We start from the raw sequence: 288,358 nt of genomic DNA, 5'->3' as shown, positions 1-288,358 counted from the left end.
ACAAAAGTTTCTGCAAATTTACTCTTGGAGCAAGTGTGGATTCAAATCCTAATTATCTTGACCACAGACAGTTCTCATTTACCAGTGTAATCACTATGCTTACTTTTTTCCCCCTATCCCAGAGATGGAAATAGTTATTTTTTTCCAAGGGAGTTCAATGGAATTTTGGTAAGGAAATTAGTTGAAAGAATTACAAGGAATCAGAGCTTTCTGTTCCAACTTTTAAACATTCTTTTTATTTTTTTCTGAAGTACTAAATGCACTGAAATTGTTCACTTGGTGGTCCATATATGTCTGTTCAATGACTTTTTTTCAAAAACCAAATGCCACTGCCTTTGCAAACTCATCTATAGTGTACTGTGCATTTATGTGGGAATCAAAAGGAGCAGAGGACAAACTTCTGAAATGCCTGAAATTTAAAATATCAGAAAGATGTCAGATTGGAATATCATTTTTCCCCTTCACAAAAGTGAGGAAGAATTTGTACTGTATATTTGAGAAACAAAAATAAACACAGTAATTGATTTCAGTGATAGGGTGTGATTTTAGCTGGAACAGTTATCTATCCAAATCTCCATTTGTTTCAGGGTTAGTGCCTGCTTTCTTCAACAGTGGATGTTACCTTTCCCTTCCCACTGGTCTGTCCATCATACAGTTTGTCCAATCAAGTTCCAATTCAAATACTCGTGGTGATATTCTTGTATGAAATGTCTATGGATTTCCTTTCTAAAGTATTCCCATTTTCTTCCTTGAATTTCCAAAGAGATTAAGCTAGGAAAATGCCCATTAAAATGAAAAGTATTTATAATTTCCTGAACTGGAATGAATACAGCTCAGATTTATCTTGATAGCTATAATCAGAATGTAGTCCAAATTCCATTCTTATCTCTAGGATTTTTGGCAGACCAGAGTGAATCAGAGACAAAAAGCAGCATGCCATTAGACACACAAATGTTTTTCTTTCTTTGAATGTGTTCATTTAGCCACAGATACCCAATCAGCACAGTATATCTGGCTAAATGCATGTTTACATAACAGAAATGACACAAATTACAGTTATTGTAGTGCAGTTATACAAAGAAATGGAAAAGAAGGAAGTAATTTCTTCTTTGCCTCCTGTTTGAGGAATTCCTGGATGCTGTTCCTGGATGTACCATTGACATAGCACAGGGGGAAAAACAAAACAAAGCAAAAACAAACAAAGAATAACAACACAAGCAAACAACAACAACAAAAAACACTAGTTGTTGTTTTTGCCTACCCAGGCAAAATAGAATATATAAAATCATTTTGAATAAAAACATCTAGACGTCTCAAATCTGCAGTTCTATAATAAGACCTGAGATGGGTGTGTTAACCTCTATCAGACCTGAGTATTTGTTAAGGTACTTCATGTAATACAGAGAAGTTTGTAAATAATTTTGGATTTTAAGTGTTATACCAGGTAAATAAATGCTGTTAAATTAAAAGTCAAAATCCTTAGAAGCTGCATGAAATTATAGCATCAATTTTTATAACAGACAGAACAGATACCATCTACCTTGGCATTTGTAAAGCATTTGATACTGTCCTGCACAACATTCTTGTCTCTAAAACGTAGAAATATGGATTTGATGGGTGGGCCACTTGGTAGATAAGGAATTGGCTAGATGGGCACAATCAAAGGGTTGACGTTGATGGCTCAATGTCCAGGTAGAGACCAGTGACAAGTGGTGGCCTTTAGGGGTCTGTATTGTAACTGGTACTATTTAACATTTTTGTCATCAATATGGGCAGTGGGATTGAATGTACCCTCAGCAAGTTTGCTGATAACACTAGGCTGTGTGGTGCAGTTGACACACTGGAGGGATCCAGGTGGACCTCGACAGGCCAGAGAGGTGGGCCTATGCAAACCTCATGAGGTTCAACAAGGCCAAGTGCAAGGTCCTACATCTGGGTCAGGGCAGTCCCTAGTGTTGGGACTGCCCTGACCTATACCCTACACAGACTGGGTGGAGAATGGATTGAGAGCAGCTGCAAGGAGAACTTAGGGGTACTGCTTGACAAGAAGCACAACGTGAATCAGTAGTGTGTGCTTCCAACACAGAGAACCAACTGTAACTTACGCTGAATCAAAAGAGGAGTGGCCAGCAGGTCAAGGGAGGTGATTGTACTCTGGAGGAGAAGAGAGATACTCTGCTCTCATGAGACTTGACCAGTAGTACTGCATTCAACTCTGGGTCTCATAGCATAAGAAAGATGTGGACCTGTTAGAGCAGATCCAGAGGAGGGCTATGAAGATAATCTAAGGGCTGGAGCACCTTTCTTGTGAACAGACTGAGGGAGTTAGGGTTGTTCAGCCTGGAGAAGAGAAGGCCCCAGGCAGACCTTATAGCTGCCTTCCAGTACCTAAAGGAGGCCTACAGAAAAGATAACGAAGGCCTTTTGATCAGAGAGTGTAGCAATAGGACGAGAAGTAATGGTTTTAATCTAAAAGAGGGTAGGTTTAGATTAGATATAAGGATGAAATTCCTTACTCTGAGGGTGGTGAGGCACTGGACCAAGTTGCCCAGAGAAGCTGTGGATTCCTGGAAGTGTTCAAGGCCAGGTTGGATGGGGCTTGGGGCAACCTCGTCTAGTGGGGTGTCCCTGCCTATGACAAGCAGGTTGGATCTTTAAGGTCACTTCTAGCCCAAGCTTATCTATGCTTTTATGATTCTATGAAATCTACTATTGGACATAACAAAGTGCATAAAAATTATACCAGTCTCAAAGATAAATATTTTTTACATCTAAGAATGGTTGAACAAAATGTAAAGCCAAGCTCAGGTTTGATTCATTACAGTGAAAAATGTCATTAACATTTTGTTTTTGCAATTATATTTAGTTAAATGGCTACTGTAATTATCCTTGAATATGGCTTTGCGAAAATCTAGCTATCTGAAATAGCTATCTGAAATTCTTGTGAAAAAAAATAGCATTATTTAAGTATGACTAGTCATACTCTGAAACCTGAATACGTTTAGAAGAGTTGAACTAATCAGATGCATACCTAGGGCCTACAAGAGAGGTAGAATACACCTACAGGCAGGTGTTGAACATACCTTTCTTTTGAGAATTTTTTTTGTTATTTGAAAATAAACCCTTATCGTACTTCTTGCTTCTTTCAAAAGTGAATCAAAAATTTAGACAATTTAATTTATTTGTTTCATGTTTTTCATGTTTTCTTACTTTTTAAAGGGCAAACTATCAAAACTATCCTAGCAATATTTGGCAACACTAACAAACTGCAAGTTGTAAACTGCCATCAGTAACTACTCCTCCCTTGACCTTTCCAATGGCATAACCACCCTTGCTGGAAATTGTGTGGATACTTATGGCAGCTTTGTGTAAAAGTAAGGGAAATTTCTGTGCTACAGTAGGGACAGAAACAGTTAACTGATTTCCAGTAAGTCTCCTAAACAGACATTATATATTAAATATATACATGTCATTATTACCAACTTGGAACTGATTCAAACAAATAACCTATATTCAATTAATAAACATCTGAAGCATCCAGTCCTCAGACTCTATAACTTTTCCATGTGTAATCTAAAATATTGAGAACATATTTATAATTTAACACAGTTATTGTGATCCTGTGCCAACTATTAGCTCATGGATATAACTTGAACACAAGGTTATAGGATAATCAGAATCTACAGAAATGTTTGTTTTTTTACCCACAAAATCTCTACAAATTACAGTTTTGTGCTTTAAACATATTAATTTCTATTTTTGTTCTTACTGTAAAATGATAGAAAGAAGATTTGTATGAAAGCAGTACAATATGCAAGAAACACTGCCATCATGTGAGTATGTGTGTTCAAACAGTACATTTAGCATAACATCAATCAATAGGCTTTTCCTGCCTACAACCTACAAAGTACCTAAGGGTACTTTGTAAGGATGTGCTAGTTTGATAAAATGCACATTGCACTTTAATTTGTGGAGCTAATTATTAAGAACTAAAATGCTGAATCAAATGTGAATGTTAAGAAAAACTGGATTCATTTTCAGAATGAGAGAAACCTGGGCCCATTTCAGGTCTATAGTAACTTTAATTTTGACTTGACTTTACTAGAGTCAAGACTTTATCCAGTAGTTTTAAAAGAAACCAAAGAATGTGGCCTGGCTTACGGTACTATGGATTGTCATATAAGGATTATGGCCACAGCAGCACCATTTTGTTGCTGACTGTTCAAAAGAATCCCAGCCATCTAGTCACGTATAAAATGTCACAGCTGTTGCATCTGTCTTTATCCAAATATTTTTTCACAACATAGAATGCACATAGCATTGTGTGAATTGCCTTTAAATTAGTAGTTCGAAAAGGCACTGCAACTCATTTATGACACATTTTTCATTAAGTACAGATCTCAATATCATTTATTTTAGTTTCCATATCAAAATAGTACTTGATCTATCTTCAGGAAAACTACAGACCAGGAAGCCAGAGAAAGGAGTATTCACTCACTAGAATGTTTTCTTTCTGCTGTAACTGTAATAGAGCTTATTAAAAACAGAATTGCTTCAGTATCGAGCATATATAATTATTTGAAACTAATTTGTACTTGTTTTATTTCTAAATAAGGTCTTGAAATGCAGAAATATACAGCTTCTCTAAAAAGCAATTTTTAAAGGTTGGAACAAAAGGATCAGAAATCATATTGATATTCAGAAGATAGTTTAATTTTGAACTGTTTTCCTAATAATATGCCTATAGCCTGCAATTTTGTTTCATAATGTATGTCATGATTTTTCATTTGTCAGCCAGAAATTAGTCATATTCCATGATATTTTGTCATTACTCCCAAATTTACAGATATCCTATTTTGATTCTGAAAACTTATTATTTTTATTGTTTGGATTTACATAATAGTTGTAAAGCATTTTCATTTATGTTAAATACTTTTTTTTTTCTTAGTACAGATCTTTTTCCTCATTTCACCTCTTAGAAAGTCATTTTTTAACAACATTTATGATTCAACACAGGAAGGTAAGTGGCCTGATAGAGTGGGCTTGTCATTAAATACTAGAAAGAAGGATAATAAGTAGTTGCATAGCAAATTGGAATGGGTAATTTAATTTTCTCTCTCATTTTTTTCCTTTCCTCTTTTTGCTGACAGTATTGTCTGATTATTGTGTTTTCATATGAAAAATAGCTGATAGTAGTCATCTCAGTCCTTCTTATCATCATCTGAGTTTGGAGATCCTGTTTTTATTTCTAGTGTACTCATCTACCAAATACATTTCTCTTCAAATTTGGAATCAGAAAAATTTATTCCTTCTTGTTTACAGTTTGTGTATAACTTCTTTTTATCTCTTTCAGTTCTGAATTTACAAAACAGACCTTCATTTAATGACTTAAAAAAAGAAAAAAAAAAAAAGAAACAACATCAAGCATGCTGTTGCATACCTGAAGAATGTGGGATTTAGAAAAAAATTAAGAATTATAAGATCAAACTGAAGTTTGAAATCAATGTAACATTTTTATTCCTCATCCTTTAATTTTATTTAATATCCGTTACAATATTTCATTTCAATCTAAGCCTATTCTGGAACTGTATCATATCATTAAATTTTACAGATACTACCATTTCAAACATCTCTTTAGGACTGCAGTAGAAGAGGTGAAGAACAATGTGTCCTTGGGTGCCTGTGATGTGCAGAAGCCTTGGAATACATTACTTCAGTGCAGCTGGACATCTGCTACACAGAATGTAGCACATCCACAAAGAAAAACCTTCTGGGATTCATTTTGAAGGAACATGTTCAGGCTTTGAGAGAGGCTGATGCAGAACAGGCTGAAGAACTGGATCTAAGATCATGAATTGAAGCTTAGGAAGGATCCAAGTAGAAATATATTGCCAAGGAGAGAATGGAGAGAGACCAGGTTTGGTCAAAGATTTGGTGCAATACACCACTTCTTCCAAAACTTTATTGATTTCCAGGCATTTGAGGTTCAGGACATTGCTCACTTATGAGATGCCCTGTGACATCTTTGTTGAACTTCAGCTGCTATTCTGAAATGAATATTTCCCACAGACTAAATTACATGGATGTCTCAGGCTTACATAGATATCTCAAACAGCATTAGATGTCTGTGTGTAAGCACTTGAAAAAATCCTTCGCAGATATGTTCAGGTCCAGATTCAGGCACATAAAGGTGCCTGCAATGTCTTTATTTACACGTGAATTTGGTATTTAAGCTTCCGTTGTCTGCCCGCTATGGAGGCTAAAGATCTACTCAGTTCCCCCAAAAACAGTCCTGCATCTGACTGGCTGTAGCTCTTTAGACTTGACTGACTGTGTTGACAAGGGGTTTAACTCACTTGTCTGGACACAGGTAGCCAGTGGAATTTCGCTCATTCTTGATGTTCAGTATACCTACACAGGTGGAGCATGGAGGAGCCCTACAGCAGCCCATGTTCCTCTGGAGCAGCAACTGGAGTCCAGGCACAAAAAAAAAAAAAAAAAAAGGTTGGGTCACCTCAGGTGACGGGAGCTGTCTGTGTGCTGACGACTGAGTCATCCATGTGGATATCTCTGCTGTCTGTAACAGGAGCTGAGATATCTAATTTGCACGTTAACATCTATACTTAGGCTTTTAAATTTAGCTATTTTTCTTTTCATGGTGAATCCCACCATTGATGTTTCTCCTTTATTATTTGTCAGTATTGCAGTTAAATTTGTCATTTAACCTTGTTAGCTAGTGTGAGCCTAGACTCCCATTGGACTACTTTATTCTCCAAAGCTGCTGTCTCCTGCTTGCATTGTGCTACTAGAGACCTGCAGTTGCAGCAAGTATCATTTCATATCTTCCTTAGAGGAAAACAGAACAAGCTCCTCTCTTCTCACAGAATCACAGAATCATCTAGGTTGGAAGAGACCTCAAAGATCTCAAAAGTAGCTATGACTCTGAATACATTGATACCTATTGCTTGTAGAAAGGATAACACATCATCATAAAGTTATAGAATCAGAGTGGTTTGGGTTGAAAAGGACCTTAAAAACTATCTAGTTCCAACCCACTGCCATAGGCAGAAATGCCACCCACTAGATCAGGTTGCCTAGGGCCTAATCCATCCTGACCTTGAACACCTCCAGGGATGAGGCATCCACAGTATCTCTGGGAAACCTGTTCCAGTGACTCACCACCCTCTGAGTGAAGTATTTCCTCCTAATCTCTAATCTAAATTTGCCTTCTTTTACTTTAAATTTTACTTTAAAACTATTCCTCCTTGTACTGTCATTATCTGCCTGAGCAAAAACTTGTTCTCCATCTTTTTTATAACTCCTCTCCCTCCTTTAAATATTGAAAAGCTGCTATGAGGTCACCCCAGAGCCTTCTCTTTAGGCTAAACATCCCCAACTCCCTTAGCCTTTCTTCATAGGAGAGGTACTCCGGACCTTTGTTCATCTTAGTGGCCCTCCTCTGGACTCATTCTAATACTTCCATGTCCTTCTGAAGCATAAAACTCTGTTATACATCATGAATTATTTGAGAGTTACATTTATGCTAAAATAGTAAACAGGGCAAGACTCAAAGTTCAAACACTGGTATATGGTACTGTGTAGTGGCCAACATGTCTTTTGGTGTGTTTTTGGCTTGTGACAACTTTTCCCAGATAATACTAAGAACAGATCAATCTCCAACAGACAGCATGTATAAGGGTGTTGCTGCAGGAGAGATTTTTACAATATAGACATGTATTACAGACACTTGGTGCCTGTGGGCTGAAGAACAAACCCTGTGCTCTCTTACTTTTAAATACTGATGGAGTATAAAGGAAAATCAATAAGCTAACTGAGGCTGAAAGTTATTACAAATAAACTGCAGAATCAGTATTTGTGTCTTTGTGTCAATTGCAAGTTTAAAAGAATCATTTGAGGGAAACTCATGAACAGATTAAAAGAGCTGTGCTTGTCAGACAAATCTTTCTCAGTCATAATTGAGCCAAGTTAAGTTTGGTCCTTTGCTTCTTTAGGAGCTAAGATTTGTTTATCTGAAGACTGAAGATTGTAAATGTTCCAAAGAATTTACTAGGGGGGAAATTATACTGCAGAAATGTTAAACATGATATACTTCCATCATTATGATAAAGGAATGCTGTGTACATCAGTAAATTTTACATAAAGGAAGTGATTCTAGGGCTTAAAATTTCTTTTTGCTATGAAATTTAATAGAAATAAGAGACATCATTAAAGCAAGTTCTTGATAATTTGAGCATGATTTATTGTGGTATCTTCAGATATGCTAAATGCCTCAAGGACTAAAGGAAATGAAAATAAGAAATGTGTTTAAAAAATAAAACTCCTCAGTGTACTTAAAACATTCATGGGTGGTGGATGCACTTTGGGCTGTAATGATTCTAGCAGCTGGTTACAATAGCTTCTTACTAAACAGAGACTTTCTTTTGTCTGAGAAGTTTTCTCTTTCAGACAAAGATAACGATCTTCCAAACTACTGCTTAAAATTTGGGTGACTTGAACACGTCAATTGAACAAAATAATAATAATTTTTAAAAGTTTCAAATGTTGCTCAGGCTTGCTTGTAGACTGTTTATTATGATAACAGGTTAATCTTAATTGAAACATAAAAATGGTGTGTATGGATTTTTTTTTTTTTTTTGAGTAAGCATATACTGAATGAGAACAATGTATTCCCTTTTCCTGAAAACATGAAGTAAGGTAATAACAACAAAATTATCAGACATCATAGTATCCTAATAAAAGGTACTTTTAACAAGATAAGTAAATAAATTAGGTTACTAATTGCTTTGAGATATTAGGGGGTACAAATATCTAACTTGATTCCAAGAGATATTGGACAAATTCACAGAGGATCAAGGACTCAGGACTGTCCAACATGGGGCAAATTTAACTTGAAGAAGTGTCCAAACCAGCAACTTCCAGAGGCTTGATGGTAAGGGGAAGTGGCAGCCTGTACTTTTACTGCTTTTATTTTTTCTTAATTTTTGATAGCGGCTCTGTTAAACATAAAATGTTGGATAAAATTGATATTTCATTGGACAGAATAAAGTGGATTTATGCCTGTAAAGATGCTCATCACTCTATCTTGTTATGCCATCTAATATAGGTTAAAGGGGGTTGGACCCAATGATCTTTTGTGTCCCTTCCAACCCCTACAATTCTGTGATTCTGTGAAAGTTTGTATGCATAGTCTTTTTGAGGGGTGAGAAAAATATATACTAAATATAGTAGAAGATACTCATAAGCCACTTCATATTCAATGTATATCTGAGTTTAAACATATAATGACTGTAAATGGAAATTTAAAATCAGATATTAAATTTAGAAGGAAATAACTGGTGCTCTATTTTGGTATCTTGTCTTACATTAGGATAATGTTGAAAATTATATAGAATCATAGAATCATAGCATGGTTTAGGTTGGAAGAGACCTTAAAAATCATCTAATTTCAACCTCCTGCCATGGGCTGGGATAGCTTCTGCTAGACCAGGTTACCTCAAGCCCCATCTGACCTGGCCTTGAACACTTCCAGGGATGGGGCAACCACAGCTTCTCTGGACAACTTGTTCCAGTGCCTCACCACCCTTAAAGAATTTCTCCCTTGTGTCTAATCTAAATCTACCCTCTTTTACTTTAAAAATTACTGCTTGTCCTATCACTAGAGTTCCTCACAGAGTCCCTCCCCAGCTTTCCTGTAGATCCTATTTGGTATTTGAAGGTTGTTATAAGGTCTTCCTGGAACCTTCTCTTTTTCAGGCTGAACAACCCCAACTCTCTCTGCCCCTTTCCATTAAGAGAGGTGCTACAGCTCCTTGATCATCTTTGTGGCCGTTCTCTGGAATTATTCTAATATTTCTATGTCCTTCTTGTGCTTGGGGTACCAGAGTTAAATGCAGTGCAGCAGTACACAGCAGTCCCCACAGTACAGATGGGGTCTCATGGGAAGAGAGAAGAGGGGGAGAATAACTTCCGTCAATTTGCTGGCTGTTTCTTTTGATGCAGCACAGGGCACAGAAAAAATAAGTTTCTTCTAATATCCAACCTAAACCTCCCCTGGCTCAACTTTAGGCCATTTCCCCTTGTCCTATCACTGGGACCATGGAAGAATAGACTAACCTTCGTCTCTCTACAGACTCATTTAAGGTACCTGTAGAAAGCAATAACATCGCCCCTGAGCCTCCTCTTCTCCAGGCTAGACAAGCAAAGTTCCCTCAGCTGCTCCTCGTAACACTTGTTCTCCAGACCCCTCACCAGCTTTGTTGCCCTTCTCTGGACTCTCTCGAGCACATCGATGTCCTTTTTGTAGCAAGGAGCCCAAAACTGAACACAGAACTCAAGGTGCAGCCTCACCAGAGCTGAGTACAGGGAGACAATTACTTCCCTAGACCTGCTGGTCACACTGCTTTTCATGCAGGCCAGGATGCTGTTGGCCTTCTTGGCCACCTGAGCACACTGCTGGCTCATATTCAGCTAACAACTAATACTCCCAGCTCCCTCTCTGCCAGGTAGCATTCCAGCCACTCTTTCCCCAGCCTGTAGTGCTTCTTGGGGTTGTGCCCCAAGTGCAGGACACAGCACCTGGCCTTGTTGAACTTCATACAGTTGACCTCAGCCCATCAGTCCAGCCTTTCTACACCCTCTTGCAGAGCCTTCATACCCTTGAGCAGATCAACTTGCTGTCGTCTACAAAATTACTAAGGGTGCTCTCTATCCCCTCATCTGGACCACTGATAAAGATATTGAAGAGAACTGGCCCTAATACTGAGCCCTGGGGGACACCAACAGTGACCAGCCTCCAACTTGATCCAACTCCATTTACCACAACTCTTTGGGCCTAGCTACCAAGCCAATTTTTAACCTGACAAAGCATATGCCAGTTCATGCCAATAGCAGCCAGTTTCTTCAGGATAACACTGTGGGAAATGGTGTCAAAAACCTTACAGAAGTTGATAGACCACATCCACAGCATTTCCCTCATCCACTAAAAGCATCACTTTGTCATAGAAGGAGATTGAGTTCGTCAACCCATGCTGACTGGGCCTGATCGCCTGGTAAATGAGATGTCAGGAGTGGGATTTGAACCCACGCCTCCAGGGGAGACTGCGACCTGAACGCAGCGCCTTAGACCGCTCGGCCATCCTGACAACTTATTATATTCTTGTCCCACTAGCCATTATTATTTTTGCCTGATAAACAAGCACCTTGATAGCAGTGAGCTTAAAAAGACAATTAATTGAATCATACATAAAGTTTCAATGTCTTGGGTATTTTTCTTCATTTTCTTCCCTGACAGTCTAGGCAGTTCAGCCACTTAGAATATAAGACAGTAAACAATGGATTGGACATCAAAATTTTGTATTAAAATAAGATCAAAAAGGATAGACATATGAAGTCTTAGTTGAAAACCCTCCACAATTTCATAATGTATTTTAAATATATTTTGTTTCCATTTTTCTCATTTAGAGGGTCACTTGGTTTCTGTCTCCAATAGTAAATGAATAAATAGATAAATAAATAAATGAAACTCAAGTCAGTGTCAATTTATTTATTATTATTATTGCAATATATTATATATTTATTACATATATTATCATGATATATTTTATTATACTATAATGTATATAATTGCACATATATTATGATTTATTTATATATTTTATTGCAATAACAATAAATGAATTATTATTAAATAAATATATTTTTTTCTTAATAAAAGTGCCATAAACATTAATTCTATATTAAAATTTATTCCTTACCCTTTAGGAATTCTGTCCCTTGTTTTTAAAATGAGATATGGAAGACATCTGTGTGCATGTGTTCTCACTGGTCTCCTTTAAAAAACAAATCCAAAAAAAAAAAAAAAAGTGGAAAAGTGGAGTCTTTTTGCCATGTTTATTACTACTTCAGAAATATAGGTAAGTTTTTGGAAAAAGCAGACTCCATAATTTGTTGTTAACAAAGCATTAATTTTGTGCTTTTGTTTTCAACTTTGTTTTCAATTAGTATTCCGGGGATAGAGAACTACGAGTGACAATACTACCAATGTATATTTTCATAGCCATAAAAAGTGTTTTCCTTAGTTATTTTGTAGTAAATATAACAGTAATATGATGCTATTTCTAAAACCAAGGATAACTTCAGGTCTGATCAAAATTAACAATTTATTATTAGTATTTTAAGCTCTGGCAATTGGACCTTTTTATGGGGATTTATGATTATCTGACTCTTTTTGGATAACTTACTTATACAGTGGACTAACTGGTCTAATGCTAAATGTCAGAAAACAGCTATGAAATCTGTGGAGTAGAATTGAGGCGTAACTATGTCTCTGGAGTATGAGTAATTATGTCACATATATTAGAAAAAAAATGTATATGTATCAGAGTGTAAGCATCCAAATGGCTGCCTTGTTGCTTCCCTTGACTCATACAAACTGGACTGTGTTACCAACTCACTAAAGAGCATTGCTATATAGGACTGTGCAACTTATCCTGCTTTCAGCATGTGCTGCAAAAAAGGGTAAAGCTCCTTTAGTTTATATAGCTACCTTTTTCATTTGAAAAAATAATTTGAGACTGAGTAGTTTTCAGAAAGATATATATGTGTGAAAAAAACATGTGTGAGCTTGATACCTAAGTTGCAGGGAAAGATTCTGTAGCCTGTATCATGCTGGATGTGAGATTACAGCTTTGTGAAAGGTACAAACCAACCAGACAAGATCTCCTGTCTTATATGCAGACTTCCTCCAACTAAACGTACAGAGCTACTTAGAAAAAAGTTTGCAGATGTCAGGTCCTTAATTCTAATCTGTGTTTTTAGTGTTATATGAAGAAACTTTTAACTGTCATTCTATTTGCTTTTTTGTTGTTGTGCTTGCGGTTATTGTTGGTTTGTTTGATTGATTGATTGTTTTTTAATGAAAATAATCTATCTGCATCTTGCTATTAATTTTTATAGTGATTCTTCATCATTAGGAAAGATTTAGAATTGTTTTGCTGTTCAAACATCATTTTACATTTTTTTTCTGGATAAGATACTTTTATCTTCTTCTCATGCAGTCTCTCAGAGGATATTCAAGGGTTTGAAACATCTTTATTTTGGTTTATTGGATTGCAAATTTGATCTGATGTTATTTTTAGCTAAATATTGAAAAGAAAAAAAAAAAAAAAACACAATAGTAACACACACACACACACACACACACAAAAAAAAAAAAAAAAAAAAAAAAAGCTGTTGAGATTAGTACTGAAACTAAATATCTATAAACTGTAACCTATTTATCAATACCGATATAACAGAATATACATTGGAGTCACAAGACAGATTCTTCTAAGTGTCTCTAAGATTGTAAGAAAAACTACAGTACTAGAATCCAAGGACTTTTGGAAAAAAATAAATACCATTGAATAAGTATAGATTTAAATGTTTGCATAGTTTCAGAAAAAGCGTGTATAAATATTCACTACAACATGCAAAATAGTATCCATTCTACACACAATTACTTTTTCTATATATTGTTAAACTGTGCTCAGACTTATCTAAATGGAACAGGTTCAAGAAAAAAAAATTAAACTCTGTTATAGAATTCTCCATAAAATGTAGGATATATTTTCTACCAGTTAGCTGGGCTTTTTTCCATTAGAAATGAACATAGAGAGGGAGATGCACTCCAGAAAGTGATTCATCCTCTCTCTAAAGTAAGACAAATTTTCTGGACACAGTTTTCTCTTTCTGTTGACTAAAGGGGGTGCGGTGTACATGGAAAATACTAAAATGTCCTGCTTTTTTCTTCTCAAGTGCCTCACTGCTACATTTTCCTCATTCTAATGATTATCCTGCATACAAATTGTAGCCAGTATACATTAAAGTCTGCCTCTGCTGCATTCACCGTGCATAGCTTTTGTCAGTTATTTTAATTATTGATTGGCTCTTGAAGACCTCACAAGCAGCTGAAATTACAGTCTGTGATTCCTTTCCTGAATCCTTTTAATAAGCATTTAGTATACAACCAATTTGCCAGCTTCTCTGCAACTATGCAGAGAAGCTCAAGCACATACCAATAATTTATTTGGAGATGTGTTCAAAGAAAAACAGACTAGTCTAATTTAGCTAACAGAGCAATGTGAATCTACAACACAGCATGTTTCTAAACTAAGTTACCAATGCCTTGCGACTTTTTGAGCTTGGAGGATAATTTTCTCTCATGCTTAGCATGCTGTTTTTTCTCCCATCCCTAAAGCTAACCATTCCCATTCACCATTTCAGAGGTAGCTCTTTTCCCTGGGATACTTATCTTAATTCATTCTACACAAGAAGAAATACATATAAATACATATAAAAGGAATATATATTGTACAGAAACATGCAGAATTACACCTTTATAAAGTGCAGCTTACTTTCTTTTATAGCAGTTATCTGTATATCTGTGTGAACATCTGGATGAGTTCTTGAGTAGAATGAGCATATTAACTTTTTATTTATACTTGTAATCAATGTAGAATATGAAATAAAGGAATTCATAATGTATGTATTACTTACATATTATACATATTACATTATATTTATGCCCTCAGAGACCTTCATTTTCTCTCTTCCAACTCCTTTACTAATATCAGCTTTATTTTGTGAGGCTTCCTTAAGTACCATAGATACCCAGTGGTTTTGAGGGTTGATTAGCAAAAATGTATAAACCACAAATGCTTGTGAGACTTCCTTCTAAATGCACCAGGGAATATTCAGCTTTGCCTGGGGAAGTAATTTGAAAGGATAACTGATCAGGTCAAGTTCAAGAGATCTTTTTCTAGTCTGTTGATATAAATTAGGTGACCTTGGAGAGATCCTGGCCTGAGTATAAAGTCTGTGGGTCTTGTGAGGCTTTGGGGGAGAAGACAAGGATGAAGTCATCAAACAAGCTCTTATTTCTGACTAAGCTGCGGAAAATTGATTTTAAGTATACAGCTTATTTTTCAAGATCTAATCCTGATAATGATAGCTTAAAAAAACAACAAAATCCATTTGCCATCTCTTTGATAACAGTAGCACATTCGCAATAGAGAAATTGTTCATTATAGGTGTCATCTAAAGGTCTCGTCTAAATTTTGCTTTTGGCGAATTAGGTAGCTGAAGAAAACCGAAGAGGAAAGAAAAAACAATCATAGCTCTGACCTCATTCCTGATATTCTCTTCCCACTTCTGCCCCTTTCCCATCCCAAAGGTGGAGAACAGATTTGCCTCTATTGTTGGAAATTTCTAACTATTCCACTCTGCTGTCAGCACTAGCGTGGTGTGTGCTTTGACCCTGAAACAGTCAGGGTATTTCTGATCTGGCAACAGCTCTGTTAAGTTGTGCAGCATCCTGGTGAAGAAGACTGATGCTAGCCTGGGGATAACTGTGTCGTATAAACACACACTTATATTTCCATATGTCTGCCGAGAGCATAACTCTAATTGTTGTATGAAATCATCTCACTTCATAACTTCACAAGCATTGAAATGAAATGCCAATATGTTTATAATTTAAATTCCCTTCATTGTATTAGGCAATGTCTAGACAGAAAAAAACTGAATCTTCTTTTACAGTGGCTAGTTTTAAGTTATAAGTTCCTTAATAGTTTTAACAAAAGTGTAGGATCTCATAGCTTTTTTGAGGGTTAATATCCTATTATAATAATAATGTTATAGCACTAATAGTGTAATAATGTTAGCTTCCACTAGCTGATGGCAAGTTGTGCTATTGCAGTTTTTAAAAATATTAATTTCTGTATTGTTGTTATTGGTTTGCACTCAGCAAATTTAAAATTAGGCACATAAATATACTTGCTATAACTCCCATGTAATATCTAGAAGAGAATTAAAAAAGCAGAACACCTGACTGAAGCAATATTATAAGATGTTCTATGTGGAGAGAGGGTGAAGATACAGGATAATAAAAATGCATTTGAAATTTAATATTATAGGGGAAATACATATATATCACATATTACTAATGCATGCATATCAGTACTGGGGGAACAAAACTTGAACAGAAAAGAGATCCTTGATAAATAACTATTCTCTATTATGACCATGGGAAATTTGAGATTCAAAGTGTGGAATAAGGTTACAAATCTAGTATCCAGTATCCAGTATATCCATAATCAAAGTGTGTTGGCTCTGATATTATTAATATCTAAATAATGATGAGCCCACTGGAGAAAATCACAATTTTCTGGTAGCCCAGGTTTCAACTTTTGATGCATGTCAGAAAAAAAGAAAGTCTGTAACAGAAAAACAGCATTAGCAAAATCAAACAGGATTATTTAGTTAGAAGAGTGCTTCCATCTGCAACACTGACATTTGTACCAATGCTGTAAAGATTCGATATTCCCATAGATTCATATTAAAGCCCAAAGTAATGCAACTGTAGGAAAAAAAAAAAAAAAAAAAAAAAAAAAAAAGCATTTGTGGTGCTCTTCTGTACAAAACTCAGTATCTGATGAAATATTTGATGCTTGTGAACAGTACAACATAGAAGGAACAAACCTGTCATAAAAAATTAATTCATACGAAATTCACTTTTTCTTTTCCCTGATCATCAAGATTTTGAAAAGAAGATGGATCAGTCAGGATCTCCTTAGATCCATCTGCTTTTCTGTTAGTACAACCCAGAGACTGCTCTAGACCTACCCTCTAGACCTACCTTCTACCCTACCCTTCTGTTCTCTAAGGAAGTGGGAATCAGCTGTGAGATAACAAACAGGTCCAGGTCTATCCCAATATAGAGAGTGAGGAATTGGCAGTCTACCTAAAATATCTTCACAGAGAAAAGAGCATGAAGAATTTTGCTTGTAGATTTGGCTATGGTAAATAAATAATCTCTGAAATAAGAAGGGAGTAGAAGAACATACTTTATGCTGCTGCAGTTTAGACAATAGAATCTGTTTAATATTCATTGAAGTAGCATCAGATAGTCAACATTCTTTATTTTCAACAGTCTAGAATAATAAAGAATGCATAACCTACCCCTTAATCAATCAACCTCACCTTCACTGTGTATTTGCTGATACTTGCAAAGATTTAGGATAAACTGGAGGAGATTTGTAAAAACATCTTCAATTCTTTTATTTATTTATTTATTTATTTATTTATTGTGAAACATTTGGTTCACACTTTTGAAAACCAGAATGTTTTGTAGTGAGGCAAAATCTTCTGTACAAGGACTGGCATTGGTCTTTGCCATTTCTTCAAACTAAAGATGATTCTGAAACATTTACTTATGTTTATTACTGTTTTTCCCCATAAATGGTCCCTTTGAGCAAATATATTTCTTTAGCCTTTCCTGAGCACAGTATACATGTGGCCATGTATAACGCAGCACTGTTTGCCTAACCTCTCCTTGTCTGCTTCTGTTGCATTTTTACTGGAAAGCTTCCAAAAATTTTGTTAAAAGCTGTTCACAATTAGATCAACAGAACACTTGAGCTTTGTTGGAGTACTGCTTAGGAAACATGCATGAATAGTATTGCCTGTATAAAAACATGTTAAATACAAAACTGAATAAAACAAAATTCACGATTATAGAAGAACATATAGAAGAACTACTCATCTGAAGTCCCAAAGGTAACATAATCACACAGGCTATGAAGCCAACTATAACCCCAGTACAAATGAAACTACACTGTAGTATCAATGAGTAACTGTTGGGTCACAATTTTCTAAGGAATATTCAGAAAATAGACAGCAAATTATGAGTGGAGAAGTATGTGAAATACATCAATATTCAGAGAAAAAACTGAAACAAGAATTAATTAACATGTCTGCTCTACAGATTCTGACTAATCATTTAGTACAATGCTAGAGAACAAGATACTGAAACAAAGGTTGTACTAGGATTATTGAATTTTATAGTAAAATTGATCAAGCTCAGATTGGAAAAAAAAAAAAAAAAAAAAAAAAAAAAAACAGATAATGGTTTATTAACCACTTAACAACCTGTTCAGCTACTCTGAGAATATCCATACTTACCACAGACTGTACAGCTATCACCAGTCACAACCGTTCTTAGATATCCATCAGATGTTACAAGGTATCCAGCAGAAAATAAGAGATGGGATTCTTCTAATCTAATTTAACTATCAAAAAGATAAGCATCCAATGTCTAAGCCCAGAGACTCTCAGTACACTGCAACAGATATCACGAAGAAGCTGTTTATGGTGTATTAAGACAGGCATCTAAGACAATTCAGATAAATAACTACCTGGAGATCCTAGCACCGTTTTTATGACCACAAAGGAGATGATGTAGTTAGTTTAGACTGAGAAACTCTAGTATGGTCAGAACAGTGAATGAAACCCACCTGAATATTTGACCTCCCAGTGTCTCTACTGACTCGCTGAATGCAGGGTGCTGTCATCTTTCATTTGTGTGCAATAAATGGGATACTACAGAGGCCATTGTTGCAAGCTTGCCATTACCTAAAGTAGATTCTTTTGTAGATTAACCTACAGAATAAGTTCCTGCTTTCTCATGTAATCACAATTCAAGTATAAATAAAGGATTGATTCCTCACTAGGGATATAGTCTTCTAATACTTTGAGCCAAGAAAGCAAGGCCATCATCTTCTTGAGAGCTTAAAAAAGTAAGAAACAAGCTATAGAGTTTTGTACATTTTGGTTTGAAAACAATGGAAAAAGCAGGAAATCCATCCAAAAGACCAATATAGTAGTCTAGACAGGAAATAGCTAGGGCATGAACCATTATTTTGGCCCTTGATAAAGCAAAAAAAAAAAATCTGAATTGTTGCTATAGTAAGCACGTTTAATGTGAGTGATCTGGCAGTTGTACCAGTAAGAGTAGCAACATTTAGTGCAGTGTGAAATCACTGATTCTTAAAGATGAAACATGAATTAGGTGTGAAGAAATGAGTCTGAGAAGCTTTCTTTGACATTGCTGGAGCCAGGATTTCCCCTGTGAGTGGAAGCCATACCACATTATAACAGAAGCATTATACATCTGCTTACACTCATTTTGCCCAGGTGTGACCTGATTAGAGTCAGATACGTAAATCTTTTATAGGAAAAATATATATATATATATTCCCAGCATTGTGGAATTGCTTTATAAATACATATTCATCTTGTTAAGAAAAAAATTAACATTTAAATACTTTAAAAACAGAGCCCTTTGAAATAGCTTCCTATCTGACAATTACTCTTTAGTTTCTTAGAAATGTAGGATGTTTTTAAAAGCTTGAGAATGAAACAAAATATTTGGTTTTCACAAAACAGAATGTTTTAAATAATTTAAACCATATCTTTTACAATTTTGTTTTATAGAAATCTCAAAAATCCTGCCTTTTCCATAAAAGAAAAAGTTTGAAAAGTTTGAAATTGACAACAAACTTCCAAACACACACACACATATATATATATATTGCCAAAGTTGTACTATGTATTAAGTATCTGAAATGTATGGGTGATTAGAGAGACCTAAAATTTGTTTATTTTTTAAATCATCCTACTTTTATGAACTGAATGAAATTGCAGCTAGAAATATATAGATATTTTTTGCATACATGGAAGAGATACAACAGTAAACAGTAAACCCCTTTGAAAATATTTTAGCTTAAGACTGTAAACAGTTATGCACCACTTATTTAATATTTAATAAATCCTAATTATGTAGGACCAATGTACATTTTCTGCAGAAAGGTCATTGTAAAAACAGTTTCCAAAAACACATTTTGCAGCTAAAGATTAATTGGACATTAGCCTGAAAGATCTAAGAAAATACCAGTGTCTGTCCTGTGTGCACATGCACGTGTGTGCACATCCTGTGTGCAAACATCTTCGCAATGGCAACTGAAAGATGTTGTTTAACTGAAGGCCCAGAAAGTGGGCATTCTTTTCATTCTTTTTGATGGCCAGCTAAGCTATCCCTTAGCTAAGTCCTCCCTAACACAGTGTGTTCCTTAGTCCTTCTGCTATTCCTGTGCTCACAAGCAGCCCAAATGACAATGCAGCCATATTAGGTAGGAGAGTAAGATTCTCAATACTTGTTACTGATAGGGGTGAGCATTTCTTTTAAAACAATAGTAAACATTTAGTGGTTCATGTTCATTGATACCTGATTTATGCACTAAAAAGCAATAGGAGTCTGAACTCTGTCTGGTGTGACCGGTGTGATCATGTTTCTGTTGTGGCATGTGTGCTGTGCCAGATCATAGCTTGGGCTTGGGCTGCCTTTGTGTAGTTGCACGAGAACAGATGATACTTGATCTGATCCCGAGGCTGCCAGGACAAAATTACCCTATCAAAATATTTAGAAAAAAAAATGAAGCAGCAGTATGAACATGTACCAGATCTGTATTTAGTGGTGTGTGGCTTCAGCTCTTTTGATCAATTACTAGAAGTTTTAAAATTGTTTTAATCTTCTTTGAGTGCCTATTTAATTATATGGAAAAAAAAAAAAAAAAAAAGGAAGGAAGGAAGGAAGGAAGGAAGGAAGGAAGGAAGGAAGGAAGGAAGGAAGGAAGGAAGAGAAAGAAAGAAAGAAAGAAAGAAAGAAAGAAAGAAAGAAAGAAAGAAAGAAAGAAAGAAAGAAAGAAAGAAAGAAAGAAAGAAAGAAAGAAAGAAAGAAAGAAAGAAAGAAAGAAAGAAAGAAAGAAAGAAAGAAAGAAAGAAAGAAAGAAAGAGAGAGAGAAGATTTTCTAATGCTGAGTTTCATACAGCAAAAGCACAAAGTAGTAAGACCTGTTCTTAGAAGAATGTCAGGCTTTTGGCTGGGATAGAGCTAATTTTCTTCCTAGTAGCTGACTTGCTGCTGTGCTTTGGATTTAGGAGAATAACACTGATAACATGCTGATGTTTTAGTTGTTGCAGAGCAGTGCTTCCATAAAGCCAAGAACTTTTCAACTTCTCATGCTGTCCTGCCAGGTGCACAAGGAGCTGGGAGGGGAAAGATGAAGACAGATGACCCCGACTGGCCAAAGAGAGGTTCACAAAGAGCCTCATTCATGATGACATCATTCACATATGATGTCATCTCAACTATAAAACTGTGTGAAGTTGGCCATGGGGGCTTCTGTTACACAGGGACTCTGGGCATCAGTTGGCTAGTGGTGAGCAATTATTAAGTATTGTGCATGACATACTTTGTTTATAATAATTGTTATTTATTATTATTATCATTTTCTTTACTGTTTTCTTTACTAAACTGAAATTATCTCAACCCATGAGGCCTTCCATATTTCTCTTTAATTTTCTCCCCTGTTCCTCGGGGGGGGAGCAAGCAAATGGCTCTGTGTTTTTTTTTCTTCCTACCATGTTAAACCACAACAAGGGGGAAAGGAAAAAAATTTCCTCGATCCAGCTGATTTTCATTTTCATCCAAGGCAAAAATAAAATGTTGACTATGAACTACATGCATGTCTAAAATAAAATAAAATAAAATAGATTTGGAACCTAGACCTCATTTGTTAAATGTGAAAGCTTTCATAACCACACCCACATTTCCCAGAGATTAAGAGGTTAGGGAAAAAAAATAGATTTTTTACTTGGACTATCTCATTCTTTTAGAGCCTTTAATAAAAAAGGGATATACTTTTTTTTTTTTTGTCTTCTCTCTTTTTTATTTTTTATTTTATTTATTGTTTTGCTTTGTTTTGTTTTATTTTATGTGTCTGCATTTTTGGCATCTGTCTATGTGCAGAAAATAATGTCCTCAAATTTTATAGAAAGTCTGTGCTTTATCTTTATTCAACTACTTTATTATTCTGCTTTGGGTGAGTTAAGATTTGCTTAAGTAAGGACATGAGAACATGGAGACCTGGAATCACACCTGCAGCTGGTGCATGCAATCTCATTTCCTGGGATTTCCAGACCAAAGAAGTTCTAATTTTGTTTAACTGACCCCTCAAACCTGTTAAATTTTAGCTTAATTAATTTCATATCATTTCAGTCAGTTCTCAAAAGAGAATGAAAAAAACATGATTGAATTGTTTGATTGAAAACATGATCTTGCATTGCAGAAGAACACGGGGATAGATCACAGCCAGGAAGACCAGGAAATTAAAAAACGGGTGAAATTTCCACAAAATGTCTATTTTAACCACATCCAAAGTATTTTTATTTTTTCCCCTCAAACATGTACACTAATTCTCTTTGCTTTTTTTTTTTTTTTTTTTTTTTTTGGGGGGGGGGGGATGGGGTGGAGTGGGGTGGGGAGGTGTTGATTGTTTTATGATCAAGCCCCTTTTAAAAGATGGAAACATCAAGCCCAGCTTCTGTTAGCTGCTGCTCATTTGTTTCCACTTTTTCCTCGCATCAGTTTTGTTTATTTGAATGTTTTAATGAACTTGATTTGGGGATCTACATATAGCCATATGTGGTGGCAAGCTAAAATTACTCCTCAGGTCACACACTAAAGAGTTTGGTCCATTGAATTTGAGGTCTCTGAAATCTAATCCTGCTTTTGCACTGTCAAGTCTTGCATGGCTGACAGCAAATCAGCAGTAACGAAAGGTCAGCTTGGAAGTCAAAGACTTACAACCTCTAAGTCTCTTTGTCTGGAGATCATGAAGTCTTATTTCTTTCCCAGTATTTAAAAATAAGAAGGTGTATTCAAGAAACCACCTGCTTTAAAAAAGGTCCTTATTCATTTCCTTGTAAATTACAATTTGGGTTTAAAATAGATATAAATTAAATGTAAACAAAATGCAAGTTAAAAATAACAATCAGAACTTTTGCCACTAGTCTTCCAGGATGAAACTCAGTGGATTAAAAGTCAGTGCTCTGTTATCTCCCTTGTGGCTTCTGCTGCAGTCCTTGACTCTAGTGTTTCACAAATTGCACTGCACTAGTGGTAGCCTGTGTGTCTCTTTTTCTTTAGAGAAATAAGCTTGCTGTTTCATTCCTGCTCTGAACTTCATCAACGGGAAGTTACAGCACTCTTAGTTGTTGGCTTCATTTTGCTAGCAAATGTCTTTTGAGATGGAATTGAGGATCCTCTCATTCCCCATATTTTGTGTCCATTTGCTTGAGGAGAAATTGTAAGGTCAGAGAAACCTAAAAAAAAAAAAAAAAATGTATCTTGGGATAGGCACGTGCAGGACTTTATTTGACTTTATACCCATGTATAGTCATATAAATCAACTCCCTATAATTTAGCACAATATTAGATCCAAGAATAAATCTAAATGACGATGAGATCTTCGTCATGAGACCAGAGGTAAAGCTGAGGATTTTAAAAGTTTTAGACTTTGTTCTTTAATCCTGATGATTCATAAATTTTTGTAGAGATCCAAAGAGCTAAAAGAAGGGATGAGAAGGGATGCACATATTCCTTCTGCTATTTCCCTGAAAGCAGTATACACACGTGAGGATTGTTACTTCTTTCTCCACAGGTTTATTTTCTCTACAGTATATGGAAGTTGGCTTTAATTTCCAATATTTATTACAAAAGGTTTTATATGTGTATTCAGGGTTTTGGAATAACAACATATTTCTAAGTAGCTTGAAATAAATAGATAAAATGAATGGCCTTGTATTTTACTGTTACTCTTTGGTTTATGCAGAATACTCAGAGCAATATATCCTTTCCCATTCTCTTTTCATTTTTATTTCATTCATGCTACATTTCAAACCATGAGGGAGGAAAAGAATAGAAATTTGAAAACTGTAACAGCTGTACCAGAATCAGAATAATGCCATGGTTCATTTCAGTACTTCTTTCAGAAAATAAATAAATAAATAAAATAAATTAACAGTCTTTCTCTCCTCCTATGGCTGCTTAATATGGAAATTATTTAATTTAATTATTATAAATGATCCTGTCAAATAAAGAAAATCACCATGGCCCAAACAAGTCATGACAGTATTACAGCTTCCTAATTAGAACAAATCACTAGTCTCAATTAAAAATGAATGTCTGTATCAAGAATCAAAGAAGCTTTTATTCCTCACTCATATTTATATTTGGGAACACATCTGGTCTGTTTTAAATGTTTTCTTCAGTGCTAAAAAGGGTAGAATCTTATAGCTAAGTTATACAAGCTCTGACCCTGAAGGTCTTTCCCTACAAGGCTCTGAGATGAGCCATGATCCTGTTATGAACTTCAAGGGAAAAGACCCTGCAGCTCATCCTCAGCTTGCTAGATTTGGTCTTAGGTTTGCATGTTGCAAAACCACATATTAAAAACAAACAAACAAACAACAACAACAAAACTGTTTTCTGTCAGCTCAGTGCAGGGTATGCTTTATGGCTCAGCAGGGTACGCATGAAGCAGAAAGGGTTTTTTTTAGCATAGTACATCCTGGTTTCAGCTGGGATAGAGTTAATTTTCTTCTTAGTAAGATATGGCACTGTTCTTTGGATTTAGGATGAAAACAATGCTGATAACACGGCAATGTTTTAGTTGTTGCAGTCAAGGACTTTTCAGCTTCTCATACTGCCCTGCTAACAAGGAGTCTGGGGGTACACAAGGAGCTGGGAGGGGACAGAACCAAGACAGCTGACCCAGACTGGACACAAGGAGGTTCTATACCATATGGTGTTATGCTGAACAGTAAAAATGGGGAGGCTTGGCCCTGGGGAGGCTGCCACTGCTCAGGGTTGGGCTGGGCATTGGTCAGCAAGTGGTAAGCAATTGCATTGTACATCACTTGCTTTGTATTATTGTTATTATTACTATTATTAGTAGTATTCTCCCTTCATTTTCTGACCTATTAAACTGTCTTTATCTGAACCAATGAACTTCTTACTCTTTTATTTTGATTCTTTTCCCCATCACACTGGGGGGGCTGGGTAGAGAGGGAGTGAAAGTCTGTGTGGTGTTTAGACTGCTGGGTTAAACCATAACAAACAGCAAGTGAAAAAAAAAAAAAAAAAAGAATAAAGAAAGAAAAAAAAGGAAATAAAATAATATATATATATAAAAAAAAAAACTTTGGATAAGAAACAGATTGATAAAAGGCTTTAAAATATCAGAATAGATAGGCAGGATCAAAAATACAAGGATAGATGGACAGATTTCCACTCGCACTGGCATTGTTCTTTTATTTTAATCACTAGGAATACAGCTTCAATGAGCTTCAATGAAGTAGTCTTAGTTACTTTTGTTCATGGGAAACTCTGTTTGTAAAGTGAATACTGAATACTAAAAAAAAAAAAAAAAAAAAAAAAAAAAAGAGGTAAGAATGTTTATTTAATGAAAGTAGATTAAATATGTGGTTTCATTCTTCCTGCTAGTACTAAAACTTTACTGAATAAAATTGCTTGGAAAACTTTCATTGGTGTAATCAACTTCAAGTCCCCATATAAAATCATAAATGTTTATCACAAATCATTCCCCTCAAATATTTTAAATGAAATGGTTCTTCCACTAGAAACACACATTCATCTATCCTAGTTGGATCCTAAACTTCAGCATCAGAAGACTTTATTTTTGAAAGTAAAGAATTTTCTTGGTTAAATAGGAAAGTGGTACTGTATCTATGCTGTATTCAGAGTAACCGGAAAAAAATGTTCTGTATAATGTAATCAATGGGCAAGAAATATGCAAGACCACACACATGAATAAAACGAACAGAATATTCTCTAATATTATACAAGATATACTTTTTTTTTTTTTTTTTTTTTTTTTTTTTTTTTTCCCTAGGCCACACAACTTGATCACTCATCTTTTTGTAGTTTCTCTGATCATCCAAAGCAGTCCTGGACCAACTACTTGGAAGGCTCATTGCAACCAAGAAGGTAAGGTAAAAGGAAAGATAAGTAAGAAACGCTTATCCCAAAATGTTATGTTGCTCATTCAGGACTTGTGTATATGCATACAGTCTAGCCTAATAGCAGAGTCAAAGCTACAGACTTCGTTCGGATGGAAAAAAATGTGTCTTTCCATTTTTGTTACTTTTTATCAAGAGGTGAAAATTGGGATGTCATCATAAACAGAGGAAAGAAACATCAACAATTGCAAAATAAGAATTTAAACTACAGAAAAAGATTCTTCTTTTTTTTTTTTTTATTGGGGGACAGGGAGTGGGGGTGGCTAAGGATGTTTCTAACAATTCTTTGTATATAAAACTCTCTTGCCTTTTTTAATCTGTACCTTTCTTTAACTAGTAAAAATATTATGTATTTATTGCATCAATTATGTTTATGTTGATGGCTAAACTTTATCTTACCCTGAGGATAACAAGATTTTTGAGATGTTTTGGAAAGCACTGAACATTCAGTGGAACTAATTTATGTGTGTATTTATAGCTATATTTACACTTCACATCAGAGTCCTATTATATCTATAAATTCCAAATCATAGAATGTCTTAAAGATCATCTGTTTCCAATCCACCTCTCACTAGAGCAGGTTACCCAAAGCCCCATCTTGCCTGGGCCTGGTCTTGAACACTTCCTGGGATGAGGCATCTGCAGTTTCTCTGGGCAACCTGGTCCAATGCCTTACCATCAGACTAAAAAAAAACTTCTTTCTAATGTCTAATCTAACTATGTTATGTTATGTTGTGTTGTGTTGTGTTGTGTTAAGTTATGTTATATGTTTTTTATGTTATGTTATGTTATGTTACGTTACGTTACGTTATGTTATGTTATGTTATGTTATGTTATGTTATGTTATGTTATTATTTTTGTGTGTGTGTAAATCCATTCTCCTTTGTCCTATCCCTAAAATCCTGACAAAGAATCCCTCCCCAGCTTTCCTGTAGGCCCTGTTAAGGTATTGGAAGGTGTCTATAAGGTGTACCTGGAGCCTTCTCTTTTCCAGGCTGAACAACCTCACCTCCCTCAGCCTTTCTTCATTGTAGATGTGCTCCAGCCCTTTGATCATCCTCATGGCTCTCCTCTGGACTTGTTCTAATAGGTCCATGTCCTTCTTTTGCTCAGTGACAAAACAAATTGTGTGGATACTGCATGTCCAAAGAAGGGCAATGAAGCTGGTGAAAGGTCTAGAGAACAAGTCTTATGAGGAGCAGCTGAGGGAGCTGGGGTGGTTTAGCTTGGAGAAAAGAAGACCTAGGGCCTTCTTGTACTTCACAGTTAAAGGAAATTGTAACGAGGTGATGATTGGCTTCTTCTTCCAAGCACCAGGTGATAAAAGTACAAATGGCCTCAAGTTGCACTAGGGGAAGTCTAGGTTGGATTTTAGGAAAAAATATTTTTGAAAGGATTGTGCAGCATTGGAATAAACTGCCCATGGACATGGTTGAGTCACTTTCCCTGAAAGTCTTCAAGAAATGTGTAGATGTGGTGCTTAGGGACATGGTTTAGTGGTGGACTCATTGGTACTAGGTTAAAGGTTGGATTAAATGATCTTAGAGGTCTTTTCAAACCTGAATAATTATATGATTCTATGATAAAAACAGTATATACTACCTTCTCTATGGAGACAATTTCTGACAGTTTATGTAGGTAATAGAAGAAAATATATATCAACTTTGATGTATGATGACTAGGAGAAAAAAAATGTTTCTCATTGTCTGACATATTTTGGAATTATAATTTGATCCAGATTTAGAAATTACCAGCTTTATTAAAATCTTTAATTAATTCTTTAGTGATATAAATACCTAGATCTTATTTTAATGTTTTATATTTCTATATGAATTCTAACAACAAAAAAAATCTCCTTTACAATTATTTCTACCATAATTAGGTCCATCTTCCTTAAACATTTTGTGGGCTCATATTTGAGGAAGGAAAAATTACTTTCTGTGCTTCTTACCATGGAGGCTGAGAGGTATTCTGGTATATGCCTACTACATATATAAATATATATATATATATATATATATATATATATATATATATATATATGCTGCTCATGGCTTGAACTGGTGTACGCTTCGTTGAGTTAAAAACTGGCTGTATAGCCAGGCCCAAGGAGTTGTGGTGAATGGAGTCAAATCCATCTGGAGGCTGGTCACTATTGGCATCCCCCGGGACTCAGCACTGGGGCCAGTCCTCTTTAATATCTTTATTGATGATCTGGATGAGGGCATTGAGTGCACCCTCAGTGACTTTGCAGATGACAACTAGTTAGGTGCATGTGTCGATCTGCTCAAGGGTAGGAAGTGTCTGGAGGTTCAGGAGGATCTGGAAAGGCTGGACCAATGGGCTGAGATCAACTGTATGAAGTTCAACAAGGCCAAATGCTGGGTCCTGCACATAGGGCACAACAACCCCAAACAGAGCTGCAGGCTGGGAGATGAGTGGTTGGAAAACTGCCTGATGGAGAAGGACCTGGGAGTATTGGTTGATAGTTGGCTGACTATGACCCAGCAGTGTGCTCAGGTGGCCAAGAAGGCCAACAGCATCCTGGCTTGTATAAGAAGCAGTGTGGCCAGCAGGTCTAGGGAAGTGATTGTCCCGCTATACTTGGCTCTGGTGAGGCCACACCTCGAGTACGGTGTTCATTTTTGGGCCCCTTGCTACAAGAAGGACATCAAGGTGCTCGAGCGAGTCCAGAGAAGGGCGATGAAGCTGTTGAGGGGTCTGGAGAACATGTCCCACAAGGAGCAGCTGAGGAAGCTGGGTTTGTTCAGCCTGGAGAAGAGGAGGCTCAGGGGCAACCTTATTGCTCTCTACAGGTACCTTAAAAGAGTCTCTAGCGAGGTGGGGATTGGTCTATTCTCATACATGCCTGGCGACAGGATGAAGGGGAATGGGCTAAAGATGCGACAGGGGAGGTTTAGGTTGGATATTAGAAATAACTTCTTTACTGAAAGGGATGTTTGGCATTGGAGTGGTTTGCCCAGGGAAGTGGTGGAGTCACCATCCCTGGAGATCTTTAAAAGATGTTTAGATGTAGAGCTTAAGGATATGGTTTAGTGGAGGACTTGTTAGTGTTAGGTCAGAGGTTGGACAAGGTGATCTTGGAGGTCTCTTCCAACGTAGATGATTCTGTGTGATTTTGTGATTCTATTATAATATTAGTTATGGAATGCCTGAACCATTTTCCAGTCTGTCAGATCCAGAATCCTTCTGAGCAAGCTGAGGAAGGAGGTGATTTTGGACCATGTACTGTGTGCAGCTGAGGCCCCTCTCTCTCAGAAGTAAAGCTCTGGAAACCTTATGAAGCATCTGAAACATGCTCAAATTTGGTGGCATTATATGTGAATATGACACAAGATGTATTTGGACTTAGATCTCATCTTTGCAACCACTGTATAGGGATTGACCTGGCATACGTCTGCAAAACAGGCAGAAAATTTTGAGATAGGCATTACTGTGGGAAGACCCATTGAAAAGAAAACAGGCTGCACAGTAGACGATAGGAAATTCATGCACTGGCCTTGAAACTGTAGCAGTCCTTCTCTGCACTTTGACTCTTCCTGTCCCCTATTTTTTCTGGTAGGTAATGATGGCTGCCTTAATAACATCAGCCAATAGCCATAAGATCAGGGAGATCAACAGGTGTGTTATAACTTTCTGTATCTTCCTCTTATGTGCTCATAAACATTTACAATACATTGCTTGCATTGTGTCACAGACAATAATCATCTATTAACCCTTCATATACATATGAAAATAATAGAAAGCATAATTTCATTTTTTTAATGATAATAAACATAACCTAAAACAGAATAAGATCAGAACTCTGATCAGAATAATAATAAATTATAAGAATAAAAAAATAAGATCAGAACAGTGGAGATATGTGATTTCCCCCATTCAGGGTAAGGATTGAGGCATATCTCTGAAGTTTTCCAATAAAGAAACACTCCAACTGAACCACCAAGAGAAGCAAACTAAGCACTACTGGTTCAGATGGTCGCTTTGATCAAATCAGTCTCTGTTATTTCACTGTCCTGAAATTATCCCTCATCCTGAGCTTCACTTGAAGTAATTGGTTGAGGTTTATTGATTTCTTTATATAAATACTTTAATTTAGGCACTGCAGATCTCAGCATATCACTTGTCAGACCCACTTAGATAAAACTCACACATCGTACTAAACGGGGGGTTGAGACCAGCATTTGCTTTGACATGAGGATTTGGAGTCAGTGCTGCCATGTATGTGGTGAACCACAAAGCTTAGCTCTGTTATTCTTGCCTTCTTTTCAATGTTTGATTACACAGTGCAAGACACATTGTGGTAGGTCTATGTGAGGAAGATTGGCAATATGGAAAGAATGAAAAAAACATCTTTACCCATGGTTCGGAATGTGCTCAGGAACCGTTTCTAAGCATGGCAGAGCATAATCTAAAGGGATACAGCTACAAACAAAGAATACAAAAAAGCTTTTAAAAAACAATGAGAATCCTTAAAATCTAGTTCACCCCAGTACCCGGACCCTAACTGTGCAGGTCAAATCATAGACACATTTGTCTTTAGCCCTGGGGTTGAAGCTTCCATAAAGGTGGAGCAGTCCCTGCTGCCTTTGCAGCACAGGAACTCAGATACCACTGGAAGGGAGGCTGTAAAGTCTCACATTGGCCATTTAAGCCTTTGTTCATGCTTTCTGGCAGTATGACACACTTTCATGGCAGGGTTAATCTTTTTCTGTCACTCACGAGCTCAAGTGTAATAAAGGCTCTTGGTCTTACAGTCTCCAAGTCATATAGATAAGATATATTAGATTAGAAAGTAAAATGAGTTTGTAGCTTCCTCCACCAAAGGCTGTGCTGAGGGCAGGCTCCATATCCAGTTCCTCTGTCTGTATGGCTCCCAGCTGTATCCATCACATGAAGAGTCAAAACATAAGTGTTGCACAATTTATGGCCTTTTTACTGGGAAAGAAGATACCTGTGAAAGGCACATTGTACCTGAGTTGCTCCCGAAAGGCTGAAAGTCAAGAGACAGATCTGTATCAGTCCTCATAATGACTACACAACCAGCTGAACAGGGGAGCACAGTTTTGGTACATTGATGCCAATAGGCCCTAGTCCCCACACACACAAGAGTCTTGGCACCTTTATCACTTCTGTTCCAGCCTCCCAGCAGGAGAGGGAGCAGCTCCATTGTAGTAGCCCCTGGAAGGGATGCCCAGAGGCTGATGGCAGGTCTTTGGAAGCACAGCTCCTAATAAACAAGAACCCCCCCCCATGTTTGGGGCAGGAGGGTGGAGGAGAAAAAGTTTTCTTCAAGCTAAATCTCATTCTGGTTCTGAAAAGATGTAAATTCTCCAGGAAGTTACACTTTTAAAATTTAGTTTGAGGAATGGGTGGGAAAAAAATGGACACGGAGGATAAAAAATTATCTGGAGAAAGAAAAGAACAGACAAGCAGTAGTGAAGAAATCCTTATGAAAGGTCATTTATTAGAGAGAAAAGGAAGGGCTGAGATCAGAATCGTGATCTTAACAAGATCCAGTCCAGGGTGGTATTTCTTAATGTAAAACTTCTGACAGATCGCAGGGGGAAACAGTCTGAAAACTCTGCTTCCCAAAGGCCCTCATGTGATTTTGATTTGAGAGCATGAACGGTACTGGACCCAAATGGCAGGACATCTGCTGACTAAACCCTAAGAGAGTGCTTTCAATTTCCAGTCATTTCTCAGTTACAGTGAATTTCCCCATACTTTATAATGTCTGTTAACTGTTTCTCCTCCATATTCTAAAATACATGTTAATGTGAAGTTTTAAGGAAAAAAATTAATTAATATATATAAATATGTATTACCTCAGTTGTTTATTTTTTCCCAAGATAACTGTAGGTTTTGCACTATCTTACATCCAGGTTAGTAGCGTTGTGAAGTAATATCTATGTTCATTTAGCTTACATGCAACTTGCTTCACATTTCTGTGACAGTCGCGATTTTGTTACATTACCTATGGCATAAAATTATCTGCTGACAAGTGACAAGGCATTCAATTTTTATTTTGTATTTTGGTTCTAAAAGTGATAAAAAGAAGTAGTTTTTCACATTCATTTCAATATTTAACTTGTGCCTTAGCTCTAGTATATGCACCTGCATACATTATATGCTGATATCTTTATGCTCTAGATGATATACATATGGCAAAGTTTGTAAGAAAATTGTGAAACATGTTGGCTATAAGTGTTAATAGCATCTCCAGGTTACTAGATGCATCTAATATCATAAATATGCTGAAGTACTCAGCAGTTTCTGTTTCATGGGACACTGATAGTTGCAACTTAAATGAAGGAAACCAAATATTAATCTTCAACTTTGGTGTCTTCTGGTGGGCTTAAAACTGAGCAACTGCAGCATTCTTGTTTGCTGCAGACTTGGTCTGATCTGACACTTCCAACAGGTGTTTTTGCTCTGCAGATGGGGGGTGCTGGCACAGACCCTCCCCTCCATTCCTGCCTCCATACCCCTGCTTTCACAGCTTTGGGACCAGATGCCTACAGAAATGACAATTCTCAAAGGTATCATTTACCAAGAGAAACAAACAGTGTGAGTCTGTGAAGCCAACAGATGGATCCTATTTACAGTGGTGTAAATCAGTGGTATGCCTCTAGGTGAATGGAGTAAGCAGGAAGATAGGAAGAGACAGGAGAATCCAGATCAGTTTATCCATGTCTGTGTTTACTTAACAACCAATAAGTGGCAACGAGGAGGGACTGTATATTTTCTGAGACAAGCTACTTATGGCCAAGCCTGAATAATGTCCATTGGAGAAAAAAAAAAAAAAAAGGAGAGGGGGAGGGGGGGAGGGAGGGAGAAAGGGGGAGGGGGGGTCCAAGAGGAGGATCAAGAGAATGAAAAAGAATAAGAATTGTTGACTATCCATCTCTAAGGAAAGTCCATAAGCTTCTTCAGGACTACATGCTGAGACTGATTCTGAGTGATACGAGCCCACACTGGTCTTTCTGAAAGGGCAAAAGCATCTTTTACAGCATATATTTTGATTTCCTTGAATCCAGCAAAAGTGTACTCATTTAGTAGTTGTGTAAATATAGTAACTAGTAGGAAGGAGGGCCCCGGGACCTGCTTGGTGACTTAGGGAATTACTGCAACTGCAACTTAACTCAAAAATACACAGTTGACATATGTCAACTGTTATCAAAGCATTTAGCCTAATTTATTCTAAACCATCAACTCATAAGAAAGCATCTGTTTACCAGCTGGCTTGGTAGCTACCCAAACTAATCTGAATGACCTTAGCTGGAACAGGGCTGACCTCCATCAAGTTGAAGAGTTGATTCCTCCAGTGCGTACGGATTCAGCAGTGATTTTGAACTACAGCCTTAGAAACCCATCTTCTGCCCTCTCTACCATATTACATTACTTAGGAATGCTGTTACTTCTCCCTTCTTCTATTTTCATCGCTTCTCTTGAAACTCTTTTATGCACAATAAAATTGGACAATTTTCTCATTTGGAAACCCATATTCCTATAATGTTCGTCTGCAAAGAGAAAAAAAAAAAAAAAAAAAAAGCATCTAACCTTATCCTTCATTTAGTATTGCCACATTATATAGATTTTTTTATTATACTAAAACATGATACTAGTGGCAAGACAGAAAGACGCTTTCATAACGTCTGCCTTGGGATTTATAACAGTTGGATTTTGTTCTTACTGCTCTTTGTAGAACAGGGGAGGTTTGTCTTCCAGGTGCAGGTTATTTCCTCCTTGACAGAAAAATGAATGTCCACCTTTGTGCAAATGTGTAAGTCCTTACATCCTTTTACACCAGTAATAAATGGGAAAGTAGTGACTGGTAAATTTAGAGATTTTAAGCATGTCTAAGACTCTCACATCAGCTTGCATTCAGGCACCTTCTTCATGGTGGCTGCTCCTAGACACTAATCCAATTACATTTTTTCATTTACTTTTGTGAAAACTTTCAGCCTTAAAGACCTGTTAGCATAAGGCCCTTTATCCTGAAAATGCTGCTCAAATACTTTATTAGGTTCTGGGGGCCTATCCAGCTATGACTAAGTGCATAACTCCCTCTATCCCCATGTTGCACATGTGATTAGATGTTTTGCAATGGTAAATGACCTCAAAAGTCATAGAATGAAAATTTCTCTTCATACACGCAAAGTATACAGAAAGTTACAAACAAACAAACAAAAAAAACCCTTACAATTCAGAATTAAAATATTGGCAATTCATTTTAGACAGGCATACAAGGTGCAAAAGAGGAAGTGGTCCCACAGTGTGCTCATTTCTGTAACCACCACAATCTAGTAATTTCTGAAATATGTAAGACTCATATGCAGATCACTTGGGGTAGTTTTTGTTTTGTTTCATATGTTAGTTTGTTTGCTTTTGTTTTGGTTTTGGTTGGTTGGTTTTGTTGACATTGTAATATTCTTCCTCTTTCTTCTTTTTTCATTTTGATCCAGAAAAACTTATTTACACAAAAGAGATAGTAAAAGGGAGGGAGGGAAGGATAGAGGGAGGGACTGAGACAAAGATAAGAAAGGGAGGAAGGGAGGAAGAAAGGACGGGGGAGAGAAAAAGGGAGTCAATGAAGAAGGCAAGGAAAGGAGAGGCAAAGCTGATTCCAACATGTCCTGTTTATAACAATGCCTACTTTTATTAACCAGAAACACACTACAAAAGTTAAAATGATCCTGCAAAATCAGATTCAAAGAAGATAAATAACTCAAAATGCAGAAAATTAAAACCAGAAGAAAGTTCAGTATGAAAATCATTGTTGGCTTTAGCTGGACATGAAGTGATCTCTTACATTTGTTCTTTTTGCTTATCCGGACTCCCCAAAGGTTCAGCAGGCTTCACTGGATAGAGGTTCAGCCATTCAATGACTTAATACTGAATCCTACAATATGTTGTCATGGTTAGAAAATCTCCACTAGTGGAAAACACTTCTAAACAAGGACAACTCCTTCTTTATTTATTGTTTGAATCTAATCATATGGTTTCCTGCCTTGCACATCTGGTCTTAGATAGTCAGATCTGGACACGATAGCTTTTTACATTGTTAACCCCACCCTGCAATGTCAGTAAGGAGTTGATCCAAATCCCAGCTGGAGTATTTTCTACTGACTACAGTGGAACTGGATGGGGCCCCCACTGATTTGCTTTCTGTGGTGCACTAGAGATTAAGAAAAGTTTTGAGGAAAACCTCTGTTCTGTCTTGTGCTGGTAAGGAACCAGGGATTCTTTACTTGAAGCAACTAGTACAAATTCTGTATAAGAGAAATCTTCATTTGTCCCTTGGTATTCGTTAAACTATCTCACTGTACTGAGATGTTAAAATATGATTTATTTAGGAAATTAACAATAGAGTTGATGCTTTTATTATGTGTCATTCCATATTTAACTTATTTGTCTCAAATACAGATTTATCTTATCACCATATTCTTCTTTAAAAGACTCCTAAGTCTCATCACAGTTAATTAAAATGAGTTTCTTGAAGAAGAAGAAGAAGAAAAAAAAATGTTTATTGATGCTACTGGTGATAAAACACGACTGTAATAACACATTATGAATGCACAATACATTTAGATTGAACCTGAGTCAGTTATTTTCACTCAGAAGAGTAAGATCTGGAGAGGGCAGAGTACAATTTCCATTTGCTCCTCTGTCATAATGACATTTTTAAGAATAAAAAGTAGTCTGCTTTTAAGACCATGTAAAGTAATAGTAACAGCAGCCCACTGTGAATAAGGATTCAGATTTGGTTGGGTTTCTGGATAGTTTCTTTTCCTAGAACCACTATTCAGAGTTAAGGTAAAGAGAAAGTGCTGTCATCCTTCTGGAATTCTGCCCATGAAGAACAGATATAGGCCCTAAAAGACTACAACCACAGGACAAAGAGCATGAGGTCAGCAATATTCCCTAGTTACCTAACTAGAAATAAAAAGAAAAATACTACTTTTCTTGCACAATAATTTGTCCCTATTTTAAATAAAAATGTTGTGTTTCTCTATTACAGGGACCACATATGTCCCTTTTGTAAACCATTCAACATGGCAGAATCTGTTACTATGGAACAAAAATTATTTTTATGTTTACCTGGGCTATGGTTCAACAAGACAGAAAACTTGGCTCTGGGGCTCTTCCTATCAAATCCAAAACTCCTTGGCTGCATGTCACAAAGCACCGATCCAGTGTAAACCCATTCTTGCTGGTTAAGATTTGTTCAAAATATTTTGAAGTATTAACCAGTGGCCTATGTGTTGACCAGGTCTATGTGCTATCTGTTCTCACATAGCCACTAAAAATCTGTCATAAAATCACAAAAGCCAGCTAATACAGTTCTAATGAGTTTGGTTTGCACATGTTCTGGATTATATCTGTGCTGCTGAGTGATCTACCATTGTCCAACATTGAAATCAGGGCTAATGGAACTGTAGCAGTGAGTAGGCTGCTCACTGTTACTGCAAAGGTATCTCTGAACTGCTTTGCTTTTGCACCACTGCTTCCAAGTTACATCCTTTATTCCCTTCCCAGTAAATATCCAAGCAGAAAAAGTGTGCCAGAAGTAGGACAGATAGTTAACAATAGCATTTGACCAACCCCTCCCCAGAATGTTACCTAAAGAGATATGTTAAAACAAAAGATAACCTTGAGTTTTCTGAGATTTGCGACTTGATAAATTTGTTTATGTTCAGCTTTAAAAGTGTCTATCACTCAATCCTAAGAACGAAACTGTAAATATTTGAAGTCATAATGCTTCCTGTTCCATATTAAAAGAATTAGTCACATCATTTACTACTCTCCTGTTATCTCTGGCTTGAATGTAGAGGTGCAATTTTCTTCTATATTAAGAAGACCATAAATAAGGCTTTTCAAAGCTCGCTTAAATTATAGACCATCTTACTACTTATGTCAGTGATCCTATAGACTAGAGCCTATAGCCTATTCAATGAGTGAACTGAGCTGAATACCCAATGCCTTGTTCACACAGATCTCAAAAAGTGTGATTGATAGTAAATATAACCTCTAACAACTGTTCCTGTGAAACTGCTGTTGTAGGAGAAACTAATTTGATTGTATGAGGTTTGTTTGATCTTCTGAGCATTTGTTTTTTCTTTGAAACTCTTAGGATCAAAAGGGTTTGCTTGAAACTCCTTCTTGGGAGCCCAGAAACAACGTTCACCTAGTTTTGTAACAGTATACCCAAGACTTCACAGAAACTACTGACTCACATTTATACCAGTAAAATGTTTTTAAATATTTCACCAGGGGCTAAGCAGGAAAATGATGTAGTTCTGGTGGTTCAACCTAGGATTTCATAGCTACACATCATTAACTCTATAAAATGATCTGTTTCATTTATTTTTTTCATTTATATTTCTCTCACTTCTCCTTTATCAGATCTCCAGAGATTTTTCTTACCATTCCCTTGTATTCTTAAAGCTGGAAAAAGAAGATTTTATAATTATTACTTACTCACCTGAATGAAAGATTTAGTGCTTCAGAAGGTGAAAAATCTCAAGTGATCTTTTCCTTCTCAGTGCTCATCTCTGTCTTTTCTCTGACAAAATTTTAGTATTTATTTATTTACTTATTTATAAATTCCACCTGTTCTGAAAAGAAGACTGCTTTGGAGGAAAACTGAGCAATTCTGAAGCAACATAGTATAGAATTGATGGATTAAAAATAGAAAGGACAGTTTAACATGCCCAAATGTTACTTCAGTGCTCAGGTCTTGGTGTTTTACTGGATTTCCTTACTCTTGTATTCCCAGTACAAGAGGCACACAGAACCACTGGAGTGAATCCAGAGGAGGGCTATGAAGATGATTAGAGGATTGGAGCACCTGTCATGTGAGGACAGGCTAAGAAAACTGGGCCTTTTTAACCAGACATTCTATTATTCTATGAAATATCTGTGGGGAGGGTGTTGAGAGGATGGAGCTGGTCCATTTCAGTTGTGCCCAGTGCAATGGGCACAAACTGAAGCACAGGAGGCTCCTGCTGAATATGAGGGAGCACTTCTTTTCTGTGAAGGTGACAGAGCACTGGGACAGATTTCCCAGAGAGGTAGTGGACTCTCCTTCTCTGGAGATATTCAAAACCTGCCTGGATGCCATCCTATGCAATGTGCTCTTGGTGATCCTGCTCAGCAGTGGGGTTGGACTAGATGATCTTCAGAGGTCCCTTTTAACCTCAGCCATTCTGTGGTTCCACATAATTTTTTGATTCTTACAATTCATATGTGTATTTACAACACCGAATCATGTATAACAGAAAAAGCCATCCAGAAATGATTACATGAACTCTCAAACAAGGAGTAATATACATGTGGCACTGTATCTATGATAACAGTCATAGTTTATTCATTTAGCAACAACATTGCTCTCATGTGGTACTACTATTTTGAAACTAAGCTGATACTGTTCTGGGATGCAGAGTGTAGTGCACTGTGTCCTTTGCCCTACTGACTTGATTTGCTTGGACGTTTCTGGACCACACTACAGGTGCCCATAGCAGAAACAAAGTTACATCAGAAAGCAAACTGAGTTTTTTTCAATGTTTTACCCAGAAGGAAATAACTCACGTTACACAGAACCCTATGTAAACATTTTCCCTATATTCTTATTCTCTTTTAAGAGAAAAAAATGTTTTCCACTTTTTTTTTTTTTCCTATGTTAATCACAAAGGTTCCTATTTTCTGGTTTCATGCTCTGTTACAGTTTTGTCCTTAACAATTCCTTTGTGTTGTTTTCAAAGGAAATTCTTGAAAGTTGGAAGATTCCAAGTTGTGCCCTTAGGTTCACAGCTGTACTAGTAATGCAGAAGTCTGTACTCTGTTCAACACTTGAAGGACAAAGAAGATCAATGTAACACCACTCTCCTTGCAAAGCATTTTATTTTATTTATTGTCACATTTCTCCTCTATGAATATTTTGCACTTGAACCTTGACCTTTAGGAGACAAGCACCAATCTGTGGAATTACTCTGCATAAATAGGAGTTGCAGATTAGTCCTGTAATGAAATCAACCCGTCTGGTCAAATCCGCTCAAGAATAATTTTCAAAAGTTTAAATTATAGCTGCTTTAAATTTGGGAACCAAGCACATTCTATGAACAGACTGTAGCAGTACTTGTGTAGTAAGTTCAAACGTCTATATGTGAAGCAATCCCGTCTATTTCATTTTAAATAGAGATCCATTTAATAATCTCTGGTTATTGTTTCATGATAGTTTTGGAGGCAAAATCAATCTAAGGCCCTCTCCTTTCCACCTTCAGATGATTGCTCCCATTTTCATATTACATGCTTCTATTTGATCCAGCTGATACCACTGTTCTTATAGCTGTGCTTTAATTTGGATAACTTAAATGATCAAGGTTAAAAATAACTCCAATCTGAAAATAAAGAAACAAAAAAAATATTTTAAACTCCCTTTGCTGAAGTCAGTCCACTATGTCTGTACATCTTTTGTGAGCAATAAACTGACCTCTGCTTTTGACAGAGGCCACATGAAGTCCAACATATTCCTGAGTGATTTTGGAGAGATATAATTTAGCTTGTATTGATACCAATGTAAACCACATGCCAATCAGTGAGATCATGCCAGATATATGCCAGAGTGAACATGCCCTTTGGGACATAGTGATGAAGTTTTAGTCACTGCATGTGGTACTGTGAGGATGGTAACCAACATCTTGGATGGCATAATTGAGACTGCACAGGCCAAGCAGAAGATCCTTACAAGGAGGCCAGAGACCCAGCACTTAGGATGTTAGAAACATTATTAAGGATGGTATGCTGTTTTTCTAGCTGTTTAGAAGGTTAGAGTTGAAAAATCAGTGTCAGAAACCTTTATGAACTTCTAAACTGACTAACAAATGGAGAGCAATGGCTCCTGATCACTTTGTTCCTCGAGTTTGCAATCTGCTGCTTGAATTCAGCCAAATGACTGATTTTGTGCATGTTATATGCAGCACCTGCTGCTCTCTGTAGTAATGTGGAGAAAGCCAGGCAATCTGAATACACATTTTTTCCTCATGACTTCATGCTAACTAAAAGCCTGTGACATACAGAACTTCACATTTTTACAAGAACTGCTCCAGAGTAAGGACCTCTCCCTCTCTCGGGGGGGGGACAAAAGTTTGAGCTGGAAACCTGGGCTCCAAATATCTCTTAATCTGTTTTTTTTTTCATTTGTTTGTTTGGTTTTGGTTTTGTTTTTCAAAGAATCCTGAAGAAAATCCTCTGTTTGCAGTATACCAGAGTTGCTACATTAATGAATGGGGCTTTCCTTTCCTTTCCTTTCCTTTCCTTTCCTTTCCTTTCCTTTCCTTTCCTTTCCTTTCCTTTCCTTTCCTTTCCTTTCCTTTCCTTTCCTTTCCTTTCCTTTCCTTTCCTTTCCTTTCCTTTCCTTTCCTTTCCTTTCCTTTCCTTTCCTTTCCTTTCCTTTCCTTTCCTTTCCTTTCCTTTCCTTTCCTTTCCTTTCCCTTCCCTTCCCTTCCCTTCCTTTCCCTTTCCCTTCCCTTCCCTTCCTTTCCTTTCCTTCCCTTCCCTTCCCTTCCCTTCCCTTCCCTTCCCTTCCCTTCCTTTCCTTTCCTTCCTTTCCTTCTTTCTTTCCTTTCTTTCCTTTCCTTTCCTTTCCTTTCCTTTCTTTCCTTTCCTTTCCTTTCTTTCCTTTCCTTCCTTCCCTTCCTTCCCTTCCCTTCCCTTCCTTCCCTTCCCTTCCCTTCCCTTCCCTTCCCTTCCCTTCCCTTCCCTTCCTTCCCTTCCCTTCCCTTCCCTTCCTTCCCTTCCCTTCCCTTCCCTTCCCTTCCCTCCCCTCCCCTCCCCTCCCCTCCCCTCCCCTCCCCTCCCCTCCCCTCCCCTCCCCTCCCCTCCCCTCCCCTCCCCTCTCCTTTCTTACTATGCATTGCTCAACACTTATGGTAGGAGCTAGAAGTAGCGGCTGGACATACTCCTCATAACAGAAATCATTTTGACAATCTCTGAGTGTTTTCTATATAATAATACTATTTATTTTTTATTTTGTTTATACCAATAAGAATTGATAATAACAGGAAATATATAAAGCAATAAATTGTGCCTTTGTTATACAGACAAGAAAGAACATCACAGTTTTATTATTGTGTATTTCTAAGACAATCCTAATACTGTTTGCAATCAGAAACATCTCATCAGCATCCCTGCAGCCACATTAGAAAAGCTGTGATGTCCAAATTGTAAGGCCCTAGATCAGGATGCATAAAATCTCTACTGGAGGAAAAAAAATAAAAAATCTTCATGAATCTCCACTGAGATTGACTCATGGAGATTCATGAAGCTTGTGTGGAGTGCTATTTGTTGCCATTCTTCTTATACATGTATAACAACTAGTTTTCATCAAAAGAGGTCAAATTTCATCATAAGGCTAAGCTGCTATGGTCTTCTGGATAAAGAGAAAAAAGTTTTTGTTTCCCTACTCTTCCTTGCTGGCCTGAGCAAACAGCTTCTCTTTCTGATCTTTGTAGCTGTGCATGTACGGTTTTGTATCACAGAATCACAGAATTTCTAGGTTGGAAGAGACCTCAAGGTCATCGAGTCCAACCTCTGACCTAACGCTAACAGTCCCCACTAAACCATTTCCCTAAGCTCTACATCTAAACGTCTTTTGAAGACCTCCAGGGATGGTGACTCCACCACTTCCCTGGGCAGCCTGTTCCAGTGCCTCACAACCCTTTCAGTGAAGAAGTTCTTCCTAACATCTAACCTAAAACTCCCCTGGCTCAACTTAAGCCCATTCCCCCTCGTCCTGTCACCAGGCACGTGGGAGAACAGGCCAACCCCCACCAACCCCCACCTCGCTACAGCCTCCCTTGAGGTACCTGTAAAGAGCGATAAGGTCGCCCCTGAGCCTCCTCTTCTCCAGGCTGAACAAGCCCAGCTCCCTCAGCCGCTCCTCTTAGGACTTGTTCTCCAGGCCCCTCACCAGCTTCGTCGCCCTTCTCTGCACCCGCTCAAGCACCTCGATGTCCTTCTTGTAGCGAGGGGCCCAAAACTGAACACAGTACTTGAGGTGCGGCCTCACCAGAGCCGAGTACAGGGGGACGATCACCTCCCTAGCCCTGCTGGTCACACTGTTCCTGATACAAGCCAGGATGCTGTTGGCCTTCTTGGCCACCTGAGCACACTGCTGGCTCATATTCAGCTGGCTATCCACCATCACTCCCAGGTCCTTCTCTGCCTGGCAGCTCTTCAACCGCTCATCTCCTAGCCTATAGCTCTTCTTGGGGTTATTGCGCCCCAGGTGCAGGACCCGGCACTTGGCCTTGTTGAACTTCATGCAGTTTACCTCAGCCCATCGGTGCAGCCTATCCAGATCCTCCTGCAGAGCTTTCCTACCCTCAAGCAGATCAACACACGCACCTAACTTGGTGTCATCTGCAAACTTACTGAGGGTGCACTCAATGCCCTCGTCCAGATCATCGATGAAGATATTAAAGAGGACCGGCCCCAGCACCGAGCCCTGGGGGACGCCACTAGTGACTGGCCTCCAACTGGACTTGGCTCCATTCACCACGACTCTTTGGGCCCGGCTCTCCAGCCAGTTTCTAACCCAACGAAGCGTGCGCCAGTCCAAGCCAAGAGCAGCCAGTTTCTTGAGGAGAATGCTGTGGGAGACAGTGTCAAAAGCCTTGCTGAAGTCAAGGTAGACCACATCCACAGCCTTTCCCTCGTCCACCCAGCGCGTCACTTTGTCATAGAAGGAGATCAGGTTCGTCAAGCAGGACCTGCCTTTCATAAACCCATGCTGACTGGGCCTGATTGCCTGGTTGCCCTGCAAGTGCTGCATGATGACTCTCAGGAGGATCTGCTCCATGAGCTTCCCTGGCACTGAGGTCAAACTGACAGGCCTGTAGTTTCCCGGGTCTGCCCTCTGGCCCTTCTTGTAGATGGGCGTCACATTTGCTAGCCGCCAGTCAACTGGGACCTCCCCCGATTGCCAGGACTGCTGATAAATGATGGACAAATGATCTCAAGTATACATGATCTCAAGTTTTGAAGATACAGTGTTTTAAATGAGCATATGAATATGATGAGGGAGAAAGACAGATGAATAACCATCAGTTCACTACAAGTGCAAATTTATAGGTGTACTAGGTGTAAGATCAGCATTGTACTCCACTGTACCTTTGCAAGAATGTCATCACGAAGTCAGCATTTCTCAGCAATGCCACCCTAGATTATCTGATAGATTGTCTTTGTGTCTCTGAGTAGGATAATTGCTGAATTAGAGTAGGGACTCTGAAAGGGTTTTTTTTTGTTTTGTTTTGTTTTTTGTTTGTTTGTTTGTTTGTTTGTTTGTTTGTTTTTTTAATGGCAGCTACTATAATATGATCTCTGTCCTTAATGTGGTTTAAAAGGCCTAGTACAGACAGCTATTTTATGTGGTCAACAAATTTTTTAATTTATTGAGTTAATAATAAGCCTAATTTATAGAAGATATAAATGAAGTATTGCATCCAAGAGGCTAATAAAATCTCTTAATTTGTTTCCTAAATGAAAATGTTTGTTCCAAAATACCCTTCAATGGAAACAGATGACTGTAGATTAAAATGTGTTTCTGTGTATATAGATACCCAGCACATTCCTTTAGAAAGTTGTTCCATACTGTACTAACTATAATGCAGATTCTTTGTGCCTTCAACATGAATATTTGATTCACATGGGCTTCTCAATACTGTTTTATGCCTAGGCAATTTCACTTTTTAAAAGATAGTTTCACTCATATGAGAAATGCTTTGGAGGTCATGATCACATCCAAAACTATATTCAAAGTATGCCTTGTAACAGACATATGTTGGAAATTCAGATCTTACATGCATGTTCAGTTTCCAAAAGTTTCTGAATTTTAACAACAGGTTTGTATTTCAAAATATTTAAGGAAGCAACATATTTATATTTATTGGAAAATCTTTTCTTTCCAGAATTTCCTGTCTTCTTCTGGTTATACAGTCCACATTAACATGAAAACAACTTTTTCAAATAAATATATATAAACTATTGCTTTGATTTGTCAGAGTAGATGAATTTAAAGCTGCGGAAGCTGAAACCTGCAAGGCATCATTTTTCTACCTCTATAATAAGTGACACTGGACCTTTAATGTAACATCAACATCAGGAGAAAGAAAAACATAGCAAAACCAAACCCTACAAATCTACATAGAAAGCCCCTACATTTGCATGAAAAGTCCTTACAAATTGGTGAAGATGTGCCAAGATGATATGATTCATTGCAGAATAATGTAAAAATAGATTACAGGCAGATAAACTGATAGTTTACCCAAAAAAGGCCTGCTCTCCAGGGAAATAATTTTGTCTGTTCAGTGTCACTTTATATTACCCATTCATCATCTGGTCATCAAATTCAACTATTCCTTTAGGGCCAAGTCTATTTTCAAGTTTCTGCATTCCTTATGTGTCATTGCTTCTTCCTTTTCTTCCACAGTGTGCTGGCTCTCCAGACTGGGTCGAATGTCAGGTGTCTTTGGTGTCTTGAGTTTGCTTTTTTTTTTTTTTTTCCCAAATCTTTCTGCCTTTGGTGCAAGCACAACTGTTCCATTAGTTCACCCAAGAAAGGGTCATGTTATTGAACACCATATGATGTGGTGAAGCAGCTATGCAGTCCTTTGGCCACTTGTGTGGGATGGTACTAACCAACATTACCTTCCTGGGGTGCTAATTCTTCCTTGTTCATTTCCTTACAGTAGGAAACAAATGTTGTTTATTTTATTAATATTATTATTGTTAAAATGGAATAATGTCTTCCTTAGAGTTGCTGAGAACCTCTGGCCAAAATTCTGTTCCAAATTGCTGTCATATGAATCTGGATTATTTGCATTGAGTTCAAGCAGTGCTGTCGTGGTTCCGCTCGAGTGGGCAGCCGAGCTCCACCACAGCCACTCTCTCACTCCCCCTCCTCAAAGAGGAATGGGGAGAAAATATGTGAAAAGGGCTCAAGGGTTGAGATAAGGACGAGAAAATCATGCAATAATTATTGTAACGGGCAAAACAGACCCGGCATAAGGAGATAGTAAGATTTATTGCCTACAACTAACAAGTGAGAGAAGTGAGAAAACAAAGGAAAAAAAAAACAAAAGCACCTTCCCCCCATCCACCCTCTTCCACCTCCTCCCCCCGAGCGGCGCAGGGGAACGGGGGAATGGGGGTTATGGTCAGTCTACAGCACTTCTTCTCTGCCGCTCCTTCTCGGTCACTCTCGTCCCCTGTGCTGTGGGGTCCCACCCACGGGATGCAGTCCTTGATGAACTGATCCGGCGTGGGCTTCCCACAGGCAGCAGCTCTTTCAGAACTGCTCCAGATATTGGTCCATACCACGGGGTCCATCCCTCAGGAGAAAACTGCTCCAACCTGGCTCCCCTACGGGCAGCAGCTCCTGCCGGGTCACCTGCTCCTGCGTGGGCTCCTCTCCACGGGCTACAGGTCCGGCCCGGAATCTGCTCCGGCAGGGGTCTTCCACAGGCGGCAGCCTCCATCGGTGCAGGGCCACCTGCTCCACCGTGGTCTCCTCCACGGGCTGCAGCGTGGAACCCTGCTCCACCGTGGTACTCCATGGGCTGCAGGGGGACATCCTGCTTCACCATGGTCCTCACCACAGGCCGCAGGGCACTTCAGCTCCGGCGCCTGGAGCACCTCTCCCCCTCCTTCTACACTGACCTTGGTGCAAGGCTGTTCTCTCACTCCCTTGACTCTCCTGGCTGCTGCCTGGAGCAGCGTTTTTTCCCTGTCTTAAATATGCTCTCACAGAGGCGCAAAACAACATCGCTTATTGGCTCGGATCTGGAAAACAATGGGGCCCTTCCCAAACATGGGGCAGCTTCTAGATCTTTCTCACAGAAACCACCCCTATGGCTCCCTGCTACCAAAACCTTGCCACGTAAACCCACTACAAGTGCAAATTCAAAATAAATAAATAAATAAATAAATAAATAAATAAATTCTAAAAATAACTTCCTGTTCTGCTCCCCTCAAAAAAATCCTTTGCAAAATTCAGTGTAATATTATTGTGACTGAGGCAGCATTTTCAGGGAAAGCAATTTGTGTTGTATTACATGCAATAGAAGCACAACTTAAAAAAGACTTTTGCAAATGGAGCATCCAGTACCATATCTTCATCTTTTTCCTTGACTAGCTATACCCATTTCAAAGAGTTCTCTAGTAGATTTTTCTTATGGAATTGGGGAACACACACTTTCTGCTTCACTGAGTATATCTTTCCACTTTTCATTGCTTTGGTGTACTAACAAAACAGGTCTAGCTCAACCAAAAATGAGGTAGTACTAAAAATATTTTCAAAATGTTCTCCCCATTCAGTTGTTCTTCAAAAAGGTTTTTAAAACTCAGATAAGTGCCAGGACACATATCTCAGCATTACATTCTTACCCTAGCTGAGCCTACAGTACATGTCTTTATAGTTTCAGTCATCACCATAACCTTGGTTGAAAAAAAAACACAACAGTAAAATAGAAGACTGATGGAAAGGGGAAAAACATTTTTTTCCCTTCTGTTTTTTTCCTTTTTTTTTTTTTTTTTCCCCTTTTCTTTTCTTTTCTTTTCTTTTCTTTTCTTTTCTTTTCTTTTCTTTTCTTTTCTTTTCTTTTCTTTTCTTTTCTTTTCTTTTCTTTTCTTTTCTTTTCTTCTCTTCTCTTTTCTCTTCTTTTCTTTTTTTCTTTTCTTTTCTTTTCTTTTCTTTTCTTTTCTTTTCTTTTCTTTTCTTTTCTTTTCTTTTCTTTTCTTTTCTCTTTTCTTTTCTTTTCTTTTCTTTTCTTTTCTTTTCTTTTCTTTTCTTTTCTTTTCTTTTCTTTTCTTTTCTTTTCTTTTCTTTTCTTTTCTTTTCTTTTCCCTGTCTTTTTTTTTTTTTTCTTTCTCTAATACATCCAGCTCTTCATTAGCTATATTCAATGTAGTGATCAATCTTTTAAAAATAGAAGTTAATTATTCCCCACTAACAGATACTTCGAAAAGCAATATTCTCCAGAGGAGCTGAGACACAGGGCAAAAAAGTTGTTTAGACTGGGTAAGAAAGATATACCTATGTCAGAAAATTAACTCTTAAAAGTTAAAAAATTAGAAGTTAAAAGTTAAAAAATTAAAAGTAACTGATGCTTAAACACTTCCTTCTCTTTTCCCAAGTCCTTGTCAGCAAGATGACCTTTAGCTGTCAGAAAAGGCAATTTATTTGCATTGCTCGCTTAGTATCCTTGTTGGTGATTCTTATCTCTAACCTTCATGAAAATAAAGGGCATTTTGGCTTCAGATAGTAAAAATAATTTAGTGTGAAAGCACAGATCAGTTGACATGTTAGCATTTTCCCTGACTTGCCTTTGGCCTGGACAAGCTAGCATAAAGATTTACACTGTATAGGCAAGTGTCAGATATTAATTTGTTACAATGATTTTTGACCAAAAAGTAAGCTAGATGAAGCCACCATGGCAGTAAGAGCAGTTGAATTCAGTCCGTGTCATGCCAATTGGTCTCATAGAGAAAGAACAGTCATTAATTCGCTTAATTTATTATTAGACGAACTACCAAAACCAACTAGAAGTTGCCAAAGACAACAATGTTCCATTTTTCATCACAGAATTTGGAAACTTTTCTTCAGACTTTGGCTACACAACTATCACAGAATCACAAAATTGAAGGAGTTGGAAGGGACTTCGAAAGATCATTGGGTCCAACCCCACTGCCAAAGCAGGTTCCTTAGAGCAGGATACTTTTACTAATATTATTGATGCCTGTATTTTTGTAAAACAGATCTCTCAGGACTTTTATACCCAGATAAAATAAATCCTTTCAGTTTTACTTGGCTAATTAAGATTTTTACTGTCTTTGTTTCCTGCAATGTTCCGTATAAACTCTGCTTCCACATACAACCCTTCCCTTATTTTATCTTGCATGAAAAAAATAAGTCAGACATAACAAAGAACCCACAATAGAACCATGGGAAAGAGGACCTCATAGAAAAGTCATCTTTACTTCTTGAAACTCATGTAATTGTCTTCTGGAGGTAGAGTCAAGAAGAAGTGAAAGCAAATGCCTCCTTTATCTAATTTCACTATCTTATGTATAGCAGAAAAGATCAGATAATTGCTGAAAATCTCAAAAGGATGTGTCTTTGAAATTGAATGCTTCTTCTCTATCTGTTTAGGGCAAAATGAATCCAGCACATTTCCTCTTTTGCCAAGATACTTACGCAAAACTTGATACATTTTTTTCCTCTTTTCTGTACCAAGATTTTTTTATTTTCATTTTTTTTTGGTAGTCATATAACAATTTATTTCTGAGCCCACTTCCTGCTGGCTTTTTAAAAGATACACATTTGGCAACTGTGTTGTGACATTTTGTTATTATTAGACTTTGGAGAAAAACAAATTTAAAGCACTTCCCACAACGAAGCTTCAGCAGTGACATTTTCATTATTGTTTCCACTGACAGCAGTAACATAAAATTTCAACTGTTAGATACAGTCCTGACTCAGTGTTTCTCTCACCAACAGCAGTAAAATTGTACTGCTGCCCAACAGGATTTTTTTTTAATCCTTGAGGCATTAATGTTCAATTATGTGGCATTGGCATTGGTGAGATGAGTAAGAGAATTAAATGGATAGCTGCAGCAACAGGTGGTTGAGTCCATGCTGCCTGTGTGACTGGCTTAGTTCATTTCTTCTTTGTCTCTTCCCTTTTTCCCAGATATGAATGGAAGAAACCAAACCCATTGTGATAACATAGCTACAGCTACGCTAACAGAGCTCCGGCCTTAGTACTCAGAAAAGAGGTTCTGAGAAGAAAACAGGATGCTTTCACTTTACTCATAGCTTTTTCCTTGTGTCTGGGATAGTCCTAGAGAGCCTCTTCTCCCAAAGACCAGAAACATACAGTCTTCTCACCTCTGCCTTTCTCTGGAACTACCTGCTTTCCTGGCTGCTCTGGTTATATTTTTCTATTTGAATACAGACCTATAAACACAGGCAAACATATGTGTGTGTTTTACATTTTTCTTAAACTGAAGAGAAGTAATATGTTTTATTGTTAATTAAACTTCTGTAAAGTTGTTTTAATTGCTCAGTTACCAGCTCGCTATGAACATGGACTTCCACCTCCCAAAATGCCAAATCTACATTCCTTTTTTCTATCTGCATCCTTTCATCCTTTCATCCTCTTTCCTTTTTTTTTTTTTTTTTTTTGTTAGGTGAGGTTGTTAAATATATTAAATACAAAATACTAACTTATTTGTCATGTTTTACTTGAGTCATTATACAAAGACACCACCTGATTGATATCTTTCATCCTTAATTTGGACAATGGCGAATAACCCCCGAGCGGTTGCTCCATACAACTAGAATAACTAGCCCTGATCTGATTTATAATTTGCCAACACTTTCTGCTATGTTTATCAAGTATGGGTCAGAGGCATTGATAGTCAGCAAAAGTGAAGAGAGCTATTAAAAGTATTAGACCTAATCCATGGAATCATATGACCTAGTAATAACAACAACAACAACAACAACAATAATAATAATAATAAATAAATCAGTCTCAGCAGATAATAATTGCTTTTTATCATATGTGGTCTGATAAAGCCTTTATTGGTCTTAGAGAATAGGAGAAAACTTTTGATTTCCAGACCTTTCTCACTAACTACACATAGTACAACCCTACTTCTTGACTAAATTGATTTTAGACAAAAGTCGAGTTTGAAGCAGAGATTAAGACCTTAATGCTCCGTAGCTTGCCTAAAACTCTTTTTTTTTTTTTTTTTTTTTTTTTTTGATAGCCAATTTTAAAATGTTCCAGTTTGAGTTTTAAAATTTGTGGCCTATATAAATTCAGTGTAGGGCTTATAGAACTTACCTTAATGCCCAAATACTACATCAGGTGTGGCAGGAATAGGAATAACCACCACCAGGGCAAAACTGCCCAAAATGGAGAAGTGACCCAACATTAATTTCAGACTTTCTGTCCAGTATTTTTGTTGAGTATTAATTTATTTTTTACTTCTTAATGGTTATTGTCTGCCCTCTCTTTACCTTACCTCTATATCTTTAAGATTTGAAGGGGAAGAAGCCACATAATGTGTTTTAAATGTATTTTTTTTTCTGTATTTTTGCCATGCTGGTCCAGAATTCATGCTGTGATCCTAGGAATTTGTGTTGATTTTTACAATTTTTCCTCTGGACTCGTGGTATAGAATCTGGAAATTTTGTATGCAAATATGTTTTCACAAGACAGTTGGCATTAGAACTATTTTTGACACATCCCAGAGAAAAAATAATGGAGCAGAATACCTTTTTTGAAATATGAACCATTGAAACATCACTGAGAAAGCAGAGTGCAGCAACATTGGAAGCAGATACCATGCAGGCCAAAATTATGATTTGTTAGCCTCTAATTCAGGAAGAAGACAAAGAAAGAAACTAAATATTTGTTTTATGGTCTGTCTAGGTCAAGAGGTAATTAAGAATGTGCTTACGCAATAAAAGTTTTACTTCCTAATTCTTTGTAGGTAAAAGACTTTTTTCCTCCTTTATTATTTCCCCTCTAGTAGGAGACTTCAATAAGCACAAGCAGATCATTGCTAGTGAATCTATTGCTTCTTCTGAATATCTATAACATGTCTATTCTAACCTTCACAGTTGTATTTATTGTTTAGTATAACATGATCTGTACACAGGGAAATATCACTTTCTCATATATACCTCACTGGGAAACCTCATCCACTTAAAGCTATTTCCAATGTAAATAGGGAAAGTATTGTATTAGAAATCCATATCTTTTTACTCTCTTTCAAAAGTACATGAACATTAAATTTGAAATCAGTCTGTTTATTTTCCATTTGGTAGTTTAGAAGAAATTATATTTTCAAATACTTTTCTAATGAAATAATCAACCCGGAGGCAAGAGATTCTGCATGCCACAGCAGGGAGGATAATGAGATTAATTTTAACTGTAGGCTTAGGAGTGGAACTTTAGAATGCAACCCTTTTTATTATATACATATATATATATATATATATTTTTTTTTTTTAACTAGGTTAATATATCAAAATTGCATTGTAAGGGTATACAAATGTATCATATGAATTAGTTCCACTACCTGGGAAAAAGTCCAAAGGCCTATTATCAGGAACGCAAATTCTTTCATAGACCAACCCACACCTCAGGGGAAATGTTGCTCAAACAGAGATCATCTGCCTAAATACCATCTCTAGAGATTCCTTAATCCTCTTTGTAAAAATATTTTTTCTGTGGCATTCATCCATCTTTGGAAAAAAAAAAAAAAAAAAAAAAAAAAAAGGTATTACAGCCACATCTTTTATTATACAAAATACAAGTAATGTGTTTTTATCTATTTTCTGACTAAATAAGGGAATATCAGACAATCAAGGAGTGACCATCAATATTTAACTTAACAACGAACTAATGAACCCCTCAAATCAGGCAACAGAAAATGACTAAGGAAGCTCCAAGACAGAAAGACAGAAAGGAATGTGGAATAACATAATATTAAGCTAATAAAATTTTACTGAATGCAGAGCAGAGAAGGTAATGTCTGTGGTGCTCCTATTACATTTTCAGACTCAAAACAAAACAAAACAAAAAAACACCTTATTTCTCTTAGTCTTATATTTTGTTCTTTTCATTCCTACATTTTGATGTGGTAATGAATAAACAATGAATAAATAATGAATAAACAATAAACAATGAATTTTTGAATGATTAGAATCACTCGATATTTTTCTTGGTGTTTCAGCTTTTAGAAACAAATGATTATATTAGGGTGATCTTTCCTTCTTTCCTTCTTTCTTTCTTTCTTTCCTTCTTTCTTTCCTTCTTTCTTTCTCTCTCTCTCTCTGTCTTTCTCTTCCTTCCTTCCTTCCTTCCTTCCTTCCTTCCTTCCTTCCTTCCTTCCTTCCTTCCTTCCTTCCTTCCTTCCTTCCAGGGAATATATCTCAAACTTTAAAACCTGGGAGGAAATAAAAGTATCTCAGAGGGACTTGTTTTGTTTATTTGTTTGTTTTTGCCTGCATTTCTTAACTAATGGGTCAATCTTATGTTTTTGGAAGAGGAATCTGATTTTTGTACAACTGAAAATGACAAAACTGGTTAAATTTGTAAACACAAAATTGGATCAGTCTGCGTCAATTTAATTGCAGGATTATAATAACAGGTTCGTCTACAGAGAAAATTTAAAGTAGAATACCTGGTCCTTATTAACCCCCTATTTAAATGAACTGATTATTTGACAAAGTTGTTGTGTTTTGAGCTAGCTTAATCCACTGAGATAGCCATTACAAGAAAAACTATAAGCAAATCTCTTTTCTCAGATTAGGAGATAGATCGTTCTTGAATCCCTTGCCCTCAGTGGCAATTCAGTTGCCTTGACACAATATAAACTAATTGAATTAATTTAGTTTCAATTATTTGTTTCAATAAATGTTGTTTTGGTTCTTTGTTCTTCTGGCCCATAAACAACTGAAAAAAGTAACAGTTGTCATTACTTTTACTATTCATGATGATCATATTGTATATGAAATTTGTTTCTAATTTATGCTTAGGGATTTGGGAGACATGCTAATAAGTCCTTAAGAAAATTATTTTTAAATAAGCTTTCTCAATCTTCCAAGCAAATACCATGATTATAGAAAAATAAATACACTAGGCAACCAAAAGAATACAGCTAAAACAGTCTTTTTCAAAAAAAAAAAAAATCGGGATTTGTCACTTCAAGGCCTCTTCTTAAAATACCATTGGCTAAACTTTCAGTTGAGTAAACCAATGAAAATAAATATTTGAACAGTAAATGTCTATATGAACAATACTATACCATCTTTTAACAAAGCCAATTTAAACAATTCTAAAATTGTAGGACAAAATCCATATTTCTACATTTATCTGTATTAAATCTAACATTTAAGAAAGACAATTTGCATACTAAAGCTCTTCATGCTATGCATATATTTCAGACCATGAAATCAGAATTTTAGTTTTCAAGATACAGAATACAGATAGTATTAGCACCTGATTTTTCTCCTTCCCTGTAAGCATTATGCAAGTTTTCTCACTGAAGAAAATATGCATTGGTGGGCGTAGGAATATTACAACAGAACCATTTAGGTCCCACAGTACCAAAAATGTGTTATTCCAAAGACACTTGCAGCGTAACCCTCAAATATAAATGGGTCACTGTATCTGAGAAGGCAAATGTAGCCAGCTCTATTCACCTCAGAAAATGGTCTGCTGATGAAGTTAGGGTTGAGTGGACCTTTGGCCCTTGCTTTGATGGACTTGAATCAGACCAAAGATCAGCAGTTAATAACTGTTATCACATAGCTGTTTGATGTGCATCCATTTATGGAGCATATATAATCAGCTTATTCCAAGTCATTGCTGTAGGCAGGCAGACTTTCTCTTGAAGAGAGAAACTTGTAACTAACTTGTAAAATCATGGAAGAGGAGTTTTGGCCTTCATCTGTGTAGGTGTCCTCTGCTGAACTGCGCAGGTTGCACTTGCCAGCCATTGTACATCTCAAGTAAATGTTTTGTTTGCTACAGGGTGTATTATATTATAGTTGTTACAGCTATCCAACGTTTTTCTAGTGGTTATTATAATAAAAGATAACATTTTCACTGAAAATACTTCCTTGCCTTTTAGAAACATTTTTAAACAAGGAAACAATATGGTAGTTTAAAGATAAAAATGCTTTCCATTTATAGTTTATTTTCCCTCCTTCCTTCCTTCCTTCCTTCCTTCCTTCCTTCCTTCCTTCCTTCCTTCCTTCCTGTATTTTAATGAGATTTAAAATTATTTTTTGGACATTAAAACAAACAAACAAAACCCACAATTTATCATTAAAAAAAATATATATATCATTACAGTCTCTATATTTTTTCCTTTCCCTAATCAGTTAACCTTGGAAGTCCCTATTGGAGAGACTGTTACAGGTCTTTTCCCTACTGAATTGCATTACTTGCCCCTGCCTTCTGTTCACCTGTCATGCCATAAATTACTCACAGATGTCCTGGTAAGGTCTAAGCACTGATATTTGTTAAGAAATTGAAGGCTATATCAGGTTATCTAGCTCTGCAGAATGTGTTTCCCCACAGGCCAAAATTTCTACTCATAAACTGTATTAGTGGAAAAATATAGAAACCAAAAAACAAACAAACAAACAAAAACAGATCAAGCCCAGACAGGACTCCAGTACCCTCAGACGGAGTAACAAACCTTATATTAGATGCCCAGAATCCCTCTGTCCTGGGTACAAGGCCTGAAGTCTGTCCTACACAAGGAAGGGGATTTTATTTCTTTCCTAGCCCTTCTCTTCTCTTTCTTCCTTCCCTTCATCTTTTTCTATACAAAATAATTTGGAGATGTTAGTTTGTGAATAGCACTTAAGTGACTTAAAACTTATTTTACAGCAAATTACCATCAGGGTGACAAAATTTACTCAACTCTTGAGAATAATCTTGTTACACTTAAGTCAGTTGGTAACAAATGAAAATTCTGTTCTAGCATGTGTACCCAATATAAGCACAGTATTGTACTGCTCTTAGATTCTACCTTCATTTTGCATGTAGAAATATTCTTACTTATTGTTTATAGCTCATTGCATCTTTGTTTTCTTGCCATTTATTGGCATGTTCACAGAGCCACAACTTCAAATAAAACAATGATGATTCGTTTTGGTGAGGTTCCAAGTAGGTGAATTTGAATGTCGTGTTTTTGTTCAACATAAACTATAGTAAGACAGAGAGAAATATTAAAGTATTTAATCACACTGCACTGTCATGCTGCTGAGGAAAGTATAAACAGTCGATTCTAGGCTGGAAGCACTGTGCCAAACATTTGTATCTGGGACAGGACTGTACGTTCCACCAGCATGCTGCAAGAGGGCAAGTATTAACACAGGGAGTTAGTACAAGTAGAAAAATCTTTCAAAATGAAAGATGTTAGACACGGAGGAAGCCTGGAGGGTGCTGTGTGTTCAGAAAAGAAGGAATGATTATTTCTTCTAATCTGGAAAAAAAATAAAATTATTTCCTATACAATCCATTCAGAAAAGAAGCAAGGCAAAAAAATCCTGAGAGATGACCTTTTTTTTTTTTTTTTTTTTTTTTTCATCGTACTGGAAATAAGGTATTTTGTGTAGGTATTGAGTGACAGATAACTGAATTAGTTATAATTAGAATACATATTCCACTGGCAACAAGATCAGACTGAATGCTATACAGGTTTGTATACCTGTCATGTTACTAAAAGTTTTGCTAAGCACAGGAAGGAAATGATACTGCTTTGATGTTATTTTTGGCTTTCAATCCTAGGACAGGGATGGAAAAGGACTGTAATAATATTCTAACCTGCTTATAGGGATTCAAACCCATATGTCTCAGCAGAGTACCCCAATCACTCCAGGAAGGAAGCATACTTCACATGCCTACTGATGAAATTGTTCCAGGATTCACTGGTGGAGGCAGAAGAGGTCAGGGAGGCAGATGGGAAACAGATTGTGTTCCAGTGGTAAAGCATTAACCTCAGAGAAGCATAGTCCCTCTGGTAATGCTTGCACTATCACAGTGTGGGGACGGAATGCACATCTCCTTCCAGGCTGCAGTCCCAACATCTGGGATCATGGCCATAAGTTCAGCAACATAACTACCGAAGTTTTGCACTGAGTTAAACTACCACCTTAAGTCTAACACCTTAAACACTAAATATGGAGTCACACTTTCCCTCTCCTAGGCTGTCTGGATTTGGTGATGTTCTGATATTTCACTTCTTTCAGCAGGTGGGATGAAGTCTGTTCTAAACATGGCTTTTACCACATAAATTGTGAGAGGAGTTGGGCCTCTGTGCTGAGCAGATGGAGAAGTTTGTACCTGGGACATTCAAAAGATGAACCAAGAGCCCAGATGCAGCTCTGTGATAAATTTCTGCTGAAGTGCAAGTTCTAAGTCATCTTCCTAAGATTTCCAATTCCATCCATGCAGTAACTGGAGAGCCAGTAAGCTTCGTTCAGGATTTTAGAAGCATGACCAGCAGATCGCGGGACGTGAGTCTCCCCCTCTACTCTACTCTAATGAGATACCACCTGGAGCACTGTGTTCAGTTCTGGGTCCCCCAGCATAAGAAGGCATTGAATTATTAGAATGAGTCTAGATGAGGGCCATGATCAAGGGGCTGTAGCACCTCTCTTGTGAAGACAGGCTGAGGGAGTTAGGGATGTTCAGCCTGAAGAAGAGAAGGCTCTGGGGAGACCTTATAATGGACTTTCAGTGTCTAAAGGGGACCTACAGGAAAGCCAGGGAGGGACTCTTAGTCAGGGAGAGTAGTGACAGGACAAGAAGTAATGGTTTTAAACTAAAAGAAGGTAAGTTTACGTTAGATACAAGGGAGAAATTCTTTACCCTGAGGGTGGTGAGGCACTGGACCAAGTTTCCCAAGGAAGCTGTAGATTCCCCATCCCTGTAAGTGTTCAAGATCAGGTTGGATGTGGCTTGGAGCAACCTGGTCTAGAGGAAGGTGTCCTTGCTCATGTCAGGGAGGGCTGGAATTAGATGACATTTAAGGTCCCTTTAAACCCTAAGCATTCCATAGATCTATGATGATGCCATGATTTTAGCTTTAATTTGGGGCCCAGGTTGACACTTTTTAAAATATCATGCTGCCTAATTCATAAATGCCTGTGTCTGTAATCTAAGACTTTAATTCCATACAGCACTCATGTATAACATTTGATTAAACAGTTGCTAATATGAACTTTGTTTCTCTTAGTTTGCAGGTCTTCATGGGTTTCTTTGTACTGTGAAAGTTCTTTATATTTCTAGCTTTGCAACAGGACTTGCACTCTCATGAGCTGCTTCTGCTGCTATCCTGGTCTTTGGCCAACTCTTGGTCAAATATAGCCAAACTGATGCAGGTGGCTTAAAATCTATTTAATTTGGTAAATGAATGAAAATGAAGGCAAAATCAACAGACACTTCCCCTTAACATGCAGTATGTTTTCTGTTATCAGTCTGTTTAATTTATAGAATGTCTGGTCTATGTCTTCTTCTATTTCTTGAGCAGCACTTAGTACAAGTAAACAGGGATATTCAGCAAAACCTAATCTAAACAGAGCTCTCCTTGATTTACTCCAAATCTACAAATTAGAATAAAGACAAGGCAGCATTTTCTTAAATCTCTATTCTGACTGGTAAACAATAACTTTGTGGGCCAAATTCCCCTTCCTTCATTTACAGTTGTATATCATTCTTGCATTCAGATGACCACACACAAATTGCTCATCTAGTGCCCAGATTTTACACACATTTCTTGTAGCCGTATCTTAAAGAAATTTGATTTTTGCATTTTCTATTTAACTTATTATTTATAAGTATAATAATTATAATATCTTTTATTTACTTACATTACTATAATCAGTTAAGCCATTTTTTTTTCTATGAAAACTGTATTTTTTTCTAAGGAGATATTCTTAGTTCAAACTTGTACAGAAAAAGACCTTTTTTTCACTTTTGCTTTCCTTAAAAGCTATTTAATATAACGCAAATTTACATTAAGGCTGTTGTTGTTGTGGTGTGGTTTTTGTTATTACTGTTGTTTTTCTTTTGTTTGTTTTTTGTTTGTTTGTTTTGTTTGTTGTTTGTTTTCTTTTTTTCCCCCAAAGCTCTCCCTTCTCATGATACCAAGCCTTTGAGTAACTGGAAACCATTATTTATCAGCATGAACAGGAAAAGGTATCCTAAATTTAATTTCAAATTAGATATTTTTTATGATTACTTCATATTTATGTGGTCAGAAAACTGACAACTAAATACTGTATGTACATTAAAAATCCCACATATTTTAACTTCAGCTAATCTATCTGATTTGAATTTAAAATCAAATATTTTGCTTTGGAAAAATAGCACCATTTCACAAGTAATGCATAGATTACTGTTGTATAAGACTTCAAGTTACTGAATATTAACATCTGAGCATGTTCTAGGTCACTTTGTGGGTTTTAGGCACATTTCTTTGTCTCTCTTTCCTCCTCTGCTCCATATCTGGTTCAGCAGCCAGTACTTACAGTCTCCATTCTTCTTTAGCATAAATGACACATTAAGTATAATCTTCCAAATAAATGAAAAAATAAACCTTACAGTTTACAGGTACTTTTCTACATAAACATCTCATGCTGATCTCATTTGAGTTTCATTTTGTTAGTTCTGAGAAATCCTGTATCACTTACATCTAGCTCTAAAAACTAGGACTGTTGCCTAGGATTTGCAGGGTAAACAATTCTTAGTGTATACAGTGTTTTCCCCAGTTATACACACCCTGTAATTTAGCTATATCCCAAACAAGTTACAAGTCACTTAGAGAACATGTGTGTCAGCTTTCATTCCAAAAAAAAAAAAAACAAAAAAAAAACAAAGGGGGGGGGGGGGGGGCTTGGAAACAATGCATCTGTAAATCTTATTTAGAACTATCTTTTGACTTTTTTATTAAGACAATAGAGAAGAGAGTATAGTGACAGTTATCTAATGTTACCCTTCCTGACCTCAGCAGAGTCAGTGGGAGTTTTCTCACTGACTTCATGGACACAAAATTTTGATCTGGATTAAGTCCAGCCTTTGGAAACAGGGAGAGCAGCACCTTCAGTCCCTTACATGGCTAATTTCACTAAGATTTAGGGAAAATAAACAAAATTCTAAACAAGAATTATAATAAGTTATATCAGATCTCTTTCTTTAGGCATGCTTAATATTCAGCTAGAAAAAGATACTGCAACTATCAGAAAGGAATGAAAGGCATTATGTACAGAAATAGTCATATCAGTTTAGAGTGTTTTATTTCATTTAATTTTACTCACAACTCAACCACAATGAGAAATGACACTCATTGTTCATGGAGTCCTCAGCTCCCAAAACAAGGTGATGTGGAGGACCTTCCCCCCGACCCCCCCCCCCCCCCTTCATATTTTGCTGCAAGATTTTCAGATTTTCACATAATCACACGGTTAAACAATGGCTGATATTGGAAGAGATCTCTGAAGGCCACATGGTCTTCTGCTCAAGTCCCCACTCAAGTAGGGCCACCTAGAACAAGTGGCTAGTTGCCCAGGACCATCTCTAGGTGGCCATTGTTATTTTGTTTGTTTGTTAAGTATCTCCAATACTCCTTATGTTTTCTGTGCATTACTTTCTTCCTGAAAGAAATTACCATGATGTGGATAACAAAATGATATAATTTTGCTAAAAAAGGCCACTTAAATTTGTGGCTGTGATTTTAAAGATTTCAGCTCATTCCCACAGGTTCTAGCACACACTGCTGTGAATGGTGGTTTATGACCAAGAACAAATATTAGAGGATCAAATGTAAGATAAAATTACATTGAAGTTAAAAGTAATGAAAAGTAAAATACTTTTTCCTCTGTCACCCTTTCTCTCAGCAGAGCTAGGTTAACAGCTGGGCTTTATAATCTTAGAAGTATCTTCCAACCTTTGATTCTGTGATTATTCTCTCTTTCTGTACCATGAGACAAGTCAACGATTTTGTCATCTTTTTGTCATCTTTGTCTCTGTTCTACAGGTGATAGTTACCTTGTCACTCCATAGAATAAAGCAATTAAATAAAACTCAAAGAAATCATCCTCAACTTGAAATTTGTTGCTTCTGTTTCATGTCTGGAAAAAAAAAAAAAAAAAAAAAAAAGCTCCTAAAATCTTAAACATAACAATGTTTTGTTAATCATTGTTACTTTGTCTGTTTGTTTGTTTTCAGTGATGACAGCTTTCCTAGTACAAACTTATATTTGACCTTGTTCTGCTTAATAACATTTATAGTTGTATTCAAAGGCAACTCCTGTCATACAAATGTCAGCACTTGACTGATTTTGTGCTTGGTGAGTGTTTAAAGATTTGTGGTGCAACTATTTCTCTTAGATTCAGTACTGTGTTTTTGCTCTCTTCTCTCCAAAAACAAATGTGTTATAATTAAAAATATTTTATACCATAGGTGTATTTCAACTATTGTGAAAACAGTGCTCATCAAACTACTGAAACATCAAGATTACCTCTGCAGTGTCTTCTTCCTGTCATGCTGGAATAAGCCAGCAAAAATGTTCTAATATTGAGAATATTTGAGCTTTAGTGATTATAGACAATGAAGGTAGATAGAAATTTTGTGAAGGACCCTTTTCTGATTTGTTGAAGCTGGGCCAGTAAATAAAAAGTGATGTGAAACTTAGGGATACAGAAGAAAGCCAAAACAACCTTTGCATCCTGGCAATTTACTTGCAGGTAAAGACATATATGGACCACGACCCGATCGTCAAACTGTCTATTTCTCTTTATAGCTTTTTAAAGTGAAATAGTCTTCACACATGAAACTGTGCAGGAGAAAAGATGTTTAACAAAAAGTGGAAGAGGAAGTTCAGAAAAAAATCTGTGTCACGTATGGTAAAGTATGACTAGCTCAGTAAGTGGCATTCAGAGATGCTTTCCTCTTAACCAAATCTGTTATTTTGAATTTCCTTGCTGGGAATAGGTGCTAGTTTCAAGATCTGTATATACTAGTTGTGCTGCTTGAGCAATTACTCTAGGACTTGACCTCAGAGTTTGCCATTGAAATTATTTAGAAAGCCTATCTTTCAACACTGTGTGAACACTAAGTGATATTTTAGAGCTACAGCTATGGTAAGTAGGAACTGATTAAAAGAAATGCCTTGTATTTCTTTTAAAATAAAAGTATTTTCTTCTTGTCTGAGAATGGAGACAAACTGCCTTTCTGTAGTTCTGTTAAATGACATGTTCGCTCATTTTAATAATTTGTTTATATCTCAGTGACTCATATAAATGGTGGCATTGAAACCTTTGTGGCTTGAGAATTTTGTACAGCTATGGATGGAAGACAGACAATAATGATATCTTGTTTTGAAACCGCTTTATGTGGAAGGCCTCTAGGTTTGTCAAGCTGCATATGTTTAATTAAAAAAGCTACATGTACCAGTTGACATGATGTATGTCAGGTACCGTAGTTATAGCCCATTATATCAGATATAAAGCTAGTAGTCAAACAGTAGAGCCTTGTTCAGAAATAAGCTGTGTTTGGCCTCAGTCTTTGGGAGGGAACACCTTCCCTTAATAAAATACTCATTAGATTTTACAATTATGACATAAAGGAAATAAACAGTATGGGAATGAATTCTAGTGTAAACAATTGTGGTTCTGATACAAATTTCAGTTTAATTAGTAATTGATGCAAATATACCAGACACATTAATCAGTAATATAAAAATGACAACAGTTTATGAAAAATCTCTTTGGAAAAACATATGCTAAAGCACATTACCACTGATGGGAAATTTCAGAGGAATCTAATAGAACTGAATATGCACTAGGATAAAATTTTAGCAGTAATTAATTTTATTCGATGATTCCTAAGACTATTTGCCAGTGTAATTGAAAGTGCAATAATGTTTACAATAATTATAATCAGAAGAAAAATAATTCATCAAATATTCCTTTCATCTGTAGCTTTGTTTACCAATAGATATAGTTGGTTTTTTTTGTTGTTGTTTTGTTTTTTACAAAGAAGGTATCACTTTGTTCCATTTAAATGAAGTGAAACTGAAGCAAAGCATATCTACATGTCCAACATCCTTCAACAAAGTCTGAAGAGAGCCATCAAACTCTCACATTAATTTCCATCTAATGCAGCATTAAAACTATTGCCTCAAACTCAGACAAAACATCTCAACTGTCTAAAGCAGAAATTTTACTTGCATAAAAGTCTCTGAGATTTTATCATTTGGTATGCATTATAAAGTTCTGATACAGGAAGAGAACTGAAAGTTGTGAAATAACAAACAAATGAAAATGATATTTGTGAAATGATATTTGTGAATCATTTCCAAACAGGACTGAGAAACGCTCTTGGAAATCTCCTTCTTCAGTATCAAAGTATCATTTTACTGAAGCCAGAATGTAAGAATTATATCAATGATATCAATGTATTTTATTTCTAATACATTCTGGCAAAAAGTAAACACATAAGAATTTAATAACAGCAGTTTAGCGCTATTGAGCACCAAGTACTTCAAAACAGGAATACACTACCTTATCTCACATTACCTTAAGATGTAATTCCTATGTAAATTATGCTGTTGAACTATGACAAGTTTTTAATAATGTGGATGGATCTGTTTATAAAATAAGTAAAGACATGGAACAAACAAACAAAAAAAAAAATAAAAATAATTAAAAAAAAAAAAAAGATGCTTATTTTAAAATGGAAGTTAGTTTTGATGTATACAAGAACAAATCTGAAAAAATAACTGTCACAAATAGTATTATTTACTGGATCCCCTCTTGTTGATTTATTCTGCTCATTCTGTTCTAAGTAGAGTAACTGTTTTGAACAGCTGCTCTTGCTTTACTTCCAGCTCAGTCAGAATGCAGAAGTTCAAGAAGTTTGAAACAATCCATCCTTTGTGAAGATCCAACAGGTATAGCTAACCAAGACTTACCCATTGTATTCTATTGGTTTACATGTCAAGGTTTACGTAATAGGTGGCTGCCAGGGTGGCCTCTGTGAGAAGAGTCCAGAAGCTGCCCCATGTTAGATGAGGGTCAGTTTCAGCTAACTCTAAAGGGACCTGCTGCTGCCCAGAGCAAAGCCAATAAGCAATGTTGTTTATATCTTTGTGAGTGCATATTAGAGGGGGTGGGAGGGCCGGGGGGGGGGGGGGGGGGGAGAGAGAAAAACAAAACAAAACAAAACAAAAAAAAACTGCTTCACAACAGCAGCTGGGAGAGACAAGAGTGAGAACCAGCCCTGCAGACACCAAGGTGAATGCAGAAGAAGGGAAGTGCTCCAGATATGGAGCAGAAGTTCCCTTGCAGCCTGTGGAGAGGCCCCTGGTGGAGGAGGCTGTCCCCCTGCAGCCCATGGGTCCCACATGTTGGAGCAGTTCTTGAAGAGCTGCTGCCTGTGGGAAGCCCATGCAGCATTAGTTTGGGAAGGATGGCATCCCATGGGAGGGACCCCATGCATAGGAGCAGCAGAGAATGACCCTGCAGGTGTGGCAGAGACAAAGTGTTAGGGTCTGACCACAGCTTCCATTTCCTGGTAGCCTGAGACTCTCAGGGGAAGAACGTAGAAGAGGGTGGATGGCGGGAAGATGTTTTTTGTTTGCTTTTAGTTTCTCATTGCTTTGATCTGTTAGTAATAGGAAATAAATTAATTTAATCACCCTATGCTGACTCTGTTTTACCCATGATGATAATTGTTGTTTGATCTCCCTGTCCTTATCTCAAGCCTTGAGCCCTTTTCATTGTATTTTCTCCCCCTTTCCCTTTTAGGAGTAAGGGGAGTGGGAGAGTGGTTGTGGTGGGATTCAGCTGCCCAGTTGAGTAAAACCACCACACCCATCTCCAACAATTACATAGACAATTGTTAGACATAAATTTTGAGAAACAGACCAAAGGCAGCATTCATTAGACATTCAGTCTACTGTTACTACTTTTAACTATATGGAAAAATCCCCTTAATAATTTTGTCCAGCCCCATACTAAAATCATTTATAATCCTAATTTTTCTATTGACTGGATGTTCCAAAGCATCTTTTTAATTAGATAGAAACCTTTTGCTTTCCATGTTATTTGAATTAATTTATAGATTATAGTCATCTATTTTTTTTATCTATTTGCATTGATTGGCCTAGTATTTAATAACTTTTAGTTAATTCAAGTAATCCAATTTGCATAGTAATGACATGTTGATTCATGTCCATCTTCTCTTTTTATTGCTAAACAAACTAGGCTCTTTTATTCACCTCATGGAATGAGATATCCATTCTGGCAATTATCTTAGCTGCTCTTTCTTCAGTTGTTCTTGGATATAGATAGTTGCCTTTTCATAGATTGCAAATGAGGTCACAGAAGCCATGATCATATTGCCTTAAAGTTACCTTCATTCTACTAGGAATACTTGATCAGATATATGTTGGGATCACATTTAAATTTTCCACAGTTTCAGGAAATTAGTGATGAATAGTGTTGCTCTGTTTTTCTTTTATGTACAGGAATTACACATTTACAACTAAACAGTCTTTTCTCTGTAACATAATTGCTCTTATCTAATTCTTAACATTCTAATTCGAATTTCAGTTTATTATTATCGCACTTATCATCAATCCCCCAAATTCAGTTTTGGTTCTTTCTGGATATCATGACCTTTCTCTGTGATGACATCTAACAAAGTTGTCATCAGATTTCTTTAAACATATGCTTGATCTCATGCCAATGTTACTAATGAAAATATTGTTAGATCAGTCTCAGGACAAATCATTTAAAATTATAGATGCATGTATAGGTTATTTCATCACGTTGTTTTTGGTCACTTCACTTCTTGAAAAGATTTTGCATAAATTACTACTTTATCTAGTTTTGCTCCAAAATTCCCATGCAGAACTACACAAAATACTTTACAGAAGTCCAGACAGATCATGCCTGCTGCATTTGCTGAACTTAGAAAACCAGTTAATTAAGGAAATGACAAATAATATCAGGTTGATCTATCTTTTTTGAAAATACATGTATGTTGCATTTACCCATTGCCTGTTGTTTAAAAGCAAACAAACAAACATTGAGAGTAAAGGTAAAGATTTTTTTAAATCTTGAATAAACATACATGTAATGTATTTCCTTTTCTTAAACTACATAGAGCATTTGCTGCTTTTCTATAAGGTGGCATCTTTCTCTGTCACAATTTAACTGAAATCCTTGCTCCCCTAGCAAGTCCTACAAATTGAAATACAGGAAGTTCCATTTCTATATTAAATAAAATCTTTGGGGCTGTGAGGGTAGTCAAAGGCTTCTCAGAGGGGTTGTGAATTTCCCATTCTTGAGGAGATTCAAAACTCAGCTGGACATGGGTCTGAGCAACCTAATCTGCATTGACTTTGATTTAGGCATGGAACTGGACCACAGTTGCCTTCCACTTTGGGGAGTACTGAATTTGTAAACAAACACAAAATATTGAAAAATATTACCAACATTTAGATTATCCAGAAAATTAGACACCATGTTAGTAATATTTAAACTAGTAATAACTAGTAATGCTAAATTTATAGCTGTTTATCTTTCTAATTTGAAATAATGTACTGTATAATAAATGTGGCAATTGTTTTTCATCAGTGTCATTAGACTTTCAATGACAGCTTCATGTCCACACCTGCCCCACATAAATTCAAGTAAATTAATGGAAACAGGATTGGATTTATAAATAAATAATAAATAAAGCTACTTATTACTTAGTTACAGCACTCTGTTTTTTTCCAAATATAGTAGTTTTGTAAACTGTGAAGTAGATTTGTCATTATGGAAATGCAAAAAAAAAAAAAAAAAAAAAAGCAAAAGCAAAATATCATTTAAATACGTGTGTGCACATATACATATATAAAATATATGTGTGTGCATATATATGCATACGTGTATATATACATACATATTCAAAATATTTACATATATATGTGAGTATATGTGCTTATGTGGGAAAGTGCCATTACTGTTGTATGGAACAATATAAAAGATGTAAATACTCTTCTGCTGATCAGGAAAACATGTTTTTTTGCAAAGGAGAAAAAGACCTGGGTATATTGTCTTTCTTCCTTTATCATATATTATATTACAATTGTATCTGTTTGCAAATGCAATTTTGTAGCTTGAACTCAGAATGTCATTGAAGGTTTGACAAACAAGTCAAACCACAGACTGGAGATGGAATTTATTTTTTCTAAGCAAACATACAAAAACAAATTATCTCAATTTTAGTATTTATTTTATTTCCCCTTTTCATTGCTTAACACTCTTATCTGTACTCTGACCCATGAAACTGCATGTTTTAGTTATGCAGTATGAGTTAGACATAGAAACTCCAGTAACTCATTTGAAATTTTGAATTTAAACACTCCAGGGTACAAAGCTATTTCAACCATATTGGCATCACTTTATTTTTCCCTTATATTCTTAAAGACATGTATGCATGTCCACTCCCTAACACAATAAAAAGGAGCCTCTAGCACAGCTTGCTTATATTCTGGCTGTGTGAACCAGCCACCTTTCTAGGCAATGGACTTTTACAGCTCTGATGCTGTGGAAAGTATATTCTTTTCCTCTCTTCTCACTTGCACAGAATCTATTAGTGTATTACTTTCACATGTTTCTGTACAGGGAAAAAACATGAGATGTGTAGTTTGTATTGGTATCCCATTTTTGTTTCTCAAATGGACAAAAGGTGCTTGCATGGTTTACAATAATCTGCTATGGATGTGAATGAAAATCTTCTGCTAAATCATTCTCACTGTGAAACATCAGTGTCTGTATACAGGAAGCTGGAAGAAAGCCGCTGTTTTACTATAACATCGCATATAATCTTGAAAACATTGAATCGTTGAACTCTGCTCATTACAAGGTCCTCCAGCCTGAGGCCTTGATTGAGCAGAGTTTCAAATAGGGTTTCTATATTACACAGGCATGAATGAAAACCCTATAACTCCTCCTGAGCTGTGCCAAATATTTATTGCTGCACATCCTGGCTTTTGGTTATTATGAATACTTATTTATTTATTTATTTATTTATTTATTTATTTAAGGTCCCTGTTGTTTCATCTCATATAAGCATAACACAGAACTTGTGTTAGTCTTCTCCACTACCAAATCTATAGGTGGTTCCTGCAGTATTGCATGAACCTCTGAATAAAGACTTAGTATAAAATGATCTATACTTTTCCCTTTAGCAACAGATTCTTTTACTTCTCTTCACCGTCTTAATTCTATCATCTCCTGGTGCACACATACAGATTTTGAGGTCTGTCTCAAACTCTGGTTGCTCAGACAGAATTTGGAAGATCTTTTGTCTGGCATTGAGCCTATAGGTTTCCCAACTGCTTTTATATTCAGCTCAGCATGAATCCTCTTCTCCTTTACTGTATTTCCATATGCCTTTCATTAATTTTATTGGAAGTCAAAAATCTAAGAATTTGGAATCAAGATACTTTTCTCGAAAAAAAAAAAAAAAAAAAAAAAAAAGGCGTTTGGTTCGTTCTGGATTTATATCCAAAGTTCAAATGGTTCAGTATTTGAATCTACATTAAAAATGAGGATCTGCTGCAGCTTTTATTTATATTAGTAAATTTATTATACCCATTCAAGTAAATTCTTATATTTGATGGAAAAAGGAAAAATCATTCTTGCTTCTTGAACTCTTTGAGTAAAGCTGGTTTTCTGAAATTATGCAGTCAACAAAGAAACTGAAAATCTTGAACCCAGACTTCAAGGTTTGATTCTTTGTTCCACTCCTAAAGCATTTGTTATTATGATTCTTTGATTTAACATAAAACTTATAGTCCAGGAGACCATGGGGATATAAGCCACAAATGGTGTTCCTAATTAACTGCTTCTGAGATTTAGAAATCCCCAGGAGTAAAATATTTTACATTAACATTTTCAGACTGGATTATGAGACAGTCTAGCTTGGATTCACTATACCAAGTAGTACTGTCATCATGCTCATCAGTCATCATAGTTTTCAGCAGAAAACATTATAGCTATAGTCTCTACTTTTTGAAGTAAGGGAGTCCCTGAAGTCTGGGTTGGGCCCGTGAGAGCCAGCTGGGTCTCCTGGTTAGATCTCACTTTTAAATTCTACAACATACAGTTTTGCAAAACTTATGATATTTGTTGCTGTTGTATGTTATTGTTCAAGTTCAAAATGAACACAGGGATCAAAACAGAGGAAATTACAGAATTTCAGAATTCTGCAATGTGGTATCTCCTCAAGTCTGGATTCAAATCAGGACCTAAACTTGAATTGCATGGAAACTATTGATGCAAGGTAACTTACCTGGTAGTATTAAAAAATAAAAAATATATAAAAAATACAAGAAATAACCTCAAGGAATTGAAAGTAAAAATAGTCACTGGAAATCCAACAGCATAAATAGAGTAATGGAAATTTAATAATTTAAAATGATATTTAGCTTATTACTTGGCCAATCTAAACCTGAACTACATTTTGAAAAAATCATGGCATTTCTGGTTTTGATTTGCATCTGCTTCATTGCTAGACAAAAGGTATAGTATAGTAATCCTTTCTAAGTCTTAGAAAATGCATGACACAGTGCTCTCTTTGGAAATTTCTAAAAGGCTTTAGGAGACACAAAAGGTCCTTGGAGTTCTTATAAAGCACTAAAAGCCATCTGAACCTTGAGATTCTTTTTTCTGAAAATGGAAAAACTTTGAAGTTTGGTTTGCTACCAATCATAATGGAAAGAACTGTACTAACTACAAAGAAACTTTTTTTTTTTTTTTTTTTTTTTTTTTTTTTGAGAGAGAGAGAAAGATATGTCACTGTCTGGCTATACTGTGTTGAACTGACGTTCCTATTCTGCATGCCAGTTCATTAGGAATGGTAAGGAATCTTGAAAGAAAACAAACAAACAAGAATTCGTGTACTAACTATGCCCCTTCCTTTTGCATTTTCTAACCAAACCAGGGAAACTACAAAAGCCTGTAATGTCCTTAACTTCCTTTAAATGTGTGTGTGTGTGTATACATATATGTATACATATATGTGTGTATAATTTTGCTTAACTCTGCTTCTGAAAAATCCCTAAGAAAAGAGTTGGCAAACCAGACTGAATAAAGACATGCTTGAGGTAGTTTTGGCTCAGCTATAAGCAACGGAGTTCTAAAAACCTCACATATTTATGGGACACAAGAACAAAGTCAGGGACAAGGTCAAGGACAGTGACCTTCATTCTGTGTGTCTTTGCAGGTTTGTAATGGTTTTCTACATCTCTAGTTACCTTTTCTATGTAGTCAATAGTAATAAACAGGTAGGGGACAGATCATCTGTCTCACATTAGTTTTTTACTTTTTGGGGTAATTAATAGTTCTCTATTCTTCTTTAAGGATTACCAGCAAACCTTAGGTCACTAGCTCAGGTGTATGGTAGGAAGGAACAGCTGTTAAGATAAATCCTGTTCAGGTTATTTACATTACTCTCTCAGACACCAGACCATTGGTCTCTGTGTTGCTGAAGCACACCTGAGCCTACTAACTTATTAACAGTTTTGAAATCTCTACTTTGTTCTTCAATGTGTGTATATATACACATTTTCCAGCCAATCTTTATAGTTTCAAACAGCTTAACTTTGAATATTCTGTTTTAAATGGATAAAACCTTATTGAGGTGAGGATGACAACCATTGCTCTCCTGGGGGAATTTTCAAACTATTCCAATTGAACAATAGCTTTCTTATGTAACTGGGGGGGGGGGAAGGAGGAATCAGGTATGTTAATTCTAAATTCTAAATATTTCACTTGGATCTCCATTATGTCTATAAGGATGACTCAGATTAATTTTTCCTTTGAGTGTTGAGCTATGTTGCCTACCTTCCAAAAAAGTGTTATAACTGCTAGATCATGGGTATTTTGTCATTCAGTGTTATTAATGTATTCTTCTGACACATTTTATCTTGTACAACTTATGAAATAATAAGAAAGAGAAACCATTCTTAGGGACTATAGAGATGTGTAAATCAACAAATAATTGGTTTTGTATTTTTTTAAAACTGAAACAGGTGAAACATAAGAGGCATAAGAAGAACCAGCTCAAGGAAGCCAACAGCATAAAGGATAAGAGATTTTTTTTTATTTTTTTTTTTCTGAAAGACTGAAAATCCCTGTTCAAATTCTTTGTAGGGGAGTATCAATACCTTGGAGTTGTGGATGAACGGCTGGATATATCCAGACTATAAAAAAGAAAGCATGCAAAGCACTATCTCCATCAGCCTACTTCTAAATCTGGCCTCAACTTTTCTCAGAAGAAAAGTTTGTAAACCTGGGATATGAAGAGCTTTGGGACTAATGGCATTACATTTTTCAAGAAGTATAGTATTTACAGGTCCACAGATCTGTGTTCACACTTCTACATACTGTTTCCAGCCTTCATTTGACATTCAGTTGCTGAAATGTTCTACTTCTTAGACAGATGTTTGACATCCAAAGATTCTCTTGGGACCTTTATTTCATAGTACATCACTTCTTGGCTGGGCCAAATGATATTTCAGGGATTCAGTTCTTCTGAAGTTCAGAGTTCCCTTTCTAAGTACAGGTTGCCAGGAAAGAGTAACCTGAATAAAAAAAAAAAAACATATATACATATATTTATATTTAACTCCATCTTAAATATATTACTGCTTTACTTACTGTGCTAAATGTGTCTGTCAGGCAGTGGTCCCTGATTCTCCAAGCTAACTCATGCTTGTGAACATACTAGCACTTTGCTTTAAAGCACATTGGTGAAACCACACTATGCAGCATTGGAGAGATGCTCATCTCTGTCTCCATATGTTCTCGAGAGAGCTCCTGTTCTCTCAATACATCATTATAATATATGTGATTTCTTCAGTGAAAAGTGCATGAAATGACATTAGACATGTATTTCTTAAAACATATAGGGATGGAAGCTTGCTGGGATAGTATGGAAAAAACATAGCATAAAGGAGGCTCTAGTCCAGTTTCATCTCTGCTGTCTACTGGAGTAGCTCTGGACCATGTTCTGTTCAGAATGAAGAAGGAAAATTAACTGGGAGCTTTACAGACTTGCCTCCTGTCCCAAATCATAATTTGGGGGAATTCCTAAGGTTTTGGCTGGCACAGTGGATCAAAATAGATCATTCTCTCAAATTTATTTAGGATGATACATAGAGGATGCACTTTTATTTTTTTTCTTAACATTTTAGTGTATAGAAGTGCATGACTTAATTAATCTCATACAAATATACATTGTTCCCAATATTAACCCATATCTTTAAATAAGATATCATCTGACTGTTATCTGGCACTCCCAAGTGCTATTGATAAAATTACAATACAATCGGTCCCCCTTTCTAACAGTATACTTTTGTCTGACATGCATTCTTTAAAGCTCTATTAATCTCAGAAGTCAGAGGCTTAATTCCAGCATTAGATACCACAGTGTAGACAACTACCAGTATAGCTGTTGACATATGCACTAAATAGCTAAACTGCCATTATGGAGCTTATGGAGGCTCCAACAATATGATCAGTAAAGTCTAGGAAGTGATCTAGTTCTCTATAACATGCATACCCATACCCAGTCTTCTGAATCTTTAGACTTTGGTGACAATGTTGAGTGAACATTGAATACAAAGAGCTTGGATGAGTAACTCACATAAATTCAACACCTAAATTCAAGCTTCTAAATCTAAACGTTAAGCTCACTCAAGACACCCTCCATCTACATAATAAAAACAAAATAATTTTATTTTGATATTTCTCTCAATTGCACTGTCCTTCAGACAGTACTTCAGACTTCATTACATAAAAATCCCTGAGTTTTGAATAGGTATTTTTAATTATTGGAAAGCAAACTTTTGAGCATCTTTTTTTCTTCCCCTGTTTGAATCTGGTTCCTTTTAGTTTTCCTATTAAAGATTCTTCTTGTGAATTATTGCATGCTTGAATAACCCGTATCATCTGATTTGATCATCTTATGACAAAACTATTAGGCAAGTATTCTATTTAAATCTTAATTCTAGCCATCTTTAACTTGCATTTCTTGTATATTTTCCCCTTTATATCCATAAGACACATCTTGAATAATCCAAAGGAACTTGATTATACTTGTATATTGTAAATTATTATCAATTAAAGGCTAAAGTAATGTCAAATGAATTCAAACATATATATATATATATATATAATCTATTAAATGAGCACAAATAGTCCTTAATTTCTCTTATAGGCATTTTACATTTAGCTTGACCCCCTAATGCTTGAAGTTTAAAAATAAAGGAAGTGAAGGTATGCTTAAGAGGCATATTTCCATTATTTTTTTTATATATTATCCACTTTGTGATGAAGTAGTAGACAAAGACCAGCAGTCATCCATACACACTCTATGAAGATTTTGATCTGGCCAGACCCAGCCCTCATCCAATCTCTAAGTTATGAAGATGCATGAATGTGTCATTGCACTTCAGCGATAACTGCACAGTCTCAGCAGAGCTCAGCAGGTTTGGTACACTGCAATGCTAATATAGCCAACTCACTGACAGATTGGAGCTGGCTCACATCCACATACCCTGGAGTACAGACAAAATAAGTTCAAGTCTATCTGCACGTGTTCACAAAAGCAAATGCACAGCTGCACAGCCTAAAAGAGGAAGGGAGTGGCTCAGGCCAGAAGCTCACCCTACTTCCTACACATTCACTGCCTAAAAAAGGAAAGGAAACTGAATATTCTCAGGGTGGGGGTGAAATTTGCCTGGTTTGATGACACAGTACATAGAGAGTTCTGTAAGTATTTTGCCTTTAAGAGAGGTATGGAGCTGTACTTTCCCCAGCACAGAGCTAATGCTAAATGTTACAGTTAATCCTTTGGGGTATGATTCCTGTGTCAGCTTTGAGCCTCCATTAGATCAACCAGCTGTAGGAAGGAGAAATACTTGGCAGGAAAGAAAGGAAAGCAAGGCAATGTGCATATGTATTTGGCTCTGTCTTTCTCCCAGATGAACACTACAATTTTATTTCTTTCAGGTAGGAAGGAAAATCTCTTAACAATTTAGCTTTGTGTGTCTTGTCTTTGCAAATTCATTTTTATTCCAAGTAATGGCAGGATTTATAATAACCAGATTATATATAAATTTATAAGAATTTCAGGTTAACTTCTTGATTTTGAATTAAATATTCCACCCAATTTAAACAAAGTTCAAAGAGAAAGTGTTATCTCTATAACCAAGAGAAAGACAAACAAAAACATGCCTTTGGAAGAAAAACATGCTAATTCATTCTTGCTTGGCTTGTGTAAAAGCTATGCTAGCTTTTGTAAGTGCGAATGCATAGAAATTTTATTAAGATCAGCTTACGAAAGACAGAAAGTAATTTGAAGAGCCTATGTCTTGTCAGAGTCCAAAAGTTTGTCAAACATCATTCTGAAAAAGAAAAATAAAAAAAAAGAAAAAAAAAGATAGAATTTGAATTGTATTAGATTCTGTTTGAATTGTAGACAGATGATATGGAGTGTTTTCATTTCTGTCTTTGTGTTTTCAGTCTGATTTTGCATTTCTTATGTTCTGTAACAGCAGTGCACATGAATAGTTATCTCTTCTAGAACCTGCCTGAGTGAAATGCCAAACCCATGCTAGGTATCACTTGCTTTTCTAAGCAGATGAGATATGATACACATGCAGGAGAATGGAAGTAAGACTTACCTTACATGACATTTGTGACTGGAAAAAATAAAGGAAACCCTTTATCATATTTTTCTTAGTATTATCATTAGACTTTGCATATTTAGTCTTAACCAAATTAGCCTTAAAAACACTTAATTCTTTAACTATGTATGATATGAAGTGCAAGTTACTTGGTCAAATTTCTTTTAATTTCCAACTATCTTTCTTCTTTGCTTCAACAAATGGTTGCACTTAACCCTCATCTCTGAAATTTCCTTTGTTCAACAAAGCATTTTTTTCCTCCTAGTGGCAGACAATGATCTCCCCCACTGTCTCTCAGGTCAAGAAAAAATTTTAAGCTATAAGAAAACAGAGAAGGAAAGGGTAAACACAGTGATCAAAAAAATAGTGCAAGACATTCCCAAAAGTCTTTCAACTCTAAGAGCAGGCACTCTAAGATGCCTATGAACATCCTTGTGGATGTGGGCAAGGGGCAGTCTGACACACAGCCAAATAATATTAATAAAAATTGCCAAGAGCAGGGTCCAAGAGGGGCAAGGACGTCCCAATTCTCAAGAGCCAAAGAGATATTTTAAAGTGCTAATAAGCAAGAAAAATTTTGAGTCATTAAGGCAAATATGTTAAAATGCACATTTATTGTCCCTTGCATGTTATTTTACATCACCAAAATTAGTATTTTAGAAAACAAAAATTGTACTTAGCAACAGAACTAAGGGCTAATTTCTCCTGCATGTGTATTTATAATTTCTCAGTAATACAAATTAGATTTGTATTTCTCAGCTGGATTTGAATTGGTCATTTTTAAAATTACCAATTCAGTAATTCTTTCTTCCTCAGAGTATTCATTTAAAACAAAAATGTGACCATAGTCAAACTCTTTTTATTTATTTATTTATTTTAAGTAAAATGCTATTTGGAAAAAAAATGCTCTTACAACTAATGTGTCGTCCCATCTCTCTCTGACTAAAGTTTCACAAAGATTAAAACAAAAAACAACAACAACAAAATCCTGCAGCTGAGAAAAGTTGTATGGCCTACAAAATTGTAATGAAAACCATATCACCTTTTTCTAAGTTCAGCCCTAAAAAGATCTGTGCGGAAATATCAGGATTGGCAGAATCAAAAGTCACCTCAGATGATCAGAGAAAGCACTTATTTTCAAAGGCAGAGTGGATAAATAGAGAATAGTTCCTCTTCCACTCTGAATAGTAAAATGAATATCTATTATTACCTAAAATTCAGAAACTAAAAGATCCCCTAAGTAGCTGGCTTTCCTTTTGGAAGTGTCACTGGACAAAAAATGCTACCTGAGATGATTGAAAAAGACTCATCTTAACATTGAGCTATGAAGTTTGGAAATCATTTAGAAAAGATTCTGTTATTTATCCCAGAGGCAGATGTAACTTTATGTTACATGGGGGCCTAACTCAACCAAGTAATTATCATCAGTGCAGCTTTTGGTTTCAGGAACTAGCAATTAAAATAAGTGCAATAGCTGGATACAAGAGTTTTACTGCAGGCATTGATCATTTTATTATCCACATCTTTACATTAATTAAAAAGAGAATTATGGGTTCAAAAGTTAGTGATTGGACTGGTTCATAATATGATAAAAGTTGTTTGAAATAACCATTTGATGTCTAATAATGACAGACCAATTTTCTCATCAAGTTGAAGGGGTAACATACAAATAAACTTTCCAAATTTTATAGAAAGTATATCAAGATTTATCAATGATAGTTTCAAGCAAAATGGAATTCCATTTTGTACATTTTGACACTTATTTTTCTATGATGAATTCAGCTTTGCAAAGATTAAGGATTAACTTACATTAGTCTACTATTGGACATAATTCATTATCCACAGAGATCTGCAAACATTAAAGAAAAATCTTAAAAATAAAAAATACAGTTTTTCAAACTCAGAAATTATGAGGAACAAGGTCAAATCAAGAACAATTAGAGGGTTTTTAAAAAGCTTAATCAAATTTATTTTCCCACACATTCTTAAATTGTTCTCTCTCTGTTTCTGTTAAATCTTTTTTGTTGTTTTTATTTTTGTTTACTTATTTATTTATTAGAAAAACCTGTGATTTTGGGACATGTTTTATAAATGTGTTACTTTAGTTGTCTTACCAAGTATGTATCTATACTAGAACTGTTTATACTACATATTGTATAATATGTAGCAACACTATTTCTTTTTTTTTTTTTGTCACTCCTGAAGGAAAAAGCTAAAATATCCTTTGAAAGCATAGGGCATATCTGAAAGACTTCTTTGTCAAAACAATGACTGTTTTTAAAGGCAATTTCTTAAGAAAAAAAATTAACAACTCACAGCCATGTGTACGATGGTAATGATAAATATAAAAAGTCATTTTTCAAAGACACTGCTTACACAAAGAGTTGCTTGTTATTTCTTGTTATGTCTGTGACCAATGAGACTTTTTTTTGCTTCTAGTTTTTGGTTAAGATTTCAATCAGCTTATTTTATTTTATTTTTATTGTATATATCATGCACATAATTATAATAAGCTCCAGATCTCTGACTTGGCAATAATTTTCTAAACAACACAAACAAAGCACTATTGCAGACACTCAGTAAGTCTGGAATGATTTAGATCTAGCTACTCTACTGAAATACAGAGTTGTCTTTAACCTAACTGGAGACCAACTAATTTATTTTCTACCATGTATTCTTCATAATTAAGAATTCTTCTTTGGGCACTACTGTACTTTAGCATTAGTTATCCTTTGTAATATGTTCTAACAACAATTCTGCATGTTAACATTCACAGGCTTTGGTTAGTGCATCTCTTCAAAATTAGGCCATCTTGTACTTAGTCTTAATGCTAAAGAAAATGAGCATATCATTAACAAATATTGAGAATAAAAGAGCACTGGAGAGTATTTCCTCTGCTACAAAAAGGTAAAAGCCAACTAGGAATGAGGTTTAGAAAGCTATTGGGTCAAAAAGAAAAGATGATTTTTTATATTCTGTTGTGAGGGATTTTCTTTTCTGTCATCATGTTATAACTTACAGACATCTCAGGGTTGTTTCTTTTATTTTTTGTTGTAGCTTATTCCACTTAAATAATAATGCACAAAGCAAGACAGTTACGTCTTAATGCAATGATGTACTGAGCTCACTACTGAAGATGATGAAAGGCAGAGAGACCTTTTCTGGTATTTATTAAAAATGAGCTGAGGGAGGACTTCAGATTTTGAATTCCAGTTAAAATATTGGGTCTTTAACATCTTAATAAAAGTACTTACAATCTTCAGGATTTAATCCTAAGGTTATACTGTGAAATACTTCTTGTAACAAAACATGATTTATAGTTTTTTGTTATTGGTTTTGCTTCTTTGCTTTCCGTAGTACATTTGAGCCACTAAGCTCAGAGTAGACTAGCAGCAATTAGTACACATTGCATGTGTGACAGATATGCCACATTCCAGTTCTTATGATTTCTGAGACATGGCCATGAGAAAGAAAATATGCCCAGAACACTGCTGAGCAAATCTGAACTGGATGGTATTTCAAAAGAGACAGAAAAACCCCTGCTATCAGGTCAGCTGCTTTAGAATAAGATAGAAAATTCCATATCAGCACCCTTTCCTTGCCCTCACATCACACTACCAACATCTGTGAAGGAGGTGACAGAGTAGTCCAAGTAAATGTTGTACATTTTGGCACATATTTGCTTGTGATGAATTCAGCATTGCTAAGATTATGGATTAGTTTTCATTGGAGCAATCAGTATGGTTGCATAAGCATATATCCAAATGAAAACATAAAGAAAATTTCTCCAACACACACACACACACAAAGCTATTGCACATTAATGGTAACACTTTCCCAGTAAAGCTGCAAATGCTGGATGGAAAGCACAGCATACCTCAGTGGGAGAATGAAGCATTGCATAATCTTCTGGGGAGCAACAAGAGTTTACAAGCACACCCCTGGATACAACTGTGGGGAGAGAAGAGCTAGAAGTCCATGCATCTCTTTTAAAGAAGATTCTTTCCCTTTTGCAATCTGCTTAGAGATGGATATACTAAGTACGAGTAGTATAGGTGAAGGGAGTCTGTGGGGAGGCAGGCAGGAAGGCCCAGTCTTGGATTCTGCTATGGAGTGAGTGCATGATCACCAGATATGATCTGAGGCAGTTCCTTCAATGACAGAACGTTTCTTGACTTGGTCTTCTGAAGAATGCCCACATGCTCCTCAATGATCTCTTTTCTCTTTGATGAGGCTAAGGTGACTTAACTTAGCTTTTGGACTTCTTTTCTGGGAAGGACCCAGGTGGATCATTCTTATCACCCTCCCTTATCATATCTGTAGGAAGGCTAAGGGAAAAGGTCAAGTAAAATCAGAGAAAGGAGGAGATATTTTTACAGGATTTGACTTGTTCGCAGTCACAGTATTCACTAGTGACCCATGAAAGTCATGCTGAACAAAAATATAGAAGTATGCAAAATACATGAAATAGGTCCCCAAGAGAGGCAGCTGATCCAGGCATCCTGCACAATAGTGTATAAATATAATGAGATTAAATATTTACAGTAGTAAGGACCAAAGGCTAGGTTTATGATACATTTTTAGCAGGGATATGCAGAAGCAAATCAGTTTCTAGTGGCCTACAGGTGCCTAGTTGGATGGTTGTTTCCCAGTGAAATCAGGATAGATCATAATTTGAGTGTCATCACGCGGCACTTGCAGGGCAAGCAGGCAATCAGGCCCAGTCAGCATGGGTTTATGAAAGGCAGGTCCTGCTTGATGAACCTGATCTCTTTCTATGACAAAGTGACGTGCTTGGTGGATGAGGGAGAGGCTGTGGATGTGGTCTACCTTGACTTCAGCAAGGTTTTTGACACTGTTTCCCACAGCATTCTCCTCAAGAAACTGGCTGCTCTTGGCTTGGACTGGCGTACGTTCCTTGTATTAAAAACTGGCTGGTAGCCGGGCCCAAAGAGTCGTGGTGAATGGAGTCAAATCTATCTGGAGGCTGGTCACTAGTGGCATTCCCCAGGGCTTGGTGCTGGGGCCGTTCCTCTTTAATATCTTCATCGATGATCTGGACAGGGGCATTGAGTGCACCCTCAGTAAGTTCACAGATGACACCAAGTTAGGTGCGTGTGTCGATCTGCTTGAGGGTAGGAAGGCTCTGCAGGAGGATCTGGATAGGCTGGACTGGTGGGCTGAGGTCAACTGTATGAAGTTCAACAAGGCCAAATGCTGGGTCCTGCACCTGGGGTGCAATAACCCCAAGCAGAGCTATGGACTGGGAGAGGATTGGTTGGAGAGCTGCCTGGCGGAGAAGGACCTGGGAGTATTGGTGGATAGCCAGCTGAATATGAGCCAGCAGTGTGCTCAGGTGGCCAAGAAGGCCAACAGCATCCTGGCTTGTATATGAAGCAGTGTGGCCAGCAGGGCTAGGGAAGTGATTTGTCCTCCTGTACTCAGCTCTGGTGAGGCCGCACCTCGAGTACTGTGTTCAGTTTTGGGCCCCTCGCTACAAGAAGGACATCAAGGTGCTCGAGCAAGTCCAGAGAAGGGCGATGAAGCTGGTGAGGGGCCTGGAGAACAAGTCCTACGAGGAGCGGCTGAGGGAGCTGGGCTTGTTCAGCCTGGAGAAGAGGAGGCTCAGGGGCGACCTTATTGCTCTTTACAGATACCTTAAAGGAGGCTGTAGTGAGGTGGGGGTTGGTCTGTTCTCCCACGTGCGTGGTGACAGGACAAGGGGGAATGGGCTAAAGTTGCACCAGGGGAGGTTTAGGTTAGATATTAGGAAGAACTTCTTTACCGAAATGGTTGTTAGGCATTGGAACGGGCTGCCCAGGGAGTCACCATCCCTGGAGGTCTTTAAAAGACGTTTAGATGTAGAGCTTAGTGATTTGGTTTAGTGGAGGACTGTTAGCGTTAGGTCAGAGGTTGGACTCGATGATCTTGAAGTCTCTTCAAACCTAGAAATTCTGTGATTCTGTGATAAACATCTAAAAATTTCATTATGTGCCTTGAAAGCAGCTCTGCATGTCTACATATTTTCTGAAAATCTGCCAGCTAAATCACCAAAACAAAAATGAAGACAGCACCAGACAAAGGATTACAGTTCTCATCACAGCTGACCCAATAAAAAAATTAGAAAACGGGAAGATATATTAAAAAATATAATTTTAAGAATTTCACGTTTGTATTTTGGATACAAGTTTATGTATTATATAATGATAAAATCCAAAATAGGCATACCTAAGAATCAAAGTACTTTTTGTTTTGTTTGTTGTTTGTTTGTTTGTTTATTTATTTATTTATTTTACGACTCAGATTAAAATGAATTAAACTTAGATGACCTGATAAAGCCCAACACAGTAACAAAAAACCTATCGGGATCCTATCAGAAAAAAAAAAAAAAAAAAAAAAAAGCATGACATTTTTCAAATTTGGATTATCTGTGGAAAGTTTCAGTATATATGTCACTGGTCTTTCCCATGTGCCATGGCCAGAAACATCATATGTTTACTGGTTACACAGTTTGACGTTGTGCTAATTCATTTATCCTTCAAAATTCCCATCCCAACCAAAAAGACACCACTTGCATCATAAACTTGATGACTCATACCACAAAATCAGGCTTCCTCTTTATATGGACCTTGAACAACAGGCTTGACCCAAGATGTAACAACTGTTTGCAGAGGGAAAAAAAGCTGCAATTTCCCTTAAGCATAAGCAGAGTTGGTAATAACAAACGTCAGCTTAAGAAGGTTAACAGGGTCATGGAACCATTTACATTTTGTTTGGCATATGAGTTTTTTTAATTTCTGTTTAGCTTTTAAACATGCAAGTCTTGTACTAGGGAACGAAGGAAGGTCCTAACAACCTTTATACAAAGAATAGGTCTCATAGCTAAGACAGTTAAAAAATTTCACTCCTGTATCTTGGAAACTGTGTTGCTGACTACAAATAAATGTGCTGTCAAAAGCACAGGGAAGAAACAATTAAGAATTCAGTGTAGACATAGCAATCAGTACTCTTTTTAATCTGAGAAAATACTAATGATTCAGATACTTGGTTATATTTTTAACTACTACTTTTACTTAAAAACTCTATTTTATTTTAACTTTTGAAGGTCTACAATTTTGCCAAATCAAATTTTCCAGCTGTTTCTCTTTCTCTAATCCCCAGACCAAATTAATACTCTTCTTTTTTTTTTTTTTTTTTTTTTTTTTTTTTTTTTTTTTAATTAGAAATATTAATAAATATTTTGCAGGAACATTTTCCTCCCTCTATTACCCTTCCAGTCTTCCTCTCCTCTCACATGTACAACTACAACTTCATGTTGAACAGGTTACTTAGGTAGGTTTCACAGGAATTACTACCTGATGTCTGGACGAGAAAGGGATCAGTGGGAGTTAAATTCTTAGTAAGATAAAACTCAAGAAGTATCAATACCTTATCAAGGTATCAGTGCAATTTGTCACAGTGAACCAAATGCAACTGCCAAGCAGACACAAAACTTACACAATACACATCTTTCTGCTGAACATTTTGGAGAATTCATATGGTCATGCACACAGGTTTATGAAAAAGCACCTTGAAATCTTTTGCCCCTTTGCCATCATTGTATTCCCTGTTTCTCTCTCTCTCTCTCTCTCTCTCTTTTTTTTTTTTTTCCTTTTTTTTTTTTTTCCTTTTTTTTTTTTTTTCCTAAAAGCTGCCTGTTTTTTTTTGTTAATAAAAACAACTCAAGCTTGAAAGTCCAAATCTATATCAATACTGGCTGCCAATTCACAGAAGTGAAGAATGCAAGTGCTAGTCACAGCAGTGGAGTCACAGGGTAATGCAAAAACGCTCCTTTTTGTTCACACCCCAGCATTCCTTGCATTCAAGCTCAGACTGCTATGGAAACAAGTGCTGAGTCAGTCAGACAGGAAAGAAGGAGAGCAGGCTGCTCTCATGGCCCACATGGGGCAAGCCCTCTTGTCCTGCACCAGCAGAAATCCACATCCATCCCTCTGTCTTTGATGCAATGATGAGTCCCATTTTTTATTTATTTATTTATTTTTTTAAGAACTCCTTCCATCTCCTAACATTTTACTGTAACAAGGCAGGGTTTTATCCAGAAGAGCTTTTTAAGTTATCCAGATGTCATGTGAACTATATGGTTGTGTCTATGGTCCAGACAGATTACAAAGGCTCCAAAAATCATACCCAGACCTCATCAGGGGTAAACTGACATCATCCTATTGAATTTGCTGACTGCACCGTCTACAGTCAATATACTAATAGCTGGCAACATAGGAGATACATCCCATCATCTGCAAAATTTATATATCCTTTTATCAGCATATAGGAAAAGTCTGCCAGTACTCGGAGGAAAAATGTGATTTAATTTCTTTTCTCCTTGAAATGTTGGAAGGTTCAATAAGTGATCTTCATTTTTCCTGTGAGGATCCCTTCTCCATCAGAAATGCTCTTCGTTCCAACATTTCCTCCCTGAAACTCATGAAGCATTTTATGAGCTCTAAGAAAATATTGTTCTTATTCTTCTATACTCAAAATATCCAGTATCTATTGTCATAGGCTATGATTTTAGCCATTCAGTGGAGTCTGTTTATCTGTCTGCATATTAGATACAAGAGAAAAAATTACTTTATGTCTGGATCCCTTATACAAAGCTAGTGCATTACACTTGATAGTTATCTAGTATAGCTCAGTTCTGCAGAACTGCAGTCATTCTTAGGATTTCTGTTTTATTGGAATACATCCACATAAAGGGTATGAAGCATGAATCATTCTGACTTACTCAGCATGTTACTTTTCTGGGAGGAGACTTGAAAAATGGTGTATCTGTATAAAACCAGAGGAAAATGTAGGCACCACTATAAACAGTACTTTCATTTAGTTGGAATTTGCCAAGGACCATAGAGCTAACATCTCTATGCTTGCTAATCACCAATTTGGATAAGTGCTAAGCCCCACAATTCTGCAAGTCTTCATATGTTAAAAGGAGTGGTTTCACTTCTCAAGATCAGACCTTAAATAAATTATGGGGTACTTAATAATGGCAAATGATCATCTTTATGTCTCATCTAGCTTTATGGGTCATCATCAAACTACCAGAGGAGAGTAAGATCAATTTAATTACAAAGTTTGAAGAAGACTTACTTATTATTCTTCATTTTCAGAGCCTCCTGTATGTCTGTCTGCTGTGAGTCAATATCCCCAGGCACATTACACTAGACTTCTGTATTAAACTGACTCTCTTAAGACAACAAAATAAAATGCAAGAAAAGGGATCCTCTTACAGACATTCCATGTGGAACACTCCCTGGTCAGATGTTGTGTTGAAACACAAAATTGTATTCCCAGTTTGCAACTATTTTTTTTTTTTTCTAAACTCCATACAACTGGAAAATCCATATTCTCTGATGGATTCACAACAGGTAAGTAAATCCAAGATTCATCTAGTTTTCATCACATATAAAAACAACCATACTTGTTTAAGAGTCCATATAACCCAGCAATGTCTCCAAAAGTGGCCACACGTGAACATATAAGGAAAAAGAGGATCAGGGAAAACATGTATGATATTTCACCCATAATACTCTGTCTGCCTCCAGCTACTTTTAAATTTGTTTTCTAAGCGCTTGTCCAAACTGTCTGTAAACCCACATAAATACTTTGCAAACAATGTTTTTTTGGCAAAAAACTCCACAGTCATAAAACCTTTTCCATGAAGAATCACCACTTTTAGTTTGTTTTGAAATTCTCTACTACTATACAGTAGTAGAGGGAGAACATCTGATGTGTCTCTCTTGTACTGTGGGGGAAAAAAAAAAAAAGAAAAAAAAAAAGAACAGGAATAGGTCCCTATCTCCTCTTTCTATGGCTTTTTTTTTTTTTTTTTTTCTCTTTCATAGGTTGAGGAAGTCCAACCTACTCAGTAGTTGTTTCTGTGTGAAAGCTGCTCCATACCTTTGTTCAACCTTAATGCCTATGAATACAGAGATTATGAAATACAGTAAATGAATTATGTTTTTGTTTGTTTGTTTGTTTGTTTTCTCTTTTTACCCCTTTCCAACCAATTTCTGATATATATATTATTTATTTATTTATTTTCCCCCACCCTGCTTATGTTTCCATGGAACTGTTGTATCTGTGGAAGAAAATAATTAGTTCACAGAATAATAGAATAATAGAATGGATTGGTTTGGAAGGGACCATTTAATTACAACCCCCCTGCCATGGACAGGGACACCTCCCACTAGACCAGGTTGCTCAAAGCCCCATCCAACCTGGCCTTGAACACTTCCAGGGATAGGACATCCACAACTTCTCTGGACAACCTGGTCCAGTGCCTCATCACCCTCAGAATAAAGAACTTCCTAATGTTTAATCTAAACCTACCCTCTTTTAGTTTAAAGCCATTCCCCCTTGTGCTGTCACTATACTTCCTGACAAAGAGTGCCTCCCCAGCTTTCCTGTAGGCCCCCTTTAGGAAGGCCTCTAAAAGCTGTACCTGGAGCCTTCTCTTCTCCAAGCTGAACAACCTCAATTCCTTCAGCCTGTCTACACAGGAGGGTGCTCCATCTCTTTGATCATCCTCATGGTCCTCCTTTGGACTCACCCTAAAAGGTACAGTTCAGCATCCTTTAAACCTGTGGGAATTCACTCAAAGTAGTGATGTGTTAAGTATTTCTGATAATAACTATATGGCTGCACAGTAGAGCTTTCACTGTTGAACTGAGTTGTCATATTTCAGTGATGACAGACAGCCATTCAGCTGAAAAAGAAGTTACCATTTACATGCCTAGATATTTTCAGGTGTAGTACTATGAAGAGGATAGTACAGCATTAGGCTTCTCTATAAATGGCATATGGTGCATTTCTACAACTATGTGGCATCCTCATTTGAAACTGGTATAGCTGTATTTTCTACAAAAAGTCTCAAGGGCTAATTTCTACCTCATTGTTTTGAGACATCTGAGATAAACAACTTTACCCTCAGTATTCTGAAATTATTGCAGGTTCACTGTTGAATCAAAAGCTTATTCAAAAAATGTGACAGAGGCTTAGGAATTTAATATAAAAGTTTCAAATTTGTGCTAAAAACTGTAGTAAAACAGCCATACTGCCACATTAAGGAGGCACAGGATGTTTTGTTATGATTAATTTTCTGGGTGTTGCAGAACCACTCTGATAACATCAATGGCTTTGTATGTGCTGTACTGGTTTCTGTGTTAGTTAAAAATGTTTTTATTCCAGAAACTATTTCACCCACCACTGAAACACTATATATGAATTCAACATTACATTGCACCAAATAGCAGCCACAGTGACAGTGCCTTCCATTTGGTATTCACATATTTTTTAGATAACGGATGCATAATTTTATGCTGTTTTCCAGAGACATTGATCTTGTTCTTTCTTATGAATCAGAATTGAGGAGAAAGGGTAAACGCTTGCTCAAGGCTTGGACTTGCTGTAAGAGAGAATGAAGATAATACCCCAAATGAATATCTGAATATTTCACCAGCTTGCTTTTAGCTCTTCTTGACATTGCTCCTCCAAAGCCCCAACAAGAGCATTTGTCAGGGATTCCTGTTCCTGTGTATAGTGTATGCAATGCCATCACTCTTCATTAGATCGTATTGATTCACTTTGCTTTTAAAGGAACTCAGGATGGACACCTGACAGGTTAAAGGAAGATAAGTGACACACTTTCTGTTTTCAGAAATAATTGTATAACTATTATAATACACAGTGTAAAGACTTTTATTCAGGGACAGAGAATGTAGTCCTGAGAATATGAAATGTGAACAGGCAAAATGTAGATGAAGGAGGAAAAGGTTCACAGCACTATTAAAATAAAGCTGCTGCAAAGAGTAATTGACATGTTCCTTGTAAAAGCCAACATGTAAGTTGTGAGAGACTGCTTTTAAAATGTTGTAAGAAAGAGCAGGGATGCCAGGTTGGACAGCTACCTTTAGATGAAAAGCCAGAATAAGGTGTACTGTGAGCCAAAGATCAAAGAGAGGGATTTATAGCAATTGTGTGGTGTTCTGGCTACCAGCACAGGAAGCTACAGTCAAGGCAACCAAGTCAAAGACACAGAGCAATTATTTAAGAATAGGAATGAATACAGCATGTCCCTGCTTGGCATTCAGATCTGTCTGTAACTCTGTAACTTAGGCTGGAAATGAACTCCTATTAGTGGGAAAAGTAGAGGGAGAAACCATAAAATTCTTTGCAGATCTGGTTGTCTTTATCTTCATCAGTAAATCCAGCCAACCCAGTGAATCCATTCCAGTGTGTAAATGCTTCAGCAAACCATACAGGAAATGGAGGAGAAGGCAGAAAGAGAAGTACATGACATTTTGGAAAAAATTGCTGACTGCTTAAGACATATTCCCCCCCTCACCCTCTCCTCCCGCCCCCATTTGTGTTAAAATGTCACTGTCAAGGTCTCTTGCAATGCAAAACAATTATTTTGTCTCAAAAAAAAAAAAAAAAAAGAGAGAGAAAAGAAGAAAAGAAAAAGGTCAGTTCAGTACATCCATATAAGTTCAGAAGGATTCACTCTGCCAAGCAACTCAAACTGACTGCAGGACACAGGCCTTAAGATTTCTCTGAATTGACCTTTAATCACTCTATGCAGAAATAAAACCACGACTACAATTTCAATCTCACAATTCATTAAAACAAAGCTGGTTTTTAATTCTATATGAGCTTTATGATTGAGTTGATTGTATATAGAGATATTCCTGATAAATAAACATGAGAAATAAATGGCAGAGAATGAGTCATACAATCTTTCAGAAATGATACTATACTGATCAGCATATATGTGATGGTAAAGATACTGGCTGCATCTTCACGTACATGTCTCCTGATGTTACAGCAAGTCCTGGGATCTGGATACATCAGTCATTCCAGCTGGCACATAGGCAGGCAGACGCCGTCTGCCTTCTGTGTCAAGTGCCCAGCTTTCCTTGGTATGGAAATGAGAAACCATTTGTGGGTGCTACAGTACAGAGGTAGCTACAGCAACTTTTGTATCTGTTAGTTTGTATCAAAACACATTTGCCTGGTAAGATTGTAGTCAGCAGTATCATGCATTTTCAGTTTATCCCAGAAGATTTGTTTGCAAACACTGTTGAAAAAGTCAGCCAAGTTTAATATACTGTATATTCACCTAATGAACTGAAATACATCATCACGACAACTATTTCCCTCATGCCTAATTAGCACACCCTCCTGGGCTTTAAACTCTTACCAGTGCTGTTAAGTAACTAAAAGTTTAGTTCTTGCAACCCTTTCCTTGCTGGGTAACACCTCATTATGTGAGCCCGCCCATGGACTTCAGGGAAACTGCTGGTCAAAAACGATGATTTTGTCACAGGCTTCTCTCATTAGATAATGTCAATATTTTCAGGAAGCCCGGTATTTTCAGTGATGGGTGTAAATATACTGAAGAAACATGAAGAAAAAAAATATTTTGGGTAGACTAGTACATCCTTAAGATGCCTATGCTATAGTTAGTGCATTTATTTGTGTGTGTTTTGGAAAAGGCAGATAGATAGGCAGGGCATGAAGTTGCAGGTATTCAAATTATTCTGTCATATTTCACTCCAGTGTTTCAGATTCCAGATTTTCTCCTTTTTTTCTCTCCTTTTTTTTTTTTTTTTTTTTTTTTTCGTTTTCTGTTTTTCTCTGCTTTGCAAGACTTTTTGTACAGTTAAGATATATGAGCATTTTTATTTTATGCTTTCCAAAGGCTCAGAATGCCATGTTCACTTCCAAACCTATGTCTCTTCTCAGACAGCAGTGCGGTTCAATGCTGCCAAATCTCAACTTGTGGGCTAGATGCCTCGTTTAACAAAAGTAACCTGAAACTCTGTAAGCTTTGTATAATGCTAACATCTGCATTTATTCAGCTGCAGATTATATGCACAAGGCTAGCCCCTAGCTGGTGTAAACAAGGATGGCTTCTCTGAAGTCAGTGAGGATTGCCTCCACTTACACAAGCTAAACACATGGTACATATTCATTAGTTCACTTCCCTTACACAAAGTTGGTCAGGCTGCCAGTGAGGTATTCATTCATAGACTACTCGTACATACTTTCTCTATAAATCACAGCCCTCAATTACAAATTCAAATACATATCATTGCTCAGATCAGGGATGTGCTGAAACAGTTTCATCTGGTACAAACAGTTCTTGAAACCAAAACTGATTCTTAAACTTTCCATTTAAAAATGATTTTTGGAAAGTTTAACCCTGCTGCAACCATCCTTGTGCACAAATTGGGCAAATATGTTCACTCCTCCTCCCCTGCTCCATGCCCACTGAGGGAGAGCAAACAACTAGAAAATGGAAGAGATGAAGAAGGACAAAGCAGCAGACTTTACTACATAGATGGTAGTTTTGAAGACAGGCAAATTTGCTTCTCAAGAGCACAGTGAAAGGACAGGCTGTGATCAAGGAAAGGACAGTCCAATGATGATGTCAGGAAACTCCACTTATACATGAGTTAAAACACTCTGCTATGAGAGAGAAAATGCTCAGGAGCAGGCTGCTCAGAGATGGCAGTCACAAACTTCAGAGATTTTCAAGATTTGACAGAATATGGAGTGATGTCGCCTCTCTTGGAGGTTAGATTTGACTTCAGAGTTGGTCCTGCTTTGAGAGAGGGTTGAACAAGATGAAATCCCTCTAAACCTAAGTCACGCTGTGATTCTGGGATCTAGTTCAATTCACTTCTCAGGTGCCAAAAGTGTTGACAAGAAACAGTTCTAGTGACTGCAAATGAGTAACACTGCACTAACATGAATGTAATTTGCAACATAACCATTGCACTCCTTTATGATAGGAATTATATATTATATATTTTAATATGATATGGTATAATATGATATGATATGACGCTATGATATGATGCTATGCTATAATATATAGTATAATTTATTTCATTGAAACTCCCCCCTCCTCAGCAGATAACAACATAATTTTTCTGATGTTCTGATATAATCTATAGTTTAGGCAGACACAAGGAATGAGAAAATACTTTCATATATTTGCTATAGAATACAGCTTTCCTGATCTAGTGCACCAGTTTTAATAAGTTGGAAGATTTTTTTTCCTCCTCAGAGAGAAATTTCCAAAGAAAATGCAGATTCTAAATAACAGGGACCTGAAACAGTATCTTAAGAATGGAACATTTTTTGTTTCTGTAAATATTAAATACCAAAGGATTTGAATTTATTTTGAAAAATAAAAATTAATAATATATTAATTTAAAAACATATAGGTTATTTTTCTTGATGCACTATTTAAGTGTGTAAGTGCTAGTAAAACATTTTATTTATTACTTCTTTAGCATGCGTGATGATAACAAGATGTTTTGCCTGTTTTTGTTTTGTTTGTTTGTTTGTTTGTTTTTGTGTGTTTTTTTTTGTTTTTTTTTTTTTTCAGAAAGTAAACTTTTTTAACCAGAATTCCCTTCAATGTTATTTCTGGCTGTTTGTTTTAAATATTATTAGTCAAGAAGATATACTGCTCCAGGAGGAACTTATGTAGTAAAAACAAATAGAACTTTTTGTTCTTTTATTTCCCTCAGGTTTGCACATCCCATATAAAAATTACTTCTATTTGAGCTGTGTACAGAAGGACATCTGCTCACTGTGTACAGCTGCTGATCCGTGTACAAATTCTGTGCTCTCTGTCATAAGAATCTGCTCACCCTATATATGGTAATAATGTCTTTCACTTATTGCAATTATGCAAAGAGAACATAAACATAAAATTAAAAAATAAATCGTTCTCTTTTGATTGCAATTTACATCACCTTGCACCTGTGCAAACCACAAAACAAGGTGTGAAGTAGTCAGCAGATAGGGGCAGAATACTTTTACACTAAGAAAGATGCTTTAAAAAGATTATTGCCCAAAATTAGTTTCTACCACAGAAGAAGAAAATTAACATCTTTAAATATTTACAAAGTGAATATGTATTTTAAAACCAACTAGGAAATCAAAATCCTCTCTTAGATGTAAAGAGTCTGACAGACTATTCAGAATGGAAGATCTATTTAACAACTTGAGCCCCTTTTTCTTCTTATGCATCTTATGTGAATAGACTTGATTTTTGATAATGTTCTCATTATTCAAAAGTTATTTTAACCAGTCATTACCCAAATAAGAAGATAAGTAGGAGCGAGTCCTGAGGTTGTTTGAGGTGGCTCACAAATATTCATTTGCACTTTAAAAGACTTTTTTTTGGCATATCAGAACTGTTCTTTGAATGCACAGAGAGAGAGTTTGAAATATGATAGAAAATACTCTTGGTAAAAGTTCCTTTTTCTATGGTAACTCCTTTCAAATGTAACCAGGTTGTTAAATTCAAGTCTTTTCTTCATTTGAAAGGATGTCTCACAGATATGCAGTAAATGTGCGACACTATCTCACACAAAGTAGATTTGTAAAACATAAAAACACAGTTATGTTCTCATGTTATTGGAAATTGTTGAGGGCTTCTTAAAAACTCTTCAATGTTTGCTTGAGTCATAATGGATTAGTTTTAAGAATTTACCTAAAGGCAATGTAGCACTAGGTGAGGTACATATTGAGAAACAAATTTTCTGTGAAAAATTTCCTTTTCCTATTTCTTTTCTTGTAGAAAAGGTGGAAAAAGGGTGTGCTGAGGGAGTATTCTTGCCTCATTTTCTGTGGGAGGTAAAGGCACATAGGAATGAAGGTTAAATTGTGACACACAGGAATTAATGATCAAAGTCACAGAAGAAAATTGAAGTAGAGTTTGATATTCATGTTTGGTTTTAAATGAAGAAAAAAAATTCCTCCCTCCTCTCCTCTCCTCTCCTCTCCTCTCCTCTCCTCTCCTCTCCTCTCCTCTCCTCTCCTCTCCTCTCCTCTCCTCTCCTCTCCTCTCCTCTCCTCTCCTCTCCTCTCCTCTCCTCTCCTCTCCTCTCCTCTCCTCTCCTCTCCTCTCCTCTCCTCTCCTCTCCTCTCCTCTCCTCTCCTCTCCTCTCCTCTCCTCTCCTCTCCTCTCCTCTCCTCTCCTCTCCTCTCCTCTCCTCTCCTCTCCTCTCCTCTCCTCTCCTCTCCTCTCCTCTCCTCTCCTCTCCTCTCCTCTCCTCTCCTCTCCTCCCCTCCCCTCCCCTCTCCTCCCCTCCCCTCCCCTCCCCTCCCCTCCCCTCCCCTCCCCTGCCCTTACTGAATATAAAATAATTCCATCTAATCTCATTTGTTTTTTGACTTGCTTCCACCTGAATAGAGCTATTGTCCTAAGGACAAGCAGAAATAGGAGAATGGGTCACCTGAGTACAAGTATGAAGCATATAGAAGGCTGTATATTTTCTTCAGAGCAGTTCCCCAAAAGAGCCTAAAGGAGAGTGTTTCTGTTGGCCAATTGAAACCAATGACTCTTGAAGTGATAACTGTTATTTCTTCTAAGAGAAAAAAAAATAATTTAAAAAAAATATCATGAAGTAGTTCTGTGTTTAAAGGTACTATCAAACTGCTGGAAAACCTGAAAACCTGTACCTAATATCTGTTCATGTGTTCTCAGGATGTGTAATATGTGTGCTAAAGAGAGAACTAAACAGAAGGGAAACATTGTCTTTTTACTATTACCACTATTATTAAAAGATGATGTGAGCCTGCTCCTAATACAAAGGCTGTCAGAGGGCTCCTTGCTTACAAGTAGATACAGACACCATTTCATACCCACATTCAATTGAATCTTAAATTTGTGTTAGATGCTCTGGATGGAATTGTTTGACCTTCAAGCCAGCCATCGAACTTTGCTGTACTAGAAAGTCACAGCAGCCATCAGTGTAATTCCACGTAATAATGACTATTACTACCCAATTATTTATTTGTAACTGAAAATTTCCATTTGCCATATATTGCTTGAGATCTCCAAGTAGGTAGTTAATAATTATAATCACAGCAATAATGATGAGGGGGGGGGGAGGGGGCAGAAGGGAGATCCATTAACTGTTATGTTTGAAAAATGAACATTTTATGATTTTATTCAGGCACAGAGGCATATAACTGAATCCATTCAAGTAGGACTACAGGTCATTCCATAAGTGGAGCAAATGCAGTGCTCATGAAAGATGCCAGTCATGGAGATTTCTACTTCCCACCTATTCCCAATAAATATGCCAAATACATTGCTCATGACTCAGTTTGTGCATTGGAGTTTAGTTCAGCTGTATCATTTCAAATATTTGAAATTTGATTAATTTAACAAAAATCTTGGTATTCTTTCTAAAGCAGAAGAAAGGTGAAAAATGTGAGGTTGCAGATGCAGAATTTCATTTATATGATTTCCATTATTTCAATTTCTATTGGCAGGATTTCCAGAACAGATAATGACATATAATTGTCTTGGGGAAGGTATCTAGTTCTTCTAAATACATGCAAGTATTAACTTAAATTATTTGTCAGCTCGTAACTCAGTGGAATTACTGATTCACCATAACATATACACGTATATATTTATATATGTTTAGTGCCAACTGCAGCATTGCCTTTTCAGTTCTTAACACACTGGGCCTGCAATGAAGTGGCTTGAAATTCAAAGATCCTAAACATTTCCCCTACATAATTCATTAAAAATAATTATAATTCCTCATAAACTAACTAGATGACAAAAAGACCAAATTGAACATTTAAGTTCAGCTACCAGTTTTTGCAAAGAATAGTTTACTTTTGGATTTTAGTGCTTTTCCATCGTATGCCAATAGGAAAAAAAAAAAAATCTGACAAGTTGGAGAATATCCAAACCTTATCCAAAAGTGATTTGTATTCTTCTTGTCAAATTGTTTTTTTCTCTACATTTTTAGCAAAAGTGATTTAGAAGTAGATTTCATGTATTTTTCATAAAATCCATGTATATTTAATAGATTACATAATTTTGGGAAACAGGGAAATGAAATGCGTCCTTGGTATATAGTAAACAGTATGAAGTCAAAAAAATAACTTAGACACTCTGAATTGAAAGAATCCATAAAACAAGGATAATTCAATCAAATATTATGTTTAGAGACAGTGTGACCAGCAGGGCTAGGGAGGTGATCGTCCCCCTGTACTCAGCTCTGGTGAGGCCGCACCTCGAGTACTGTGTTCAGTTTTGGGCCCCTCGCTACAAGAAGGACATGGAGGTGCTTGAGCGGGTGCAGAGAAGGGAGACAAAGCTGGTGAGGGGCCTGGAGAACAAGTCCTACGAGGAGCGGCTGAGGGAGCTGGGCTTGTTCAGCCTGGAGAAGAGGAGGCTCAGGGGCGACCTTATCGCTCTTTATAGGTACCTCAAGGGAGGCTGTAGCGAGGTGGGGGTTGGCCTGTTCTCCCACGTGCCTGGTGACAGGACGAGGGGGAATGGGCTTAAGTTGAGCCAGGGGAGTTTTAGGTTAGATGTTAGGAAGAACTTCTTCACTGAAAGGGTTGTGAGGCATTGGAACAGGCTGCCCAGGGAAGTGGTGGAGTCACCATCCCTGGAAGTCTTCAAAAGACGTTTAGATGTAGAGCTTAGGGATATGGTTTAGTGGGGACTGTTAGCGTTAGGTCAGAGGTTGGACTTGATGATCTTGAGGTCTCTTCCAACCTAGAAATTCTGTGATTCTGTGATTCTATAATGCTAAACATTTGTAATACCTGACAGAACAGGCTAAAACAGACAGTCACTGCCTGAGACACCCAAAAGGTGTGGTCATGAATCTGTCTTGTTCATGAAGTGCAGAACTGAGGCTTCCAGTCTTTCAGGGCTCTGAAAACCCTACATAGTGCACATTTGTTTATTAAGAACTTTTGTTGTTCCAGACTGAAGAATTTCTGTCTTTCTGGGAAACATTCCAGCATTCACCAACACTAGCAGAAGTCATTACAACATGTTTTGGGATCCAAATTCTACTCTATTTTTTTTGATGGGGAGGGGAGAAGAGACAAGTCTTTTACATCCCAAATTTTTCTCATGTCTGCATTTTGATACAGCATATCTCTGTATTCCTCCCATTCTGACAACCTATATCACTCATCCAAAATGTTAGAGGCTTAGGTTTTAGTGCCTTTTTTTTTTTTTTTTTTTTTTAATTCATATCAGGAATTTAAGAATTAATACCCTCTGTCCCACACATCCTCTCTGTTTCAATTAGTCCTTTGTTTTTTTTTTTTTCCTAATAAAGGTTTAAAAGTCTTGGTTTTGCTCTCTTGCTGCTTGTTTCAAGAGAAGCATTTGAATGTATCTTTAACTTCCACTCACATGGAGAACATAAACAAGTGCTTAATGTCAACTCTGCCTAGGCATACTTTCTCAATTGCATCCATAGGTCAAACCACCAGCTTTTGGCTGTGTCTTCTGTGGTAATTTCTAAACTGCAAAAATAGTACTTTGCCTCTTCTTTGGTCTTGTATTTTAAGACTAATCAGAAAGAAAACACAAGATAGAGAACAATGCCAGTCCACGTAACTCATTTAATGTATTCCTAATTACAGAGGTATTCATATTTTTTTCTTCTTTGCTACGTGACTGTAAGGAATTACCATTTCTTAAAACATATGTGTTTATGTTGAAATACATTTTCTGTTCTAAGTGCATAAATAATGCCCTCTTATGGCAAAATTTAGAGATTCCCTCAAATTTATCTTACCTAAGGTCATTTATATTATGACCTAATGTTATATATATATATACATTTTTTTTAAAAAAAAAAAAGCACTTAACGTGGAATTAAAAAAAATAAAAAGAAAATATGCTGTACATGATATTATGATCAAAACCAACATACTTTCTGTTTTTCCTTATAATTCTTTCACTTCATTTTGCTGGCATTTGAGAGAAAATTCCACCCTTAGAAGCATTTTTTGAATAATTTGTATAAGATAAATTATTAGTATATTTCGATGAATCTTTTTAGCCAATTGCTACATTAAAATGAGTGCATATAAAGCAAGAGAATGCATATATATTATGTATATATTTATTGATATTGACAAGAAAGGATTTAAATGATTTCTGGAAATGTTTGTAATATAAGTAAACTGTAAAAAATAAACAGGCAACATTGTAGTGAAACATTACTGAAAATGTTTATCTCCAATTTCCCAATTCTTTGGAAGTACATTAAGATAAATTTGTATGAAGTAATACAAGTTAAGTGTTTTAAATGTCAGCAATAGTAAATAGAAAAGCTGTTCAGAAACATTTTGTATCTATTCTCTGTTTTTCCTTTGCCTTTTTTTCTTTTACTGTCTAATTGACTTTGAATAATTGACTTTGAATAAATTGGTTTCAAGTCATAAAGGTATAATTGTGTAGAAGATATTGTGTTCTGGCTGCCACCCAAGCTATAGATTTTTATTTTTTTTTTGGTCCTCTGGCTTAAAACAAACTACTGCTAATAGATTCAAATAAAGATTCAATTAACAGCTGTTCTGGAGGGAGCCAAATATTAAAAAAAAAAAAAAAAAAAAAAAAAAAAAGATAAATATTTAATGGAATGTTTATGCTGTGAGAGAAAAAAAATAAATGTAGACTCACTTTAAATTGTGATTTTTTCAATGAGAAGCCAAGAACTAAATTAAAGCAACAGAAGCTTTAGTATGATAGAAAATCCTGAGATCTAATTCACATTAGATTATCTGATGCTGTTTTTATTCTGCATTATGAGATTCCATAAAGCCTGTGCTAACTTTGAGTGGGCAGTTAATAAAATAATAAGCAGAAAGCAAATTTTAATCCATAAAGACCAATAAACAGGCAGGTCAGATTCTCTGACTTTCTATGATTCTTCTGAATCTTTTTTCTTTTAACTAATAAAATTTGTTTTTAACCTGATGACTTAATATTGTTTTAAATTAGCCCATATCCTGATTGTTCTGGGGTCTAAAAATGTACAAAAACGTCAGCAGACTCTTAAATTCCATTGAACACGTATTGCCTGCCTAGAAGTTCGCTATCCAAGCCAAGAGTTTGCTCACACTTCTTATGCCACGTATTCTAATGAATAAAATAGGGTGGCCTTCAAGAAAGGATTTGATGACTAAAACATGATAGCTCATTATACTGGTAAACAAAGAAAAAAGAAAATTAAAAAGCATTTTTGTGGAGCCTTTCAAAACTGTGTTGACAGTGAAAAAAAAAAAAAAGGAAAATAGACTCCTGTCCCCATGAATCACTAGCATCTGGAGGTATGGTATGAATACTCATGACAAAGGAAGAAGAGAGTTCACACAATCAAGAATACAGCACAAACACAGCAAAAACCAGAGCTTCCATTTTATCTTCTTTCATACTTTAGGAGAATGCAGTAGTATCTCTATAACAAAGCAATATATTAATCATTATTACAGCTAAAATATCAATACAACACCAACAGCCTCATGCTGATTCCTGAGACAAACCTTCATTCACAGCAGACAATATGACAGCCTCTTCAAGAATGGAGAAGAGGCTTCCACTTTGCTGGAAGTATGAATGTCTTCCTTAACACTGAGATAATACTATGGTAAAGAAGCAGAACTCAAATCCTATGGCATCTCAATCTTTTCCACATTTTTCATTATGGGGAACTTTGGATTTGCATGAAAATTACCACGGTTTATTTCTGTTTTGGTTTGGTTTGGTTTTCTTTTTTAAAGGAAAGATAAGAACTGTCATAGTGGGCCACTTAAGAGTAAAATCCTGACTCTATTAATAGCTAGGATGTAATGCAAAAGGATCAACCTTGATGAGCTGGAGAAGGAACATCTCTGGGGCCTGTTCTGTTCCTCTGTGTCCTGATCCATACACACATATGCATGACATTTCCACGGAACAGTAGGTAATATTCAAATTGCTCCAGTCAATGCAGTTTGGCGTGGTTTAACTTATGACCTTTTTCAATAGCTTTGCTTTTCTTTTATCTGAAGACATGGTCTTTTCTTCTTCTTCTTCTTATTATTATTATTTTGCATGAGAAAAACTTCCTTAGGGAAGGTAACAGGGACGGTGGTCAACAGGACATGTTTGGGAAAGGACAAGGCATATGCAGAGTGCCCTGCAGGCTCCACTTCAAAAGTAATTGTTTGCAGTACCCAGCTTGCAGACAAGATGCAGTGATCAATTAGCTAACAAATACCATCAATACAGCTTAGGCTGTACTTACAGAGAACAAAATAAACTGAAGACTGCAAGGTATGTAGTCATTACTTTTCATTTGAAGATGAAGGGTAGTGAGAAATAGGACTGCACTGTTATATTATTATCTGGGACCAGACTGGCAGTGGGCAGTTTTATATATCCAGGCTTCTAAGATACCTTTTATATAACTGGGCTTTGTGTTTCTAACCTAAGATGAATGGAAAATCACACACACTAGTTTTTGGCCAACTAGTGATTCACATAATGCATTATAAACAATGAAATAGCTGAATAATCGGCAAAAAGTTACCTTTCCAAAACCTCCTTCCAACAAAGCGAGAGGAAGTGATGTGAGCCCTTAGGCATGTAGCAACAGATCAAGCACCAAGCTGGAAAGAGGCATCTCATACTGGAATCTACTATGATGTCCAGGGTTAAGTCACTGTCCCCATCTATCCTGAAGTAATCTTCTCCCCATCTTTCCAATTTTCCTGTTTGAATTAAAAAGTTCTCCATAACAGCTCCTCTTTTACTTCCCTCTTTGTACAGCTCCTTGCACCACAGGATCTTAATTAAATACTTCCAGAACACAGATAACACATTATTGCATCCTCTATGCACTTGCAGTTTTTGTATTTATAGCTTCTTTGGCCTGAAGCCATTCTTGATGCGTCAAGGACCTATCCCTTTCCATTCAAGTCTTCCTAATACATATTCTTATTAATCCACTTGCAAAATAATGATGTCTTGTTTTATTTACTAAAAGCTCAAACCCAGCTTTGTCTAAGCATAGTGGCTCTGGTTATATCACTGACCTCATTTAGTCATACTGGCTAAAAGGTGGAAAAACTGACCAAAATACTGTGCTTCTCCTAGGAACAGCAGTAATGTACTTGCCTCACTGAAGGGGGGCGGGGGTGGGGATGAAATGGCATGAAGGCCTGGTAGCATACCAGAATCAGCTTACATCTTTTGTACAGACACTGAAGTACTTATTTGATGATGACCTTACAGAAATCACAATCTGTTTAATGACAGAGCTTACTGTGAAGTACTGGCACACTTACTTCCAGGGAAGCCATTCAGAGCTGGGTCTATTTGACTGGAGACAACTGGAGTTTTATCAAACTAAGAGCATGTTTTCCTCCTTCCCCATACTCATAATAGTACTTCATTAATGTGGCTTCACTGATCCTGTTCCACATTTTTCCTAAGCTATGAAAAGACAACTTATCTCCTGCAAATTGACTTTCATGAACATAAAGTAGTAAAAAGAAAACTGTTTGGTGAATTCAGTTTAATGGCTTATTATTAGTTACATTCCAGTGGTTTTCTAAGGCTTTGACCTTTGTGATGAAGCCTTGCTGTTCATGAGAAGTCCTAGTTTGACCCATGTGAATAAGCCCATTGACCAGTTAGGACACACTATGCCCAAGGACCCTCCACCATCTCCGATGATACAGAGGTATCATCAGCTGTCTTGAGTGTCTCTTGCAATCTCTGGACTATTTATTGTGAATAAGAATATAAGTTGTTATTTGTATTAGCTCAAAACAACAGCAGCAAAAACAAAACTCATGGTTTTCCCACAGTAAGCTCCTGGTATGTTTCACAGTTTCTCCAGTTCTCATAACAGTGGAAGAAACAAAGGGGGACTGATTGGATTACCTAATAACCTTGTAATTTCTGTAAGGAGATTTGACACTCATGCATGAGGAGAGAGGAAAGAGAAGTTAATACCATTGTGTATTATAATTTAGAATCTGTGCATCACCGCATATGCAATTCCTTTGATATTTAAGCAAGGACTGGATTACATTTGATGGTCACTTTAACATCTTTACTACATTTTTCTTTATAATACCTAGCATCTGACCTTGCTTGAATAGTAAGTTTCAGCTTGTATTCAAAACAGAAACTGTTGATCTTTTTAATGACCAGTTGTTGCCAATCCAGAGGAATTTGCCTGATTCTATTTCACCACTGTCTCCAATAATCTTTTCACTTTTTCAGGAGCTTAAAATCTAAGTGGGGAAGAAAAACACAAAAGAAAACAAAACCCAAAAGCCAAACCCCAAACCAAAATGTTAAGTAGAAGCTCAGATCCACCCTTGTCTTTTTCCTTCCTGGCTTCAGTTAGTGTTTAGGCCTGGGTCCATTAGGATGATTTGTTTGGGTAAGAAGCAAACACCATGCACAGATAGGACAAAATCAACATCTGTTTGTTTTGGCCATGAGGGTTTTGCCTGCTCGAATCACATTGTGGGGTCAGAACTGCTCTGACTCTGAAGCTGAAAGCAAAGGCTCTGACTTTCTCCTGTCGCTTGTGATGCCACCTGGCATAACTGCACAAGTTATAAATCACACATACACCAAGTTGCTAGAAACAAATTGTGTATACAACAAACCTTGTATGCTTTGTGTAATACACAAATAATTAAAAATCACCGGCATAGCTGAGTCAAACTTATTTGTCCTCATCCCTGTGTTAGCCTGTAAAACGCACAGCCTGGAAAGCAAGTGTCTTGCATATTTTTCATTTCACTCATAGGGCTGATTCATGCCAGTAAATACTGAAACCCCACCTCCTAGTTTGGAAAAGTAATTTCCATTCCATGAGTTTTGCTTGAAGCTAATACATGCTATTACAAAACATCTAAAGTAAAACTTTAACCATTTCACTCAGCCCAGCTGTGAAGTTCAAACTGCTTTTAAAAGTTAATTATCTTGCTCTGACCTGCACATATGCACATGTTAAAAACAAATAAATCAATATGGCATGCTTATTCATGTCTCAATTTGCTTTTTGTTTTTAAAATTAGCATACTCTTGATTTGCTTAACAGATATACAAGTATGATGGTATCTCACAGATTAAAGTTTTGTGTTTGTCTCTTTGTAGTTCATTTACTATTTTATAAACCCCAAGTCCTTGAGGGAGTGTTGGAAATCCCCATCATTTTCTTCAGTATTTCATTTTACCTTTTTATCTCTGATGAAGTTAGCACATATGAAAAAGAAATGCAGATAGCCAGATGGCTCTCTACTGTCCATATATACCAAATCACACACAAACACAAGTGACTTGAACTCATACTGAAGTTGATTCATGCTCAAGTATATTCCTTTTGTTGTCCTTTCCTAATAGTGCATTATTAGGAGCATGTGTTTGTGATCTTAACTAGATTTTCTTCTGAACTTGAAAAAGCAGAACCATCTTTTTTTTTTTTTTCCTAAGGCAAAAAATATTTGAGAAGGTCAGTTAGAATCAACATCATTTTCACTGTTAGTTGTTTTGTGATACCATTGTTCTTTCTCTTTGACTAGCATTGCCACCTATTACACTTCTCCCAGAAATCTCCTAAACGAGAGGTTATTTCATACTTGCTTTGTGGTTTTCTGTGTGCTCTCCTCTGAATCAGCCTGCACAGACCACAGCAAGAGAGAGAATATTGAGTTAGCTGATTCACTTGGTGTGGTGATCTCTAATTGCGCTTAGTTGTGGGGATTTTCCGAAGCAAACAAGTGACTTCTCCTCTTGCCAGGGTGCTGCTGTCAGACTCTGTGGCATTTGGACATAACCACATTTCAAGGATGAGCAGCATCATGTTCACAGTCACACTGCCTGGCCATTGAATGAACAAGCTCTCTGATGGCTTAGTTTAACTGCTATGACAGTAAACGTTCATGCATTTCTGCAGTTTATTTGTGTTGAGCAGAACTGGAACAGCATCAGTACTTTTAAGGACTCATGATCTGGAGTGTTCAGTTCATCTGGTGGCAGCAATTAGTCTGTCTTAAAGCTATGATCTGAAGTGAGTAAAGCTTTTCAAAATTCTGGACTTCTTTTTTGGCATCAGATGAAAACATGATGCTTCGCTTCAGAGAAGCACTTCACCCCTTACTTTTTGTGTTCTCTGGGATTATAGGTGTCTTATAATGCAGTAATTTCTTGCTTGAAGAAAACATTTACTTTGCTATGCTGACACTGAGGCCTGGGTAAGTAACTGTCTTTGAAATACATGTGATCATAATTCTTGCAGGTGAACTTTTGCAAACTGGCCTGTAGACCAGCCATAAGGACATCCACGTGTATGGACAAAATCTGTTCAGTAATGGCTACTCCCTGCTCCCAGGCTACAATGCATTAGTGTTATTGATTGCTTTGGTTAGTATGGCCAGAGCATGTAATAGCTGGAAACAAAACTGTAACTTGAGCGTGTGCACTGATTCATTGTGGGTACTTGTTTACGTGTTAATGTACTTCTTCCTGTGGGACATGGCTGCATAAGTACTGAGAGATGTGCTCCTTTGAAGGAGTGCTGCAACAGTACCCGGCTATGCAACCCTTGGCTGGCTCACAGACCATCTTTCCCTGCAAGAGTGGAAATCTTGATTCAGAAGTACTCATTCAGCAGGTCAAACCAGAACAGAACATACTCAAAAAACAACTTAGGAAAACCTTTCCACAGGCCTTGTCTACCAAATGGCCCAGAACCCAAATAACATTGTTTGGAACATCCTAGTGGCTTTAATAGGGCTGTGATGCACTTCACATTTTCAAGATGAAATTCACCATTTTGGGTAAAATTTTCAAAGCTGTCTGACTGCCACGAGAGCGCTAATCTCATGAAAAACAAAGAAACAATGAAAACCTTTTGAACAACTAATAGCTCAGTAACTCAGTCAAAGCTGAACTTGAACAAACGCTGCTCCAGGCCTCCTGAACTACAAAAAAAAGAGTCAAAAAGCATGTAGAAAAAACTCCTGGAGCAGTCAAGAGACTAAGCTACAAATCTTACTATGTATATAATGCTGCTTTTTTCGCTAGCTTTCTTTTAGGTTTCAAATAAGGGAAATAATTCAGGAAAAAAAAAAAAAAAAAAAAAAAAAAAAAACACGTAAAAGAAAGAAAAGAAAGAAATCCCTGTGTCCGGGGCTGGATATGACCGGCTTTCCTCCTTCACCACAACCCTGCCTCTTTCCCTCTCGTCACAGTGACATCTACCGGCCTCCCCCGAAAGCTCCCCCGGCACCCCCCCGCTCCGGTCGGCTCCCAGCTCGAGGCCCGGCTCCCCTCGGGGCCGCTCTCCGCCGGTGCCCCGCTCCCCTCTAGGTCCTCGCCGCCCCCCTCCTCCGGGCTCCTGGCCTCCGTCCCCGGCCGGGATCTCGCAGCGGCATCCGCGGCGCTGCCGTCGAGGCGCTCCGGGAGCCCTGGGCCGGCAACTTTGGCCGCGACTTTCCCTCCGCGCCCGCGCTAGCAGCGCGGGTGAAGCTTGGAGAGCAACCTGCCGCTGTCTCCCCTTTAGATCCCCTTCCCCCCAAACCCTCTTACTGCATTATGAACCTCCCCGCCCCAGGAGGAACGAAACGCCGCGCAAATAGCCTGCGCGCCCGCGGGCGCTCCGCGCAGCTGAGTGGAACCGGCGGCCCCGCGGTGCCTGGGGCGGGCCGGGCCGGCGGCCGCTGAGCCCGGCGGGGTGTGGCCTCGGCGTTATTTATGAGCTCCAGCCCCTATTTGCTCAGCTAATGATGCACCGGAGGCCGCCGTGCCTCGCCTCGCTAGCGCGGCAGCGCCGAGGGCAGGGCAGCGCCCGTAACTGGAAACCAAAGGCTTCACCCTCAGCGCCCGGCCACTTTCCATTCACTCCTAGGTGCTTAATTGAGCGCAGGAGAGAAGCGCTCCCGGTGCCTTAGGAGTCCAGCTGGAAGGACTGTTTTACAAAGGAACCAGGAGTACCTTTGCAACCACCACGACGAGAGAGTTTTCCTTTCCTTTTTTTTTTTTTTTTTAACTGTTATTATTATTTTATCCCCCCCCCCCAATGAGCCAAGTTTGGAATTAAAGCGTTCTGGTAACATCAGAAGAGTCCATAAACTGATAAAAAAGCAGATAGGAAGCTGTATTACGGGTTCCTCCAATAGCTGGGTAAGCATAATTGAAAGTTCTCTTTCTCTGCTCTGATAGATGTGAAATGTGTTTGATGACTGAATTTTCCTATTGTTCACAGATAGTTAAAGCAATATTTTCTAGATTAGCATAGTCTGGGTTTTGGGGTTTTCTTTCACTTATTTCTTTCTTTATTTTCTTCTGCTGAACAATTTTATTTACAGGATTTGAGGGTAGGACTGAGCCTGGAGCAGATGACACCTGCACAGCGCTTCACAGCAAAGCTGTATGATACTTTCCAAAGCAATGCAGCATGCTGGAAGTGACCTCTGTGGCAGGAAAACTTCAGCACTTTAATTCAGTAGTGGTTTGCCACCTTGTTTACAGCTAGTATAGGGTGTAAGAGCAGAAATGGAATTAGATACTGCTTTTTTGTCTGTCCAAAAAAATTCTTTAAGAGGACTTGAAAAAGATTTTAGGTCTGTGGGTTGTCAGTGCAGATCATGTGCACAGGACATGCTGAATATAGTATCATGACTTACTGAGATAAATTCAGAACTGGGATATAAGCCCAGGGATTCAAAACTCCAATGAGTTTGTGTTCAGTTACCAGGTATGTAAATCTCTGAAATTAAACTTATTTCCATTAGGTAACTCACATGTCAGACACCCTGTGATACCTTTGTGGCACCGTATGCATGTATTATTTATGTGTCTAACAGCTGGGTAGGAACCATATAGCTTACAATTTGAATCTTACATTTGCCTGTCACTTCTGTGTTAATGGTGAAAATATGCAATTTTAGCAATGAAATGTAGCAGTGTGTCACTCCTGTAGCTGATTGTACTAGAATTGGCAGGAGGCATGAGAGTGGGAGGGAAAGAGTGCTGAAAGGGTTGATTTTATTTTTTTTTTCTTTTTGGTTCTTTTCTGTTGTTTTAATTATTATTTCTTACAGTGTCATTTAAGTGGAGAGGGAAAGCCACATGCTTGTTCCTCTGGCTTTTCATCTCTATTGCAAAGAAAGCATAGTGCTACTACTGTAAAGTACTAATCCCATTGCATCTGTTAAATCACATGTTCAGTATGATTGGCTATTTGTTTTGGCCTGACAAAGCTATCTTATCAGGATTTAATGGCACTTCTTTCTTAGAAGAGGGCTAAGTTAAAGGATATCCCATGGGCTAGTCTCAAGGTTTTGAATTTAAAGCCCACAAAGCAGTATTAATATTGAAGTTCGCGCAGCTTGTTTAAAAATTATTCTTGGCAAAAACTCTTCAACTATAATTCTATTAGTTAACAGACCCTTACTAATAATTTTGAACTGGGCCAGAATGGATATGTTTCTTCTGTAGACCAGATCTGTATCTGGAAAATCTCTGACACCGGTGTTTTTGTCAATTAGCAGGGTGGTAGCATTACTTGATCTGCATGCACTTCTCAGTACCCCAGAGCACACTGGGCAGGGTAGTTTACTGCTTGTGCTACAGAGCTGTGTGCTGTCTTGCATGCTCTCCATCCCACCCCCAACTTAGTATGAAAGTCTAATGCAGAGAGAAGCCTTTAAAAATGATTTACACTGAGTGGATAGGGAAGTGACAGACCTAGTAATGAGATATGGAGCTTTTACCTCTTAGTCACTGAAGTGGATACAACCCAAATTGGTGCTGACCTAAAGTCATCCCTGTCTAACAGCTGGTTCCTGCCATGATGGGGTGGTTGCAGCCAGTTCTCTTAGGGCAGGTGTGAATCTAAGGGACCAAATGAACAAGGTTGTAGAAATACTGTCTTCCACTGGAGGGACTGCAGTGCTAGAGCAGATCTGAGGTAAAGTGTAAACTGATTGCACAGGCAAGAGAACTCTTCATGAAAAAAAATATACATTTTGTATAATACATAAACGCTATTTTTAATGCTATCTTCTGGCCTTAGGAACTGTGTCCTTCAAAGTGGTGTCATTTACCATAGAATCCAGTATTCCACCTGATCAACCAATAAGTGGTGTCTAGTACAAAGGCTGTTGATGTCAAAATGGAAAAAAAATATATAAGCAGGGAAGAAGAATGTGGCTGAAATGAGACTCTTTTATTAAGAGTCAGCTTAAGCTGACTGATTAAGAGTCAGCTTAAGCAGCTGAACTGAAGAACACCACTGATACCATTAAGACCAAAGCTGTTCTCATAGGTAAAATGAAATCTAGACTTCAGAGTTTTTGGAGAGATGCAGTTGAGGAACATCAAAGATATGCAGTATTCAGCTTCTAATGTCTGCTGGATTTTGTGGGTCTGGTCCAAAATCCATTGGCATTGATAGAAAAGTGACCCTGACTTCAGAGAGCTCAAGTCCACTGCGAGTCTTCCTGACCTAAGAAATGATGCAGATTTATTTTGTTGTGTCTTCTGGCTCTCTCAAGAGCTCAGTCTTCTCAACAGTTTACACACTGTCCAATGCAGGGTAACTGCAGTGCTCTGTAGAAGTCTAAGACAGTAGGTAAGCACACTGTAAGTAGCTATCCCAAAAAGCAAATGTCATTAATAGTTTCAAGCATGTTGAAATACTTTTGATTTCAATGTTTTTGAAATTAGTGACGCGCATATTCAGGGTTTCATCTTAAAAGAGGATGTAGATGGCTGTTAGAGCACTCAACTTACAAAAACTCATAGCTCATTTCCAAGCACTGCTGATTTCAAATGTTTAAAAAAAAAAAAAAAGGGAGGGGGGGAGATCAAGTATGATGTAAACTAAGGAGAGAGGTCTAAAAATATCAGCCAGCTTTTTATTCATGAAACTTTATCTCCTGTCCTTGCTTTGCTCTGCTTTGACATTTGGTATAATTATTTTTCCAGCAGGTGGAATTGTCCTTATTCAAATAAACTGAATTTCATGTCGTAGTCTTCTGTAGCCAAAACTAAGGCTCTGTAGGTTCATACTAACAGGCAGAGAGCTCTTTTTCCATCATGGAACACAGCTAGAGAAAACCATTTTCAGATCTATAAAGTAAAAAAACAGAAGTGCTGTGTCTCCTTCACACTATCATATATTATGGCTTCAGATGGAAGAGCTTTCTAGCACAGATTGTTCTGTTGTTTTTCCTCCACCAAACTGTGTAACAGTAATGTTATCTCTTTCTTTCAGGTTTCATTTCTTGGATATTAAGCTGCAAATCTGAAGAGATGGCATTTCTTGCACTGCACCTGGTGATTGGGATATTTATTTATTTTAACAGTGTAAAAGGATCTTCCCAGCCTCAAGCAAGGGTGTTTTTATCATTCAATGGTAAGACAGAAGATAAGCATTCTTAAGCATATGTTATGACTGAACACTTTCGTCTCTGCCTTCCATTCAGTAACTGAGTAGAAATTATTTTTATTTTGTGTTCACAACTGTTTTTTGGTTTTTTTTTTTTTTTTTTTGGTTTATGTTGCTGAGGTACCTGTTTAAATTTGATTATCACCTGAAGTTCATTCCTACTATAGTTATGGGTACATAAGTAATAATCCCTTCTCTTCATTTAGAAAATTATTATGACTTAATAGCAACAAAAAGGTTTTATTTCTTGATTTTTTTTCATTGGAAAGATAATAGTATGTGAAGTACATGTCATGTAGTGAAAGTTATTGGTAAGTCTAGTTGCTTTTACTTGGTAACCAGCTGAGAACTTTATACTTTGAAAATCAGGGTGCTTGAAGGTTTTACCAAGGTAGATGGGAAGATACAGAGTTGTTTGGCAAAATAGCAGTCCTTGTGTGTTTCTTACAATAGGTCAGGTGTACTTAGCATTTTATAATCACTGATGCCTACGTACTGTAAACAAGCAATCAAAATAATGTACCTTTCTCTTGAAAACAATTTACTTCTGAAGTGATGAGCAATACTGTATTAATCCAATTACTTCAATATTACTTTAATAGCAAGGTAGCTTATTCTTCTAGTTTTAATCCCCATCTTAAATGTAGTATTTTAGTTATCATGTTTAACCACCACTTGGGAACATGTGAGAAGCCCCTTCTTTGGGCTTACCTTAAATTCTTTTAAATTTGAGCAGAAATTGTCTGTCACTAAATACAAGGGCATTTACTTTCTTCAACTCTCTCATTTTTCTGGGATTGTCTGTGAGGCATGAAGGCTTCCTGCACCCTGTATCAATAATGTCTGTGTTAGGATGGTTTGTATGGTTTGAGTGCAAGGTTTTCTTGACACTGCCATGTCCTGCCATGGGGATAGTCTGCATGGTCTGATCAATCTTTAAAGTGTCATTTTTAAGAATAACTATAGCTAGGATGTAACTCAAACTGCTATTCACAGCAATGACTATAACTTTGTACTCTTGAGTCTGAGAGACATTCAGAAGGAAGCCTGCCAAGTTAGATCTTCTGAAAATATCAGACTGAACAACTGCAAGGTATTGTATATTGTACAGTTTAGGGCCCTAAACTTATGAGTTCTGGTACAAAATGGCATAGTTCCAGTAAAAGCAATGACAAAAATGGTGTTCCAAGTGGTAGCTGCCAAATGAAGAAGTGGGTGGGAATTTCTTTTCCTTGTGTAAGTAATGCTGATATAACATAGATGGTACTGATTGTGTATAACACTTGCAGGTGTGCCACAGTTACACAACACAGGCTGTGTCAGATTTGCACATTGTGTTCCCAGAGGCCTTGACTGTAACTTAGGTTTCCCCTGACCTACTATGTGAGCATGAGGTAGGAAGAACTCAGGTTTTACAGTATTCAACATTGTTAACGGGAGAGAATTGTAATAAGGGCAAGTGGTTTTAACTTGGACTCAAGAGAGTTGTCTTTCATTCTTTGGTTTGTCACAGTGGTCATCCTGTGAGTCTGAAACATAAGGCCACCCATAGGAGGGGAGGGTAAAAAAAAATAGGTTAGGGATTTAGTGGAGGAAAAAAAAATGTGTCAGTTGAAGCCTTAGTTTCTCTGTCGTTCTTTAAAAGGAATTTATTTCCCCTTCCTTTGCAAGAAACTATGACATTTCTGTGTCACAATGAGCTAAATCAATTACAGCTTGATCTTGCCAGGATATAGGAGTTGTCTGTTCTGTACCATGTCCTTTATAAATAAAGTAATGGCTTGCATAGGTAAAACTGACAGCCTCTTTTTCAGTAAAAGTTAGTGGAAAGTAAGTGCTACCTATTCTGTGTGATGTTATCTTTAAAAGGACATTTTAATTTCCTTAATATTTCTCAACATTCAGCCTTTCTAAAAGTATATATGTGTATATATAAAATATTTGATTTTAATGGGTCTTTCAAAGGTGTAAAAGTAAGAAACTAAATATGCATTTTATAATATGTCTAGTAATGTCTGATATACAGGGCTGAACTTTTCATACAATGTAAAAACAGTAAGTTTATTTTTAATCCAGATAGTAAGAAACAGTCTTCATTATGTGAGAAGAGTTTGCAGGTTGTTGTGTGTAGCAAGATAATGGTCCTACCAATAAAACTAACTTCTGTTCTATAAATCTTCACTTATTTACATGGGTACTGAAATAAGAGGAAAACGGTGAAACTTTGTATTGTTCTCTTGACAAGTATGATAACATACTCTTTCTGCATAAGCTGTTTCATAGTTTGTTGTTTTTTAAATCATGTGGAAATATCAAGTAATTTGCTGTCTTCATGTCCTGAGAAGTTGTCAGTTAGAGAATTGTCACTCTTAAAGTGCATCATTTGAAAATAAAACTATAATTAGGACTCCTTATGTTTTAAATGACATTAGACAATAAAGACAAGTCATTTAAGCTTAGGATACTTACATGATATTTTTCAAGTTCTGAATTGGATTTGGCTTAGTATCTGTAATTACATTGTCTAAGTTTTGGGGGTGGAATGTGTACAGGAAGAGAAAATGAGTGATGCTTTTCAAAGCTAACCTGCTCCTTCAGGATCAAGTCAATTGAGCTTATTCACATCACAGCATTTCTCATGGGAAAATCCAGCAAGTATCTTGACCTATTCTGTTGTTCATCAGTAAAGATAAAAATGTGAATTGTTTGAATCATGGGCTGCTTTTCTCTTTGCCATCTACTTCATTAAGAATCAAATGTAATTAAAAAGTAAGCCTGTGTAATACCTCAAGAGCCTGATAATAGGCATTTTGCAATTAACTTCAATGGGTGAAGGACTGCTACCCTAATTTCTATTTTTGAAATTAAAAGCCTGGCCTCTTGACTAATTAAAATGTAGTTCATGACTTAGCTGAGGTAGTTAAATGTGCATCTGATGTGAGTGTGGAACTTACTGCTGTCTGCACCCTGAGTGTCTTGACAATTCCCATTTCACACAGAGCTCCTAGGCCTGATTTTTGTTTGCTTTCCACCTTGCATAGCCATTCATAAAAGAAAAAGGTCAGCCTGGAGGTGAGCTGCTTGCTTTGCACAGGTATACTTAGTTATAAATGACATCAGGCCTATAGTGAATGTGGTGAGGGGGTTCTCAATTCGCGTGGAGTGATTTATCATAATTTAGTTGTCTTGTGTAAGTGTAATGGCTAAGGTTGTCAACTTTGCATAACATCTGCACTTGAAGAGCTGCTGCAGTTGAAGAAAGGTGGCCCTAGCTTTTCCTGATTCTAAAATAAAGATGTGAAGTCTGTCATGCAGCAGATGGGGGATAGCAGATTGTCTACCGTGATTACCATTGAGAATGTGGGAGCTGAGTAACCTGGGAAGGAAGAAGGACTTAACGCATCTCCCTACACCATTCCCCTTCCTCTTACCTCTTCTGGCTCCTTGACCTTTAATAGATCTTCCTTAATCTACTTAAATCACCCATCATAATTTAAAGACCCATAATTTATTTTTGCCTCATAGCATAAGACTTACCTTATCTGTTTATGAACTATTAAGCACAGTGCCTGTTCTTTCTCAGACTGCATGCATTCCTCCTTGTTACTGCATGTTCCTGAACAGATAATTGGGAGCTGTATCTTTCAGTCTCTATAGGGGCAAAGCCTTTTTCAAAGCCAGTGGGAGTATTATCATAATAAGAGGAGTTATGAGACTACAGGATAGTGTCAAACTTTCCATTTTCCATTTACATTTTGGGTTTTAATACAATCCTAAAATGAGCTGAGCCAAGCTATTTTAATACCAGGTTCTGAATTGGTCAAAGAAGTTTCAGTTCTTATTTTTGAAAATATATACAAACACATCTTCTTTGAATTTTGAATTTATATGGAAACACGCAAACAAGTGTTAATTTCACAATTTACCAGGAACATTTCATGCGTTCCTACCTAAAAATGTCTGGCCAAGCAGATATTTCCCATACAGATTCTCCCATTGTCTCCAGTGAAAATTCCATATGAGAAGTGGATCAAGGCTAATTTGCAGACTGTTTTGTTTCTCTTTTTGTCATAAAATTACTAGAACATGTAAAGCACTTTTAAGAAAGTATCAGTCAGCTTCATTAATGACAATTAAATAGCATAAAATGTCACCAGAGCAACAGCAGCACACATTCAACTGTCAACATATTTTAAAAGATTTAATGCAACCCCTGTGGTTACCCTAAAGGAGAAATAAAGGAACTAAGAACCATTTTCTTTGAGCTCTTGAGCAACAGCAGTACAACTTGTTTTTAAACAATCCCTCATTGTAATGTTAATGTTACCACAGTTAATAAGAAGTCCATTTATTATTTGGGAGACATTGTGCTGACGACAATCTAGTAGGCAATGGTTTATGCTCAAATAGTTGATTGAATCCATGGTGGTGTCCATGCAATGAAAACTACTTTCAAAATGAAGTTGCAGTAAAGGAGTATTTGAGATGGGGGGAGGGAGAGGGGAGGGAAACATCGAAACATTGTATTTATTTATTTATTTTTAATGCAGAACTATTCCAGAAATCTCTTGTAGGCTTAATATTTAGAAAATCGTGGGTCACTTTTTCTCAAAAGTGACTGACTTGTGGCTTTCACAGCTCCATGGACCTTAAATGATGCTGATTTACAAAGCTCTGAGCAACAACCATGTAAAATTTCTTTCCCTCAGTTGTCTCACTGTGGAAGATCTAAGAAGTTAACTCATTCTTGACTATTGTCAACTACAAATAAATTATTTCTTATCTTTAGTAGTGAAATTGATATTATTACATTTGGAGTTACATTTAGATAACTAAATCTTTGGTTGTTATTAAAGACAAACACCTAATATACAAATTACAGTCTGGGAGTAGCTTTTAGATTTGTCTTCTCTGTATACAGTGCTTGTTTTTTTTTTCTTGTTTTGCCTATATTTCTGTTGTTGAAAATCAACAGATAAAGACATAATGCAATAAATCTTACTCTTATATAAATTGAATTACTTGAATAAGCTATGAGTTAAATGTAACAAAATATTTTCTAAGAGATTAAAGGAAGCACAATCTAAAAAGCTCAGTGTTCTTTCTAGAGTTTCATGGGTAGAGATACTACTGCTAGACGATATGGAGCCTGATTATTTTCACACAAACTCTTTTCCAGTGTCATTGACTTTGCTTCTATGTCACTGTTGAAAGAGTGTGAAAGGAGAATTTATTGTATTGTTTCTGTATCCAAAGTTAGATTGTATGTACTGTGACTTCAGTTATGAAAAATACCATGTGATAAAGCTGAAGTCACAGGAAACATTTGGTCCAGTTGATCATGGGTTCTCTGAAGTCAGTACACGAGAAAATGAATAAATAAATAGTCTTAAAGGTGGTTACTTATCAGGCCCCAGATTTAGGACAAAAATTTATGAATGTAACCCTGTTGTTGGATGAAATAGTCATCCAAATTTCACAAAGATTGAGAAGACTTTCATGCTAGAAAGTAGATATTGTCTAAGAAATTACTTACTTCCTTTGGTCTCTTTCTGTTCCCCAACTCAGTCAGTTTGACCCCTATATGAACCATGTCTTTGATTTTTAGTGTGGAAAAATCAAACTTTATCTTAGAACACTTCTACAGATTCAACACATCTTATGCTGTCTCAATTGTCGCAGAAGAAATCAGCTTATCTTGGCCAATTACACTGCTCTCTTGTTACAAGCCTTCCTTGTGTTTCCTGAAGTTCCTACACAGACAATTATATTGTGATCATTATACCAGACATCAGTTCTTTTATGTTTAAAAAAATGCAATGAGAAAAGTGTCATAGACATTTCTAATACCCTATATTTTTCAGAATTATCAGTGTATCAGTAACAATAACTCCTCTGTGAGCCATTTCCATACTGGATGAGTTCACAGTACACTATGTGGTGCTGCACAAGCCTTTTTGTGTATGAGATATAATTACTGACATGACTCACAATAATTACTTGTTTTATTGAAGTGCATTGACTGAGATTCTGTCATGAATAAATACATAGACCAAGACCTTATTCTGTCAGTTGAACTGACTGTTTCTTCAACAGGTGTATTTTGTTCCTTTTGGTGCTGCTGTTTCAGTGTTCTCAATAACACTCCTTAATAAAAAACCTAGGCACTCTTTCTCAGGGGAGAGGCCTTTGATAAGGGCAAAATTTTCTGATTCACAGTGTGACATCTCATCTTACGTTCAGACTGCTGTGGTTGCGTCAGACATCAATTTAAAAGAAGGTTATCTGTTTTTCCTTCTTCCAATTTTTGGGGGGTCTCAGGATGCACCTGAGGAGCAAACAGTTTTCCATTACTTGCATGAATCAATGAGATGTCAGATCTCCTCTCTTACTTTGAAGCGTGCATTTCCAGTAAATGAAATAGGAGACAGTGATTGATGGAGGGCTTACACCTCTCTGTTATTCCTCTGTTCCCTTCATACCTCCATCCTTATTCAGTTCAGACTTGGTACAGTTAAGAGTTTGTTTGAATAAGCATTTTACACTTGCATCAGAATTTTATCCACCAGCGATGTGGCTTCTTCCTGGAAGCAAAATCCTGCTTAATGATATCCTGGAGCTAAGACTCTAGTACCATAGCAGAAGGAAGATACAGAGTAATAGCTTTGTCTCTACCATGAAACCACCCTTTGTCTTGAGGTAGGACCATCGTGCCATTCAGAGAAATAAATTTTTCTCCTTGTCCATATGAATATAAGGCTTTTTTTTTTTTTTTTTTTTTTTCTTGTTGAGGAAAATACCTTGCAGCTTGTGTGGGTAAGGTTGGTGGAGGTCACTTCCTCTCCATTTGAACAGCAGATAGTATATTGGATATTCCTAACTACTGCTCTCACTCAGCAAATCAGTTATACATACAAAAGTGTGTGTTACAAAAGTTCCCCCATTACCACAAGTTATACCCCAGTTTATGTTTAGGTTATTCTCAGAGTTACCGTATAAATATTTTTAACTAAAGACCTTAAAATAATTATATATTCCAAGACAGTGATGCAAAAAAAAGATGACATTTTGAAAAAAAAAAAATAAAGTTTCCTTCTATCATCATGTATCTTATCCACAAGAAACTGTAATCCATGGTATTTCATTGTTATCTGAAACAAATATTTTTCTGTCTCACACCTCTCCTTCACCCAACCAACTTAATAGAAAAATCTCAGAAACAGCATTTCAGCAGTGCTTAACTCCAACAAGCCCTCAAATCACTGTAAGCTAAGAGATTGTAAGAATCCTTCAGGGCTGATCTCTTAATTCTCTCCCAAATAGAACCACCATCTAAGGATATAACACTTCTTTGCTTTTCTGGAGCATGATATGACATTTTTAATGAGCTCAGTTAGCTTGAGGAAGGATGGAGATATTTTTATTATAATTATTTGTGGGCTGTAAGTAGATACTTCATATAAAAACACACCCTATCTTTATGAGAAGCTTTTAGTTTTAGTACAAATTTCAAGTGCAAATATGATTTCATGAATTGCAATATGTAGAAATAGTTTGGAATGAATAACCAGACTTTTGAACTGTCTCCTTAATCTTGCATACTGCTCTGGGATAAATGATTGCTTCACAAAAATTATCTTCTAGCATTTGGATGAGGAGACATCTCCTTCATCCTGGGTTGCCAAGTTGCCTAATGGAAAATCAAAATGTATTCTGACAATTATTAAAAAAATAAAAAGTCAAAGGCATTTTTAAAAGGCTTTATTTAAAAAAAAAAAAAAAAAAAAAGGCATCATTTTCAGCCATTAATAGGGTCAGGCTGGCAATGAAGAAAAAGGACTTTTATTTAGAGTCACACTATAAATGTATTAAAACTATTAAACTTATTAAAACTAACTTTCAGCAGTATTTGCTATCATCTCCTTTTTAGTATTTCCTTTGCAATTTCATAGTTCCTTTATGTGACATCATTGCTTTACAAATCCGACTGGAAAAACAACAAAGAGGTCTAGTATATCTTTTAATGGATTTTCTCTGTCACCTGCTTTTCTGATCATTTGTTGTAGTCACATATATATATTTTATTTTGCTTAATAATACAATTTCCCTTTACATTTCTTAATGAAAAACACAAATAAATTTGTTCTTAGAAGCTTCAAGTTATGCAGAATAAATCAATTTATGTCAGCTTAGAATCACTTCAATTGGGCAAATATTTTCCCTCTTTTGACATCTGTGTAAATCAGCCTATGCATCTCAGACACCCAGCTTGAAGGAGCTGCAGCATTAGATTTACAGGGATAAAGGAAACATGTGAGGCAAATGTCTGATTGCTCCTTCGCTTCAATGGGTGGGAATGATGAGGTTCGTTTTCTTTCCTTCTCATGTAGCAGACCAAGAATGTAAAGTATTGAACAGCAGTGGAAGATAAATTTCACGGTATATATGCACACAAAAATTATTAGTGCAATAGAAAACAAAGGGGGAAAAGGATAGATGTACAATCCTGAAGGAATTTGTTGATAGATGTATAATCCTGAAGGAATTTGTTTTTAAAGCAAAAAGGCATGTGCATTCAAAGTAGTGTATATATACGTACCTCAGTACACACAATGGTGTTTTCTGATTTTTGACCTCAAACATTTTACAAGCTGTGATCCTAAAGCTGATACGAAAACTCCTTGAAAACAACTGTTGGTCTCAGAAGAGAACAAGACTGGAGTTTACTTGTACTCTACTGAACCATAGCCATTTTGGAATGAAACACAGTGTTTTCTTCGGGGCAGACAGTTACACACTGACTATTCTGGTGCATTTCAGTGGCACAAGGTAGTTCATAACACATTTGGTTTCTACAATTCTTAGAAATTCCTCTTCATTTGAAATAATCAGCTTGCATACCTGCCATTGCAGTTTGTTGATAGTCTCTGTGTTAATAAGTTGAGTGTTCTTACAAACCAAGAGATCAAACTAGTGTACAAAATAGTGAACACTTATATCTTCAGAATGGCACTTTCCATTTTTTAAATATCAGCCATTAAGATGTTATTTTCAGGGAGAGGCCTGGCATTTTTTCAAAAATGTACTTTTTGAGGCCTGAAAGAATTTAGTTGGCATGTGTTGCTGATTCTGAACTTAAACTTTTTGATGGATTCAATGTGAACACAGCTGGAATATTTTAAGTTTATTCTGTTAAAATCCCACTTTCTGCCACTGTTAAAAATAAAGCACTATTCCTTTGTTTTGTTTTGTTTTCTTCCCTAAAGCAGATACTCATAGCAAAGACAAAAGAACTTGGGAAGTCCTTATGAGATGTTTTGTGTTAAGGAAATAAAGCTGTGCATTCATAGCAATAAAACACGAAAAGGAATATACCTATAAAGCTATTACTTCAGATTAAATATCTTATAATCTTTATAGTAATTCCCGTAACAATGAGAAGGATGCCAGCCATTCTTTTCTCCTGTAGCAACCTTGTTTTCCTTTGCAAGTATCCACTTGCAAACTTGAGACTTCTTCCAACATAATTTTTATAAGCACAGTAGGAGAAGAATCAAATGTCAGTGAGTTTTATTTCAGTGGATATTTTTCAGACTCCTCTCTACCATTTCCTGAGCTCAGGTCTCCAAATGTGTTCTTAAGCTCAGAAAGGAAGATGAAAAAGGCTGTTCCTGAAGTGGTAAAACTGCATAAAATTGCAAAAGTCGTTTGAAACTTTCAGGTGTGGTAGGGTATGTCACTATCTGCACTGACATGGTTTGTGAATGATATGAAACAAAGATAAGACTTACAAATTTGGCCACCATGGTTTGGCCCACCAGGCAGGTCCAACAAACAATGGGCTTTTATCTGGACCCATCTTTTCCTCTAACATTTGGGAGCATCTCTGCTTGGACACCATGTGCTTTCTTTGCAGATGAATTCTTCCTCCCACCCTGACATCCTGACAGTGTCCAGTGAGTTTATGAAGCACTTGCATGGGTGCCTATTGAAGGGAAAGGACATAAGTCTGACGTTATTGTATGTATGTATGCAACTAGAAAATGCTGTTGCTGTGTCCACTTCAATAACAACAGATGATGGGGGAGAGGGGCAAGTGCAGGAATTCAGCATTTTACCCAGCAGCTGGAGAGAACAGACCACCCTGATGCAGGGGCTCTGAAGAGGGTTTTATAGAAGAAGGTTGTGCCAGCTGAATCAATACTGAGGCAGGATTCATAGCTAGAGTGGTAATTTACTTAGGTGTGTTTGGGGATCTTCTGACAGAATTAAATAATAAAGATTAATTTATTTATTTTTTCAAGTTGGATTTGTTTGCAGATAAAGGACTGTGCCACAGATATAGATGTTGAATTAAATTATTATTTGCTTCTTTTTTTTTTTAAAAAAAAAAGGGGGGGAGGTCAGGGGAAGGAGACACATTTCATTCTAGATTCTCAGGGTGTCATTGCCAATGCACTCTCTCTTTTAAGAGCACTCCAGCACTGCTGTATAGTGATGAGATTCCCCTCCATTAAAAATTATTATATTCATGCTTCTACTGAGTGGTTTTTAATCGGTATTGGTGTTGGAGCCAGACACTGAATACTGATTATGAGGCAGTCTGTCCTTCTTACAACATATATTCCCTCCAGGCCACCAAAGCAACACTTAGAGATGTTCACCTGATTTTTCTCTGTGGTTGCTCTGCTTGCAGACCACAAAGTTATAGAAAACAAAATATAAAACTGTGACCTGTTGGAACTAAGTTACCATCTAATATTTTTCTCCAGTAATAGATTCATTTGTATACTCAGTTTCTCACTTATCTTTTCCCTATAGAAGTGAAAAAATGTCTACCTGTACTTATCCAAAAGGCAAACAAAGTGTTTATTTATTTATTTTTATTATTTTCAGTCAGACTCTGCATGGTAAACCTTTGCTTTAAGGTTATTCTCTTTCTTCATACCTTGCTTGTGGCTGTTGAAAGCTTCCCCAACCAGTAGGAGAAAACTCCCTTTTGAAATCAGGGCACATATGAGAAAAAACATCTAAGTTCAACTAAACTTGAGAGTGTGTGTGACATCAACAAACTTCAGCACTCTGAATAAACAAGGTGGCCATTCACTGTTTACCATTCCTTTTGCTTATTTTTACTGCTCTGTGTCTGTGATAGCCCCAACCAGTTTGCTGAGCAGCTGAAAGTATGTTTTGTTCAAAGTGGATCTAATTCTTGGCTGATAGGTATGATTCCTATGTGGAAATGGGTGAGAGAGAAACAGCAGACTGGGGGATACTTTTGCTTTAAAACGTTCTTTTGAGAAAGCAACTATTTCTCTATGGAGAAGGAAAGGCTGATGTAGCTGTCACCAAGAGGTTAGGGACCTTATGGAGATTACTCACAAACACAGGAGTTGCGATGAATTTACTCCACCTAAGCCCATGTTGTACAAGAGCATCCACCCATAACGTCTGCTGCAGAGGTAGTCTCCAGCTCCTTAGAAGATGACTTCAGCTATCTAGAGATACCTGATCTTCCCATGCTGGGGAATGTACAGATGTGTATCTCTCCATTCTCAGTTACAAGGCAAAATATTATTTTCTACACAGAAGTAGATCATCATTCTGACCTATTAATTACATTCTTATATTATTTTTTTTTTTTTCTGCAGTCATTCCAATTTGTTTGTTTTAATTTTCAGAGAGGAGAGATCATAGAAAGAGACAGTTGTGTTTTCCAGTCCCCAGCATGAGAGAGACTGACAACATGTAAGAAACCCAATGAGAGAGCACTAATCTGTTACAGGTGCTAGTGCGTGTGATGGACAAGGAGAGGTTGAGGCAGCTATATTCAGCCTGGCGAAGAGAAGGCTAAGGGGCATTTCAAAGCTGTCTTGAACCATCTGATGGGGTATTATCGAGAGTACAGAGCCAGGTACTTCTTAGATGTGCACAGTGACAGGACAAGGCACAAAAGTCACAAGTTTTAGAAAAATAAATTCTGATTAGATAATAAAATATTATTATTATTTATTTATATATTTTTTAAAACCATGGGGTAGTTAGACATTGAAAGAGGATTTCCAGGTGCCTGCCTGGACTCTACAGATATTCCAAATTCAGCTAGATGAGTTCCTGTGCAACCCCATCTCACTGCAGTAGTTAGTCCTGTTTTGAGAAAATGTTTGGGCAACATAACCTTCAGATGTCCTTTCTAATCTGCATGCTTTGTGGTTCTGAGATTTTATCACTGTTCAGCAGGTGTGAGACATTGGTATCAACTTTGGCAGTGTTTCCCAGGACAGCTTATCAAGAAATTCAGAAGAAGAAAGTTAACTTTCCTAAGTAAGTTCAGAAATCTGACCCAAATGACCTGGCAGCTTGTGTGCCCACAACGGAAACATCATGAGTTTTTATCTATCTATCTATTTATTTATTTATTTGTTTGTTTATTTTATGTCTACTGCACCTTATTGTGCCTGAAGTGTGGTTTTCCAAGTCTGAAAGCTCGTGTGTTTTATGAATTGAATAGTAGAACTCATAGATATGCTGTATTGCATGAAATAATATGAAAGCAATCTGTTAGATGATTCTGCTTGTATTTTCTGAATACAATCTTTGCTGTCACAGAATCACAGAATTATCTAGGTTGGAAGAGACCTCAAAATCATCGAATCCAACCTCTGACCTAACACTAACAAGTCCTCCACTAAACCATATCACTAAGTCCAACATCTAAACGTCTTTTAAAGACCTCCAGGAATGGTGACTCCACCACTTCCCTGGGCAGCCCATTCCAATGGCTCACAACCCTCTCAGTAAAGTTCTTCTTAATATCCAACCTAAAACACCCCTGGTGCAACTTTAGCCCGTTCCCCCTTGTCCTGTCACCAGGCATGTGGGAGAATAAACCAACCCCCAGCTCTCTACAGCCTCCTTTAATGTACTTTAAAAGAACCGTAAGGTTGCCCCTGAGCCTCCTCTTCTCCAGGCTGAACAAGCCCAGCTCCCTCAGCTGCTCCTCATAGGATTTGTTCTCCAGGCCCCTCATCAGCTTCGTCGCTCTTCCTTTTAAACTAACAACAACAAAAAAGATTGTCTTCTTTTTGTTAAATTGAGCTCATGAATAAATCACTACATATGAATGTGTAGAATGTAGGTAGATTTGCAGATACAGAATTTGATGAAATTTAATGAAATCCTTTAATATCAAGTTAAAACTAATGCTAAATTAAATAAGTAATATTTATGACAAAATTTCACAGCATACCTTTGGTCTCAGAAACGGTCTTAACATGACATCTGGTCTCTGTTTATTCTCAGACTTTGCATGTGTACATGTGTATAATATTGCATATAGCAGATAAAGCAGATTCAGTTTGTGGAGGTAAATGTGTCTACTTCTGGGCAAGTTTTATATTACCTGATGTATGGCGGAGGTATGTAGCAAAAAGTATGGAAAAATAATACTAAAACTGTGAAGTCCAGAGTAAAAAAAAAATCTAAACTACCTGGCCACATCCTATTTTGTGTGCATATCATCCTAAATTTGCTTAAGCAATTTTATTTTTAAATAAATATTTTAAAAAAATATTTAATTTTTAAGGAGATTAAATAAAATATTAAGAAAATAATTCTTAATTTTTAAATTAAATAATTTTTAAAATTATTTTATTTCTTTTCGATGGCTTACGATCTTAAGCTCTGTTATTTAACAAATACACACACACACACAGAATCCACATATAAAAATATATTAATATGGTATGTGTTTCTGAGCTTATTCTTTTCAGTCATGTGAATGCTGCTGAATTATTTTGAATATTTGAAAAGCTATAAAAAGTGTATCAATTGTTAGGTTGTACAGACTTGTTCAGGGAAACTTGCCTTAGTTTCTCAGAAAAGCTGTAATGGTCTTTTACTGAGAATTATTTAACAAAAACAAAACTAAACAACAACAACAAAATACATTTTCCATATCTTTCATAGAATCGCAGATTTATGTGGGCTGAAAGGGGCCTCCGGCCAACCTTCTTCTCAAAGTAGGTGTGATTAGATCTGGATGTTCTGAGATGTTTCCACTTCAGTTTTGAATAAATTCAAGGTTGTAGATTCCACAGCCTGTTTGAACAACGCGTGCTTACCCACTTTGATAGCATTTTTCTGGTATTAAGATGCCTTTTTCTTCACTTGTTAAATCTGAACAAACCCAGTTCTCTCAATTCTCCTTGCATGTTACGTGCCCTAGAAACTTTATTTACTCTTTTATTTGATTTTAGTCTTAGAAAATGATTCTTTCATTCAAATGTTAACCTGCTCCTTTCCAGAGCTGCTCACCATCTCTTCAGTTCTCTCCAGGTGCATCTCCACATATCATGTCAACAGTCTGACTTCATCATATTATAATACTTCAGCTTCACTCAGCCACTTTCAAATTGAGTAGGATCAGAGTCAGGACCTATATATGTCTGTGTACGCGTTTAGTGACTATTAAGTTGTACAGTGTTCAGCGGGAGAAGAAAAAGGAGGCTTTCATTGGCTTTAGTGAGTTAGACAACTATTGAGGGTTTTTTTTGGAGAGTGTGGACATATGCAGGTGTTGAGTCCTGTGGTAGTTTCTGAGTATTTCTTGAGACTGGGTATTATGAAGAAGTTCCCTGCCAGCCATTTTTACAGAAGTTTTCTTGTAAATTTCTGAGTATACTTTTCAATCCCTGCCCAATACTCAATCCATATAAGCAATTAAATATGAAAAGCCTATGTATCCATTACCAGTCCCTATTAATTTATTATGTTGGGCATTAAGTCTTGTCATTGGAGTACCCACAGCAGTACATCACTTTGGTAATATCAAAGAAAAACAAAAGATCAAAAGAAGTTTTATATGAATAGTAAACTAGAAAGTATTTCAATTCAATAGTTTACACTCTACTTCGTGCAAACAGATTTGTTCACCGTGTCGTAAAAGACAGGTGGATTGTCTCTGAAAAGAGGTATTAATTTTTATTTGATCTTCCTTAATCCTGCAGATATCTGTTCAGATCCCAGAGCCTTTTGAAAATATTAGCTAGATGCTTCCATCAGCCTTCAAAAGCTCTGTGATTTAAATCTCTCAGCAGCTGTTATCTACTATCTAACAAATATTGATGATATAGAAGAAGCAATTAAGATATGTTGAAGAACATACAAAACAATTTTCTTTCAAAATTGTCAGAAAAAGGAAATCCTTTGATGATTTCCTTACTGATACAAAGTACCAATAAGATTGCTCTTGGATAGAATAATTGATTTTTTCTTCAGATAATGCTCAGATAATGGGATCTAGGGGTCACAGTTCATAGCAGAATATGCTACCTCTGTTTGCCCAGCTGCTGCACCTTCTCTGCCTTGTCTCCTGCACATGAATAAAGAGACTGAAAGAAAGGTAGAAGAAATAACAGTCTTAGTGCTGCTCTACTTGTAGACCATAATTAATGTAAACAGTTTTATAGGATTAAGACTTTTTGCTTCCACATGCATATCCCACCCAGACAGTAATTCTAACCTATTTACGGTGCATCAATATTCAGCATGGAAAAGAGGGCACAGTCCCCTGGTGTGGTCATAGACAGTGACATGTAATAGTGATCCAGAGTGCAAGAGTAAGTCTTGGAAGTTTCTATTATTATTACTGTTATTTTCACAGTTAATTCAGGGCTGCAAAAACTGAAAACTGCTGCTCCAGTACAACCCGAGCAGTCTTGATACAACAGGACTCCAGAAACAGGCAAGCCAAAAATGTCAAAACCAAGTAAATTCTTGAGGAGAAAAGACAGAGAAAGGCTGCTTCTTCTAGCTTTCATTCTTAGTTCAATTTTATGGATATTGCACACAAATGAAACTAAGGTTGTCTTACAGAACTTTGTGTTACAAAATCTTATGGTACAAAATGTGAAAAACAAACAAACACAGTATTCATGTCTGTGTCTCCATACACTTTGAACTGATGCATTTTAATTTTAAAATGTCCCACAGAGGTTTATCCACAGCATATAGTGTGAACCGATGCAGTCTTTCTCTGCCTTATATGTTTCCATTGGGTTTTGGCAAAACACAAGGAAACAACAACTAAAAAGACATTTAATTTAGCAAAAAAGCAAATTATAAATCCTTCTGAAGTCCACTCATGTTAATAAGCTTTAGATCATGATCATATTTTCCAATGGTTTCAGTATTTCACCTACATTTAATCACTCTCTAGTCTAACAGAAGGTGTGTTGTTATGAGCACAGTGATGCATAACGCTTTTCAGTGTTTTTCTTTTTTCGTTGTAAGAGAGTATTCAACTTTCTAGCGAAAGTCAGAGTGAAAATAAATTAAATAGAACAAGTTTCTGTATATACATATATTTATTTTTTTTCTTACATCCCAAGTTCATCATGAAGCATTCATCCTGTTCAGAGATTTCAAAGCCTGTGGAAGTGGGGCTGCATTAACAGGGTGGCACTTGAAGATCTGAGAACAGCCCTGTCTGTTCCCTTGGGAGTGACGGAAAGGGTACACGTTTCCTGCTGTCCTTTCTTCACTGCCCATGCCAGTAATTGCCATGTATTATTTATAGAGACAGAGTTGGTTTGTAGGTTTGTTTTCTCCTTTTCCTATTTAGCCACTACCCGACACAACTTCACCCAGGGTTTTTGTTGAGGTTTGTCTGGTGGAGGCAGAATTAAAGATTTTTGTGTACTTTGCTATCTTATGACAACTGGCAGTAACTACAGTGAGGCATGTCAAGCAGCTACCACAAAAAGAAATAAGTAATTTACAAGTTCAGACAAAGGTTAAAAAAACAGCACTTCTGTGTAATTGTATTGTCTCATAGTTAGTTAATATCTTCATGTTTGAGAATATTTAATTTTCCTGATTGAGAGAATGTTACACTACAGTTCAGAAGACAGGGTGAAATTAAAAGCAGAATACTATCTCTTTCAGCAGAGCAGTGCTAATGCTTTTGTTAGTCAGTGGGAAGAATATGGGGGTGGATGGGAAGCAATAATTCATTACTGTCTCTCCTGCAGTCAATTAAATATGTCTCATACCTAACTGATTAAACCTGCCCTTTTTTCCATTATGGTAAGAATAAGATTCTTCTGAAATGGACTAAGAGTAAGAGCATTTCTTCCAGCATCTTTAGTACAAAGGAGAAAGTAAAAGCCAAATTCCAGCCTTACTGGTTTAATTACGTAAAGTCAAAATCAAATAACAATTTTTCAAAATAAAAAAGAGTAAGAAAACTCAGCTACAGAGATATTTAAAGAAAAGAAACTCAATACTTCAGTATTTCAGAAGAAACATTAGATACCTAGAATTTTTATAAACTTTTTAATAGTGTTATTATATATCTGGCCATTCGTGCTTATGCTGCCTCCTTATATATGAAGGTGTTGGAACAATAAAATTATTAGTGATGGAAGCTTGCAAATACCTGAGTAATGAGGACCATAGAAGTACTGAAGGGGTTGACTGTATCCTCTACAAATATGAATTAGAATATGAATTCTACAGCTGCATATTTTTTTCTGAAGTTTTTCTTCCTACTTTGATTTTGACTCCTGTTAATAGCTAGACCTATTGAATTTCTTCAGCAGCATGTTGAATAAATGTTCACACTTTATAGACCCATGGATAAGAAACCTGATGTTCTGCTCTGTAGGTACAAATTTAACAGAAGATCCTATGTGAAATCATAGATCATCTCACCTAGTGGAGTTCCTATTTTCTGCACCCTTTCCAACTCCATTTTGACTGTCTTTTGAATAGTATGATTATAAAGGTATTTTGTAGTGCTGGTCTCTTTAATGTCTTTCTCTTTATATAAAACCTATTGTTGTTTTTCTAAGCTCTTTAAGAGACTGCATACTATTTTGCCAAGCTAAAATGTGCATTGCCTTGACAATTCTTCACACTTAACTGTCTCCTCCAGTTTGATTCATTGATTCACAGTTATTCCCTTCTATATCTAGTTCTCTGCCCCACTCCCCATCCCACTCCCCCCAGAAAAGGTAAAATAAAGTAGAAGAGATGTTTGGGCCTCTGAACACATTGCTGAAAGGTTCCTTTTTCTACACACAAGCATTCAGGGTATTTCTCACAGAATAATAGCATAAATTATGGAGATGGTGTTCACAGAACAGTGAATGGTATTGTCAGTTTGCTTAGGAAAAACTAATGGGGTTGTAAAGAAATACTATCTACTTTATTAGAGTAAAATTTGACAGCTGGAAAAACAAGGGCAATAGGCTGGCTTCCATTTTCCATTGATTTTAGCCCCTAACATTCAGAAGACTTCCTTTTCTGCAAAACCACATTCACACTGTATACACACGAACACACAATGCTCTTTTGCTTTAAACCTGAGGCAGATTAAACTTCATTAGGAGAGTAAAGCTTAAGGAAAGTTCAAACTGTAACAGATAGCAATTTGACAAATAAAGAATTCAGGTTTGTTTTACTAAAGCCAGAAATAAAGGCTGAAGCAAGGTTCCCATGGTTCTTTTGTGCCTTTAACCATTGAGTAGGAATACAGTCACTGTTCACTGTGTGGTTTATATACTTTATACGCCTGGTAGCCACATACCATGGATTTTTTAACGCACTTAAGCACCTAGTGGAAGCTCACATACCTCTCATTAAATAATCAAAAATATGTCCATAAAGTTTACCTTAGAGCAAGAAATAAGAACAAGAATGAGAACAAGAATGTGTACTTAGACTACTCTAAGTACAATAGTAAATGCACTAGTAGCTTAGCAGAAAAGAACAAGAATGAATGCATTTAATGTCTGGATAGATGGGATTAGCTTTCTGTAGCAACAACAAAATTCTCACCAAACCATCCTTATAGCTGCTTACTTTTCCAAGCCTTGCTAGCTAGGATAAAGGAGGGACATTTTAGCTGAGTGTTAGATACCTGTGGTAACTGGAGCTGTGATTTGAGGACTTCAGATATATTTTTCACTCCCTGGTGAACTGTAAAATGGTTCAAATGCTGTGGTCCAGTCCAGTACAAAAGTCTGTAATAGCAATACCTGAAAACTTTTTGTTAAGTTATAGCGGATGGTGTTCAAAAAACAATTTAGTGAACGATGCTGTTTGCTATATGTTATATGCACAACATACTAGAACACACAGCACAGTAGAATACACAACGTACTAGATAGTAACTGTGCAAATAATATTTCAAAATGAGGGCTAATACAACAAAGTAATGCTGTGTCAAATTGTATAACAACAACAGTTTTTATATGGCTGGCTCCTATAGTGGGATTCAAACCCAGTGTTAAGTGTCTGTTGTTTGCACTTGAGCCCCTGGGGAGAGTTAAGAACCTCAGACTGGGAGCTGAAGCAACCCTGTCAAATAAACAAATGTTGCCAAAACCCATCATACTTCTTTAAACATTACACGGAATTAGCCAATGGAGAATTGTTGAGGACATGAATATGACACAAGTCTTGGTATTTAGTAGTTTTATTCAGGTCTGCAGGTACCTCCATCAGCCTGGAATCCAGATAAAGGGTTATAGCCTGAAGTGAAATGTTTGCATAGTTTACATATAAAGAACTGAGCAGACATTACTTTACTTTCTGTATTGTATATAGTAAAAAGTGAGGGGAAAAAAAAAAAAAAAGGATTAATTTCATCTTTGTTTTGTAGCAAAGAGGCAGAAGTTACAGTTCCAGACCATGTTCAGACCATGTTTCCTAAATAACTGTCAATAAGTTGGAGATGTGAGGTAACCAGAGAAGAGACCTTTTCATTCCTTTTTTTAAGCTCTGTCTCTACAATACATACACATACACACAAAGACAAACAAACAGAAGACAACATCAGAATAAATTCAGCTAGGCTGTGGAGCAGTAGGTGAGATCTGAGTCCTGGCTGCAGTTTCTTGTTTTCATACTTGCAATTTTATTATATACCTACTAGTAGCTAAACTGTACATGAGGAGCAGCCTTTTGGGTGGTGGAGGACCAGAGCTGTGGGCCAGCCACAGCTCTCTGCATGTCTGCCAGACGATTCTCGTAGTCCACTGAAGATGGAGGAACATTAAACGCTTGCCCCCAAAATCTTTTTTACTGTTGTCTGCAGAGATTAAGTGTCAGAGAACAAATGGATGTGGGAAAACATCTAATTTGGGAAGGTTACTAGCATTTCCTCCTGACTTTAGGACAGTTAACTCATGGCAAAATTTAATTTTGTGTGTCTCCCTAAAAAATTCTCCCATGCTTGGATGTTTTAAGTTCTTGCAGTTATGAATGAAGAGATCTTGTAATTTCTATATTCTAGTCATCCCCAAATGCATACAGACATACAGAGATGTCTATGTTCTATAATGGATTTGACCCCTAGTGCATATTGCCTTTAAAACTTTGGTAAGGTTAATAAAGTTACTGTTTGGTGCTTTTTAAGAACAATCTACTTTTTGACTTGGAGGAAACTACTACCCCCCAAAGCAACTATAAAATGTTGAAGACTGTGAATTTTGTTGTTTTATACATTATTTTTACACAAAAAAGGGGGGGGAGGGGAGGAAGGTAATGAGTAAGGGAGAAAACTGTACATTTCTTCAATATAAGGCATACTTTGCAGTGAATATGGATATCAGAACAATCCTGAAGATATTCATTCTAAACTGCGAAATGCAGGAAAATATACATACATATAAGCTAATTCTGAAATGTTTAATTAGTAAAAATTGCCCTATGTTGCAATCACAATTTGTGCTGACAATGAAAAACACAATTTGAAACCACGCATTTAGGCTGACTCCCTCTCCTATCTTCGTCATTCAAATAGCCTCCTCAGCTATGTATGTGGGGGCAGCTGCGATTACCTCTAATGAAGTTATGGCAGCAGAGAATTTGGCTCCGCTTCATTAACTTTGCTTGGTTCTTGGAGCTTTTATGTGTCATTCCCTCAAGCAACAGTGTAGATATCTATTCAAGATACATGTGAATTCAGAACACTTTATAATTTTTGCCCCAGGTAAGAAAGGTATCAAAATATCTCTTTTTCCTGATATGTATACATGTATGCACACTTCTCTGTCCTCTTGTGTACATGTGCACACACATAGACAAATGTATAAAATACCATGAGACCTTTGTCTTAAGAAGTAGTCAACAGTCAACAGCTAAATTCAAACCTAATAAAAAATGTGTCTTATAAGTGTAGGAATAATGAAATCAGAGATATTAGAAATTTTTAACTCCTCTAATCCACCTCATTGTAGTTAAAAAGTGTTTGCTCCAGCACATTTTTGTAGTGCTTTCTCTTGTTCAGTAATGAATGTTCTAAGCACAGAAACTTTTTCTGAGCTGTTATTTCGGGAAGAAGAATTATTTTCTAACTATGAGCCTTTGTTTTATATTTTGGAACTTTGTAACAGTGAATTATACTTTTGTGCACTATCCTAATCCTCTTCCATCTGAACATAGGGCACTCACACAGAACTGTTGTTATGTTTCTTTACAATCATTTTTTGGCCTTGCTGACCATGCTCTGGCTTGTTTGTTTGTTCATGTTTTCTCAGTCTTCCTTCATAATTCAATCTCTTCAGTCTCTTGAATAGTTTAGTATTCCAACTTGTGCCAGTTTTCCTTCACATTACTAATACTGAAGAGCTCAGCAAGCTCAGTTCATTATTCCATGGATAATCTAGGGGTGGTAAAACTTTATAACATGATGGGTTTCCTCCAGGTAGGGTTCAAAGTAATGCTAAATACAATTTAGTGCATGCTAAAGTTATTTCTTGCAGGTGTATATGCATGCATTGTTATAATGCTAATTTAATGTGTGCAAATCCAGATTAACTCCTTTGAAGTCAGTGAATATGTACCACCCTCCTAATTGTGTAGTAAGGTATTAGATTTGAAATAATAAAGATACAGTTAGGCAAGTCCTTAGACATCGTAATGTATTATCAGCGACACAGTATGATCCAAGTGATAATGAGGTAATAGAACCAAGACTTTGGACCACTCTCTTTACATGCCCGCATGCATGCTGTTTTCTGAAGCCTGTCATTTTAACATTGACTCACCAGCTGTACAAATACATCGGGCTGCTCTCTCAGTTTTTTAATGTATTCAGGCACATGTCTATTCTTGCCCTCTAAAGACCACATATGCAGTAGGACAGAAGCGTGAATTAGAGAGTATGTTGTTCTAGAGGTTTTCAGACTACTTCATTCTGGGTTTTGTCATTCCGTTTGACTGAAGAAAAAAAATTCAAGCTTAGCCTACAAAGGGAAACAATACCTAAAGGCCATTCAAGTAATTTCCTTCCTGATGCCTGAGACAAAATTACTTTAGCAGGTGTAATGGGGCAGAGCCACACTATGTTGGGTTGCTGGTAAGAGGTGCACTGGGCTGCTCTCATCTCAGGGTCTCATCTCCCCACTTCCTCTTGCAGCACTTTGTGACTCCATTCTTAGGCACTGAGGGTACGTTTAATGAATGAAGGCAAACAGCAGAGAGTTCCCAACATGGAATACAGGAATATTCCTAACATTACTGTACGGGGATAGGGGCCTCACAGTGTAGGAACCAGTTACGTGTTTCTTACTCCATGAATGATATTTTCAATATTGTTACCAGTGTTGGAATAGTCCAGTGAAAGCAGATTTCATCAGATTTTATTATAAGAGACTTGCTGCCTACTCTGAAACCCATCTCCATACATTTCCCAATTGTATGAATCTGTCTCCTCTTCTGAGGGCTTCCTTCAAAAGCAGGGTTTTGACTTGGCCCTGTAGTCTAGAGATCTGATCAGTCTCATACATAACCAACATAGTAGACATTTAGGTCTAAACTTTGGTGTGAGCCTCAGGCTTCATGTAATATTGTTTACTCAGATGACTGTCACCTGTGCTGACACTCCTTATCCTACAACTTAGAAGTCTTCTGCTTCTTTGGCCCTTCTTATGGCATGAAGGCACATTCTGCGGAAAGGAGGCAAGAATACAGGATAACCAGCCTCAACATTTATTCATCTCCTTCACAAATGCCAGAAGAAGACAACAGTGAAAAGGAAATGAAAACGTAGTTCAGCAATGGAGTCTTTACTACTGTTGTGCAAATATGTGTGTAAATTTATCTCTTTATTCCTGTTGTTTACTATGTAACAACAACAACAAAAAAAAGTTGCACTGCAGAGGAATTTGCAGTCTTATGAAGAAAAAGTTCAGTTGATCCTTCAGTTCTTTGAGCTGGAGTTAAAAGGGGCAAAGAGAAACAAGCACTTGGTGGGAGTGAATAGGCCTTTGTTAAAGAACAACAGAAACCAAGAAAGCCTCTCTCCATGAGGATCAAGAAAAACTTGTGTATTTTCTAATGTTTTAGATACATTTCTAGCAAATGTATCCTTACAAAATATGATCCAGCTAACAAACAAACAAATAAATAAATAAATAAGATTTATATATATATATATATATATATATATATATATATATTTATTCATTCTAAGTTTATAAGACGCCTGAAGGCTGTTTTAATTTGCAGAGGTTTCAAAGGATTGTAAGATCAGTAATAAGTATATGCAAAATAAGAAGATTTTCTGGTTTGTTCTTTTCCTTTCTTTATGGTTAAATGTTTGTGTGCAATGCACCTGGCAGGTTTAAATTGCAGTAGTGTTTAGGTATGCAATAGGGAATGGTGTTTAATTAATGGTGTTTAATTAATTTGATGTTGCTGTTTTTTAAGTAAATTGATGTAGGTTGTACCTTTTGAGCCCATTAACTTCATCATTCCCTTGAAGGTATGAAAATTTTGGAAGAAATTGGAATAAGTATTAAATAAAACCAAAAATGCTTATATTTTCATTTGAATCATTAGAATTTGTCCTTGGATTGTAAAGCAGATTTTCAGATTTTCATTACCTACTGTGAAGAGTTTTTGCATAAAAGCCAAAAAAGCAGGATGAGAACATTGTGCAATATTAAGCATATCAGGAGGCTGTACAAAAGAGAGACATGGAGTCATCTGCAGAAATGTCGTCAGGATCTGTAAGACTTGCAGGAAAAGAGTAGCAGAAAGCTTTCTTTGCTATCACATTGAAATGTGGATTAGACACCAGAACTGAAAATAAGACAGAGGAAATCAATCCTTCTAATCTTCAGTTGCATTTTATTTCATTTTTTTCTCCTGTCTCTTTCCATTATTGACTTCCAAAAATACATTTATTTTTTTGTAAGAATGCTTCAGCCGCAACTTTTCTCCTACAGGCTGGTTTGATCCTGTGCTTACACATCCCAACAGGGGATTTGATTTCAGGGGGCAGTGAAAGTGTGGGTAAATCTAGCTGCCCCTTCTCACCCTATGCAGCAGGGCAGGGATCCCAGCAGGGTTCCCTGCTGTCATTGCCAATGCTGCTGTCAATCTCACAACTTCTCACCCAGATGGCATTGCAGGTACAGGCTCATGGACATCCCCACAGCTAAGGAGTGGCATGGAGCAGCTGCTCTGGGCAGAGGATCTGCTGCCAGCCAGCCGCTGCAGCTCCCCTGGGGTATTTTTAGAAGTCTCTGAACTTTAGAGTTCAAGATGTGCCAGAAGCAGTTAGGAAAAGTTCAGGCAGCAATGAGCATTTGAGTGCTTGCTATCTAACCTGCTGGTCTGACAGTGTCAATAAAACTAGCATGACTGTCTTTAACCAAATTTAAGTGGATCAAACTTACAAATGCAGGTCAGTCTGATTCGGTTTTCTTGTCTCCATCCAGAAATGAATTCTGCTCAATGGAAAATCTCACCATTTGTTAAAAGTGATTAAATTGTATTTTTAACAGGAGAGATTTTTAAGAACAAAATCTTTTTTCCAGGAATTAGAGATTTGTAATTTATTCCAGAGTAGTTTGGGCTGAGCAAGTATTTAACACCACTGGTGAGCATGCTGCAGTGGCAGGCTTTGAGAGGAAGAGTGGGGAATGACAGTGGGATAAAGGAAGAAGTGGACTGTGCTGCTGAATGAGCAGAACAGCCAGGAAGATGCTGGAATGAATTAAACTGGGAAATATATGTTTGTTTCAGAGTAAGGAGTGAGGAAAAACTTTGCTTAGTCTTTCATAGAGTTAACCTCAGTGGACCACTTACTGGATTCCAAGGAATGAAGAACTGTGTTTCCATTAAATCATGTTTAAGATGAATAAAAATTTCCTGCTGCTTCAAGTGTTCCACCTTTTATTTCTGTAATGCTCCTAAGAAAGAGATTTATTAGGGAAACAAGTTGTGAGGAACACCTTCAGTAGGAAACTTACTCCATAGCTAGCTGGAGTACGCTTGGCAGGTTTCTCTCTCCCCTGAGGTGTATTGAGGCTGTTGGTACCTGGGCTGGCAGCCAACATGGTGACTTCAGTGTTCGAAGGCTGGGATCACAAAAAGGTTACTTGGGATGTATGTGTGGGGTTAGAGGGAAGAAAATCGCTGCCTCTAACTCTGTTCCTCATTCCCTGGTCCTAATAAGAGCTGAAAAAAATAAGGCAACTAGATTTAGTGTCTGCTGTTCCCTCGCAGTGGGTTGCAGGACGTCTTTCCTTCTTCTCTGTATTTCGGTACCTACAAAACTCTGAATGTACACTGCTGTTTCACTGTACCTGTTCCTGCTTTGCCTCTCACATTTGTGCACACGCTCCAGGGCTGGGTATTGCTTTCACTGCCTGCATTTCTCTGTGCCTGTGGGGTGGAAGCTCAGAAATCATTAAATCACTAAGAAAATATAATGAAATGTTTCATTTTTGCTACTGTTGAGTCTCTCAGCTGAGCACTTGTAATGAGCTCTTCCTGGAGCGGAACTTCCTAAAGCATATTGATTTGTGACCAGCGATTTGTCACTGGTCTACTTATACATATACACATCCAATAGATGTATTTTTAATTTATATCTATTATTTAGATCCATAAGACAAGGCCACAGTTTTTCTTCTGTTAGTTTATTCCATTTTCCAGTATAAGCTGCTGTAAACAAGTAAAAAGATTTGGATGAGTCTTTGGGTGAAAAATGGACTTCTGTCTAAATACTGATGTATTAGTATTAGTATTAGTATTAGTATTAGTATTAGTATTAGTATTAGTATTAGTATTAGTATTAGTATTAGTATTAGTATTAGTATTAGTATTAGTATTAGTGGGAACAGATTGGATTGCATGTGGTCCAGGCAGATTTGTGAAGAAAGATGAGTACAGAAGCAAAGTAGTTGAGTGTAAGAATCTTCTGTGCTGTAGATCTAAATGAAGGGTCGGAAAAAGGAACAATTCCATATAGTCATATGTAAGCTACTGCTCCTTTCAGGGGTCACTTTACCCATTTAGCTGTCCTTAATCATTACTGAAACAAAACTTCTTAACATTTTCTAAAGGTTATCTGATAACATGGTTTTCTGAGCTAGGACTATGTGGCACTTAGCCACTACAGAATACAGCCAGCCCATGGATGTGTACAATAAAGGAACAGGTCTTTCATATTTTCTGCTTGAAGCTATATTTCTGCTTCCTTTCTTTGGCTCCCTTTGTATATAGTTGTCTAAACTGTTTTTAAAACCTGTAGAAAACCGCTGTTTTCAGTAAGTAATAAAGATCCAATAAACTTATATCTTGAAAGATTGGAGCTTGCATTCATGGAGCCAATGAAAGGTTGTCAGTTTGAATTATATTATCTTTGCCTTTAGGCTACAATTTTAAAATACTGTTTTCTGAGCATTCACTCAATTCTTTTAATTTTTTTTTCTTGTGTTTCTGCCATGAACAGAACGCTACTTACTGTTCAGCATAGGAGTTTATGAGTGTGTTCAGTGAGGCAGTTGTGTCTCATCAATGTGTTAAGAAGCTGGGAGGTAAAAAGAGTTTGGCACACCCCTTCTAAGTGCCTCAGTTGAAATCTTCTTCAAAGTGTTTAAATTTTCCACTTACTATAATTTATTTCACATGTTCAGCCAAAAAAGTTTCAGTGTCTGTCTTGTTACACTGCTAAAGATAGAAATTGAGATACACCAAATAATGATCTATACATGCGTGGAAACATTTTGTGGGGAAAAGATGGAATCTCATTTGAAAAATCATTTCCGTCATATTCTTCCCTTACAGCTATTTTGGGAGTAGACACCGTATAGACCTTTGGTGTGAGCTAAAACAGCTTTCTTTATGTTCTAACATAAAGCTCATTAAATATTTCACAAGACTCCTACAGCTTGCATGGCTGTCCAGCTGTCTGGCCAGGCTCTGCACAACAGGTGTTTAATTATGATCTTAGTCACAAACACCAAAAGTCCCTGGTGCTGCCTTTCAGTACTTTCTAGTAGCTCAAAATCTAATAGTTTTAACATAGTATCACTATTGATTATAGCTCCAGTGTTTACTATACTAGCTGTGTAATAAATCCAGTCAACATCATTTGGTCTAAAAAGGCAGCTACTAAGACTGAATTATTATTGTTTTCAGAACTGTAATAATAATAATAATAATAATAATAATTACACTCACACCTACTTTTTCCATCTTTTGCCTTTTTAAACATCAACGTGTTTTACCCAACAGGTCTAACAAACTGCCATATGCTTTCTAGTCTCAAGGGAAGTAGTTCCAGCTTGAAAATCAATATGTCACAACCAGTCAGTGGTAATGGATGCTTACAGCAGCAAGTTTATATAAACTAATGGGACACTGTGCAACAGCAACTCATTTAGATGAAAGGGTTGCCTAATCTCATTCAAATGTTTCGGACAGTAAAAGATGAATGTTTGTAAAAGCTAATCAAAATGGTAATTTGTTCACTGATGAGCAAGCTGCCTGCAATTGGTACACTGGAGATCCTACCAAGGAATACTTACAGCGTGCATTAATTTGAGCTTTCTTTTTTTCTGAAAAATAGTTTCATATTTATGGAATGCAAAATGACACACCCTTATTAATCAGTGTAAAAAGCCTAATTTATAGTGGAGCTTTTACATGCATGAACATCAGCCCTTCTGGATGAGCTGAAATAAATCTGCAGAAAAACAAAGTTTTCACTATGCCTATGAAATTCAGATGGATTTCACAAAAATGCCCAGAAATAATCAAGACCTGGATTTGAGTAGACTTTGAAAAGAGAAAGTTTAAGTGATAGGCCTTAAATAAAGGGGAGTTTAAAAAGAATCCTATCTTCATATATATGGTGTGGTTTGTCGCCTCAATTATGATATGTATGGATCAAAGTCTGCAGAAACATATTATTTCTATTCTGCGTGCCATTGACAGGCCATTCTTGGTGATGCTGGTGACATCTTGCTTATTTCCACAGAAGGATTATTTCAGTCACTGCTGCTAATACATCATACCCTGGTGTCTCTCAGAGGAATTAAAAAACTCTTCTATTATAGCGTGGAGTGGAAAGTGGTCTTCAGTGTGAAGTACAAAAGCTGTAGATATGCACATGGTTTAAAGACCATACAGTTTTCCTTTCTTTTCATATGCTATATGGTAATGCACAGAATCTCATTGTTTCTGTTGCTTGGGACAACCATAAAATATTTTTCACCTAAAGTATCTGTTCGAGTTAGCAAGGATGAGATTGGCTCGAGATTACATGCTTATCATGTCAAGCAAGCTTTCTGCCCTCTAATTATGAATGGTTACCAACAAGATATCCAGACTTCCCAGTTAAGCTGGCATCTATTCCAGTTCTCACTTAACATGTAGCACATAGCCTGTTCTACAAAACCAACTCTTATTTTCAATAAATACCATGTCAAGATGATTCCTCTCTAGATTTGTTTCCATTTAGAGCATATAATACCAAAAGATGTCTTGAGACACTCCTTTCTCATTGTTTAGGATAAAATAATCTGAACATTTCAGATCCACATGTTAAAGTCTGTTTGAGTTCTGCTCTAGAAATGAGAGAAATTGTATGCAGAAGAAAGGGCAATCATTCCTAATTGTGTGTGTTTAATTCTAACGTGGATAGCTTGTAGGGGTTTGTTTAAAAAGTGCTGAAACACACAGCCAGTGTATATCTTAATCTCCAGTTGAGATGTGGTGTTCTCAGTTTAAATAACTAGTTAAGAAGAGCTATTTAAACAACCCTTTGTAACATGGAGCCAAAACTTGCACTGTTGATCTTTTAAAATGTAGCTAAGCCATGTTTTGGTAATGTATGTGTAACTCTTTCTGTTTGTTTATTTCAAACTCTTCCAAACTCTTCCAGCAGCTTGTTTTACATATATTTAAAACTGTAGTTTCATTGAGAGGTCCTGTGGCCTCTTGTTTGCAAATATACAGGGAGCATCAAAGGACATTATAAATACACTGAAAATTTCCTCTAGCAAGAAACAGAACCACCGTGTTATTTGTGCACTACGTACATTTACAGTCTATTTCAAAGGTCTCGGTTACCTTAGCTCTGAGGCATGGAATCTCTCTTGAGAAGTGTGAATAGGTCCTATATATAAACATCAGCCTTGCAGATGAAACTCAGTGTTGTCACCAGTCAGTGTACACACCAATGTGTTGCATGTTGTCTGAACAGTGATCTGAAGCATTTGTAGCCCTGTGAAATTCAGAGAAACACCGGTTTTGGCATTGTTTTAAAATCTGCTCCACAGTCTCTTGAAGTCAGTGAAAAGATTCCCATGACCTAAATGTTGCTGTGGAAGGTCTGGTCTCAGAGGGAGCTTACCAGCATTTTCTGATAGGACCCCAGGTTGGATAAAAAGTGAAAGACTGACAAACTATATTATTAAAGATCAGAAAGCATAAGAGCTTGTGAAATGTGGCGCCTTTTAGTATAGCAGGTCATCTATTCACAGAGCTCCCCCTTCACATCAGCCTGGAAATAGAACTGTTGAGTGAGCGTGGGTAACACGCTCATTACAAAACTCTTCCAAAACAGCCATGTGAAGAGAACATTGTTGAAGGATCAAGTTGAAGGATCACTGAAAGGCTAGATAATATCCATCTCAGATTTAACTCTGCTTCTTTGTGATCTTGTATTGTGAAATTATCATGTCATTTCTTTGCAGGCTTACCTCCATCTTTGGAATTAACCAGGAATTGAAATACGATCCTTGGCTGTAGATCAATACTGTCTTTTTTTTTTTTTTTTTTTTTTTTTTTTTTTTTTTTACTGCCTCGGAAGGCAGTAAAATTTCAGCTCAATGTTTCTGAGGGAACTGAGTCTCTCCTTTTCTGTGTTACAGTTTTCTTTGACAATGCTGAACCAGCCAATTAAATAATATTTTCAGCTGGTCACAAGGTTCTTTCATCAGATATGAGATGCCTCAGTTTGATTGCAGAGGTGCCAAATCTTTAAACTTGAGGCTTGATAATAAGCAAAATGCAAATGTGCATACAAAGTGCTACACAATATTAGTCTAAAAATATTTTTCTTTGTTTCTTCAATTGCTTACCCCAATTTTTATTAAACTCAATTCTTTGTCCATTAATTCATACATGTTATAATACACACTCAATTAACATTTCTAAAGGCACTCACATACTACCAAGCAGCACTGAAAGCCCCCAGAGGAATTTAAAATATTGTGTTCAGATGCGGTTGCATAATTCCTATCCTCAAGGAATGAAGATGAAAAAAATATTGAATTACTTCAAGGTTATTCAATATTCTACGTACTGAATAAGTTAATTGGAGTTCTTTGGAAAAATATGCTGATGTAATTAAGAAAAGTGTTATAATTCATAATACTATAATTCACAATAACGTAGAGGTTAAATTGCATTTTATTCAGGTAGTTTTCTGAGTGCTTACATTTGCAGTGTTAGTAAAGCTTTCAAAGTAAAGCTGAACAAACCTCACAATAGTGAAGCACTCTGAGTGCCTCCTTTGTCTGCCATCTTACTACTCATAAAAAATCATGTTATATTCAATTTTTGAGGTCTTTGAGTCATCTTCCATTCAAGAATAAAAGCAGTAAGATGACCCTTGCTGATTAAACTTGGAGAAGGCACTTGTTACCATAGGCCAACTTCCTTCCTGGTGTTCCCAGTTGTATTGAACGGGTGTCCTCTATATCCTGCCTAGCCTCATATCAGAAGAGCAGAAAGGATATAAGACTGAGGTTGTGGGAAGGGTTCATTTCAAAAGAGTTCCTTTCTTTTTAGTCTGATGTCTTGGCCTGATAGTCGTTCCAGGTTGGAATATGCCCTCTCTGTGTTTGCTGGACAAAGGCAGAGTCATTTCTCAAAGGTGTTCATTTTGTGCATAAATTGATGGTTTTTTTCCACAGGACAGAAAAGGACACTTATAAAATTTTGAGTCTATCATTTAAGGTAGGCTCAAGCCTTTTTTTTTATGAAAATTCATTGACATTAACATGGTCAAAATAATACATTTTTCCTAGACTCTTTTTTTTTTTTTTTTTAGAATAATAAAAATGTGTAGCTGAATATTTCCAGGGTTTCAGCCCAAGGCAGACAGCCAGAATGGAAAATTTTAGCCCAAACAATTTCATTCAAGCAATTGAAAACAAAAGTATTGGGTAACCTTTGTAAAATCTATGGACCACATGAGACTGATAGAGTAGTCATTTTTGGCATTAAACTACTAGAAAAATTTGATTATCTACTTACTTTAGGAAAGATCTACAAATCAATTGACCAAGAGTGCAAATAAATACTAGTTCAGAGACCATTGCATCTTTTATGTGTGTGTGTATGTTGCAGTGCTTTTAAGCAAACTGAAATAGAAACTTTTATAATCATGCAAAAAAAACATTTCAAATTGTGTGTTTTTAATAATCAACCCACTAAAGCTTAACTTTTGCCTAGAAACTTTTCTTGTTAGTTAAAGAGTCAGTGAAGAAGGAAAGAAGTACACTTTCTGAATGTGCAGAAGTGCATCTGTTAAATTTTCACTTAACACTACCCCGTTTCAAATTTATAAAAGTAAAATATGGAACTGAAGCCCTAGATTAATATGTTAGGTGGGTAGAAAATACTTTTTAAACAATTGTTTTGCTGTCAAACTGAATAAAGACTTCTTTAGAGTGATTGCAGATTGTCTGCCTGGAATCTCTTTTTATTAAATATTTTCAGCAGCAAACTGGATGTCAGAAAATTTCCACATTTGAACATGACACCAAGCTATGAGGACTTACAAGATTTTTGGAAGATAAGGTCAGAGTGCAAAATAATCTCACTGAATTGACAAGTGATCTGAAATCAATAAATTCAATAAGGAGAACTGCAAAGTCTCTGTGTGCAATTAGGGAGAGGAAATGAAATGGCCAAATGAAAAATGGGAGATAATTGGGCAGCAGCATTGCAGAATTGGAGGTAGGCATAATAATTTGCAAACTGAATCAGTATCAACATAAGTGTGTCAGATAAATTCATGGAAATGTCCATTTCATGGCAGGAGGCAATTTTACTCCAGACTGACGTGTGCAGTTTTATTCAACACACTTAGCAAAGATGTAAGCAAAGTGAAGGAAGTCTGGAGGACAGCAACAGGAGTGATAAGAGGTATGAAAGGAAATAAGACCTGCAAGGAAAGCTAGAAATGACATGGTTTGTTTAGTCTGGAAAGGAGAAGGCCTCAGAGTGAGAGAACTTGATAATAGTCTTCAAACTGTTATTTCCATAGTAATTATCACTTGTTCCCCACATCCTCTAAGGACAAGGCTGGAAGTTACTGACATAATTTGCTATGGGGATACATAGGAGAAACTTTTACTGGGCAAGCAGTTGATGACTGAAACAGATTGTTTTGGAAGAATGAAAGTAATGGTCCCCAGATAATTACACATTTATCAGAAAAACAAAAACAAAACAAAACAAACAAAAAACATAGAAAGCATATATTGATCCTTCTTCAGCTCAGCAGGATGGTATAATGACATTCAGATCCTTCCCAATTCTACTTCTCCACTTTGATTTGGTCCATTACATTAGCTTCTGTGTGAATGGTATAATAAATAAAGCATGCATTTCTTGCCTTTTAGCAGCAATCTATAACCTGTAACATTTTGTTATGAAAACTGTTCTATCTCCACTAGTTCTGTTGGAGGACACGGTGTTGTTTTTTGATGCTGATGAATTATATATTTTCCATAGATTAGAAACAAATAATATAAATATATTCTATAAATTTCTGCATATGCCATGTATTGCGTATATTTTTATATTATATGTGCTATAACAGTTAACCCATTTTTATGGTATCTCCATACAGTCTATGCTAGGTCTGTGTGGAATGTTCATTCAAAAATGGAAAGTTTAGATAAGTATCTTTACAATCTTACAAATTAAACCTTTCCTATGAAATGTACAAACAGTCATAATTTTTGACTCTAATATGAATCCTATTTCAAAGTGAAAATGAGCAAATCTAAAAACTGCCATCTTAGATTCATAAAATCAGAAAAATCAGAAGTGTTTTGCCACCAACTTAAGTGGAAATATGACAGAGATACTTAATGAGCAAACTGTGGCACCAAAATTCACTTTTTAGTTGCTTGTACAAAAATGCATATTTCCTGATACAGGTCTGGGATGTGTGCCATCTATGAGTGATGCCATCATTTTGTGTTGTGGTGCATAGCATTACAAGCCTGGCATTTTCCACTTTTTTCATTCAGCTTTTTTTTTTTTTTTTTTTTTTTTTCCCAATATCTCCTACTGTGCTGAGTTCAGTTTCCTGTCTACTTAAATTTCTGGAATCCCTCTAGTGATGTCCCATGTTCTTACCCTGACTTTAGCTGAGCCAGAAATTTAAACAGAGTAACACGGTATGCCCAAAGAAAATACAACTTGAACTATTGGAATGAACTCTATAAACCATAAAGGAAAAATGCAAATTGAAATATAACTTCATAGTTACTTCCATTAAGTTTTGCCAGGATAATTCTATTGGTTCCATGGTTTTATAACTTGATTTTGTGCATTAGGACATTTTCTGTGAATTAGGACATTCTCCAGTGTCTGGTCACCTTTAATTTCTGCTTGCTGTAGCTTGAGCTGTTGTGGTCATTAATATTAAATGAACATGAAAATTGAACTCCTGCACAGACATTTGTAAAAGTGTGCCAGTTCATTTTCAATATTGGAAGAGGGGCATACTGTGAAACAGGGTCCAGACTTGTAAGCTCTCTGGGAGCATTAGGCAAGGGCTTTGAGTGCAGCTGCAGCTAACAGCAGCACCTCAAAGGAAAAGGAAGAAAGCAGAGGATGGTGTGGATGCAGCAGCAGGGCTTTGAGGATGAAGAAAGATGCAGTTGACACAAGGCAGGAGAGGGCAGCATATTTAAAGAACAGTTGCTAATAGGTTAAGAAAAAATGTACTAAAGGAAGAAATAGAAATTTTGCACCCTAGCTTAAACTGGAGTTCATTAAATCCTATGGATTTCATAATCCTTCCTGAAATGAGAAGGATTATCTTTCTTTTTTTTTTTTTTTTTATTAATCCTACCCAGTGTATTTACATTATTCAGTTAATAAGTAGGCTCACTTCGCTTCATATTGAATAAGTTCTTCTGTACCATGTACAATAAATTAAGAAAATCTATCACATTTTCAGCTTGAGAAATATAAATAGAAATAACATGATTTTGTGTTATTTGTCCTTGTCAACCGTAAACATGGTTATCAAAAGTAATTTGTCTAGAACTAGAAAACTCTCCTACAGCCAGCGTGGTCTATACATACAAAAGAAAGTTACTTCCTCCAGTTACCAGGTCAACAAGAAAAAAAAAAAGTATTATGAACAACAGAATTCATGAAAATAATTATTTCTGATTATAACAGCTGTAGTTTTGGTACTTTGGTATTATCTCAAAGGCCTTCATTTTTACAAAAAGCCACTAATAACTAAGTAATGCTACCACGCAACAAGATTCTGGAATAAGCTATATCTCTAATATTTATCGTTTCTAAAATTAGATTACACATTGCATAAAACTTACGGACATATAACAAGAAATAAATAACTTGGTTAGGTGAATTTATCTTAAAAGGGCTTGTATTTACCAACTGCTTGAATATGGCTTCTTCATCTCTGAAAATAGCGCATTGGTTGCCTCCTCACCAAGAACTGAGCCAACTCACATCTGCCAGGATTTGAAGATAAATACTACAAGGTGCATTTAGCCAACCTAATTCACATATACACAAAATATATATATGTGAAAGTAAATGTTACTGCACCTGTAAGTAACATTTTAGGCAAGCATTGTTCTGAATTAATGCTATCACCACAGAGATGCAGAGGAATGATTAAACAACTGATGATGATGAAGGATTTTGAAAGAACAAGCCAGTATGAGCCTCATCACCTATTGAGCAGTGATAATTCTTTGGCAGAAGGACAGGAAGGATGTGAGAGATTCTGGCTAAGGCAAGGACCTTTTTTTGGCAGTTTGTAGTTGGGTTTTATGTTTTTATTTGAGATTCAACATTAACATTTTACTTGGACTCACCCCTCCATGCTGTCAGTCCTGGGGTAACCACAGCAGAACCAGAAGCTGGGTGCATTTGTCATGCTGAATTGGTGTGATTTCTTATGCTGATAAGGAACAATAAAGGCCACAGAGAACTAATAATAATGAGGTGAGTTTGGCTAGTAGAGGTGTAAGGTAGTGAGTCTGGTTGAAACATTAGTGATGTAGAAAGGCTGCCGGATCTGCATTCCCAGTGCAGGTTGTAAACACACTAGCTTTTTTTCCATCAAACACATTTTTTTCGTGAAGGTCAGCCTTTCCCTCACACATATGCCAAATCCACTTGCCTGTTAGCATTTCTTATCAGTTACTCCTATAAGGAATGATGAATACTTAATGTGTTGAGTGTATACAGTATTTGCTTTCTGGTGAGATTCCAGCTGTAAAATCACTTAATATTTCCATGATTAAAATATTAGGAACCTAGGAGAAACATATTTATCTGGCTGTCCGAAACCACCATAGTTACTCTAAAAGCCTTAGTTCAGATAACATTGTGTGTCTTCTATACAGTTTAGTTCTTTAGAAATGGACAGGTCCCCAGAACCCAGAATCAAGTGCACCTCTAAAAAGCACTGTAACAAGAGGAAACGCCAAATTAGGCCTGCAATTCTGAATTTGGTTGTTAGACTTGAAGTTACTCATAGGAAGGTAGGAAAGGGGAGAGACTACTACCCAGGGCTTCCATGTGAAGAGTGTTCAGACATTTAAGCAGCACTGTTTTTGTTAACTCAATCTTCTCTTGTACTCTGGGAAAACACCAAGTTTTCCCTCCAATAATCAAACGCTTCTAGGTCAAGAAGGGCCGTTACACTAGAAATACAACAAGGTACACATGTTGCATTTTCAGATGGGCTAATGCTTTTAAAAATAACAAGCATCAGAACATAATGACATAAAACTATACTCTTAGAAGGTATCTCCTGTCATATCCCTATCTTGTTGACTGGTAAGTGCAGAGATATATAGAAAATATTATCAACATGATATTTAGAATATCAACATAACCTTTTGTAAGGATAAACTACTCAACAGTAATGCAAAGTGTGGAAGGAGAAGATGGTACAAACAGGCACCTACTGACACAGAGCTAATCTCATTGTGCATGTATTTGAAGTTGATTTAGTGGATGGCTGCAGTAGTCTGAAGGATTCATAGTTGCTTTAATTAAAGGATTAGAGTCAAATACAACTTAAGCACTTATGTGCATAATGTTCTGTTCTCTAGGAGGAAATTTTCAATAGATACAGCTATAAGTGTAGATGTACTCCTGCTCTGTCATACTGATCCCCTGCTGTCTAAATGTCTTGATATAGTTCTTAAACTGTACAGAATGTTTTTCAGACCATTTAACAGAAAATTGCCCCTTTAAAAAAAGAAAAAAATGTGTCATGTCTGGATTGTAAGTGAAAATGCTGGTATCTAGGAGGTAGCTAACCCCCCACCTGCTGGGACAATAAAATCTTTGACAATACAATGTCTCTAGACTACTGGTGAGGGAGAAAGGTTTGCTGCACTTGAGAGACTATGGCTTTCTTTACAGCCTGCTGGTTTGGATTAGAATCAGATATGAGTTTCCAAGTCAGCATGTACAGCACCCTGCCAGAGAGTTCTTGGAGCTGCTGCTTCTTCTTTGTAAAATGCAGAGGAAAAAAATAAAATAAAAATGGAATGGCTACTGGCAGCTTTTCACTCCTGTGTTTGGGATATTGTAGAGACAGCAACCAGTGCTGTCTGGACTTTGCTGAAATGAGTGCTGGGTGGGCAGTGTGGTTTCTCACTCTTGGTAGATTTTGTTAGTAGTACAGCAGTATTAGAAAAGAAAGGAGGGCTTTCACTGAGGGGAACACTAACAACATGCTTTTAATATTTGAATGAAGCAATAGTTCTAGCTTTTGTGAAAAATATAGTGAAGAGTTTATTATATGTTTAACAATTTCATAGTTACCTTCAAAAGGAAAACACAGTTTTGGAAAATATAAAATGTATTTTCCCCCAATAAACTTTTTTTTTTTTTTCATTTTCTAGAAAGAAGGTTGATCCAAGTCATTATATTTAATGTGATTTACCCAAGATGCACTACAAAAGTTTGTAAAGAATTTCTACACAGTTGTTGTTTGTAAGATATTCAGAGTCTCTGCTGACTCCAAAGCTTAGATGGTAACAACAACAATACTTAGCATTTTAGTAATATTTGTAGAGAAAGAAGTATCAAAAGCTTTACAGGGGATATTATCAGCTAGGTAAACTAAAGCACAGAGAAGTCATCCCAATTGTCCAAGTTCAAGAGAGCCTACATTATTCCTTTGGACACCCTCATAAACATGATACAGTACCCTCTCTGCTTTTCTAAATTTATTACACACCCTGGTCCAGGTTTTAATGATTAAGGAAGCAAAATTATATTTCTGCCAGTTCTGCCAGGATATGTTTTGGCAGAAGGCTCACCGAGCAGTTGTGATGCCTCCTGCAGATGGAGGTTCACCTCCCTATTGCTTAACAGTTTCTGTGATGCTTTGAGAAAGTACCTTAGTCCTCTGTAATTTTCCATCAAGGGAGCTACACCACAGATATACTAAGAAAATAAAGACATTTATAAATTTGCCAAGTATTATGGTAACTATAAATGTTGTTTAAACACAAGTTGTTTAAACAGAGTATTTGGGGAGAGAGATTACAATTTACTCAATTAAATTTCATATAATTCTACCAAAAATAACTTTTAGAGAAAGCATTCTAAAAAATGAATGACTGCAGAACAAGTCTTTTGATACTGTCCTTGTATTCCATTATTTAAAATCTTTTCTTTATAAAAGAGAAAACACATGAAAGGAAGACATTACTCATCCAGCTTCTTTACTAGCTACACTCTTTATGAGTTCTGCATCTTCATTTTGTAACCTTAAATGGAATTACTGCGTTTGCTAATTATAAACTAACTACATGATTAAAACAAAGTTCCTTTTCAGCATTCAGTATTGCTGCCTATGTTTTGTTGTTGTTGTTGTTGTTTTTTCTTACGAGTTTTGGCAGAGACTGCAAAACATACATATCTATGAAATATAATATACCATATGCCTATATTATGAAATGACATTGTCTTTTTTCCTAAAAGTTAATAGAGGGTGAGGCTCTCAAACACTTGTGGCTTGACAGAACAAATCTTACTCAAAGTGAGTTGTATTGCTAAACTTTTTAGATGCAGGATTCCACTCATACTTTGAATGTTATAGCAATGAAATCTATATAATTTATCCCAATCAGCAGACATCCAAAGTGAATCACAAAGAAAACAAGATTGTGGTAATGTAAGACCATAAACACATTAAAAGGTATACTTCAGCATCTTTTTGCTTACAACAACATTTATTTTTTTCTTGGAAGCAACAGAAGGAAAAGCAGTGGGCTTCTTAACATTAGCTAACTGTGCTCTTTGAAGTCCTTGGAGGTGTTACCACTTTCCTTAATAGCCAGTGATGAAGAAACTCAAAGCCTGTTCAACAATAAAACTGAAAAAGCTGATGTTTCAGAAACCAACACAAAATTTTCCTTGCTCACCTGTGTGAAGAAAGCAGCTATTTTCTCTTGCATTTTAGGGGGAGAGCTTTTCGCCTTTAGAATTAACTTTGCCCCATGGGCTAAATCCAGAGGTCTTGGCTGGCAGGGATCCAGTCGCCTTACTCAGAGGTCCAAGGTAGGCTCCTGCATCTCCTTATCATCCTGGGGAACAGGATGATAAAGCTTAGAGGCCAGACCTGATTTGTTTATAAGAACAAATTATTCTGGCAGAGAATGCCAGCAGCCTCACAGCAGACGCTGTCAGATCTTTTAGCATTTAGTTAGCTTTTATCTTCTGTATGGTGGATTGTACTGCCTTCTGCTGTGCCATAGTATGAATACTATTTCCACCAGGCTTCATTGTTAATCTGTAGAAAGGATTCTGCTAATTGTAGCATTGGATTGTTTTAATTTTTATTTTTTTACTTGGTTAACTAACCTGGTAATGAAGCTTTTTGTGCCATCTGCATCATGTCAGCAAAGTAATCTTCAGATTAGAAAGCAGCTGGGCATGGTTTTCCTGACAGATGGTATCCTGTCATCTCTTTAGCAGCTGTTTGGACATGGCTGCATGTCAACGCCACCATGATATAATCACTGCAGTCCTGTGCAGTAAACCCAGTGTGACCCTTAAGACACTTGGCATCATGCTGTTGGTGGCATATTTTGCAAGAATATTTTGAGGAAAGGGTATGGAAACAAGAAATCTGAGCATGTGTCACATATGTCCTTCCTCCACACACTTTTATGTGGAGAGACAAATGTGTTCAAGCATTTTAACAGTAAGTCTTTTGCTGGTTGCAAACCTAAATTTTGAATTTAAGAAACTGTATAGAGTTGCTATGAAACCATACCAGTTTTACTGTACTAGTTTTACTGTTACTTCATTCTGGTTTTATTCCACTATTGTTGGAGACAGAGTCTTTTATATTTAGGATTTAAAGTTCTAGGCCTTGTCAAACAGACTTTTTTTATATCATTGAGAGAATATTACTGGAAATAGTGGAAATCTGCTTTGAGTGCTTACATAAATTTTTTCTCTCACTCGATACATGCTATCATGGTAATTTCTACTGAGTCAGAATGGTGATAGAAGAGTTAACAGAACTCCAAACACTGAGGAAAACTAGAAACAGAATCATTTTCTATGTCGGAATTTAAATGTTTAACCTGGTATAATGAGATTCTTTACATTTTTAGACTCTTGTACTGAACATTACAAGTCTTAGCTGTGTGTTGTACATCAAAGAGCTTAGTACTCTTTACCATTTAATGTGCCCTCAAAGATAGCATCTTTTTTCTTCTTTTCCATGTATGCATCTTCCACTTAATCTTGTTATTTGTTTTTTCTCTGCTTATGGTTGAAGTACTGAGTGTAACATTAACAGATGTGACACAGATAAGCATATGTCTTGGTGACCAGCCCTATGGAAAACTTAGTCGGAAGTATTTTTGAGTCTTGTGTGTGTTTATATATACACATACATGTATTTGCATCCAAGCCACTTTGGCCACTATCTCAGAGTTCAAAGAATCTGCAGTATGAGTGCTAATTTTGTCCAGATGTAAGTTGTTTTGGTCAAACTGAGTTGTACGTAGGACTTCACCACAGGAATCTCATTTCCGGTGCCTCCTTCCTTGACCTTTTCTGTATAGCTAATTAGCAAGTATTGTGACTATCAGTGAGAATTGGCAGGTGATGATTAGATTCTGTCTTTCTATGGGGGATATTATATTGATTATATCACCAGGCAACACAGCTTGGGTCAGTAATATGTGCTTGACAGAGCAAACTCACATGGCCATTAAATCATTCAGTGTTGGTTAAGATTTAAACAAGTTCCTCACATAGATACAGAACATATTTGCAATGCAGTTAAGTGTGCAACTATAGACTTCCTAGCTTCTTTTGGATTTTTATCTTTGTTTGTTAGTCTTTTTCTTTTTTTTCCCTACCCTGTCATGGAGAAATTACAAACATACTTCACGATTTTTGTAGGTTCTCAGTGCTTAGTAGTTATGGAGATTTACCATGCTATTTTTGGTCTAATTCTCACTTACAAAGGAGCAGTGAACAATAACAAATATTCTATGTCTCTGACATTATTGTTTCCATAGGATGGTTAAAAAGGGCTCTTAAGGGTATGACATTTTTTCAGGGGTGATGAATGGGCTTTGCTTTACTAGAATACAATATTAAAAGACTAAAAGACACTTTCCAAATAACAACAGCTCTAACTTTCTGAGGATTCCACTTTTCATTTGCGTTTTAGAAGCATGAGATATTCTTTAATGGTTACAGATCATGCCAGTGAAATATAAGTCCGTGTCCACATACTTAGGTTAAAACATTTTAAACTCGTCTGTCTGCGGTTATGCTTGTTGATAATCTTTTGCATTGTCAGCATACAGATAAACATTTTGGCCTTCATGTTACACACCCATTGAAACTCTTATAATGCCAGACAATAAAAGAGAACAAATAAGTAAATTTCTAGATGTCAAAACATTAGCTAAAATTGATCCATTAACAGAAAGAATTTTCCTTTTAACATGTTGTTTTTAAAAGTTGATTTTGCTTATTTGTAGCATACATGATTTCCTAAACATTTTGCCATCTAATCAGTGTTCATCACAAAGACGTATCTTTTTTATATTTTTAACTGTAAATATTGCACAGTATATTTTTCCACATTTAACAAATTAATGTTCATTACAAGCAGCTTAAGACACCACTCCACCTAGGTTTTGCAGCTGCTCTGGTTTGCACAAGATCCTGCCAAATCTCAGGGCTGTGGAGTTAATTGGAGCTGGATCATCACCCAGGCACACCCAGCTGCTGCTGCAGTTTGGCTGATGATTCAGAGGGTGACCCTCTCCTAAGTCAGTACAGCCAGAAAAAAAGGTCTTATTGTTTTGTGCTGTTGGAAGTATTATCTTTTAGGTGAAAAGTTAAACAGAGGTCAGGTCACTAGAGTTTGAAGATTCAGACTGCTTTGGAGCCTGTACATAGGGGTGTAAAACCTAAACCTATGACTTTGGTGCTTGACCTACCATCTGCACCTTTGTTTGGTTTGAGCATTCACTTTTATTCTTATCCCCAAGATTGAGAAACCACAAATGTGCTATGTGGTGTGAAACAGCTACTCTCTTTTAACCTGGAGATGCTTATTGAATGATGTGTTCTCTGTGCTGTTTGTTCTTCTGCAGGCCATGTACTAAGATGAAATTCAAGTTTTGTAAGAGGTCTGGGATCTTCTGTCAGTGTTACCGCATGTTATAATTTTATTACCCACTGCATTCATAACTGCTGTTTACTATTTAAAATAATGTTTTGTATACATGATCTAAACTTGTACATCTAATATTCAAATTGACATACAGTGAAGAGCACTAACCTACTAACCTGACTCTTTGAAGACAATAGTCCAATTTCTTCCCTTCCAACAAATTTCTTTGTGGAACCTACTAAACAATAAATAAATAATATGCATATGGATAGTGCACATTCCTTGCAAGTGAAATACAAAAGAAAAGATGTTAAAGTTCATGCCAAAACAGCTGGTCTGGTCACAGAGATGGAATGCAGTCTGGTCAAGTACGCCATTTCTCCTACTTAAGATGAAAACCTCCAAAAACTAAAGTCAATTCCATTGTTAGTTTCCTGGAAAAGTGTAGAGAGCAGACTTAGAGCTCTTCCTGGATACCAGCTATTAGGCTATGTGTTGTTCTGGAGGGAGAAAGAAGTTGTTTTGAGAGACAAAATGTTTATTTATCAAGTGGAATTATACATATCTTTTATTATTTTAATATACTGCTTTCTATCACTTTTTTTTTCATTTTCTTTTCATGCTGTGAACACTTGCTTTATTAGCTTTACCATATTAACTAATTGCTACACCTAATTTTTGCTATTTGAATGCTTTCATTGTCTCACAGCTAAATTTGCTGTTAGGCAATTATTGCTATTCAGTCAACAGAGATGAATAGATTGTTGTACTTAGAAAGCTGAATACTTTATATGGCTTTAACAAATTAATTAAACCTGCTATTATTTAGCCTGCAGGTCTAACTCTATACAGCTTAATCCTAGTTGTGATAGTAACAAATACATTATGAGTCCATAAAGACCTATATATTTCTAACTAGTATTTATGACTTCCCTTGTAGTGTTAGGCAGCAAATGAAGCTACTGTGAAACATTTGTGCTGAAAAACATTATCAAAAAATTCATTATTATGTGGCCTATTCTTACAGCTCAGTCTGTTATTATACTAATAGGGAAAGCCTCAATAAAGTCAAGATTTTGTTTGCTGCTGGTAAACATGCCAACTTTCATTCCTTCTGTACTAAGACCTTTCTCATAATTACTTCTGTGTGGCTTTAGGATTGCCTTGTTTGACAAAGTGTGCATCAGTGTACTATCTCCCTGCCCTATTAAAAACTTTCTATATTTTCTATGACATTTCTATTAACCTTTTTGATAAGGTTTCCTATTGCCACTAGTACTGTACCTGATAAGTCACATGCTTTATACAGAAACTTACTCATATGGCCACCCTTATATCCAACCCTTCCATGTCATGGCTTCCTGTTGCCTCTGGAGCAACGCATGCCACACCCAGCTAAATGGCCTGTTGCACTGGGACATGAGCTTGCAGAGATCAGTGGCCAGGACTTTGCACCACAGGAAGAAGTAAGTAAGAAGTGCATTCTGGAAGGCATGCTCCCTCGCAGAAGTCCTTGGCTTCAGAGTCTTACCAGCATGCCTAGCACGCCCTTTGCAAATGCCCCGGTGTGGGGATGTAACCGTTCACATGACCCTGCGTGTGGAGCCTGGTGTGTTAAGTAACAAAAAACTTGGGAGGTCTCTAATGGGCTTGGACTGAGCCCTGTGTGAATCTCAGCATTGCTAATTGACTATCTTTGTTTGAAATCATGTTTCAGATTGTGTCAGAGGAATAACTCTGAAAGTTACAGGACTTTAGGAAATATCAAACCACTACTTATGAAGAAACTGGAGCTACTGCCATATGTCCCGTGATATTTTAGCTCTTCTTCCAGGCCAGCTGAGCCTTAGAAGAATAGTGGGAATCAACATTCACAGTAAGATTTCAAGGAATAAATTAACAAATTTCTTTGATTTTGGCCTCATTTTGGAGGGATAGCGAAAGTTTTATTGTTTTATTTCATAGAGATTGAGTCATCTTCTGTTCTTACTATGAGACAGATCTGATTTGCAATTTTCCATGACTGCTTTATGATTTTTTTCTAGTACCAGAAACTTTGTTTTCTTAAATGTTCAACTCTTGATCTTCTTTAGCAGAAATAGTCTTGAATTAGGTTTCGTCATTCTTCTGTTCATTCCTGTTGGTATAGGCCAATGTTTCACAAAAGTGACTGTATTTGTCTCTCTATTGAGATTGGTATGAACCTATGAACCTTATTCTCTGCCAAGTGTTTGTTTGTTTTAAGGAGATTAAAAAAAAAAAAAAAAAAAGAGACAAAAGGACATTTTCTGAACTTTTGACTTGTGTGATATTCCACATAGGAAGTGATATTTATAAGGATAATGAAAATTTTGTGCTGCACTTGGATTACATTAAAGAAGATGGCAGGTTTAACTGGGTATCAGTATGTTCTGCTGCTTTCTCCTGAGCACAGCGGGGCAAATGTTCATTTTTTTTCACTCTGGATTTTCTTTGAAGCGCATCTCTGCTATTGGAAATGTCAGTGGCTCTTTCAATAATTCTGCTCTTTTGGGCCAAAGTCGTTACATTTTGCACTTGGGACACTGAGTAGCCAAGAAATACATACATGGCCAAAATATACTCTTTTTTTTTTTTTTTTTTTTTTTTTTTTTTTTTTTTTAAGGAACCTTTAGAACTTTTCTCTCTCTGAATATGCATCTGGATTTTCTTTTCCTTTTCTTCCTATTCTTCCTGTTGTTTTGTTTTTAGGGTGGTGATAAGTTTACTCATTGCAATAGCATTCTAACACAGTGACATAAATCCTCCACTACTAGGAAACAGAGATAACAAATGACTTTGTATACATTCACTGCACAGCATATTAAGTGTAATAAGAACACCAAATGTTACATAAGACAAATCAGAAAACCAGAGAGTGGTCAGTGGCCTTCTGTGTGGCTGAAAATGGGTATATATTTCAGTGACAAGGTGCTGAAGTAATAAACCTTTGCCACATCACATGCTGTTCTTAGAGGGTGTTGAGTACTGAAAATTGTATTACTAGAATGCATGCTTCTTTCTTTATAGTATGTCTGTATTGAGTGCTTTTTTTTTGGTTTTATTTATTTATTTGTTGTTGGTTTTGGTTTTTGTATTCTTTAAATTTTACAAAAACAAATCCTCTTTTTTTCCTTTTTCCCCTTTTTTCCCTTGTTCATTAAAGTTGTTTAGCTGTTAACCAAATGAAATATGTACTGTTAAAACACAAGGGAAGGATGTTTAAGAGGTAGAGGAAGGCAGATGGGCTGAGTGATGTCTTAGTTCTTTTTTCTGTTATGTGGGAGTCTGGGAGTGAAGTGTATTGACGTGGGCTTTATAAAAGCCAACTTCCTTCTAACAGGTTTCCCCAGGATATATAACCAAGCTCTCCTCCCCAGACAGTGAAATTTGAACCTCTTTGGACTGAATCTCATGAAATGTCTTGGTCACTGAACAACATAATCTGAACCCATAAAGAAAAACAAATTCACATTGTCTTTCCAGCCATTGTTATTTTTAGTTAAGCCACAAACCATTAATGGCTGTTTAAAGAAGAGGTTTCCACATTTTTCTCCGCATGCATCTGCTGTTTATTTGTTACCCATGCAAGTAGGCAGCCAGAGTACTTGGTTCCTCCAAAGACATCGGAAAAGATTCAGAAGCTTTCACTGGGGCTCTGAGAAGGGATCCTGTCTCTGCTGCATGCAGACTCCTTGGGGATGACTATTCCCAAAACGTTTTTTCCCTTTGCTTAAGGAAAGGCCAAGATTTTATCCTTGATCTCACAGGATGTGTCAGTGGGCTTGGCAGAAACTCGTGGTCTTGAATGAATTCTGGCAGGTCACTTTCCCTCCTTATATTTCTGATTTCTCTTCTTTGACTTACTTACAAAGGTGCAACAATTTCAGAAAGAGATTTCCTTATATTTGTGTTGCACAGAGCTATGATTTTTATTTGAGCCTCATGTAAATTAAGAATGGCAGAAAAAATGTACTATCAGATAGATATATAAGCATCTTGAGTGTATGAAGAGTATCCTTCCACCATCATTATATGTTTCCTTTACCCCGAAGGAATCTTGAAAATCTGTCCTCTGCCTGGCAGAGAAGGACCTGGGAGTATTGGTTGATAGTCGGCTGAATATGAGCCAGCAGTGTGCTCAGGTGGCCAAGAAGGCCAACAGCATCCTGGCTTGTATAAGAAGCAGTGTGGCCAGCAGGTCTAGGGAAGTGATTGCCCCCCTGTACTTGACTCTGGTGAGGCTGCACCTCGAGTACTGTGTTCAGTTTTGGGCCCCTTGCTACAAGAAGGACATCAAGGTGCTCGAGCGAGTCCAGAGAAGGGCAACGAAGCTGGTGAGGAGTCTGGAGAACAAGTCCTACGAGGAGCAGTTGAGGGAGTTTGTTCAGCCTGGAGAAGAGGAGGCTCAGGGGCAACCTGAGTACATTAAACGAGTCTGTAGTGAGGTGGGGATTGGTCTATTCTCCCACATGCCTGGTGACAGGATGAGGGGGAAAGGGCTAAAGTTGCACCAGGGGTATTTTAGGTTGGATATTAGGAAGAACTTCTTTACTGAGAGGGTTGTGAGGCATTGGAACAGGCTGCCCAGGGAAGTGGTTGAGTCACCATCCCTGGAGGTCTTTAAAAGATGTTTAGATGTTGAACTTAGTGATATGGTTTAGTGGAGGACTTGTTAGTGTTAGGTCAGAAGTTGGACTTGATGATCTTGAGGTCTCTTTCAATGTAGACAATTCTGTGACTCTGTGAAATGCCTGCAGACAAGATTTCATAGAGACAGGAGGAGGAAAAAGTATGTGAACCAATTTTCTGCTGTATTGACAGTCTTATTTCTAAAATGGTATTTTTCCCTTCTCCCCCTCTCTTCTCATGACGCTCATGTTTCTTGTTGATTGTTTCCTCTGCTGGGATAGTAATACATAATAGTGGCAGCCCAGGATTTATTTACAATATTCAGCTAAAATTTAGCTTCCTATCTTTCTGTAAGACACTGCAATACATTTTTAATCACTGCCATCACTATTTCCACTTGTAGTAACTAAGCCAGTATTTTTATTTCCTTGCTTGTTTTCCTTCTATTTTCTATCTATTCCTTTCTTCACCTTCCTTTTTACCTGAAATTAAAGGTTGGTCAAACAGTTCATTTAAAGATGTTTAACTTGCATTTTTACAAAGTCCCAGTTAAACTCCTCCTAAGTTAAACTGTAAGTTAAGTACCTTAGTGAAGTAGACCATATTACAACTGTAGCAAATGAAAATCTGTCCCTATTTTCTTCTTGTATCCTGCTTGAATTCTTAAAAGTTCTTGTTTTATTTCAATGTTTTAACCTTGTCTTGCTGAAAATACAGCCACCAGTCTTATGGTAGAATCTTGTGAGGCCCATTGATTGCAATACAAGGGAGCACTGGTATAAATATCTACAATGGGTGGATAAACTCCGAAAATGTATAATCACTTTTGAAGGACATAAAAGGAAGGTGAAAGTTTTATTAATTAAGGCTACAGTTTTTTACTCTTGTGTTGCTAATGGCTCTTGAAAGTTGTTAAAAGGTCAAGCTGTAAAACTTCATGTAACAAGAGAGAGGCATGCCATTGCATCTTTTTAACACACTTGCAAGGGAAAAAAAAAAAAATAGAAACACTTTCACATAGAGACTGGCGTTTTTAAAAAATGCCCATGATCTTTTGTACTTTCCACCTGCTCTGATATCTGATGGGGAATTGACACCATTATATGTGCCCTTATGCAGATCAAGTAAACTGTGAAAATTATTTGCAAATTGGAGTTGGATCAAGGCAGATTCCTTCAGAGAATCAAAGCTACCTCCCTGCTCTTTTTAACCCTCTAATTTTCCTCTCTCATTTAAAATATAAAAAGCTTATAGAGTCAGGTCTCCCAAATTCAGTACTTCAAACCAGATGCCTGCAGCAGACTATATGACTTCCTGCAGACTACTTCATCTATGTAAGGACAAATTCATATCTTCTTGGGATTTCAGTTTGTTGACAGAAAACAAAAACTAGTGCAAGCCATGTTCCTAGCTTTAGATAACGTAGAAGTCTTAAAATGGACCTGCTGAACCCTCTCTTAATTGCTTATGTGTTGTCTGAGTCAGAAAGGATGATGGAACTACCAGTTTTTGAAAGAATGCACTTGCCTTTCCTCCTCCTGTAATCTTTGCAGGCCTCCTTTAACTTAATGGCAATCCTGATTTTGAGTCTGTGGTTTTTGCTTCCGTCTAAAAGATTTTTGACCTTCTACTGACCTGCCTTGTTTAATATTCAAAGACAATTGTTACGTATCACTTTCCTGTGTGTTCCTTGCCTGTTTAGTTGCTCCAGAGGATGATGCTTAGATTGTTTGTAATCCTAACTACCACAGAAGATTTGGCTTTGGCTTGAGTAATTAATGTGGCTCAGTGACTCAATAGCAATGATAAAGTATTTATGTTGGATCTCCCAACTGAATGCAGAATGAAGGCAACCTGAAGGGAAGTTCTTAATGAGAATATTGCTCCTGATACATATTGGGAACCTAAAATCTTTCAGCCAAAAGCACTGTTTAGAAACTAACTTAAAAAGAATAGCATTTGTATGAACACTTTTAAAAGTAAAACCATTTTTTACTGTAAAACCCTTTTGCATTGATATTGCAATAAACTGAAATGATGTACTATGTTGTCCCTGCCATTCTGCACAGAAGTTCAGAAGCTGTCTGTGGTCCTGTCTTGAGGAGGTTATAATCTAAATTAAAAGAAGAGATCAAAGTCAGAAGGAAAAATAGAGAAGTAGAGTGATACACATAGAATTACACAATCAGTTAGTAGTTGAGCTCATGTTAATCTAAAAGATCCTGTTACCAGAAATGTGTTTTTTTTTTTTTTTCAATAAGAAAAACCAAGTAAGATCACCTAAAAGCCAAGCTTTGAAAAACTAGATGCTATCACTTTAGTGGAAAGACATGGGAAAAAATATGATGGCTTAATATATTCACCAACAGAAAAGATGTAAGAACATTGTCTCCCATGTCATGAAATGGAATCAGAAATATCCTGTCTCTTGTCACAGTATGGTATTCTGACATACATATCCATGATAATTAAGTGCTTTTTAGCTTGACATATAATAGAAGAGATGGGATTCTCAGAATATTTTAAACTTTCAGTATTCCAGAATGATAATGTATTTTATTTTTTTTATGTCTTCATCTGACATCAACAGTTATTTTATGCCTTTTCTCCTTTTTTTTTTTTTCTTTTTTCTTTTTTTTTTTTTTCTCAGTACATAGACAAGCTTGTTAAAATGCTTGCTTATTTCTGATTAGAAGGTTTTTTTTCCCAAAGCTATTGACATAGTTTCCTATGTTCAGTTAAATCAAGCCAACTACTAATGTCCTCCAAGTAACAATATCATTCCATCAGAAAAAACAGTTCAAACAAATTACACTCTATATTCACTATAGGCATACACACACAAAATACTGTTATTAATTAATGTAATTGTTAGGGTTTATTTTAATTAGAGCAATACAAGAGCTATAAATAACCTTTCTGGATATTTTAAATATCATATTTGAACAACTGAATAGATAGTCAGCTACTTTAAGCAGATTTTTTGCAGGATATAAATAATTAGTGGGATGACGCACAGCACAAAAATGATCTTTTAACAAATGCATCTTATAATTTTGTAGAAGAATTGCTACCCAAATTTTGGAAGCATACTATAGGTCATGCTTGTACCTGGCCTGTCTGTCATTTCAATTGATACCCACAAATTCATACTAGCTAAAAGAATCACCTTTGCCTTATTAGAGAGCTGGAGAAGGAAATGGAGAAAATATTAAACATAAGATCTGCACAGTGCTCTTTGTGAACAGCTTGTAAATATAAGTGACACATGGTCTGACTGAACTTGCAAACATTTATTCACGTGACTAGTTTTTGCTTCTATGAAAAGATTCTGACTGCTTCTATAAATAGGGTTTCTAGGACCTTTGGTTTTAATTGGCTTAGTGTGTAAGGCCGAGGGATATTAGACAGCATTTAATGTTATCAGGAAATAAATGCAAATGTATTCAAATTGCAGATATTTTATTGTCTTCACTTCCTTCCTATCCTCATGTGTCACTTGCTTCAAAGTTTATAAATCCAGCAAGTTAATGTATAATGGTAGTCACACTCCTGTCTGTGCAGGTGTTTGTTTGTTTGTTGTTTATTTGTGTTTTTTTCCTGTTTGGAGGTTTTTGGTGAAATGTTGTATTCAATATATTTATAACTGATTAAATCTTTTTAATTTTGATTGCCAAGCTCAACCATTAAATGATCAAACAAAATCCCTAGTCACCTGTTATCTTTTTTTTTCTTTTTTTTTAATTTTATTTTACTATTTTACTCTCACAATTGTCTTAGGATTCACATCCTTCTAGTGTTGTCATCTAATATTAGATATCTTGTCTGAGTTAATCATCCAGGTTTCTTTTCTAATTGTTAGACAGAAAAAGAAAGTGAGGAGGAAACAGGAGCCTACTGAAGAAGACTGAAATAAATGACCAAGGACAAACTGATGTCAGTGTGGACTAATGTGTTAGGTTCTTGTGTCACTGTTCTTCATTTCAGAAAACACCTGAAAATAATGACTTTACTTCTTCAGTAATTTTTTTCTCTCCCAAATATTCACTTATTCTTAAGGTTTTATTTTTCTCAAATTGAAGCCTAAAATACACTGCCTTAATTTTCTTCTTATTTCTTAAGCCTGCAGAAGGTGATGGATTTTCTAACAATGCAGAACTTGTGACTATTATATTCAATACTGGAACACTAATGGATGAACTTCTTTGTGTGTGCTTTATCTTACGAGTTGTAAATCCTGAATCATTTGTTTTATGTTATTCAGTTTCTGGAATGTCATGCACTGATTTTACATGATTGACAGACAGGCCATCTGATAGGCAGTGAGGAGTCTGGGATAGGCCACTTTGTGTCTTGTGATTTGGACCAGGCACTAGACTTCTGAACATAGCCATACCATATCTGTATGACTGTTTGAGTATGGAACATGCAGAAGTGGATAAAGTACAGAAGGGAAAACACATTTCAACAGACTCTGGGGTATTTTCTTTGTAATGAAATCTACAACTATTGGTGAATCTTTTTGTAGATAATCTGTCATTGCTGTACTATTTAATGATAGAAGAGATTACAGTAGTTGAGACATTCCCAATTTAGAGTAAAGAAAGTGTAGTATAAGAAGGAGGTGTATTATGGAATGTATTCAATACACCAGTTTTGCATCTCAACTGACATCTAGGTGGGAATTAAGACATTAAATTTATTATATTAATTAAAGAAAATCCATCCTAACTCTTAATCAGAAATTTTCACAGATGAAAGCTGTACAACTTGGTGTGCTCAGCACAGTGTTTGTCTTTGGATTGGGATAGCTAAAAGGGTGGTATATTAGCAGGCAGAACAAAAGCATTTCTTTGCCTAAATCCTTTGGTGATACTAGTATGCATGGTCAGGCCTTACCAGCATGCTCTGAAGGGTCTGTGGTAGCCATAAAAAAAAAAAAAAAAAAAAAAAAAAAAAAAAAAAAAAAGCAGAAGGCTAATGCCTGAAAAAATTCCCCTAAGAAGCTGAACACTTGCACTCTCCTCAGTTCTGCCCTGGGGCTGCAGTACCCCAAATAAGAGTCTCAGAGGCATTGCAAAGCTGAGAATTACATTTCTAGGATTATCCGCTCTCCTGCTTGGTCGCAATATCCTGAGTAGAGCCCACTGGTCTGTACTTCTAGGCCATTTCTCATCATGAGCTTATATTTCAACATTTTTTGAATTTTTGCTTGCAGCCAACTTGTAAATTTGCTAATTTTTGAGACTGCACTTCTAATAGCTTGCTCAGAGACTTAAGAACTAATTCCTAATGTTTTAATCATATTTTATGCCAGTGGATCTCTGTTAATTTTAGTGGAGTCAGGACTGGAAATTTGGAGCAATGTAGTGGAAAATGAAGTCAGCACTGGCCAGTTACAATAAAACCCAGGGTTGCGTAAAGAGCTGTAATTCTCAGGTTGATGATATTCCCAAAGGAACAGATTTGATAACTTCTGTAGCACAAATCAGAAAGACAGATATCTTTAGACTGCAGTGTCTTTAGCTGTTAATATTTAGTCTTTAGGATTTTTTTACTTTTTACTTTTACTGCCAAAAATATGTAAAAATAAGCTGAAAAAATATTTATTCTACTCTCAATAGGTAACTGATGCAAAAAAATTCCTGCTTCTTGAAAGTTTCATTGCTAGTAAACCACCAAATAATCCAGCATTGAATACTAAATAAAAGGCAAGGTAAAGAAACAGCTGTGAAGAATTAGTTAGGATTAGTTTAAGGAAAGTAAAAGTTTTTAGAATTGCTGCTTTTTTGTTTTTGGTTTTTGTTTGTTTGGTTGTTTAACTGATGAACAGTTGAGGTATATAGTAAAATGCCATGAAGTGAAGCTATACAGATACAGCAGTGAAAGCCCAAAACACCAACTAAAGGATTTAACCTGTTAGAAATATTTTTCATTCAAGCTAAGGGTTCAAAAGGTTTCAAAAGAATGCCTAGTATTCTTCCATATGGGCCAATCTAGTGGAGTTAACATGCCTAGTAATTCTGATTAAAAGCTATTTAGAACTCTATTTATTCTGTCATAATCACATGATTCTCTCTTGTGGAGATTTCCTTTCTACTGCAATAGAACTCATGACACTATATGTTTAATGGAGCTGAAATGGATTGTGCATTAAGCAGCATTACTTTATATGACATGTAAACACTAAAGCATGTGTACCTGTAAAATGGAGTGATTTAAATATATTATGCAATAATCTTAAACGGTTAGTAGGAACATGAGTTGGAATAGCACTTTGAACATAAAAATGCCTTTACTTGTATTTTTTTTTTAACATGCATTAGCTGAAACTGGTAGTGATTCTGAAAAATAGGTAAGTGTAGTTATAAACATACAACAGATGGTTAAACTGACATAAATGGAGGGTGAGAGATTTGTTCAAGGTCAGGGAGCAAATGCCCAGGAGTTCTGACTTATAGTTCTCTGTTCTGATCACGAAACAAATCTCCTTTGTTTAGATATTTGTATACTATGCTTTAAAAGAATAGTCGTATTTTGTTACTTATGCTCCCAAAATATGAGTACAATTTAGTAGTCAACTTTTAGTACAGCCAATTTTTAGTACAAGTAATAGTTTGCTACAGACCTAAGTGGCTGACCATGGTTGACTTCTATTCCATACTATTGTCTGCCTCTTATCCTATACCTGCAGTGTGCCAATTTTAGCCTGCTAAGAATCTAAATACCCTTCATTTTTGGATTTCCGACAGAGAACTGCCTTCCTTGAACTTGCTCTTTCTGTGCTGAACCTGCGAGTGATCCATGCAGTACTTTAGCAGAGTATGTTACTCTTCTTGACTCTTTTATTCTTTTACCTGAAGCAACCATTTATATTTCTTTTCCTCTTTGTTGATGTTCAGCATATCCAAATGAATTAATAGCTTGCTCCCATCGGAGGCTAAAAATAAATGTCTAAAACTGATAGAGTTGTACTTATGAGACTCTTCACAACTCAAAGCTGAATATAAACATATAGCTTTTATTTAATTAACTTTATATATATATATATATATATATATATATATATATACAGCTTTTATTTAAATATATATATGTGTGTGTGTGGACAAGCAAGATGGGGGGTTCGCATAATTTTTCCAAAATTATTTTGGCCCACTACTGGATAGTTGTCCTGCTGAATAAATATGGCAGATCTAGTTTAAACACAGAGTGAGTGACTGCAGAAGGTTTATTTATTTAAATGGCTTCCCGTTCAGATGAAATCTAAACAGAAAAGTATAAAAGTTATCTCTTAAATCCAAACCAGAGTTTTGGCTGAGCTTATTAAGTCTTAAGAGTCTGGACTTAAAACAAACAAACAAAAAATCTCTTTTTGCATGTGAAATACACTTGAAAGAACTTCCTGCAGCTATTTCATTTTTAATTTCAAAGGCTCTTTGGTACATTACCAAATGAAACCCCAAAACAAGTCAGTCAGGTATATTACAAATTGTTACCGCCTATTTACATATGTAACTCAGATAGTTTATGTGACATGTCTTAAGTAAAAAGCAGAATACCATCAGAATAGGATTTAAAGTCGAGTGGACCCTAATCCACCAGGCTATGTTCAGCCCACTAAACATGACTTTTATTGTGCAGCCAAATACCAGCTGGTGATCACTTGAAGATTGATGGTAGCATGCAGCTCTGGAATGTGCTCCTAAATTCACTCTTTGTGTCAGTCTTTATGGTGTAAAAAATGGTTATGTTCTGTGTGTTTAAAAAGCAAGCATACTACCTCCTGAACACATCTCTCTGCAGGGTTTGGGCACAGAACTCTTGTACTCCCACATAGCCACCAGTAGGGACTGCCACATCTTGTAAAAGACACCTAACAGTTACAGACCCACCTCCAGCTTCCAAATCCATACAGACATATGTATATGTAAGCATAAATAAAATAATATTAATTGCACATTTGGAAGCATTTTGTTTTTAGAGATGACATTAAGAAAAAATATATATATATAAGTCCTGATGAATTTACAATTGAAAATACTCATAAACAATCTGAAGGTGTTCAGCAACACAATGAACATTGATGATACAATTACTAACTTCCAGTTGTGTCCAGCCTCTGAAATCCTCTGAGACATGACCAAGTCCTGTGTCCAGTGAAGCAGGTTGTGGCATCATAGTCATTTTGAAAAAAGAAATCCTAATGTGCAATCTTATGGATCTTCCTCTGATGCAAGTAGATGGATATTAATATGCAAATATATATATATATATATTTCAAGGTGGAAAAAAAAAATTAAGAACTTAAGGATAGGCTTGATCTTTTCTCACAAACTAAAATTTTCTTGACTGTAGGAAACATTGCAAACACCCACATCCAGAAAACAGCTTATTTCCTGTCAATACAGAATGCTGGGTGGCCTCTTGGCTGCAAAATCAAGTCTAATCAAACAGCCCAAATTAGACAACAAAAGATATTTTAACCATGCAGAACACAGTAGGAAATAGAATGAAGAATATCAATCTTCTACTATTCTAATATTTCTGTTCAAGAGATAGAAATATCAAGAGGAGATTGGGATAAATACAGTTGTGAAAAAAACTGTGGAATTGAGCGTGGCTTTGTCTTGGTAAAGTTTGTTATCTTCAGTGTAATGATCATTCTGGCATCATGTTGGAATCGGGGTTCATTGAAGGTTCACTGGTGGCGGGATGCTATTTGTTGACCTCCAGCTGCTTTGTTTTCTCACATAGTGGAGAGAGAATATGTGCTTCTTTCATCCTTCTCAGATGTAAAGTGTAGCTTGATAACTTTCTTAACTTAGTATATAGAGACAATTGTCTGACACCAGATAAATAAATGCCATCTACTGACATACAAATGCTTATAGGAAATAAGAAAACACTCTAAATTAGGAAGCAGTAATTTACCTAGTTGTATGTGACATCCACCATTCCACATATCTGTTTCTGTATTTTTTCTATAGACAATTTAGCTTCTTTTACAAAGCATCCCTCTATATTCAGAATTGTTAAAGTCTAAAATACAACCCTTTAATTCACTAGTCCATTGAAATTAAATCAATAATGAAATTGTGAAATGATAAAATAATGAAAACCTGAAATACTATCCTCCACATCTTCTTCAGCTCATGGCTGAGTAAATTTTACATTATTTTATTGAAGAGTGAAAAAAAGGAAAGCACTTGGGATTTAGCTGGATCTGATGTTTGCCTGATGGCTAATCCTAATTTGATTAAAATTATTATAATAATAATGAAACTGTAACCAAGCCTGCATAAAATAAGCTTTTTTTTTTTTTTTTTTTTTTTTTTTTTCTCAGAGTAAGGACAAGGGGTGACTGCTGAAGAAAAGAGCAGTATATTTTAAGATTTGTGAATAAAGTGACATGGATAAAAAACACAGCTAAAGTTGATTGGATCAATAAAGACAGGGATTACTGCAGCATGGGCAGTAATGCCAATCCTAGATATGGAGAGATTGGCTGAATCTCTAGAGAGGTTGCTCTTTGGAGGAGAAAAATGTATATAATAAAAAGATTCTTCTACCTCACAGTGAAGGGGATTCATACTGTATTAGAACCCATAATGAAATATTTCAGTGATTTAGCTGTTCTTTCTCAACAAATTTTCCTTAGCTCTGGCCACGAGAGTAATTCTGCAGCTTAGCAGCAATATACTCATAAAGAAAAGGAAAGACTGTGCATGTGAGTTGAAGTGGAAAATCTTCTCAGTCTGAAAAGAGGTTAACAGACCACTATCATCACTAAAGGTATTGGATATTTTGTAATATTTGATAATTCTCCATTCCAATTATCTGTGCATAGAGCTCGCATGTCGATGAAAATGTATTAACACCTCAAAATTGTACGTATGGTTAGTAGCTGCCACTGTCAACTTCGTAAAGGACAAAACATATCTTCGTTATACACAAGATACCTTAGTGAAAATGCAAAGTACAATTTTAAAGTGAAGCAAAATATAAACTTGCAAGGAAAGACAATTCTAGCAGTAAAATGTCCTACCTGTCATTCAACCTCACATATACTCTCCCTGCTCCTCTCCCTTTCTCGCTCACAGATATTCAAAAATATCCCAGCTGACATCAGCTGTTTTGAGTTTATGGAGAGTAAATAAGTACTCAAACCTATGCCTAAAGAAGTTTGCCTTTTTCACAAAACCAGCAGCCTGAATGAGATGCAAAACTAGTAAGTCCATTCAGACCTCATTCTCCTCACAGAATTCAAGCTACTGGCAGTAAAAGGGATGAAGATGAATGAACTGGGAGAACAGCTCGCATGTGTCTCATGTTGCTGACAGTTCTGAGTTGGAGAATAGCTTAAGTTTTAACTCATTTTTCAGAGAGACAATTGTAATAATTCATTTTCTTCATTTTCTCACATCTTTTTTAAATATGCATCAAAGAGTTTTGGTGTCTGCAAGCTGTAAGGGCTTCAGCTGGTCACTTAGTGTGATAGCTACTTGGAACATTTTTCTGTGTGAATGAGCATCAGAGGAGGAAGTGCAACCATTCCTCCAATGACGTGATTGCTGGTCCAATTAAAAAAAAATAAATAAAGCAAGAAAACACAAGAGATTACAATGAAAAGATATACTGCTCCCAGTAGAAGTAAAATAATGTGGAATTTGTCTGACTTCCCCATGGATGTGTTGTTTTTGTTTCCTCAATTCATGTCAAAAATAATGTTATATTTGGCAACCAACAGCTTCTCACTTCTGAATCTGGAAAACAAAAACATCTCAAGTGCCAGTGGCAAAACCGCTATGTGCACACAGGCTAGTGGGTGAGACTGGTTCAGCCAGTGGAGCCCCAGGCAACGTGGCAAAGCCTCTTCTCCATTTCTTTCAAAAAGAAGTAAAGAAAGCAGCTCTGCATGACTATGTGCAGACTCTGAAGTATGCAGCTCTTGGACAGTGGTTAACTTTGTGCATGAGACATGGAGAAGACTGGCTTCCATCTCACATGCCTAACTCAGCTGCAGTAATCTTAAACACAGTTTGCTTCTTCATACAAATCTCCACATTTGCCAAAGTTGTCTCTTTGGTTTGGAGACCAAAAATGAGAATAAGTCCTGGACAGAATAATAGCGGGCAGAAATGGCTGAGGTAATACTTGAAAAGTTAGATAACTTCTGGAAAGTTCTGTATTGTGGCAGTATTACTGACATCTCTCTTGCTTTCTCTTTCTCACACACACAAATTACAGTTATACTGAGGGATGAAGTTGATGACCAATAAAATTATAACTGTACTGAACTTACGAAAAAAGTAAGAAGGCCACTTTTCAGCATTTTTGTTGAAATGTCTACAGAGATTTTAGAACAGTTATTCCAGGTTTACTGCAAGGTAAGTGGAGGAATAATCTGAAAATTATTCCTAGAAGTGTCTATAGCCAAATAAGACTGTGTGGCTGAAGGGTGTTTGTGGTCTTGCGTAGTTGTTAGTGAAGGAATCTCAATACTGGAATCTTTGGAAGGTCTTGGAATGGCTGTGGAGCTGCAGTTTGGAAAATGTTGACATATTTTTCCTCTTTGTTTCAGAGTACAGCTTCTGTTGTGGAATGTGGTATGATTTCATCATGACAATATCTCTGTAAATCAAAAAAAAAAAAAAAAAAAAAAAAAAAAGCAGTATTTTAGTAGTGTCTTTTCTTCACAATGTAAAGCTGCAATAAAAGTGCACTTAACCTGATGGAGTATGCTAGGTTGAATGTGCCACACCGCCATGCTACTACGATTTGCCACACACATGCAAATGACTTTCTTTAATTGTGTCTTTGCTTAGAGAGCACATTCCTCCTGCACAAAACTGGCAGCTGCCTACACCTCAGAGGATCTGCCTGCCCTTCTTCATTCTTCAAAGCAATAAATCAAAGGTGAAAAAAATCTGATAGCTGTTGAAACAGTATTAAGAAAAGCAATAAAACTCTTTTAGGAGTGTCTTCTAGAACAGCATTCGAAGATTCCCAACAGAAGCTGGTTAATAATCCATTGTGATTTATTATTATTATTATTATCATCGTAATTATCATTATTATTATTTTAATCCTACAAGTTACTGGGATTTTAGGACTTCTGTGTGTCTTGTGAATTGTAAAAGATGAGTCATATACTGACATATGTGAATGCTCTGCTTAAGGTTAACTATTAACTGGTATGTCTTTTCCTATCAACAAATGGGCTGCCTTCACAAAGAGCTATTGAGCATTTTACTGCTCCTAATGTGTATGTAAAGCTGTCCAAGGTGACAGATTGCTCTTCAAACATGTTACAACTACCTCTAGGCCTGATTCTTCAAAGATTACACCTTGGCACTTTTATTTCTATTTATAAAAGACTTCCCTATCTTAAACCAGTAATATGTATATTCCACTTTCAACTCATTTAGCAAATACACCAACAAGTATTCAAGGTTTATAGTGAAACCAAATCACATTTAGATATTGTTGACATTTTCGTGTTATTTACACTCATTCCAAATACAGCAATTAAGTTTCCTTCTAGTAAATTATACGTTTTAGCTCTGGGCGATGAGGGCTTCTGTTTCAGCCTGCACTGTATGAAACCCCTTCCTCCTTATCCTCTAGGTGATGCTGTTAATTAGTTAGTCTGTAATTTTATGAGCACTTGTAAATCTATTTTCTCCCCTCACATTAACTCTTTTCTTTTTTTTTTTTTTTTTAAGAAAAAAATGTAATCAAAACCCTTTCAGACAGATTCAGAAGCTAACAGTTCTTCTAAGCCTATTGCCTCTTCATAGAAAAGGACAAATTTCGTTCTAACAATGTTAGAAAAAAAATATATATATCAAGATTTCTCATGCGTGAAGAAGAGATAAAGAGATAAATAAAAGGTCAAAGGTCCACCTGAGCTTTTTGGGCCCTGAGTGGTTAAGGCACACAGGGGACTGACAAGTAGCACATCTAGCTGCTTATGGCTCTTTGACCAAATTACTATGTACCCATTTATAGTCAGCTTCACTTGGGAGCTGGCTGAGATTTTTTTTCATAGTTTGAAAACTGCAGGAACAGTAGCAAAAATGCGTTAACAGCTCTCTTTTTTTTTTTTTTTAAGGAATAGGAATATCAACAGAGAAAAGGTGACATGTTCTGAAGATTTTGAAAGGAAATATGCGGACTCACCTTCTTCTCTTTGCAAATATAAACAGTCACAATGTATCTCTTGTAGCTGAAAAGCAATAATATAAATGAGGAATATAAATAAGGTTCTTTTCCACAGTTACTATGTGAACTGTAAAAGTAATACATCTCTTCTAAGTCTTTACATTTAAAGAAGAATCAGAAATAAGTCCAAGAAAACAATAGTTAATATGATTAGATTTTTATGAAATCTGATATTTTTTAACCAGATCTTTTCCAGTCATTTCTGTTAGTAAGGTACAAAACAGATAAGTTACTCAATAAAAAGTACAAATGAAAATAATGAAAATAAAATAAGAGCTTTTCTTGTGGCTTTAATCTTTTTAAAACGATCTTCTTGTAACTTTACAAATACTTCTGATTCCAGTTGCATTTTTAAAATACATGGCTATTCCTTTCAGTGCTAGCAATAAAATGGTCCTATTTCCATCAGGTATTATAAGCAAAACCATCATTCTACTTCTGTTCCTAGAAGCTGAGATTTTACATTGCAATTTCACATTTGGCATGGGGCTGGCATATTTGTTGGCACAAACTGACAGTTTAATGAGGCTTAAGAGACTCTTACAGTTTCATTAACAAGGGGCTAATGTTGTCAAGCCTACTGCGGGATGCACACAAGGCCAGTCAATGGTGAACCCCATAGCTTGTAAGAGTATAAAGAAAACAGAGTAGCTTTGCTGACTTCCAAGTCACTAAGGCTACATAAAATCTGTGCCAATTTGGGCAGCAGAGGTTCACTATTGTGAACCTCTTTCCAGAAAGCTAGTTCTCTCCCCTCCACTGTCATTCTGTGCATAAAACTGCATTTCTTCCTCTTTTTTTTTTTTTTTGTTTTGGTCTCTAAATCTGTGCTTCTGCTCTGAGCTTCCCATAAACAAGCCTTCTGAAGCTGAATCCCTATGCCAGCAGGAAAGAGGAAGAAGACATATTATTTCTTGTACTTTACCACAGGGGATCCTAAATTAAAAGCTTGACAGATCATCCTAGATTTGCTCAAAGAAGCCCTGCCAGGCTGGAAGCCCAAGGGCGATTTAGTGCAGAGATGTCTGCGTGCACTCATATCGTATATCACAGTTTGTCCACATCTTATCTGTGGATAAGTTCAGTGCATTGAATTTGGGCTGGGGATGCTTGCACCCCATGATTGTAGCTTACTAAAATCTGCAATGTAAAGATATCTACAGATTATACTGAAGTTTTTATGGGCAGGTGGGTCTGCAAATAGGGTGGTTTTTATTTTCTTTTCATTTTAGGAAGTTACCACTAATTACCGCAGTAGTTTCGGTATTTATAGAATCATAGAATCATAGAATCATAGAATATCCTGAGTTTGAAGGGACCCTTAAGGATCATCAAGTCCAACTCTTGACACCGCACAGGTCTACCCAAAAGTTCAGACCATGTGACTAAGTGCACAGTCCAATCTCTTCTTAAATTCAGACAGGCTCGGTGCAGTGACCACTTCCCTGGGGAGCCTGTTCCAGTGTGCAACCACCCTCTCTGTGAAGAACCCCCTCCTGATGTCAAGCCTAAATTTCCCCTGCCTCAGCTTAACCCTGTTCCCGTGGGTCCTGTCACTGACGTTAATGGAGAAAAGGTCTCCTGCCTCTCGACTCCCCCTTACGAGAATGTATCAAGCATCCATATTAGCATAACATTTATACTGACAAAGTCACTTACATTAAGGTTTTATCTTACATATTGGGGATTATTATATCCCTTATATTGAGAAAGTCAGGTTGTGTTTTCAAACACCAGTGAATGTAAAATAAGGAGTGTCATCATGTCAAGTGATGAAACAAGATATTCAGAGAACTACCTGATGTAGGATGTAGCTCATACATACATGCACTGGTGGCTTGGACAGTTCATGTATAACAGGCTGTGTTTATCAGCGGGGGAGGTATCTCCACATTCCTCAGTTTCCAGATTCTGATAACGGTAGTTTGCTTTGTTCTGGCCAATGGTGTTTTTTTAAGCATTACAAAGGCTTTTGTGATGTTAATAATAGATATTATACAAATATATATATTTTTTTTCTTGTGAGAGCACAATATTTTCTCTGTAACACTTGTATTAACTTTTATGTGGTGGATTAGAAAGATAATTAAAGAGTAAGTTGTAAATTAATTTTCAGTAAGCTCTACATGGTGTTCACGGAAAACTCCTAGTCACTGGGATCTCCAAAACATGCAGGTCAATAATAATAATAGCTGTGGCAAGAGAGTTCTTTGAAGTTTTTGTTTTTCATTAAAAGGGAAGAGAGCTATTTGACCTGACAGATTTCTAGCACTAGAAATTAAATTGGTATTGCCTTTATCACTCTAAGAAAGCCAAAACTAAGTTCACTGACCTATAAAGAATGCTGGACAAAGGTTTTTCTTGTATTATTAGTGATGACAATTATTGGCATATGGAATATATTCTAATCTTTATTTTGATTGCCAAAGAAAAATAAACTTATTCATGGAGAGCTGTCCATGACATTATTCTCCACACAGGCTTTACTGCCTTGAAAGTTTGGTTAAATTCCCAAAGCATGGAATAAAATGTGCTTTAAAAATCAGTAAATATTTGCCTTACTTTTTCCAAAACTTTTAGAGATGAAAGGGAATGTGGAAGACCTTTAAGCATCTTTTTAAGTAACAGCATCCAGCTAGTGAATCTTTAAGAAAATTAATTTTTCCTGATTTTGTGATAAATTTTGTTAATTGAAAAGAAAATGTGATCAATTATAAATTCTCTCCCCACTTGCTTGAGTGGCCCTGTTAAGCCAATACACTGCATGCTTCAGCCTTGAAAGAAATAAAGGTGATAAATCTATATAGGAATCCTTGTTATAGGGCAGTGTTCTTCTGTATTCAAGGGCTTTCCTTCCCTCATATGAATGTCATTGAGTTTCTGTAAGCTAGTGGCATGTGATAAGGTCCTGATTCTCCTAATCAGCACCCTGATGGAGACAGATTACCATTCACGTGCCTTAGGAAGAAAAAATACCATTACAAAGTTTAAAAATCCAGGAAAATAATGTATTTCTATGAATAATGGTTATGGAAATCAGATATATGTAGTTATTTTTGTCTCTTCCTTAAAAACAATCATTAGCATCTTTATCATCTTTTATGTCCATCATAGTTTATTTATTATCATGTTTACTCTAAAAACACTGAAGCTATAAGGAGGGATATTATATAATGCAAAATAAATAAGCTCACCTTTACCCAATCTTGTGCGGGAAACTGCTGCCTCTCCCAGTTTATCTGTGCTTTTCTAGTATATTAAATATACAGTTATGAGATGGTTCAGTTTCATCTTACAGCTGCAAAATATTACAGTAAAGTTAATAAGGCCACCAGGAAAGGGGATGAGCACTAGCTTCTCAGGCTTGTTATGAAAGGTCAATCTGAAAATTTCAGCAAGAGCAAAGGGACTGAATTTTAATGGCACTGTGCTGGTGAGTCTCCCAGGTGTCTTTGGAACTCCCAGCTGAAAACTTACAGGGAGAATTTTTAAATGAAGTAAAGCAATTGATTTTTCAAGGACTGAACAAAGACTTCTGAAAATGATGTGGACAATTTTTATAAATATTCAAGGAGTACTGTTTCAGTTTAAGCTCTTAAGCACAGTTTGTATGTGTAAATTTTCTTGAGAAAAATATTATAGAAATATTATTTGTTGATCTTTTTAATATTAACATTAATAAAGACATATAGAAAACACTTTGCTCCTGAAAGCTGTCACATGCCTAAGTTATTCAAAATGTCATCTCTTTAATTAATCAAAGGTATTTTTCATCTTTCTATTAGCTGTTTAAAAATCAATATAAAAATAAGTGGTTGTGTATCATATTTACCAATGCAAATCATGTTATGTCAAGCATTCTTTGAATCAATAGATCTGTAGTAGACAGAAATCTAAATCCCAAAATACTAGGTGACTATTTTGGCTAAGATATCTACCATTTTCTATAGAAGAATATTGAGCAAAGACCTTTCTTTTAGCAGAAAAACAGGCTTTAGCAACAATGACAAGCCATATTGTCCCAGACACCCAGTTTGAAAAAGAGATATGGACTCAGTTCTTATGACTTTAAGAGGGCTTCATTTTCATATTTACTCTGTATTAGCAACCCTGTTTGAATCACGGGAAACACAATCCAATAATAATGTTCATAAGTTAAGAAAACTATTTTATGTTAAATACTTGAATATGGAGAAATTGATTATTAAAGTTTAGTTTAGTTTGTTTTGTTTTTCCATTCTCAAATCTTGAGAAATATTCCTTCTGTTATTACTGAAAGGAAAAATAATCTGTTTTGAGGCCAAAATGTATTGGCCAAGCAAAGACAGGAAGGCTCATCTTTCTCAAAGGCAACAAGTAATATTATTACAAATGTTTGTGCTATTCCTGTAACAGGCTTGATCCTGCACTACTGAGATCAAAGGATGTTTTTCACTTCATTTCACTGAAGAAAATTTTAAGTGTGAAAAAAAAAAAAAAAAAAAAGCCAGTTATACAGTTCTGATAGTTTATTCCAAATCCCATAAACAAATAACTGAATAAATAGACACACAATGAGGCAATAAGGCTTGATTGAATTACCTTGATTCTATTACCTTTGTGGTTTTTTTTGGTTTTTTTTTTTTAATAAGCCATGTATAGTCATGAAGGACTGAAAAAAATTTACTTTGGAAACAATAAACTCCTATTGTTGGTGATGCCCCCTGTCAAGAAAAGCAAGTGAACTGTTCTATGTAATTTGTATTGATTTTGTGGATTTTGTGCTGTCATAAACTTCAAAATATATTGAACACATTGATTAATTTAATTTCCTTAAAAGCCAAAGCTGTAAATAATCACATCCATTAAAATAACAATTCATTACATGACTGAACAAAAGTAATGCCAGATTTTTATGGGCTGTGAATAGTTACTTAGGGTATAAAAAGGTTGCATTCAAACTGAGAAAAAAAAGTTTGTTTCAACTCAGCTATTGCAAGTGTCTAATAGGGGTTCTTCATCTTTTATTGGTCCCAGTTATGTTTAAAGATTCATTTATTTAAAAAGAAGCAGTTTACTAATTTCTTGTATTTACTATTTCAGAGCTGCAAGAAACTAAGACCTCTGAATATCACAGAATATCACACAGTCCTCTGGATTACAGGATATTATTAATGGATGAAGATCAGGATCGGATCTATGTCGGCAGCAAAGATCATATTCTGTCTTTGAATATTAATAATATAAGCCAAGACCCTCTCAGTGTAAGTTCAGGATTTATTTTGAGAATCCAAGGTTGCTTTACTGAATGCATTTATTTTTAAGACAAAAAAAAAAAAGTATTTCATTATTTTGCAGGTCCACACCTTATTGAACTGTTAGTACTTGTTTTATATGTAAAGCAAGATCAACAAACTATTAGCATGACTGTGACTCAGACATTCAGTTTGAGCTGTTTACTTGTTTTGAAGTGACATACAGCATGGCTTGGCCTCATAGGGAGAATTTCTATGAAAAAAAAAAAAAAAAGTTATATGTTTGATGGTTTCCAATTCTATTGAAGATTTAAGATAATTCAGAGATGCACTTTGAAAAACAGATTGTAAGGAAGAATATGATATGTGCTATCATTCTCAGACCAAAAGCAAAAAATAAAAAAAATCTACAGGGACAAATCTGACTTTAACCTTTGACTATATTTATTTTTGTTTAGTACTCTGAATCCTAGTCTCTGATCTGTTTGTCAAGCTTTGTTATGGCTGCATCAGCCCTTGCCCTTCAGTTAGATAGCTAAGACACAACTAGCTTTTGGTTTTTTTGGACACCGTGACCCTCATCTCACTCTTTTTGTGGCTGCTCCTCTGAAGATACTGAGATGTCATTTTCCAAGGTCTCTCTATGTTCCAACTACCCAACTTGTAGTAGGCACCCTGTATATGAAACGGGTCAAATTAGTGAATATTTAAACTTTTTTAGATTCCTCTTTTTTTCCAGAGCCAATTGAAATCCAGGTGCTCTGATTTTAAAATAAGTGGCCTGCAGAAATACTGAGCCCGGAAGCTTGACTATTAAGATGTTACATGTATGGACCTTGCCTTGCCTAACTTTAGATTATTACACCTACACCAACACCTTAAAATGTATCCTAAGTGCCTTGTTATACCAAATTCATCTGACCCTTTAATCTATGGGCTTTATTACTGTAACGCAGGCATGTCAAGGGGCAGGGAGATCCAGCTTGTGGCAGCAAAGTTCAATGCTTTACTTAAGAGTCAATGCTTTTAATGTGTCAGCAGAGAGAGAGTGAGATCCCACTGGAGGGTGATTAAGAGTACTTAAATTAAGCTTTGCTCTGAATCACCCTCTGGACATGTCTGTCTACCTGAATTGATCTTGTGGTGAGTGTGAGCAGACTAACTCTCTAACTTACACGTTTAAATTAAATGTTTCTTGTGTGCATGAACACCTCCTTTCTCCTCCTAATGGTTTGGGAGTCATGATCTGTAATGGGGCTGCCTACTTTGATCTGAAATGGCTGGTGTGACCTTCTTGCTAATTCAGATCTCACAGTGATTCTGCTAACCTGGTCTAGAAGTGGTGGTGTCCCTGCACTGCACACCTTTACTTAACAGATTTTTTTTAGTTCTGTGCAGAGTTAGCTAGGTACAACAACTTCTGTGGCATGAAATACTTTCTGCAGTATAAAGTATAAAGGTGTTTCAGTAGTCTATTTAGGCATGGAAAGCCCCATATAAAATTAAAATCAACAGAAATCAAATTACCCTAAGTTTTCTGGCAGCTATTGTAATCACCCAATATTATGCTCAGAATTACTTTCTGCAGTTTCATGTATTCTTTCTTTAGTTTATTTACTTTTATAACAGATCTACTTTGCTAATTTTATGCTATATTCATATGAACCTGCAACTCTCTGCATATGAGTATGTATATATATATATATAAACAAAGATCTTTTAACACTATTATTTATATTATCTTGAGACTAAATATTATCAATTTATGTCACTTATTAAATTTCCAGTAAGAGATTTCTATTTTTTTTTCTATTTCAAAATCAAGATAAATCAGAGTTTAATTATATTTCAGGTAATGTAGTATTGTATATTTCAGGTCTGTAGTGCAAGAAGTCTTGGAAATAAATCAAGAAATCAGCCCAAAATCTTAAGGTTTGAGCAGGTTTTATTATAACACATTCAAACCTTAAAAATGCAAATTTGTTACAAGAAGTCTTCTTGCTATATTTTAGTCTTCAAGTTTCCAGTGTGAACAATTTCTAGGAGTTTGGTAAAGGTGGTAAAGGTTAAAAAATAAATAAAGGTGGATGGTAATTTAGACAATGATGAAAATCTCATTTGGAAGAAACAAAATTAAATAAATTGATTAACTTATCTTCAAAATATATGATAATTTATATCAACCACAAGTGTTGTCCTTTCCTTAATTTATTGCTCTCTAAGACAAAAATTTTTCTCATTTATCAATGAAAATCCTTTTGGTCCTTATAATCAAGGTATAAAATCTATCAAAATATTAACTTATTAGTGTAAGTTATACAATACAATGATATTTAAAAGTAAATTATGTGATAAATGTGTTAGTGAAAAGATATTTCTTTCTTCACAGATTTTCTGGCCAGCATCTGCAAACAAGGTAGAGGAGTGCAAAATGGCTGGCAAAGATCCTACAGTAAGTCGTACTCCACATGCACATCCACACGCATACCCAAATTACATACTTGGCAGTAAAGTCAGGACACCTTGAGTGCAGCCAGAAACAAAATGAAAGAAGTGTTTTGCTTTTTAAATGCTCTGCAGGCCAAACGATAAAGTGAAGAAAAAAAAAAAAAAAAAGACTATGTAAAGAGAGTGCACCTTCAGACTGACAAAATAGGGAGGAAAAAAAAAAAAAGGAAAGGAAAGAAAAAGAATTGCCCGGTTCCTTGCCTCACTCTTTCTTGTTACTGGTGATAATAATTTTCCAGATTTTATGTTCTGGAAATGATGCCAAACAGTCTACTAAGCTTTTGTTCAGTGTAGGGATGCACTCTGGTGGCCCCCAGAAAGAAGGTTACCCACTGTCTACAGATGAAAATCTTAGACTCACAAAAATTCTTTTTTATCATCTCTTTAAGTTGCGTAAAGCAATGCACTAATGAGTATCTGGAAACTAGTATACTTTGCTAGGCAAGGTAAAGATGGCTTCTGGGGTCATGTGAAACCCAGACTTCAAAGAGGTCATACTGAGTCATTTTGCACCCTGATTGATTTGATCCCATCTAAATGCAGCTACCTAAGGACCTAAATCAGATGATAATTTCCTAATGTTCTCTTTATAGACAATAGGTAGAAATTAGCTATTTTGAAAGATGTAGAATACAATACAACAGATCCTGTCTTTGGCAGAATTGTGTATGAACACAGTTATCTTCCTGAAGTTATTTGATCTTACAGTCTGTATATGCCCAAATTTTATTCAAGAAAGAATGTTAAAGTGTAAGAAAAATACAGAAAGTCACATTTCTATTCTATTCTGTTATCTTTTTGTCTGTTTCTCTCTTCAGCCACACCTAGGTATCTGGTTTTCTTTCTAGTTTTTTAGCTTCTTTTTTTTTATTATTATCTGATTTCCAATTGATATTTAAATATTAGAATTCATAATCTATTCTGAGCTAGAAATTTGAAATTTCTCAATGTTAAATTCATGAAGAAAATAATTTGATTTTACTTATACTTTCACTTGAGCAAGAAACTATGGAAATCAGAAACCCTCACATTAGATAGGTCTTTGGAACATCTTCCTCTGCATAAATCTAGGAACAAAAGTGTGGTTGGTCTCTTGGAGCTTAGCCAAACCTTTTCCAAAACTGTGGAGAGTAATTCATTACAGGTCTCCAAAGCAACAGAAGGAGTCCTTATGAATAATTATTCTATGTTTAGTATGGCAGCTTACCTACTTTCTTTGCTGATAGCTACGGTAGTGAAAAAAAAAAAAAAAAAAAATTAATAATAATAAGTATTCTGCTGTTGAATATCACATTTCTATGCATCTTTGCATCATTGTGATTACTGAAGTGAGCAGTAAACTCTATAGCTAATAACTCGCTGAGTCATACAAAGTGTGAAAATAAAACATATAGTTTTATTCATGATAATTAACGTTTACGCTGGTTAGTGACAACGTCGACTGCAACAGCTCCCGATAGACTGGTTAAGAAACTTTCTTTTATATGAAATACAAATGTTCACTGGTCTTATTCATGTTTCCAACATAACACTCTTCTAAGGCAAAACAGAAAAAGGTACATGCAGAAAGCAGTATACAAAATGTGATTCATGGGAAAATACTTAGGACACTATTAAGTCCTGAGTGCCCCAGAGAACTTTTAATCTTGGGTGTTTAGTGGTGAGACTTTCCTAACTTTTAATCATATTAAAGTAGTTAAATGTTGATGCTTTAGTTAACAGGTTTCTGGATAGAACCTCTGTTTTTACAATAACAGTTTAGTTGTGGGTACTGGTAATGCCCTGTAATGCAGTTAATTAAGAATGTCCAGCTTATCATATGCACCAAATTTATTTTTTCTTTTTTTTTTTTCTAGTTGCTTGCTTGCCTTTTTTTTTTTTTTTTTTTTTTTTAATTCCTGGCTGTGCAAACAGAAGAAAAATGAAGTTCCAAAACACATGTTTATGTGAGGTTTCTTAATGTTTGTCCTCTAAGTTCAGAAGATACACATATATATGATCCTGATTAACAGCTGTTGCTCTCAAATCAGTGTTGTACCTTATTGAAAATTCACTGAAATGATGAGAAAAAGAGAACCCAGAGATAAATCAGTGTTTGCAACCTGAAATGTATAGACCAATTTGAAGAGCAATTGAACAGTGCTTGTGAGTTTCATTCATCATGATAAGAACAGGATAAGCAGAGAATGAATTCAGAGGAATTGTTTCAAATGAATTAGAATTTTCACCTCAATAATAGTAATAATGGTAGATGTATGGTAACATTTGGCCTATCTGAGAATAGTGATTATCACAAGACAGAAGAAAAACAGGCAGCAAAAGACACAACCAGTAACTTATTTTCAAAGGTGATTAGGGAAGGGCTCATTTGCCCAATCGTTAGACAAACATTGGTGCCTGAATTTGTCATTTTTGGCTACCTTTTTCATTACTGAAAAGAAATTGTCACCTCCAAATAGTGAGTTCACCAACATAACTTGGATGCTTATATTAGGCTGACATCTATTTCTTTCAATGTACTGTGATGAGATTTTAGGACATAATGTCAGGAAGGCAGTTTCTGAGACTGCTATAGAATGCATGTTGGTATCAGTTCCAAGAGGACCATCAGTAATATACAATTATCTAGAGCTTAATCATCAGCTCTGACAAACAGCCATCCTAAAGACAATTTCATGTCACCTGAGACCTCCCTGATTTAGAATACTACAGGAATACTACAGTAGAGAGAAATAAATGGAAGCTTTAAAAAGCAATCCTCTAGAATATTTTGAAAAATAAATAACAATTTCTTGTTAGACTGTGGAGTCACAGTGCAGTACCCAGATTAATCAGATTTCATTAAACTGAAAATGGCATGCAGTGGTTCAGCACTGGAGAGATGGGCAAAAGCTCAGAGAACATAAAATGGTTTTCTTGACAGTGAGCATTAAAATATGATAATGTTGGTGTTAAGCCAACTTGTGTTACTTGTCCGTAAATTATCAAAGAGACATGAAGATACAGTATGTGTCAGATGATAATCTCAGAGGGCTGTCCCTAAAGAAAAGAATCATTCATCTAACCACCCTTGCATTCTTGCTATGCACTTTAGAAAGTGCATGACATAGTATTGAAGCAGAATAGTAAGTGTACTGTTCATCTAGCCATTGGCTCATTGCCTTTATCCTTGAGGACTTTTTCTTCTGAAATTTATCAGAATGTAGTGTTTTATCTAGAGTTCTTCTGGAAAAGCTTTTTGCAAAAAGCAAGAAAGCATCAGTTTACACACTGGCTTACATAAGCTAGTGCTATACCTTTACAGCTGTGGAAAAGAAAAAATGAGAGGTAATGTGGAAATCGGTAGTACTGCTAAGAAAAATAAATAAATAAATAAATAAAACTGTTTTCTACAGCAAGATATTGCTAAAACCACTTTTGAGCCAAACTAAGATGGCCAGATAAGAGAAAATAGAAACTTTTAGTAACAGTCCTTAGCTTTAGAAAAACAATATATTTCGACTGAGTTAAAAGATTTTTCTGGTATAGATTGAGCTAACACTTCACAGAGAACATGCAGTGTTCCCTGCAGAGAAAGTTTATGAACACTGAATTACCTACAATTATACACTAGTTTTCAGATGTTGTACTAGAGTACCAGCTCCTGCTGAATCAAAAAATGTGAAATACTTTAAATATAAATGAACTGTGTAGTCTGGTGAACAAGAATTAACTCTACAGATTTTCATGAAGATGACTGATGACACAGTTTCCCATCCTGTGCTCAAAAAACACATGCAATTCTCACTCTCATGTCTTTGGTGAAGGTTTGGATGAGTGAATATGAAAGCAGATCTGGGATCTCAGTAAGAAAAATGTTCAAGAAAAAAAGTCTATTTTTAACCTAAAGTGCATTAACAGTTGATGATAGTGAAAAGGGAAGAGAAAGAGAAGAAAAGAGTATGTTGGAAGGAGAAAACTGTAGAACCGATGGTGTGAAACTCTGAGCTACTTAACATTCTGTTTCAATTTTCATTCTTATTTGAAGATGTTACCATTGATTTTCAATATGAAGCAACAATTCTCTGCAAACTTTGTTATGTAATGTGTTGTTCAGAGTTTTAATTATTTGGCAAGAAATTGTTTACACAAGAAATGGGATCTGAGATTTGGGCTTTGTTTTTTAATTATATCCAGCTGTATTGGGTAATATGAAAAAGGGGGGGAGGAGGGAGTAGAGAGAGAGAGAAGGGAGGGACTGTTTTAGAGGTTTCCTTGAGGAAGCTTCATAAGGTTACTTCTTGCTTTTCTGTGGAGGCAGCTGCTTCTTCCTGTGAAAGATACAGTGAAGTCTATAGATAAAAATAAGATTACTGTGTAGAGATGGGTGAATTACACACAATCCTCTAATTATTGTACCCTACCTATGTCTGATGCCCAGCTGAGAGAAAATGAAAATAAAGCAGAAGTCTACAGCTGTTCAAATCCAGAGACTCAGTACTCAGTAGCTGTTCTCATGATACTGCTGAAAATATGAATTGTGTCTATTCCCTGAAGTTCCCAATGTCTAATAACAGTTGCCAATGTGATTTGTTTTTGCTTCTGTAATCCCTCCAGCATGGCTGTGGAAATTTTGTGCGTGTGATACAGTCATACAATCGCACGCACCTATACGTTTGTGGCAGTGGAGCCTTCAGCCCAGTGTGTGTGTATGTCAACAGGGGACGCAGGTCTGAGGTAAATCTCTTTCTATCTATTCATTTTGTGCTGGATCTTACTAGTATTATGCAAACCTCACAAATTTAAAAATGGAAAGAAAGATTAATGAACCAAGTAGGTTTCTTCACCTGTGTAATACAGAAAAAGAACAAATATTCATGGTTTTCTGACAGTCCTGTTGCCAGCAAATAGCAAAGCCATGGTCAAAAACCACACACAAATATGACATTTGTCTAAAATTCCAGTTTTATCAAATGTTGGGCTAAATCTGATGTTACTTTTTATTTGATTTTGTTTGTTTTGTTTTTCTGGTGAATTCATTCCTACTTGTAGCTGGAATTGTCAATAAATACTTGAAAGGAAATAGTTTTTTAGAAAAAAAGTAAATCTTGCAGTCCAACAGCTTTTTATAATTCCCGGGTGATACTGATTGCTGGGAGAAGCACTTTTGTGGACTAAGTGTGCAGGTATGTGAGGATTCACTGAACTTCAGTTTAATATCCATTAGATGCAATCCAAGTGTAGATAACTTTCATCTAACACACAATTTCTGTCCCAGTAGATCCTGTCAGGATGAAACCAGTAAGTTTACTCATCACTGAGAGATCTTTCAGGGTATAAATCCCATTTTCTGTAGGTAGCTCTCCATTTTTTCTATATTCAGTTTCACTATTAATACACTTAAGTATATGAAGTACCAGAAGTCTCATAAATATATTGTCCAGGTTTCATCATTTGCAAGTGAAATGATTGTTTATGTGCAAATGTAATAGGTAATAAATTAAACAACCAGAAGAAAAAAAAAAAAAAAAAAAAGAGTACTTAACCAAGACCCAGAACCTCTGGAGCCTTTGGGTCAGATTCATGTCTGCAGGCACAAGGGTGTGCAGTATATTTTCCAGTAGAATGGGAAGCAGATGTGTTGGGAAGACAGATCAGAGAGTCCTACCTGGAGTTTTGCCATGTAAGGGCAGCTTTAAAAGCTGGGCTTGCTTTTAGGGAAGACACTGGGAAATTCATCACTGATTTCACTGTGAGTAGGATAGGAATTCTGGCCAGGACCCAGGTCTACTACAGAGGTTGCTGGTGGGTGATAAATCGTTGTTTTTCCAGGTAGGTTTGCATGTATCTCAGTGATTTTTGGTAGATCACCTGGCTCCAACCTCCTTGGCAGATGATGTAGTCTGAATCACTACACTTTCATTCCTAATGGATTATCTGAGAGGTTCATAGGCCTGGATTTAAAAGTACAAGCAAGCAGAATGGGGTGAATAAATCCATCCTCCTAGCTAATAGTCTGGAATAGCTTTGTTTTGAAACTGAGGTCTGCTTCCTCAGGTAATAGCACTAACCCAATTATTTCTTGAAAAATTATTTAAAACATGGAAAATGATCTTTTATTAATTAATGAAAAGTCATTTATGAGCTTAAGTAGTAGTGCTGCAGAGAACTTTGAATCTCTTTATGTGAGGAATTTTGTAAACTCTATTTGGAAAAAAAAAAAAGCAAACAACAACAACAAAACACCAACACCAAAAAACAAAGATATGAGTTCTTTATGTGCATGAGCTCCCCATAATATAAGATGTTAAATTTTGTAAGTTAAAAATAAAGATACATGTCTTGGAAGACCAGAATTGGCTTAATTTTGCCTGTCTGTATAGCTACATGCCTATGATCAATTGATTAAATAAACTGCTGTTTCAGATGTCTGGAGTCTGTCAGACACTTGACTGTAGTCATTGCATGCTCAAAGTCCTTACTTGTACAGGCCAACAATAGCATAACGGTTTAAAATCAAGCATTTCCTTCTGAACCAATTGTATACGTAAGTACATGTCTAGTTAATACAACAGAATAAGAAACTATGTAATGCTGATGGGACTAGAGATAATTCTTTTTTTTTTTCTTTTCTTTTATCATTTCACCTTGAATTTAGTACAGTTTTAAATGTACGGAAGGCTGTTTTTACAGGTGTAAAACTGCTGTTTTAGAATGCACATCTGTTTTTCTCTAGAAGCTACAAAGACTGACATTAAGAGAAATATCCAACCATCATAAGAGCTAGGCCTGTTTTCCTCTTTTGTCTCCACATAATCCCATGGAAAAAGTGGTTTCATTGATTATGCAGAGTGTTGCCCTTTTCCCTGAAACAGAGCTTAAAAAGTAATTCATTTTCTTGCTTGGCACACTTGATACTTTGGTCTTTCATAATGACTCTCTTAGTCACCAAAATATATTTTAATGGCAAAGTAGATGCAAATAGAAGCAAATGTAATCACTATGTGAATTAATTATATACTAAAAAGTAGTTTAATATATATGAAAATCAAGTGCAATCCTAGAGCTAGTTTAATACTGCAGTAATGGACATTTTGAATTGGTAAATAGTGTTATAATGTAGTAGAGATTAACATCAAGCTGCATATTAATCTAGGAGTAAGCCAACAACAGAAAAAAATCCACCCAAGATTATATTAGAAACTTCATACTTACATTTTTAACATTGTTTTAGAGGGCTTATTACAGAAGTTATAGATAAGATCTCTGTGATTAAATTAGGAAAACAGAAGAGGGAAAAAGGAGATAGGTGATAAAGGATATGAAAACTTCCTGCTGTAGGTTAGCATATCAGGTTGGTAGTATTCAATTTGCTGTTGCCAGGTGGCTGTACAGTGATCTGTGTGGTTTCCCCATTCCACTGCAATTTACTTTAATTGTTAAAGAGAATATAAGGAGTTTCTGCCCTCAGTCAAATACTTAAAACATTGGCATCTATATCATAGAAACCTTTCTTTGGAGGTTTTTCTTCAGCTAATAGATATATTTTAAGTTTGGTTGTTGTTGTTTGTTTTTTGTTTGTTTGTTTGTTTTCCTTTAAATTTTATCTTTTAACATTTTATTAGAGATTGTAAGATTGTTATAGGATGCTAGGAACAAGTTGTTTGTTGTAGTATATAATGACAGTAACACAAATAGATGTGCTATGTGTGTCTATCTCTGCTATTACTGACTGCAGTTTTTAAGGAATGGAGTCAGGCAAAAGTCCTTTCTTGCTTAGCATACAACATTCTTCAGGGTTACCAGGACCTGGGAAGGGAAGAAGTGCACTGAGATGGGAGAATCTTCTAAAGACTGTTCATATTTCAAGCTGTAGTCCAGATTTCCTTGACTTTGCCAAATATATTTCTTATTTATGAATCACATGAAATATAAACAAGATTCCTTACCAAGATTCTTAAAGAGCAAAAGAACCTGAAAGATTTAAGGCTACAGCAATAGATATTAATAAATCATCTGTCACTATGTAACTGGAGATGTCACTGAAGAAAATGTGTGATTTTGTGTGTTGTTTTTTGTTGTTGTTGTTGTTTGTTTGTTTTTTCTGTTTGTTGTTGCTGTTTTTGTGGTTTTGGGAGTTTGATAACTCAGTAAAGAGTAAAAGATTTATATTATTACCAAATCACAGAATTATAGTTATCATAAGATAATTGTATTTAATATATACTATTGTTCTAGTACTTTTATGAAAAATGTTTTAGCCTAGTATAATTATCACCAAAGATTTGGCAAATAAATTATAAATAACTTCAGAAATACAGAAATTCAGATGTAATCTTCACAGCTATTATTGTAGACATCAGTTAACCTTTGAAAAGCATACCTGAGCTAAGGAAAAAAATCTTTGTTTCAGTGTCTTAAGTGTATAACTAGAAAATAGCTTGGTGTCAATTAAAAAAAAATCTAAAAAAATGATGTGAATCTGCATAAGAAATATAAATTGCTGATAGTACAAAAAAAAAAAAAAAAAGTAAAAAAAGTGCCCAGCAACCTTAAGCGTTGTTAATGCAGGAAAAATCTCTTTACATCTGATGGTTTCTAAAATGAGAAGTGACATACAAATTTACGTTGCAGGAACAAATCTTCAAGATCGACTCCAAGTGTGAATCAGGGAAGGGACGCTGTTCTTTCAACCCAAATGTGAACACAGTGTCTGTTATGATCAGTAAGTAAAAGTACTCCAAGTCTAAATCTGTATGATCATGGATAGTGGGGAATGGTGGGATGACTGGATGAGCAGGGCACAGAATTCAGCCTCCAAGATGAATCCCTTATGCCTATGCTGATGAGCAGAAAAGTTGTGCCCATTCTCATTACAAGTATTACATGAAATAAGGATGGACATACAAATGAAACACAGAAATAAGTTGTTGAGAGGGAGAGAAAAACAGAAAAGGAAAGATTGTTCCTTTTCCAGCTTGTACATATTTTCCCAGGGTCAGTTTCAACTTTCTATTACGCTGCCTAACATTTTATGTTTAAACAATTTCTGACCTTGTTCATCCTAGACAACACTTGTGTCTCATTTAATCATTTGTTATTCTCAGAACAGCCAGGCAAAAATAAATAAATAAATAAAATAAAAAAGTCCAAAGACTTTAGTTAGTTTGATTTTCATTTTTGCTAGCATCTCTGCTGTAGAGCCCACCAGCTCTTGCGAGGCTTTTCACTCTGCAGTTGGCTTTCTACCCCCCAGATTTTGCAATTTTCTCCCATATGAAAAGTCAGAAACTGACACACATCAAATATTCTTGTGAATTGGTTATGGGTGTACTCAGCAACTGTGAGATATCTTACACACACATAATTACTGCATTGCCTAACCGACCACCTAAATGAAACCTCAAGGGAGGATAGACTTTGTGCAACTCAAGTCGAGGCTCACTGTATATGGAAGGAAAAGTGTGTATAAAAGAGTACAATCCGTCCTTCGGTTTATACTGGGTGCTTTGCACTATTCAGGCAGTGTGAAACACCTGTAGGAGGAGTCAGGAAATAAAACAGTTATTAAGACAGGATCAGGTCCCCTTGGTCCCATTTTACTGCCGTTGCAGGGGAGCCCTGCAACAAGTACTTTCTACTTGGCATGCCACCTTTCACGTTTGTAATATGTTCAAAGACCTCTAGTTCCAAAACCTTGATATTTTAATATGTGTCTGATCCTTGCTACATTTTTGGCTATGAATAGAAGTTACACAGATTTTTCAGGCATTTTTTAGAAAAGACAACTTTGTGCACACAAATACTGGATTTTTCACCCAAGGTTTATGAAGGAACAACAAATGATGTTTGTACCATTTGGCTTCCACTGAAATTAAAGCCTAATATAAACATATTGAGGCAGATATTTCCTTTTGGGATATATTGGGTCTCCTAAACCTTAAAAAAAAATATCATATAGTTTATCCTACATAGCATGTTCAAAGTATAAATTGATGATTTTTTTTATTCCTTGTTACAAATACATTTAATACAAAAGAGAAATAATTTCCTTCACTGAGCTATGAACTTAAGAACCTTTAAAAGACAGAAAAGTGCTACCTAGGTACCTTAGGTACCTCCCTGAACCTTGGCTGCACTTACATCTTTATATCCTCAGTGATCTTTGTTCAGTGTTTACAGACACTTGCTGTGTAAAGAAAATATATGTTCAAAGCCAGCGATGGATTAATCTGCTACAATTTATTGCTGGTTTGGTATTGTCAAGTGAATTTTTAATGTCATTAAAGAATAAATATAAATTCCTACGGTATTTTATGAAAGCTTATTAAAGTACATTGTTTCTGAATTTCTGAATTACTGTATATACAGAATGCTGGGTTTTTTTTGGTTGTTGGTTTGGTTTGGTTTGGTTCTGTTTGTTTTAGTTTGGTTTGGTTTGCTTGTTTGTTTGTTTACAATAGATCTGTGGCAGCTTTGTTCATCCAAGTAGAATTTACAGTTTCTTACTTGATCTCTCAGTTATGTGACTGAAGAGACCTTCCCTAGGGTTTGAGTTATCTTTCATGACATAATTCATCTGCAATGTTTAAATTATTCTGCAAAGGTCACATTCTTTTTCAAAACTGTCCCATAGACTGTTTTATTCTTGCTCTCGGAAATCCCTGTTACTGCAAAGTTCTGTTACTTCTTAAGCTTCAGGCTTTAATGAATTTTGCCTCAATGTCCATGGAAGATGGAAAAATGGAAGATTTTGGAAGTCACAGTTTGAATTATGTGGAACTGAGCCTGTGTACTGGGCTCTGAGCGTTCTTCTGAAGGAGGAATTCCTTCCCCTTGCTGCAAAAGATAGAAAATACTGGCAGACTGGTTAAATTTTCCACAACAAAAGAACCATTTTTAAATATAGCTGCAATTTCTTTACAATTTGGGGTATTACCAGCCTGCTGCCATAACACAAAGTATGACCCTAGAATACAGCAGGAAAACTGATTCACCCTTCAGAGGAAAGTGATACTATAACAACAAATTTGAACTTGCTACAGTTTGCCATTGTACAGAGACACTTCTGCATCAAAGTGGTGGAAAAAGTGCTTTGAATAAGCCTGGCAAAACTAATGTGCGTGATTCAAGTCTCTCTCCACTCCAAGGTTCTTACATTCATAAAAGCAGACATACCTCATCGATTCAGTTATTCCCCCAATAACAAAGAGAAGTAGTGTGAACTACTGTGCAGACTTAGTGCTGTGTGGAATTTAAGAATTCAACCAAAAGGAAGTGGAGCTGGCCGATACCTGATACGTGATTAGCAAGTAGATGCTAGGAATGCTTAAGACATAACTAATAGTGTTGCTTTGTAATAGGATTAAAATTTCATTGTGTAGTACTATTATTAATCTGTGTATGTGGAAATTCATAGGCCTGGATTTAGTGAGTAGCATAAGCCCAATCTCCTTCAGACAATTTATTTTGTAATAAAAATAAAGTGTTGATGGTTTGAGGCCATGAGGCCAATATACAAATCAGCTATAAACCACTATAGTTCTACGATCATTCTGTCAATATATGGTCAGGAGCTAAATGCTTCACAAACATGCAGCAAATGTATTTTTTAAATCCCATGTGTATAACTCCTGTCTTCACTGGGAGAGAGGAGAGCAGAAGAGTAGCTGCAATATCTGTTGGCAGCTCTGCAGGGAAGCAGTTATGGCTCTAGCCAGCAATATAAAAATGAAATCTCCAGAGTTTTAATTCTCTCATGAGCCAATATTCTTCCATACTGATGCACATACACACACATACACACACACACAAGCATATAAATAGCTCAAGTGCTTCTGAACCTGTGATTCTTGCCAGTTTGACCACACTCTCTGGGTAGTCCAAGAATTCAGACAAAAACATCAATCAGAGGACCCAGCTGTACTGGAATATATTCAGCCACCACTCCCACTCTGAGACTAGAGTTTATTTTAGCTACTGTTTTCTACTCTGGGGTTTCATTGTCATTAGTCAGTGGAAATTACTTGGTTATTCACAGAGTAGAAAATGATAGTATATGTAATTATAAGTATAATTATACATATATATATTTATGCACACACACACAAACACAGATATGCATTCTGACAGATGAACAGTTTTCTGCTATTCACAGGGAGCAGAAGTTCATAGCTCTGCTAATGTAGGAAGTTGCATGCCTAATTCTGTTCATGCATAGTGACCCTATATTTAGAACGGAGCACATAAAAGGAGACAACGGTTGCTCCATATTGCTCTGCATAAATTTCAATAATACAATTGTCTAGTCTCTGCAATACTGAAGTCAGCTTGAGGCTGCCTATGGCAGCCTCGATAATAGTGTTGGTCAGTATTGACACCAATCCGTTAACTGCAGTAGACGATGTACAGTCTAACTACAGACAATTGCAGTTTACACCAGCAATAAGTCCAGCCCAGTCATTTTGTCTACTCCCATAACAAAGCTTTTTAAAGTATTTATTTAAAAACATGAATGTGATGCTTTTTGATAACATTAGCCTAATTTTCCAGTGATCCTTAGCAATGAATATTTAGTAACTAAATTTTCTATCAAAGAAAGGTTCACCACATATGTGGTTCATCTGTGGCATTAATTATGCAGTACTCTAAAGTCCTTGATCAAAATCTGATGATTCTCTCTCATTGAGATTGTTTCTTCATAAATCAAGGGAAACATCACTCTCATGGCCTAATACTTATGAGCGTAGACTCCTGCGTGAATAAAAAGCTGATGAGGTTAAAATAAAAATAGGTTAGTAAATACGTATTTTCCCAAAGCCACAACAATGCTTCCTCTCCATTTCAATTCTTTGCAGATGAAGAGCTTTTTTCAGGAATGTATATTGATTTCATGGGGACGGATGCAGCCATTTTTCGGAGCCTCACCAGGCGGAATGCAGTGCGAACAGACCAACACAACTCCAAGTGGCTAAGTGGTAAGAGGCCTTTGTTTTACTAGGGCTTTTCATGTATGTCACAGAGATTTTGCTTTGTTTTACTTAAAAATAAAGAGTTTGTTTTTTAAAGAGCTCTTCTCTGAATTAAACTTATGAAGTTGGACCATGAAGAAATATGTGCAAGTACATACTATAGACAATGCACAACTCTAGGTGACTCTCTGAAGGAACCAACCTCATGGGCCACCCTACCTGATGCTCTATTTTGCATTATGGATAAACAAAATCTTCAAGGAAAAGTGTGTGAAAACCTTTAAACAGCAAGTTATCAGAAAATCTGTGATCTAGGGATTTGCCTTCTTCACTTCTAAATACATAAGACTCTGACTTAGATTAAAAAGTCCCCTGAGGTCTCCCTTCACTTTCCATTCACTTCACTGAGGTCTCCCTTCACTCTCCATTGTACTTTAACATAGGAAATTCCCCAGAACAAGTGTTCTGCAGGTACTAATGCCAATAGAAGTGTTTGACAAACAAAGCATTGCAATAACCTAGTGCACAGCCATGCATGTCCTAATATACATTTTAAAGCAGAATACTGGTAGAAGCACTAGTGTGCTTTGTATTTTTAAGTATATACATATTTCAGAAATCATATGCTTCCTATTACACATTTCTATTTTTTTTCTCACTAGCTCTCTTTTGCAGTGTTTCATGTACTCTTGACTGTTTACCAGCCACTGATATGAGCTCAAATGCCGTTAAAGTATTTGCATACCCTACTCTCCATCTCAGTGTTACAAGAGCTGTTTTCCTATTATTTATTTATTTTTAAGGTACCTTATTTATTCCTCTCCTAATTATTATTATTATTATTATTATTATTTAGCTTGCTTTATTTTTTTTACCTCACTGAGTCTTTCCTGAAGTACCTGTGATAGCACACTGATTCTTCCCTCTTTGGCCTCCCAGTCTTTGAATTGCTGTAGAAAACTAACACTCCTGATTCTGTATTTGAATTGCATTTTTAGAAATTCACTGTGGGATAAAATCTGAGGCAGCAGAACCTTAAGGCTGCCGGCTTGAAACAATTTACCTAGTGATATATGAAACATACAGACACAGGTTTAGAGCATATCCCTTAACCGACCACAGCAGTACCTCTATATACAATGTTTCCTTGAAACACTCATTAACTGTTAAATCATTAACTACTTATACTGCTTATGCTGATACACCTTTTGGTTTCATCTTTTTGGTACACTTTCATTTCAGAGCCTATTTTTGTGGATGCTCATGTTATCCCAGATGGTACTGACCCCAATGATGCCAAAATCTACTTCTTCTTCAAAGAGAGACTGACAGACAACAGTGGCAGCACCAAGCAAATTCACTCAATGATTGCAAGAATATGCCCAGTAAGAACTATTTTAATCATCATGTTGTGGGACAAGCTGCTAGTGAGACATGACAAGTTAAATGACTATGGTTCATTAATATGATTGAAAATCATCTGATATATTAAAGTAACTCCTTGTTTTAGCTTCCACATTCATAAGTGATGCTATTAAACATGCAGCCATGCAGCAAGGGTCTGAACTTGTTATGTATAACTGGTCAAATATAGAATGATAGGCAAAAATAGAGATTCAGGAATTTGTGTATTCCTCTGACTGGCTCAGAATGGTTACCAATGTTGAATTTCTAAACATTCTATCCTTGTCAACAATCAGATACACCCATTGCATAGAAAAACTGAATTATAGAACAGCAGTCTTTCATACACGCACACACACACACAAAATTTTCATGTTGGAAACATGTTGGAAATATCGGAACCGAGCTTTCAAATGTGTTGATTTAACTTACAGATATTGCTTTCACTTTTACAATGTCCATCCTTTCTGAGTTCTTTCATTATATGTGTGAGCCTAACTTTAACAATATGCATAAGAAAATTAAATACAGGAGGTACGGCTACTCATGTGCCGTAATTAATTTTCAACCACAGCACTCTTCATTGTCTCTATTTCCTTTTTCATATCTGTAATCAACTGTGTATGGAAAATTATTGAAACAGTTATTAATATCTTTGGTGAAATTAATTTTTTTAATGAATGAAAAATTATAAATGAACAGTTACTACTAGCCTTTTCATTCCTCTGTTTGGAAAGGTTCAGGAAGATAATTGTGTTTGTTTATTCCCTGTCTTTAATCTGGATCTTCTTTAAAATTTGATGCTTTGTGATGTTGCGCATAGGCACGAGGGTGTGGTCAAGGTTGAGTTAATGTAGCTCTGGCAGTTTGATGAGGCATGTGATATGTTTTATAATCTCCATTTTCTATATTTTTGTGAAGGTGCCCAGAGGCCTTTTTGGGTATTTTGCAAGAAGACATTTCACACTATTATAACTGTATTTGTTATTGTTACTGTTGTAATGAAGCCCAGATGATTTTTGAGAGGCCTCAGCCTGTTTAGACTTACACTGAAGTCAGTGGCAGAATCCCAAAGACAATGAAAACAAGTCTGAGCCAGTCATACTTGTATACTTGTATACCATCATATTCATATATCAACACATTTGAGACAGGCCACATGTGTTAGTAAAATAGTGCCAAAGGAAACCCAGCAAAAGATCTCTTATAGATCACCCAAAAAGTCTGATTACCAGCTATAGGAATAAGAAACAAGGAAGAGAAACAAGCACAGCATTTCAAAATCACATTTGGCTAGCTTCTACATTACCTTTTTATCACTTGTCTTGGGTGACATTGTATTATGCCATTTAGAAGATGCTGCTCTTGTCTAAGGTGTTCACCAGCAGAATGAGGCAGGAACTATCACCTCTGCACTGCACAATCTGGTTTAGCAATTATCATTTCCACTGTGTTTTGGAGAGAGATGGAGACATCCTTGAGTGAGCTGTAACCAAGCTAGCTCTGGACCAAGTTAGCAGGACTTGCAACAGTGCAAATCTAGGTAGCATTATTTCTGATTTTAGAGCATCCACCTCATGGGTTAGCATAATTTATTAGATCACATGGAGCTATACTGCTCTCAGAACTAGAAGAAACATCCCTCCATAAGACTATTGGATCTTTTAGAGGTAACATGGATGTCTCTCCTCACTAAGTGTCTGCAAATGATACAGACATTTACAGTCTTTTCCAATCTTATTTCTGCATACATGACTTCTGCACAAAATTTACCGCCTGACCATCCTAAGCTTTCTAGCCCAGCACAGAAAATCTGCTTAGAAAATGCTCTCTTGTTTTTTGAGTGATTAGATGGGGGGGGGGGGGTGAGGGTTAGTTTTAACTATAATTTATAATAGATATAACAGTAAAAATGTCTAGATGATGGGATCAGTTTAACTTGAAGAAAATGAGGGAAGACACAACAAAATGTTAGATGTGTTGTATTTTGTTTTTCTAAAAATTATATTCCTTTCCAGAATGATACAGGTGGTCAGCGTAGTCTTGTGAACAAGTGGACAACTTTCTTGAAAGCAAGACTCGTGTGCTCTGTAATGGATGAAGATGGAACAGAAACATACTTTGACGAATTAGGTATAGCAAGAAAATTGCTAAAAGGTTTCCTCTAAATCCTGCACCTGGTGCATATTATTGAACACATTATAGGCTTCCTATGGCTCCTTAGTGAGGAGAGAGTTAGCAGTGTTCACCTGGAGAAGAAGAGGCTAACAGGGGATCTCATCAATATGTAAAAATACTTGGAGGGAAGATGCAATGAAAACATAGCCAGGCTCTTTTCCATGATGCCCAGTGTCAGGACAGGAGCAATGGGCACAAGAGGTTCTATCTAAACATAAGCAAGCACTTTACTCTGTGGGTGCCAGAGCACTGGCACAGGTTACCCAGAGAGGTTGTGGGGTTTCCGTCCTTAGAGATCATCAGAAGACATCCGGGCAGCCTGCTCTATGTGCATGAGAAGGCCGTTGGACTAGTTGGACTCCAGAGGGTCCAACCTACCTCAGCCTTTTTGTGATTCTATGATGTTGTGATTCTCTGAAGTCACTGACATTGAAATGTTGGCCATGCAGAAACCCACAGCAAAATTCCCCTGACAATTTTATGCTGGGAAATGAAAAAATTCTTGTTACAACTGTCTGGGTAATGATGATTATCTTTGAAATAAAGGTAATCAATATTGATTTTGTAAAGGAATCCCATAAGAAATGAATTAATATTTGGAAACAAACATGTAAGTGAAGTTCATCATTATTTTGCTTCTAGTTGGGATTATGACAGAAATTTTAAAATGTGTATCTCTTTGAAACTATTCATATGTGTAGCATACTGCCTTTTCATAATTGCTTCTCTTTTTTGATCATTGGGCAGAGGTCTAAATTTGATAGTTCCAGATGATACTTGTAAGTGCTTTTACTGGCACCAGCAGTAACATTATGAATAAATGTAATTCAGGGTCTTAGATTTTCAGTTCAGCATGTAAAACACTGTAAATATTCAGTGAATAATCTATACAGTAGTTACAAGAGCTTTCCTTTCAATGAGGAATTAATAGATGCATATTTTGATACTTAGGTGCCTAACAACAATATTGGAAAGTTTCAAATTTGATGTTGTCTATAGCTGTGATCCACAAAGACATAGTTCTAAATTCAGGTGTTGTGAGATTTGCTGTCTGTATTAGTATAAAAATAAAACAAATAGCTAATCTCTCTTCATCCCCAACCCCCACTCCTCCTTCCACACATGTTGCATATGATTTTTATCTTCTTTCCATGGTAATCTGTCTCCTTTGGCATTATTCCTCATTTTCATAATAAGAAACAGGGTACGTAGTCTTTATTGCTTGATATCTTTACAAGTGCTTGGTGTACTTTCCTGGTTCAAGGTTACAATGGAGCATGATATACCTAGGAGCAGATCCTAAATTTCTATAACTGTGCAAGGTGCTTTGAGGAGTAGCTTTCAGAATTTCTCCGTGCTTAACATCTAACCACTAAACTTTCAGAGATGTAATTTATTAGCTTAATCCTCTACAACAAAGCAGCAGGAGAACTGTTCTTATTTTTTTTGCATGACAAAATGCAGGATCATACAGAATACAAGATAACATCCTCAGTGTGAGTTTCCAGCACAATCCTGTGGCAGAGAGGAAGAACACAACCACAGCTGGAAATTCAGAAAACTCTGGGAGCAATGAAATGCATTCTTCTGTTTTCATGTATAATGCAGAAGAGTATAACATTGCCAGTCCTGCATGGTGAAGTCTTCCTTTTGATATATTTGAAAGAATGTTTAAAAACTTCAGACGGTAATGAAGGAGACAAGCTAAATGGCAAGCTAAAGAATGTATTTTCTTTTTAAAAGCTCATTTTTTGTGCGATGTAACATAAGTTTAAGAAGTGACTTGATTATAGTCAGTTAGTTTAGAGCATTTATAAGAAGAAACTGTCAGAGACTAAAGCATTTTTCATTTAAATGTAAGAAAAGTGATCAGATCAGAGGTAAAGTTGAGCAAATTCAATTCAGCAAGTAGGTACTGTTTCCATAGTGCAGTTAATAAATCCCTACACAATGAAGGCTTGCATCTCTCATTGTCTTTACTGCAGAACTGTATGTCATTCCTATCATGTTGAAAATGAGCTAATGGGAGGGCATCTAGAGTGTGTACGGCATGTAAAAAAAAAAAAAAAAAAAAACAAAAAACTCCTCATTACTCTGCTTTGGCTTATATCTAAGTGAACTCTTTGTCTTTGACCTACTGCCACTTAAATATTTGACTACTACTAAACAACCTGCTGAAATGAGATCCAGCTGAGAGAAATGTGAGACATGGATGGTGAAATGGATATTTGAAAATCTTTGCCTTCTGTCTTCATAAGGCTAGATGGTGTGGAGTTAATTTCTCATTCTGTTTCTGAATGTTCAAATGCAATTTTTTGTTTATTTATTTATTTATTTATTTATTTATTTATTTATTTATTTATTTTTACAGAGGATGTGTTTCTTTTGGAGACAGATAATCCCAGAACAACGCTTGTGTATGGAATTTTTACAACATCAAGGTAATGGGGAAATTGAAAAAATTACTTTTCTGAAATTCCCAATTTTCTGTAGGAAGACCAGAAGTGATGTTTTGTGGTCAAAGCTGTCCTGTGCAATGATGCATGTGTCCTGTGACCAGCATTTGTATGCAGAAGGAACAGTCTCAGTTAATAGCATTACTATTGGTATCTTTGGTATCCTTATTAGGATACCAATAATAGACATTGTGTGCTGCTTGAACCAAGCTGCTCCCAAACATACTGGCAGTCGGCACAGGCAAAACTTTTCTGTGGAGAGCCACTTGTTGCTGATCAGCAGCAGAAATCTAAAGAACTTCAAAGCAGTGGCTTGTGTGGTGTTAAGACTGCTTAACACCTCCTGTAGGACAACAAGCACCCTGAAGGATCAAACCTGGAATTCTTACAGGAATGCATATAAATCATTTCCAGTTTCTCAGCTGGTGGATGATCGCACAGATGGCAAATAACCAGTGTTGATTTCAATGAGCTGTGAGAAGGCAAGCCTGTATGATGTTTGATGACATCCTCACAGCCTCAAGCTACCATTATTAGTCAGTAGTGTTCACGTACTGCCTGGTTTAGAAAGCACTCAGTGAACTCCCAAAGCACTTGAAGTACCAGTTATAGCTTACTATGCTGAAACCCCCAACAAAGACAGACCTACAGATGTACCTACAGATGTACCTAATATTGCCATTTCTACTTTGTTTTCCCCTTTTCTCTCTTTCAACAAATACAGGTAGCATACAGAGTAGAAATAGTTACTGCCTATTAATTTCTGATATGCTATCCTGTAATTTTAGCTGTTATTATGTAAGTTCAAAAAGGGGTGAGGGGGAGTGAGGGGAGAAATGTCTGTTTAATCTTCTTCATTTTATTTCATTTGCTTGATTGAATCAACATGATTTTTAAGTTATTCCCATGAATTCTCTAAAGGCAATTTCCAATAAAATAACCCTTGCATTAAAAAAAAAATGTTATTTTATTTTATTTTATTTTATTTTATTTTATTTTATTTTATTTTATTTTATTTTATTTTATTTTATTTTATTTTATTTTATTTTATTTTATTTTATGTTATTTCTCATGTGGATCCAAAGATCTGCATTTTCAAATGTGTGAACTGGCCAGGAAAATATGATTTTATAATGCTAAATTGGGAAAACAGAATTCCATAACTTGTAAACATCTGGTACAATCTACATTTTATGATTCTTACTGCACAAAAAGAAAAAATGCTGAGGTTATGTTTAGCAGTAAAACCACACTTATGATTAGGCTGTGGATGCAACATGCCTGAATTGGAAACACTTATACCTAATTCTTCTGGTATTCCTGCAGTGGAACTGAGGTTTGGAGTTGCAAGACCATATAGGGTGACAACAAAAAGAAAAGTTCACTTATTCCCGGCTCTTAAGTTGTTTTTACTCTACTGAGGCTCTTGCACTTGTGCATTTCTGTTTTTATGAACCAGTAGTTTATGGTTTCTTTCTTTTCGTTTGGTTGAATGTGTTACATAGTTAAAAAGAGTGATGATAATGATTTTTATACCTTGGACTTTCCTTTATCTTCACCTTTGTACACTTCCAACTTGTAACAGTGGCAAGAGAGAAACATCCCACCAAATAATAACTATTAGTGCTTTTATCTAAACCATACTGAGGGAAACCAAGCAATATTGAGGCAAATTATTTTGGTGACATAATCTGCTGTAAATCTACCATAAAACATCTGGACAGATTAAGTACATTTTTTTTTACAAACCTATTAATTCCTACTAAAATTTCCACAAATATCATAATCTATCTAAAAGGTTTCTCTTGCTAATACATATGTAGCTGAGGGCAATGTGGATTGCTGGCTAATCTACAGCACTTTGTTTGTTTAGACACTATGTCTCATAACTGCAGATTTGAACTTTTTTTTTTTTTTAGTTTTCTTCTAGAGTGATTTGTCCTGGTCAATTAAAAGCAGAGAGTTACTTGGATTATCTTCATCCTATAATTGACATTGGGTGTATTTTAGACTGTCTGGAGTTTCAAGTTTGTTAGGATAAATATCCAAAACCTTAAAAAAAAAATAAATAAATAAAATAATGACAGTCAGACGTAGCATCACACTGCGAGTTATTCCTCTAGTGCCTTCCAATGTCACTGGCTGATACAGGCCATTCAGGGCTTGCACTGTTAGAGGAGATATGTGAGACCCAGATGGACCCAGAGTAGTAGAAAAAAACAGAAGAGACCTCTGTTTCTCTTCAAACTTGTGTCTTCAGACACATCAAACTTTGAGTCTTTTGAAGGAGTTCTCTAAAACTAGTTTTATGGGACATTTTAAAGCCTCTATAGGAGAAATTCTCTTACAGCCACAACCTACCCTCATTTTGCTTAGAAAAGTTGGCAACTTATTGTAGTATTTTAACCAATAGTAAATAAAAAAAAAAAATCAAAACATGCTGGATGTTTTGATTAACATTTTCACAGAATCACAGAATTTTCTAGGTTGGAAGAGACCTCAAGGTCATCGAGTCCAACCTCTGACCTAACGCTAACAGCCCTCCACTAAACCATATCCCTAAGCTCTACATCTAAACGTCTTTTGAAGACTTCCAGGGATGGTGACTCCACCACTTCCCTGGGCAGCCTGTTCCAATGCCTCACAACCCTTTCAGTGAAGAAGTTCTTCCTAACATCTAACCTAAAACTCCCCTGGCTCAACTTAAGCCCATTCCCCCTCGTCCTGTCACCAGGCACGTGGGAGAACAGGCCAACCCCCACCTCGCTACAGCCTCCCTTGAGGTACCTAAAAAGAGCGATAAGGTCACCCCTGAGCCTCCTCTTCTCCAGGCTGAACAAGCCCAGCTCCCTCAGCCGCTCCTCGTAGGACTTGTTCTCCAAGCCCCTCACCAGCTTCGTCGCCCTTCTCTGCACCCGCTCAAGCACCTCGATGTCCTTCTTGTATTGAGGGGCCCAAAACTGAACACAGTACTCGAGGTGCGGCCTCACCAGAGCTGAGTACAGGGGGACAATCACCTCCCTAGCCCTGCTGGTCACACTGTTCCTGATACAAGCCAGGATGCCGTTGGCCTTCTTGGCCACCTGAGCACACTGCTGGCTCATATTCAGCCGACTATCCACCATCACTCCCAGGTCCTTCTCTGCCTGGCAGCTCTCCAACCATTCCTCTCCCAGCCTGTAGCTCTGCTTGGGGTTATTGCGCCCCAGGTGCAGGACCCGGCACTTGGCCTTGTTGAACTTCATGCAGTTGACCTCAGCCCATCGGTGCAGCCTATCCAGATCCTCCTGCAGAGCTTTCCTACCCTCAAGCAGATCGACACATGCACCTAACTTGGTGTCATCCGCGAACTTACTGAGGGTGCACTCGATGCCCTCGTCCAGATCATCGATGAAGATATTAAAGAGGACCGGCCCCAGCACCGAGCCCTGGGGGACGCCACTAGATTTTAGCCATAGATTTTAAGAGACTCATGGAAGTTTTGTAGTTTATATGTTGTTAGGGAGTTCTGGAAACCTGTGCTGAGCTTGGCAACACAACATTTATAAAACTTTTGTCTCACTTAAGTCAGCATTATTTTTGCCACCAATTTCACTGGGACCAGGTTATATATATATTTTTTATACTCAACATTTGGAAATTTTCCTATACCACTGCTGGGTTTGTACATCCTTCCCTCTTTTTTTCAGTTCACTGTTCAACAAGTTTCTCCGGCTTAACATGTAATGGTGTATTTTGGGAAACTAGATTAGTTGATTTAAAATATCAGTAAATACACACTATATAAGTATTAAACTATAGTAAATTGTAGAGGTATCTTTCATCACTGGGACATGCAAAACCATGGAAAATATATAGAAAAGATGGTAGCTTAAGATATTAACTTTTTCCTTCTGTCTTCTAGCTCAATATTTAAAGGCTCAGCTGTGTGTGTGTATCATTTATCTGACATCCAGACTGTGTTCAACGGGCCATTTGCACACAAGGAGGGACCAAACCACCAGCTGATTCCATATCAGGGCAGAATACCATACCCGCGGCCTGGCACTGTAAGTACAAGATATGTTTATGCAAGCTTGCCAATTACTTGTCTTTGTTTAATACATAAATAGATCTTATTTATTCCAGGAGAATGGACTGTATCTGACTATGGCATTTAGTTACAGTTCAGAACAATTTTATTTGCTTCTCAGCTTACCATTTGAATCAGGTAGTATCTGGAAATCTTCTAGAAGGAATTAAGTCATGCAAAATATTTATCTTTCTTGCTCTTTCTGCTCAAAAAGGTGATAAGATATTTCATTAGATGGCACTTAATTTTTTTACATGTACATTTTCATTTTGTGCGTAGGTTTTAGCAAAAGATAGTTACATAAGCAACCCTAAAAAGACAGCATTATGAGTGTGTTTGGCAGTCTGGATCCAAAATTTTGGTTTCAGCCAGTGTGACTTTTCCATAATACTCTAAAGTTCTGCAGCTCCACCATGATTCTTGGAAGGTGAAGGATGAAAACAGGGCTTCTGGGACTTGTTCTTTGACAAGATCTAATACCCTGTCAGGTACTGAGTCTTAGGAAAAAGACACAGAAATGAGTTTTCATGCCAGTCAGTTCACAGTAGTCTTCCTCTGCAAAAACACTTCTTCTATGCCTTGAAAATGTTTCAATACCTTCTTTCATCATGAGTGGTAATAATCCAGTAAATACCACCATGAGTGGTAATAATTCAATAATCCAATTAGTGGATTAGTGGTAATAATCCAATAAATCTAATATATTCATATAAAATAATTGTTATACACCAAATGGTGTATAAAAAATCCTGTTGATGCAGCTTTGCCTTTATTTACTTATCTCTCTATTTTTTAATTTAGATTTAGCAGAGCTATGAAATTTTCAGATTTAATGAAGAATATATAAAGTTTCTCCAGGATCTTCCCTAAATCCGTATTTGTTAAAAGAAGTATGGTAGTGTGGACTTCCATTGATTCTCATGAAGAATTTTTAATAAAGTATCAGAATTTAATAAGTATGCGCAGAATCATAAATCTACTCTCAAAGTTGTAGTTATTTTTTTAGATTAATTTTTTTTTGCTTTTCCATTTGTCACAAGAAATTAAGTTTTGTTTTAATTTTGCAAGTAGCTACAAGAACATTTAACCGTATTGCCATTTCATTCATTTTCTTCTTTGTGCTGCATATCTTATTCTTTCTATTTGTTTCTATCTCATACACTAGTGCTCAGATATATAGAATAACTTTGTCTCTTTCAACAATTCTTCATATTTTACTGCAGTTTTTAGTGGTTGTAAGATTTAGAATTTCATGTCCACAGATCTCTAAAATTAGCTAATTGGTATGTGATGTTCCACTAATTTCTAATGCTAACAGTAGTATTTCTTTGCAATTAATTCATACAGCTCTAATCTAATGAGTTCACTGAGGCTTTAAGCTTAAATTTTAAAAAACACAAAATTAATGGTCCATTTAAATGGGAAGTTACATGCTTTTGCAAATAGTCACATTTTAGAATTTATTGCTGCTTCAAAATATTGTATTTGTATTTCCTCAACTCCTCAACCACTGCCATGGTTCACCTCATGGAGACTTAGGAGCTGTTCCAGGTGGGCCTGAAGGAATTGAGCAGCACAATGGAGAGGGAAAAAAAAATCATATTTAGATATAACTTTCTGCAGATAACTTTCTATAACTTTTATAACTTTTTATAACTTTCTTCCTTTTTCAGACATGCTGGTGAGCTTTTAATTTAAAGATAAATTCTTAGACCATAGCTCACACTGAAAATAAAGATGAAAGAGCTTTTAAGGTGATCACTGCTCTTCTTTAGATAACTAAATTTTCTGTGTTTCCTCACAATTCAGCCATAGCACAGTATCCTGGAGTTGTATTTTCTAAGATGGGACTTCTCTGTTTTTGTTTCCTGTACTGCCAAAACACTCCATTTTTAATTTTATTTTATTTTTTACATGTATACTACAAACTCTTTTTTAAATTATATCAAAACATCTTTAAAAATCAGGTTTTTGTTTTCGTTTTTGTTTTCTGTTCAGAAATTGTATTCAAGGGATTAGCTTTGAATATCCAAGCTTGCAGATTAAGGGGCTTGAACATCTTTCCTCTGGAACATAAATTATATGCTACTTGTAGGATGCTGAACTAGACATGGATGATTTATATATATATATAATTCAGAAAATCCTACTTTATAGTTGCTTAAAGAGATATTAATACTAAAACTTTGGACAGAAGTGAACATTTTTTGTGTTTCAGTACATTGAATAAACAATGAAAAGTCTTCAATATAGCTTCAGTAGGATTAAATAAAGAAATACATTCATTTGGTCATAATCAATTCCGCAGAGTTTGGCTGCTGTTCACCAAATACCAATGGTTTCTTATTTCTCCACAAGCAAAACCTACTTATGGAGAAAAGAAACTACATAATTGGCAGCTTCCTACTAAATTCAGTCATGTTTGAGGACAGTTTCCATTTTTCAGTTTACAGAAATAGTTTTTTTACCTACAGAATGTTGAAGAATATACTGTAAATTAAAGAATTATGTTTCTCTCTGTAACCTCACTGCACAGTGATCAACTGTGAACATAATTATTGTGTAGCTGAGTCCTTTGATTTGTGAAGAATACAGATTCAATCCCTCAAGGAAAAGGAGAGTTTATAGTGTTCTTCAGTAACACCTTTTGCTTGGTATAGGTTTATATAAGGAGTAGCAAAAGAATGAATTGATTAAAGATGTTTTTAAAGACTTGCTCATAACAACTATTTAATCTAAGTTTTTAGGGTCATACTGGGGTGAACTATAGTGTAGACATTTTTTCAGGAAGTCATAGACAAGAGTCTTATGATCTCCAATTCAAGAACTCGAGAAGGATGGAAAGTATCAGAGAAAGTCTTCTTTTAATGGAGCTGTATGGGACAAGAAAGTTTAATTTGAACTGCAGGTGTAATAGAAATTCTTTGGAGATGAACTGGGGTCTGGTAGATCACTGAGAAGAATAATTGTGCTAATGGCCCTCAGATTTATGAAGACAGTTCTGTTTTCACCATTTGCTGCTAATCATAGCAGATAGCACAATACATTTCCTGGAAGACTGTGGATGGAAGTACCACAGAAAGAAGGAGAAGGGCAAAGAAGATTAATAAGAATAAGCTGTCTTAGAGGGGTAGCATGTGGTGTCATTTGGAATGAGAACCAAACGAGTATCCCGAGGTTAAATAAGGGCTCAGAAGGATAAATTGGATAAAACCCCAGATGGGAAAAGAGACCCATATTTGAGCTGAGTTCCACTTCTTCCCGCTGAAGGTAAATGATTGCAGAGTGGTTTCTTTTTAACAAACCCTACCAGAGAAAATTCCACTGTACGTAAATAAATAAAATTATAAAATTAATTAAATAATAAATAAAAAACTATAAAATTAATTAAATAATAAAATTAATTGTAAAATTAAAATAATAAAAAATAATAAATACATGAATAAAAATAATAAATACATAAATAAAATAGAAATGTTGATAAAATAAAATATTTAAAATTAAAAATTAAATCCTAATTGAGACAGCAGCTCATTCTAAAACTTGGGATTAAGCTTCAGTCCCTTTTATACTTGGTTCCTGGTATTACCCAATGAATAGTTACTTAGGTGAACAAAATGGAGCAATTTTTGGCACTCAGGGTAGAACTGACACTCCTCTCTGGTGGTTAGAGGGATCCCCTGGGATGTGAAGACCCAGATTTTAATGCTTGCTTGCATCAGGTAGGCTGGACACATGAGTCATATACCTCTGGTGAGTTTCCTGGTCTCTCAAAGTATGATTCATCTTATACAATTTTAGCCATATAAAAACAGGGCATCTAGTCTGAATTACTGACTACAGAGGAAAGCTAGATGGCTAACTAAGAATAAATGCCTGACTTTGAGACAGCAGAAGTTAGGTGAGGTGAATCTCTCCCTAAACTACTAATTATTTTAATGTCTGTGGTTTTGACCAGAAGTTCCATACTAGACCTAAGAATTGTCCTCATCAAAATAAAAAAGTTTCCATAAAATACTTTGTATTGAACAAATCAACATTTTACAACTGGAAAATATTATATTGAAACATTTCTGAATAGCTCCTGTGCTCCAAGGAATGCTTTACAGCTTAAAAATCTGTAAGCAGGAAAATGAAAGCTCAGGAGCAGCAGTGAAAAGTGAGGTAACAGTGGCTGAAGAAAGTTGTGTCAGTACATCCAGCACATAGTACTAGTTACTAACATAGCCCCTCACTTCTTCCCACGCTGTCTTATTTTAGCTTCAGTCTCAGTAAACGCTTGAGATTTCTAAGACTTCTTTTATTTCCTCACAAAGTCCAGAATGCCTCAGGGCTGCTTATTTGGGTGGTTATTCATTGCATTTAAAGGAGCATCTGGAACACCAGTGGACCTCTGTTATTTCTTGGTTATAGAGGAAAGGATAGACAAGATCCTGTGAATGATCAGCTTTCTCAGGTATCAGATATCCTGCTTCAAACCCATGGTATCGCCTTTTCAAATGAAGATGAGTCACAGGCCCTTTCACAATCACATAACCAAAATAATGTCTAGAGGGTACTGATCAAATTACAGTGAGGTATCAAAATTTACTTTTTACCTTTGTACTACTAATTCTATAAACAAACCAACAAAAACTAGATGCATATTCCCATACAAATCGCTTGGATTTTTTTTCAGCAGGGTGTTCACAGCGTAAGGAATGTGAAAATAATTGGTCCAGAAATATGGATCTTTGCCATCAACCTGGATTTTAATACTGCAAGCTTATGTTTGCCTTATCTGAATTGATGGGAGTTCAAATCATTAAAGTATTTAATTCCTGTTGCTGGAACATAATTACTTTCAGTCAGAGTCTGAAGTACTCTTTCAGGAACTTTGTAAACTATTTGTCAATATTTGTAAATGACTTAGAGAGAAAACCTCTCTGAAAGATGGTAACCATTTTTAAGCATTATCGTGCATGTTTCTTGCAGTGTCCAGGAGGAGCCTTCACACCCAATATGCGAACAACCAAAGAGTTTCCAGATGATGTTGTGACCTTCATCAGGAATCACCCTTTGATGTTTAATCCCATTTACCCAATACACAAGAGGCCATTAATCATCCGGATAGGAACAGACTACAAGTATACAAAGATTGCTGTGGACCGAGTGAATGCAGCAGATGGAAGATACCATGTCTTGTTTCTTGGCACAGGTAAGACAAAATTAACAATTTCCTCCATTGCATTCTAATTTGCAGTCTACTCCAATCTGTACAACTGATAGCTTCCAGAAATGTTTGCTTAAATGTAGTTACTAATTACTAAAATGTCTACAGAAATCCACAATTTTTTTTTGTTTACTTTCTTTTCATTTTTCTCTTTTCTATGGATCTTAATTATGTGCAAGAGATAGAATGTATCAACATTAATTTTATTGGAGATACAAATCAACATTATTGCATTTTGTGTTTGATCTAAATTATAATACTTGTCTTGAATATGTTTTGTCATCAATGTGATTCCATATTAGAATGTGATGCTCTCTAACATGTAAAAATACCAAAACCTGGCCTTGAATTGTTTTGTATACTACCATCACTTAATACATCACTTAATATATGCTGTGTAACCTACTTCTGAAGAAAAAGACAATGTGAACAGCATGTTACAAATGCAAAAATAACAGCTTTCAAAACAAAACAAAAAGTAAAAAAATAAAAATTTTAGTTACATTAAATTTGAATCTGATGCTATGTTGCTGAACTCTACTGGGAGCAGGTCGAGTGATTCTTGTACTGATGAAATTTGATTTTTGAAAAAATATTCAGATCTGAATCACGTTCCCCTGACTGAAGTGGACAAGCAGAGTGGCAGTCTGTCTAGACCCTAGGATTCATTCACATGTGAAACTCCCACTGGCTTACTGGTTTAACAGGGCATTATAGGCTGATATGCACAAAGGCTCTTTTTTACTACAGATGGTTTCAAGTAGAACAAAGAAGTAAAAGAACTCCAGGAGAAAAAATATATCTCTGAGCATCAGAAAATAATTACAGAGGTGGCTTGCATTTCTTTTATGGTTCACATGTTTTTGGTATCCTGGTTGTTTTCTCCTTGTAGAATAACTATGTCTGCCAGCAAACTCACATGGGGCTGGAATAACCAACCTGTTATAATAGATTTAGAAAGCTGGTGCTGAAAAGAAAAAAATAAATAAATCAGAATTTCAGGCTTCTGTAGGAAGACTGTGTGGGATTAAAATGAAGTCTCTTCCTTCTTAGGAAAACCTCCCCAGCTATCAGCAGGGTGGCCTTGGGTCAAAAGAGGACAAATGTACACTACACTGTAAAAGTATAAAAACACAAAAGCATATCCAGCCAGCAGGTTGCTCAAAGGGGTTCTTCCCCTCTATTTGGTTCCTATCTGAAGTACTATGTCCATTTGTGGGCTCTCTGGTACAAAGAAAACATTTGTATAAAATGGATTGAGATGGACTGTGATACACTGAGAGAACTGGATTTATTCAGAGAAAGCTAAGGGGAAACGTTATTGCTATTTGCAATTATTTAGTGGAAGGGTACAGATAACTCATGGGAAAAGACAGAGACAGACTCTTCTCAAGGTCTCCAGTGTCAGGATGAGAGGCAATGGACACGAGCTGAAACATGGGGCATTGTAATTAGATATAAAAGAAAATGTTTTCAGCATCAGGGTGGTCAAACATTGTAATATGGGTCTAGAGAGGCTGTGAATTATCTGTCTTCAGAGATTCAAAGGATTCAAAACCCAACTGGACATGGCTCCAAACAACCTACTCTAATTGGACCTGTTTCAAGTGGGGTATGAGACTGGATGACTTCTAAGGGCCCCTTCCAGCCTGCAGGGTTCTATCATTGAATGAAAAGAAATAAGAAAACAAAACCAGTTGGCTCACGTTCTTATGTCACACCATTTGATTATATGTCTATATCATTTAATGTACTGTGAACGCTTAGAATATTATAAGGCATGGTTAGGATAGAAAAAGGTCTAAGTAGTGAATTACAGTAGAAATTTCATCAGATTTTGTTCTGGGCATTTTAGTTTTCTTGGTAGGTAATTGCTAAATGAGTTTTAAGGCATGCCTAAAAATTTCTTTGTTCTCACTTGCAAAGTCATTGGAAACTACTAAATTAAGTAATTAGGTCAGGACTTTCTTCTTGTTGTATTCCCCCCTCCCTAACATGTAGCCGTATTTTCTTTTTGTGTAATTAATGCAGCTACAGTTCTCAGCTTTTGGGCCCCTTAGGGTCATATTCCTCCTTTCCTTCAGAACAAAGAAAAACAATTTTTGTACACTGCAGTAGAAATATCAAGAGCATTAATAGATATTGTCACACAACTCCACAAGAACTCTGTTCTAGTAGAAGAGGTTTGGCTGTCTCTTGGCTTTATTCCTTCCCAAAGCACTATATCTAACCATAGAAATAGCTTGGCAGGCTAAAACAGATCTTTCAAATGTACATTTTCAGTATTTTTTATATAGTTGTGCCATTGTTTTAAAATGTTCTATAAACTTCTATACTCTTGTAATTGGAGTAAATCCCACTAAAGATTAGAGGAAAACATAAAACATTCAAATTTCCAGACAATGCAGGATTCTTAATGTCGTAGTGTTAGTTAATACTGGAAATGCATAAAAAATACTAAATGTCAATGAAAATAGACATTTAGCATCTCAGTAATTCTGCAAGAGATAAATACAAGCCATTTCAATGTATATTTCAATGAGCTGCTGACCATTCTTAAGTGACCAGTGAGGCCTCGCACATGTACCTGTGACTCATTTTAAATATTAACATACCTCAACTTGTAGTTATATTTTGTTAAGCCTCTGCTGTGTATCAGCACAGGGTCCACTTTGGAAAAATACGTAACCTGCAGCTCTTGATATTTTATATGCATTGTTTTTAACTTCTGCAGTACACTGGAGACAAGGATCATTGTCTTCTTTCTAGTGAGTTGCCGGGTTAGATATTAGTCTTCCTGAGTCTGCACACTGACTCACTGAGACACTAATAGCTTCCAAGATCTTCCTCAAAAGAAACTGGTGCAATAAAAGTTACTGGGTTTCTCAGCACTTAAATAAAAGTGGTCAAGTTCCAGCCACTGAGAGGAGTTTTCTTTATTCTCTGCTTTCTGTGATACTCAGGAGGATTCAGTAGAGATATTAACTGTCAAAAGGAATGCAGAGGGGATTTGCTTTGGTGTCAGTTCATCCCAGCAAAATGCAAAAACCACATTGTATAGGAGAATTTCATGTGATAATTTCCTTGGGAGCCTGGAGCCCCACAGCCAGAGACAATGGGACTTGACACCTGGTGACAATTACACTCAGCTTGGATGATGAGTTATTGCTGCTGAACTGAGATGTTGCCAGCCATGTCTGTCACTGTCAGTGACCTGTCTCATGCTTGAAATTGGAGTGTTTTATGTCTTGCCAGATGCAGAGCACACAAAATGTTTAGCTTTTCCTCTCTTCCTCCTCTATAGCCTCAGTAATAAATCAGTTCCTGAATGCAAGTGAGAAAGAACAGAACAGAAAGCCGAAAGAACGCCAGTGGTTTTCATCATGTAGCCATGGCTTGGAAGGGTACAGGCATTACTTTTTCTGTATTACTTTTTCACATTAATATGAACTAAATGTAGTGCTTCCTTTGTGCCCCCAGACAGAAGTGTTGAGCTTACAGAGGCTGGTCCATGCCGAGACTTAATACATTGCTTTTCTCTCTCTCTCTTATGTAGCTAACAAAGTAAATCTCACAGACAGATATTGTTCTCACAGCATTCCACACGCTTTTCAAATGATAACGATCTCCTATTTTCCTTGTGCTTTTCAACCTGAAGACTCCCAAAGCAGTTAACAAAACTTGCCACCCAAAACAGTCTCTACACTGTCCTCTGAGTTGATTTAGAGTAAGAAAGAGCAAGTCCTTAAAGTAGATGGCAGTGCTACAAGTGCTGCAGAGTGCTGTGTACCTTGTCTTTACAAACAGAAACCAGTGGGATAATTTACTTTGATATAATATAATCACTTATTTACATATTTGACAAGGGTAATACTGATAATACTTTTTTTCTATGGGATGAGTAATAACATATTCAGAGTTCTGCTTCAGTTATCCCTTTTCTGTGGTAGTCCAGGATTCACTCTTGATGTTTTTGATTCACCCTAGCATTTCACAGTCAGTACTTTAGCCAGTTCACTTATTTGTAAAGAACCCAATACAATACAATATTTTCCTAGTTTACCATTTGGTAGATTGTTTTCCATTTGAGTTTTACAAACAGCCATAAACCAGCATGAGGACATTTTCATGAGATTAATATTTATTTTTTAAGCATGCCACCTACTGCTTGCGGTACGAAAGCCTTTGGTCAAAGTACACACAGATTACACAACCAAAAGATTGTTCTTTTTTTTTCTTTTTATTGCTCGTGGTGTTATGAAAATATTTAAATGTCTGGGTCAGACTTGAGTACATTAAATAGCTACAGGCAGCAATAGGATTTTTTTCATCTCCTTACTATCAAGATAGGATATGTTTTTGTGTGAAGAGATCTAAGTGACTGCCATGAAAAGGCACTTCAGATTTTACTGTGGCTTATTTAAATGATTAGTGTGCTGCATCTGATGTGGCTTGAGATTGATCAATGTTTCTTATTATCTTTTCTTCTCTGATGCAACACTTGTTTTCAAAGTCTGGAACAGTAAGTGCTTTCAGAGCATAAGGTTGTAATATAGTCTTAAAGATGTGAACTAATCCCGACAATACTTGTTTCTGTGGTGTTACACTATGGATGTCTTTTTGGAAAACCTACCCTTGCTGACAACAGTAGCCTCCAGTAACACAAGAGACAAAATCATATAATGAGCGACAGATTCTAGCAGAGAGAGATAGTGTGGTCAGAAGAGCAAGCTTGCCTCCCACAAATGTGGTGGCTAAAGATTCGTCTGTGAGCTTGGGAAGATGGTGTTGCACAACAGTGACACAACAAGTAGCAGACAGTTTCCTTCTTCCTCTTGCTCACACTGGATGAGTCATTCAAAACCTTTTAGAAACCAATTCATCCAAAGCTTTCTCACAGACTTAAGAAGGTATGTAAAGAAGGTTTTCCTACACCTGTTTGGTTTCCTTGTTTTGTTCAAACAAATTCACAGTGTTTCCAGAAGTTTGAGCAAGCTGGGTCCTATGTGGAAATTTTGCCCTTGAGTGTGGCTTGTACCTGCCTTTTTGTTCTCTGATGCAGCTTGAAATGACTTTACCAAGTTTCACAGCAGCACATAGAGCTGGAAAAATATTATAGCCATACAACAGATGAGTGAACTAAGGTGGAGATTAGGTGGCTGTGGTGGGAGCCCAGATTTACATAAAACACCAAAGGCCAGCAGAGACTGTGGAGACTTGGCTCTCAGGCCTGACTGCTAACCTACCACCATCTCAGGTGCTTTGCTGAGCCTGAACATTTTCTCAGGGAGATTTCAAGCATTCTGCAAATTCTTTTCTTCTTCTTTTTTTTTTTTTTTTTTTTTTTTTCTTAAAATAAAATTTGTCTATGTCAGGTCCAACTCAGATTAGAGACCAAAAACAATTAATCTGCCAGCAGGTGGACAAGTACTACATGCAGAAAAGTTTACAAAGGGTCTCCCACAGTGTCTTACACACCAGGGAGGTGAGTTACCACAGGAGGCCTCTCCATGAAACTCCTTGCAGTGTAGCAGTTGATGTCCATTGCAGTCATTATTTTATGATGAGGAAAAATCAGGTTTTTTGATTCGCTGCTCATTTTGTCCACATAATGTAGCTCAGAGGTGGATAGGTCCTGTCTCTCTTTGATGCTCACAGTACTGACAACTGTAGTGTTTACCTAGATCTATGGAAAAAAGCTAGTAGGAATTCAGAGAATGAGATTTAAACTCAGACCTACAGATTCAGCTTCTGGAATGTAGATTCCAGCCAAACACCTGCATATTTTTCCTCACTGATCATTAAGCTTTGCTTTTTCTATTGCCCATGGTCAGTCAGACCAGTAATTGGTGTCAGACTGTCAATCGGTGGTATAACCAAGTATAGTTTCACTAGTATAAGCGAAACATAATTGATTAATACCAGCCCAGAATTATGACGTGTTTCAAGGGAGTTTTTTTTTCTTTTATTATTGTTCTTCTTGTTGTTCTTATTGTTATCAATATTGATTTGTCTCCCCTTCCTTTGTTGGGTGCTGCATTCCTTCTCCATTTATTTACCATTCTGCATACTCTGTACTCCATCTTTTAGCCTATGGGATATCAATATTTTCCTGTCTTAACATTCCCTCTTTCTCAGTCCTCTCAGAGGGAGTGCAACCTCAGTGACATAATCTTCCACGTTGAGCTGAGAGACTGTAGTTGTTCAAACAGGTTCGAAACAGAAAAACAGTCATTACGAGTTGCCCTTGTCAGCTTGCTGTCAGCTCAAAGGGAATTCCTTCTCAGCTGTCAGTCTGCCCTCCACTCCCAGCTGCTGGGTTGAAGTGAGGCTGCAAGCAGTTCCTGGTGAAAAGTCAGGGCAGCAGTGACTGTCACTACATCTGGGATATTCTAGTTGTGATTTGATATTCTGGAGACACAATATTATTATTTTTTCATGACTGTGTGAAATCACAATGTAGAACTGCTTTCATGCAGATTTCTGGAAATAAAAAGCAAATCAAGAAGGAAATTATCACATTCATTTTTACGATTTTTACAGAATTTACTTATGATTTCATATTGTGACTTAAATGTGGAAAAAAAAAAAAAAAGACATCGTTCTTTAGCAATCTCTTGTGTCTGGCTCACAATACAGAAGATTACAGAAGATTATCTGCTGTGAAATACACTGGAAAACAGCTCAGGCAGTGCTGTTTTGCATACATCTCCTGCAGTGCGCAGTACCTCATCCTTTCCAAACTTCCTTCTGTCGCAGGAGTTTAATCTGTAGCCTTGCCATTAAATGAAATAAGCAAATAAGATTTTCAACAACACTGAGATGTACCATAAGCTTTCTGACATAAACACATAGAAATGACGTTATATCAGCTACTGTGGTTTTAATGGAGACCTCAGTTCTACTGAAAAAGGAATAAGAAAAGTTTTCTAGGCACAAATATTTGCTTTTCATGTATTTAATAAAATACTGAGCAACAGCAGCAGAACCATTTTCAGAAAGGGTGGAGAATTATAACTACATGGCCTACAAGCCATGTATTGTTAGAATTATGTGTATATATGTGTACAGGCTATTGGAATTCCTAACTCTAAGTGGTCTTATTTAATTAATAGCTTTCTGTTGCTTGCTTTCCCTCACATTAACATTTATTCTAAATGTATTAAGTTTACTAATTGCATTAAAACAATGGTGCATTCCTTTCTGCAAGGATCTGTCTCTAATGGTACAACACTGAGTCAAAGGGAATGGTAAAATAGTGATTCAAAGGGAATGAATTCTAAGGTAAACAAGTCAACTGTGTATTTTGCTGGGCTGTGACAAAAAAGTAGATATGAACCTAGTTTTCAAATAGGAAAGGTTATTAGGACACAAGGGCTTGGCGTCAGGCATTATCGGTACTTTCTGTGACGATACCCTGGAAAAATCTCCCCTCAGGTTCTGATTTCAGTTTGTGGCAATGTTTGAGGACTAAAGACAATTTAGGAATTTTAAATGTGTGGCATGCACTAATGGATCATTGAAATAAACCGGTTCTTCTGTTCTTTGGAGGCTCAGCCTCACATTCCTTTGCAGGTAGGGTCATTGTCAACAGGCTGCATACCCTGTATGTCAGGGTCACAGGTAGTTGAAACTTTGCAGGCAGCTGGAAAAAAAAAAAAAAAAAAAAAAAAAGCTGCTATGCTTTCCTGCATTCTGATGCAATATTTTAGATGGTGTGGTTTAATGTTAGGCAGAGGACATTGATAAAGGGAGGTAAAGAGGTAGAGGTGCATTTAAACTTTGTAAATTTGTGTGGGGATTATTCCCTTTAGCAGGAACAGAAATACACACATTTATGCATGCACGTGCTTCTCCTTAGCTGCAGCAAAGGATGAATCTGCAGCAGTTTAAAACTTCGGTGTTTCTTGGCAGTTAGTAAATCTCTATCAGGTTCTCATAGCTTTGCTAATACTGGCACCCAGTCTAGACCACAGCTGTGCTATCACAAGATTTAGTTTTGGTAGTTTCTTCGGAAGGAACTGGTTTATTGTGCCATTGTCTAATGAAAATAAATGTTTGCCCTAGAAAATTCTCATGAAAAATTCATGCCTAATATGTCCTGTGCATGCACAATTGATAGCTACACATATTTAAATCCTCTCAGCTTTCAATTTCTCTTTTCCATTTTTTTTTTAATGACAAAATACTGCAATGTTCTCTGCAAGCAGGGTCAGGTTATTACATGTCAATATTCTAGCCATAAACCTTAATTTTTAAAATAAAATGCATGGCTATTTGCTAGCTTCCTCCAGGGAAATAAGAAGATGTAAATTATTTACTGCAACCAACTTGCCCCACAGCTCCAGCTACGGAATTTTGTCAATGACCTTAAAAGCAAAAGCGAAATTACACTTTTTCAGTTTATGTAGTCAGTATCGTGGATTGTCAAACAGGAAGCTCAGATTTCCTTTCACAAATTCGTAAAAATACACATAGATACTTAACTATATTGTGCTGTGCTAGTGTTTTACTAACCACACAAGGCTATATTGCTCATATAATTTTTGAAGGCCAAACAAAATCTATACCATGTGTTCTCATTCCTCAGAATCAATATTGAGCAAATAAATTTATTGTTCTCAGGCTAATTTCCAGACCTTTCAGACAAGAGGAATTTTTTCTGTTGTACTTCTTCCCGGTAAAAATACCACATGCCTGTTCTTATGATTCTTCACAGTCTGCCTTTTCTGCCACATCAGAAATCCTTTAGTAGATGTCTCAGCCTCCACAGAATATCTTCCATCCCATAAGTTCTTTCCACATAAATTCACTAAATCATTGATTGTCTCACTCATAGCATCTACTTGTAGAAACATCACCATTGCCCCATACATCTTGTTTCTTACTTACTCCTTCAACCTGAATGGATTTGGAGGTTTGAAAGTGTATTTTGACAAGGTACTATAAAAGAGTAGTTACAATATTATCATCTTGAATTTTCTTTTTTTTTTTTTTTTTTTTCCACATGGACCAAAACAATAACTCCTACTAATATATAAACAATTTAAGTATTGTTTGACTTTCTTGGGAAAAAAAAAAAAAATCATTATTTTTAGAAAGAGATTGAGGATATTCTAAGGAATAATATTCTAAGGAATATTTACCTCTCTTGACATCAGTTGTCATTACATATTATTATTGAGTGTGAATGTACTTCAATTACACAGTAGCTGTTGATAGTGCCGTGTTTTTACTGCAAGGTCATTAGGATAGATACTGCCTCTATCTGTGTGTCTGTACAGCTGTTATTGTTATTATTGTTATGTAAAATAGTTATTGATTTTGATTGATCTTTTGGGGTAGAATGGTAGTAATAATGTCACTTTCTCCAGTCTTACTATGACTTCTTCAAATTCTTCTATGAGAACATTACTACATGTCCAAGTTATCCACAATCTGTGACTTCTGAAGGAATCATCTCATAATTTCATCTCGTGTTTTCTCACCCCAAACACAAGAAGTTAATGAACATCTTTTCATATCTTACTCTATGTTATAGTGCTTACTTTGATGGTTTCTTTTCATACCTGATAATGTTTATTATTTTCTTTCTCTCTCTCTATGTCACGTGGTTTGACTTTGTCTCATCTTTTCCAGACCAAGGAACTGTACAAAAGGTTGTTGTCTTACCCACCAACTTCTCTGCGAGTGGAGAACTCATTTTAGAAGAACTGGAGGTTTTTCAGGTTTGTCTTTCTCCTGCATACGCATTTTCCAATGTGTATGTTCGCACAAACTCTTTGTTCTAATAGGCTTTGGCAAGGGCAACTATGACTTGATAAAAGATAAAACAAATGAGCATACTGTCAACTTGATACCCACCCAAAGTACGATATAAAATGTCAGCTGTTATGAAGACTGTAGTTAGGCTTAAATCTTTTCCTTTTTTTTTTCCCCTGTTGTTTCTCTCTTCTTTTTTTTTTTTAATTATTTTTTAAGTTGTCATACTAGATAGAAGGATTTTTACAATAACATTGTATATTCTCGTAATGTCATAAGGGCTGCCTGAAGGCAACTTTTATCATTGGTATCACATACTGAGACTGTCACTATTTACAGATGAAATCTAAGATTTTTATACATTGATTATCTGTTAATCTTCCTGATTCCAGGCTGCAGAATTAAAGCAAACTAGTGTGGGTTTTGCTCCCATTCTTCAAATCCTCTAGAGTAGCAAGCTTAACACAACATAAAAAAAAAGAAACACAAACAACTACAGGGAAAAATAAGGGAATAATATCAATCAGTCTGGTATGTAGCAGCTTGTAATAACCTAAAGAAAATGTTCACCACCAATTTGAAGAAACCTTTTCAAATTTTTGAATGGGCTGTTCTTAAAATAAGTAGTCTTAGGGCAAATGGTAATTATGCAGCTACAAACTAAGTTAAGGGTTTTATCATTGCCTTTCTCAGTTTCATTGAGGGGATACAAAAAGGAAAATGTAAGATTTTTATCTAGACAGACAAGAAAAACAATTTATCTAAAACATGAAATGCTTTTTTTATCAATCCCCCCAAAAGGTATAATTAGTACTCTTAGCCTTTTGCTAAATACTTCCCTTTGGTAAATATACATGTGAGTATCATTACTTAGAGCACCATTTGCCCAAGTATTATTTATTCCATTTACAGCAAACAAATTGTTGGGGTGGGAGGAATCCTGACCCTAAACCTCATTTCTGGGGCTCTGAGCACAGAACTTTTTATCCCGAGCCTACAAAATCATAATTTCTGCTGTTGCAGTCTGTGTGGGCACTGGGGCAGTGTTGAGCCTTTTGATGAGTCTTACAAAGAGAGGGGGAATGAGATCACCAGATATGTGCTAGTAAATGTCGAGAGTAAGCAAAGCACAGATTCCTTTCCAGAGTGTAAGCAAGAAAAGGAGAATGTGGCATCAGATCCAATGTTGCATTGGAACTTGAGTCTCCAGACACTACAGTCATAAAATATAGCAGCTCTAAAAAACCTTTGCCAATTCACATGATTCACAGTCAGTTTTTTTAGTCCTGGCCTCCCCTCTATGCGTGTAGTCCACTGCAATTAATCCAGACCCACCGTTATGGCTTTCCTTTCTGACTGAGCAATTGCTAAATCTTAAAAAAATGCTGAACATTTTTATTACCATCATTTTTATCATTTGTTTGGATGATAATAATGAATTACTTCACTTGCTTGAGGCAATGAACGTGATAATTCCTTATCCAGCTCTTTAAGGTTTGGTTTGGACACCGACAACAAATGACTCCAGTGACGACACACAGTAGTATACAGCAATGTCTTTGTGAACAGAACATTGAATAACACACATGCCATTTTTAATATTCTAGTCATTGATAAACTGAAAGAATGTGTTGGCTGGCAACCAAACTCTATGCACTGTAGATAATGTTTAGGAGAAATGTGACATTCTTATCTGTATCATGTGATAAATATGCATGAGCATATTTATGTATGATTTTTCCATATCATCATTTTCAAAGGACAATTTATTTATTTATTTATTTGTTTGCTTGTTTATTTATTGCAAAGTCAGAGTAATGGCTTCAGAGCACATTACTTCTATATTGTTGAGGTAACACAAATGCAGGTGTACAAAAAATCACCTATACACGTGATGAATAATAACGCTGTTTATTTCAACTAGTACCTTTACTGATACATTCATTGTATTTATGTAAATTTTTATAGTTTTGAAATAGCAAAAAAGTAGTATGCGTGTTTGTGGGGTTTTTTTCTTTGTTTTCCACAATGTAGAAAGTTATAATTTTATTAGATACAACTTTGTCTTTATTGAACTTTAAATATAAATGTTGGGAGAGTATTAACAAGTTAGTCTTTGTAAAAGTGGTTTGTAATTTTGTCTTTCAGAGTAATTCTCCTATAACAACAATGAAGATCTCATCTAAAAAGGTAAAGAGAAGTGGGATGCTTACTTAACGCTTAATAGAGAAACAAATTGACTTAAAGATGTTAAAAGATCAGTTGTAATGTATCATAATAAATATATACAGGAGATTTTCCCTAATTACTATGGAAAAATATGACCAAAACTTTCATGAGCTTTTTATCTGCCCCAGAGCCACTAGGATAAAATAATCTATATTAATAATTTATCATTTCTAATTCACTGAAAGTGGAAAAAAAAAAAGAAAAAAAAAAAAGCAAGTAAGGAAAAAAAAGTACTGAAAGATGAAATTTGTCCTCCATTTCTTTTCATAGCTCCTAAATAAAACCTTTCTTTTAAAAGTCTGGCTTAAAATGCAGTATTAGGTCTATAGAGAAATTGTACATATCTATCTATTAGTAATAATGATGGTAATAGGAATGATAAAAATAGTTGAGAAGGTTTCTAATGAATTGTCTAACACACAAACTTAAAATAAATATTTCACGATTTTGCAAACAACATGTTACTCAATATTTCACAAAACTAAGAAGTAAACACTATCCACAATTCACTGAATCAAATTCAGTGCAATTTGATAGTTTTATGACCAAAAGATAAAGAGTCACTATTTGTTGTTTGGTTGGTTTTTGTTTTTGTTAATATTAATGTGTAAAAATCATTGATGAATTGGTTCTGAGTAAAAGAGATACTTTGGCCAGATTCCAGTTATGACCTATTCAACTTTGAACGTTCTTTGCAAAAGTTCTCATTTAATATAAAAATTCTATTGGCTTATTTTTCTAGGTACTGATGCTATGAGAATTTGGTCCAAAGCATCAACATAATCTCTAAGATTTATGCCTTGAAAATGTATGAACTGGAGAACCCAATTATTAACTCTTCATAATATTTATTAATGTGACTATATGCAGAAAAACTAATTAGGTAAAAGACCAGTAGCCCTCAGTCATTAAGAACCAAGTTTTAAAGTCTGAACAATATTAATTCAGCCTGCCTGCCCCAGAATGGAACAACAACAGACAAAGTCCAAAAACATTAACATTCTCTGGTGTTTCCAAGTGTTTTGTAACAGGAAGGTGGAAACGGTCCTGATCACCTGGGAAATTTCTATTTATTTAGGCTTTATATTTATTAGTGGCTCCTGTTGTGGTCTTGAGTTTATTCCAAAATTAACTCAAAGGTTTTTTGGTATGCGAGTTGAGTCTTAGGTGAAGCTCCTCCACATCTGAAATAAATCTTTCCATTTCCTTCTACAGCAACAGCTGTATGTGAGCTCAGATGAAGGGGTCACCCAGGTATCCTTGCACCGCTGCCACATCTATGGGACTGCCTGTGCTGACTGCTGCCTAGCCCGAGATCCGTACTGTGCCTGGGATGGCAACTCTTGCTCCAGGTTTTATCCCACAGGGAAAAGGTGAGCAGCCCTGTGAAATCTGCAAGGTTCCTTCCTATTCTCTATGAATAAGTTTTTTGTGCTGCTGTGTAGCTTGGAGCCTTACAATATGATGTGAGATGTCATTCCTTTCAGAAGCAAATACAAAGAAAACATCTGTATCTATTGTGCTTGGCTCTGTTCATTGTTCATTACCTAGGAGTTTGTCTTGTTTGTCTTTTAATATTTAAAGTAATGGATGGAAAAATTAAAAAAAAAAAAAAAAAAAAAGAAGAAGAAGAAAAAAAAAGCTATTCCTAATTATAAATATTAATCTTTACGTTTCACACACACAAAATCAGTGAAATATTTGTTCCCTTTATTTAAATTCAGTCACTCACTATGGATGTAATTAAGATAACCTTAAATACAGCAAGATTGGTTGTCGAAGGGATAAAGTGTTGTGGTTTTTTGTTTTGTTTTGTTTTTTTATTCCTCACTTGTTCCTAAGTGAGAAGAAGTGTTTCCAGGGAAATTTCAGGCAAATGTGATTTCCATGTAATGCCTGCAATCTTGGAGATTTTTTATTTATTTTTTTGACATGAGATTTATTAAAGCAGATAGGGAAAGCAATTTATCTTTAATTTATAACAGAGCTAATAGTCCATCTCGTAATTCTTATGCAAAACAGGAGCCTCTTTCCTCCTCCTTAGGGAAATACTTAATAGCAGAGGGTTGTAGTAAGCTTTTGTATTCGTAAGATTTCACATCATGTACAAAGAATATACAATGAAGTACTACCACAGAGGAGACAGAGCTTTCAGTTACATGTCAGAGCTTTGCCTAGTTTGAGTCCCTGTGCTCACTCCCTGCACCTGGGCTGCAGAAATGCAGAAGTCCAGATGCTGTGGACATACTATACCTACATGGGGAAAGCTGGTAGACAGAAACAGGCAAAGCTTGGCTATGCTCCAGTGACCCAACCAGTTGATGACAATGGGATCCCTTGGGATCACGATTACTTTTATCATTACAACCTTTTCTTGAATCATTCCTCATTTCACATAAAAAATGTAAAGCCCAGCGTGGTCATATAACAGTAAAAGATATGGTACAATATCCGTGTTTTTACTGCTTTCACATATTATATTCAGCTTCCAGTCTGAGAACTGACTGTTTTCTTCCATGGAGTAAAGGTCAGAAGACAAGGGTGGAAAGAAAAGGAAAATCTCCAAGTCTCAGGTCACCTAACTCCTACACTGACATAGTCACTGAAAAATAATGAGCAGTCAGGTATACCCAGCCTGTACAGTTTCCAGTAGATTTCTTGCCATTCTGTGTATACACCATGGTTATTTCCACTGGGGCTTGCTTCCATGATGACATTTTGTCTTCAGTTTGCTTTTTATAACAAACGAAAATAAACACCTAAAATTGTATGGGAAAAAAGTACATATATATCTGTTTTTACTATGTGAAGCAAATGACTAGTCCTGTTACCTAACAAGAGAGATTATGAAGAAGAAAACTTTGGTGATCAGAGCCAAATCCCATTGCCTAGACAGTATTATCTTTCTGCTGTACACTTTTGCTCATTTGCTTCCTTTGACACTTCTGTCTCCCATGATTTACTGTGTCTTCTCATCCAAATTGATTTACCTCAAGACACCGGAGAGTATCTTTATTTTCAAAACACCACCATATCAGCCATGTTTGGATAAATATCAGACTTAAAGTTTAGATTCTCAGAACTGCTTAATGTCACCAGCATACAATTTCTGATGGAGTGGAGCATCTCAGGGTAGCACAGAAATCCTGAAATTCACTGAGAAATTCTCCATTGTCTCCTCTGACTCACATAAGCAGCTCACACAGGTTAAAATCCTAAGGCACAATATGAAATACTTTTGGTGTTTACCATCAAAAATATACGTGGAATGTCAGAAACTACTCCTTTGAAAGATTGCCTTTCAAATGTTTCCTCTTAAAACAATCCAGTGAAAGATCAGGTGACAAAGGATTATAAGGGCTGTCTCTCATTGTTTGTGCAGTTCATGGTATAACGTGACCAAAGAGGCATCACCCTTAACCCAGCAATACTGGAGCTCCAGGGGCTTTTCATGGTTTCTTATCTTATGAGTCATAAATGAATAGTTCAAAGCATGGCTGTTACATACCCCAACAGCATCCCTTCACAACAACATGTTTTTTCACTGAGCTTGATAAATATTGATCTAATTTACAGAATTTTCAGTAAATGAAATAATGTATCTTAAGAATAAAAATTCAAGTTCTAGATTTTCATGCACTGAATTCTGTGAACAGTGACCTCCTAGCCAAAGAGGACTAAAATTCCAGTATGCCCAATCCTAGTAAGCTCCTCAACTACTTAACTACATAATCATGATTTTACATCTAACATTCATATAATATAACTAAGCCCCATTTTAAAGTATTTTGAGACTTGGTGAGTTTGAATATATTTAGAAAGAAAGGAGGTCATGTGCCCTCATGTAAAGGACAGAACTGAATCTTAATTCACCATTCTGGTTGAATACTTCAGTTACTCTGCTACGATGGTGGCTAAAGGCACTGAAAATAAGGTGTCTGGCAAAATCAAGGAGGGAACATGTCCTACATTATGATTTTCTGCTGGTGCTTTAGATATGAGATCTGTGACTCTTCTACAATCCATTCTTATGTGCCTGCCTTTTTGAAGACCTCTAGCTTCATTCAGGGGTTCTGCCTCTAAATGTTAGGTCTTGCATCACTAAACCTTTTATGCATTATCTCTAACTCTTCCATCTCTATGCCTTCATTGCAAAACTACTTTACCAACCTAAAGAACAACTGTTCTATGAAATTCTTCAAAATGATTATTCATTTAAACAGTATCTTCTCTCTAGCATCCCTGGCAGCAGAAAAGTAGTCTCAGAGTAGGTAATGAACTATCCCTGATACCTAATCTGGTTTAAAAAAAAAAAAAAAAAAAAAAAAAAAAAAGGTTTATTTGTTGTGTACCTACCTTGGAATAACAGTTTGTGTTTATAAAATATTTCAGGAGGAGTCGCAGGCAAGATGTGAGACATGGAAACCCTCTGACTCAGTGCCGAGGTTTCAACCTGAAAGGTACAATAATTTAGAGATCCTTGTGCTATATAAAGAACATATGGCTTTCCTTTATATGATTCATTACAGCTCATATTATCTGTGTGGTTTACTGGTAAAGCATAATTATTTTCCAAGTCTAAGTTTTTCCTTGCAATTACATGAAACCTGCACATATGATAAAAAATGATGAACTGTGACATATAAAGTTCAGCGTACATGAAATGAGAAGCTGATAGTGTTGATTAAAAACAGGTACAGTAAATTTGAGGCCATATTATGTTTTGGGGAACATCTTTCAGCAAACAGGAGGTTCTAGACCTACATTTTGAGTTATCATTATTCATTTCTTCCTTTACATGGAAAATCAAACGGCTTCAAATCTCTTTATAAAAGTTCCTTATTTCCAGCTGTGCAACTCTTTTGCCAGCCTGGCACAATGTGGATAGATAGTGGAGACAATGATCTGCCCTCCCAGTTCTCACTTTCATCAGATTTCTAGGCACCAGCCAAATATGGCCAAAGTCATAGTCAGAGTAGATACACATAAAAGAAGTTTAATCCTTTTTAACCCCATGCCTGTATGAGCCAGCGAGTGGCAAACTATGCCATCAAGCCACAGTCCTGTGTTAGAGAATGATACTTCTTCCACTTCTGTTTCTGAGCTTGTGTTCAGTAAGTGTGTTCTCATCTGTTCCAGCTGGAGATGAAATAATAGATCTCACTCTAAATTTTTGATTACATTTTTAATTGAATAAAAGAAGAATGTTTAAAGAGTTACATGTCAAAGGTTCAGTCAATCATAATTCCACTTAAATGTTGGGGTTTTTTTGGGTCCCAGATAATCTCCTGGAAGAAAACAGACCACAACAATCAGACAGGCATAGAACCTTCAGGCCAAATGTGGCTAACTCTTTTCTAGCTTCCAACCCACAGCACCAGTGGGTCTTTCCCCATGATTCAGTATTAGGTCATTTATATGAAGCTTGATTGCTTGAACAGATTAATTACAAAAGATGACCCGACCTGCTCAGTATGTACCTGAGCTCTAAGATATTTATATTGAAGCTAAGGCTTTAAAACATGAAGTACATGAAGATCTTTGTGTCCTACCTTGTGGGCATATGCAGTTACCACCCACCTGCTATCTATCCCAAGGACGGGTGTCTCTTCTTTCCATGTGGAAAATGTGAGAAAGTCAGCTGTCTGCATTTTGGGCTGAGAGGAAATAAACACTTAAACTTTGACACGGGAGTCTTATTTTCCAGACTTTTTTTTTTTTTTTAATATGGCTGTATTTATAGATTTATATGTTTTAGCAATTTTAAAGGATGTTTTGGTGACAACAGTATTGTGTAGGTAGCATCTTCTTCTGTGGAAAAGAGAAAAAGAAACAGCAACGTGGAATCTTTCAAAATATAATTCAAGCCATTTATAGAAAAACTATTATTCTAGGGAGAAAATTGAAACCTACCTAAAAGACAAAAGGGTAGAGAGTTGGACAACGAGAAGAAATCTTAAAAGTTCATAAGGAAGACTATGAAGTCTTGAGACTAAGTCTTTAAGCATGATAGGTTGCATGCCTTAGAATTCTCAGCTTGTATATAAAAACATTTTTAGCACATTGCTATTTTTAAGAGATTGTCAAGAACTAAAGTGTTTGTAATACCACTTTTCAAATGTTCCATGAAACACTATAATACTTCTACACTTGTTTTATACCTTATGGCCACTAGAGAAATTCATTTATATTCTCTCTCTCTTTTAGCATGTATAAGTGGTAGGAGGATGGTCTAATCAAGAAGTTAGATATGTATTGATCAACTGAATAGATTTTTTTAAAATGCATTTGTTATACCTAGTCCCAGTGTATATAAGTTGTGCTACAACTCTAATTCTCACCATGTTTCGCAGCTACAGACAAACCAGCCCACAGACAAACTCTTTGCTAGTTTGTGGTCTTTGAATGCAAAATATTTCTACATTATTCTCCTAAAAAAAAAAAAAATACAACTGATCTTTTTACAACTTAATAAATGTGTTAAGAACTTGCAAGGACTAAAAGAAAAAACCTCCTTCATTTAGTATCATTACAATTTCACATATCATTTGATTAAAAAAAAAAAGGATGAAAAGAATGGGAGATACAGGGTGAGCAAAACCAGTCTTAAGACTGCAAAACCACAGTCTGATTTTAAACATACAAAATTCTATGTATGTGCATTTCTCACATTATTTTGTATTCATTGCTCCTTTGTCTAAATAAATAAAAACATAATAACTTTTATTTTATATATGATGTAAGCTTTTAAATCTGGAAATATACTGTTTTCAGGACAAATACTATAATTTAGTGCAAACAATGAAAATCTGAAAGTTCCTATCAGTAACTACCAAATGTTCATCTATCACAATTATGAAGGGTCACAACAAGTCTAAGTGATGACATACACTCAGCACTTGCCCAGGTGTTGCTGGAGCGCTATAAATTTGACCTGTTCTCAGTTGCTGGCCTAAGTATTTATTGAATTTCAGATTTAGAACCAGGTCCTTTCCTAGAAGGAGGCTTTGTAAGAGAAGTGGATGATTGGCAGTCAAGTCTGCCCTCTCTTGCCTCCCTGTGATACTGCATGACCACTGTAATAGATGGAGCTGTCTTTAATTTAGGTCATTATGTATTTTTATTCACAACAACAATATTACCCTAATTTGTAAACTGTGAAGTGTGAAGAAGTGTATAAAACACTTTGTTTTTCTTTTGATGGTTCCAGAGAGGTGGTCTTTTCTTAGTAGAGAATGAAGTATTTCTGGGAAGAATATGCCTGAGATCAGTTACCCCATCAGCAAGCAGAGCTTTCCAGGCAGGACTCAACTCAATAGAAACATCTAGATATACATTTGCCTGCCAGCCCACAGGTATTGAGTTTCTCAGAAAAAGATCATGTCCAAGTGTAAAGACCAATAGTTGGAACTAGCTGTGATTCTTTACATTTCATTTATTTTCTTTGAAAATCCTGTTCCTTAAAATACTAGTTATCTGTTATTTTAGGATCAGATATACCTCACTGGACCTATATTGCAAATAGTGCAAACACAGTTTGTTTTTTTCTGTATAAAACTAGCATTTACATTATCCTGACCTGTCTTCTTTTCCTTTCTAGCCTACAGAAATGCAGCAGAAACAGTTCAGTACGGAGTGAAAAACAACACCACCTTTCTTGAATGTACACCCAAATCTCCTCAGGCTTCTATTAAATGGCTGCTACAAAAAGATAATGACAGGAGAAAAGAGGTGAGTAATGTTAGCAATAGCTCAGTAAGGGATCTCAGTCAGTATCTAATCCACATCCCAGACCAAGGCAAAATGGTGTTTGTGTTTTCATCAGACTCTCCAGTTACATTGAAGCTGAAGAATGTGTGTGGATGCAGGACACTGGCCAGCACTTTACTTGTATAAGTCAACGCAGAGATTTCAGTATGACTGGAAGGCACTTAACTCCTCAGCTCTGCCAACTTCTATCAAAGCAGAATAGTTATCAGAAAATACCCTAAACGTAGGGAACCAGTTAAGGAATTTTTCCTTCACACCTTGTTAATTGCAAATGGAAAGTTTGCAGCACTCAGGTCTTACTATTGATCTGAGGAAACAGGCATAAAAGCAATAAGCTGTATAAAGTTGAGGAAGAAGTCTGCATGCAGCAGCCTTTCTGTGCTATTGAAGAGATAAAAGGCAAAAGTGGGAGAGATGTGAAAGGTTTCTTTAGCAAGAACACGTATTGACAAAAGTATTTCCCCACCATGCTGCAATCACATTTTCCATTACTGCACTCTCTAAGGCTCTCAAGTTTCAGCACTGCAATATACAGTATGATTGTTTATGAAGAATGTGTCTTTCTTAAGTAATATTAAAGTGGAAAACTCCATTTCAAATCCAAGGCAGTTACTGTATGAATAAAAAGGAATAACTTTTGTAAGTAAAAAAATAATGAATATGGTGTCTGTTGATAGATTATAAATACTGAAAAGCATTAATCTCATATCAGGCCATTTTCCAAAATCAGAGAAGATTTACAAAGCCTCTTACTGAGTTTTTCATGCTGATTCTCTCATGCACTGTTCAAAGACTAGAGCCATGTCCTGCCAATCTAGGTGAAATTCTTTAACCTGTTGCTTCAGAAGAACAGCTTCCTTTTTTTTTTTTTTCCTGATGTTCAATAACAGTATTAGAAACAATCCAGTTTTAAGTAGCAACAAACTAAATCAATGACAAGATTAATTACTTTTCAAGCTAAAATGAATCTCTTGGGTTGCTGAAAATCTTACCTCTACAATGTCTAAAAAAAAAATTGCAATAACAGAATAGCATAATAAATGCATTGGATCTCAAGAGGGTCAGGTATAATGCAAAGTGCAGTGTCAAAATAGAGAAATAATTCATTAAAATGCCAGAACTGGTATTCTTGCACAGTGGGTTAATTTTTATTTCACAGCTGATATGCTAAGAGACACGTGCAGTATCATTTATAATCAGATTATAGCTCAACAAAATATCATAACTTGCTTTCTTTAGATGATGTTACTATTTCCTGGGACTGTCCAAAATCTGAAACCAGAAAGAAAATAGGAGAGTAGAAAAATTACTCTAGGTTTCCAATGAACCAAGTCCCAGCTGATGCTATTGTGAAGAAACTTTTTTATCTGGCTTTAAACTCCACAGTTCAAAAATAGTTCTTCAGAGTTAGCCCCAGAAACCTACCAGTCAAAACATTTAACCAGAAGCTACCTTCAGACAGATCAACCTTTGGCCGAATCCTGCACCTGTCTTCCATGAAGTTTCAACGGCAGTGTCTGATTCTGGAAGGAATGGTTGCAGGGATATAACCTTGGCAAATAAAGTTCATTTTCTCAGCTTCTCTGCTTGAACATTATAAAAACTTGTCTTTCATGTAGTATCCAGATTGACATTTTTGTCTTCATCTCAATCAAATCTACTGTAGCATAATGAATACAAATATTAAAATTATTTTCTTCAGTGACACTTAACCTACTTTGAGGTAAGTTCTGTCCTAACATTAGCAGGAATGGTGGTCACTGTGATGCATGATAAAGCAAAATATAATACATTTAAGAAACCCTTAATAAAGAAAGAGGCATTTGAAGCCTTAGCCAGGAGGTCCAATACTGCGTTGTTCTGTAACATTCTTGAAAAAGTTCATTCTGTCTTTCCTCCCTTTAGGTCAAGCTGAATGAGAGGATCATAGCTACTGAGCAAGGACTTCTCATTCGCTCTGTCCAAGACAGTGACCGAGGGCTTTATCACTGCATTGCAACAGAGAACAACTTCAAGCAAACCTTAGCAAAAATCAATTTCAAAGTGCTAGATACAGAGATGGTGGCCTTCGTGACTGACAAGTGGTCCCCTTGGACCTGGGCCAGCTCAGTGCGAGCACTGCAGTTCCACCCAAAGGACTTTGTGGGAGCTTTCAGCCACTCAGAAATACAGATGATTAACCAGTACTGCAAAGACAGTAGACAGCAAAGTCAGCAGAGGGAAGAATCCCAGAAGATGAGAGGGGACTACAGTAAACTAAAGGCCCTTATCAATAGCAGGAAAAGTAGAAATAGAAGAAATCAGTTACCTGGATCTTAATTTTATTTTGTAGTAGGAGATATCTTTGTCCTCACTGTAGGAGGCTTATATTTATCTGTTGAGAACAAATTTGAGCAAATATGACGAGAAATAAATGATATTACAACAAGCTTCAGAAAGTATCATCCTCCCAATAAAATGCAGTGTAACTTAACTAAAGAAAAGATGTGGAGAATTTTCATTCCTAGATGCTTAACAGCACTAGATTATGCTCTGTCCTAGAAGCAAACTGAGTGTTCTTAAACCAGATTCACATTCAACATCTCAGTATTTAATTATTGTTGAACAGAAATTGTTACAAAATCAATGCATTATCTTGCAACTTTGGAACTGTACTAAACAGATTGGTGGTGGAAGAATCTGGGTTAAGATGCAAGCTCAAAGTAAGATGGTACTAAGATTTCCTTGCACTGCATTCATGAACATGAGTTTCTACTTGTTTACTGTTCTATACTGGGTTTACAGCTTTCACTCATTGTTCAAATCATGTGAATGCGTGCAGATAGGAAGCAAATATAGTAGAAATGTTTCATTCATTCAAAGGTCAAATGAAGGAATGAGTAGAAGAAAAAGAGAAAAAAGCTTTATATACTTTATCAGAGGAAACACTGATTATTGTGCATAGTATGAGTTGTAATAAATTAATGAGTCTGGAATGTAACTTAAAATATCTCTGCTCATATTGATTTTTATAAGATTTCCTATAACATGACATAGCTTTGTAAGTGGCACAAGCCACTTACAAGCCAAGATAAGAATGTTCATTTATACATACAATTTTGAAAAACACCTAAGTGTCTTGGGTATTTTAGCTATTTTCAAAGAATTACACTCCAGTTTTTTTCAAAGGTCAGAATATGGGTATACAGTACAATGTTTACTCAAAAATTGTATTTAATCTGCTTCACAATTTATTTGGTCTACAATATAGAAGCAAGTCAGAAATGTCTTTGAAAATTTCAAAACATTATTTTTTCAGCTGGTTTCTCAAAGTTGCAAACATAGTATCTAGAACTACTAGAATTAAAGCATTTTCATTTTTCACTCTTTATACCTTCCTCTTTTTTTTTTTTTTTTTTTGGTTGGTTGGTTGGTTTTCTGCTGAAAAGAAGATCAGGAGAAGAAAAAAAAAGAAAATAAAAACTAAAAAAATATGTTTGGGTCAAAAAACTAAAATTTTGAGAGGGATGTTTAAATAGAAATATTTTTGTTTAAGAAGCAACTGTCAGTTCTAATGAAGTATGTCTATTGAAAATTGGTTACATGTGCATCATCTAGCCTGGGCAAAACAATCGCGTCCTTTTGAGCAACACTGATGCCAAAAGATAGGGACAAATGTTCATTGTTTTATTCTGTAAGAGTGTTCTGGAAGCCACTGGGTTTGTTTACAGGAAATAGTAGGGATTAAATGTGTGTGACTACCTTAGAAAAACTTTTATTACATGATATTTTTATGATGGTATGCAACAGTATAAGCTAATTAACTATTCTGTTCAATAAATAAATGAATAATAAATAAATAAATACACTTTCTAAAAAATCACCTAGTGAAAATAACTTCTGAGCCCAGTGCAGGTAAGAAAAAGTTAGCTCCAGCCAGTAACATGGATACTGTATTTAAAACACAGTTCTGAAAAATTTAATGGATGCTAGTTGTAACTCTTGGGCATTATTTCGATTCTATACTGGGCATAACTCTACAGGATGTAGGAAGACACCTCAGCCAGTGTGATTTAAGATCCAGTGCAATGGAGTTAACTCTGTTATTAAGGTGATACCATAGTTTGATATGTCAGATCATCACCACCTGATGCAGAATAGCTGGGAAATGGGTCATGATTTATCAAACTACTTGAACACTTGAACCTAAGACCCTTTGATGCTTTGATGCTCTTGGACATGCTTAGTGCTTGCTTCAAAGGGGATGGCAATGCCTGATTGTATGTTACCAGGTAGTTAAGTGTTTTCCTCAGTCAAGGCCTAAATAGAAGTTTCTGAAGTATGCAGATGTTGGTATATAAGGTCCTTCACATGGAAACCAATGGGTAAATTTTCTTTTTGATTTCTGCAATCTTGGAACCAGCCTAGAGAGCTGGTGAAAAAAAAAAAAAAAAAAAAAAAAAAAAAAAAAAAAACCTTCTGGATTGTGTAAGTTACAAACCAAAAATTGAGTGCCACAAAATGAAACTACCTCCTAGAATGACATTAGTGCATATGCTCTGTATGCTGCCATGCTCTTATTTCCCCAGCAGATTCACTGCAGAGTCAGTGTGATATTAATGTCTATTGTGAGGATCATAATTGTTTCCAGATGGAATACAGTGATTAATAAGTATTTAAGGGTGCAATTTACTCCTTAAGTGGTTAGGTACGGTGATATTTTAATAGGCCCCCATTAGGCCTCAGAAATTATAGTTACACTGTTTTCTAATAGAATATTGGCAATAAGGGATTCCGTTAAAACAATCAGCATAGCTCAGTTTCATATGATTATAAAATAATATTTTTAAAGCTGCTTCATATACCATTATTATGGTATGACTGTTTAAGGGATTATACTTAAACTAACATTTTTCCTGCTGCATGAAAACTTCAGCAAATATATAATAAGTTGCTGTCAGTGCATAACTGGTCCAAGCTTCCATGCTTTAGCAGCCTTCCCCTGTGTATAGAATAGTCAGGAGCCAGACCCTCAGCTGGTATAAACTAATGTAACGTCCTTGCTGTCCATTTAGCTACTGTGGTTTCTACCAGATGAGGGTTTGGCCCTGAATGTACAGAATAGACAAACTTCAATTTTTATTTGTTTAAAGTAGCCCCTCTACTGTAGGTAACACCAAAATTTAGGACTGTAATATTGTTTGTGCTATTTAATACTTCCTATTTTGAGGATTACTAAATTATGTATATAATTTTATTTCTTAAAAAATACAAAAGCAAAAAGACATCTAGGCATAACTTCACAAAGTGTAAAGATATGTTCTCTGCTAAGAACTTCACCTTGTACTGATATTTTTTGATTATTATTTTGTGTAGTTTGTAAAGTTTGCTGAAATCTCGACCTAACAATGTGTTCTTTTCAGATGTTGTTGTTACTGTAGATATGCGTGTTTTATTAAGAAAATCCTGTTTTTAAAAACTGTAGGTATGTGTAAAAGTTCCTAGCATGATGAAACTGTCATTACAGTGAATATGCATTATATAGTGTGTAAGAATGAACAAAATGTAGTTTAACAGTGTTATTTAATTGAATATCTAAAATACTATTTGCCTGACAAAATAAAGTGTGTTGCAACAGCTTTTTTTTTTTTATTATTTATTTTCTCCTTTACAGATATGTTTTAAAAATAAGAAACTTTATTTCTTTATCTGAAGAACAACCCCATAGGCTTACTTAAGTCAAAGAAAATACTTGCTGTATAAGGTATTGCATCTGGTACGTTCTGAGTTCTGCTCTAGGCCACAGTGATTTCCAGGCATATCTGAGGAGTCAATGTTGAATTCTTTCAGAAAAGACCTTTTGTAAAGATTCTGCATATAAACAAGTCAACAGTTTTTCATAATAAAATAAAATAAAATAAAATAAAATAAAATAAAATAAAATAAAATAAAATAAAATAAAATAAAATAAAAGGTTTTCTACTAAGTATAAAGTATGACATAAAGAAATGTCTGACTTTTAAAAAGGGGAGTGAAATGTAAAGGCTTTATGCTTTTATTTCACTTGGAAACAAAACAAAACAAACCAACAACAAAATACATTTTGTGGAATCCTGCAAATGAAAATTTGTGTTGTTCAGCTTTTTCTTTCAGTTGGGACTCAAGGCATTTGCAAAACAGCTCCGTAGGGAAGGCATGCTGGTGGGGCTGCACCTTAGGGAGCTGCAGCTCTCTCCTGTTTCCTGGCTTGTCCTTAGAGCAAAATTACCTGCCTGACACCTACAGTACACTCCTTTTTCCTGCATCACCCAAGCAGTGTTATAATTGGTCTTCTTGTCTTCAGTTTTTCCAGATGGGTTTTAAAAAGAAAACGTAGGACCTGCTTTGGGGGGATAATAATTAAAATGTTAATGTCACAAATGCTGACCTTCACAACAAGGTTCTGGATCGTTAAACCTGGATTTTGATTTCCCAAATAGATAGACTCCTGCAAGACTTTATGAGGTGTGAGAAGGATAAGATTACCTCACTCCAGGATTTCCGTACTGGCTGGCTCCTAGATGTGCTGACACTGGATAAGTTACCTGCACTCAGGCCAGTTTGGGTCTGAAGCTGAGGTTTTGAGCACTCCCAAGTGCTGTAGGAAATGATTAGGCTCTAAAAGTCAGGGACTTAAAAGCTAGGCATTTACAGAGTTCAACACTCTGATATACATTTCACGGATCTAATCCTCTGTCTTTAAACCCTGTCCAGTCTTTTGATGATCTCTCTCCCTTCTCTTTTTCCCCACCTTCTGTATAATAATGGTTCAACCACTTATTGTTTTGATTTCTTAGCTCCAGGCAGTGGTAAAACAAATGACTTCTCAGGACATCACATATGAGATTTTCAAAGACCTAAGCTGTCTTCCTTGTCTTTCAGATTTGTTGGATTTTTATTATTATTATTATTATTATTTTTGTTCATGTGTGAGTTCATTTTCTTTTCTTTTTTCTAATGCCAAGCCCTGTTCATTGAAAGCAGAATGTGAACCGCACACACTTTTACTTATACAGTCTATTGCGATGTGTGTGACTGCAGAATCCCTAGAGGAGCAGAAGAGCAGTGTTAGGCACATCCTCCTCTACATATCCACAAAAGCCAAGAGGGAACCAGTGAAAAATGTTGCATGCATAGGAGGCACCACTAACAACAGGATGGGTCCCAATACTGAAGAATGCTTATGGAATTAATTGTTGTCTCTAGAATTAAGTCAGTGGCTTTAATTCTGTGGAACTGAAAACAGATTAGGACACTGTGACTTTTGTCTAAAGCAATGGACTAGGTCTTGGGAGACCAATATTGCTTTATTCTTTGAGCTGCTGCCAGCTTGTTAAACCCATTCTCCTGCACCCCAAGGTGGTCCACAAAAGCCCTTTCTGCTAATCACTCATTTTCTAAATTACCTTTTTCTGCTCTCTCTCTCTCTCTTTTTTTTTTTTTTTTTTTTTTTTCCATCAGGAAACTAAGATAGCATAAGTAATAAAAATGTGCTGGCATTTAACATGTCTGATCTAAACTGAAGACTGAGATTTGAAGATGTCTTGGCATTCTGAACACTATAAGATGCAAATTCAACACAGCTGGCTCAGCAGTCAACAAATAATTACTTTACAGTGATAGACTGTCTTGTATCCCAGGACTCATTATTGGATTCTATATACTGCTTTACAGAGCAAACAGCATTCATGTATTCTTAGCACTGTATCAGCTTCATTACTGCTGATTTGAATGCCAGCCTTATAAATGAAACCGAATGTTTGCTGAGCTCTACATTCAAGACTGTTTAGGCCAAGGGGTTTCAAACTATCCAACATCTTTAAAAGGCCTGAAACTCTTTTAAAGGATTTTAGAAGGAGCAAATTAAAAAATGGTCAGTGTTGTTATCTGTGGGAAATGAGAGTCAGTAAGAAAGACTGTTTTCTAGCTGAGCAACTTGTACAGCAACATGTAGCATGGGGAAAGAGTAAGCAGAAATACATTTATTTAACCTTAGGTTCACAACTCTTTTGGATAGTTGTTTTTCCTTGGCACTTAACAGTAGTTCTGTTTCCAGTATCTGCTCTCTCTCTCTGTCTCAAAGATCCCTAAGAGACATCGGGTTTATACTTGCTTTCAAGTTCATGTCTTAGGACATAATGTTCAGGACATCCTGTCAGGCCTTTCCTCTAATAAGATATCGGTAAAAATAACATTGCATATAGTGCTATCTATGATATTTGTCTAAACAGTTTCAGAAGGTGGTATAATATTAAATAATAAATAAATAAAATTTGCATTTTTAAAACTTTGCTACGAATGACAGACAGAGAGGAACAGGACTCCAGAAACAAAGCAATACAACATGCCACAGGTTTTGTGTCAACGCTGTGAATAGAATATGAATTGCTATTGAATGTTGTTAGATGATGGGAAATATTATTCTTTCATCTCTGAAGGCCTGATTCTTAGGAACTTACAGTTAAAGTTCACCCAAATTAATGTCATTTAACTGCTCACAGTAAGGATTTGAGAGCTTTCAAAGAGCTTTTATGCTCCTCTCAGTTTTTGTTGAAAAATCAACCATTTCCTCTTCTAAAAGCTTTTCTTTCTCTAATGTTCTCTTCCTTTTCTGTATCATCTCCTTTATATTTCCTTACCTTTCCTCAGCCAAACTCAAACTCAGAAGAGCTACTTTAACTTTTATTTACAAACCCTGTTCACTCTAATACTCTTAAATATGTTGCCTATTATAATCTTCAACAGATGTCCCATATTGTTGGTTTCATCAAGCTTCTCTGCTTCAAGGTGTCAGCTAAAAACAACACAAAATGACAACATCATCATCAACAACAACAACAAAAGAAGAATCTCTAAGATGTAAGTAGACTTTTGAGCTTAAGAACAAACATCAGAAACATATCACTTAGTAGAATGTATGTAGTAGAATGTCACACTCGACATTTGGGTATTATTTTTTTATGGTTTAAGAGTTGCATTGATTTTTGTGCTTGGGTGTTGTTTTGTTACTGCATCCAGGCTCAAAGACTTTGTTTTAGGGGACTTGAAGTAACAGAGGGTGGAGAAGTGAAATATCAATAGATGGTATTGCACAGGCTTAATCTATTTGACAGATTGCCAGTCACAAATAGATTCTGTCAAATTTCTGTGAAGATAAATTATTTTGTAACTCAGAAAGGTTTATAATCAAAAGAATTAGTCCAATCTATCCAAATGGTTACAAAGAATGTTCCTAAGATTTTTTGTTTGTTTGTTTGTGGAAAGATCAAAGGCCTTTGCCATGGAAGTTGAAGATCACCCTTATTATCACAGAAACAAAACTAGGTGCCTCCTTCACATATTCAAGACAAAAGTAATTCACAAGTTTTCTTCTCCTTCTAAGATTCCTAAGAATTAGAATTAGATATTTACCTACGCATGGATCTATCCCATGTATGGATCTTGCTTGTGCTGTGTCCTCCACCTAGCTATGTATGGAGTGGGCTATCAGGAAGTGGTTAAAGCAGAGAATAACATACCTGATGGATTTCCCAGGGCACCAGAAGTAGGGGGTTATATTTACTGCCATTTGGTGACCACATGGCCCTCTGGAGCAGCCTAGCTGTCTCCCAGCATGGGACCTGTTGTGGTGTGGTACAAATTGGCCAAGGATCCCTACATGGAGTTAGAGACAGTATATTTTCTAGTGTTGCTGGAGACCAGTTAGAGACTAACAAAGAAAGAATTGCCTTGCCAGTTTATTCGTTCCTGTCAAGAAGGCAAGCTGTTATTTTGAAAGGAGCTAACGACACGATGGCGAAAACCATATAAGCTGAACAGAAACTTCCCCTGTATCCTCCAGCCAACTGTAAAGTCAGCCAGCAGAAATCTTGGAAATGGTACAAGATTTCCTGAATTGAGAGCACTCAGGTTTGGATGCCAAGAATAAATCTCACTCTGAGGGAAACCTCTGAAGTAACTGCTGTTGACTGAGCTGTTACTGGCTGGTGAAGGCAGAGTTGAGTGTGGCAGACAGTGTCACAACTCTGCCAGATGCTGCATTCCCCTAGTCCCATTTACACCAGGTTTTGCCTTACTTGTCAGTACAGGAAGGGAGATGATGCAGTCTGCTTACTTTGCCTCAAACTGGCAACTCTGGGCCTCTCCCTTGGTTCACTCCAGCTACTTTGTGCTGTCCCAGAAAGCTGAAGCAGTCATAAACACCATTTAACTGGTTGATTAAGTCAGTTCACAGCTGCTTTTCGTCAGCAGAATTGTGCAAAGTAACCATTGTGTCTAGGCCATTAAGTCCATTTACCAGGACAAAGCACTAAGCTACATGGTTTTGGGACTCATCAGCATCCTAAAGAAAGACTCAGCATAAGAGGTGGTGCAATAACCAGGAGCGCACTGATTTTGCTTGGTAGTGACCACTTTCAGCTGTGAAATGGGAGAAGAGTTTCTGTAAATGTTTTCTGCATGCTGCACAACTGTATTTCACCAACAAGAAAGTCTTTCAGACATATCAGATATTGCACTTGAAATTTAGCTACTTGAAAGGAACAGAAAACATGTAATTCTTGACAGATCCAGAATTCAAGTCACTTTAGTGTAAAATACCCTGCGTCTTGAGCAATGTCTAACTCCTTGTCTAACATATGCCCAATTCCCATCCCCATATCTTAGAAAAGATCCAGCAAGTATTTCCTTGATGACACATTAAACTGCAGCCCAGTCCAATGTACTTCCTGCTCAGTTTCTTAGGCCAGTTTTCTGGTGAAAACTCCTGCTGATGTTAGTTACTCATCTTCGAAGAGTGAGGTCTGAAAAAAGCCTGTGGGATTTGACTTTCTGAGAAGTGTTCCTTTCCTCCTTTTTCCTGTGTCTAGTGTCTTTTGCATTTGAAATCTTTCTCACCACCTGATTGAGGGTGCTTTATATCCTCTCTATAAATTCATCCCAAGTCACTGACAAGAACACTTAGGTTCAGTTTTATTTATTTTAGGTTACTATAGCCATAGTAATCATATACAAAGACATATACAAAATCAATTGCCTTATCACAAACATAAAGCAGTAAGGCAACACTCAGAAAATATTTTTAAAAAGAAAAAGAGAGAGAGAGAGAGAAATAACACAGTAATATCAAGATTTTTAAAAAATATATTTTTTGAAAATTAATTATTTTAATTATTTTTTAAAGAAATTCAATTCTTTCTGATTCCATTATTATACAGTAAAAGAGAAATTAAAATATAGAGCAGCGTTCATTTTATTTGACAAATCTTAGTCATGACTGTGATAAAGTTATTGCTCTGAGTCATCTCCATACACCAAAACACTCACATTCCTGAATAACTGAATTATTCCCTTCACCCTGAATAAGGTAAAATGGCTAAATGCCATTCAAGGTTCTCTCTTATAGAAAGAACCTATTTTTTCAGGATAGGATACAGCTCTAGATGTGCATGACTGCAATCCTGGCTGACCTGGCAGTGCTGTTTAGTCCACCCACACCCACCAATACACAGATGACATTACTGCTGGTTTGATGATACGGGACAGTAGGAACCTGTTTGCTGATTTGAAGTTGCCTTTTAAGTTGGCTAGATGGTGCTAGAGTACACTTCTGTATTATGTTAACAAGCATATGGCTCATATTCTCCTCACTGTTGATCAGTGAGTACTTGAAGCTCAGTTTTAGCTTAAAGATTGTTAAATGAGTCAGTTCTACAGTCTAGCCCTGGACCTGAAACTATTAACAATGCCCTATTAACTAAATATTAAGATGATTTTAAGAACAAAAAATAAAACTAATGCACATTTTAAAAATTCCCATTGCCACAGGGTACTGCTTTCTGACAATATCATTTTGTTTTGTTTTGTTTTGTTTTGTTTGTTTGTTTCTCTGAAGGTTACTTTGTCTGTCTTAATATAAGAATTTGTATCAGTTGTGTAGTTTAACTTTCCTTTCTGCTACAAATCTTGGACTCCCTAACTCTCTTTGAAGGACACTTCTGTGCTTTTCTGTTTGTTTGTTTTCAACTCATTTGGGTCCATTGACTTGAAGAAACATGTGATGCAAGTAATATGGGAGAGCTGTAGACACATTTGTGTGCAGCCTGAATTTATATTTTAATTTGACTGGTCAGAGAATTGGTTGCAATTCAAAATAAATGTGTCATTCTAGATCTCACACTCTATTCTACAAACAGCTATCACTCTGTTCTACAAACAGCTACACACACAGAGCAACAGCTGAAATGAAAATGCAAGTCTCAGGGGATATTTAACCTCCAATTATTTTCAACTTCTCTTATCATCACTGACTCCAAATTGCATATTGGCCTTTTCACAAAGATAAAAAGAGACTTTGAACTGCTGGAAAAATGAGTTACAGCAAACAAAGACAGCATGTCCCAACATGGTCCTCATAGTCTGCTTGTAAGATGCTATTGGTATGGTATTTTATAGCTAGTCTGGGGAAGATGAACCAGACCTTTGCTGATACATGCTAGCTGACTGCAGAGAATCCTGCAGGAGCAGCATGCCTTCCTCCACACAATGACTTTCAGTACCACAAGAAAGCTGACTGCAGTTTAGCCATTGCCATGAATGTGGTTGTATGTCTGCAGTGTAACAGAAAGATGCCTCTCCACTCCAGTCTGAAAATTAAAGAAATGAATACATGTCTTTTGCAGCCCACGGGCTGGAGAAAACACACACACAAGAAAACTGATACAAAGAAAACACTTTTTCTGTTAAGTTAAATATTGTTGCAGCTGTTTATTGCCCTGTCTATTGAGGAAAACAATACCTTCACAAGGTCAAAGGGCTTTCAAATAAACATTAATACACTTTCTGGATGAGTAAGTTTAAAGCGATTGCAGAAGAAACTGTCAGAATGCATTGATTCATTCATGTAGTATTTGTTTCTGTCAGTCCACCCTCTTGAGCAAGAGAGGTGTTGAGCAAATCACAAGCCACATCTTTGGGCTGCTGCATGTTATAGGAACTAGACTGAGGCTCTGGATTGAATTTTCAGTGGTGTGAGTACAAAAGCGAGGTATTAATCATAGAATCATAGAATCATAAAATGGTTTGGGTTGGAATAAATCTTAAAGCTCATCTAATTCCACCCCCCCCTACCATGGGCAGGGACACCTTCCACTCAGAGAATGCAGAGTGCTGGTTTCTCTGTTAATTGGCAATCATGAGCACTATGTTATTAAGGCTCATGAGATTTTCTCTTCCCTTTCTTCTCTTTTCCTTGCAAAGAGAAGTTCCTGCTCTGGATGTGTTTACCTGTGGTTGCACATAATCTGAGAATAATTACAGGCTCATGTTTTGCAATTGGAATAATATCTGTTGTGGAAATCATCAAAACTTCCAAGGGCTTAGATGACTGGTGTGCTTGGATGTGGACAGATGAATCTTAGCTGATTGTGGCCATGAGGTGTCAGCTTGGTCAGGAAATCACTCAGATGGAGGCATCTAAAGCCAGATGCAACACACTGAATAGACAATTCTGAAGTTAGATCCCATGAAAGACGTAGAAGCTTGAAATACTAATTCCAAAATAAAAACCCAAACTTTCTAGTTCTTGGAAGCCTTAAACCCAGCAAATATTTTGACGGACAACATATGTAAAAGTTATGTCTTTCAATTCCTTGGCTAAAGGGTTAGAATCAAACCTTTGTCAGCTGTGTTTCATCACAAAATAAGCCCTAAGTATCTTAGAGGAATCATGACTCACAAGTATCTCTTTTTGTTCATTAGTTATCAAGAGGGTGTAATGTGCTAGTATAATAGCTAAGGACATATAACACTAAATGAGATAAACTTCAGTATAGCTGCCTCCTGGGATGACCAAAGTGGCAGGCACTAGAAGAGAGCAAAAGCAAGGTCATGGACACCATGGATCAATTGAAAGACTTGATACACCCCAGTTCATGCAGGGGCATGCACAAGGACGGACATAGGCAATTCACCAGGTTCATTTTTCCTCTTTCCTTAGTTCTGTATGAAAGTCAATGGATTCTGACTGAAGAGTATCAACCACCTCCATGTTTTCACTAAAATAGCATTTACAGGTGCTAGGCAAGAACAGAAGTCCTTTGTTCTTGCCACTGTTCAGATATATGTGACAGCCTCCATCTAGGTCAGCAAGGTAGATAAAAGGCAGAAGGAGTCATAAGGCAGGACCGTGACAAGGCTGCAGTCAGAACCAAGTCACTTGACTCTGGAGGATACACATGGATCATCAGCCTTTACATGCTGCCGAGGAGATGTTCACAGGAACTGCCTTTTCCACCCTTCCCAGATGCCAGACCTCTACAGGCAGAAGGGATGTAAAATCTTAATGTCTTTTCTTATAGATTAACCTAGGTCATATCTCTATGACCACAGTAACTCACCTGATAAAACTTGATTTTATATTATCTAATTGTAGGAAATGGCCTTTGGCCTTATGCCTCTGCTTTTAAAAGGATTGTTTCAGCACTAGTCATTATACTTACGCACAAACGACCACTTCAATATGGAAATTATGGCAGCCCAAGGGGATTTCATTAATTAACTAGGGAGAAGGACACATAATGTCATTTGCTGTAACTGGATCCGTAGAGCCAATCAATAAATGACCATATGTGCATGGGCAAGGAGCATTTCAATCCCCTCAGCATCACTGTGAAGAAAAAAAAATGCAGGAAGGAGCTCCTTTATCTGTGACACAATCTTGTGGTCTCTGGCATATTTTCATTGCTTAAAAGAATTGCACGAGCCATGCTGTCACATCAAGCCACACAAAGCAGGCAGATTTATCGTCTGCTTGGAAAAGCATAGTAACCAAAGAGCTTTGCAGTTCCAAGCCAAGGACTTGACAAGCATTATAAGAATAAAACCTGTTTTATATCAGAGCTTTCATAATCAAGCCATGTTTTGCATTTGAAGTCCAAGTTTGCTACTCTTAAAGGTCAATTTTTTTTCTGAGTCTGAAAGAAATTCATGGTATTAAGTGCTAATGCAGCTGTAAATACAGCTTTCTAGTTCTTTCAATTTTATTTATTTATTTATTTATTTTCCCTCCTGTTCTATTGGCTAAAACCTTAAACAGCTGGTGTTTGCCATATTGAATTCTTAGGGTGAAGAGTTTGTCCTACACACACAGAATGTGTTCATTCCTCAGGAATCAAATGACCACACCAGAGCTAAACAATATGTGAAGTGTACAATTTATTTTTTCTCCAAATGTTGAAAGCTGGTACATTTATTAAATTTTGACTACAAACCACTTATTTTCATTGGAAAATGCATACAAGAAAGAGTAAAAAAAAATATTGAGAGGTGTTATTTGGAGCTTTACTTAATGCCTACCGCCTTCAAAACTACTGGTTCCCAATATTCAATCTCCAAATAGAATGAGATAAAGTAATTTATTTATTTATTTATTTGCAATAAATCTTTCTTTAAGGCAAAAAGGTCCTGAGCCAACACTGACTGTATTAATGGAATGATCTCCAATAAATTTGTGGGAACTGGAGCAGGCAACCTATTTGAAAGCAGACCGGTTAATCATTTTCATTAACTCACACATAAGCTGCTATCCAAGCTTATACGATTTAAATGGCATCCAATATATTCTAGCTTTGGGTTATAGTTTCTAGTTGTTGTTTTTGGTTTGATGGTATGGATAGATAAATCATCCTGGGGTTGCATTTTCAATGCTCTTTACAGCCAGAGCAACTTGAGCCTTGGGCCCAAGATCCAGCTGACTAATCCTTAGTTAACACCCCTTAAAATGACTAGGATTCATACATGTAAGCAGTACGTCAGAGTTCATTTGTCTTTGAATGTTTGGGTTTTGAAAGCCCTGTAAATGAAGGTTTAACCTCTGGAAGACAGGATTGATGCCTGAGGAAAGTGTGTATCTGAGGCCCACCTTGACAACCAGAAACTGGGGACCGTGACCTGGAAAATGAGTCAAAGTCAACTTAATACTTTGTTATCACAGGTATTAAAATCCCTCAATCCTGCCAAGAAATTTGTGAATCTTTTCAAATCATTTTCCTAATTCTGTAAAGCTCATAAACCAACAATGCCTGAAAACTCTTGCACCCTTCACACAGGGTGCATCAGGCTGCCATTGCATCCTGGTTACCCACTCTCATGCATTTCAGCTCTCCCTTTCAACATGCCATGCCAGTGCTTCAACACCACTTTTGGCACACATTAAGTAAATCACTAACAACCTGAATGGAAAAGCTCTGTACATTAAGTTTTTGTAATGAAGTGTGGAGTTCTTCAAGCAAAAGTCCTGCTGGGTAGTTAGAGACATTACCAATCTTGTATACAGGGCTGAGTCACACAGAAGGGAAAGGCGGAGTGGATCCAATGCATGCTTGTAGGGTTTTCCCCCTATTCCTCTCACTTTCGTTTTGTTGAGTTCAATGGGAAAGTTGATCAAGAGAATACGGCTGTGCCCACCTGAAGTGCTATGGGACATGTTATTTCCCAAATGTGTTTCTTTTGCATCATTACCGGTTATCCAACCCTACCATCCTGGGTAGCTGGGGATTTCAGGTACAGTCATGCACAGAGATGGAAAACAGACATTACCAAAGTTGTGGGTGGAGGGTGTGAGGCAGTGTACAATATCCAGTGTGTTTGCATATGATGTAATGAAGAGCACCAGCCTTATCAGGTGATGCAATTTATTTATTTATTTATTTATTTATTTATTTATTTATTTTTATGTGGGCATAATGTAATCATCCCATGTGTGCAGCATCTGTCTTCAAAATGCATTTATTTAACAGGTTTGTGTCCTGTGTGTTTTGTTTGCTAGTTGTCTGTGCCTGCCTGGAGAAAATGTCAGCATTCACTGCTCACGGCTGGAGGAAACAGAGCAATGAAAACAGAAGTAGCAACAGAATATTTTATATATGAGCAGCTACATGTGCTCCCTGGTGAGTCAGCAACTGGACATGAAATCATGTGATAGCCACTGCCTGTGAAATCTACTTTGGGAAAGCCAATAATGGAGGAGGTTTAATACATGTTGTATATCTGTCATTTTAACATGCCTCCACTACCTCCTCAGGCCTGTAAACTCTCTCCATGCCTTTCAGGCAGTCAGCATGAAAGCTTAGTCTTCAGAAAGAAAGCCAAGATTCTACATGCCAAGCTTCAATCAGGCAAGACTTGCTGTGAAGCATATTCTCAGAGATAATTTGAATAATGGATACAAATTTCTAAATCAATATTTAAAATGCAGAAACACAAAAGCCTTCACTACTGTACCGGCTCCCCACAGGATCATTTCGATGCCAAGTTTAGTTTGTATGGGTAAAGCTTTTCAAAACTCTCTGTCCTTCAGGAAAAGACAGGTATGCCAAAAAGTAATTCATCCAGTAGTCAAAGGTAGAGATTTCTTATTTAAAACATGTGACAAGACAAATTTGATAATTATATATATGAAAAGTTCATAAGAAATGTTTTGTACTAAAGGACTAACATTTAAGATTAAATCCTAATCCTAAAATTGTTACCAAAATCTTCCATAACATGATGAATTTTGATGTGATGATCAGATAGAGACAACCAGTATTCTCCTTTGGTCAACGGAAACTGTATCTTCAGGACATCCACACTTGTATTTTGCAAATAGAAACAGAGAGGAAAACTTGGACGAGTCCAGCATTTGGCACCTTGTCTGGTTTACAACACAGATAACTTCTGATGTAACGTCTTGGTTCTTATTTCTTTGAGGAATAACTTAGAGTCTAGTTCTGAACATCTATATGTATAATTCAAGTTGATTTTGAAAAACAAACAAACAAACAAACAAAAAAACACTGATTATTCATCATTTTAAAGGGTCTCTTGAGTGTTACAAGTGCTCCCACCTGAGTATTAGGATATCATCTCACTGGGATGAGAGATCATAGCCCACAACTCAAGAGGTGCCAAGCTTGATTTTCTAAATAGAAGAGACTCTTCATAACTCTGCAAGGTATTCATATATAGTTAGAGACAATAAACAGACTCATTAACACACACAGATAAATATTTTATTTCCATAAATTATGGCCACAGGTGAATAGTGACATAACCACCATAATTTCAGCCACACCTGACCTACCTGTCATCTAACTTTTAGAAAAAGCTTGATGAGGTACTGGTTCTCAGCAGGGCCAGCACTATTACCTTGAAAATGGAGATCGGAAATGGATTATTTCCCGCTCCCTGTAAACCCCCTGCAAACCCCTGCAGAACACCCTGGAGATACATTTTTGAAAGGTAGGCTAAGTCAAGCTTACATGTATTTTTTTATTACTATTATTATTATTATTTCCTGTCATTCAAAGCTGCTATCATGGCTACCCTGTTAACTAGGTATTGTTAATATTGGAGTAAATGTGTTATTTAAACATACATCCGTTCGTCTAGCTACATGCATTGTAATATTTTTGTTCTTCCCAGTTAAAAAAAAAAAAAAAAAAAAAAAAAAAAGACCTCTTTTCTCTAAAACCAAAACATATCCCATAATAAAGGTATAATACTGGTTAAGGTCTAGAGCCTTGATTTACAACTGAAAGTCCAGAACAGATGTTGTAACCATATTTAAGCAAATATTTTAAGTACACAGTTACAGATATACATTTCTAAACATTTCATCAGTTTAAGTAAAACTGAATTTAAATGCTCAAGCAGGTTATGTTCACATCTTCACAGGCACAGGAAGCAGAAAGAATAAGAACAGATGAGTTTTCAGGCTGGAGAGTGGGGATATTAAACAAGGTGAATCTTGAAAATGGGTGTTGTTTCTTTGATGTCAAGGGGTGGTGAGTGAGGTTCCTGAGCGTTGGGTGTTTCATGTTTTGTTATGTCTTTCATCAGAAGGAGTCAGTCTGGCTCTTTGAGCAGGTACCAGGAGCATGCTCTGCCTGCAGAAGCTGTCAAGCAGTAAGTGGAGCATCATTTATGTTGTTCACAGGCCTGGGAGAACATGACCCAAGTTCAAATATTTCATTATTTCTTCAGAAGCTGAAATGCAACTTTGTAAAGTAAGCATTCTCTATATCTAGTTCTCTTAGAAGCTGTATGCTAGCATATACGAACTAATTAGGTAATTGTTGCAACACTACTAAGCTGTGTGAGGTGGTGATGCATTGCAGATAAGTGCGCATAAAGGACCCGCAGTTTAAGTCTCACCATGTCCAACTGTATCTACCCTAATCCCAGTGCAATGGTGAGTAGCCCTGGACACGCGTTTTGGAGAATTCAGACTGCCAGCCTAGATATTGCATTGCCATCTAGTGCCCATCTCACAAACTGCAGGCCGAGGCCTGGAGGTTAAGACGCACAGTGCTATCTATAAAACTAAGGGTGATTTTAGTTTTATTTTTTCCTGTTCTTTTTATTTTTATTTTTAGTGTACTTTTTTTTTTAATATAACTAAATAATATATATATTTTTAAGATATTGTGATGACAGCACAATAATGGAGGGCCTCTAATGGAGGGCTACAAATGTGACCAAGGGACAGGAGCACCTCTCCTATGAGTAGAGGCTGAGAGAGCTGGGACTATTCAGCCTCAGAAGAGGAGGCTCACGGAATTCAATGTCTATAAATACCTGAAGGGAGGAAGCAGAGAAAATGGAGCAGGGCTCTTTTCAGTGGTGTCCACTAACAGGACAAGAAGTCATGGACACAAACTGAAACTCAGGAGTATCCGTTTGAATATCAAAGAAGCATTTCATTGTTGTGAGGGTGACTGATCACTGGCACGGGTTGCCCAAAAAGGCTGTGGAGTCTCTCTCCTTGGAGATCATAGAATCATTAATGTTGGAAAAGACCTTCAAGATCATCTGGTCCAGCCATCACCCTACTACCAATGTCACCCACTAAACCATGTACCTAAGCACCAGGTCAAACCTTTCCTTGAAAACTCCCAGGGACGGTGACTCCACCACTTTCCTGGGCAGAGATTCAAAAGCCACTTGGAGATGGTCCTGAGTAGACCTGCTCAAGGCATCCCTACTTGGGCAGGGAGTTGAACCAGATGACCTCCAGAGGTCCCTTCCAACCTCAACTGTTATGTGATTGATTCTGTGATTCTGTGATTCTGTGAATGTGCCCCTCAAAACTCAAAAGCCAAAACTGTAAAATGTGCATTTTTTATTATTATTTAGTTTTTATTTATTTATTTGTTTATTTATTTATATTATTCAGGGTTTAAGGCTGCAAGAAGTTATATATTCTCAAGTGCATTTTGGAGCATCCAGAAAGTGTCTGTGAAAAAAAAAAAAAAAAAAAAAAAAAAAGTTTAGAAGAGGTTGGCGGTTGGCAAGAGGAGTTAATACAAATCTGCTTATGAGCTATTTAGTTGTGATATCTTTTCATTCAATTCTCTTTTCTGCCCACAAAGAACTTTGGGGAAGGTTCCGTATAAGTACTCAGGTGTGAAGAGTACATCTATGGAAAGAGATTATAGAATGATCTAGGAAGACTTCCCACATGACATGCTTTAGGATATTTGAAACACCCATGATGGATGAGAATTATGACATGGACTCTATGGGAGACCCAGGCCTTCCTAAACTAGATGCTAAATAAGTAAATAAATATATTTATTATTATTTAAAACAAAACAAACAAAAAAAACCACTATACTTAGATATATTGCTTTCATACAGTGAGGCAACTGAGAATGTTCACAGCATTCCTGTTTTCCCTGTTTTGTTTCCATGTGCATACAACCACACTTTCTAGGGTATCATCAGTGAATAGGGGATTGGTGGGAAGCAAACTCACTAGTGGGATGATGCTTCTGATTCCTCAGCCTGTGCAGTGCTCAGAGCTTTTTGGGTACAGACTTGCAGTCCCACTCAGGGAACACTGCACTTGCTTGTAGCCATCTGCCTGAACATGCCTGCTTTTGTCTGTGGCCATTCTTCTTGTCCTAATCTTAGCGAATACTTTTTATCTTCATTGCTTCGCACAGGGGAACTCAGAAATTGCTCTCTTGGGTCTTGTCAGAAGTCATTGCCATTGCCACACAAGTTCCTTCTTTTCTCCCTCTACAATTCATTCCTCACTTCATAATTTTTATTTTAAAAATATATATTATGAACTAACAGAGAATAATAAGAGATATTCAGATAGAAAATTAATGTTTCCCAGCAATGCACAGACATAAGAATTAACAGCCAATTAGCACTGCAAAATCTGTTCCTGGCCCAAGCATGCATAAGTCAGCTCTATCAGAGCAATGAGTGACAGAAAACAGTGGTGAGATCATGATGTAACTGCAGTTACTTTCAAAAAGCTATTTAGCTATTTGCAAGTAATGTTGCACTGCAAAGGATGTCCCAAAAATGATGTTCATCTGGAGGGACATCTGTCACTTCTCATCCAGGCTAGCTACTTTGGAAAATTCCTCCACCCCACCCCACCTTTCTCTTTTTCCCATTCCTTCTCTGTATTGATCAAATGAAAAAGATTCTGTTGCAGTTGCTGTATATCATGACATGTGGACCTCACAAATAAATCTTTTTTTGTCTGCAAACCTCTTTCATCATCCTTTGTGCTACAGTGACAATTTCCTGTTTCTTTCAGATTAAACCAAATAGACAAGTTTAACCACTTGTCAAAGATTTAAACAATCATAACACCATTTAATAGGTCTCAGCTCAGAGATGATTAATCAGAGAGTTGCTCAAACTGTCTGCTGTGTGTGCTGCATCCCAGAGGCTGAAATGCAAACTCAATTATATGAGTTTAAGGTAGTGAAAACATGACAGCTTTAAACTCATCTATTTCACTTGTTCTGAATCTTTGTGAAACGTGAAAATTTTCATAATATTCAATCTTCAGCTAAAAATGAATAAACTTATATTAGATATCACAGAATAACAGCTATTACCTGCTATTTGGGAGTCTTCCACATTGTCAGCCCACCACCACCACAGCCAGGACCACTAAACACTCTTACATTCATGATGCTGTGAAGCAAATAGCAGGACTGGAACTCTTAGCTGACTCCAATCTAAGCATACTTTTGAAAGTTTTCCATGTGGGTATGAGGCATTGCCATGCTTAACTCTCTGTGTAGACTTGCCTTTCCTTATTTTTGTGTGACATTTGACCAGACTTCAGGGACCTCCAGCCTCCTCATGCCATATTCCAGACAGAGCAGCCCCTCATGAGGGTTGAAGCAGTATTGAACAGAAGTACTTACTTAAGAGTTCTGATAGCTGGTGCTGCAACGCCCAAGATGTGCTCAGCCCCAGGAAGGAATTCATATGAAGCACAGGGTAAAATCTGGCTCTTCATATGTTTTCATAGAAGTGTGTCAAAAGTAATAGAAGATTTTAACTCCAAAAAACACTATATCTTTCACTTTCCTTAAGAAGAAGGTGCATTTAGCATTTGTGCTGCTGTTACTGCACCTGGCTAGAAAGGGAAATCAAGAGATTCTGGTCCTTGATTATTAGATTACTTTTGGTTTTAATCCAGTAAACATTAAATACAGCATAACAGTAGTCCCATATTTCTCAACCAGTGGCTAAAGGATGTCAAAGATCCCCTTCATTTTTGTGGATTAGCACCTTCTTGTACAATTCCAACTTCAGTTGAAGGTATGACCTGAAAAATAATACATACTTGCAATCTGAGCTAATGTAATCTAAATAATTCACATTAAAATTGGTGCTTTTGTAACCACATATTTGACTTTATGGCTGATACCTGTGTTCAGTATTTTACTTCTACTGCTAGAAACATTGTGTGCATGATCATACTTGAATCCCAAATGATCTTACCCAGAAAGCATGTACTTACATCCTTTCAGCAATGTGGGTGATGTTTCTGAGTGCTGCCTGGTAGATTAGATGGCAACTAGAGAAGATTTCCTGAATTAACCTCTTAACTGCACTGACTTGTTATTGAAATAAAGGTTATGCTTTGCCAAGTGTTTTGTTTGTTTGTTTGTTTGTTTGTTTGTTTTCCCCATCACTAATAGGAATAATAATAATAATAATAATAATAATAATAATAATAATGATAATAATAATAATAATAATAATAATAATAATAATAATAATAATAATAATAATAGGCCCCTGGTTCCACTTTTGTGATTTTTTTTAGTATTCTTCAGTTTATTCTGCTGAGAATAAACAGGTTGAAGTCATCAAGACTACAGAATAAAATGAAGTTGCTGCAACATTACAGTCAGCGTGGGGATGTGTGTGTGTGCATTAATTGTTGTGATAACTTTTTGTTCTTCTTGTTTTACAAACTGGACCCACTGTGTGACCAGAGCAAAGACAAAAAGATTACATCTGTAGAATGAATACACACAGAAGAACGTACTTTTATATTTGTTCTAAGAACACAGGAAAAAAAAATGGCTTTATGTATCAGTACACAGATGTACTTACACCTCCAGCATGTATACCTTTCATTGCTGGTTTGAGGTGCCATTCATGCTTTAGCTCCTGTCATGAAAGTGTCACTGGAGAAATTTACCTTTAAAAGAATTCTTATATGTGGGCTTTGCATTTGGAAAAAATTAATAAGAAGGGATAAAAATTTGATTTTCCTAGTCCTACATGCAAATATTCTATTGCAAATAAATATGCAAATATGTTTTAAGTGCATCCCAAACCTGAGTCTCTAAGTATAAGAGCATGCAGGTGGCTCTATGCAAATCCCAACTTGTCCATAAACTCTTAGTGGTACATTAGTGCTTGCTGGGCAAGAAAAAGAGTCCTGAAGGCTCAGGTCACATTAGGCATGTATTCTGTAAAACACAAATTCACAAAACTCAGGGGAAAACATGAACTGAAACAAACACTCTGGAATACTAATGGGACATCAAAAATGATGTCTTAGTGATGCCTCTGACAGAGTAGCATTCAATAGACACTTAAGTTGTGATTTTTCTCATACTGCTTTTAAAATGATGCAATTATGTTGGATGATGTCAACTGGCACGAAAAGCAACTATGAGTTTTAGCCAGTAATACTTTTCACTGGCTATACTGAAGTGAAACACAAGGACTTGTGAAAAAATATATGCCCTTTGGGTGGCGCCTACTGCAAAGCATTTATCTTCTTTTCTTACACAGTACAGCTGAGAAAGTCCCCAGCCTGGCACTGGCTGGTTGAGCTAGCACTGGCTGGTCATTGGCTGCTTTGAGTACACCTCAGAGTGGGTGTGACGATGGAGTGTCAGGGAAATCTGGTATGTAAAGAAGGAACAGAAAAAAGAAAATATATGACATCTATTCATAAATGCAGTTTGCATTTGATAAAGGTAATTTGCCTCTTTCCTTTTCTTTCTTTTTTTTTTTTTTTTTTTTTTTTATCATTGAAAAAAAATGCATTTCAATAGTTATTACATCTTTTACTTATTAAATGCTGACACTCTGCACATCCATGAATAAAACAAGTGTTTGCCTAATCTCCCAGTTAAAAAGACAAACAAAACATCAGCTTTCTCTTTTTCAGGGTGTCGTGTCATGTTTATATTACCTTAACAAACACTGGTAGGCTTGGTAGGAAGAACAGGTTTTAAGGCTTTGAAAGCATAATTATAATTAGAGATCAAGAGCTGGCACACCTGCTCTGGGCTGTATGTGGGCTAGTAGATCTTGGGTCAGATCTGATTTTCACCTGTAATTTTCACCCATAATGACCTGGGGTGGGCGGTGAATGTGGGGTATGAGCACTGTCAGGCTCCTCCCCCCCCCCCCCCCCCCCAAGCCTCCTACTTTTTGTAACACAGTGGATAAATAGATGTCACTGGCATTTATAATACATCATGGTACATGGTGTATTACACTTGCACAAAAGGTGATATGCACTTCCAAGCAGCAGGGATGTGCTAAATTACAAATATGTAATAAAGGATAGCTATAAACTCATTTATTTATCAGTTTATAAAATCAATCTTAAAGAAAATAAAACAAAAAATACAAAGAACATAAATAAATGGAGTCCATTATCCAACACAGAAGATTTTATTTACACTTAGACATATGGAACTCAGAAAAAACACTTTGAGCTTTATTTTATTTGTATTGAGTTCTTTAAATCCCTAATAAATGCTTATCCCACATGTGTCTGAACAAATGCAAATAATTAACATTAGCCTTAATAACATCAGTTAAGAATAACTGGAACCAATGCTCTGGACAAAATAACTATAATTATAATTCAAGTGTAGCCTAGGTGCTGAACATAGTTTAAAAATCCAAACTTACATTTAGATCAATTAGATTATACATAAGAACATTGTACATTTGTATGTATGCAAAATTGGGCCCTGAGACATTTAAAATCATGGCCTGACTTGCTGGATCACTGATGCTAGAGCATCACATAGCACTAAACCACACAGAGCAAACTTTAATGTACTGACAATGGACTTCAAGCCAAAGAAAATTAAGCTGAAATACTGTTGTATCAAAATCAACACGACAGCCACTGTTCTCTTGGTGAAAATATATCACCATTAGATTCCAGCACACATACATACACACACACACACACACAAAATAGTTTTATTATAATAACTTGGTGTCAGATCTTGAACCACAGCAGAGCTGTGTACATGTATGTTTCAAAAGAGAAGGCGACTTAATACCTTTACTTGTGCTCTTTTTTTTTTTTTTTTTTTTTTTGACCAGTCCATAGGACTCTAGGGATGCCTTCAGTTGTGTCAAACTGTCCCCATGCTAATGTGGGAACAGAGCATTACAAATGACACCAGCAATAATGTAGCAAAGAGAAAAGCTTTTTTTTTTTTTTTCCTCTCTCCCATCAATTAGCAAGCACAATAAGGAGAAATTAAATATATCAGCTTTCTGAGTGTGAACTTCCCTTGAGTGTCATGCTTCCCTCACATCTCCCACCCTGGTACTTTAGAGTTCCAATCCATGGCTGGAAAAAGACTAGCAATGTACATAGAACTTCCCTCCAAGAATAGTCTTTGGGGATTTTTGTAATTCGTCGGATCTAATGTACAATGATAGCTACACAAGGAATATTAAACACTAGGGATTAAGACAACATCCTTTTAGTCTTTGCGGTTTTTCCCTTTCTCTCCAAAGGGTGAAAACAGCTTGCTAAAGATACCTGACCAAAGATTTGCTAGCGAATTAAATCTTTCTGGTTTAAAGTCTTTCTGGTTTATAGCACTCTTCCCAAACACCAGGCTGACCTGTGTTTGATTTTCCTTTTTCTTTGCAGCTCTTAAAGGGAAAAAAGCTCCATGGGGAAGTTTTATAAAATGCTGGAACTTTGGCTATTGTTCTGAATTCAGTGAGTCCAAAGAAAGGAGAGACCCCGTGATGTTCAATATCTGTCCAACTGACTCTTATATCTAAGATATGGTATTCAGATTAAGTGAAAAAGTAAACCATTTGCACAGATGAAAATGTCAGCTGCCTGTCTATGGGCATCAGTAAGGTCAATGCACTTCATTAACCACACAATTTCCTTGTGGCAGATGGCTTATCAGAGAAGAATTGGGGCTACCTGTTTTAATTTATGTTCTGTCTTAGAAAGTGGAACCCTCTGATGTTTGACCATTATCTTAGTATCTCCTGTGTCCAAAATGTTCTGAAATATTTTCATTCAGTCTTAAGGATTAGAACATTCCCTAAGGGAGGGTGAAGTGTTCCCTAAGGGAAGGTGAAGTGGAGCTAAGGCAGAGCAGAGGCTGATGTTTGAGCAAGAACCAGAAAGGGAAGCACACAGGAGGCAATAAAAAGAGCAATGGAGGCTGGGATTTAGTGAGTAACTCAGATTACCAAACAACTGTGAAGTCAAATGTTGATTAGTGCCATCAACATATGAATGACTGTGGTGTGTGTATGGGCCATCTCTTCATAAAATATATGAACCATATATTTCAGTAAATTATTTATTAACTTCATGTATTATGGTTAGTAACTTTACATAATAAACTTCACATTCAACACAGTTTGCATCCCTGAATAGAGGACAGAGAGCAGTTCTACTGCAGCAGATTCCATTCCTTGAAGGAACAGAAAGAAACTTTGCAACGAGAGTATCTAGAGTATGGCCTGAGCTCATAGACATTGTCATTCCCAAGCCTGTGCTCCAAGCTAGAACATCAGCAAAGGGTTTTCAATTGTCTTGCAGTTCCCAGAAGAAAAAAAGTAGCAAGTTGCATATATGGCAGAAGGTGGACTAAATTCCAGCTGCATGTCAACTTCAGTCTGTTTGAATGTCTTTTAAAATTTGTAACAAGGTTCATGTAATGAGTTATTTGAAAGAATAATTTCCACAGTGGCCACTCTAGTGATGTCATATGTGTGGGCCTCTGGAAACATCAACTTATTTGGGTTAGTGAGTTGGTCTTTTCAAAATGGAAAAGTACACTGAATTCCATAGCACATGGGCTGCCTGTGCATTGAATCATACCTTTTGTCACCAAATATTAACATGCTGCTTGGCTGAAACTTCAGTTAAAGACTGTCTACATCTGAAGTCTTTTATTACCTGTAGTGAAATAAAATCAGAATTCAGCATGTTATGAGGTAAGTCTTCTTGAAAACAGGTTTTTACTACAGCATGATATTTTCACCATAACATTCACATCTCTGCTTGTTTCCCTCGATGTCATTAATCCACCACTTGGTTATTCTATCCATGACAGGACTGTATTTAGCCTTAGTAGGCTATCTGTGAACAGGATGTGTTTTGACTAATGTGATTCTGATGCAAGACAGAGAGAAAAAAGTGAGAAAGCCTATCCAACACTCTTATTAAGAAACAGGGCTATGTCATGGAAAGTGCAGGAAACTGCATCTGAGTGGCCTCTGTCCCAAAGAAGTATTAGAGTACACTTCTGAAGTGTTCTAACAGTTTTGGATAAAATGTCTGTTTCCAATAAGTCACAGTGATTAAGCTGTATATTTGAACCAAAAAAAAAAAAAAAAAAAAAAAGTGTTGGTCTTTTGGAAATAGATCCCAGTACCCTCCCTGGTATGTTAAGAGTATCCTGATGGATTAAGTGTTGGGAAGAGAATTTGAAAACCATGGCTATCTAGATGATTTTCAACAGAACTGACATAATAACTGCTGAACTTTACTAGCACTTGAAAAATAACAACTAAATATGTAATGATTCTGAACAACTCAGACCTTAAGAAGTTACTACTGAGGACTGAGCCATTAATGTTTACTTACTTATTTTAATTTCTTTGATCTGCATATGAAATAAGAACCCAGGAATGCGAGGAACACCACAGAACCTGTGATGATCAACACCATCTGCAGCAGACTCAGCATCTGGACCCGACCAGAGACTTTTTTTCTGAACATTTCTGCTTTTGCATCCCCAATAACAGCAGACTGAAACAGTACAAGAAAAAAGTCAGTGAACACTAAGCATACAAGACCTCACTCACTGAGTATATTCTTCTCATGTGCACATCATAACATGAGTTTATTCGCTCAATTTCAGGATATTAAGACAGAAAAAGTTAAGTCATTTTGTGTGTGTGTATTTTTTTTAACAGTGAAGATTAATAGGCAGAAAGTATACTAACCTCATTTAGCCAAAGAATGGGGAAGACATAAGGTTTTTTAACTTTTGATAAAGCTCTGAAATGAGAAGAAGAAAAAAAAATACAGCATGTTACCTTCAGTTTGGTTCATAAAGCCAGTATCTACTTAACAATTTTCCATCTGCACTAACAGTTCTGTCTTCTGGAAGTACCTTTTGATAAATTTGGTAGATTTGGATCAAAAAAAAAAAAAAAAAAAAAAAAAGCCTACAATTAAGAACAGCCATTTCACCAGTCAGGCAGTTATCTCTTTCTGTCTAGTCTTCCATGGAGAGGTAGTCAGAACACAGAAAGGCTGAACAAGTGTTGAAGAAAGGGTCTGAAAATCTATGTTGTGTTCACCCGTACACAGTGTACAGGAGTTGTATGTGTTCGTTTGGTCCAATGAAGATAAAAGAAATAGTGAGATAAACCTTAACCTTTCTCATAAATTCCATCAAGTAACAGGGAACACATAAATTATCTCTCTCATTGGATTTATTGCAGAAAATATATTATTCCTTCTATTTCATCCTTATGCCCTGCATTTGGGTTTTGTAACAATGTTATTTTTAAGAACATGTTGCACTGTAAGCTGCTGTGGGGAAATCAAATATGTGCTAAAATTGTTGGGCAGTGCCTTGCACAAGAAGGCACTTTTCACTGAAACTAATATTCTCTGGAAATTCATGACTGAAATTTTTGCAAGAGAGAAGTAGAGACTTTAATCAAGTATTTGCATTCGTTCTTTTCCCTTTTCTACTAATGCTCTTTTAGACCAAGAAGGCTTCTGAAAAAAAAAATGTATTTAAAAACAAAATAATGAAACAACACTTACTCAATTTTTTTTGCAGGTTTCACAAGGAGGTTTACTTGAAGCCTTTTGGCAAACTGTAGTGTAAAACCAGTGGTCTAAAACATGAAAAAAAAACAAACAAACAACAACAAAAAAAAAAACATTAATTTAAATTTTGAATTGATTGCATGAGCTTAGAATACAGTCTGTGTAAAAAGAAAAAAAAAAGAAAAATTATATTTTGATGAATTACATTTTTATGAATTTTGAATGTTTCTAAGAGTCTTCTAAGGGTCTCTTTTTCTCATAGAAGTAATGATTTTATCGTTTTGCCTTAGTTACTTTTGCAATTTACAAATTTATACTGAAGGCAACAATAGTGAAAACTGTTATACCAGTTATATTTATATGTTCTATATAAAAGTATAGTTTAGCTTTTTTCTTTCATTAGAAATTGACTAAAAGTTCTATTTTAATGAGAGGGGTAAGTTTAATTGGCATAGGGCAGAAAACAGACATTTCTTATCAGAACAAACATATTAAAACAAAGGTCAGATTTTATTTTTTTTTTGTCTCCTTTTCACCTCGGATTTAGGAAACTTAGGTTTATATCTCTATTTCAAATGAGACTTAACTTTAGATTTCATTGAAGTTATGTGGCTTCATTTTTAAATTATATGAGAAAAAATATTTTAATGAAAAATCCTGAATTTTGCCATTTCATCTAAACTCAGATACAATAAAATTTTGAAACTTCAGAATTCACCACATACTTCAGAAGACTCTGGCTGACACAGTTAAGATTGTTTGTCTTAATCTGATTCACTGGAACAGAAGTAAATGTAAAATTGAATGCAAACAAAATCAGAGCTATCATAAATTCGTTCCTTTATTAGCTCTTTTGGACAGAGTTACAAAGACTATATTAGTTCTGTTCTAGAGTCAGGAAAGTGATTGGGCTTTAGACTATTAATAATTTTCTTGGAAATAATCTATATTTATTTACTTTAATTCAATTGAGATAGTAATTATACAAAAAAAACCTATGGAAAATTAAAAATAAATAAGATAAAATTTAATAAGACATCTCATAGAAAAGAATTTTCAGAAAGTACTTGAAAATGATAGATAAGTTATAGCATACTTCAAAGCTTTGTGAAGTCATCATGCATTCCCAATGAAGAAAAAAATCAAAGCTTATATTCCAACTTTGAAGGTCAGAATAAGAAAAAGTTCTGCCCTAAATTTCCCCTGCTAAAAGCTTAACACCTTGGTGAGCAGATATTAAAAAGCAAGCATAAAAATATTGCTTCCTCTGCTTATCCCTCTTGTAAAAGACCTACTTTACTGCAATTAAATTTAAACATCGCAAGGTTACTGAATTACTATTTAATTTTATTAAATATTTGGACTTACAGGCTCTACATCTAGAAACGTCTCATGTTCCTTCTCATTTGGGCTCAGGCCTTCAACATCATTCAGTATAGATTCACTTGCATGAAGAAAATGTGGAAGAGAGATATACACGGGTCTTCCTATTTGAAAAAGAAAAAAAAAAAAACATTTAAATCATTAAGCCTTGTTTCAGCGCTCACCTTCTAAACCCATTTTCTATGCAAACATAATTCATAATTTGTTATACAAACACACAAACAACCCTGGAAAAAAAAAAAAAAAAAAAAAAAAAAAAAGCATTAATAGCTTCCCTCACTCCAACATAAAATAAATTGAGAATTTCTGAGATTCTACTGTCAGGAGAATTTGTCTGGTGAAATAAGTTGTATTTACAAACCTTGTTTGTGTCTACACTGTGGAGCTGGGAGTGCATTTTATTGTACTGATGTTAAATTAAGTAACTGGTGTCTCTCAGTCTCTGTGTATGTATATAGCTGTGCAAACACACACACAAACACATGCACATATATCGTGGGTGTGAATCATCACAAATACAAGGACTGTAACTATTTCTGGCTTTAAACAGTACATATAGAATCCCTCTCCTTTACTTTCTACTTGTGCATTCCTGCAATTTCAGTACACAATCTATAGCGTTGTGATTTTCTTCTTCGTAGTGACATTCAAAATACAGAAATATTATAGTTCTCATTTGGAGAAATGAGGCTATGGAAAAGGGAAAGCTCTCACAGGCAATGTGTGGAAGAGTTTGCAGACAAACACATATGCCCTGGATCCTAGAGCAACACCTCAGCTACAGAATACGTGCTTTCTTCCCAGTTAGATGGCTTCTTTGGCAGTACCATGCCCCCGCTATACCTCCTTTGCAGGCACTAATATCTAGGACTCCGGCTTTTGTGCAGTTCTGGGATATGATCTCCTCTGTACAGAAGCAGTAGTTATCTCCAACTTCAACTGGTGATGCGAACGCTTCACGAGGAACTGCGAAACGATAAAGTGGGATTCCCTTCACATTCTGTTTGCCCTGGAAGACTCCGTAGATCGATCTGAATATAAAAGAGGAGAAATATGTTTTAGTCACTTTGGTTGAAAATCTGAATTCATGGTATTATTCCTCAAGGACCGTCTCTTAAAAGAAAAGTACTTCAGAGAGCCCACACCCAGCAGTTTGTAGGGGCCTTCCCCTGTAACACAGGCAATTCTGTGCTTTCACAAAGGGATGTACAAGCTCAGAGGTGAGCACAGCAAGACACAAAAAGGCAGAAAAAATACTAATACCAATAAACAATATAAACTAAATGAGTAAACTAATAAGAGGTCTTTTCTACACACTTCTACAGCAACTGCTATTATGAAATGTTTGAAATTCGTTTGACTACTGTAAAGATACTTACCAAAATCAGTGGGTTTGGTTACAGTTTTGCTGACTTGATGATACTGATTTAAGCTTTATGGTGCAAATGACATACTTATTATAAACTTATTCCGTTGTATGTGAATCAGAATACTACTTCAAGCTTTAGAATACCACTTCAAGCTTACCACTTTTTTTTTATTTATTTATTTTATATATATATATATATATTTATGATACATTATCAACTGATAAAGAAATAAGGTTGATATGCAGTAATGTAACCAAGGCAGCAACAATTTGTATTGCAGCTGATCAAAAGAAGGATTCGGGGTCTTGCAACATGGTCAGAACCATTTTCCGTTACCTTGTTTCATCTGAGACCTTTGGGAGGTTGTTATTGCCCTTCATTGTTCATTAATTGTGAGAATTAGATGGCCTGAGGAATCTCTCAAACTGTGTCCAATTGGTTCAAATTTATTTTTTCTCCACTAAGTAGAGTTCCCTTTTCCATAAGTTCTGAAACATTGTCCAGTTTGGGGATACAATTGCTTCACAAGAAAAAGAACTCTAACGTCATGTAAAAACACTGATCTTTGAAAACAAACAATCTGCAAAGCAAATGGTCCACTTTAACTCTAGTTAAAAGGAAGCAGCTGTTTCCAGGCAGCAAAATAAATACTAGGATCGAACCTCCCAAAGTAAATACACTCTGATGCCCTTTAAATCTCTTAATGTTGCTTTCAGCTATCTCACTGGAGAACTCAGGGACACTGCATAACCACATCAGATGAAGCAGGCTGAAAAGCCATCATTATGGGATGAATTAAGCAGGTTGGTTTGTTTGTAAATACATCAAAATAAACTCTGTAAAAAAAATCCTGTGGGAAAACAATTTTGAGCATCTAGTGGCCAACAGTAAATCCTGTTCTGCATAGATGACATTATGCAGAAATCCCCAAGATGGTCCAGACAGCCCCTGCAGAGGGTTAAATTGCCTGATAGGACCAAATTAGGCAGGTTAGAGACTGAGTCCTGATCCTGTAAATTGTTCAAGACTTTGAACCATTTGGACCTCAGTGTCTGTAACTGCTCATAGCAGTGTCTCTCTCTGTAAAATTAAGCAGTGGTATTCCTAAATTACACACCTGTAACTTGCTTAAATGAAACACACCATAAATAACTTGCTACTTGACACAAATGAAAGTGATAGAATTAAGCTCTGAATCATAAGCACAGCTCACGAATTTACTTGAGTTTAGGTGAAACAGTTGTGAGGAACTGCCTCAGCAACCTAAGCCCCAGCAGAGATACTGCAGCAGCCTACTAAAACAAAAGAGCATTTGGGAAGCACATGTATGCACAAAAGGAAGGATCAACGTACCTGCAAATGTCAGAGGAGAAGAAGCGCAGTACCTGATCCTTCTTAACAAATGGAGGAAATGATGCCCCATCTGTGAATGAAATTAAGAGCTTGAAAGCAATTCCACTTAGAGGATGTACTTTAATTTCTAGCTCAGTGCTTAATACTTTCCTATAAAGCTGTGAACAAGGTAAACACAATGAGTCGTTTGTAAGGAAAATATTTACATAAGCTACTGCATAATGACAGGTACTCCATGGATTGATTTTGAAGGCAAGCCAAATTATGGCAGCTTTTTTTTTTTTTTTTTTTTTTTTTTTTTTTCCCACAGACATGAATCTATATATCATCAAGCCTATTAAAAACAGCAGATAAAAATACCACTCCTGCTTAATACGAATCCCATTACCTGTTGCCACTACTTCGAGGTTTATGTAGTCTAAAAAATTAAAGCTTGCTGGAGATGCATAGTCACCTGGAGTTATGGCACCCAGAGCTTATAAGAAATGCAGCTTTAGACTTCAAAACTTATTGAATAAACAGCACTTAACTTTTTTCTTTTCTTTTTTTCACCCAAGATTGCTCAATTGGAGCTCATTGTAGACAATCAAAAAAGGTCAGAGGAAGAGCACTTTGGTGATGTTTTTCTCCCACTTGCTATGGAAAGAGTAGCTTGCCAGTTCAGATGCATATTTCTGTATTGCATGCAACTAGTGTGAAGTAAGAGGAGTCTCAGCCATTTTTCTAAGCAAGGTGTTGTAACAAACCTTTAACCAGTACATTTGTTACTTCTTGCAACAAGTTGCTGTTTAGTTTCTTGTTCAGCAATCCTAACCAAAGAATTGAAAACATCTGTGGTATCTTTGAATCTAGTTGGCAAGAGTGAGAAAGCTAAATTACATACTGCCACTTGCCCGCTGCTGAGGGAAGCACTTTTCCTTAAAGAAAATCCAAGATCATCCTAGAGACAAACTCTATTTGTAAATCTTGGCAGTCTCGGAGTGTTTGCAAATACGGATTCGTTTCAAGCCCCATACAAGAAAACTGTTTCATCTTTCTATCTAGTTATTTACTTTTGCTCAGAAAACATGCCATGCTTTGCTGTGAAAGTTTACAAGATACAAAGGAATTCTCACATTTACTTACAAGACATTTTAAACCTGCTGATTCTCTAAACACATTCCCTCCTTAGCAGTCACATTGAATGCTCATGTAAACTGTGTAATGACCTTTGCTAACAGTTAAATTCTCCCCATTTTCACTGTATTGAAACACTTAGTCTAGTTACCTGAGTGTGTTTATTCCATCTGCTGTGGAAGAAGACAAAGAAAAAGCTGACAATAATATATATATATATCTTTATATCTATATCTATATCTACATAGATATAGATATAGATATATATCTTTATCATATATATATATATATAAAGATTTGGGGCTCCATAAGAAAGAAGGTAAGTCCCAAAGTCCCAGAAACTAAGAAAACATCATTTCTTAATCATTAAAATAACTAATCCTTCCTGATACACAACCTTTTGGAAACTCAGATTCTTGGGAAGTATTTGAAATGCTTCAAAATTACTAGTCATGTTTTTTTTGTTGTTGTTGTCGTTCTTGTTGTTTTTGTTTGTTTGTTTGTTTTTGTTTTTTAGGAGAATGATCTATGCTAAGGAAAACTTCACAGTACAGAGGGAAAAAACAAACAAACAAACAAACAAAAAAAAAAAAACAGAGTAAGAAAAAGAAAGAAAATGAAAGTAAGAAGAATGTATGTTACTGGAAGGCAAAGATAATATTTTTCAAATGTTGTACCAAAGATAAGGAATCTTAGTTATACCATGCTATGCAGATATTTAATAGAAACAGACAGGTAGATTGTTTCTTGTCTTCTACATCTTCTATAGCTGAAGCATGCACATAAGTATATAAAATAGTGTTTTAAATAGTGTATAATATATATTATATTAGATATATATGCATGTATGGTAGCAGTAGTATATATACATTCATATTTATATAGATATTTAATATGCAGAATACAGAACTCTCAAAGCCCAAGGGGGACTTAACATTCCTTTACAATATCCAGATTTGTTGAAGTTTCACAAAGCTTTAATAGGCTCACCTGTGCCGTTAACCAAATCACAGTAACCTTCCCAGTAAGAAAGATTCCTTTAACATAAAAGAAACAAACAAAAAAAAAAGTCATGCTGCATGAATTATATTGTACTATGTAATCCATTTCACTACCTGTGTTGTTAATCCTCACTGCTCCAGTATAAATATGATTCAATAGCAAAGGCATATGACAGGGATGTTAATTCATATTTTCAGATAAACTATATGATGCAGTAGATTAGGGCAAAAGCGATCTAGCTATATAAGTATGGAAGACAGAAATAACTACTTGTATTGAAGAATCAAAAAAATATCTTAAATCCAAGCTCAGAACCACAAATAGCTGAAACAAAGAGGTGGTTTTGCTTAGCCTGGGGCTTGATCTAGCTTTCCTTGAATTGTTGACAACTTTCCATTTAATTATAGCTCTCAGTGAGCCAGGTCTTAAAATGCAAACCTTGAAAATATGATTATTTTTTTCATATATACAATGCTATTATACCTTTTGTTTTTATAACTTTCAATTATTGCTGTTTTGCTTATATCTTCTTTCCCAGTATACACTCTGTAAAGTCCATCATATGTCCCATTATACTGTAATAGACACAAGAAGGAATAACGGTTAGAAGTACTGACCCAAGGTATTTTTGTCAGATTTTTCTTCCTTGCAGCTGCAGTATTGATTTTATTCACGTAATTATAACTGAAATATTGCCTTCTGATTGGTTTCACTTACCGGGTAGAAGACTCCCAAAACTGGGTCCAAGGGGAAGGGGACCTTGTTTAAGAAGGGATCTTTGTATCCCCAGAGTATTTCTTTCACTGTTCTGTTCTGCAGCATGGATGACTTAGAAGCTTTAATCCAAGTGTTCAGTAGTAGTTGTATGAAAGCATTTGTATACAGGGCAGGTGCAGCCTACAACAGCAATAAAACTAATGTTTGGCATAAAATTCTGTGTGAGCAGATCAAAAGTACAGACCAACTCCAATAAATCTCTGGCAGAGCTGATAAGTAAGGTTGTTTCCAGACCTTACTCAATGCAAGTCAAATTTATAATTAAAACTACGACTCATTATTGAAACAGTTGCTGAGTATGACATGTATAAAACTAGCCAATTTATCTTCACTGTTTCCACAAGTTCACTAATGTCTCTATACTTCAGGTCTCTGTGCATGTAACATAGACTGTACAACTTTCATTTTCCTTCTTTTCTGCTATATTCATATCTCATTACTGCAGACTCACTCACATCATAAACATACAAGTACAAAGATAAATGCCTTGTTACCTATTGGCTGTGTTTTAGACTTGCTATTTTGATAAAATTATGCTAACAGCAGTATGATTCTATCCTGCATAAAACCAGTGGAGTGATGAATCTCCATTATTTCTTTAATCAGAAAGAATACATTTCTGCAACTAATATGTTCTTTCCAAATGGTTTTAATTCTACGTAGCAGATGAACTTTTCCTATTTCAATGAAGAATGATGTGGTATTTTACCAGCCATGATTGTAATGAACTTTTCCAGAGGCATAAACACAAAGTCAAGTCCCTAAAGCCACTGATTAGCTTGTGGAAAACAAGAAAAAATGATCTATGTTGGCCCATGTGGTGAGGCAGGGAACAGTAACAATTTTGTGAAGTAAATCTGTGTAATGAAAAAGTACCTCTCAGAGCAAGTGTTCACTCTAGGCTTTTTACTGCAATCTCTGCTTGTCTTCAGTGCAATGGGAATGACAATGGGCAAGTCAGAGCTAGCCAGAAAGTCGAAACAACCAAGACAAAGTTGTTCTCTTGTTTGTTCTCTCTTTTTTTTTTCTTAATCTCTCTTAGACCATGCATTCCTTTCTGAATTTGAACATAAAGCAAGCAGCAAGCATGGATATGGAAAGATTATGGGATAGAGGAGATGTTGGTTCAATCCCCTCAGGGTTAAGAAAGTGTGAAAAACATCTCTCTTGATTCCCTTGTGAATATTCTGACCACAAGGTTATGATACCAAAGATGGGCTCTACCGATACTGTCATGTGAGATAAGCACAGCCTCTCTGGGTATTTAAACTTATCCAAGTTTTGTTCTGAACATCAAAACGGGGCTTGAATGCTCTGCTCTTACTTCCCCTGACATGACTGCTTCTAGGCAAGAGCCTGTGTTTACATGCATAAAGAACTACATGGCCCAAAATGTGGCAACTGAGTAGAGTTAGTGAATACCATGAGAAGAATATCATGAGATGAAGGACTCAGGACATTAGTCCAGGGGAAAAAAAAAAAAAAAAAAAAAAAAAAAAGCTTTCTAAAAGGGAAATTCTAGCCTAAATTAGAACATAGGCAGAATAGATCTGGTCTCAATAAGGCAATCGACCTTCTTTTCATCTTTACACACAGCATCTCTCCACTCTGCAACTAATACCCACCCTCTCTGTCACAGTAGGCCTGATATGCAGACACCACAGTGTTAGTATGGGACATCCGAGGAACGCAAATAGGGCTGAATACAAATATGAAATCTGTAAACATAGGTCAAGGGCAAATACTCAAATCCTATGACAACAGGAAAACATCTGGAGTGAAGTACAGGTGGGGTCTCCTGTGATTTCCTCAGGAGAACTAAAGTTGCAGGAGGACTGGAAAACTCTGGTGACACCATTGCATTGGGGCAGAGGAGCACCATGGAAGCAGCACAGCCATGCATACACTGATTTAACGCAGTCTCCCCCACAAAGCAGGACTGAAGATATGAAAAGAGTATGGAAAACCCACATTATACTGGTCATGCTGTACCTCAGTAGAATAGGAATCCATCCACAACCCTTTGATTCATTCCCACACTAAAATTGACTAGAAGGATGCTTTTGATACATCCCATCCAAGCTGATGACTTTGCTTCCATTGACAAGAACAAGTCAATTTTCATTTACAGTTAAGATTACCCTGGGAGTATAAGGAAACCTCAATGTAAATGTAATATGTCTTCAGAATCTGTGTTCCTAACTTTTTGAATATCTCAACCCCTTATTTTTTGAATATCTCAACATTCAAATGTGCATATTATGGTTTCTTTTCTCAACTTACAACAACAGCGAGGTTCAGGCACGTGATGGTATCATTTTCTGTCCCAACAGACATATCAGGTTCAAAACGAGCAGCATTAGGCAACATGTAGGATATTGTGCCATCAGAGTTTTCTGTGATATTTTCTTTGGCTAAATATCGCACCCTTGAAATACAAAATAATAAAACACAGAATATTTTAAAATCTGATTTTCAAGTCAAGACATCTTACCAGAATTTTGAGATGTTGATGAACGCTTTTGAAGATGAATATTTTAAATTTAAAAATCACTGAAATGGTTCTAAACTTTTCATTTGAATATTTGTAAAAATCTATTTTATGTAAAATATTTTTATTTTCCAAACATTTCCTTAATGCCTAATGCATTTTTTGCTTGATACTAAAATACTTTTTTTTTAATTATTATTTTTTACTTTTAATTGCAATAACAGACCTTTTATCTTTTTGTATTCTGTTATGAATTGGTTTTGTTTCATCACATCATTTTCTAAGCTTTTTCATGATTGTGTGTTCTTAGAAGGGAATGACTCAGGAATGGTTTATAAATGCCCTTAAGATTTGATGCGATAGGCCTGTGTTCTAATAAAAGAGATTAGAGGTTAAATCCATAATGGGAGCCACTTTATTAATATTTCACATCCATATAGGGAAATCCCAAGCAGTCTTGGGATAAGCAGTCTTTCAGCACCACTGAGAAACACAAAAGCCCTTCTCCATCGTGCCTGTAAGTGCCTATATTTCTGTTAGGGGATCACTGAGGCACAAATATCTGAGCTGCTATAGTTCTGGCTTTGGCTCAACTCTTTATGTCCCCATCCTCTTGCTGACCCCACTGCGGAGGTGGCATCCAGCAAGTGTTGTATTGCTTAGTTTATTCCATGGGTCTACAAAGTTTATCCCAGTTCCATTTCAGAAGGGATCATCATGCTTTATCAGATCATCCAGCCTGGGCATGGGAGGACCAGAAATTTCAGAGCACTTTTCCCCATGGTACAGATGTAACCAGTGCAGGGTGGGACCTACCCCACAAGCAGCTGGATCTTGGCTTCTCAAGAGTGGTGTTTGTGCATGCCACTTTAGTTAATGGACTAATGTGTAGAGCACCTATCTAGAAGTTGGGAAGTTTTGTTTTCTAAGCCACGTTACTTCTAACTGGAAATGAAAGTCTTAAAGAGTTTCCCACATCCCAACAGAATCTTGGGGACAATTGCAGTTTCAAGGACAGTTGTTCCACTCTGTAGTAAGCAATGAAACAAATGAAACATTCAAAGGGAAATTGAGAAAGAGACTTGGCATTACAGTGATTAAGGTAGACCCAATATCTCTGATCAAGGGATGGTGTTTGGTTTGTTTGTTTGTTTGTTTGTTTTTGTTTGTTTGTTTTTGTTTGTTTGTTTGTTTTTTCCCCAAGAAATGAAGCCATCATTTCTTGCACAGTCTTATCTAGGCTATCTGCAGAGATTTATCCCTGAGAGTATATGCACCACCATGACCAGAGTAAAAAATGCTTGTTTAGTGGGAGTTCACCTTCTGCAATATTTCTCAGCTGCTGAGTTTCCTGACTCCTGCATAACCTTCTCCTGTGTCTTCCCAGGTACTGTATGAACCAAGATATTCCAACGATAAATTAATAACCTTTTAGGCATTAAGGCACCTGTGGTTTATATACTGCAATACAAAACTACTTGTCAAATATTGTATACATGTCAATGACATTAAGAAAGAAATGTCTTATCATTTTAGGAAAGCAATTTCATAACAAGAGTGCCAGCTAGGTACTTTCCTGGACAGGGATGGACTGTTGCATATAGGCCTTCGATAATACATTAAAAAAAAAATGTTTTTCAGAGGGAAATCTGAGAAAGAAAAAGCTATAGATTAAAAACAATCAACCAAAGCAAAACAAAATAAATAAATGAGCAATAAAACAAAACATATTATTAAAATAAATATGAGTGTTATACTTACATCGGTGATAAGACAATCTCTTGTTTTGGGGGCATCTGGCATATTTTTTTCTAAGTAAAATGCTGGGAAACACTGAACAGCAACAAATGCAACATGCCTGTCTTTTTATGGTAAACATCTTACTAATGAGCAACGGTTTATCACAAGAACAAATAGATTCACATCTGATTACCTGTTTTAGTATCCCGACGTGAAACTCAGTAAGAAATGTTTGTGATTGCAGTGCATAGCTCCAAATATTTAGGCATTTTTGACAACTCTGACTACAATGGGATTCTGAGCTTTCCAAAACCAATTTAAACAATTTTGACTCAGCAGAACTTTTTCTGGCTTTAACAAAAATTCTGATATGACATGTCATGTATTCAGGAACTATGGTTACCTGTATGTGTAAGGTCCTCTTTGTTCAAGTTTTGGACGTGATCCATTTTCTAACACCTCTGTTGGATTTTGCACATGAAAGATCCAAAACTGTCTGTAAACTGAGCTTCCTGGCACAAGCCAATTATCGAAAGCAATGGTACCATTTGCAATAACAGCTTCCTAAAATAAATAAATAAATAAATAGATTGATAGATAAAAAGTAAAATTAACAATAAAAAATGACTTTTATTGTTGAAGTATATAGCACATACTTTTGGCCAGCATTTGAAGGCAGCCTGACATTCCTGTGCAGCAATGGTAGCAACGGCAAAAGTGAGTCCCCTTAAAATAAGCTGTCAGAAAGCTGATATAATTGCTATTGTAGCCAGTAGAAAAAATTTCCTATTGCTGTGGTTGGGCATCTCTGTAATTCCCATTCTCTAAACTTAAGGATTACTTGTAAGAATAAAAATTGTCAATGACTGAATCATACCCAGCTGTTTTTAGAATCCATAAACTAATTTTCATACATTTTCATGCATTTTCTAGTATTTCAGGGGAGGAAATGAGAGCTATCTCTGATCTTTACTTATGCACTAAGTCATTTCACCACCCGAGAAAGTGAATACTGCTCTTGCAGGACTGTTTTTTATCAGAAAATTCTTGTGACCAAGACTGAGACTTTATATGAAATCTCTCTGCTTTTAATAACATTTATTTAGGAAGGTTTCCCAGGTCAGAGAATGAGGGCAAATAGGAGCAGAAGGAGCAGACAGGACATCATTATAGACTAACCAACAGCTTTGTGTGTGTGGCACTCAGATTTACTATGATAAATGTCTACCTTGGGACTGCACAGTGTAAAGGATAGTCTGAAGGTATATAACCTATATTTTCAGGGGAAAGTCTGCTTTGTTTGGTCTTCATCTGACCTGTTTCTACACAATCTTCACAAATCCTTGGGAGAATAGATTTTTTTTTCCTCCAGATGGTAAAAATTTAAAGATTTTTTAATAAGAAGAAAAGTCTAGGCTGCCCAGGTCCAACATATAACATGTTTTTAGCAGAGTTGTGCAATATTATAGTTAATTTCCATAGCTCACAGAGACACAAAAAGCAATAGACTTGAATCTTCCAGTTATGTAGCAAGAAAAAGCATTTTATTTGAAAGATTTGCTAGATTTTCTTTCTAACTTAATTTTCTGCCTCTAGAGTTTGTTTAGCAAGCACCATCTGAGAAAGGATAATATCAATTAAGAACTACTGTCATAAAAATGAATAAAATGTCTTAGAGAACTCAGCACAGACAGGATGAAAGCCTATTTGTAAGGTAGAGCAGCAAATGCTGTTGGTGGTAGGCTGAGCTTGCTGTCTGAATATCTGCTATAATTTAAGTGCATTTGTGTGAGAGGGGAAGGAAATTTTCCACAGCAAATGTTTTATCAGCTTGAGGACTTGCACTCAGACCTGACAGATAAAATTCTCTTCAGTCTTGTTTTGCAAACCTTCAGAGGCAAAGGACTGTCCCAGCTGTGATCCTAAGTAAGACAGGCCATTTCCTTTGTGAAGAGATATTCCATGAATTGGAAATTGCCTTTTGTGCTTTCATAGAGAATTACTCATAGGATCTGGGAGAAGCAGGTTGATATAAAGAGTGGAGGTTGGTGAATGTGATACCTATCTAAAAAAAGTCAGGGAGGAGGATCTGGAGAATTACAGGCCTGTCAGACTGACATCCATGCCAGGGAAGTTCATGGAGCAGGTCTTCTTAATTGCCATCACACGACACGTATGGTACAATCAGGTAAGTAAGGGTTTATGAAAGACAGGGCCTGCCTGACTAACCTGATCTTCTTCTATGACAAGGTCACCTGCTTAGTGGTTGAGAAAAAGGATGTGGATGTTGTTTACTTGGACTTTAGCAAAGCATTTGATACTGTTTCCCACAGCCTTCTCCTAGAGAAACTGACTGCTCATGGCTTGGACGGATGTACCGTTCTGTTTACTGTGTGTATGGCTGGACATCCAAATGATGTGAATGGCTGGATGGCTGGGCCCAAAGAATCATTGTGAATGGAGTTAAATCTGTTTAATGGCTGGTCACAACTGGTATTCCTCAGAGGTCAGTACTGGGGCCAGTTTTGTTTAATATCTTAACAATGATCTGGATGAAGGGATTGAGTGCATCCCCAGTAAATTTGCGGATGACACCAAGTCGGGTAGGAGTGTTGATCTGCTTGAGAGTAGGAGGGCTATCCAGAGGGATCTGGATAGGCTGGATAGGTTGAGGCCAATCATATAATATTCAACAAGGCTAAATGCTGGGTGCTGCACTTTGGTCATAACAACCCCATGCAGTAGTGTATGCATGAGGAAGACTGTCTGGAAAGCTGCCTGTCAAAAAAGGACTTGGGGGTGCTGGCTGAGAGCCAGCTGAACATAAGCCAGAAGTGTGCCCAGGTAGCCAAGAAAACCAACAGCATCCTGGCTTGTATAACAAATAGTGTAGCCAGCAGGACTAGGGAAGTGGTTGTTCCTGTATTCAGCACCTGTAAGACTGCATCTTGAGTACAGTGTTCAGTTTTTGGCCCCTCTCTACAAGAAGGATACTGAGTTGCTCAGGCACATGCAGAGAAGAGCAAAGAAGCTGATGCTGAGGCTAGAAAACAGGACACATGAGGCATGGCCGAGGGAACTGGGACTGTTTAGTCTGGAGGAAAGGGTGCTGAAGGGACCTTTTAACATCCTACCACTACCTGAAAGGAGGGTGTTTGTCTCTTTTCTCAGGTGACTAGTGATAGGATGTGAGGCAATGATCTCAAGTTGCACCAAGGGAGATTTAGATTGGATAGCAGAAAGAATTTCTTCCTGGAAATTGTATTCAAGCATTGTAATGGGATGCCAAGGGCAATGGTGGAGTCACAATCCTTAGAGGTATTTAAGAGACATGGAAAAATGCAGGGAAATCTAAGAACATGCAGGACTTTATAACAGCTTTTTAGTGCAACCAGGAATACCCTCTTTTATCAGCTTGAACTGTAGGCTAAATGATGATCATTTTCATGTCCTGTTCCTTACTACACTTTACTGTTCTGTACTATGTACTTTCTTATCAATCGAGAACTAATTTGCTGTCCACCTACAAAGGTTGGGTGACTCTCCCTTATTTTTTATGCAAGAATGATTACTATGTCCCTATTATATGCTTGGGAAATGCCAATGGGAAAGTAGAACCTTGGGCACTGTATGAAGAGTCCCCAGGGACTGAAGTACTGGGGCAGACAGGTAACTGTGAGTTACCGTGTAGATTTGCAGTCCACCATCTACTCTGTGCTTATGCCTCCCTGGGGGTGAGCTTTGAGGGGACAGCCAGTCTGATCTGACAGTTCTGCAGCTTTGCAGACAAAGGGGAAAGACAGCTACCTCTGCCGTCTGACCTGACCCAACCTCTTTTCCCTTCCTTTGTGCTCTCATTCCTCAGAAAGCTGTTTCTGCTTTATGGACTTTTTTTTTAATTATTATTATTTTTCAGTGTTACCTTTCTGCTAGTGCTGTGGGTAGGGGGAAGATTCAGATGTGAACTAGAGTTATAATAAGGGAAGCAGAAGGACAAAAGAGGGAGGGGGAGGAAGGGAGTAAGACCATTTTTGTTGGCAGTCAGCCATTATTGTTATTAACATTTCTCAACAAAGGGGGTAGCATGTATTTCACTGCCATATACTTCAAGAGTTCAAATGGTGAGTTAAAGTGGAAGAAAATTTAGAGCTATGTCCTTAATCATGTCCTCATCTAATAATACTAATGTCCTCACACTTACAAGCCCTGGGGCTTTGTCTGTCTGATCACTAGTGAGGCCATCCCTAAATACTACTCTGCTCTGTGGCTGGTCACCTTAGTAGCACTGACACATTTTGTGCACTATGATTTTATGAAAGGTAGGGTAATTTGGGAAACTAATAATTTGCAAGTGATAATATGAAAGACTTCAGCTCCCTAGTAATAGAAGCATGGATGGTTTGGAAGGGACCTTAAATATCATCTAGTTTCACCCCCACCCCCACTGAATTAACTGAATTAGTTAAGGAATAGACACATATATATGTGATGATGATTCTGTTATGTATTAACCTTGCTATTCAAGCTTTGTTGAATCAAAACTTTTAGCCCTTTTAGATTTCTTGGTCATAACAAATTATGGAAGCCAATCAAGCTTATCACTGATAATGCTGGAATATGTATGATTGGATCACTAATGTTCTGCTTGGAGCCAGCAGTTGCGGTTGCTTTAGGTTCATTAGTTTAGATAAAGAAGGTGCATATGACTTTCAAAAAAACGATTCTAAATTAGAAGTATTTCCTATGCTTCCAGCAGCTGAGAGGAAATAATCTGGCTAATCATACAAAAGAGATATCTAGAGAGACAGATGGCTATATGTAATAATAGCTAAAATTTATAGCTTTATTTATAAAAATAACAGAGACTAACCCTAAGGACTCTACTGAAATAGTACAGCACTTAGGTATTGTGGCAAAATATTTTCTATTATCAACTCATAGGGAATTTAATATATTAAGTGTCTTCTCTTAATCTCCTGAGTTCACACTCTCAGGCAGGCAGCAAAAGTTCTCACAGAAATGGCAATAAAGATTTTTCTGGTAATCGAATCTACTAGAAATGGCTGTGAGTGGTTAGACCTGGAAAAAATAAACTGAATTTTGTCTAGGTTAATAATATTTTGCTTGGGGAGAGAAAGTCAAATAGCAGTAGTTGACCATGTAAAAAAATATCTCCTTTCAACAATATTGGATGTAAACTTTCTGATCTGTTGCTTTGAATGGATTTCTCTTTTCGATTATTATTATTATTTTTTTAATATTAGATGATAAGACATGACAATGTGCAAAGGAAGTGTGTAAAGTCAGATATATTTTGATGGTCTCAAACAAAATATTTTTTGTAAGGAGCTCTGAAAAGTTCATGCTTCACTCCTTACTGTAGCAAGGTCAATTTTCCAAACCTCTGGGACCTTCATGGAATGGCATTTCTACTCTGTGGATAAATGCAGTGTTTGGGAAAATTACAGTTTTTGTCCTTTGGTACTGAAATCAAAGCACCTTTTAAGAGGTGTGTTTCCTTTCCCTGTATAGTAACACAGCTGAAATATTTTAACACTAATCTTGTTAAATGGATCCCAGCCAAGATGCTGCTGTTGTCATTTTAGTGTGCTCCTCAAGTGGCAGATTTTTAAAGGGCCTCTTAAAATATTCAGAAATAGAGAGAGTGAGAAAGAGAGAATATTGAAACAGTTTATCCAAAAAAAATTTTTGAGATGTGAGTAAGAGCAGTCAAGTTGGAAAATATAACAGTCTGTTTTGTGTCAAACTACAGATGTATGTTAATAAACAAACACATGATGAGGTGACATTTTGGTATTATACGTTATATGGACTTCATTTTAGAGAAGGGTGGAAAGCAGTACCTAGCAGTATCTGCTAGGAGATAACAGCCTACACTCTGAGACTGTCTGACGAATATCTAAGGGCAACTAAGATTGCATATACATTTGCAGATGCTTTCTCTGTGCTGCAACAACAGTATGAAGTCTTCCAGGAAAGTATTACTTGCAGTGTTTACTCAACCTAATCCTTCAATGGCTGCAATAAAGACGAAATGGGGCTTATAGGGTTTGGCTACCTGTAGCAATGTATGCTTGAGGGAAATGTGCTTAGGCTTCCGCTACTAGCAGAACAAGAATGGCAAGAACTATTGATTGTATTGATGATACTACAGCTGTTCTTTATTGTGAAATGCCATGAAGTTCAACCAGACTTGCTTAAGAGAAAATTGATGATTATGTGATTTGACTAAATGATGATAACAAGTTAATTTACAACATTTTGACTTGTTATAGAATTAAGTGTCCTAAATACATTGTCAGGATAAATAAATAAATAAATAAATAAATAAATAAATAAATAAATAAATAAATAATCTCTAATCTAGCAATAATATTTTTGCAGCAAAGTTCATTTTATCTAGGAATGTAAATTTGGTTTTGTTGTACTGATGTCAGCTTCTGTAAAGAACTGAGATTTACCCTGAAATAGGTAAAATGAAATTTTACCCTGAAATAAGTAGAGGAACAACTGTGGGGTCTCTTTCAGGCTTTGGATTGTGTAGAATGTTAAGACATAATTTGGCTGATAAGGTGATATCTCAAAGAATTGTTCCTTTTTATTAAAAATCTGGTATTTTGACACTTGTTTTCATCCTAGTGGATGAAAACCCAAGTTCAGGCTTTGCATTGTATCAGAAAAAAATGGAAATATGAATGATACAGGTCATATGTGAAAGTCTTGCTCATTTTTTTTTGGTTGTTTGCTTGTTGTTTTTCTTTCTATCCTGCAGTCTCTGTTCTTGAAAAATTCTAGATAAAACTGTCACTGAAATGTCTCTGTTTCAATTAAAAAATCTGTTTCCTTAAAAAATGACAATTTCAAAAGTGAAATGTTTCAGGAAAAAAATACATTTTTTAGTATTCTCTGTTCAGCAGACCTGTTTCCTTTGCTGTCATCTATATATTTTTGCTGTCATCTATATAATTTTATTAAGTATAACTGCAATATTTAAGAACTATTTGTTTTTCTTGCTAGCCATCAACAAAAATAAATCAGAATTAGGTAGATTCAAGACCCTCTTGTGTATCTACTGATCACATATTTCAGCTGTTTGACATATCTGTTAAGAAAATGAATTGTCTTACAGTCTTATGATCTCACTGAATAATCATCACAATAAATATAAAATAAATAATCCAGTTTGATTTGTGGTTAGGAAAAAAATATATTCTTTTACTTAAATAAAGAAAACCTCTACAAATTAACTCTTGTATTACTCATATGAACACCTGTACATGTTCTCCTTTTTATATACTTCAAACAAGCTGCCTTGAAATATAAGCATCTGAAACATGATCACAATGCAGAAAATTATAAAGAGTCTAAAACTTTACCACTAAGAACTCATGCAGGTATAATTTAATGTGTAGACATTTGCAAAGCATGCTGTATAACTGGTTCATTATTATAAGTAAACAGATGAATACATAACATTGCTAGTGTGTATAATTTGCTTTGAAAACGCTGAATGGCATTAGAAAATGTTCTGGATTAACTCAAACTAAATTTTAAATGTAAAGAGATACACATTTTAAAAATACATGTTTTCTAAAAAAACCTGTCATTTCCTCAATATGCCAATCAATTAAAATTATTTTAAACTTTTTTTTTTTTTTTTTGGTCAAGATATTGGAAGGAGAGTGATACGTTAGCTAGTGAGATATTCCCATGTTTCTTTTAATAATTTTTATTTTCTATGAATCTGAAAATATGAAAAAATACAGTCGATGCTAAGAATTGAATAATTCTTCTTGTCAAAATTAAAAATGTTATGCAGAATGTTAATTAAAATGCAGAAGCCCTTTTTTTTTTTTTTTTTTTTTTTTTTTTTTTTTTAACAAACTGGTAGATTCTAGGTCTCCACTTCCTTGTCTAAATTATATAGATGATCAATTAAAGTCAGTCTTCAAAAAGGGCCTTTTAATAACTATCTCCAAGATTTCCAAGGTCTTCAGCTAAACAGATCATTAGGAAGATTAGCAATCAGCCAAAGCCTGATTTCTACATTTTTAACTGTTGGATGGTTGGATAGACTGGTTTTAATTGGTTCCATGATTCTATGACAAGGACCATTGTAATGACCCCAAGGAGACTCTATGTCTCCTATGGTGGATACCCCATGGCTTCTATGGTATTTCCATTGCTCCATGGTTATACATTCCTTTTCACTGAAGATTTAGCAAGTTAACTTCTCATTTTTAATTAAAGACAAAATGAGATTATAAAGACAGAGAGGGAAGGAGGAAGGGGGAGAGGGAGAGAGAGGAGGAGGGAGGGCAGAGAGGGGGAAAGAGAAAGAGAGAGAAAGGGAAACGGTGGGAGAGGAAGGGGAGAGAGGGAAGGAGGGACATGTTTCTACCAGGTCTACAACACTGCTTCAATTATTCTTCACACTTCTTGAACTAAGGAGATATGTATGATGAGATCATGTAGTCTCGTGAACCATGATGTGTTTGAATTATATAGTCACAGATCATGATCTGAATGCACATAAATGTAAGACTAGATTCTGCATCATAAGTTTGTTTAAGTTATGTGCAGTAGGGAATGCATAAGTGCATTGACTGAGTTCCAAAATAAGGGAAAAAATGCAGAAAAATAGATGTATCATCATGGGGGGGAAATGAAAAAAAAATAAAACAATAGCAATCGTAATTCCAATAAAATAAAAAATATATATTACTTCTAAATTACATTAATAAAAACCCATCTTGAAAAAATATTTCAGATTCTCATGTGAAAATAAACACAGTAATGTAATTAATATAGTTTTAAAAGTTCTGCAGTAACTAGTCCTAATTTTGGATTGTTTACAAAGACTTGGCTTTAAAAAAAAATAATAAAATTTAAAAAAAAAAAGGAAAAAAGCAGAAACAGAACACAAGATTCAGAAATAATGACTATCCACAAACCATCTGGATTGAAAGAGGAAATAGTTTTTACCTTTTCTATTGCTTTGCCTATAAGGTTATCTCCAACTGGTATCAGAACTCCTCCAAAGATGGCCAGCACAGCACCGATGACAGCCCCAGTGAGGAGCCCACAGTTTCGGTTACAGCCCATTCCTCTCCTTCTTCAGGGTGCAGACAGACGATGTAAAAGAATCCTTGCTGCAAGCCTTGATGCTTTTCTTTTCCTCGCTTCTTGGTCCCAACAAACTCTGATCTTCCTGAGTGAAGCTGCTAGTATAAGGAGAGAGTGAACAAAAATCACATTCCAAAGGTCAAAAATACAAAGTGCATTAGGTGAAGCAGGTAGGGAGATAACAGGTCAAAACCAGACAGTGGCAAACAGTGAAAAGAAAAAAAAAAAAAAAAGATATACACAGTTGGCAAGATAGTCACTTGTTACATATTGTAATCTCTTTTTTTCCTGAATTCTCTAAAATACCATTAAGTGTGTTATTAAGTGTGTTGTTTTGTTGTTGGTGGTTTTATTTGATTTATTTATTTATTTATTTATTGTTTTCCCCTCTGTTTTATTAAAGAAAATTTTCACAATATTATGTAGCTGATACTCTTCTTCAGGAAAACGCATTTTTAGAAAGCTTTGTGCCAAAGCACGAGGTTATAGCCTTCATCTTTTATCACACGCTTCAGTGCCCATGGCTCCCACTTCAGGCAAAATCAGGATGTTACATTGCTAGTGGGAGCTACCCAAACTGTGAATTCATTCTACCTTGACAGTAATGCCAATCTCTAGTGAGAGACAGCTATGGAAAATTTGTCTTTCCTGACCTCTGTCAGTCCATATTCTAGTACTGAAAGGATAAACTTTGTTTCAGCAAAATCATGGCCAAAGCATGATTGTAGAAGTTGAATTCTTACTCTCAGTTGTACACACCAAGTTTCATTAATCCCAATTAACTACAGAAAGGCAGACTTTTTAAAACATTGTCTACATTTTGACCTTTGGAGGCTTTAGTACCTTATATTTCACTGAGTATCAGAAAAAACAAGTTTGCATTTATTCTTTGGAAAACAACAGTTGCTGGTAATATGTAGTAAAGTGTTTTGACATTTGGTCCCTACTGAAAGATGTTATAAAGAAAATCAAAATGACGCCAGGGTTGAGAGATGGTAAAACATAAGCTCCCAGTGGTATTTTGTCCTATTTGTTACTGCTTATGAATAACTGGGACAAAGAACTTCGTAATTTGAAATTTATGCTTGCTTGGGAATTAGTCACAGCCACTGAATTTTTTATTTGCCTTAGACCTCCAGATAACAGTAACTCAGCTCTTTTCTATTTTACATGTCATTACCCATAGTCTTTTTTATTCTTAACAATTTTTGTTTGTCAAATTATTGTGTTCATCTCTAAATCACTTTTAAAGCAGGTGTTATTTGCAGGGTTAATTACACATTCAAGGCCAAACACAGAGAACAAAGAAAAGAGAAGGATGTAGTGAAAGAACAACTCAACCCGAATTCCGAGCTTACTCATGAGGATTAAAAGGCTAAAAAACTTCCTGGATTTCTTAATAGTATAGTAAGTGTAGGAACAGCCACGTGTTTTATTTTTGTGAATCCCATATTGAGGTCAATTTTTTATGGGGGAAAAAGAAGACACCATGCATGTGGTCAGCAGGCTGTATCCCCTTGTGACTGTTGTCACAACAATCATATCATGTCTGCACCTGTGCCCAGTCTGCTCCTTTTATCTGCTCCAAACACCTACCTGTTGCCTGCTCTTCAGTTAGCAGGTCATGGGTCCCTTGATATTAACAATGACTATATCTGTACGTTTGAGATTGGCTGGCGTTTTAATCATTTCTATTTGGAAACTTGCAGATAGGATGACTGAAAGACTACTTCTTGCAATTACAGGACAATACATTGGCTATAAAAGTCATACAGTTATTTCTGTTTTGTTTTTTCCTTTATTGCATTTTACACCCACCTGCCACCAGCTGATTCCTTGTGGTTCCTACATCAAAACTTTACACTCTGACCAGTACTTACAGCACTTACAAAGGACAAGGAAATAAAACATTTAGCTAAATTTTACTAAGGACTGAGAAGAATGTTTATATAAGTGTAAACTTTTTTTTTTTTTTTTTTTTTTTTTTTTTTTCCTGCAGAAGGAGATGCACCTTATTTGAACTACAGGTTTGGGTGGTTGCAAATGGGTAACATTAAGAATTTTTTATTATTTTTTTTTTTAGAAAAAAGTCTCTTTTCCCAGATTTTTGTGCAACCTGTTGCACTTTTCAGAAATATAGCTGAAAAATTACTTGAGTGATTTATAAAAATACCAAGTTATTAACATCTCTATAATGTACTGGATGGATGGATGGATGGATGGATGGATGGATGGATGGATGGATGGATGGATGATGTGGTTAATGGCAAATTTCTAAGCATGCTCAAGAATTTCAAGTTAGATCTGAAAAATTTTAAGTGACATTCACCAGGACCGACTGTCATATGCAGATATGTTCATATCATTGTCTTTAGTTTAGCAAAATCTGATTGTTCCTAATAAGCAGACATTCTTAATTAAAGGAAATTCTGAAATTGCTATTTGGTTTTATTTTTATTTTTTTTTGGCTTATGTAATGTAACTTTTCAAACTCAATGGAAATACACATTCCACTGGAACAGGTTTCCATCTAAGCTTGTATAAGCGGTTCCAGTGGATTTTTATATTAGACTGACTAGGTATTCTTCATGATTGCTAGCAATAAACAGCTAGAAAGCAACTGGCTGCAAGTAACTTTTGTCTATTCTAGGCTTTTGTGAAATGTAAAAGATTCACCCTTCTCCCACCAAACACAATGCAATAACAGTCTAGACATATCCGAATTTATGCAATTCAAATTATCAATTGCACAATTTCAAAGAAAAGAACTCATAACATTACACAGTTTCACACAGATGTTAATAAGCTACTTCATAATAAGTTAATATATCATAACTGAACATAAAAAATAAAGGCCAAAGTAGTAATTTGCAGTAAGAATATAGTATCTGGCAATTCATATTCAAGTGAAAAAAAATTTACCTTATAAAGAAGTACCATAAAAATTAGATACTGTCTATAGACAATATCATTTAAACTTAGACATGACAATAGAATTAACAAGAATATTTAACTCATTCTAGACTGTTGGGTACATATATTTAATTTGTTTTAAATATATTGAATGGAATATCAGCAATGGAAATGGTCCATTCAAACCTCTGAAAAGACAATTTATAAGTAACAGAAGGAAAAAATGTAAAGTTCTCTTAAACTTTTTTATTCCCTACTTTGCTTATACTTTTTTTTTTTTTTTTTTTTTTTTTTTACATATCTGTTTAAAGCAAGTTCTTACAAAACTGAGAAATATTATCTGCATTTTCTTAATGACTTCTCCAGCTCCAACAGTCATTTTTAAACACTGTTTAACGTGCACCTCTTTAACCATGACATAGAACCAGATTTGCTGCCCCAAATCTGGAAGTTAAATGAGGAAGAAGCAATGTGCATAATGAACATGAAAATGGATTTTGAAAATCCTGATGAGAATTTCAGCCCCAAAACAGCGGGGAGATTTAACATAATTACAATTCTTCTGTTCAAGGTCAGAGTGTGGGACTAAAGAACATGAAGTTATTAAGAGAAAAATTTGCAGGGAAGAAGTTTTTTTTTTTCTTCTTTTTTTTTTTTTTTTTTTCTTTTAATGCATTTTACAATTCCAGTTTTTAATTTTTATCTGCAAAAGTAAATATTACAAATATCACTTTAAAAATATTCCTAAATATGACTCCAGGAACTGTAATTTCAAGAATATTAAATATCAAAAAACAGCATGAAATTGGGAAATTCAGCCACACTGATCACAGAGGACCATTGCTAACATTGCAGAGTTTCAGTAATACATGTGCAATTTAACTCATTGTTGCCAAATCCTATCTTTCAATTTTATATTACAAATAAATGCTTTCAAGATTTTTTCAACAAGTGAATTCAAAAGTCTTTCTTTTTTTTTTTTTTTTTTTTTTTTTTCCTGAGGAACTTCCCCCCCCACTTTTAAATGTATTATATGACTCACCTTGAATAAGGGCAACTGATTTTTCAGCTGAATGTACAAGTACTTAACATACGACTTGCATCGAGTTAAGAGAAAACAAGCAGCTAAATCTCCCCACCAAGGACAAATCCTCTAAACACCAACGGAGTATTTATATATTCCAAGAGATGTCAGTTCCCCGTTTATCTTCCTGCCAGAAGAAAAAGTTAAGTTGTATTGGTGCTTGAAGGGGGCTGTCTATTTTTGCTGTCTGACTAAATGCCACTACCTACATCTCATGGTAATATACTTAGCAGCTGCAATCTTTGTCAAATTTTGATCCAAGTGAGTCAAAGGTCAAGGAGACAAAAGGGTAACTTACTTACTTGGTTCATGGTCACTTCTCTAATATCCATTTGTTTTAAAAGTGCTTCTATTAGCACTTTTATTATCACTAACCAGTTCCTCACAGCTTCTTTAAGAAACAGAACATTTTCAAATACCGTTTGCTATACAGCATGCTTTGCTGTATTAAGGCTTATTATTGCAATCATTCTGTTTCAAAACACAGTATAAACACCTTTTCAGTTTAATCATCAACATAGTATATTTTCAAATAAAATAAATACATACATAAATCAGGAAATGTGAGAATATTTTCAAAGGGATTTTCTTTTTTTTTTTTTACACACAGTTTGGATTACAACATTTTGTCATGAAGTACTAACTCTTCCCCTTATATTGCAAGGTCCATGAAGTTAATACCACAAGCTTCTTTTTCTTAGCGTATCTAAAAATCAGTTTTACATTGATATCTATTATCATATTTAGTGTCTACTAAAAATTAAAAATGATCAGTCAGGCAGTCAGATGTTTTTTTTCACCCTTTCATGCCATGAATGGATTGCTCTGAAAGATTCTTTTGGCAGCAGCAAGAGGAAGTGATTTACATGTAGCTTTCTTAATTATTAATTTCTTAAGAGAAAATATTCTTATAAAATAGATTCTTAGGTCCAAACTTTTAGCTTGTAGCACTGTAGTTTGTGATCCACATGTTCAGTATTTTTTACACATTTTGACTGACTGTTTATTGTTTTTGATATTGCCTTATTTGAAAGTTGAGCTGTTGTAGAAGAAGCTCCCTTCTTTCAATCTACTTCTGTTAAGTATAAAAGGGATGAAGATTACTGAATTTGAGTTTTTCTTCTGGTAGTGAAAGTAAGAATGAAAGTCACTTTAGTCCTTTGAAAGAAACCTGTAGGACAGTCTGAAGAAGGCTCATGGCCAGGAAAATTTGGTGAGCCTAACTAATTCCAGTTTCATACCCTAGAAAATGCAGTAAAATTTTCTTCTGTTTCTAATTAAAGAGTGAATTTTAATTGTGGATAGAAGCAGCCCTCCATCCTATGGTTACCATGAACTAGTTTTCTGAATATTATTAATTATTTCCATTGGAGGTGTCTTCATATGATACTGTCATGAGGATGCTCATTGGGAGTCTCCCAGCTTTCCTCTCTAGATGCACTGCTTTATTCATTACATATTTGTCTAAGAGAAGGCAATTCCAATTGCTCACACCTGTCCATGGAGATATTCCCTACCATGCCTATTTTCTTCCTTTGGGAAGGGAGAACATCTACTGCTCATTTTTTCTTGTTGGTGTTCTTTTTTTTTTTTTTTTTGAAACCTAAAATGTAAATTACAAGGCACTAAAACAGATGTAATGAGGCTCAGTTTGCAACATATATATGCAGAGTTTCACTATCTAATTTTATGACATAATATTCTGTACTCGTCATGTATAAGCAAAATCTCTTTTGGCAAGCTGTGCTCTGTGGTGAAATGAGGACAGCCATGTTAAACTGAAGAAACAGCTAAAGGGATTTGAAGCTAAGGGAGAAGCTGTGCCCTTTCAGATGTCAATTATTTCTCTGTTTTATAAAATAGAAAGAAAAAAAAAAAAGTATAAGTACTTAATGGTACTTCTGATACCGTTTTCTGATCTTCTCTGGCTTTAGATCAGAATTCAGAGGTTATAGGGGAGAAAACAGACAGAGAAACAGAACAATGACAGAGAAAGAAAAAAAGATACGTATATCATTGGAATCCCCAGTGATATGACAACAGACTACCTAGACAAAGAGAAATTGTCAAGAAAGAGAACTAATGTAAATGACAGTCACATGCATGATGAGGACAGAGAAAACCACAGGAAGCAGAACAAGTCAAATGCATTTGTCAACCACATATAAATTATATCCATATTTATTTCCTGAAATAAACAGACTACAAATGAGAAAATTCTGATGAGATGAATGTAATTCCTGGCTTTTCTAGGGATTTTATAATAGGGCTTTTTGGAAATCACTCTCTTTGGGGTGTTTTCTAAATATAGAAAGAGTGAATGAGAAGAAATATAGATGTCATGAAATCTAAACACTCAATGACCCCCCCCCCCCCTTTTTTTAATTAATAAAGATTGTGCCTATTGGGGGAGTACTTATCTTTATGTTTCATATAATTTGAATTCTGAGGGATGTACACATAAATGTTTTCAAATTCTTTTCGGAATTCTTTGATATATGACATAACATGACTTTGTATTCTGCACTTCCATAACTACAGAAAAAACAAAACAAAACAAAACACAAAAAACAAACAAACAAACAAACAAACAAAAAACAAACACAAAAACACTCAGGACTTTTCTTCATTTGTCTATTATAGACATGTAAAAATGTAAAAATTAACCTTAACATGAAGTTAAGATCCTCAAAAAATGTTATATCTTAATAATGAAAGATTTAAGTATTTACAAGACAAAAAAACCTCCCATCCCCAAATATGCTCTTTCTAATTCAATACACTCATGCTCTCTCATGTGCACTTAATTTGACGGAATAAGACAATGAGGAAGATGAATCATCTGAAGAAGAAAATGTACAATATGCCACCATCTGAATGGGAATTTTACCCTTGTAGATGTATGGGAGATATTAGGAGATGTTCCTTTAAACAGAATGAAGTATTTTGTATTTATGAAAGATAATGAGGTTTCCTATGGAAATGAAAGCCTTCTGCGTATCACTTAATCATATAATACATAAGTAGCATGTGAGCTTTCCACCTGGACCAGCTTCAACAATTTACTTGACTCCTATTACCTATGAGCCTCTTCTAGAGTCAACATCACCAGTATTCAGGTACTGCCTAAAAAGGACTTGAATATATAACACCAACATAATAGAAAAAATAGTTATTTAGAACTTAATTTTCTTTTCCTAAATGTCTTTGTCTCAGGTGCCCTCTCTGTGACTGGTATTTTGTATCATCTTACTTTCCAAAATCCATGGCAGAGATCAGAAGTACACAGCAAGGAGCAGAGACTTCATTTTAAAGGAAAGAAAGATTAAGATATTTCAGATTTTTCAGTTTGGCTTTTAGTGTCTTCTCTCTTTAGGACATAAATGAAAAGAAAGACAGCTTCATAGTGGTGATTCTGTTTGTTTGTTTCTTTAAAGTTATCTACAAATACTTGTTATAATGACTTTATACAGGTGGAAAGGAGGCATCCAGCTTAAGGAAGATGAACTGGTTTCCTGTCCTCCCAATGGAGAGGTATGGGAACTTCAGTGGAATTTTTTCATCTACCTTAAACACCTTAGGCAAAGAGGCATCATATCCTTTGTACATCCTGATAACTTCTTTAACTTCAGAGAACCTAAATGATTCACTTAACTTAGACACCTAACTTTTAGATGGTTAATGTTGGAATGATTCCACTCAAACTCCCCAGAAAGGTTTTTAGTTCCTCCCCTCATCAGTGCTCTATACCAGCTATACAAGGTTCTATTTGAATGCAAACCAACTGAAAAACAAGAAGAAAATATAATGAGAAAAGTTCAAAATATTTACCACCTGACATTAGTGAATAGTTTTTGACAAAGGCTGCTGTAGACTGTTGCAGCTTTTTGCCCACCTCACATCATAAACTTTTACTATAGATGTGTTGTCCTTCAGGGTTTTCCAGTGTATGCCCTAAGGCATACTCCAGCCTCATATCAGCAACGTGCACTTGCAGCTCAGAAGACCATCTGTGTCCTGGGCTGCATCAAAAGAGGCATGGCCAGCAGGGCAAGGGAGAGGATTGTCCCCCTCTACTCTGCCCTCAGGAGGCCTCACCTGGAGTACTGCATCCAGGTTTGGGGTCCCCAGCACAAGAAGGTTGTGGAGCTGTTAGAGTGAATCCAGAGGAGGACCACAAAGAGGCCTGGAACACCTCTTCTACAAAGAAAGGCTAGGAGCTCTGAGGCTGTTCAGCCTGAAGAGAAGGCTCCAGGGAGACGTTACTGCAGCCTTTCAATACTTAAAGGAGTCTTATAAAAAAGATGGAGAAGGACTCTTCCTTTGGGTAGATAATGATAGGACAAGAGGGAATAGTCTTAAACTAAAAGAGGATAGATTTAGAATAGAGATTAGGAATAAATTCTTTACTCAGTGGGTGGTGATGCACTGGAACAGGTTGCCAGAGAAGCTGTGGATGCCCCATCCACAGCTGCAGGTGTTCAAGGCTAGGTTGGATGGGGCCTTGGTCAACCTGATCTAGTGGGTGGTGTCCCTGCCCATGGCAGGGGGGTTGGAACTAGATGATCTCTAAGGTCCCTTCCAACCCAAGCCATTCTATGATATCAAGTAGCCTTTGGCCTGCTTCAACTTGAAAAAAAAGATCCTCCCAAGGATGCATTAATACCTGATCTCCCATCATAAGAGCTTGGAAAAAAAAAAAAAAATTATAAACTGCTTTGTAGCTACACACTAGTGTCTCCTAACTGCAGTTTTCCCAGCTTTGTGGAAAGTGTTAGGACCTAAGATGTTGCCCCTTTTGATTCTCAATGTATCTTGATGATATGGAAAGCATCTTAAAATACCATTTTAAGAAGGTATTAAGACTCACGCCAACTTGGCAGCAGTACAGTGGAAACAGTGTGATATATTTGGCTCCTGCCAGTGATGTGTGTCTCTATAAAACTGTAACTAAGTTCTTTAAGGGCAAAATGAATGATAGAAAACCCAGCAGCTACTTCAGTTCATTTTTACCCAGAAATATGTATTCTGTATTCTTCTTAGCATGCATATACTGCTGCCTTTCTCGGTCCTCAAAATTACATTTAAAGTGATTTTAGCAGGAGAATCAGGTGAAGAAAGCATAAGAGAGGTAAGATAAAGCTGACTTTTACTCTTCCACTCCCATGGGTTCATGTGAGTCATTCAGAATGTAGGCAGGAAGGAATTTTTTATAACTGAACCAATACAGAAAATGTAATGTAGTAACTCAAACTTCTGAGTGGGTCTGAAGCAGCACAGTGTCTGTTAGCCGAAGGACTATGTCATCCTGTTATTGCTAGAGACTTTTTGCTCTGAAACCTAAGGAAGGCACAAAGAAGAGGCTCCTATTGTAAGGGACAAAATTTTGAAAGCAGGTATCTTTTGAAAGTCAGGAGAATTTTAATAAATCTTGTCCCCACTTGGACATGTTCCTCTTCTTTCAAAACTCTGCTCCTTGGCTTAGAAGTCACAGAATAATGGAGTAATTCAAAACTCCTTCACTGCCGCAATACCTGATTGGGAAATAGTCACCATAATGCCATAATGAATCATCCCAAACAGGCAGTGGCAGTGACTCTGATCTGCCTGTAATGTGGTAGTCCTGAACTGGGTAGAACTGGGTAGTCCTTATATTAGCTTTTGCCCTTCCAGCTACACCTGGAATTTTGTCTGTGTAATAGTTAAGGACAACATACTTAGAAGTGGCTTCCAGAAGGTAATTTTAAGGTTGGCTTTTTGGTGAGTTCTTTAGTGATGGAGGCCTGTCAAATTGACATAATTTTCTTTTAGTTGACATATTCCAGACTTGGAGAGATATCCTTGATCTGAGCAACACATAGATCTTCCCCAGGACTTAACTTCTGCCACAAACACAAGGAATTAAAACCAAATTATGAGCCTAGATACAGAAGAAAAAAAAAAAAAAACTTGCCTGCTTGCCCTCAAGCCAACAACAGAAGAAAGATTTATTTAATCAGTCCCATGTCCTGGGACAATTCCCCAGTCCTACTTTGAGAATCAGAACCAGTATCAGGAGATCCAGACCTCTGCCAGGGAGATGGAAGTCTTCCAAAAGAAAGGGCAACATAGAAAATCATTTGGACAGAGTCCAGAACAAATTCCTTCCTTATCAAGCTTTGTCCCTCAAGGAGAAATCTCAGAGACTACAGCAGTGGCAGTGCAGAACTTTCAGAAAACCAGATTTTCCACTTCAGCTGGCAGCAACAGTTCTGGATCTTGCCTACCAGTCTGCATAAAGAAGCAGTACCCATACTGTTTTCAAGAATATGTTCTCCAAGTGCCAGAGAGTTTTTTACCATTTATAAACATTCCCTGTGGACCTGGTGAGCTGGGCTTCAATTATACAACTTTATACAATAGAAACTTTTACTATATTTTCCTATACCAAAGGAGGTGGTTTTTTTTGCTTGTTTGTTTGTTTATTTTTCTGCTTGAAGTACTACTGTGCTACTTTTGTGAGCACGGCAATGAAAGATCTTTCAACTTTTTTATATCTTTCTTGAAAAGATATTTAATTATTACAATCCAAATATATAACATAGATCACAAGCACACACAGACAAGCACACACACAAGAAATGAAAATATAAAATTCACAGAATCACAGAATTTTCTAGGTTGGAAGAGACCTCAAGGTCATCGAGTCCAACCTCCAACCTAACGCTAACAGCCCTCCACTAAACCATATCCCTAAGCTCTACATCTAAACGTCTTTTGAAGGCTTCCAAGGATGGTGACTCCACCACTTCCCTGGGCAGCCTGTTCCAATGCCTCACAAAATTGTCTTTGCTACAAGAGATACCTTGGCAACAGTTAAAGATCTAGAGAGATTAGGAAAATATATGAAGAGTTATTGCATATTAGGAAACATTAACAACTATGAAGAACAGATCAGTAGAAAAAGTATTAGTGGTGATTCCTGTACTTTAGCAATGAATGAAACACTCAGCTAATAGGTACCCTGAACTTCTCCAATTACATACTTTTCCAATGCTAAGATCTGACATTATACTTTCAGATTAAACCACATTTTAGAAATAAGCATGTAACTATCAGTTACACACAAAGAAGTTCCAAAAAGTAATAACTTAACTTGAAAAAAAAAAAAAAAAAAAAAAAAAAGAGAGAGAGAGAAAAAAAACCTCCATTTCTGACCATTTTGTGCCCATGATATAAACGTTTATGAAATATAACTTGAGAACAGAAAAAAATCCCCAACACTGGACAGCTACAGACTACACTTATATATAAAAGATATTTTTTCCAAATATATTTTCTTTTAAACCTAAATTAATATTATAGTGATTACATCATATATGAAAGAATCAGATTATTAAAGTAGCACAAGTTATTAGTATTTACATTATATTGAAGGTTTTTCTAACCTAAATGATTCTAAGGTTTTATGATTATTCTATATTTACTGAGATGATCTCAGGACTTCATGTCAAAATGAATTTAAGATATGTTACATCAGCATCTTTATTGGACATGAATTATAATTTTAAACCTACACAGACATGCAAATATACTGCCTATTCCTGTAATTAATAATTATGTCAGTATCTTCATGTTGATTCATAACACATATAAAATGTATGCATTTAAGATCAGCCATACACTTGATATTTCTTTTCTTTCATATTTTTATAACAAATGCATATAGTCCTTTGTATCACAGAATTTTATATACAAAATAATTATTCACAGGCAAATAATTATATATAATTCTAATAAACAGTTTAATCTTTGACTATTTTCCTTTTAATTGTAACTTGCAGTTAGCAATATATTCATATACAATTAAATATTTTGATTAATATTATATTTACTCTTGCTAAATTTTTGTAAATAGGCTCTTTATATAATTTTAAACAAGTAAGAAATAGAGGCTGAAATATCTGTCTTTGATCTTAATAATTCTAACATATAAGAGTACGGGATGCAATAGCATGCTCACATGATACCAATACAATGTCCAGCTCTGTGCTGATAAACTGCATTTAGTTCAAGAGAAGGTTTACATACCTGTATGGAGGGAGACCTGCTCTCACAACCCTTGCCACCAGGAGCTGCAGAGTTGCAGAAGAGCCAGCTAAGTTAGCTCCTTATCCACAGAAGAAAAAAAAAATGCTGTAGCAACCTGATAGCAACCTAGGCTGCCACAGGGCAGCCTATGAGCTGATATCAGCCTTCTGGCTGATATGAGTCAATGGACTCATATAGAGTATATAGAAAGAGAAAAAGAAAGTTGCAGAGACCTTCTAAACTCCTTACTGTCTCAAGTGATAAGAAAGAGGTATGACTTCTCAGCCAAAGTTAACACTCTTCCACCCTTCTGCTTTGCAAGAAAGACTAGCTCCAAAAAGTCCTTTCAACATCAGCCTCTGCCTCTGAACTCCTTACCCTCTGCAATAACCGAGCAATTTGAGGCAATGTATCAGCTCCCTGTTGCCAATCCAGAACAAGCCTAATTGACTTTGGTTTTTGCAATAACTCTTTGCAAACACAGTCTAAATCCTACTAATCCTACTTAATACTCACAAGACTCTGGAAGCCAGGTAAGGAGTTTCATACTACATATAACTCTTCAGATTTGGGCTTATCATACTTAGTTACATAAAGCACAGAGACAGGTCAGAATGAGGGATCGCAGCCGTGCATGCAGCTGTTCGAATTCATGGGATTTTCTAATGACTTTCACAGGCTTTGATACAGAGCTTTGTTGTCTAAAAGAACATATAAGTCAAGTGACAGTGTTAGTGCTTCCTTCTGCCTTCCTTTTCAGATCCTTGCAAGATCCTTTTATCATAGCAGTGATGAATTGTTAAAGGTTTTATTAATTTGGGGATTTGAAAAACAGATTGAGGCACCTCCTTCCAGACAGTTACAGCAAATAGCAATAGTGGGCAGCCGGTCTGGGATGTACTTTCATAATTAAAACAAAAGCTGTTCCAGAGGGTTAACAGCACCCTGAGGTGAGTTAGTATGACAAGAACTATAAAGCTACTTGCCACATGTAGTAGCTCAAGAGGCACCCAATGGCATAAGACTCTTCTCTTTACCTTGTTTTCTATGATGTTCCATCTCTAGTTAGTCAGAAAATGAAGAAACAAGAGAAAGGAAGGGAACAAAAATATTCCAGAAATCTCCATCATGGATATTTTCTGACCTCTTCACTTATGTAAATGCTGTTTTTCTACCTTTGGTCTTTTTGGAGTCCTGTTGGTGGCCTCCTTTTCAGCTGCAGCCTCCAGTTTGTTGCCAGATTTCCCCTCTGTCTTCCTTTCTATATGTGCTTCCTTTTACTTATGTTTCCTTCCCAGATAATCTCCTCCCTCCTCCAGCATCCTGTGTATCTCTCCCACCTTCCACCCTATCATCTCGGCACTCACTCCTCCATCAAGAATCTCCTTTCATCTGTCTCCTCCCTCACCGAATCATCCTCTAGTTTTTCTTTCCCCACTTCCAGAATTTACAGCTTTGCATCAATTCTGAACTTGTCCCTTGTCATTAGCATTTATATTATGGAGATATGCGATGATATTTTATCAAATCTCTCATGTTTTTATTTTTATTTTTATTTTTATTTTTATTTTTATTTTTATTTTTATTTTTATTTTTATTTTTATTTTTATTTTTATTTTTATTTTTATTTTTATTTTTATTTATTTATTTATTTTTTTTCTCTCTCTCTCTCTCTCTCTCTTCTCCTACTTCCCTTCCCTCTACCTGAAGTCCTGGTATACATCTCCTCACACTATCACTTAATCAAAAGTTGATTGCAACTGAAAGACAGTTTTACCAGTGCTCTTTAGTACACAGATGAATCTTACATTAAAAGGTTAATTATAAATGATGATTAGTGATTGGTATCTTAATCCTGTAATGTGTTCTTGTTTGTGTTCCTTCCTAAGGCCTCAGAATAATAAAACTCATGATGTTCCTGCCCACAACATTTTCCCTGCTAAGCTATCATTCAGCACTCTTTCTGAAGTCTTCCAACTCCTAAGAAAATGATTCTTGAAGAGCTTAACCTATACACAAAGATGCAGATGTGCCAGGTAAGGAAAAGGAACTTTACTCTCCACTTACCTGCACCAGAACTGAGACAGGATCGGAGAAGAGTCTGGGAACAGCTTGGACTTCTCTGAATGTGGAAACAGATTCAGTGCAGGAGTAGAAATGTTGGACTACCAAAAACAATGCTGTGTCCTTCCATCCCACAACAGCTAAAAAGGAAACTGAGTGTATCCTTCCCCTCTGTCTTATGCTTTGAGAAGTCAGGGCACTCGTTAGTGTTAGGCATTTAAAAACAATTCTTAAAATTACATAGGATAAAGATTACAGAATTGTAAACATGCCATCACAACATGAAGCACCCCAGGCATGTTTGTGGTGGAGTGCACACCCTCTGTCTAATTATACTCAGGCTTCTCTGTTTTGGGCAAAAAGTAACAATAGTCACTTATCAGATTCCCAAAATGGTATTGGAGAGGATTCAGTGCGACACTCCCAAGCCTTTCTGGGTAATAGCAGTCACAGGATTACAGACACATAAGTGCTCATTCCCTCCAGCTTCTGGCAACCTTTTCTTCCATACTGCACTCTGCTTGGTTAGTGGCTTTCTAACTAGGTTTTCACCAGTCTTTCCTTCACAATTCCTTTATTCAGCTCCCAGATTCTAACACACACTTCATCCCCCTCACCTAAACCTTGCTATCAAGCTGCCTGCCCATCTCTTGTGGGATAAATGTTCACCATGTCACTACAGTACCTTTAGAAGTTTTGGGTGTGAAGGCTGCAATCGCCGTAGCAGCATTGCACCTTAATGCAACAGAGACATTCCTAAACCAACAAAATTTAAGCATTATGCATTCCTGCATGTATACATGAACATGTATAAAGGTGCATTGTTTCAAATTCAAAGCATGTCTCCAGAGATTTGGTCTGTAGCTGAGCTCTCTTGCCTCTTGCAACCTTGCCTATTGCCATTTTCCATCATGCAAACACCCTGAAAAGTACTGCCTTCTTCTTGGAAAATGCCATGTGTGCCTCACACTGAAACACAAGTGACTAGTCAGGTTTGTGCCTACACAAGCCTTTGAAACTGTGTTATGGGTCTCCACACAGGCTTTGCCATGCTATACTTTTCATACCATTCAGGTTTCTCACCTGAAGAATGGGGCAGTAATATAGACCCATTTCTTTGGCATGTGCTACACTTATTGTATTGCTTAAATCAATTTTTCAGAGGTGCTACAGCCTTCTTTAATGTGGCTACTGTATTTCTACGTAGCCTTCTTTTCTTCTGATGAAATTTGTTCATGAACATATTTCCAATTTTAGAACTATGCCTCATCTAAGCAATATTTTGATACTACTTGTATAATTCACATTAAAATTTACTAGTTTTTATTAATAGAGTCCCTGACAGTCTCAAAAGCCATAGGTAAAGATGTAAACAGAAACTTTTACACTTCTGATATTTTCTTTGCATTTTTAAGAGTTACATACTAGTCTGAATTTAGAAGCAGCAAGGTGATGTAGTTCCCTGTTCAACTAAAAGTCATCTCTAAAAGATTTACCCAGACAACTGAGCATTCACAGTAAGTCCTCACAGAGCTGAGAGGGAAGCTGAGAGAGCTGGCAACAGTGTGGAGCCTTGGTGGTGAGATTAGAAACTCCCGTGTATTGAAACAAAATGTCAAAGTATGAATTTTTCCTAGGCTGGTTGCCTAGACGTGCTGCCTATGAGCCAAGAACTGGTGACCAGTGATTGTCCTCTTCTCAATCTGGGTCTGTATGTATTTGTTGCCATAAAGAGTAAGAACAAGCACCAAGCCATACAAATTAATAAGAATTTACGTAAGTGAATTAATGCAGTTAAAAGAATATATATATAAGGAAGTATAAAATCAGGCCCCAGAAGTTCTGTGCTATTCTTCAATTTTTCTGTGATAAAGTCCATTTGTGTTCATATTAAATCTCTGCATGACTAAAATCACCATCTCAGCTTTATTTCTGTAAACAAAACACTGCAATATACTAATACACTTACATCCTAAAATGTCAAAGTGATGCTAGATACCATCAAATTTAGGTAGCTGATTTATGAAAATTGCTATTTGTCCCCTGGAAAATCAGATCCCTTTTAGTTGCAAGCAACATGTTTCCCAAAACAGAGTAGCATTGCCCCCTCCCCCCCCCCAAAAAAAAAAAAAAAAAAAAAAGTTTACCACGTATTAAAAAAAAAAAAAAAAAAAGCAATTTGTAGTTGGCTGTATTAGTCATATTCTTGGTATTTGCACATACTTTTCAGATGGTGTACTTATCACTAGCAATCCAAAAGAACCTCTACTCCTGTTGTTTCAGTAAACTGTGTCAGTCATTAATCTACTAGTCTGGCGGTGTGTTGAGCTGTTTGTGCATCCATTATATATTCAATGTGTTGAATGCAACGAGACTTACAGGGCCAAACTGGGCATCATTCAGAATCTAAACCCAGCCAACTCAGCCCCTCTGATATATGAGGACAGGCTGGAATTTACCTGCCACCAAAAGTTTTTTACCCTTTAGCACAACAAAAAAAGCTATAAGAACCACAGATCTCATTGTTACATTTCTGAAATAAAGTTTTCCTTAAGGAAATATACAAGTGTCTGTAATGTCCTTGTTTTCTTGAGGCAGCATTCCCCTGTGAATTGACAAGCATTAGGAATTTGTATCTATTTAAAACTTGAATAAACATTGGTTGTTTTTGTTTTTGATTTGTTTTGTTTTTTCAAAGTTTAAAAGTTTAAACAGCTCAATGACCTTTTCCTTTACGGAATATGCAGGCTTTCTAATTAATGACAAGCCCAAATAACAACTTCTGCTCAAAATCCTCTGCTATTTGCATGATTATCATTGTCAGAATGTGGACTCTATTTTTTAAGAATGGAAATCTGTATATCTTGTGCTCAAAGACTATCTGCTCTACTGGACAGTGGTAATGTACACTGATACTTTTAAAATTGTGAAGATACTGAATAAAATGTCACAAGAATGCTTCTTGCACTTTGTGAGGACTTGGAACTACCGTTTTAGTCTCTAATGGCTCTGGCAGAAATTGTGGGAAGAACAGCAGCTGATGTGAAGCCGGAAAGTCAAGAG

General features: G+C 36.4%; 2 protein-coding genes across 6 annotated transcripts; one reads left to right on the top strand and one right to left on the bottom strand.

The window, feature by feature from the left end:
- Positions 1 to 102,086: 102,086 nt before the first annotated feature.
- SEMA3C (semaphorin 3C) lies at positions 102,087 to 226,964 on the top strand. 2 transcript variants are annotated; one of them, XM_082766059.1, is made up of 18 exons: positions 102,087 to 102,202; positions 105,300 to 105,440; positions 170,662 to 170,822; positions 173,203 to 173,265; positions 177,918 to 178,037; positions 181,935 to 182,025; positions 186,158 to 186,277; positions 187,514 to 187,656; positions 189,694 to 189,808; positions 192,225 to 192,294; positions 196,214 to 196,358; positions 201,356 to 201,578; positions 211,233 to 211,321; positions 213,504 to 213,545; positions 214,800 to 214,957; positions 217,977 to 218,044; positions 221,185 to 221,315; positions 223,260 to 226,964. In XM_082766059.1, exons 2-18 carry the CDS (start codon positions 105,338 to 105,340, stop codon positions 223,671 to 223,673), a joined length of 2,256 nt encoding a protein of 751 aa, XP_082622185.1. In that variant the 5' UTR covers positions 102,087 to 102,202; positions 105,300 to 105,337; the 3' UTR covers positions 223,674 to 226,964. The 2 variants fall into 2 exon arrangements, with proteins under 2 accessions (XP_082622185.1, XP_082622186.1); XM_082766060.1 differs by lacking the exon at positions 102,087 to 102,202 and adding an exon at positions 162,014 to 162,147 and having other exon boundaries at positions 105,331 to 105,440.
- Positions 226,965 to 247,010: 20,046 nt separating this feature from the next.
- Positions 247,011 to 285,526, bottom strand: CD36 (CD36 molecule (CD36 blood group)). Of its 4 annotated transcripts, none has more exons than XM_082762218.1 (14): positions 285,299 to 285,526; positions 271,024 to 271,262; positions 262,421 to 262,581; positions 260,070 to 260,214; positions 257,727 to 257,906; positions 257,493 to 257,584; positions 256,998 to 257,044; positions 254,892 to 254,961; positions 253,012 to 253,199; positions 252,154 to 252,272; positions 250,780 to 250,853; positions 249,945 to 249,999; positions 249,583 to 249,747; positions 247,011 to 248,892 (listed from the first exon to the last, which is right to left on the bottom strand). In XM_082762218.1, exons 2-13 carry the CDS (start codon positions 271,141 to 271,143, stop codon positions 249,583 to 249,585), a joined length of 1,416 nt encoding a protein of 471 aa, XP_082618344.1. In that variant the 5' UTR covers positions 271,144 to 271,262; positions 285,299 to 285,526; the 3' UTR covers positions 247,011 to 248,892. The 4 variants fall into 4 exon arrangements, with proteins under 4 accessions (XP_082618344.1, XP_082618345.1, XP_082618342.1 ...); XM_082762219.1 differs by lacking the exon at positions 285,299 to 285,526 and adding an exon at positions 283,232 to 283,252 and having other exon boundaries at positions 271,024 to 271,259; XM_082762216.1 differs by lacking the exon at positions 285,299 to 285,526 and adding an exon at positions 275,120 to 275,535.
- Positions 285,527 to 288,358: the final 2,832 nt, after the last annotated feature.

This window comes from Aythya marila (genome assembly GCF_965140915.1).
Source record: "Aythya marila genome assembly, chromosome: 1".
Lineage (NCBI taxonomy): Eukaryota > Metazoa > Chordata > Aves > Anseriformes > Anatidae > Aythya > Aythya marila.
This window is presented reverse-complemented; position numbering and strand designations above follow the sequence as displayed.

Coding starts and splice junctions, on each gene's coding strand:
- SEMA3C (XM_082766059.1), top strand. CDS start 105,338: ATGGCATTTCTTGCACTGCACCTGGTGATTGGGATATTTATTTATTTT. Junction 173,266..177,917: donor TGGCTGGCAAAGATCCTACA/GTAAGTCGTACT, acceptor TAATCCCTCCAG/CATGGCTGTGGAAATTTTGT. Junction 196,359..201,355: donor CATACCCGCGGCCTGGCACT/GTAAGTACAAGA, acceptor TGTTTCTTGCAG/TGTCCAGGAGGAGCCTTCAC.
- CD36 (XM_082762218.1), bottom strand. CDS start 271,143: ATGGGCTGTAACCGAAACTGTGGGCTCCTCACTGGGGCTGTCATCGGT. Junction 252,273..253,011: donor TATTAGTGCCTGCAAAGGAG/GTATAGCGGGGG, acceptor TTTTTCAAATAG/GAAGACCCGTGTATATCTCT. Junction 249,748..249,944: donor CCATTCTTTGGCTAAATGAG/GTTAGTATACTT, acceptor GTACTGTTTCAG/TCTGCTGTTATTGGGGATGC.